Source organism: Phalangium opilio, unplaced genomic scaffold (assembly GCF_054372755.1).
Source record: "Phalangium opilio isolate 3A_F unplaced genomic scaffold, DU_Popi_V2 ptg000002l_1, whole genome shotgun sequence".
NCBI lineage: Eukaryota > Metazoa > Arthropoda > Arachnida > Opiliones > Phalangiidae > Phalangium > Phalangium opilio.
Window position 1 is genome coordinate 5,715,462 of NW_028324144.1, and position 253,260 is coordinate 5,968,721.

A 253,260-nucleotide genomic window follows, 5' to 3' on the forward strand; every position below is an offset into this window, starting at 1 on the left:
TTTATCAATGAAAGGTTGTACATTTTTAAAATACGAATAATTTCACGTTGACACAAATTTACGGAGTTTTAAAGGTCTACACATTTTCCAATGAACCCATTATGCAATTTTTTATGTTAAGTTCTTATAATAACTTCTTTAGAAAATCTAACTAGGTACTAGAATCTTGGTTATATCTGAAGAAACAATGCTCAACACGCGTTCATTGGAAAACTGTTGCCTTGACCGTTAATGGTTCGTAAGTTTTCATTTTAATACGTTTAGTGCCACGTCAGTGAAATTAGAGTGTTTAAGCACATAACAAGATTCACAATGCTTTAACTTTTGTTAAGATGATAAACGTTCAAGAATTATTTTAGGAATATAGATAAGGTGAAACTTTATAAAAAATAATTGAAGTCAAGAATTAATTATAATATCTTGAAACTTTCGAAACTGGACAGGGAGCTCATGTTTTAAAGATTGGTAGATCTGCGTATAAAGCAACTTTTTAATACTTTTGTTTAAGTGAGAAATCGTACAGAATTCGACCAAAGCAACATAAATACGTCAATCAAAGACAGAAAAAGGCAGATGCAGCCAACAGAGAGAATTTATCATAGGGAGTAGAAACTGAGGAATATTATGTAGCTCAAAAATCACGTGATCAACGAAACTGGCCAGGTCTATTTCCGGTATAATTTTTTGTGACCCCTCCCTCTAGGGTGGTTCTAGAATGTTGCGGGATGTTCTCTAGAGGAGATGGGCACTACCGTTTTAGGGAAAGGGAAACGTCTGACTTAAAATACCTCCAAATGGCGCCAGTCGCACTCGAAATCGCGAACCCTTATTGGGATTGAGGGCAAACTTTAAAATTAAAGGAGAGTCAATTGACCGGAAATTTACCTTGCCAGTTTTAGCGTCGCAGCCTACTTGTTTGAGCTACATTTTATATAGCACAGTCAAGAGCAAGAGCTTTTACTCCCTATAATAAACTCTCTCTGCAGCCAAAATAGTATTTGAAAATACACGGAAATATTTTTGTTTGGCTATAGACCATTCCAATAATTTCCAGCAGAGAAGTAAACACTACAGAGAAGAAGGAAGACTTTTTGAGTCATTTCCCTCACGCCAAGAAGCACAGCTAGAGGAAGTGCGAGTCGGCTAACCTCTCGCTGTCGTGAACGCGGGCTTTGTCTGGAATTGCCTCTTGGCGTGAGGGACATAATCTAAGATGATGGCACTGCCCCTTTGCGGTGCTTTCTCGTCTAGCAATTTATGAAATGTTCTATAGGGTTAGGAAACCAAATTGGTGTTCTCTATAGCACCAAATTCAAATGACGTAATCATTAAATTATACAAAAACGAGTTTTGCTTCGCAGTCCTTAAAAAACTGCATTTATACACAATCCGCGACACTTTTTCAAACCCACAAAGGGCCAGAAATTAGAAATTATTTTTGTATTGCAATTTGAAATTAAGTTTAATCGATATGAGAAATTTGGTTTTAATTGCGTAGTTCAAACATTTGTTATGATTAGAAATTTTACAACAAAAACGGGTATAAACGCGGCGTTTCGAGATAAAGGGAGCTTGGATTTTCACGCATGAAATTATATAGAATATGTTCCCGTAAAAACTTATCCCTGTCAAATGATTAAGGCGAAAAAATACAAAATGAGCTTTTAGCATTTTAATTTTTCAGGGTGGAAGAGATAAGAACACTTATTTCGAGTAAAATTTCGCTTTGCTACTCCTAAAATGAGGTCCCTCATTCTGATTTGTGGCTTTAAAAGCAGTGTCGTATTTCTGACATTTATCATACATTCAGAAAAGGTGTTCATATGTGTGTTGTAACATCTTGTATAAGTTTTAAACTTCAATTCGAAATCGAGTCATAATCGTCCTTGTTTTAGCTCTTTGTTCCGAAACGCCGCATTTATACCCATTTTTGTTGTAAAATTTCTAATCATAACAAATGTTTGTACTACGCAATTAAAACCAAATTTCTCATATCGATTAAACTTAATTTCAAATTGCAATACAAAAATAATTTCTAATTTCAGGCCCTTTGTCGGTTTGAAAAAGTGTCGCGGATTGTGTATAAATGCAGTTTTTTAAGGACTGCGAAGCAAAACTCGTTTTTGTATAATATCTGTCCCTTTTTGGGGAGAAACGTAAATAATTAGTTCTGGAATAGTCAAACTCAATCGTGCAATTTTTTAAGACTAATTATATAGTATTTCACTAAATCGTAACTTACATTTGGAAATTGGAATGGTCGGATAATAGAATGCACTGTATAAAAACACACTATGCTAAATATTCGTTGAAACCATGTGAAAATTATAAAAATTCTCCAACTGTTTCTTTGTGATCATTTAACCTTAGGCTTAGAAAGACAAAAAATAGGCCCAAAACGTTTTAAAAAAATCACGTGAACTTAGGCCTAATTAGAGAATCAAAATGGTGAAATTTAGCGCGAGATTTGAATTGAAACTTTTATTGAAATGCAGCGCGTGCTGGCGCGTGAGCTAGCGCGTGGTTTAAAAATATTTTTTTTGAAACCCATACAAAAAGGCCAAGTTAACCTTACACTACGAGAAATGAGATACTATACCTTTTCAGCCTTTGCTAGTGCTGTAAAGTTAGGCTGTGAAAAAAGTGTACCCCCTTGGTCGCGAAACCTTGGGTCTAACTCGCAAAAATTTTTCCACCTCATAATGTTAAGCTCCATAGAGTTTAACATTACGATTTCGGATTGAGTATAAATAGAAAATCCCTGACGGGATTTTCTTAATATTTTCTAATTTAAAGCACCAGAACGTTATCTCCTTCTTGCCTTTCTGCTTAACTTCACAGTTTCAACTTCTAGAAAACACTCTGGAAACCTCATAACTTTTTGGTTCGATATGCTTAAACTACTTTTGATATCGTGTAAGCGCAAGGTCTTGGTCGAAGACAAACATTGCCGGTTTTCTTTATCATTATTTCATCATTCAATGCATCACGCTTCTGCTAATGGAAGTAACATTTAAAGGGACTCTAAAGAAGTCGGCGGACAGTTGGAAATAATTTTTGAAAACGTCGTTATTGACGTCACAATCCCGGGGGGTGAGCAAAACGGAAGTCTTTCCTTCTAGCAAACGCAGCGGGGGTCTCGGACTCTAGCGGGTCAGAACTGGGGAAACGCCGAAGCAGGGAGGATCACAACCAATCACAAGATAGGGGAGGATGGGTCGGGTGAGTTTAAAAAAAAAAGAAATTCAACGGTCCGCCGACCTCTTTACAGTCCCTTTAAGACACGCCCTATCATTGTTTCTTCACTTCTTCGATCGCAAATATTCTTTTTAGCACGGTTGAATATTTTTCATTTCAATTGTTTTACCAGAATTTATCCAAGTCTGTCAGAAAAGTAGTTTCATATTCTGATACTGAGAATTATTAATAAGAATCTATGCACTCGAAATATTTTGCCAGTGATTAGGTAAAGGCAAATGCACTTAGTATAAAAAATGGGAATGCAATGGACAATAGGAGGCTTAATAACTGTAAGTTTAAAAATGGCTCATTACTTGAAAGATATTATACTTTATTTTTTCTGTTCTTATAAATCTATAAATAAATACGAGATTATCCATCCCGTTTCCGGGACAGATGTAAATAAATGCACGGTGTTGCAAAAAGGGTGGTAAGACTGAAGTATACAATGGAACTCAATGACATTTTGTCGAGGGGTCGGACGTTTAGGAAAAAGTGTACGGGATTTCGAAATCCAATGGATTTCATCGAATTTTGAGATTTTTCCCGTGATTCCGTCGGATTTTGCTATTTTTACCGTGATTTCGACGGATTTAGCAATATTTCCCTTGATTTCGTTGGATTTTGAGGTTTTTCGCGTGATTTCCTCGGATTTTGAGATTTTACCCGTGATTACGTCGGATTTTGTGATTTCTTTTGATTTTGGATTTCGTGAATTTTGTAATGGATTTACTGATTTTGCTTCTGATTTTGTAATTTCGCTTCTGATTTTGTGATTTCGCTTCTGATTTCGTGATTTCTATGTTGATTTTATGATTTCTTTACTGATTTTATGATTTCATTACTGATTTTATGATTTCATTACTGATTTTTATGATTCCTTTACTGATTTTGTGATTTCGTTGCTGATTTCGGATTTTTTATTTGATTTCGAAATCAGCATTGATGTTGGATTTCACGGGTAGCGTATTGGATTTCATGAATGACCGACCCCTCGCATTTTGTCGTAGTTATGATATAGGAGTGCTATAGGGATGACCCCTGAATTAAATTAGCAGTGTTTTTGCACGAATTTAAGCGGTCATCGCTAAAACACTCATAACAGTGGCCCTTAAAACAAAATGTCATGGAACATTTTCGACTCAAAATTGCTAATAAAATCCACTTTACTTCAATATAACCACCGTTTTTGGAACAATTTTACAAGATTTACGTTAATGTTTGTTTTTATATTACCATTTAATGCATAAGTAGCATCAGGGATAGATGTAAGTTTAGAAGCAGGAATGGACAACGGTAAGTATTTTCTTCAGTCCGACTCATACCCCGGTATAGAGGCCCTCCCTCCAACACGAAACGAAAATTTTAAATTATCTTACTGACTCACTTAAACTACGTTTGATGACGTTGCTGACGGGGACGGCGAAAAATACGTAATTCTTTTTTACCTCTGCCTCTTATTTCATCTCCCTCCCCCCGTCCCGAAAAGAGGTCCGGGGCTTTGAAGCGCGCCCAGATTACTCTGTTCTCCATTCCTGCTTCTGCTTCTAAAATTACATCTATCCATTCCCTTGTAGCGTAAACAAAAATTTGTAGTTTTATTAAAATACCAGCGTTTCGACGGTTTGCTGACTCTGTTGTTGAAAACTAAAAACTTAACGATTATTACGTGAACTGTTTTTTCCCTTTCAAATAGTATTATGTTCCTTAACAGGATGAAAAGGTTACAAGTGATAGATTTCAGTTCATGAGTGAATATTTGGCAAAAAGGTAATAGACTTACTTATTGGACAAATACAATTGGTCCAGTTCTTTAATGATAAATTGTGCTATTTTGTAGGGACATTAAACTTGTCAATTGCAAGACATATCCAGATGAATGCCGTGTAAGTTCCATTTAGACAAGTCGCTTTCTAAACATCGGAGAAATAATCTTGCCAATTTTCAGACATATGTCATTATATTCCTTGACGTCACAGGGAAAGTACTCAAACAATTGATTGAGAGCGAAAGTGTCTCTAAGATATCGTACATGATGTCGTCAGTGACCAGAACTGTGACTTTCTCTTCATCACCAATAGAACAAGAATCAGCCACAATGAATTTAATTCAAATAGATAATACGGTATTGACTTTTTCACACTTTTTATTTTTTAATCAGAAATACTGCAATTATAAAATTTGCTAAATAATCCTGAAAACAAAGGATAGTTCTACTTTTTTAGGAATTTTTTTAAAACTAACAGCTTCTGCTTTTTTATGAAAATCTATGTAAAATCCTAAGATCTGACCATTAATAAATGCTTTGAAAGAAGCAGGGATGATTAACTGGTCTTATTAGTCGCGCGTCGTAATGATATCTCCTGGTCCCATCTCAAGAGAGAAAGAATAGGCGGCTCTTATTTTCCATGGGGCAAAGGTTATTGGATTGGATATACTTATTTTTGGTCGTTGCCATCAGCAACGTTAACAAAACGTACATTTAAAAACAATAGGCCTATGACGTTTTGTGATAAATTAAAATGTGTTCTTTGGGTTAGATCCTTTATATGTAGCAGAAATGTAATTTGAAATATAGAAGTGTGCCTAAGCTGGTAATGTTAAAATTGTTCAAAATGTAATAGCACAAGAGTGGAGATTTTAAACAATATCTCTAAATTAAGGTGTTGACTCTGTACGAAAAAAAAACATTAACTGGAATCTCCTGTGCTATTGCACTTTGAACTACTTTTATATTACCAGCTTAGACACACTTCTAACTTTAAGCGAACACTTCTGGTAAATAAAGGCTAATAAACGTTCTTAAATTGGAAGCTACTGAAATTGGCTAAACAAGATGGTTATGATTTATGGCGTACTTTTACATATGTCAATTTTATTATTTTTGTTGCAAATGTTTGGGAGCCATTTTCTTTGACACTTTTCACTCAGTCTGACCAAAAGACGTCACCCTGTATAATTTATGACATACTTATCAGAAACAGCCTTGTCAAACTTCTTAATTTTAAAAGAAAATTAGGCCTACTTTGGTTCTTGGTCTTGCTTATAAATCTCATTTTCTTCAGGTTCTGAGTTTACTTTTGGTAGCGCTAGCGAGTTGTTCGTGGTTTTTGATTTTTGCCAAGGATTCAAAATTCAATGCACTGACTGTCTGGCTGGAAAATATTTGGGTTAATTATGGAATTATATTTTCTGAACGTAAGTTGTTTTTCTCAGCTAGCGATTCCTTGGAGGACAGCGGCTTCTACAATATCTTAAACACTTTTGCAGCCAACAATAAACCACCGATTTCTACGAGTGGCAGATTTGCATTTGGAAGTTGGTTGATATTAGTATTGATAATGACCATTGAAATTGGCAGCAATTTAAAGTCCAGTTTTTCCGTTGTGTCTTACGACGTCATAAACGGCTTTGATGATATTTTAAAATCCAAGAAAATTGACATCCTAACATTTCAAAACTCTTTAATCATGTGGAAGTATTGCGATTTGGTAAAATTCATCATGGAATAAAACTTGCTGAATAGTTTGACCCTAGAATATTACGTCACTTTATATATTTCTCTTATTCGCAGGCAAAAGACGATGGCTATAATGAGAAACGGAGGAAAGCTTACGCTAGATTATGCAAATTTGCAGAAAAACCTAAAATAATAATGGATCTAACCTTAATTCCGGAAAATCGTCGTAAAAAATCTAAAAAGAAAACCGCATTATTGACGACTATGATGGAATTGAAAACTCATATTCGGGGTCAATTTAAAAATATTATTCAGAGTAAGAGACTATTTTACTTGGGGAAAAAGTCAACGGTCGATGAACTGAGTTACTTCCCAATTTCCAAAAATGTCTCCAATAATGCGTTTCTAAGAGAGCTGATAATTAAAAGGTAACTTTTTTTAATTGATGTGTACGCTAATGACTTTAGCCTTAACTTTGGTTTTATTAATCATTCTCTACTTAACGTATAAAATATACCTTTAAATTCTTATGGAAATATTTTTTACTAAACTTTTCATGTGGACCTTAATCTGTTTTAGCGTACTGGTGCTATTGGAGACTGAAGCGTTGGCGTATAAGAGATTTGAAAGCAAATATATTCTGGATATTATTTTGTGGAAGAAACCTGTTGATACAGCTGAGTCCCTTGATTTGGAAGGCTGTCAGGTTATCTTTAAACTCTGGCTGCTTTGCATTTGTGTCTCATGCTCGGTATTGTTAATAGAAATGTTTTCTCAATGTACGATTTTGCGGCGAAAGAAAGCGGCAACAAATTGGTTCGGGAAAATTGCTATCCGCACCATAAAACGATGAACAATATACTTTTCCGAAAACCCGTACTCTAATTTATGGAGGACAGTCTGGCCATTTTACATAACAACCCATAAATGTCGAAAACAATTCTCAAGCTTTTTGTTATAAACTTTAATATTTGTTTTTTGACCCACTTGAAACGAGCAAAAATGAAGATGCAACTGGTATCACAACACTGGATCTCAACTCACACTAAAGTAATTTTAAGCGAAGCTTGTAAACATAGGGTTATATGACTAATTGTATCCAAGTCACATGTTAACTCCCTTTTGTCTATTGGCTATGTACTCTAATAGTGCCTATCAATTTAATTTCAATAGACTTTAAATTAAGTGTGCCCATCTGATACCGTTTGTTTTATTGAAAATTTGAAATTTCGTGTGTGATGTGTGTACGTTTAAAATTTCAAGTGTATATCAAGCAATGAATTCATAAACTTAAATTAAGCAAGCTCATATGTTACTATTGGCTTTACTGAAAATGATCGATTTTCTTGTTGTGTATGTTTCCATTATTCATAGTTAATTTATCAATCAATGAATAAATATGCAATTATACGCCCAAACCCTCGCGCGTGATACTCTTATAATTAGTTTTTATCTTAATAATTATTATGTTGAATTTCAAATACTTCAATACGTATTATGTTCGTAATGTTATAGTTTTTGAGCGGCCGTGTTCCAGCCCAAAATTCCCTTGCAAAGTCGATTTTACAAGGAGAATTTACGTGATAACTAAGGTACTTGACGCCTATGGTTCAGACCATTCTTCTTATGGAAATATTAGCAGAACTTACCTTTCAATTGATTTTCTTTTCTCTAGACCTCTTAAAGGGAGGGTGAAGTGGAAACTCAAGTGATTTTATCGATACTTCTACTAATTATAATACCATTCTGTATAGTGAAACATCCAGAAAATATTTCTGACTGATTTTAAAATTAGAATTAAGTTCACATCATAGGTATTATCAGAAGTCCATTAAATTAGCCTAATTAATGGACTTCTGGTATTATTTGAAATAAGGACCTCCGACCAATCGCGTAACATTCTGCCTTCTTGTTAACAAAATTCTCGTGTCACGCTCCATGCCAAATGAAATTTAGCGTGAGATTTGATGAAAGTTGCTCGCCATGTGATGTTCGTGGCGCGAGATGTAGAGCGTGCAACGGAAATTTTGTTAACAGGAAGGCAGAGCGATTGATCGAAGGTCCTTATTTCAAATTATCCATAAAAGCTGAACCTAATTTGAATTTTGAAATCATTCGGAGCTTGTATTTCCTGAATGTTTCACTATGCAGAATGATCTTATAATTAGTAGAAGAATCGATAAAAAATCACCTGATTTTACTCATCACCCTCCCTTTAAGAAGGTCGGCCGCCTAGAATCTCGATTACATTTAAACATAGCTTCAACCAACACGCGTACGTAAGATAAATAGCCTTGGAAATGAAATTAGAGAGCTTAAGCACAGCACGAAAATAGTTTGAACATTTATAAGATAAGGAAATTTCAAGAAAATGGAAATAGTGCAACTTCTCGCATTTATTTGAGTAATAAATAGCTTCAATATAACTTTCGGAGCTCATTTCAATGTATAAAAATAATTATAAAATATAAAATCACAAAGTTATTAAAGAGATGGTTGTATAATATGAAAAATCAAACGAACTGACTAAAACTTATGTTTATTCCATGTCAACTAAGTGAAACGAGAGAGAAACAGCGACAACAAATTCGACTTTTGAGGCAATTGGAGGGTTCGCATAATTTTGTTTTTCAGTAATTGTAGGTTTCGTAGTACAAATCTCGTTAATGAATTTCAATATTCTTACTTCGACTTTTTAGTCTTTTTATTTACCATTGATTCAAAGGTAGGACGATTTCCAAATTAACGTGGCTGGGTGACGTCAGCAGAGCGACTCCTATATCTGTTTTCTTAGTCAAAGTATTGGTTTAAACCTCTACAAAACTCAGAGAAAATTATATTACTTTTTGTTCGATATGCTTAAACTACTTTTCATGTCATGCAAGCCCAAGTTCTTGGTCGATAAACTTTAACGGTTTTCATAATCATTTTTTCAACATTGAATGCATCACGCTTCTGCTAATGGAAGTAACTTTAAGTACTCTACTTATTATTGTTTTTTCACTTCTTCGATCGCAAATATTCTCTTTAGTACTGTTAAATATTTTTCATTTCAACTGTTTTACCCAAGTCTGTCGGAAAAGTAGTTTCATATTTCGATACTGAGAAGAATTAATGTACTCGAAACATTTTGATCGTGATAAGGTAAAGGAAAACGCACTTACATAGTATAAAAATGGAAACGCAATGGAAAATAGGAGCCATAATGATGGTAAGTTTAAAAGTAACTTATTACTTCAAAGATTTTATGCTCCATTTTTTCTGTTCTTATAAATTTATAAAGAAATACCAGAAGTTAGATGATACTAGGAGTATTGAGGTAACCAAATTCTTCACTTGGCGAAAGTGAATATTCTTGATAACACACCAACGGCTGGCCCTCTGGTAGCGGTTTCTGAATTTTCCCTCCAAAACGTGAGACGCTCGTGGCGGTAGACGGCCGAACTAGATTCAAGCACAGGCGTCTGTGTTCCGCGGCTTTAGGTTGAGGGGAAGGGGGTAGGAAAGTTTTTTGGAACTCGACCAATTTTTTTCTCTCTAGTGTAGGCGTAATGGAAGCGGCATAAAATCCTCCAATTTGTTCACTAGTGCATGCCAGGATCTACTACCAATGCTAGAGCCCTTCACTTCTAGTCTCATCTTACTTATGGAAATACGAAATAATCCGCCCAGTGTTCTGGACTGGTCAATAAATAAGGGATTTACGTTAATTTTTTTATAGAAAGTTAGCATTTAATGCACAAGGAAAATTTTTGTGCTTTTTTGAGAATCACATGTTGCAATGGTTGTTCACTTAGGCGTGAACATCATAAAGGATTATTTATGTTAAATCTTATTAATAATAAAATATTCTATAACAGGATGAAAATGTTACCAGTGATAGATTCCAGTTCATGAGTGAATATTTATCAAAAAGGTAATAGGCTCACCATAAGTTTATAAGAAATATTACAGAAGTATGACACTTCTAAGTGATAGAGACTTCCTGAGATCTAGTCCAAAAACGACGCGAGAATTGACTACACTCGTTTTTGCAGTTCATCATACTATTTAGTCTATGACAGCGTCTCACCAGCCGCCGATTTACGAAAATCTATGACGTTTCACCTACGTCACTTCATGACAAGCTCTCAGTAACCAGTGACAGACTTATGGAACATATCTTATGAACTTATGGCTCATTTAATTGACAAATACTTTTGAACTAGCTTTTCAACTATAAATTATGCTATTTTATAGGCAAATAGAACTTATCAATTGTAATATAGCGCAGAAGACTATTCCGGTTCCAGATGAATGTTTCGTAAGTTCAACTTAGAAATTAAATCGTTCTTGAAAATTAGGAGAAATAATCATGCGAATTTTCAGACATCTATCATTTCATTCTTTGACATGACGGGTAAAGAACTCCAACAAAAAACAGAGAGCGCAAATATGTCTAAAATGACCTATACAATGTCGTCGGTGACCAGAACTGTGACTTTTTCTTCGTCACCAATAGCACGAGAATCAGCCTCATTGGATTTAATTCAAATAGATAAAATGGTATTGATTTTTTCAGACTTTTTTTCTATAATGGTCGGATTTTATTGGGAAATGATGTAATAATCCTCTTAACATTGCAGAATCTCAGTTAACTTAATGTTATCCAGAAATCAAAGGATAGTTCTAGTTCTAACGGTTTTAGATAATTTTAGAAAAATATGAGTCAAAATCCTGACTGATATCAGAAGTATGATGAGACTAGAAGTGAAGGGCTCTAACATTGGTAGTAGATCCTGGCACTAGTGAACAAATTTGAGGATTTTATGCCGCTTCCATCGCGCCTACACTAGAGAGAAAAAAATTGGTCGAGTTCCAAAAATTTCCTACCCCCTTCCCCTCAACCTAAAGCCGCGGAACACGGACGCCTGTGCTTGAATCTAGTTCGGCCGTCTACCGCCACGAGCTTCTCACGTTTTGGAGGGAAAATTCAGAAACCGCTACTAGAGGGCCAACCGTTGATGTGTTATCAAGAATATTCACTTTCGCCGAGTGAAGAATTTGGTTAGCTCAGTACTTCTAGTCTCATCTCACTTCCGCTGATATTCAACTCTCAGCCTAAATCGCTTGACCTATAGAAGACTGAAATTTTGCAGAGACTTTACTCATAAAGTTCAAGCATGCTTTAAAAGTTATTTTTCCAATCCGTCGCTGCATTGAAATATGGCGACCAGAAATGTGAAATTCCTTTTTTTAAAGAATATCTCCTGCGCGTTTCAAGCAATTTCGCTAAAAATGCTTGATTCTTCATTATATTACGCATTAAAAGCAGTAAATTCCTGGTCAGGCTTCTTAATTCTAACTTTTTAAGTTAATATTTTTTTATCTGGCTGCAAAATTCATTTTTCAGGTTCTGAGTTTACTTTGTGTAGCGCTAGCGTTTTGTTCCTGGTTTTTACTTATTACCAAAGAATCAAAATGCAATTGGAGAACACTGACGGCCTGGCTTGATAATATTTGGGATAATTATGGACTTTTATTTACTGAGCGTAAGATATAAATGTCACTAAGCGATTCTTTAGAAGACAGTGACTTTAAAAATAATTTTTTTAAAAACCCTTGCAGCTAGCGATAAACCACCGATTTCTTCGAGTGGCAGATTAGCCTTTGGCAGTTGGCTGATTTTAGCATTGCTGATGACGATTCAAATTGGCAGCCATTTAAAGTCCAGTTATTCTGTTGTGTCTTACGACGTCATAGATGGCTTTGATGATCTTTTAAAATCTAAGAAAGTTGATGTCCTAACATTTGAACGATCTCCCATCTTGTGGAAGTATTGCGAAATGGTAAAATTAGTTATGGAATATAATTTGCGGAATATTTTACTTTAACGCCAAAATAACTCTATAAGATAAAGAAACGCTTTCTGAAGAATTTAGATAGGTTATTTTTAAACTTTGCAAAAGGTCTTTTCCCTTGCGTTTAGAAACGGATCATACCAATTTCAACTATCTGATGTTTCTCTAATTCGCAGGCAAACGACGATGTCTATAGTGAGAAACTTAGGAAACGTTACGCTAGGTTATGCGAATTTTCGAAAAAACCAAACATAATAAAGGATCTTACGTTAATTCCGAAAAACCTTCGGAGAAAATCTAAAAAGAAAACTGCTTTGTTGACGACAATGATGGAATTGGAAACTCATATTCGGGGTCAATTTAAAAAAATTCGTCGGAGTAAGAGATTATTTTACTTGGGGAAAAAATCAACCGTCGATGAACTGAGTTACTACTACATTACTGAAAAAATTTCCAATAACGCCTATCTAAGGGAGCTGATAACTAAAAGGTAATGTCGTATTTGCAAAGCACTATAATGGTGAACAACTTACCTCTAGTTTTATATTAATCCTTATTTACTTAAAAATAATACATCATAAATTTGCTGTTTTGAATACAAACATTTTTCTATATCTATCATGTCGACCTTTGCTGTGTTTTCAGCGCTTTGGTGCAAATGGAGACTAAAGCAATGGCGTATAAGAGATTTAAAAGCAAATATATTTTGGATATTATTTTGTGGAAGAAGCCTACAGATTCAGTTGAATTCCTCGATTTGGAAGCCTGCCAGGTTATCTTTCATCTCTGGCTATTCTGCATTTGTGTCTCTTGCTCAGTATTATTAGTAGAAATGCTTTCTCAATGTCCGACATTGTGGCGAAAAATTGTAAACAAAAGATAATTTTACTATTACATAATTCGATCAAACCCCAACCATTTGGTTTTGTGATGGGTTTAATGTTTTTGTTTTCGTTGCTAAAAGTCCGATATAACAATAATTTTGGATATTTTGTCTCTGGTTGACAGGGAAGCTGTTTCATTTAGTTTCATTACCTTAATAGGTAACTGTAATTTGAAGTATAGAAATATTATTTGAAGTATCAATATAAAATAGATATTCAGCGTCAAATTGGAGCTTTTCTAGTGATAAGTTAAAAATTCCACGAACAAACATCATAAAATGTCTTTTGTTTTTTTGAAAATTGCATATTAGGCCTATTATATTTTACATTTCCTATTTCTCAATTCTTAGAAATGTTAAAGTTATACAATATTATCCGTCCAGTACCTTGGGTTTGTGTAAATAAATATAGGATTTCACAATTTAGTATAGGAGTTTACCATTTAGTATTTAAGCAAATGATGCAATCTGTAGTTTTAATGTTTATATGTTTTAATGAGTACATATAAAAACCAATAACTTAATTTTAATCGACTAAATCAGAGGTACCTGCACAGAGGAGATGAATTACAAAAATGTTTCGGTTATTTGCTTAGTCCTGTTATATCGAGGTCAAAAAACAATAGCTTTAGTGTCACCCTGGTAAAGCGAATGCTTTCTATCGATGGTACTTGTGAAAAAAAGAGTCTGCACAAACGTACTCAAGAAGTACTAACTCAATTCAATTAATGTGGATCATGCTCATGATTCTATTTGAAGAAACATTACTCAACACGCGTTCATTGGAAAACTGTAACCTTGACCGTTAATGGTTCGTAAGCATCCATTTTACTTGGTTTAGTACCCCGACAGTGAAATTAGAGAGTTTAAGCACATCACGAGAATAACGTTGTTTCAATTTTAGCTATGATTATAATCGATCAAGAATCGTCTTAAGAGTATAGATATAATGAAAATTGTTAAAAGTGGACACGGACCTCCAGTTTTTAAAACATAAACATTTTTTCTTTGCTATAGACCATTCCAATAAATTCTAGCAGGGAAGCGAACACTACAGGAGGAAAGGTATACTAGCCTTCTTGGGTTTTTTTCCCTAGACCCAAGAACCATCGCTAGAGGCAGCGCTAATTGGCAAGACTCTGGCTGTGGTGAACCTTTGTCTACTTCTGGCATTGCCTCTTGGCGTGACGCCCCTTTTCGTTAGTTTCTTTGCATGCGAAAGTCCAATTGACGTCGTCAATAAATATTTTCTAATTTAAAGCGCCGGAACAATATCTCCTTAATTGCTTCCTGATTAACTTCACAGTTTAAACTTCCACAAAACGCTCTGGAAATTCTATAATTATTTGGCTTTTTATTCTTAAACCGCTTTGATGTGGTTTAAGACCAAGTTCTAGTTACCGGTTTTCTTTATCATTATTTCATCATTGAAATATTCAACCGTGCTAAAAATAATATTTGCGATCGAAGAAGTCAAGAAACAAAGATAGGGCGTGCCTGAAATGTTACATCCTTGCGTGATGTTTGTTTCTATAAATTTATAAGGAAATACAGCTAATTCGCATAGTGTCCTGTACCTGTCCATAAATTTGAGATTTACGTTGAAGGAAGTAACATTTAAGACACGCCCTATCTTTGTTTCTTCACTTCTTCGATCGCAAATATAATTTTTAGCACGGTTGAATATTTTTCATTTCAAACTTTGCGTCAGAAAAGTATGTTTCATATTCAGTTACCGAGAATTATTAATAAGATTCAAGGTACTCGAAACATTTTGCCCGTGATTAGGTAAAGACAAGCGCACTTACATGGTATAAAAAATGAGAACGCAATGGGCAATAGGAGGCTTGATAGTGGTAAGTTTAAAAATGGCTTATTACTTGAAAGATTTTAAAATTTATTTTTTCTGTTCTTATAAATTTATAAATAAATACGAGGTTATACATCCCGTTTCCAGGACAGATGTAAATAAATACAGGGTGTTGCAAAAAGGGTGGATAGACAGAAGTACAGTGGACTCAATGACACTTTGCCGTAGGAGCCACTGATTACAAGTTATGATAGGAGTGCTATTGGGATGACCCCTGAATTTAATTAGAAGTGTTTTTGCGCGAATTTACGCTGTCAACGCTAAAGCACTCTTATAATAACAGTGGCCCTTAAAACAAAATGTCATGGAACATTTTCGACTCAAAATTGCTAATAAAATCCACTTTACTTCAATATAACCACCGTTATTGGAACAATTTTACAAGATTTATGTTATTTTTTTTATTTATATTACCATTTAATGCACAAGTAGCATCAGGTATAGATGTAAGTTTAGAAGCGGGAATGAAGAACGGTTAGAATTTACAGTCCGACTCATAGCCCAGTATAGAGCCCCTCCCTCCAACACATATCGAAAAGTTAAAATTATCTTACTGACTCACTTAAACTACGTTTGATGACGTTGCTGACGTGGACGGCGAAGAAAACGTAATTCTTTATATTCCTGCCGCTATGACCCGTCTCTTCTTTCAAACCTTCCCACCCGTCCCGGGTAAGGGGTCCGGGGATTTGAAGCGCGCCCAGATTACTCTGTTCTCCATTCCTGCTTCTAAGATTACATCTATCCCTGGTAGCATAAACAAAAATTTGTAGTTTCGACGGTTTTCTGACTCTGTGACTTAGAGGTTGAAAACTAGAAACTTAACGATTATTACGTGAACTGTTTTTGCCCTTTTAAATAGTATTATGTTCCTTAACAGGAGGAAAATGTTACCAGTGATAGATTTCAGTTCATGAGTGAATATTTTGCAAAAAGGTATTAGACTCACTTATTGGACAAATCCATTTGGTATAGCTCGTCAATGATAAATTGTGCTATTTTGTAGGGAAATTAAACTTGTCAATTGCAATTTAGCGTTCAAGACATATCCAGACCAATGCGCTGCAAGTCAATTTAGACATAAAATCGCTTTCTAAACCTGGGAGAAATAATCTTGTGAATTTTCAGACATATTCCATTATATTCCTTGACTTCACGAGGAAAGAACTTCAAAAACTGATTGAGAGCGAAAGTGTCTCTACTAGGATGTCGTATATGATGTCGTCGGTGACCAGAACTGTGACTTTCTCTTCATCACCCATAGCGCAAGAATCAGCCTCATTGGATTTAATTCAAATAGATAAAACGGTATTGACTTTTTCAGACTTTCTTACAGTGGTCGGATTTTATTCGGAAATACTGAAAAAAAAATCCTCTTAACATTACAAAACCACAGTTAAATTAATATAATCCGGAAATCAAAGGGTAGTTCATAGGGAAGAAATGTGATAAAGTTAACGATTTTAAGATAATTTTAGAAATTCCAAATCTATAAGTCAAAGTCCTGACTTATTGACTGACTGACAATCAACACCCAGCCAAACAGATTTATTCAGTAAGATAAAATTTCGCAGGGATCTTACCCTTAAGTACTAGGTATGCTTGAAGACGGATTTTTTCCGTCCGCCGCCATCTTGAAAAATGGTGGGAAGAAATGTATAATATTTTCATTATGGAATAACGTATGCGAAGTTCTACTGATTTCACTAAAATTTAGTATACTGATTTAATATATCCAGAAGTAAGATGAGGCTAGAAGTAAAGAGCTCTAGCATTGGTAATAGATCCTGGCACTAGTGAACAAATTTGAGGATTTTATGCCGCTTCCATCGGACCCCCTTACCCGGGAATTGGGGTATGAAAGAAGAGGCGGGTCATAGCGACAGAGGTAAAAAGGTATTACGTATTTTTCGCCGTCCGCGTCAGCAACGTCATCAAAACGTAGTTTAAGTGAGCCAATTAGATAATTTAAAATTTTCGATGCGTGTTGGAGGGAGGGGCTCTATACTGGGCTATGAGTCGGACTGAAGTAAATACTAATCATTCTCCATTCCTACTTCCAAAAATACATCTATCCCAGACTCTAAAGACTCTGATTTTTAATGGTACAGATAACATTATCAAAATGTACATATAAAGTGAGACCAGGAATGTATGGAGAGGCTGGAATGGCTAAGGGGGCTCTCGTTGTACCCTTGATGCTGGAAACATAAGGCGAGTCCTTTTTTTTTTAGAAGTGTAGCTCCTCCCCCTACGTCTGTTTAGCTGTCTAAGGAAGGCGAAAAATGTCATGACTCGTTAAAAAGGCTTGGTAGAAGTGACCTTTTAGATTTTTTAAAGATAAATGCGCTGATTCGACGCCGTTCGTTTTCATATTCGATTCTCTCAGCCTAGGCAGAGGACCTAGGGTAGAGGGTGGAGAATAATAGCAAACAAGTTTTTTTTGGCTGCCAATGAATGAATGAAAATAATTTTAGTGGTAAATACGATTTTTACGTCAGGCTATGACGTCACTAGCGTAAATTAAGCCACGCCAGTAGTTTCCAAGATCATTTCACGCCGATTAGGATTTGACTTTAGCCATTCCAACCCCTCCATACATTCCTGGTGAGACAATATGACATTTTGAAAACGAGAGTATAGCTTTATTGGACTGCAGTAAAGGTTAACTAATATTCGTTAATTCTTCATTGCATATATTCCTGGTTATACTTCTTAAATTGAAATTAAAATTTCTTTTCTTTTTTGCCTCGCTGATAAATCCATTTTTCAGGTTCTGAGTTTACTTTTTGTAGCGCTGGCGTTTTGTTCTTGGCTTTTACTTTTTACCAAGGAATCAAAATGCAATTCCAGAACATTGACTGTCTGGATAGATAATATTTGGGATAATTATGGAATTATATTTTCTGAACGTTAGTTGTTCTTCACATCTAGCAATTCCTTGGAGGACAGTAACTTTTACAATATTTTAAACACTTTGGCAGCCAACGATAAACCACCGATTTCTTCGAGTGGCAGATTAGCATTTGGAAGTTGGCTAATTCTAGTGTTGCTGATGATGATTCAAATTGGGAGCAATTTAAAGTCCAGTTTTTCCGTTGTGTCTTACGATGTCATAGACGGCTTTGATGATCTTTTAAAATCCGAGAATATTGAGGTCCTAACATTTGAAGGATCTTTAATCATGTCGACATATTGTGAAATGGTAAATTTCATCATGGAATAACACTTGCGGAATAGTTTGACCCTAGAATATTACGTCAATTTATATACTTCTCTTATTCGAAGGCAAAAGCCGATAGCTATAATGAGAAACGGATTGAAGGTTACGCTAGATTATGCACGGAAAACCCTAAAACATTAACGGATCTAACCTTTATACCGGAAAACAATCGCAAAAATTCGAAAAAGGGAACCGCTTTGTTGACGACCATGATTGAATTGGAAAGTCATATTCGGGGTCAATTTAAAAATATTATTCGGAGTAAAAGGCTATATTACTTGGGGAAAAAGTCAACAGTCGATGAAATGACGTACTTCCCCATTTCCGAAAATGTCTCCAATAATGCGTTTCTAAGAGAGCTGATCATAAAAAGGTAATTTGTCGTAATTGATAGGTTCGCTAATGGCTTTGACCACAGGTGAAGATTTTGGCTTTAGCTTAAGTTTTCTTTCAATCATCCTCTACGTAGCGTGTAAAATATACCTTTAAATTTTTACGCAAATTGTTTTCTCAACACTTTTCAAGTGAACCTTTTCTCTGTTTTAGCGCACTGGTGCAAATGGAGACCAAAGCGATGGCGTATAAGCGATTTGAAAGCAACTATGTCTTGGATGTTATTTTATGGAAGAAGCCTATGGATACAGCTCAGTCTCTCGATTTGCAAGACTTCAAAGCTATCTTTGAGCTCTGGCTACTATGCATTTGTGTCTCTTGCTCAGTATTATTAGTAGAAATGCTTTCTCGATGTTCAATTTTGCGGCGAAAGAAACCAGCAAAGAATTAGTTCGGTAAAATTGCTGTCCACACCATAAAACGATGAACAATATCCTTTTCCGAAAATCCGTACTCTAATTTATGGAGGAGAGTCTGGCCATTTTAGATAACAACCTATAATTGTCGAAAATATTTCTTATGCTCTTCATTATAAACTTTAATTTTGGTTTTTCGAGTCGCTGTAAACGAGCAATAGTTAAGTTTTATCTTTTATTAAGCATTGGATTTTATTTTCAACTCAGACTTTAGTAATTTTAAGCGACCTTGGAAACATAGGGTTGTAGGACTAACATTATCCAAGTCACTAGATAACTCCCTTAACCCTATTGGCTATGTACTCTAAAATTGCGGTTGTGTTCCAGCCCATAATTTCTTGCAATGTCGATTATACAAGGAGACGTTGCGTGATCACTAAGGTGCTCGACGGCTATGGTTCAGACTATTCTTCTTATGGGCAATATTAGCAGAACTTACTATTCGATTGATTTTCTTTTCTCTACACCTCTTAAGAATGTCGACCGCCTAAAATCTCGATTGTATTTAAACAAAGCTTCAACCAACACGCGTACGTAAGAAAACTGTAGCCTTGACCGTTAATGCCTTGAATTTTTTTTTAATTTATTTAGTACCAAGACAATGAAATTAGAGAGCTTAAACACATTAAAATTACGTACTTTGAACATTTAGGAAAGTTCAAGAAAATAGAGATAGTGCAACTTGTTGCATTTAATTAAGTCATAAATCGTTTGTAGAAGCTTCAATACACTCTTTTGGAGCCCATTTCAAGTTTGGCTATGACACCCAAAAGAAATTAAGCGCATATTGTTATAAATCTCTAATAAAATAATCTACAAAGTAGAAAGACAAATGATAATAGTAATTCGTCATGCCCGGGATAGATTTAATCTTAGAAGTAGAAATGGAGAACAGAGTCATCTGGGCGCGCGTCAAAGTCTCGGATCCCCATTCCCCGGGAAGGGGGTATATGAAAGAAGAGGCGGGTCATAGCGACAGAGGTAAAAAGGAATTACGTATTTTTTGCGGTCCCCGTCAGCAACGTCATCAAAACGTAGTTTAAGTTAGCCAATAAGATAATTTAAACTTTTCGTTACGTGTTAGAGGGAGCGGCTCTTTACTGGGCTATGAGTCGGACTGAAATAAATTCTAACCGTTCTCCATTGATACTTCTAAAATTAAATCTATCCCTGGTCATGCCAAATTGAAGGGCCCATTTAAGGAAGATTTGTGATTTAATTACCATTCCTACATAAATTATTTTCTAAGTTTAGTCTCAGACCACTAATAATCCATCTTAATAGGAGGCTAGGTTAGAATAGAGCAACGCCTGATTGCAGCGCCGCGGTGGCGACTTTGGAATATTTCGAACTCTAACAGATGCACGTACCTCTAAACAGTTAAGAAAACTTAACATATTTGTGAGTATATGAAGAAATACAGTTTTAACATATATGTAATCACTAAGTTTAAAAAAAATGCGACCTTTAATACTTTGAAACTAACAACACATTTTAAAATGCAATACTTTAATTTCTTTTGTATGTAGATCAATCAATTTGGTTGAAAATGGTCTCTTGGCACACGATATTGATTGGAACTCGGTAAACTTCGATCGTTGTCTCCAAAAATGGGATGAAGAGCAAATTATCCAAATTAATTTGAGGAAATTGATGTGAATACTAATACTTATTCTTTACATTTGCGGATTGTTGTGTGGGTTTGCTTACTTTTTGATAATTGAACGTAAAACATACCTCTGCAAAATGGGTCGTTGTTAAGAGGTATCTACAAGAACATTCTCTCAGAGAAATGTTTGAGCCAATATTATACTATCTTCTATTATCTCTTGATAGTACTCTTGGTTTGTGAAGCCTACAATTGAGGTTTATTTTCCAAAAGAAAACTCCGTACTAAACCAGAGAGAGTTTATAATAGGGAGTAGAAAATAAGGAATATTATGTAGCTCAAAAATCACATGATCAACAAAACTAGCCAGGTCTATTTCCGTTATGATTTTTTTTTTGTGGCCCTTCCCTCTAAGGTAGGTCTTGAATGTTTGCTGGAGGGATTCTAGGTGAGATGGACAATACTTTTGTAGCGGAAAGGAAACGTCTGACTTAAAATATCTCCAGATGGCGCCAGTCGCACTCGAAATTGGGAACACTTATTGGGTAATTGTACAACCAATAGTGTTTGAGGGCAAACTTCAAAATTAAAGGATTGTCATAAGACCGGAAATTACCTGGCTAGTTTTAGTGACGCACTTGTTTGAGCTACATTGTATTTAGCACTGACAAGGGCAAAAGCTTCACTCCCTATTATAAACTCTCTCTGACTAAACTAAAACATTATATTCCGGTATATGCAGGGAAAAAAATTGATTAGTTCCCCTTTTTAAAATCTTATTAAAAGTTTATCCATTTGTCAGTTTAATTTTCGTGGCAGTTTCTTTGCTTAAAAACGTTCCTAATACTAAGGTAATTTATTCCCTCTCCTTTCTGGCAATGCATAACCTGTGTACAAGTACTTAAACTTTTAAACTAATAACTTTTGCACGCGATTTGGCTCTAGACTCCCTAGGTCTTCTCTTTATTTTTGAAAATGAATGCAGTTCGTCAGAAACTTAAACGATTAAGGTTAAAGTTGTGTCATTTAATAACAGGAATGTACAGAGAGTAGTGTTGTTATTATATCTGTCAAGTGACTAAAAGAAATGTCTTTTTCAATTTATTTCGAGTCGTCATGCGCGTTTAGTAACTGAATGTTCCAGAGCATTTCTTGTTATCGATAATGTTTAACGCTGCAGAACGACCTAGTTATCCTTCGCTAGTCGTCAACTGTTTGTCTAAGATTCTTTGCATTAGCGATTCAGGAGAAATATATTTCACTTTTGTTTCGGTATGATTTAAAAAAAATTTATATATATTTTGGGATAGTATTTTCAATCCCAGTATTCAGTGAATGATAATAATTTTGTGAATAAACACCAAACTTTATTTTCTTCAAGATTGAATTGAATCAGGGATAGATTTATTTTTTTTAAGACGGAATGGGTAACAGGGTTATTCGGGTGCGCGTCCAAGTCCACGACCCCCTTACCCGTGACGGAGGGATATGAAAGAAGAGGCGGGTCTTATTTTCGTTATGGCGTTGTATGTATATCCGGGTCAAATAAACGTCGTCTGCCCCTTCGTCTGCCAAGTTTGAATGGGCTCGGATTGTAATTTTTGAAAGAACATTGTTTAAAATTGGAAGTTACACAAGACATAGGGCTTGCAACTGACAAAAAAACGGGGAAGACCCATGAAAATTAAAAGTGAGTTAGAATTGAGTAATGAAATCGAAAAGTCTTCGTAGATATTACAACACGAACAGGTTTTAACCAAACACTAAGCTCACAAAACTCCTGGCCATTCACTAAGCCTTGGTTAACTTCATCAAATTCGTTTACAAAATCATGAGGATAGTAGATATGATTGGCTTATGAAAGAATTAGCGAACACTTTTCACCCTTTACAGATGTACTCCAAATCCGAAACACCGGCACCAAATTCACTAACTACCTTCTTAATTGCTATTAAAAACAATTCCCGAATAATTTCTGGACCCTCGCTTTTAGACGGCTGCATTTTGAGGGGTCGTAGTCATAGCGACAGAGGTAAACAGGAATTACGTATTTTTGGCCCTCCTTGTCAGCAACGTCACCAATATGTAGTTTTAGTGAGCCAATAGGAAAATTTAATTTTTTGGTTACGTGTTGAAGGAAGGGGCTATATACTCGGCTATGAGTCGGACTGAAGTAATTAGGGCCAAACGTTGTGCATTCCGTCTTAAAAAATAAATCTATCCCTGATTGAATCAACGATGATAAACATTATAATTTAAATAATAGATTATTTACAGTGATGTTGTTTATGTAACAAGATAATATCGTTGCAAATATTTGTAGTGTCAAATGGCTTCTTCTGAATATATGTAGGTTGTAATTCGGTGTCTTGTGCTAAAGAAAGAACCATAGTCCGATAATTTTTGAAAAATCAATGAGGGTATAACCAGGGGAAGTTAAAGCTAGCAGCATATAGGCAAGGAATTTAGGGCGTTGTTGCTTTTTTTATATTTCTTTTCATATTTAACTTCTAATATCCGGTTCACCATATTTCAACTATTATGATGGCAGAGAAAGATGCTCGCACTAACCGGATATCTTTCAAAGCGAGAACACTCCAGCCAAACCTTCATTATACCCTCTTTGGAAAAAGATTGCACCAGATGTAAGATAATGGGACTAGAAGTACCGAGCTAACCAAATTCTTCACTTGGCGAAAGTGAATATTCTTACTATCACACCAACAGTTGGCCCTCTGGTAGCGGTTTCTAAATTTTCCCTCCAAAACGTGAGACGCTCGCGGCGGTAGACGGCCAGACTAGATTCAAGCACCCGCGTCCGTGTTCCGCGGCTTTAGGTTGAAGGGAAGGGGGTAGGAATTTTTTTGGAACTCGACCAATTTTTTATCTCAAGTGTAGGCGCGATGGAAGCGGCATAAAATCCTCAAATTTGTTCACTAGTGCCAGGATCTATTACCAATGCTAGAGCTCTTTACTTCTAGACCCCTTATCTTACTTCTGGTTACACTAAAGATAAATATCTGAGCCTACGAAAATAACATTTATCGCCCCCCTCTGTGGCATTCTATTGGATAACTCGAGAGTCTAAACCAGAGTGAAAAACAAATCGAATTACATTACCAAGTTTGGAAAACAAAATCCACGATCTCAAACTTCCAAAAAAAAAAAAATACTATAAAACCATAAATGCCTCAAACCCAAAATATTTCGCCAGAGGAAAGAAAAAGTTAATGTCACATAATGTAGACCGTTGATTGGTCGACCAAAATAGATTTAGAGAAAAGCATCTTTCAACTCTAGGGAAGACTTTCAACTGCACCAGTGGTCGGTTAAACGTTTAATAATTTCATGAATATATGCTTGGCATACTAAGCGAAATAACGTTGGACGTTAAACCTACCATAGTTCTGTGGTTTCGGATTTTTCTGATAGCCTTTTTTAAACATGTAAAAACGATTGGATAATGGATTACTGAAAGTGTTAATTATTGATTATTTCAAGACATAACTCGAGTCAAAATTCACGTAGGAAGTACTTAGTTATTTGCGATATTCGACTAAATGACTTCGTCCACCTTACCAATCGTCAATCGAACGCTTCTTGCCGCGATTTTCAAGGTGAGAAGGTCGTATTTGAATAATACTGAAATAAATCGTGGCGCTTCATTTATAAAAGTCGATTTGCTATCGCATGGTGCCCTTATGTAAGTGGTCCTAGTGGCAACCTTTTTTCAGAAAATACATTCGTCATAAGGGGGAAGGAGGAAGAAAAAGTTTCTCTCTCCAATAAAAATTGGGCAGTCAGAAACATCTAGCCTTCGAAACCGTTGAGTTTAAAGCATTATCAGAAATTAAAATAAAAGCGAAATACTACCTATATGCAATAACTACTTTAAGTATCGTTAACTTTCACGAAAACAAGGCCTAGCAAGTTTGGCATAAAATTATTAACAATTCTATGTAAATATAAAGAAAAACTCGCAGTTAAAATCAATACGTTTTTAGATCATGAATTTAAGCGATTTTTAAAATAATATTAGTTATTAAAATTTAAAAAAAATATCTCTCAACGGCTGGACATTGGACTCGTTGAAGGGGTATAATCCCAATGGACCGAATTCCCAATGAACCGAAATCCCATTCAACCGAAATACGAAAAACTAGATAAGAAATTAGCGGAAGTTGAAGCGGAACGGCGGGTTTTCGAACCACTGGCATTTGCGTAGAGGATCCCCTCATGCAAAAGTCCAATTGACGTCATCAGGAAATATTTTCTAATTTAAAGCGCCGGAACAATGTCTCCTTAATTGCTTTCCTGATTAACTTCGCAGTCTAAACTTCCACAAAACGCTCTGGAAACTCTATAATTTTTTTGTTTTTTATGCTTAAACCGCTTTGATGTGGTTTAAGACCAAGTTCTAGTTCTTGGTCGACGACAAACATTTCCGGTTTTCTTTATCATTATTTTATCATTGAAATATTCAACCGTGCTAAAAATAATATTTGCGATCGAAGAAGTGAAGAAACAAAGATAGGGCGTGCCTGAAATGTTACTTCCTCGCGTGATGTTTGTTTCTATAAATTTATAAGGAAATACAACTAATTCGGATAGTGCCCTGTACTGGTCCATAAATATGAGATTTACGTTGATGGAAGTAATATTTAAGACACGCCCTATCTTTGTTTCTTCACTTCTTCGATCGCAAATATTATTTTTAGTACGGTTGAATATTTTTCATTTCAAACTTTCTGTTAGAAAAGTATGTTTCATATTCAGTTAATGAGAATTATTAATAAGAAACAATGTACTCGAAATATTTTCCCCGTGATTAGGGAATGCAATGGGCAATAGGAGGCTTCATGGTAAGTTTAAAAATGGCTTATTACTCGAAAGATTATATAATTTATTTTTTCTGTTCTTATAAATTTATAAATAAATACAAGGTTATCCATCCCGTTTCCAGGAGAGATGTAAATAAATACAGGTCGTTGCAAAAAGGGTGGTAAGACAGAAGTACAGTGGACTCAATGACATTTTGCCGTAGGAGCCATTGATTACAAGTTAGGATAGGAGTTTTATCGGGATGACCTCTAAATTAAATTAGAAGTGTTTTTGCGCGAATTTAAGCTGTCATCTCTAAGGCACTCTTATAATAACAGTGGCCCTTAAAACAAAATGTTATGGAACATTTTCGACTCAAAATTGCTAATAAAATCCACTTTACTTCAATATAACCACCGTTTTTGGAAAACCTTTTATAAGATTTACGTTAATTTTTTATTTGTAATACTATAAAATTAGCATAAACAAACATTTGCAGTTTTATTAAAAAACATTAGAGGTCGAAACTAAAAATTTAACTATTATTACGGGAACTGTTTTTGCCCTTTTAAATAATGAAATATTCTTATTATTCTATAACAGTATGAAAATGTTGGTGATAGATTTCAGTTCATGAGTGAATATTTGGCAAAAACGTATTAGACTCACTTATTGGACAAATCCATTTGGTCTAGCTCGTCAATGATAAATTGTGCTATTTTGTAGGGAAATTAAACTTGTCAATTGCAATTTAGCGTTCAAGACATATCGAGACGAATGCGCTGCAAGTCAATTTAGACATAAAAATTCGCTTTCTAAACCTGGGAGAAATAATCTTGTGAATTTTCAGACATATCATATTACATTCCTTGACTTCACGGGGAAACAAATCCCAAAACTGATTGAGAACGTAACTAGGATGTCGTATATGATGTCGTCGGTGACCAGAACTGTGACTTTCTCTTCATCACCCATAGCGCAAGAATCAGCCTCATTGGATTTAATTCAAATAGATAAAACGGTATTGACTTTTTAGACTTTCTTACAGTGGTCGGATTTTATTCGGAAATACTGAAAAAAATCCTTTTAACATTGCAAAATCTCAGTTAAATTAATATAATCCTGAAATCAAAGGGTAGTTCATATGGAAGAAATGTGATAGAGTTAACGATTTTTAGATAAATTAAGAAATTCCATGTAAAATCCTAGTCAGACCAGGAATCTATATCGATATAAGTCAAAGTCCTGACTTATTGACTGACTGACAGATTTATCTAGTAAGATAAAATTTTGCAGGGATCTTACCCTTAAGTACTAGTTATGCTTTAAAACGGATTTTTTCCGTCCGCCGCCATCTTGAAAAATGGTTGCAAGAAATGTATAATATTTTCATTATGGAATAACGTATTCTACTGATTTCACTAAAATTTAGTACACTGATTTAATATATCCTGAAGTAAGATGAGACTAGAAGTAAAGAGCTCTAGCATTGGTAATAGATCCTGGCACTAGTGAACAAATTTGAGGATTTTATGCCGCTTCCATCGGACCCCCTTCCCCGGGAATTGGGGTATGAAAGAAGAGGCGGGTCATAGCGACAGAGGTAAAAAGGTATTAAGTATTTTTCGCCGTCCTCGTCAGCAACGTCATCAAAACGTAGTTTAAGTGAGTCAATTAGATTTTTTAAAATTTTCGATGCGTGTTGGAGGGAGGGGCTCTGTACTGGGCTATGAGTCGGACTGTAGTAAACACTAATCGTTCTCCATTCCTACTTCTAAAAATACATGACAAAACAATATGACAATTCGAAAACGAGAGTATAGCTTTATTAGACTGCAGTAAAGGTTAACTGATATTCGATAATTCTTCATTGTATATATGTACTAGATGTTACCCGCGGCGTCGCTCGCGTGTAATAAGAACTTCCATCAAAATGATATAAAGAATGGGTAGATTTTACTGATGACCAATATTTTTGTAGCACCCTAGGAGCGAAAGCACTCGGCGTTGCCCGTCAGCCCGTCGGGGCTTTTTTATTACTTTTCATGCGGACATTATTCCATAAAGAAAGGTTTTTAAATTTCTGGCCGCCATTTGAAAAGATGGCAACAAATCGAACCCAAAAGACCATTCAGCCCGTTTATAGGTTAGATTAAACCATTATAATAAAAAATTGTGAAATCGGTTCAAGATGGCGGTAGATTGAAAAAATCTTTCTTAGTACGCGCCTACCACTTATGAGTAACGTTCCTGCAAATTTTCAGCCTTCTAGGGCAAGCGAAGCGGTTTGGTCTGGGCGTTGATTATCAGTCAGTCTGTCAGTCAGTCAGTCAGGACTTTGATTTAGATATAGATATTCCTGGTTATACTTCTTAAATTTAAATTAAAATTTCTTTTCTTTTTTGCCTCGCTGATAAATCCTTTTTTTCAGGTTCTGAGTTTACTTTTTGTAGCGCTAGCGTTTTGTTCTTTGTTTTTACTTTTTACCAAGGAATCAAAATGCAATTGTAGAACACTGACTGTCTGGCTAGATAATATTTGGGATAATTATGGAATTATATTTTCTGAACGTGAGTTGTTTTTCACAGCTAGCGATTCCTTGGAGGACAGTAACTTTTACAATATTTTAAACACTTTGGCAGCCAACGATAAACCACCGATTTCTTCGAGTGGCAGATTAGCACTTGGAAGTTGGCTAATTCTAGTGTTGCTGATGATGATTGAAATCGGGAGCAATTTAAAGTCCAGTTTTTCCGTTGTAACTTACGATGTCATAGACGGCTTTGATGATCTTTTGAAATCCGAGAATATTGACGTCCTAACATTTGAACGATCTTTTATCGTGTTTAAATATTGTGTAATGGTAAATTTCATCATGGAATAAAACTTGCGGAATAGTTTGACCCTAGAATATTACGCCAATTTATATCATAAGAATATCAAACCACCCGTAAGCGTGAATTCACAATAAGACCACGGGTAATCACCATTGTACAAGGGCGCCAGAGAGAAATTTCAGGTTCTACGCCACCTAGAGGGAAAACGAAGCAATTCTCTCCGTCCCGATTCTCCCTACCACCTTATAACCCGGAAATCTAAGCAGTCGTCTGCTTCTGCAATAAATGGCAGCGGTAATCGGCTTAGTACTAGCTTTTAAGACTTAAGTTGTTTGTTTAAGATTAGGAACAGCAAATTATCTCGAATTTTTAAAGAAAATGGGAAACTCTTAGTTATAAGTGTACACAGTACAACTGGTTTCTTATGAATAGGAAAAGTACAAAAGATAAAAGTGTAGGATGCCGCATGCCTTTATTACGCGAACTTCAAAATCCACGTTTTAGCCCCACTAGCAGACGACAATGTTTGTTATGATTGCAAGTATTAATAGAGGTAGAGCTTATAATAGGTAAGAATAAGATATATATTAATCCTTGTATTTATTCCCAAGCTTCCGGTAGCATCCCTTGCGCGATTTGAATAAAGTTTCCCTTATGTGCCACCAGGAAGATTTGTCTCCCGAGTTTTACCTAGACAATGCCTGCCACATGGCTAATTTCCCGCCGATTCACGCTTACGGGTAGTTTGATATGCTTATGTTTATATACTTCTCTTATTCGAAGGCAAAAGACGATGGCTATAATGAGAAACGGATTGAAGCTTACGCTAGATTATGCAAAGATACGGAAAACCCTAAAACATTAACGGATCTAACCTTTATACCGGAAAACAATCGCAAAAATTCGAAAAAGGGAACCGCTTTGTTGACGACCATGATTGAATTGGAAAGACATATTCGGGGTCAATTTAAAAATATTATTCGGAGTAAGAGACTATTTTACTTGGGGAAAAGGTCAACGGTCGATGAAATGACGTACTTCCTCATTTCCGAAAATGTCTCCAATAATGCGTTTCTAAGAGAGCTGATCATAAAAAGGTAATTTGTCGTAATTGATAGGTTCGCTAATGGCTTTGACCACAGGTGAAGATTTTGGCTTTAGCTTAAGTTTTCTTTCAATCATCCTCTACTTAGCGTGTAAAATATACCTTTAAATTTTTACTCAAATGTTTTTCCCAACACTTTTCAAGTGGACCTTTTCTCTGTTTTAGCGCACTGGTGCAAATGGAGACCAAAGCGATGGCGTATAAGGGATTTGAAAGCAAATACATTTTGGATGTTATTTTGTGGAAGAAGCCTATGGATACAGCTGAATCCCTCGATTTGGAAAACTTCAAGGTTATCTTTGATCTATGGCTACTATGCATTTGTGTCTCTTGCTCAGTATTATTAGTAGAAATGCTTTCTCAATGTCCGACATTGTGGCGAAAGATATCAGCTAGAAGATGTTGGGGTGGCGTAGCGGTTAGCGCTTTCGCCTCGCAGCAAGAGGATTCCGGGTTAGATCCCGGACTGTGTCAATCGGGTGAAAATCTGGCAACAAATCCTTCTGCGTAGAGTTTGCAAGTTCTCTCCCTGCTTGTTAAAAGGAGTTTTCCTCCGCGGTCTAACCCGGTTTCTCCTTTCCATCAAAACTCGCAAAGGTTAACAGGTAATAGTTAGTATAGGGCGCTGTAGGTTAGCTGTGGCATAGGGGCTAGCCACCACCCCTCTATGCATTGTAAAGGGACCCACCTGTAAACAAGCCACAGGCTTAGTGTGGAAATCCCTTCGTAGACAAAGCCTAGATTATTATTATTATTATTAAATCGTTGTCAAGTACATTAAATTAAAGATATTTTTTGATTATATAATTCGTTCGGACCCCAATCATTTTCTCCTGTGATGGGTTTACGGTTTTTGTTTTCGTTACAAAAAGTCCGATATACAAACCATAATTGTGGATGTATGGAAAAATCTCATAAAAAATATACGTAAATTACGCACCTTTTGGAATGTTAGAGCCGTTCTATACAACGAAATGGCGACACGTTGTGTTGAAACGATATAATATTTTAGCTTGGTTCACAACGATAGTGCACAGTTCTCATTCGAGAAAAGTGAAGTAGAAATTACTAAACACTAATGACTGTATGAATCCTGCGTATGGATTTGCAATTAAAAATACTGTACGCTATCAGTTTGTCGTGTCTTAAACTTTTGTAAACATATATACTGATTACTGAAATAAAAAAAGGGAATAATCACCCTAATATTTTGTGAATAGCGGTTTTCAAGTGTGTTGGAATACTTTTTTAAATTTGAATCTCCATTAGAAACCCCTTGCGATTAATTCAAACATTAGAAATATTTTTTTATTTTAATTTAACCACTGAATTTAAAATTTTCTCATAAGTAAAATTAATGAAAAGCATAATATTAAAAAATATCCTTCATGATTACTTAGCTGTCGTCTCGATTTTGGCTTTTTTAATATTTTGTCCTACTATAACGAGATTTTACTATCTCACTCCTTAAACCCAACTTATTATGTACTATTTCTGGTAAATAAACTACCACTGTTTAAATAACAGCAATTTTTATTTGTAGTTGTCAGTTTAATTTATAAACACATTTTGTTATTATTTTTTCATTGAAAATTTAATCCTCATAACGATTCCATCAAAGTTTCATGTATACACCGAATGAAAAATGTCGACGGTTTATTTTTTAAAAGTTTCTTGTGTTTTTAATTTATTTTATTGTTATTTTTTTTTAATATTAATCATTTGGACACGAAATAGAAGGTTCTTCTTAAACTACGGAGATATTTTTTACAGATGTCCGATGTGTGTAAAAAAATGCACCGGGGAAACCAAAGAAACAACTGGACATAACGTTTCCTATTATTTGTTACGTTATCGCAAGGCACGAGTCTGAATTTTCTTAGTTATATACAAAGACTTCGTCAACATCTTATTTTTTTTTTTTTAGAAAAAGTTTTATTTTGTTAAAGTTCAATGGTGATACACGTCATATTCTGACTTTGGCTTCGGCGTTCTCACCATGTAGAATGGCAGACTCGAAAGATCTTTGGCTATAACACCAAAGGAAAATTACGACGATAATGTTAAAAATATCAAATAAAATAATATACGAAGTAGAAAGATTTTCATGCTGATATGGTCATTTGTCGTACAAAATTTAAAAGGGCATTTAAAAAAGATTTCTGACTTAATTCGTTGTCAAAAAGCGGTTACAGTGAGCAAATTGGATTTTGAGAACCGTTTAAGAATAAAGAAGACCTTCAACTTCTTCATCATGATGACACAAGCGATTAGGTATTACTCTCACAACGCAATCAATCAGTTTAACGAGTTTTGAAGTGGTTTGAAAGTGGTTTTTGTGTTATTCAAAAAAAGGTGCAAACTAAGCACCAAATACTGTTAGAAATAATGCTTAAACCCAAAAATATACGATTGTGAATAAAAGCTATTCGGTAACCACTTGGTCAATCGGTTTGCTAACAGCCAAAAAGTATTGGTAGAGTATGTGTACATTCCTACGTAAATTATTTTCGAACTTTACTGTTTAGCCTGCATCACTCACAAACGGCATGTGTCATCCTACCAATCGAACTGGTTTTCAAAATTAGTATATCTTAAAAGATATTAAATAATTAACACCGATAGGTTTTAACTTAACCTGTTCTGAGCAAATCATAAATAGCAATATGACATGCGAACGCATGTGACATCCAATTTTTTCATTCTATTTCATGACCCAAGGGCGAAAATAATAGAAATTTCATAGTTTTTTGTGAAAAACACTTAAAAACTAAATTAACATATACGAGGTCACATGTATTTTAAGTGTGCTTAGTGTCTTATACCTTGTTTCACATCACATCTGTAATCCCTGTCACATTCGGCTTCAGACATTTCTTGGATTTCCCCCGAGTTAGCTCCTTGACCAACTGGCTCAAAATCTTCAGGATTACTTTCGTAATCCACTGGCCCGCTATTTTAGAAAAACACATTTGATTATCTAATGTAGCCTAGCAATTTCTCAATCAAAAGAAGTAAAGAACATATTTGTTTAACTAATGTAGCTTCGTTACATCTCAATCAAAAAATAAAAACCATATTTAACTAATGTAGCATTGCTATTACTCAATCAACATAAAGAACATATTTGATTAACTAATGTCGCATTTGTACTTCTCAATCAAAAGATGTTCATAGTAATAATTTTTTAAGTTAGTTAACACCGCAAAATTTACCTCTCATGATATCCATATATATCTCGTAGCATCCTATCATTATTTTCTTTCATTCGATGGTTGGAAATTTTATTGTACTTCGTCCATTCTCGCATTGGATATGGTTTGAATTCGGAAAATTTGGCCTCTGGTTTTGTAGTAGTATCTACGATAAAAAGGGTCTTTATTATCTTTAAAAAATTGAAATTGCTGCTGAAAACAACGTTCAAACTTCACAAACAAAATACCTTCATTCAAAAATAGGAAATCACCGTAAGTTTTCTCGTGTTGCGGCGACACAGGATGTAGAGGTTGATAATCATGAACAACACCACTATTTCTAGACTGATATGTAAACTGCAAGAAAAGCAATAAATAAGTTATTATAATAAATAATACATATTTTAATTTGCACCATTTATGAACCTTTTTCGTGGCGTACGCTCTTTCTATTTTTTTTGCCTACCTGTTTAGGTGGAAAAGGAACATCGTAGATATGTTGATTTCTTTGATCAGCTGGACGATGAAGACTACTGGTATGACCGGAAGAAGATTCGCTCTCAGCGGAATACATAGAGACGCGCGTCGTAGCGTAAGGCGAAGGATAATACAAGGCTTCCCTTTGCGCTTCGTAAAGCTTTTTTCCAACAGACGTCATTGATATGTTGTCTCCTTTACCATCTCCATTCCCATGATTTTCTGCAACAATTTTAACCAATTAGTAAAACATCGTTTTTTACAAAAAAAGTCTGTACACAAACCTTGCTCGGGATTGGCTGCGTTATTATCCCGTTGCCTGTTACGTTTAAGACAAACGACTAATACAACAAGTACTATGACTAACAGTACAACCCCTGAACAAACAAGGGGTACTACGACTGGTAAACTACGGTAAAAGGACGGCGAAATTTCTGCTGTTAACAAAATCGGGGACACTGTAGCTGTAAAACAAAATTGAATGGTTAAAAATTAGATTTCTATTGATTTTTTAATAAAGAACTAATATTACCTCCACTGGTTGTCAGAGTCGAAAAGACAAACTCGGCTTCGGTTGATCCCGCGGGGTTATGGGCCGACATCAAAAGGTTGTACCATGACCCCGGAGACAATCCCGGTATGACGAACTTGTCCAAGGACGGGTTGACGCTGCTCGATACCATATTCCATTCTCTTTGACCTTTCGATTTCAATTGGACCGCGTAGAATGTGACAGGACAACCACCGTCTTCCCACGCTTGCAAGTTCAACTGGGCGCTAGTCGAGTTCACTGTCAATAACTGATGTTTTGTGGGAGCAACCGGGGCTGAAAAGAAATCAATAATGGAATCCTTGTTTCAAAGATTCAATCGATATTTTGGTTAATGGTTTGCGTGTGACACGATAAGGTATTATTCATCAAACAAACAAACAAAAAAAACCGTCGAACCATTAAAGAAGGTTTTTTAACCACGCGATATAAATTGGTTATCAAACGGAAGTTTATAATTTTTCATTAGAATATAACTGGCAGGTGGCGCTTCATCATTTCGACATCTAAGGCCGTCGTATGATCGATAAGAACCTGAGCAATTTAGCCAGACAGAATTGGGATATAATAGGGTAAGGAGACACTGGTATGTATCTAAACACTGTAACATTTCCTGGGACAGACGTTGAACCTACTTTACATGTATGACAGACACCGCTATTAGACCCCAACCTTAACTGGTTCTCGTTGCGGCTTTCTCAAGGGCAAAGTAATATCGGCAGCTTAACAATTCTACAGGTGATGTGGGTTTTCCCTTAGAAGTTGCTAGTTTTCAAATTAACATTGTTTGTAAAACAACTAATGATTCAAATTTTGACGGAAAGAGTTTCTGTGGAAAAATCTGTTTTATGGTGATTTTGTTACACTCAAATATTGGGAATGATATAACTTTAGTACAACAAAGAAAAACACATCTCCAAAGGCAATGTATAACTATTGTCTGTAAATTCTGAATGTTCAGAATTTACAGACAATAGTTATATATTCATTACCTTTGGCAAATTTCTGACTATAGAGCAGATAAGAATGTAATAACGGATAATTCGAAGCACTTTTGGCTAATGAATGCCTGACTGATGTGTTTGTGTTTTCTAGAGTTTGGTTAACAGCTTCAGGGAATTTTTTTAAAGGGGAGAAAACTGATCATTATTGTTAGACAATAGAATATGTCTTTTTTCTGTTATTCCTCATTTGGCTAAAGGTGACCCCCAAAATGAATCAGCTACCCTGGATTCTTTATACGAAGTAAATTTAAAATCTAGACTTCTTCGATTTTCCAAAGTTTCAATGATAGGGTGAAATGGGGCAAATAACATTGGCTAAAAACAGGACCAAAATGTTCTACGCGATAATTAGCAAGATAAATAATTACCGACTCCCTGCGTAGTGAGACTAATGGTTTCGCTGTTCTCGCTGCGTCCGATAGCGTTGGTCGCCACAATGTAGAAGCGGTAATGAGTCGCGCACGTCAAAGACTGAAACGCGTAAGACGTGGCATCCCCCGAGATGTTGACGTGCTCCCATTCCGCGGCATCGTGCTTGTAATAGATGGTGTATCCTATAAACAGAAATAGACTTAGCCCAAACCCATTATACATTATAAACCTAACGGCCCGTATATCGTCACAAACTGACAAGCGAGCCGCTAAGGGAGTAGCCTAGCTAATGAGAGATAAATAGCTCAAAGGTTACGTTGCCAGAATATCATAAAAAGCTCCAAAACTAATGAAACATCTCAATAGAACCAATGACATTATGAAGTCTCAGAGGCGGAACTAAATAACTATATTTACAAATTACAAACTATGACAGTTTCGTTCAATGAAAGAGAAAACACTAAAGGTATGGAGTTAGTAGTTACGTCCTTAGTATTTGAGTATTTCAGGTGCTATGGAATATATCTGTTGCGAAGTACTGTCGTCACCACTCAACTGCTTACAAATAGTAGCTTTTAGGAATAGGGTGTTTTTGAGCGATTTTGAGTTGAAAATGTAACTTCTATGACATTTTGCCGTGTGTTCCATTTTTTTCGAGTTTGGATTTGAGAACTTTACCAATATATGCCGATATAGGCCTAGGTTTCTAATAATCTGATGAAGCTTAAAATTAGCAATTCGAAAAACTCCACGTTACTCTTACTTTAAATTTTCCTATTTTGATAACGTGCTTGTGTAAATCATTTAACAATGTTGAAAATATAGAACCTCTTCTTTCACAGTATTATACTATATAATTTTGTCTAGTTTGTGATAATTATTTGTGAATCTATTATTAAATTGAAACGCCACAAAACAAGGAAATATGAAGCATATTTTCAAATAGAATTTAGTTTCAACATAAAAAATAATAATAAGGGGAACATATCGTACTTGAAGGACTATAATTTCAAAAAACTATTTCATTCGTATAACATTTTATGTGTGTCGAAACGTCTATAGGTCAGCAATTTATTGAAACACACTTACTGTAAAACGTGCGACATTAAAAAATTGAGTAAAGAGATAAAATTTTTACTTTCGACGCTGAATAGAATTCGTTAGCAAATACTCTAGAAATAGAATCTCAAATATAAACCGCGAAACCAAACACAAAGAAAATACTGCATCAACTACGCATTTCATTCGAATTTGTCGAAATGGGTGTACTCTTGCGAGTGTAAAGAGTTTAACAAACGTGATAAGGCGGGATTTTCAAGCTTAAGCCTGGACAAAGACTACCATTCGCGTAACACCATAATTGAGTACAGATAAAAAAGTCCTATTACGTGTTGGATCGAGTCAAGCTTTGTCCCCTCTTTTCTAAAAACGTGAATTACCTAAACTTCCCAAAGAATATTGAAATGCAGTAGTGTTAATAATGCACTTAAAAGTATAACCATAGCCCTGTAACACTCTCCGTAAGTATGGGTCTGTCGTAAGAGCCCTACAGTATCGACATTATTCATAAAAGACAAAATAGAATAGAGTACTGCTCCATCTCCGTCTAGAGGTTTCAACTACATACCAGAACAGAAATGAGAAAAGCCTACTGGTACTTTCTGCCTTGGTAGAGTCGTGTTATGGGTAGAGCTAAAAATTATAGTAATCAAGGGTTCTGTTTCCGAAAATTCCACCAAAGGAGACGCCCTCTAAAGACTGGTTTTCACTGACGCAAAATACGAGATAATTCACATGCAGCACCAATTTTTCAGAGGTAAGTGAGAAGTTTGGTTCGATTCCATAGCTAGTCGTAAAGTAAAGACGTTTGGCTTGTCGATTCAATTTCTACAAATAAATAGTCACGTAGAATTGGTTGAGAAAACCTAGCGTTTTTAACAAAGACAACAAAGAAAAATCGATGGATTGCCATTGGTGTAATTTTCAACAAAAAAGATAAGCCTTGGTCTAGGGCGCTCTCTTGTATTACGAGCTTCACTAAAACGGTTTGCGTCGTTTTTTTCAGAAACTTGCCACAAAATTATTTTTACACTTCCGTGAAACATTGGCCGGTGAAAATCAGCCTTAAAAGAAATACACCGTTTTCAAAAGAATACGTGTTCGTAGCAAATATCGTTTCGACCTATACTTATGAAAGCTATAATAGGCTTAGGAATGAGTTTATCTTACAATGAAACGGTTCAGTTTTCACGCAACAACGTAACAAATTCGCCACAAAGCGAAGGGAAACTACATAGCAAAGAAAAGCGACCCTTTCTCCGAGTCTCAGCGATAAATTGTCCCCTTATACGACTCAATTTGTTCTAAACGTTACTCGCTTCCAAATCATTTAATTACGCAAAAGCTAGTACTTCTTTAAGGGCTTCTTTTTCTCTCTCTCACTCGTTCTACAAACTATCGCTGTCTCCTATTATTTTAGTCTCATTCACTACTAAACAAAAAAGAGGAACAAGACTGATGGTGCAGAACTGGGTTAATCTCTTCAATCTACACGCTACACCGAACACAATCGATGGGAATAAAGAAATCTTTGAAATAAAAAAAGTTTCTTCTCATTTTCTTCTTTGCTTAGGGGTATGTACATATAATACTACAATAATACTCGTCCCTCTCGGGGGTAGGTTTGAAATTTTTCTCCTTAGAAACTCAGGGACTCTGGGAGTTTCTCGCTAATACCGAATCAATACCGAAAAAGAAAAAAAATAAAAGAAAATTGTACCCTATTTTCGTCTCTTTTATATCCCCGAGATCAAAGTACTTGCCTGTTTTATTTTACTCTTCCCGAGGTGAAAGTGCCTGCTGTTATATAGACCTCGTTTGGGGTCGAGGCTCAATTCTTAAAGCGGTACTTAAGACCTTACCAGTACGACAACAAGTACTTTTATTATCAAAAAAGAAAAAAAAAGAAGACTCATAACTCCATACCTCAACGTCTAATGTAATGTTTGAAATATTTTGTTGGTATGACTTTACTGACGGGGACCTTACTAACAAAACACATCTTTTCTTTCCCATATTCAACAGGGAATGGGATGAAATCTAACACGCGTTCTATTCTTCATTCTGTCTAATTTAAAAAAAAAATTCCTGTTTCAACTAAAAAAAATTGTGATGGATGAAAATTGTTCATGTTTCCATTTTACAAAATGGCTGCAATTAAAATAAAAACTCTTAGGTTGCGCTTTCATTTATGATGAAGTTGTTGACCAAATTTCAATATATATTTTTTGAAATTTATGGAAGGTAACACGTCAAGACATTAAACGAAACGTCATCAAAACTTAGTTTAAGTGAGCCAATAAGATAATTTAAATTTTTCGTTACGTGTTGGAGGGTGGGGCTCAATACTGGGCTATGAGTCGACCTGAACTGATGCGAAATACTAACCGTTCTCCATTTCTACTTCTAAAATTAAATCTATCCCTGTTTGAACCGAATGTCTTCTACAACAATTATTCTATCTGTGAGTTAAATTTACTTCGGACCAAAACCGTTTTCAAGTCTTAATCTCGGACGACGAATTCGAACGACTGCTTCTTGATAAAACAGACTGCATTAAAAATCTAGTTTGTGCATTTAAGTGATCCTTGAAGCTCTTATTCGTTTTGGGGTTTGAAATCAAGAGGAGTGTAGTATCTTATAAGAGGATGGCTATACACTACTCTTGGCGGAGTCCCAATATTCGTGTAGTACTAATCTATTTTCTATAGCAATCTTTTAAATTGAATAGAGTCGATTAGAATGCCCTGCGTAAATTGATCTCGGTTCCGATACAAATGTTCTACAATCGAATATCTTGACATTAGTATCTGACTCAACTGAAAAACGTTCGAAGAATGATACATGTACAGTACATTCATAAATTATTCAAATCCTTTTAATTTAATTGTGTTGGACTGTGAAATACCAAAGTTAGGTCAGATTATGGGGATTCTAATGATGCAGGTAATTCATAAAATATAGATTTAAAAAAATGGCTAAAAGCTTTATTTTGCGTTTTGCACATACTGTTTCTGTTTATTATTAATATTGCAAATTGAAGTTTTTCCTGGTCTACCACGCGATGCCTATGACAGGCAAACTGGATCTGATCAGCGGCTCTGCCTGGGAGTAACAGATTCTGAGTTTTATCACGCGATATCACATTCCCAGCCAGGGTCCAGATTCAACTACAAAAGTTCAACGAAATTCGAGATCGAAATCTTCGTATAAAATACAATATCGTTTTTAACCTCGATTTAGAAATTGAGTTTTGAATTCGGTATGGTTATAATAAATCTACAGAAAAACATGTTTATGAACTCTATACTTCTGTGCTTGATTCTAATACAAATTAAATTCAGGTAGGATTAAATAAGCGCGATTATACCAGTATTTCACTATGAGATCAATCAATGGCTTATGATACCAATGGTCCTTTCGAAAACATGTTTATGAACTCTATACTTCTGTGCTTGATTCTAATACAAATTAAATTCAGGTAGGATTAAATAAGCGCGATTATACCAGTATTTCACTATGAGATCAATCAAAGGCTTATGATACCAATGCTCCTTTCGAATTTAAACTCAACAAAGAATTTTCGACCAATATAGTCAATATAACACTTTAATGAAGGTATGCATGCACTTAAATCATGTATGGCGTTGGTTTTAACCGCATCATTGCTGTCTGTGTCACTAGTGCAATGCATTATTGGTGACGTTGGTGTTCAGAATCGATTTTGAAATTGCATTGTTCATACGAATCAGCGTAGGCCAGCCCTAACCAGAATTGTTACACGTCATTCTGGTTAATAAACGTCTTCCAGTGGACAAGATAATTTTAATTTTACTCATAGCGAATTAATTTATGGGACCACAACCAAAAAACCGTTGCAGTTTCATAGTATACAAGCTGTTCAATTTAGTTTTCATATTGGAATGAAAAAACACAAAAAGAGTTCAAAAATTACCGTTCACTGGCGTCGGGTCGATGTCTCCGTCGGATGGGGAATTCCAGGCTAAATTGACGGAAGAAACGCTGGATGACGCGACCCTCAGAGGCGGAGGTTGAGGAGGATCTAGAAGGAGAAAGAGATGAAGATAAAAAAGAAGAAAATGAGAGAGAGAGAGGGTGTCTAAGAAAACTAAAAAAGGATAAAAAAATGAACAAGCCGTCAAACATCAGTTACAAAAAGAGAAACTTCTAGACGACTTTTTTCCAACAAAAATCATTGATATTATGGTTAAAGTATCACTAATTTTACTTCCATCAGGCATAGACGTAACTTTAGAAGCAGGAATGGAGAACGGTTAGAATCTACTTCAGTCCGTCTCATAGCCCAGTATAGAGCCCCTCCCTCCAACACGTAACGAAAATTTAAAATTATCTTATTGGCTCACTTAAACTACGCGCCCAGATTACTCTGTTCTCCATTCCTGCTTCTAAAATTACATCTATCCCTTCTTCAATACTGTCGTTTATTCCCCTAGCATGAAGATTGCGTTCGCTTATCCCCGTAAATAAAGGATATTACCTCAATTCAATGTCTTTCCCGCTGTAAGGCCCATAGATAACAGCGTGTTCGCGCTGGCTATTGGTCAACTCTTATAAACTAAGCTACTAACATCATTAAAACATTCAGAACGTGTCCAAAGTTGAGGGGCCTGCTTGAGATCGCTTCATACGTCACTAATATATTGTTATGTTTTTTTACCTCTCCGAGTGACGTATGTCACGGAGAGGTTCTAAATTCGACGTGTCTGTCTGTCTGTCTGTCTGTCTGTCTGTCTGTCTGTCTGTCTGTCTGTCTGTCTGTCTGTCTGTCTGTCTGTCTGTCTGTCTGTCCGTTGTTATACCCACGTGACCGCGTTCGCAGTTTGCAGATCGGAGCAAACGTGTATTCAATTTCCAGACCGCATTTACAGTCCCGGAAATTGTATTCCACTTACAGGCTATAACTCCATTGTCTGTCTAACAACTGTTCATTTGTCCACCCCACATGGACACCAGTCTGAACTTTCTAGCTTCTAAACACCACCATCTTCTAGTCTTTCGCCCATTCCACATGGACACCAGTCTGTACACCTGGCTTCTAACACCACTATCTTCTGGTCTTTGTTTTTGTCCATCCCACATGGACACCAGTCTGTACACCTGGTTTCTAACACAACCATCTTCTGGTCTTTGTTTTTGTCCATCCCACATGGACACCAGTCTGTACACCTGGCTTCTAACACCACCAACATCCTTAAGGTTAAGACATACGCGGCGATCGGCTAGGGTTACGAGAAACGTCTAGCCTTCCAATGGAGGGGTCTTCCTCCAAGGTTCACGCAATTGCGATGTTCTTATCTACAGCCGCGATTCGAATCCCTTATATACTACCTATTTGAGTAAGTCGAAGCAACCGGCGTATGCTTCATTTCAAACGCCAATATTAGTCAAGTCTCTCTAGAATGTTTAATTGTTCTATATCAAAACGATGTAACGTTCAATAAGGCAAACAACTGACGAAGAAAATATTTAATATTAATTATATTTATTTTAATATTTAAGATAATCTTGTTTCTCATCTCAAAATTAATACGGAAAGAGTTAAAAAGCAGCTTATTTTTTTGTCTGTGTGTGTCCGTCCGTTGTTACACTAGTGCGTCGCGTTAGCAGTTAGCCTTGTGTTGATGTGTTAAGAAATCATACAGAACCTTAATATTCCCTTTTTACATAATATAAAGTGAATATGTGGAAGTATTTTTCGTAATTATGATGCATTTAGTAGTTTTGTAGCTTTAAAGCTCTGTTTCATTTTGATATTCCAAAGATTTTTTTTAATATTGTTATTTGAAATGGCTGTTTATATATTACTTAAGCTATACGACATCTGTATATAGAATAATCCTTGGTTTAGTGACTTCATGAAGAAACCTAAGACCTAGACTCCGGCGGGTAAAACAAGTATTATCCGCAATAGGCTTAGTGAAACAAAGTGTAAATTATTGAGGCCTGAAGTGAAGTAAACTTTTGGCTTTGATTTTCGTGTCTGAAATGAAGAGACATTAACGGTTCAGAGTGAGCCGAAAGTTAAATACACTCTTAAATAATCAGGTAAAGATTTTATAATAGAAGAAAAGATCATGGTGGCAATTAGATTAGTAAAAGGGCTAGTGGTAAACGAGTAGCTACAGACTTTTTATTCTCTTTACGGTGCGCTATGACTATTAGTGCGTCTGGGTATAATTTAGCTTTGGTGTTATTTAACGTTAACATTCGTGTTGGCAAACTAAGAATATTGTTGAGGTGAGACGAGACGATTGTGTTTACACTGAAAACCAGTTGTGAATGTAGCTACCAGAATATAGGGTAAACAGCTGAAGCGTAGACTTCATTTCCTGTTCTTTTCCCCATTGACTGATTTCCATGTGTCCAAGATTTATCCTTATTGGATGTAAAATGTCGTCTACTTTACTGTTTGCTATGTTTGGAATACTACTTCAATATTTCGTAAATTTTTACTTCAAAAAAGTGAAATAACTCCATATCTGGGTAAATAAGTTTGTAGTAGTAGACCTCTTGACTCGGAGAGGTAATATTTTGGTTTTCCCAACTTGTTTATAGCTTCATTGAACTTTCAAATCATTTTAACAATTGTAAACGCACGGATTTTTGGCTATCGGTGTATACTTCAAAGACTTGAAACCATATAACTTCAAATAACAATTGGACCATGTTCTCCTCCTTTTTCCAGTACACTATAGTTTTCTCGTTTTCTTTTAGTTTGGTCGATTTTTCATTTATTTTTTTGTTCTTTTAAGGTAAAATGACAGGTTAAAAATGCTTTTCGGTCTGGTTTGATGAAAAAAGTATGGGTTTTTCTTTCGATCCAACAAGAACTAGATTGTGAATGATTGGCGAGAAATGAGAATTGTCTTATTATATGGAATTCTTCGTTATTTTTATGTCTGAGGAAAGATGAATAGGGCTATTAAGAGATATATTGCGTTTATATTGGCCAAGTTGAAATGGTCTACTGGAAAAACTATTAACCTATGTTAAAAGTAGGTAAATTTTTTTATACTTATTGAAAAAGTGGAAGAAATGTGGACTCAAGACTAAATAAATTATGGCCTTTTTTTTCAAAAACGAACTCCAAAAACAAGTTTATGTAGTTCTCTGACTTTAATAACCATAACTAGCAATACCGAAACTATAGAACTGAATTTTTCTGCTAGAAAAAGCATGGGTAATATTTCTGGTTATTTTCTAAAAAATGCTGTATCTACCGATTATTATTGAGTCTCGTGATTTTCCCATATCAATTAACCAATAACTTTTATAATGACTTGGATCAAACGCCAGTCACGAGTTTCAGACTTTTTATACCAAAATGCGACAAAGGTTTGACGTCATGATAGTTCAGTGTGTGGTGAAATTTGCCTATTATAATCCGCTTCTAATTTTCAAAACACATTTTTACTTATGTAACACTTTCTATATACCTCTGATAGACTTAATTTAACTTATAATATGTACCTCTCATATTATTGTTAAAAAAATTAGCCTCATCTCATAGAAAAACTGCATTGGCCTATCTATTTTAAAATGAAAAATTTGTCTACTTCAGTCCGATCAGTTGGAAATTTGACTAGAGATCCACACCCCTTTGCCTACATTCGATCGATTTTCTAGTCAGGACTGACAAAGTGAGTTATAAGAAAGTGGATTTTCTATAAACATTCCTGGCTAGGCATTCAGTTTAGCCTGTATAGTTGGGTGACAGGCGTGCAAGACGTGTCAGGGGTCTTTTGGATGAGGATTGGGGTCAAAGAGAAGAGTAAGCGACCTCTACCATTTTCGAGTGTCCGGCAAGAGATCTCCTTGGACGAAGGGCCGGCCCCTTTACGGTTGAAAGCTTGGACAACGATGCTATATTGAGTGAATCGACGTAAGTGGCTCAGTAAGCAATCCCCTGTAAAACTTCCGGTGACGTCTAAGGTCTTGTAGACGAAGGGGTCCGGAGAGTTTTGAATTTTGTATCCAACGTAGTATCCGATTATGCTTCCGTAGCTCGCGTGACTCGGTGGCGGCTATGAGAGAAAGTGGTCAAAAGAGAAAATAATAAGTTGATCAAGATAAAATGCTCCGTTTTCCCCCAAAATCTGTAGGTCTAAAGGAATACTGTTCTTTGAGCCGAGAATGCATAGCTGCCATTGATACCAAGACAACCTAACTCAAATGAATACATAACGATAATAGAGCGTCAGTACAAGTTTATTCATGGACTATTTTCAGGTACATTTCCAAAGTAAGGTTTGGAAGTTGTTTGTCTGGTCCTTGACAAAGCGTGTGCGTCCTTAAAACCCGAGCTTACCCTTTTGAATTTTCCTTTTCTAAGGTATTTTACGAAGTTTGTTCTCTCTCTTGCAAATGTTTGCTGTATGGAAATTAAATTGGTTCAAGTGAATTGTTTTCTTTCTGGGTCATTGTCAGAGGACGTCTTTGGAGACACGTAAATAGTATTGGAACAAGATGGCCCCGGCCATATTACAGTTTTGCTCTGTCAAATTGGTCACACTAAAAACTGTGGAAGAATGGGGGGAAAGGCACCCAGCCGCAAGAGGACGAAACGAAAGTTTTCCAGCTCATAAGAGCGAAAAACTAAAAACAAAACCTCCAGAAATTATACATGGGTTACAAATGCAAGAGTTCATGAATTTTACTGAGCTACTAGAATCAGAATTAACTAGCTTAAATAATTGATGTTATTTGGTTTATGAATCGCAGATTGTCAAATAAAATGTGGTATCATACGAATAGTAGCAAACAATGTCCTGTGCTGAAAAAACCTCAGTTAGTACGCCAAGTGTTTAACATAGTTGAAAAGTTAATTCGATGCAAATCAATCTTATTCAAGCTCAACCTCACCATTACTACGACTACGTTAAATGATAAAATAATACTTTCCTGGCATTTTTTCTTAACAAAACCAAAGAGGAAGGAAGTAAAAGAAGAGGTTAAAAATATCAGCCGTGACAACATAATAAGAGTTGTTCCTTGTACATGTGCTTCTAATAAAAAATTAACGCGCTAGCTATAAGTAATTACAGGTTTTTGATCAAAGGGAACACGGAAAGTAGTTGCAAAGGTTCGCAGTGTTTACCCCTGAATTTTCCGAAACCAAAACGTCCATACATATAGTAACCCACCACTTAAAAAAATTATAGGGCGTGAATATAAAAGTAAAACAATAAGGGGAGCAAGACCATTTAAGTAGTACGCTGTTACAAGTTAAATTACGAGTACGTAATTGAAACAATTGGTAAATAGGAATTAAGGAGAGTGTGGAAAGTGGGAGGGTCGATAATGACAAGAACATCAGTGCTTCTTTTATGTCCATTTGCTTAGACTCATTCAAATAGAAATGGGAACTGACCGTATGATTGTTGTCATGGACTTGGAAAATTTTAAACACGACTAACCGCGAGACACAAGAGTAACTTTTGGTTTTATTAAGGGGAAGCACTGGATAAATTTCGACAATCTCCAAGAATCCTGTGCTTAAGAGTCTCCATGGTATCACCCATTATCCTTGCCGTGTTTAAATTTTTTGGTCATAATTTCACCCAGTAGTGGCAGGTTCTTGCCGAAAGTTTTTCATGAATTTTCCATCTGACCCTTGAGGTTTTTTCCCGCCATAAAGAAACTGTTCACAATCGATAGAATTGTTATTTGACACAAAAAAGGTCAAGCGTGAAAAGTTTCCTAACATTCTCTTATTTAGGGTACTTCGCTCAACATTATTTTCATCCCCATTAGAAACCACGTTGTGTATTTATAAAGTGAGCTTGAACCATAAAATTGTATAGGAAGTTAAATCTTGACATACAGTAGCAAATTATACAATATAAATTTTATGCTTTTAAGTTTAAATAGACGTCTTTAAAGGTTTCTTTTGATTGTAAAAACCACCACTAATATTAGCGGTGAAGTTCTTTCATAAACTGAACTCAACAACTATCCACCCAGCCAGCCATGTACTATCAAATTAAAACCTTTCGAAACCATCAAAAGTAAAAAGCTTAAAAACAAGTGTTTACGAGTACCGTACAGAATCGTAACACCCACCAGTAATATTAACAGAGCATTAATTTTACAAACTGAAACCAGCCAGCCATGTAACATCGAATTAATAACTTTCGAGTACTTGAAAAGCTAGAAGCTTAAAAAGAAGTATTTCGAAGTGTAACACCTGCCATGAATATTAATAGCAAATTCCTTTTCCCACTGAACATTTCGATATCGAGTAATCAGAGATTCTATGCCAAAAAAAACCCTTCCTAAATTGAAAAATGTGGATTGGTGATACCCAAGGGACTCGTTATAACTAATCGAAGAGCTCGGGTGCTAACGGCTCAATCTTTTACTCATTCCCAAGGGTTCTTGTAAAATGTTCAACGATTAGAAGGAGAGTATAAATCTACGTACCTACCTTCCAAGAGATACGAATGGAGCTCGAGCTGATGGCGGTAGCCTCGACGTGTTGAGGAGGTTCTTCAGGGACTACGTGGCGTCATACATGTAATGCACCAGGAGAAGCATCCGAGAGATCAAGTTGTAAAAAAATGATATAAGAGAAAAATGAATATTATCATCGATGTAAAACAATTGTAATTGGCAAAAATGCATCATAAGCATTGAATTTTTTTAATTCAAATTTTTCAGTAAAATAAAAAGAGGCAATTGAACACCTGTTTCTCAGTCTAAAGTAAATTACAGGTTAATGTAATTCAGTTAAAAGTAGTTCCAAACTCCCATTCACTCTTTTTCATACCATGCTCCAACACTAGGAGAACTGCCCATCGTTTTTTATATTCTTTATCAAAAACAGTATAGGACTGTTCGAAATATGCTTCAATTGTTTACTATTCAATAGTGGTTTTCTCTAAGGCTTGGATTCCACTTGATAATACCCTAAATTATGGACTGATAATCAGAATTACACAGTATCATGGAATCATAGGCTTGAAACTTGCGTGATTGGTTCGAAATATGTAATTTTCCTTATTACGGTCCAATCTATTCTTGGATAGTTTTCCATTGAACGACTAAAACAATATCGATTATGCCTTTAAAACGTGTTCGAAACAAACCCACAAAAACCCATGAATCATAGGGTTTCTTTCTAAAAGATGTTTTTCGCAAGGCTTCCGGGAAATATTTTGACGTCTAGTTTCCGAAACGCTTGCGTGAGTTGTTAGTCAATCAAGCGTGAGATAATTGTTATTGTTTGTCCGTCTAGCTTTCGCCTGGTCCCACTAAGCGGTCGCTTATAGCTTTTGTCAACCTCATTTTTTGATAGATTGCGAGTCCTAGGTTTACACATTCCTTTTTGTTTTAGGGTATACCAAGGCGTCATTTACCAAGCGTCACAGACCAAGACCACTTTCTACTGGAGAAGAAACATTATTTTCTTATATGATGCTGTCCTATCAGCAACGTAATCAAAAAGTTTAAAAATTTTGTGGCGCACTTAGCGACGAAGTTCTTCATTTCGAATATGAATCATGGTTAAGTACATTTTAATTGTTTTTCTTCATGCTTCTTTTAAAAAAATATTCCTGGTTTGACGCTATGGGACTGTTAATTAAATTATCTTTCAAAAATCTTTGTAATTAATTTGTCTGTGTTGTTACGGAACTGTTATGTTTTTCCGGCGGGAAAAGGGGTACGTGCGAGTTTGGTAAAAATTGAGAGAGAAAGAAATATCAGAATTTCATTGAACCATAAATCACAAAGTGGAATTTCTTTGTAAAAAGGTTTGCAAAGGCAAGGAAAATTCCTTCCACGTCGCTTGTTTTCGACGGAGATATTTCAGAGAAAGGTGAAAAAGAAATTTACCCAACTCTAGCAGTAAAATAATCGATCGAAGAAGTTACCGAATAAACATTATTCTATCCACGTATGCCGTCGGATGCGGGAATGCCCCTATTTAATATAGTATAACTCTCGGTGCATGCTCAGTAATTTTACTTAAAGGTCCAATGAAACACATTATTAAATCATCACTGTCAATACACACTGTAAAATTATGTTTGGTATCAGGCCTTTAAAGGGTTAGTAGACAATGTATCGGTCATTAAATTTTAGTTCGAAATATTTTTCGAATACTTTGGGCCATTCTTATAATTATATGCAAGGAAACCAAAACACACAAGAGGGTAGGCCTACATCTTTGGTTATTTCCTTCACGCCAATAGCCAACGCAAGACGGAGCCTGAGTGCACTACACGCAAAGGGAAGCTAGCCAACTCGCGCTGCCTCTGACGGTGCTTTTCGGTGCAAGGGTAAAAACCTATTATGGCTTCTCTGTTGGAATTTATGCATTGGTGTCTATGAAAATTCCTATGGAAAATATTCTATTTTACACTAAAATGTGTGTTACCGTTCTTTGACTTGGGTCCTCCTTACATTTGGATCTGTCGATTAGCCTGCATCATGTATTATAACTAGCGAAACCTTATGATTCGAATAGTATAGAAGCCAGTCTTAGCTAATTTAACAGGCGCTAGCATACAAATCAATATTTCAATTTTGTAACTCCACGAGTTGCAACAATTGTGTCCCTATGGAATACAAGTCATGGGACTCGCGTCGGTAAGCTTTCATTTTCGATTCTTATTTTGCGTGTTTGAACAAAAAATAAACGTAGATACATAATGTAACGTGGTTAGTGCGTACACCTGTGGTAAGGAAAAGCACGATCGTTTTTCATTAACACTTGAAACACAAAACCTTTTACGCATCCCACCTAGAACTGTTTAATGAGGTCCGGAATAAATTAATCACACTGTGTTTCAAGAGAGAAAAAGAACGGCTTAACTAACGTTAATTAATAGGATCATAATAAAGGAAAATAATTGGACGACCGCTTGAAGACCTGTTTGTTGGGGTTGATAAGCGAAAAATCACTATTCTTTCCGCACGTGATAATTTTTACGTAAATATTTCTAGCTTTTTTTCCAAAGTCATTTCATAAGTGAACACCATCTCCAGCTATTAGTTTCATTCATATCCTTAAAACGTTAATAATAATCAAAGAAATATATATTCTATTATCACACGTGCGCTTTTGGAAATAATGCCAGTTTTTCTAGATTTTAATTTTGTCCAAAAAAGTAAGATAAGTAATTTTTATTCGGAAAAATTACGTTTTTTTTCACACTGGATTTGAGGAAGACGTCATTAACTACTGTGTCTCACTTTAGATTAGCTATGTTCACGCTTACATGGCAATCAGTTGAGAACTAGTTTTCAAAATTTATTTCCAGTTGGAAGTGATTTCAACAGCCTCGGTTCACACATTAATGCCGTTTTCCATTGATTAGTAGCAATCTGCCACCATGGAAGGATATTAAATTAGACATGGATGTATTTAATGCAATTTTAAAGGGACTTTCGTTTTCAATCCAAGAAAATTACTCCATTGAAAATACTAACGGAAAACGGCTTAAGAAGCTTCTGTCAGTGCTGTCCGCATATGCATTCGTTGGTGTTGTCCCCTAAGACAAATGTCCTTAAAACCAGTGTCATCCCAGGAAAAAAAATCACTCTGACAATTAGAAACTGGCCTCCAAACTGGTTTCAAGTTAGTTTGCGAAGCAACACGAATTTCTAAATAGTTTCTTGAGTACCAGTTTTGTTCACACTTAGAAATCATTTGAATCGGTTCGAACCGGTTTCCCATGTATGTATGAAATTGGCTTCAGTTCGATGAGAGGTAACAAAAACACATTAACAAGTCTTGTTACGCACCTTCGGCTTCCGTCATGAAGGTCAATGTCTCGCTGAAGTCGCTAGATCCCTGTGAGTTTTCTGCTGATACTCTGACCATGTACTTAGTTAATGGAATTAACTCTCTCAACGAAGCTTTCACATCAGTCCCCGATGTTTCCAGTTTGAAAGAAGATTTCCAAGGATCTAAGACGTTAAAAATGTTTCTCTAAATTGATGTATTGTTATAAAATAATAATAATTATTATAATACCTGGGTCTTTTTTCCATTGAACCAAATATCGACTAATAGGACTGTTTCCCGTGTATGGAACGCTCCAAACAACAGTAACTGATCGACTCGCTATTTCTGTCACGCGAACGTCACTTGGAGGATCGGGAACCTCTGTGAAAATAATTAATTGAAAATTCATTTCTTTACAATGTAATAATTTCATACAACCAAAAAGCAATGTAAAATATTTATGTAAGCATAAGCAGATAACCTTTTTCTTTAAGTGTCTATCATTAAGTCTTTGGTGGAGAAATCGGGCTTCAAAAATTGAAAAGATATTTTTCCCCCATGGTAGCGCTGCTCGTGGGTTAGAGAAGTGTATATGGGGGTTGTCTGACTCTCTTGGGTGGAATTTTTGGATTAGGGTCTCTCTTTTTAAAGTAGGCTCCCCCTGCTTTCTCAAAATGGTCACACACGCCTGGCGCGATACTTTTCTACCCCTTAAAGGCCGACTTCCAGCGAAAAGAGTTCTAGTGAACTGAAAACCGAGCATTGAGATTAACAATGAAGCGATCGTGCCGATTTTCGAAGCCCCGCTGGGTCAACAGTTGGAAGGGTTCTCGCTAACTTAAAGCCGTGCAATGTGGTTCTAGCGAACTGAAGATGAACAGTAGAAATCCATTTAAATTTATTTCCTCTCGAATTGTTGCTTTCCCCTGAAGGAAATTCTCTATTGTGTATCTTCAGTTCGCTAGAACCCTTCCAACTTTTGACCCAGCGGGGATTCGAAAATTGGCACGCTCGCTCCATTGTTAGTCTGGATGCTCGGTTTTCAGTCTTTTCGATGGAAGTCGGCCTTTAAGCTAGAGGTTTTTTTAGGTTTTGGGCGAACTTATACTTTAGAATCGTTTTTTATGCGATCATGCATAGACGATTTTGGAGAAAAGTTAATAACCGTAGTCTTTTCTCACCACCTCTCACGTATCATAATAACAGTACACTAAATGGAAGGCTTATTATGAATTTATGATGTAATATAAAACGACAGTACCTTCAACTACCACTTGAATCCTCTTTTCGTCCGAGCCATAAGTATTTGTAGCGAAACACGTGTAGAGTCCAGTTTCTCTCCGATCAGCTGAATTGACTATTATGTTGGAAATTACTCCTTCATCCGTTAACTCCTCGTTAAAAGAAAACCTTCCAGATTGCGAAATTCAAAATAAAAGAAATAGAAAAAGTCAGTTTTAAAACTCAATTACATTTTGTTCGACAAGTGGTAGTTCGGGAAAGGTGGTGGGTAGTTGATATCAGGGATAATCTGTATCGACAAGGTACATTCATAATGGTTCGTGATTTTAGTCTAAAATAGCGCTTATCTATGTAACAGATGCCGATTTCGTTTTTAGAGGCATTGCAATTTTTAATGAGGCTAATCTAAACTGATCCAAGTGAAATGATCATGAATGATCATGATGAATGAAGGTTGTTTCTTACGAAACATTGGGTAAGTGCGGTGAAATAAACCTTGCAGTTTCGCTAAATTAAAAGTGAAATTCATAATTTCTAGAGATGCAACGATGCATCGGCCAAGAATCGGCTTCGGCCAGAATCGGCCACTAGGCCGAATAATCGCATCGGCCGATTTTTCTAAGGTAATCGGCCGATTTTTTTCGGCCGACTCTTTTTTGTTAGATCTGATCTTTTGAGCTAGTATAAAGGAACTAACAAGTTTGCAATTAAACGTGACTGTCACTTTATTAAACGTCTTTGAAATTGAGTTGGTAAACTATTTAGTACATATATTTGAGAAGTGGATGGTTGCGGTGAATGAAGGCCAGTTTCTCAGCATTTTGTGGCAGCAAAGAAAGAATTAATCAAAAACAAGTTGAAGCAGAAACAGGGCTCCCACCAAAATCTCAAAAATAAATAGGGGAAAAAGGAACTATTCACGATAAAAAATAAGTTAAATAAGGGCCTAAATTTTAAAAGTAGGAACCAAAAAGGGACCACTGGTAAAACAAAATGATATCTTTATTATGTGAAAATAGCTTATTTCCTCTGGTGCAAAACCAGTTTATTAATTGCTTGAACTAGTTTTTAAATTCAACAAGTGGGGGTTACTGGTCCTTGGGACCAGTTTATGAATTCCAAATCCAAATAATAAATAATAATCTAAGCACCGCGTCAACAATTATTCTTGTTATCTCTCCTTTCCTGACTACTAAATAAATACTTTTTCTGAAGTTTAAGAAAATAGGGTGATTTAAGGACCAAATACCAATTTAAGGGTAGATTAAGGGCCTTGCAGGAAAATAGGGACTTTAGGGACCTGGTGGGACCCCTGCAGAAAGAATGGACAAAATGTGTGTTGAACCTAATGACCTACTTTCTCGGAAACCGGACCAGATAGAATATTGTCCTTCGACATTTTTGACAAGTACCACGCATAGACTAATTCCTAAAATTTATTACCGTGGAGCTTCGGCCGATGAATCGGCCGAAGCCGATTTTTTAACGACCGATGCATCGAATCGGCCGATTCCGAAAAATTACGAATCGTTGCATCCCTAATAATTTCACGATATTTACAACAATTTTTTAACATTAACACAAAAAAGCATTGCGGAATAAAAAATTCTCCCTTCGCCAAGAACATTAGGGCTATTTAGAGTTGACAATTATTTGTGACATTTTGTCTTCCAAGTCACCGTTTTATGATTGGACGGTTGACTTATTAAATTTAATTAAATTAAAAAACTAAAAGACAATGTTAACTAAATTCAAATGGTTTGAATCAATACACTACCAAACCAAATTTCGAAAAACCATTATCTCGAGAGAGTAAAAGGAATTTGAACAAATTGAAAATTTTTAGTTTCACCTGCTATTGAGTCCTGGATCCAATTTCACTTTTTCCTTGCTCCAACGAACGGCCAAGGGTCTGTCTCCGAAAGCTTCGCATTTAATTTTTAATTCCTCACCCTTACGAACTCGAACGAAGATGAAATTAGATTTAAAATGAGCAGCCACTGCGATAAAATTAATGAAAGAATTTGAAACAAGAACCCGAAAATATATATGAAAAAAAAAGATTAACCATTTTCCCCGGAAAATTTATTAATTAAAGTTCGCTGAGAGAAGGAAGACCCTTATTTTCAGTCTTGTACGCACTATATATCAGAGTTCCTTGAAGTAATGGTTAGGAAACTCGTAACGTAAAGCGTATAGAAAGGATTAGCGTAACGGATTTGAAGTAGAGGAACAAGTCGGTAAAAAAAAAATCTACTAGAAATTTAAACTGTGCTACGAATCAGTTTTTTTCTGTATTTTTTTTTTAAGGGCTTCGGGCTGAATTTTTCCAGAAGTTCGAAGTCCGGTTGCAATTAAACGGGGTGGTATTGCGTTATTAATCATATTTTAGAGAGCGCACTCTTTAAGATTAGTTTTTTTATTGCTGATAACACGTTTAATAGACAGCTTGTTCCAAAAGGGTGGTACAGCGATTTTGAGTCGAAAATATTACATAAAATTTTGCCTTGTAACAACCTACGATTGAATTGTTTTACCGATGACCCTTTACTTTAATTAGTATTAATTTCAGTTTCTTACTTCATTTTCAGGGGTCATGGGTGAAACACTGCAATCATTTCTTGTGAAAGGTGGACCTTAGGGAAAATTTTCTTAGAACATTTTCGACGCAAAATTCCCCGTAGAACTCTCTGTACTAGTTGTAGTGCTTCTACCACTCTTTGTCATCATGTAGATAACCGGCTCAAATATTACGAATCATGATGAATATTAGCATCGGGAATTCCTTACGTACAGAATGAATTTTTCTTTTTTTTTTTGACATTTTTTCTCTTTTTTTCAATAGTGCACCTAATAAAATTACTGTCTACTTCAAAGTCCATTAAAATCTTACGTTCCCATCGGTCGCCTTGCTAATTTCATTTCGGTTGCATCATTACGTTCATTTCCCTGTTCAGACGTGAGAGCGAACAATTTAAAACGCCGAGTCGAGTACACGGTGATTTTTGAACCAAAACATTCGACTAATAAAAGAGCCTGGTCCAAAATGACAAACACCGCCAAGAATCCTAGACCTTTTCATATATCGTCCGCAAAATAGTAGCCCACTTTATCACGCATCAGTAAGACATGATCGAGTGAGCTATGATTAAAGAAAAGCTGCTATCGAGGTGGTGCCATCTCGACACTGCCCGATGAAACTGTAAACTAGTTTTCAAACTAAACTCGTGCACGAATCTTTTACATAGTCGTTAACATGTGTGAACAGTCTAATTAAGCGTGTAAAGCGAGTTCACTTGACGTGAACGTAAGATTTTAACTTAGTGCGAATGGGCCTTTACAGATGCAAAAAGTTCAAATTAACTTTCTCATATCTTCTTTATTAAGATATACTTCAAATATTATTTTATTTCGAGCAAAATGCATCATCAAAGATTATGGTAATGGGTGTTTAAAAAGTCTACATTTAGATCTTACGATCAGGGTAAAGTGAGGCAGGGGCAAGGGGTCGGACGTTATGGAAAACGTGTACGGGATTTCGAAATCCAATTTGATTTCTTCCGATTTAGTTTGATTTTTTTATATTTCAAAATTCGATAAAATCTAACGAATTTTGCAATATTTCACTTGATTTTGTGATTTATTTCCCGTGATTTCGACGAATTTTACGATATTTCCCTTGATTTCGTTGGATTTTGAGGTATTTCTCGTGATTTCCTCGGATTTTGAGATTTTTCTCGTGATTTCGTCGGATTTTGTGAGTTTTTTATTTTGGATTTCGTAAATTTTGTATTTGTAATGGATTTCGCGATTTCTTTACCAATTTTGTGATTTATTTGTTGATTTTGTGATTTCTTTACCAATTTTGTGATTTATTTGTTGATTTTGTGATTTATTTGTTGATTTTGTGATTTCTTTACCAATTTTGTGATTTCTTTACCAATTTTGTGATTTATTTGTTGATTTTGTGATTTCTTTACCAATTTTGTGATTTCTTTACCAATTTTGTGATTTATTTGTTGATTTTGTGATTTCTTTACCAATTTTGTGATTTATTTGTTGATTTTGTGATTTCTTTACCAATTTTGTGATTTATTTGTTGATTTTGTGATTTCTTTACCAATTTTGTGATTTATTTGTTGATTTTGTGATTTCTTTACCAATTTTGTGATTTATTTGTTGATTTTGTGATTTCTTTACCAATTTTGTGATTTATTTGTTGATTTTGTGATTTCTTTACCAATTTTGTGATTTATTTGTTGATTTTGTGATTTCTTTACTGGTTTTTTTTGTTTTTCTTTTACTGATTTTGCGATTTTGTTACTGATTTCGAATTTTTTATGGGATTTCGAAATGGGCAAAAATACGTTTGATTTTTTTCGGGTTTCTAATTTTGTCATTGATTTCTGATTTCTTAAGTTGGATTTCACGTGTAGCGTACGGGATTTCGTGAATGACCGACCCCTCGGACAGGGGCAGACAAAATCTGTCGTTTTCACTTTCACCATATTTTACAACGATGTTCCTTAACCCTTACTTCAAAGAACCGTGTTAAACTAGAGCCTACACAATTTTTTAAAATAAATTTATGAGCTCCATAAAAGAGATCAACTAGGCTTAGACGTAATCCTCTGGAGGAAGAATTTAATTTAGAGTCTAAAGGAGAAGAAAGGAGGCGTCCTTGTTTATTGTACAAAAATAAATTTGGAAGTTATGCAAAACTGCGCGAGAAAAGACTTCAAGGTGTCTGCTCTAATTTTAGTTAAAGCCCTTAGAATTTAGAAAAAGAAAGAGAAATATTTTAATTGAGTTTAAGAAAGAGCTGTTATAAAGGAAGTTCCATTAATTTAGGCTAGATTTTACACGTTTCTCCCAAGAATATTCAAATAAGGTTTATTTCAGTGTTTCCCAGAGTTTCCATAGTTGCTGGTGGCCGTTTTTCCCCGATTATGAATGTAGGACACATATTTTCATGTGAATTATTTTTAGATATCAGAGAATTTCATTTTGAACAATTTCAATATATGACCAAAATGTTTATTGATAATATAATTTTAATTCCTAAGTTAAACAAGGTCACTAGATAAGACTAGACTCCTTGAGACAATGGGACAATTAATTTGTAGTCCAATAATGCCTTAATGAATCGTCACAAGGCATAGACGTTTTTTTATAAATGCATTAATTTTTCATCTGAACCCTATTAACAATTTTAAACTTAATAGTCGATATGACAATCTCGTGAGACAGTTTTAATACGTCACCACACAAAAATATGTCGCGTTTGGGAAACACTGGAATAATCTTTAGAAAAGTTTGCTAATTGAGCTTAATCGAAATAGCTGAAAAAAGCTAAGATTAATTAAGTCTTCAGCGACGATATTCCAAGAATAGATTTTACTGGGTATAGTCCCTCTGATCATGCCTTAATTTTTGACAGATTTTGCAAGAAAAACCAGAGATTTTTATCTTCTTTGCCTTGATAATGCGTCGCGCCTTTCAAGGCGATAGATTAGAGATAGGGTGTAGGTTCTTAACTAAATCATCTCACCGTGAACCGAAAGCTGCATGGAAGAACTTAGTCCGAATCCAATGCCGTTGACTGCCTCGCAAAGATAAAAGCCTTCGTCGGCTATTTCGGCATTTTTTATAATCAGCGAACCGTTCTCCAAAGCCTGAATGTGGTAATTGCTGATCACGGACTGGAAATTTCGAGGCGAACTCTTATCTGAGAAAAATAAAAGGAAAATTTTTACGTGAAAAAGAGCGGCGGCAAAAGATGAAGGAAAATTTACTTATTAAAAGCTTCTCCCTTAAGAAAAGCGCTCCAAGCCATACAGAGAGAGAGGGACACACAAAAAAACTAACAAGCTAAGCTATATCTTATATTTAATCTGAAGTCCATTTTTGGAGATAAAATATTAATTAAAACCTTTTGAGATCACTTATTGCAAGTTATTGTTGGAGCAATGTTTTTGATCTTAACTTATCCCGGACATTTAAGATTTTTCCAAAAATGCAATGGGGTTAGCTAAATCTAAGAGCGAATTCCAATGGACTGCTCGTGCTCGAGACGCTCTCGGAGAGCTCTGTAATGGATTTTGTGTTCCATTGGTTTATCTATATTATCTCTCCAATGGTTGCGCGCTCGGCCCGAGTTCTGCTCGGAACTGATAAGTATTTTTTTTTCAAGGTGGAACTTAGGACGATTTTTATCGCTTTTTGTCGTATAATAATGGTATATTTGCATCAAGACCAACTGCACTATGATAAATATTAGCTTTTAAATATGTATTATATCTCCACTAGTATATTCCATAAATTAAAATATTTCAATCTTAATTAATCCAACCATGATTAATAATTAATTCAATATTTTAAACATCTCTATATGAGCTTAATAGAATAATATATGAAGTTAGTTAATTTGAAAGAAAGATTTTTCGACTCAAAGTCGCTTCGCTCCATTGAGAATTGGGTCAACGACAGGTTTCAGGTTACATATTAATATCTATGGGACATCTTCAACAATGTTTGCTGGTGAAATTTTCATAGTTGCCACTACATCTTCTGCTCCTATATGTTTTCCATGACTACTTTATTGATCTCTTCCTGACCTTTTTAGGTCAAAAGCTCCCAATAACAGCATTTTTTCAAGAAAATTATTATTTTTTCTAAGCTACTATTGAGGTCAGATTTTTAAAGGTAATCGTAACGGGTGCCACTATAACGTTAGAATATTCGTGAACCCCCTAAAAATCCCCTCAAAATGTAATTGCCTGACTTGTATGAACAGTGGTTCTGATAAGTCTACCATAAATTAAGGGGCATTTTGAGTCGAAAATGTAACGTCTATTACATTTTGCACTCCGGTCTACTGTTTTCGAGTTCAGATTGTCCACAGTATTTTACGGATGACCCCTTAAATTTAATTAAGAAACTGATAGACAATGATTTCTAATTTAATTAAGGGGTCATCCCTAAAACACTCAAGGTTACGAGCTTTCTGTGTCATTGATGAGAGAATATAAAACAATTTTAAGTTCACGACCTACATTTCATTCCCCTTAGTAGTACGGTTGCATCAGTCATGAACAGATCCTAAAACACTCAAATCATAACTCGAAAACAGTGGCCCGGACGGCAAAATATCGCAGAATATTTTCTACCCAAAATCGCCCAAAGAACATCCCCCTTAATTTACGCTACACTTTTCAGAAACACCTAATCTATAAGATTCCCAAATCTCATCAACCTTTTTCTAAGTTTCCTGACATTCCCAGGTTTTTCCCTGACCCATGGCAACTCTGTATAGTTCACAACAACTTCAAGAGTGAACTTCTGTTGCAAACTTTTATTTATCGATCTTGAAACCTCCCGCACGCCTTGCCTCCCTCCCAAAACTATACTTAATTAAGGTTCGACCGGGCAAAGTGTTTCTCTTTATTTTTATTCCTTATATTTGAAAGGAAAAGAGCGAACCCGCTACACGAAGTACTTGATAAAAAAAATTACGTGTGAGAAAAAAGTTCCGAAGCTCATTATAGCTCTCTCACTCGCAAGACGCATCATTCTTTGTTTAACAACATTGATTTCTCTTCAACTACCCTGAAAAAATGCTGTTTCGGTCCTTTCGGAGTTTTACAGGGCCAGGATTCTGGTGGAGAGAGTTTCTATTGTCTAGTGCTAAAACGCCGTAATTAAAGCAATTGACAAGCATTGTCCTTAGGGTTTTTTTATTTCGTATAGTTTGAAACTTTGGATGATGATAAAAAACGATGGGCTTTCTTTCTAATTTCGTTAAAACTTAGGCCTACTTCGCTTAGCCCGATTGATTAGCTTATTAGACTAACTTTATTCGCTGTAACGTCTTGTGACAAAATTATTCTCATTATATTGTAAATAGGTTTCGATTTTGTTAATTATGAGGAAGTTATTAAGTTTATAAGAAGTGAAACTTTTTAATAGTAATTCAATTATGGTAGGCCAACTCTTATACATTGAGGAGTTTGGATTAGTATTTGTTTTTCTGACTATATTATCCTCTATCCCAGATCAGACTTGAAATTAGTCATCTAAATCTGACTAGATAGTGTACTGACAAGTGTTGATAATCATTATTCATTGCAATTCAATAGCTTTGTAGAACAGTCTGAAAATATTGGAGATCTTTTCGATTCAGATAATTCAGTTACAACATAAGTTCATAAATTATGTTCCATAAGTTTCTACCTAGTTACTGAGAGCTTGTCATGAAGTGACGTAGGTTAAACTTCATAGATTCTGGTGAGGTGCAGTCTAAATATCTGCAAAACCGCGTGTTGTCAATTCTTGCGTCGTTATTGAACAAGCTCTCAGTAAGTCTCCCGCATTACGAAGTATAGGTAGCGTTTTACTTATTAACGTATGGTTCCACACCTGAAATTCCCTCACCAATTACGTGTAATCCTGAAATCCAGTTAAAGTTAAGAAACGTGAAAGGAAGTTGCTAAAAAATATTGATTAATCTGTAGCCAGAACAGAAAAGATGGTCTTACACCGTATTGAAATCATAGTATGAATACCACATTAAACAATGCAAGAAGCTCACCTGAAGACTTTTTCCATCTTGTAATTGGTGGGGGATAGCCATCAGCTTGGCAATCAAGAACGACATTGGAACCCACGACGGCCGAAACATCCCTGGGCTCCAGTTTCCAAGAAGGGGCGACTGAAAGAAAAGTAACGTCACCATCTTGATGTTTAATCGTACCACTGTCATAAATTAAATTAGAAAGAGCTAAGGGCTGAACTTAAAACGGTAGCTGTTGTCTCAAAAGAATATCCTATTATAATGTATGAACAAAGGATCTCCCATGTACGAATTTCTTCTAAGAAGTGACATCGTGTTATGAATTTGTACAAATCTACCAATAATATAGAGCTAAAGATATCAATAATGATGTTTGGTTTTCTTTTGAACTATACTTGATTGTTTTTCGTCATTGTTAAGTAAAAACTTCGTTTGAAGCTGACACGTGGAATTAAAATTCATATTCATAGGAGATTTTATTAGACAGTAAATATTATGACTAAGATTGTTTACAGTACAGGTCAAACTAATCGCCTCATCGTAGATATGCATCATACGATGTGAATTCATACTTTTATGACGGCACCACCTATCATCAATTTCAGAACAATGAAAATTTTTGTTAATATAATTTTTTTTAAAACTAAGGGCTTTGAAGCTAATTTCTTATGTAAAGTAAATTATTAAATAAATAAGTGTTTAAAGTAGTATAAATGAATTAAATTAAGATTATATATATTGCAATTATAAAATAATCCAAAGCGAATTTGACCCGGCTATCAGAAGACTGTTATACCAACGCTGCCAAATATGAATTAACGTGTCGATTATGCGAGAAAAGTTGCTTCAGAAATATTCTTTGCTAGTAGTCACCTTAAATAAGCCAAGATATTTTTTCGCTCTTAAGTTTTAAATCCACACATTTCGTGTGGTTTTTGATATACTGTTTTTGGAAGGCTTCCTCTTTATTGTAATATCTAGAACGACGAATTTTATGATCTTTGTTGATAGGTTGGGCTGCATTAAGATCATGAAATTCAGTTCTCTTTTCGTTTTAGAGCGATGCTTTCTGAATTATAAACTATTCCTGTAATTACTTGTAGAGAAACCAACGCGCAGGGGTGGAGAGGTCTCTTCAAACTCGCCAGATGGAGCCAGAGTTCACTACACGCGAGAGACTAACCAACTCACACTGCCTCTAGCGGTGCTTCTTGAGGCACCCCTATGCCCTTTAAAGTTCTCTTCACTATGTCAATAAAAGAATTGTCTATTCTTGGATAAATTTAAGATATTCTTCGCAGTACTTTACTTAAACAGAGAACACGGTTTGGTAGTCTGACGCGAGACAAGGTTTTAAAATTTCAACGTCTGAACTTTCCATGGAAGATAAGGAAGGCGAAGAAGGGATATAAAGAAGATCCGACTAGCTGAGATCACGTAAGACTTTTATACGATACTAGAAGCGATAGTAAGCAAAAATAACTTCAGGGCATGAAAGAATAAGGCTTGGGTGTTCACCTTCTCCGGAAATTTTCTCTAGAAGTTGTAAGTGAAAGAGTAAAAAAAAATAAAATATATAACTAGGCGGACATCGAACTAGGATGGGCTTCTCTTCTTTCTCATGAATGAATGATCTTTAACCCTCTTTAAAGTTTTCAAAGAAGAAGGAGAAGAAAACGCGATCTTTGACGCCCTGAGAATCTTCACCATTCCACTTCAAGGCATACCTTGCTATATTTCCAGGAGATTATACGACATAGATCGAAAGAGTTTGCTTTAGAACAACCAAGAAGATATTTATTTCCCTTAGGAAGAAGGTTTCACAGGTTTCACAGTGAGTATGCAGCTATACTCTTTTCGAGTTTGGGGGATGGACCCCAGGACTACTGGGTTAGAAGTAACAGAAGGAAATTTTACTATTGTGTTGGGACTGAGACTGAGTACAGACTCGATCTAGTATCGATATATCCTTCTGTATTCAAACGGAATACCATAGAGAAAATAAACAGTTCAGAGTCTATTTGCTGTCTGTTGCGTGGTGCAACAATGCCTTTGATAAGTTTCAAGAACAATTAGTATGACGCTCATTGAAATACATTATTGACGGTATCTTTCCAAGTAAGGCATTATTTCCAGCAAGCAACTGGTAATCTAACAAACCTTTCTAAGAAGGAAACCTTGGTGAGCCTGAGAAAAGCAGTGTTTCACAAACGCTGTATCGCGAGACTAGATAACCTTATAATTTTTTAGTAAAATAAAATCGTAAATTAACTTCGTGAAAAAAATTTACTTAATTGGTTACTGAACTAAAAGTTTATGCCAATTTCTGGTTCTCCGAGTGACGATGACGTCACTGGATGGGTGTGTGAGTGTGTATCTGTCACCGCGTTGGCAGTTGGAAAATCAGAGCAAACGTGATCGCAGAAACTAGAATTAAGGTAAATTAATGTCTATTAAAATATATATAATATCAATTATATTTATTTAATTATTTAAGAAGAACCTCTTAATTGCGTCTCAACTCGGAGAGGTTTATTTTGGTTTCCCAACCTGTTTTAAGTTTAAGTCATTAGAGGCTTAAAATTCAGGGTGTTTGTGATATGTCACCCTTAAGTGGGCAAATTATGCAGTCGTAACTTCGAAAAATTTGGGAAACACTGGCATCTAGGTGCAACCACACATTTGTAACATTATTTCTGAGTTGCCTGAAACTTGCCCTTCCAGTTTCTAAGCGAAAACTCTATCTAAAACAAGCGAACGAAACGTTGAAATAAATTTAGCATTAAGACAACGAGCAATGTCATATTTATTGTAATTAGTTTCCTTACATGTAGTTCTGAAACGAATTGTAACACATTTTTGTTTCGCAATACAATAGTTTCACACATATGATAACGAGGATGGGACTAAGTATTGGAGAAGCGGTATATATAAGGATCCCGAATAAAAATAAGTAGAATCGAAAAAGTGCATGGAGTCTTGGTACACCGGGACGCAAAGAAAAAGCGGCGTTTTTAGAATTCCTCGGGGATCCAATTAGAAAGGATTAAAGGGGATACCTGCCCCAAAAAAGTGGGAAGGGACAACCAATTTGCGGAAAGGAATTACGTTGAGAGGAAAGCCCAAAGAAAAAGAAGAGAAATGGTCGAGCTAAAGAAAAAGACGATTTTGCCTTTTTCTAAGAAGACCTAACGAAAAAGATAGAAAACCGAGTGAAACGAAAAAAGTATTTTTCATCGAACTAAAATTCTTTCGGTTTTGTCGAGTTCAGAATCGAAATGGATGCTTCCCTAAGAGGATTAACGTTTAACAATGATACTTTTAAAGCTATTGTCCTCAACTATTTCCAGTTATGAACGTAAATACAGGGTGTTACAGTCAATTGACCAGTAGCGTTTCCATGTCAGAGAAACAGCTGAGTTTCAAACTAATTTTCTCACGTTACTGCAGCTATAATTCCTTTTGCAAATTTATTGAATTATTTCTAAGTATTGAAGGCTTAAATAAGTTAAATGGATTTATTAATTTAATTATATTTGAAGTTAAAACTGATCTGTTCAGGGCTTAAACATATGTTTAAAGGGTGCAGACGTATATTATTAGTTACACCTTAGGCAATTTTACACGAATTCACGACATTTGTTTTTTCAGTTGAAAATCAAAGCAACGTATACAGGCAATTAATTAGTAGAAGTAAAGACCTCTAAAACTGTGTTTCTAAAACCAAAAAAAAAAAACTTAAAATTTTACTTTTTGATTATAATCAAATCCCTCCATAACGTTTAACTGCTGATATCAGAAGGGAATAATAAGATAAGTATGGCAGTTGCCATAGCCATAATGCCTTACGGCTGCTCTTACCATCCTAAAATTACCTTCCCTTCTCTGATTGGCTAACAATCTGTCATCGTTGTGCCGTTTAATGTCGTGTGAGGGCGCATATAGAACTTAAAAATAGTTGATGGTGTAACTTGCATTCTCTAAATGAAATTTCCTTAGTTAGCATAGTGAATCGGAATCAAGCTATTCACACTTTAGCAGACAACGCTACAGTGTCGTAACCTATGGAATATTTTTCGTGCGAATTGCTTATACTCTGTGTAGTGTAGTTGTTGCAATTGTTCCGTGTATATTCGAGGTTAGTCTTACTCAAATTACCGTTCTGGACCCTTCTCGCAACACCCTGTATTTACGGTGAATGACAACAAGTATAACGAGACAAGACCGTAAAAATGAAACGAAAAACCCCATCGATTCGGCCAAGCTTTTGTTTCGAGGGCAAAACTTTTATTCTATCCAATAGTCGATAAGGAGAATGATTCTTTGGTGAAACTAGGGCCACCAGAAACCTCAATTCGCCTCGCCTTTCGTATATAATAATAAAGACAATGAGCGTCGAGACACGAAGCGAGGAAAAATGCCGCGAAAATCATCCCAGCAACTCTCAAAGAGTAACCTTACCCTTTCAACAAGGAATTGTTATGGGCAACGAGAATACAAAGGCAGCTACTGCTATCGGTCAGGTTCCTTTTTTCGATCAATAATAAGACATTGGGTTTGACACAAAGCCGGAAAAAGTAACATAAGATAAACATGACTTGGCCGAGGTTCATTACTTACTATTCGGATATCAGGTGTTTGTCGCTATCTTTTATTACAAGCGGTAATTAGTTCTCGCTTTCCAGCTTCTCAATTAACTATTATTTTTAATTGGGAGATTCAAGGCTCAACCGTTTACTTAGTAGTTTTTTATTGAGTGTTTAAGGTTCATAGTTTTAACTAGTACTTTTCAAAGCGAGGTTTAATTCTGATTTCAATACAAGCAGGGAAGTATAGAAGCGACATCTATACGTTGCCTGAGTTTCAGCCCACTTCTCGAAGTGTACTTATTGAAAACATGTAGAGGAAAATTCTGTGTAACTTTTTGTTTTTCCTACTACAACTTTTATCAATTTGACATTGTTTCTGAAAATTTCTTGATTTCAGATAAATTTCCATGAAAAATCTGAACGCTTAAAAATTTGAAGCATTAAGTGTGAAAACCGTAGTGAACTTTCATTTATATTCAATTGGAAATTATATTGCAATATTTATGCCATTTAACATTACGAGGTGAATTTTTTTGAGTTGTCTAACTCAGGTTAATTTGATTTATTTATCCTTTTTTTGTACAAAGACTAACAGAGAAGGTTAGGTTACGAGCTTGTACAGCTCTCTATGTGTCATTGATGTGAAAATGCACCACCATTTTTAGTTCACGGCCTAAGTTTACTCATTCCCATCGGTAGTAAGGTCGAATAAGCCATTTCTGAATGAAGCTATTCATGTACGAAACTCTGAATAGATTGGATCTGTAGTCTTATTTCATCAATTAAGCCTACTTCAGCCATTCATTAGTGTTAATTAAATAACTACCCAATAGACTATCGAATTATTAATAAACCTCAAGGCATGGCACGTATACTCTTTGGTTAATTAACGACGTACTTCCGCTGGTTTGTGAGATAAAATCGATCCATAAGCAAGCAACCAACACACACACAGTTTGCTTAGCTTTCTGAAACCAAGAATGCATAGAACTAACAAAAATAATAGTGCCCTTATATATGCCAAGTTTATTTCTATGCGGGTTTTGTGGGCCGGGCCCAGCTGGGTACTAACCGCCATCATGCGTCATAATTCAGACGTCTTTTTAACTGCGATTTCATTGGTTGGGAGCAACAGGAGATTGGGTGGGCTAGGTGCAACGCGCAGGCAGATTGATTATTCATTATATATAATGATGATTCTAGCTCTTCCCAAAACATAATGATACGATGAGATAATGGCTACAAAATGATACGATTCCATTTAACTGTATACTATATTATACGAAAACTAGCTCGAGTACCGAGGCAAAACATTAACCAGATTTGCACTAAGTAATCTCTGTTCAAAACGAACCGAAGATATTCTACTGCCTAGAAGACCATTAAAGTGTAATTATATAGTTTTGTCAAAGAATGGAAACGATTGGTGATGATTGGTTTGTCACAGAAGCAAGAGAGTTAAGGCCTTTCCAGACGACACAAACTTTTGACTCATTTAGATGAATCAACTTGAGTTGAGTAAACTTGTTGGGTCGTGAGATTAACAGAGTTGAATCACCAAATTAAAAATTGAACACTGACAAATTTTTGCTTAGTTAACGATACTAACTCCATCTAGTATCGCCCGAAAAGGCCTTAATTTAGACTTAGCCTATCCACCATTGTACCGTAGGCTTTTATGCAAAACTCCAGCGTAACACTTTCCAAATGAACATTTTATCCTCTAGTAACTAAACCATCCTGCATTGCGGTAAGGAATAAAGAACATAACAAGACGGTAGAGATAATTAATTAAGCTTCCTTATAAAACCTCGAAGTCACCTCACCTCGATTAAAAATTTGGTTTCGTTAAGGGTTAATTGAGCTCGTGGCAGGAATCAAGGATGGGAAGATGGTAAACTACTATATAAGAGTGAAAAGGAGTAAACGATCATAGCGCCGCCAATAATTACCATTAACGACCATGGAGTCGGAGTAGCTGGCTTCTCCCGCGGCGTTCTCCGCTAAGCAGGTATAGTTTCCGTTGTTAGCCCGACCAATGCCAGCAAAGATGAGCGAAGATCCCAAATCTCCGATGGGAGTTTCTTCCAGGTTCAGACTTTGCAGCTTGATAGGCAATCCGTCTTTCAACCAACGAATCGTGATTGGGAGGTCACCCATCAAGACGCTACACGTGATGATCACCCGCATACCAGCCGCCAAATTACTCGGAATGCTAAACGGGTTGATAACGGGCTTCTCTGCAAAATTTAAAAGATGGCCACTTGAGTTTTACCAAGCGATATTGATACGCTCTGATAACGTCTCAGATGGAGTAATTTTATTGGAGAGAGAACTAATCTGTGCTTTAAGTGCATTATAAAGTAGTTTCATCTCCTTAAAATTTACTCCATGGTGTTCATTCAGAGACTATCGAAGACGAATTTTAAAGTTTTTGGTGTTGGAATGAAATTAAGTAGCACCTTGCGCAAGATAACTTAATCGATTTTAGAAGCAACGATTTTTTCAAGTGCACAAGAAAATTTTATTTAAAACTTGACAATATTTGGTCAAGTTAGTGGACCACTGCTGATGATGGTCCAATAACGTGACAGTAACTAGCCGAGTTTTTAAATAAATTTTTCTTGTGCATTTGAAAAAATCATTGCTTTTAAAATTAATTAAAATAATTTAACTCCTTCCAATAAGAATATTTACGCATTTTGTGATGTGTCTGTTTATAAGTAACCATTTTAAAAGAAAATCAAAAGAAAAAATGCCTTAATGACACCAAAAATATTAAAATCGTCTTCCTTTTGTGGAATTTCTAATATTTTAAGCAAAAGACTTCGTAAACACAACGATAAGAATGCGTCTTATATCCACTTAGGGCGAAATTTAAACTATAAAATAAAATTTTTCTTAAACTTTGACATTATTGACGAAATCTGATTTTCGATTAAAATTTCGTAAATTGCATCAACAAAAAAATGTTTAAAAAAATATGGGAAAATGTAATTGCAGAAAATGGTTTTCTATTACGATGTTTACTACCGGCGTTTGATGTTTTAAGCGAATAAAAATTTAAATTGGATTTTTCTTTTTTTTTTAAGTTTTTGAGCATAGAAAATAAAACAAAACGGGAGAGATAATAAAAAGCGAAGGTTTCAAACTAGATTATTTCTACATCCACATACGTCTACCATTTGCTCTTAAAAATATAGTCTGGGCTGGCGAAAACAGAAAAACTAAAAATCGACGTTGCAAATAACCTACGGATATAGTTTAAATAAACATTTAGAATATCTTTAGAGCAAAAACAATATTTACAAATACGGTATCTCGTTAGTAGTTTTTGATATAAATGTAACCTGACAGACAATATCATAGATGGCGCTAATTTCCATAAAAGGCTTATGCTTAGCCTTCTGTTCCTTTCAATATAGTCACTATAGCGAAAATGCGTATTTATTGCTTATAGAGGCAAGACGTTTTAAATTATACGGGCGGATTATATGACTTTCATTTTTGAAATTTGAGATCCCTGAAAGTACATAACCAAACACTAACATGAAAATAATGGATTGTTTTAACAGTGCAGTAACTAAACCCGTCATAATAAAACAATAAAAGCGCCTGAAATTATGATGTATGTCCTAGACGAAAACTCTTCCTCATCCGGAACCCCAAAACTAATTAAAACTTTGTCCAATAAAGACCGCAAAGTGGGGCGCCCAGCTTCAATCCTAAACACGACCACGTTCCTTTCGCGTCTTTAGGCCTAACTCCTTTGGATATAAGATAGATATATTGCTAAGCCTTATTCGCTCCATGAAAAAAGTGAAAAAGAGCCGCGGCCAGTCTGGACTGCAAATGACCCGTGTAGGACGCGATGACCCCCTTCTTCCCCTTCCCTTTGTGCGAGTCTCGTATACAGGGTGTTTTTGATAAGTCTGCCACAGATTAAAAAGTTTGTTCTTTGGGTCAAAGTTCAGTGGAAAGTGTCATAAGAAACATTCGGTCCACAACATTTATTTACGAAGATATCGGCTTCCGAACACTGATTGGCTCTTAAAACAAGGTAATAGTCACACATTTCGAGTTCAAGGCTTTCACTTCTACCATAAATTTATAAGTTATGTCCCATAAGTATGACACTACATATACTTCGTAATGCTTGAGACTTACAGGCCTACTGAGAGCTAGCTCGAGAACGGCAAGTGAGGATAGACCCAACCAACAAATCTTTTGAATTTTTATAACGGCTCAGATCTCGTTCTCGGGTTTTGAGGCGAGAAAGGGATAACCTGATAAGCTTGATTTTGAAATGCGCAGAACCTGTTTTACCCCAAGTGTCAGACTCTAATCCAATCAGAAAAATAAGAGATTTATTTTCGTCGCTCAACGACAGATGGTACTACAGTCAACTTTGTTAGTCACATGATCATATCCCCTTAGATGGGGACGAGACAGCGCCAATTTGTTTATTTGTTGGTTGGGTACACTCGGTTTTTTTTCAGTAAATCATTCATTTAAGTCTGTACTAAGCTTTTGACAGCGCCTCACCAGGCGTCTCTCTACGAGAATCTGTGACGTTTCACCTACGTCACTTCATGAAAAGCTCTCAGTAACCAGTGACAAACTTATGGAACATATCTTGTGAACTTATGCTTCTACCCAGTTAATAGTACACTTGTCGACTGCATTTGAGCTTGGTAAAGGTTCAACAACGTTATAAGATTGAAGACTGATATGTTTAACTATTTCCATGATTTAGTCGCCAATCAGTTTTTGGGGAGCCCATATCTCCGTAACTAAATGTTGTATACCCCATGTTCATTGACACTTTGCACTCAGTTTGACCCAAAGAACACACCCTTTATAATATGACAGACTTATCAGAAACACCCTGTATTTTTCTCTCGAACCTACTGAGCACAAGAATCTTGACCTCCCGCTGGACTCTTAGTTCTCCTCTTTCGGCGGTGCAAAGGTAGGCTCCTTCGTCAGCTTCCCGGGTCACGTTGTGCACCATCAAAGTCCCATTGGAGAAAACTTGCTGGCGTTCGTTGAAGGGAAGTCGCCTTCCTTCTGCGAGAAAAACAAGTTGGGAAAGCCAAAATATTACCTCTCCGAGTTTAGATGACTATCACTACCCCTTAAACAACCTAAATATATGCATCTATCGCTTTTTTTAATTCTTTGCAAGTGCAGGAATTGAATTTTAAAATAGTCTATTGTTCAAGCCTTTTCAATATCTCTCAATTGCTGTGGAAACTCTACTCTCTCGCTATACCTCAACCGCATTCTTAGTCTACCAGTATGATTTGTAACATTTGTCCATATCAAAGCTGAATCATACCTCGCCACACAAAAAGCAAATGTGCCCAAATCATGGAAGCCACAACCCAATCACACATAAGCTAGGCTCCCACTTAACCAAAATAATTATTAAACAGTTAAATACTCACAAAGGTTGGCAAAATCAATCTCCTTCAGTAATACGTAAGGCTTAATTATATTATTTGCCGAACAAAATTAATCGAGCAAATCTAACACTTAACTTCTTCCTTCGAAATTCTATCAAAGAATGATTAAACAGTTTAAAAAAAGGTTTTGTTCGCAAATAGGGCGCTATCATATCAACCGCAATTCCGTCATATTTAAAAAATATACATGGCCAACACTTTTTTAGACACAATAGTGGAAGTTTTAGTCTCATTTAAAACATGTAAAACAATTATCTCATCTACAAATAGCTTACACATTTCTTTTTTTAACAATATCTAGCCGTTTGGATTTTTCTAAAGCAATCTTACCACCAAAATATTTTTTGATATAGAATAAATGTTCTATGTTCTTCATTTTTGAAAATATATTTTTTAGCGTTTGTAATGATTACTCTCTACACCTACACTAATCTAACAAGGAGTATAAATCCACTAGTGGAAGCGGTGTTTTTATTGAAAATATATTTTTTAAGCGTTAAATCTAACTGGGAGTAATATGAAAGGAGTAGAAGCTTATCTGTCTTAGGAAATATGAAATTTTATCTTAACAGTTCGTTAAATCATAAGTTTATAACGAAAAAACGCGGAAGGGGAAAATGAGCAGACAACAACGATTTTTGGGGGTAGTTAGTTTAAGAGCGCCATCTGTCGTCCGTGCCAAAGTTGAACTTCCACTCGAAAGGCAATGGGAAAGTGGATAAAATAATGCCATCAGCTATTTAACTGCGTCGATATATTTAACGACTTGACCCATGACATGCCCTTAACACTGGCTTCTATGAATCCTATTTATTCTTGGATGCTAGGAAACTTGGTAGACGTAACAGTCTGTACCAAGTACCCAAGCATCCTTCAATAAACGCCTGGCAACATTGTGGTACGCATGGTACAACTAAAAAATAGGATGTGTATTTATCTTTCGACTCACTCCAAGCCTTTAAGCCCTCAATACAGACGATTTGAAACACTATCGTAATTCCTAGTGTCTCGAATCTCTACGTTCCTGTCCATTATGAACAGTGCTGAGAGAATGATACATCAGAAAGAGCCATTCAAATCGAATTGCCGAAAATATTATCCATATTTTCATTTCATATAACTGAGAAAACAAATTATTATGCTTCTGAGAGGAGCTTCCCATTTTGGTTGTTGTTCTCAAAAATATATCGCAATGCACGGGCCTCGATAGATATTGGAGGCAATGAAGGAAATATATCACAATGCGTGGGCCTTGATAGATACAGGAGGCAATGTAGGAAATATAACGCAATGCACGGGCCTAAAAAGATATAAGAGACAATGTACGAAATATAACGCAATGCACGGGCCTTGATAGATATAGGAGGCAATGATTTAACGACTTCGGTACTTGGGTTTATCTTTAATATTTAAATAAATATAATTATTTTTAATTATTTTAATCGCCAGTAAATAACTTTAAAAATAGTTAAATCGTTTAAAATAAAGTTGTTTCTATTATCTTTCGAAACTTTGCTAATATTGACGTTTAAAGTGAAGGGTACCCCTCTTGCCCGCTTTTTTCAAATTTTGGGGTATATATACGTTTCGTTTCCATTATAATAATAGATAAAAACGCATTCGCGTGAACCTTTGGTGGAAGCCCTGCCATTGGGAGGCTAGACGTTTCTCGTAACCCTAGCCGATCGCCGCGTATATCTTAAAACCAAATAATAGATAAAAACGCATTTGCGTGAACCGATGGTGGAAGCCCTGCCATTGGGAGGCTAGACGTTTCTCGTAACCCTAGCCGATCGCCGCGTATATCTTGGAACCAAACGATGACGGAGGAAAAGAAGCCAGAATGGACTGACTGGCGTCCATGTGGAATGGACAAAAGACCTGAAGATGGTGGTGCATTGAAGCTGGTGTCAATGTGGAATTGACGAAGAACAGAAGATGGTGGTGCATAGAACCTGGTGTCAATGTGGAATTGACGAAGAACATAAGATGGTGGTGCATAGAAGCTGGTGTCAAGGTGAAATTGACGAAGAACAGAAGATGGTGGTGCTTGGAAGCTAGCAAGTACAGACTAGTGTCCATGTGGGATGGACAAAGACTAGCAGATTGTGGTCCTTAGAAGCCACTTAGTAAAGACTTGTGTTGGTAGATGAATGGCCAAATTTCCGTGAACCGCGAACGCGTTCCGGAAATCGGGTATTTGTTTGCTCCAATACGCAAACTGCGAACGCGGTCACGTGGGGTCTGACAGACACACAGACAGACACACAGACAGACACACAGACACGACCGGTGTAATACCTCTCCGTGACATACGTCACTCGGAGAGGTAAAAACGACAGAAAAAATAAATAAAATGAGACAAAAAATTACGCAACGAATAGAAAAGAGGAAATTGAAAAGACGACAAGTCGGAACACAGACTAAAGTGAAAAAAAAATGTGGGAAGGTTTCGGTTCACAAGGATTTAATCTCTACGCCAACATTGAAACAATACTGTCTCCGTTGTAAAAATTCTGAATGGTACACTTTCTAGGTGCAAGGGCGATCTGATTCTTTTGCAGGCAGCAATTTTAATGAATTGCGAGTGTTGGGGCAAGATAATTGCTCTATGTTAAAAATGATCGGATATGTGGTCATAGGGATTTACTGAAACAATTTTGTCTCCGCTTAAAAAAATTAATGTTGCGAATGTTATGGGCGGATAATTGTAATGTGTTAAACATATAAGGAAATGAAGATTTTGCTGTTGAATAGTACGGTAGCTGCATTTCTGCGTTTGACTGCTTTGTTTCGAGTTTTCCAATTTGATAAATGCATCTGTCAGTTCTATTAATAGACTGTAAAGTTTACAGTGTAAACTGTGTCTTTTATTTATAATAATTTATATTTTTATAAAAAGTAAGACTCTGAATATATTCTAAGAAAATGACAGCTTACGAAATGAGTTTTAAATGAAAAATAAAAGTTCAAATTCGAACACATTGAAAGGTTTTCATAATTTTCATGGAAATGCCACTGTTATCTCAACTGTGTTTGTTTAAATGGTCGAAATTAAAAAGAATCGGTGTCGCTATATATTACCTACATTTGTTTATATTGAAGTGGCCCTTTGAACTTTTTGAAGTTAAATAATCTTGATGAGAGCATAAACGGTTACGAATGCAAGGTAAGCTAGAATGTATTGAAGAAACGTTGAACTAACATTGAATTGAATTATCAAACAACAATGCCATGGTGTCTTTTGGAGATTATACTAATTTCATCTCTAGGTTATAATGAAATGACCCTTTGAACTTTTTGAAATCAAATAAGCCTGATGAGAGCATAAACTGTTACGAATCCAAGCTAAGTTCGAGTTTATCGAAGAAATGTATAGTTTACATTGAATTAAGTTTTCAAACAATAATTAATATGTGTCTTTAGTATATTATTATACTGATTTTGTCTTTAGGTTATGAACTACTAACTGTCCCGATGAAAAAACAAATTCTATAGTACAAAAAAAAAACACCAAAAAAAAAAAGAAATGTAGTTTTCTTCGAAGCATGATAGATGGTGAACTAAACTTTTTCGTTACTAAAAACCACGAGAATTACTTTTTAGGGGGATTTTTTTCCCTTTCCCTAAAAAGTAAAGCGTAAGTTTTCTTTTTCAATAGCAAGTCCCTTCCCTTGTTTTCGGGAACGATAAGAGTTGCGCGAGTACCGGTAAACGATTTTTCAGTCAATATCCGGCCCTGCCCTGCATCAGAAAGGTGATGTAAAAATTAGGTAATGGATTTTTTTTTAAACTTCTGCTTGGAATTTTTTGTTGATGGATACGTCAGTGAAAAACGACTTGGAACTCGAGCGGAAGAAAATCTTAAGTGAATTCCACACAAGATCACATTTATTACAAGGTATAGGGGAAGTATAAGCCTGAAACAAAAATGAAAGGCTTATATTCATTATCGACGTTAATTTATTTTGTATGTCTCATAGTAACGTTACGACGTCGTTAAGCTTGCAAAATATGATAGGTAACTTTGTTTATTAGTTATTTTTAATGCTAACGAATTAGTTAAAAACGGAGTAACCATTGTTGAAATCAAGGGTCTTAGCTTGCTGTATGATACTGGTGCCTATATGCAGGGTGATGTTCTTAGGGCAATTTTGAGTCTAAAATGTTCTATGACATTTTGGCGTCCGAGTCGACGGCAAAATTTCATAGAATATTTTCGACTCAAAATAACCCAAAAAACATCACCCTTAATTTCTGATCGACCTTTCAGAAACAACCTGTATATTATGTGATTATGCTAAAAAATGGAAAACCAAGGAATACTTAGGAATGGAGTGGAAATGGAACTCGTAATTTTAAAATCAAGGTTAATTAAGAAAAGCGAAAAGGAATGTAAGGCTAAGCTACACGGCGTGCAAGTCCCGAGTGTTTTAAGAGATTCCTAAACAGTAATAGTTTTTGGACCCACCAGTTTGAAATGTGTGGAAGATGTTTTTTTTTTTATAAACTAAATTTTTATAATTTTTAAATTCAATAAAACAATCGTTAATTAGGGATTATTAATAAAGTTAAAATATTACGAGTATATAATAGTACATTCATAACAGGCTGAATGGCTAGGGGTTTGCGGACACAACCTTGAGAAGAACTCGAATTAATGAACCTTCTCCTAGTTCAGTAGGGTTAAATTCGAAAAAAAAATCACTTTCAAAAATATACAAGATAAAATGAAAGATTTACCCTATGAGTTCCCAACTTCGGTTTTCCTTTCTTATATAAAACTTTGGTATTTTAAAGAAAAACTTATTAAAAATTCTGAACGTATTTTTAATATTATCTTCAAAAAGACGAGATATTCTAAACTTTCTAATTTATACAAAAATAATCGTAGACACTATTGGGAATATATTTTTCGGCTACATTTTAACTTCAGATTAAAGAGTTATCTCATTTCCATATTCGAGAAATTCAATATAATCTTAATTTAATTTCAACCCGCAAAACACCAGAGCTCAGAGGAGGAAACATTTCTACAGGCGCCTATAGGAAAATAACACTTAAGAATACCCCTAGAGTTAGTCTTATCCCGCGGCACGCTATTTCTGTCTATCTCTCCTCTCTTGAAAAATAGCGATAATAGATTTTAAATTATCTAGAGTTCTCCTAGTTCTTCTCCTCCTCGAAAAGATAAATTCGAGGGGATCCTCGCTTAAAAAATATTATGAACGTGATTTCAAATTTCTTTAACTCCATCGCGAAGCTATGGGGTTGCTGATGTTAAGGCCTAATCACGTATCTATGTGAGCCTATTGGTGTATCTTTCTTTGATTGACTGCAAATGTCGGAATTTGAAGAGAAATTCGGAACTTAAAGAGTAAAGATGTTTTCAAACATTTCGAACCTTTTAGGTCCAATTTCGCAGACTTTTAGAGCGAGTAAACATAATGGTAATGACATGTTGGTGAGCTGTATTAACTTTTATGAACGTATTTTATATAGCTATACAACGTTTTTCAACCCTTTACCTTCACTTGGTTGTTAGGGCGTAGTCTAGTAGACCTAACTTAGTTTTAAGTCACTTCTATTGAGTATTTTAATATCTCTGCTGCAGAATAGTCGGCTTGATTTAGGATTAAGACAATCATACGTTACGTGGGTCCAAAGTCTATAGATAGGGCTTCAACGTTACCAGTCCACGAAAGTCTTATGGTTTGAAGCGATATCTAACGTCTTTGGTCAAGGTGGTCAAACACCAGACTATTTTATATTTTACCCCTGAATTTTCAAATGGATCACTCCTCAATTGGAAAAATAGGTCACTGTATTTTCCAAATACATTTAACACATTTTACAATGCTTGTTTTGTTATCAAATATTTTTTGCTAAATATGTAGGCCTATTACGAGAGTGACGAATCCCTTGGAAAATCGACAGAAATCCGACGTAAAAATTTTAAAAAATTCCGATCGAAAAAATATAAAAAAAAATCCCCAAAGGGGAACACAGTTCGAAGTATGGAGTTTAGAGCTAAATTTTTCCGCCGAGTTGGGGTCTTTTAAACGGATACGCTCTCTTTAACGCAACGCGATTTTAATTCCTTATCAAAAGTGGATGGGGAGGCATTCAAGCCCCCTCCCCTCCTCGTATCTCCCTAGTTCCTTCTCTAGGAACTTGACACATTGAATCCGGGAGTGTAGGATCCCAGGATCTAGAGTATATCAGCGTTTTCCGTCCTTTCTATTCCGAGGACTCGCTTGAGAGAGAGAGACTATTAAAATCGTGTTAAGACGTCACGCGGGTTTCGCGGTTGACGAAGCAAATTTACATTTTACCAATAAAACCGCCGAAGTATATGTGTATACCTATATATGGAAGCTACACTATAATATGAAGTAGATTAACGTGATGTTGTTATAGTTTTTGATTCGTTCATTTGGACCGAGATTTCACTTCATTTGCATATTCGTTTGTTTACTCGATAATTAGTTTTAAAATTTGACGCGTTTCAATATTGGGCAAATATTTATTATTTTGGACACCAACTACCATCTAACAAAGTGTATGAAGGATTCTCACCATTTATTACGTAGCAATTACAGGATTACTTTACATTCCAACAAGAACAATCAGTTTAACAGTGTTTTATAGTGTAATGAAAGGCAAAAAGATACAACAAACTGAGGCAGTACAAATTTGCATATGAATACTAGTGTGTGTTCACAGGCGAACCGAATTACAGATGCAATTTTAACACCATTAAAGCAAATGTCGGTTCCTGTGGCGCCCCCTAACATGCTGGCTAACCTTCTACACACCAATTTTATTTAGCCAATGGCTTGAACCAATCAGAACTCGGCGGAGCTAAAACTACCCTTTGCTAAGCTTAGTGGGCCAGTCAACTGTACACCTCGACTACGGGAGCATCTAGTGGTATTAATTTAAACTAAACCACAACGTTGACTTGCTTTAAGAACATAATATAATGCAAAGTCACAAATGCCTCAGAGCTAAAGTATTTTAATTTGAGAGAGGTAAAATATAACATCATAAAATAGAGTGATGATTTGTAGGAAGAAACCGAGATATTCTCATTGCAATCATCATAATCGGTACCACAGATACTCCACTGCAGTTTAACACTTTCTGTTATTTACGCTTACATTTGGTATGCCTTCAGTCCATAAGAAACGAAAAGGGTTGAAGATATTAAATTTAAACATTTGATACTTTCATGCTAATCTATTTCTTACGTAACGCACCCTTTATCTTTGTCGGGAAAATCCCGGAGAAAAGTTTCCATTGTGAGGGGCACAAGATGAAGTATTAAAAAAAAAACCCTCCTGACTATCCCAGGGATCCAGAGTTAATTAACTTTAAAAATTCGGCTTTACCCATAACCATGCAAATTTTCTCTTGTATCGCGAAAAGGCAAGCTAGCTCCGGAAGAGCCAACCCCTCCTATCATTTACCGGAGGTTATTTCGATACGGCTTTTTTCTTTCTTCTCTCCTTCGTCTTTGGATTTTTATATATATAAAATTCTAGATGAAGGGGATTTGGCCACAACGTCAAAATTTAGTACATATAGAGAGTCTTTCACGGAGGTGATGGTATCGTGCAGAAACGCTTTACGAAATGGTTAAGAAAAAGGTGGAAAAGGTTTCTCAATTTACAATCTGAGTTTATTTGTTAAATGTTCACAGGAAATATTGTGTCATGTCTATCAATTGAAATATGGATTTATCTTCAGTTAAAGGCATTTATTTACTGTGGAAACAGTACTGGGATGCTTTACTAAGGTGAGAATTTAGTTCCGATTTTAAACAACAGTTCAGGCTCTGCAATAAATTCTATTTCCATTTAAGAATGATTTATTTTATTTCTGAAATAAAAGTTTTTTCTAAAATAATTTTTTTTTCAAAAATAAAGTATTTTTTTTCTAAAATAAAGTATGTTTTTTTTGCAAAATAAAGCATGTTTTTTTTTGCAAAATAAAGCATGTTTTTTTTCTTAAATAAAGCATGTTTTTTTCTAAAATAAAGCATGTTTTTTTCTAAAATAAAGCATGTTTTTTTCTAAAATAAAGCATGTTTTTTTCTAAAATAAAGCATGTTTTTTTCTAAAATAAAGCATGTTTTTTTCTAAAATAAAGCATGTTTTTTTTCAAAATAAAGCATGTTTTTTTTTCTAAAATAAAACATGTTTTTTTTTCTAAAATAAAGCATGTTTTTTTTTTCAAAATAAAGCATGTTTTTTTTTCTAAAATAAAACATGTTTTTTTTCTAAAATAAAGTATGTTTTTTTTCTCAAAAATAATGTTTTATTTTTATCTTTTAATAACATAAATGTGTAGAAACTTTCTTAATTTTATTGATTGTTACTAAGCCGAACCTGTGGCACTTACTGGGGTGACGCTTGCCTTTGTTTATTTATTTAAAAAAATGGATGCCAAAATGCATCTTATCGCCCCCATTGGTTTAATTTTAAATTAACGGAAGATAGTTGCGAATTGACATTATTTATTAACGTAATATCATGATCAGTATCAATATTTGAGCATTTATTTGAAAATTTGCCTCTTGACGATAAAATTGAGATTGCATTTTCTACTTCCAAGATTAGTACATCCCTAACCATAATCTACTTAACTATGACATCGTCTTTTCTCCATTACGAAGGATGATACTAGGTTGGTCGAATAGAGTAGTGGGAGGCGGTGAAGCAACGCCTATCGCCTTACACCTTTTTCTCTTTCTCTGATGAAGTACTTGAGGAGAAAAATTTGAGAGCTCCCATTTATCTCTGTCAAGCCCAAGAGAAGACGTAAAGAAAGAGAAAGCTGGAATGCACGTTAGGTGTTCTATGTGGACGGCGAAACAAACTCATTCACCGTGTGCTAGCTACACTAATATCGTTCGGGTGGTATCGATGAACAAAAATAAAGTTATAGCAGCGGTGAAAAACACGATAAGTAAAGAGAAGGTGAAGTTGTTATTATTTCCTATTTTTCAGATTCTGGGTCACTGACTAAACCTAAATTTTACTCAAGTGAAATCCCAGAACTGTGTAAATGGTCAAGTATGATAGTGAATAACAACAAATAACACTACTTTTATCAGAAAAGTAATTCAGAGTGACTAGCTTTATAGTGTTTAAATAGTAGAAAAAACATTTGTCCCGCCATCTACGAACTATAATATGAACGGAAAGAGAATTTCGAATCTAAAATTCGCGGGAAAAACTTTATGACCAAATGCATAATTCCACACCAAAAAACTGGGAAAAGTCGCCCAAACGCAAGGAGAGAACCATCGTTTTCTAGTTCTAGAGAACGCAATACGAATAGCTGGGACGCTAGATGAAGTCCAAATTAATTAGTAATTGTATAACATATTTATAGAGAAAAACTATGACTAAAAGTATCCATAAATCTGACATACATTGCATTTTATAAACATTCCATAATCAAACGTCTTTGTTGGTGTACTTTTAACAGTGTAAACAAAGTTAATAAATACTTTTGTAAAATTATTTACTACAGTTATCGGTTCATGAAATTTATATTAACACTACATTGCCAAAACTTAGCGTTAGTTGCTGTATTGTGAACCTTTAGTAACTTATCTGCCACTCATTTTAAAAGATGATCGCGGATTAAAAAAAAACTTTCTTAACGAGAATCTAGTACTTTAACTCAGCTTCCTTAAAAAGTAGTTTTGGCATCATAAGTAACGAGGTCCTGAAGATACAGTGATCAATCAGTGAGAGATTGAATATCAGATTAACTCTCAAAATTGAAGATTATGATAGAGCAGCTTCAGTTCTGAGAACAGCTGTTGTATGGTGCATCTCTGAAATTTATACTAGCTTAAATCCTCAGACCGTAGGTTTATACTCCCTTCGAAGGAGATATTTTTCTCTATTACTAAGTTACAAGGGTACGAAACATCAGTCTACTGATACCTCACCCTCCTGATGCTGATATAGCGGCTTACATCTTGAGTAAAGAAAACACGTACTGGACAAGCACTGTATAGATACTTGGAAGATGTTCCCCTTTTTTGTATCCGAACAGGCATAAAATAACAATTATTAAATATTTATATCTGCGTGTGTGTTAGCGATAACACTTTGAGGTTGCAACATTTTAATTTTTTTATTCTAAAGACGATGTTAAAATATGCGTATTTGTAACTGGAAACTTGTATCGATTTATAATATTAATAAGATATGAGAAATTACGTTTTCTTACTGGACCCTACGCGTTAAGGTATCTGTGAAGATAACCCTTATTGACGACATGATGGATTAGTCCAATAATAGTAGACCCTGGCCTGGCGTCCTCGTCGAAGAGGGGCCTAAGGCATTAATTAAACTAAATTACTCGTATTAATATTAATAATATATTGAAATATTCATTATTTTTATGGTATTTCAATGAGGATTAAAAATTCTAGAACGTAGCTTCCATCAGAGATCTTGTGAAATTTAGCATTAAAATCGAACCGAAAATAGCTATGATTTCTAATTGCTCTAATCTACCGAGAAATTGACTTCAATTCAGCTCATATATTAATATGTTATTAAAATGAAAGTGTAACTATAGCTAACCAGTCTTCAGCTAGAGTCAAGAATGGCTGATACGATTTGAGGGTTTAACCATCTTCTATATCTATTAAGCTGGTAGTTCGAGATTAGCAATTGTAAAACAAGCAAGAGTTACATATCACAAATGGCGGAGTAAAGGAAATAAATTTAAAAACTCCTTTCAATACAGGCTCGTTTCAGATCTTCTCGTGCTTTTAGTGTTCCTCGACACCACACACTAACACAATAATACACTAACACACAAACCTACCATAAACTACGTGTGTATTTCAATAGCCAAAGATGCATATAAAATCTAGGCCAAAAAGTGGGATGATTAAGGAGCTGGGGTGTAACCTCTCAACTTTATACGGGCCATTATACCATCACGTATCTTCTTTTCCAAAAGTATTTGGGAGATAGAAAGTCGTAACTGGATCAGCTAGACGGCTCGTTTAATTAAGGATTTCTAGCCTATTAAAATTATGCGCATTTCTAAAGAAGTTATAGTATTTTGGAATAAGTTTCAAGACGCCAGCTCCATCCTTTTGGTTCGAAGATCTTTGCCGCCGAGAGACTGCGCGGGTGTTTCTTACCCTTCTTCACTACACTATCTTCAGTTTTCGCTATGCTATAATCAAGCTACAAGGCGAGAAAATTCCTCTTCCCCCTAGCGGCTTTCCAGACTTTCCATGCACGGTCCCACTTAAAGTTCACTTGCAATTCAAAATTTTTATTTTCTTAAGGGAGAAGATATTAAAATTTTTATGTGATGCCAATATTCACTAAGAATCTGTTTAATTTCGTTATCTTATTTTGACCTACTTCCACTAAAATTCGACCAAATTTGCATACATAATAGTAATATTCTATTCTTTGTCTACGAAAGAATATCCATCCACATTAAGTCAGCGTCATTTTTACGGATGGGTTCCATCACAACGCATAGAGGGGTGGTGGCTAGCCAATATGCCATAGCCAAAAATTAAGCGATCTTCACTAATATTCTCCATTAGTATGGGCGCATAGGAAATTTGTTACTATTATATTGACAATTATAGTAAGTAATTGATTTAGAGATTTAGGGGTTTCCTTATATACAGAGTGTTTCATATAAGTCTGCCATAAATTAAGGGGAATGTTCTTTGGGTGCTTTTGAGTCGAAAATGTTTGATGACATTTTGTAGTTCTGGAAAATGTTTTCCCTGACACGAAAATGTCATAGAAGTTACATTTTCGACACCAAATTGCTCAAAAGATTAACATTCTCCTTAATTTTTCCCAGACTTATCAGAACCATCCTGTAGAAATATATAGATTAATTGGAAATGTTTAGCAATTTTCGATATTGTTATGAACAGCTCTATAGGCCTAATTGATTACGTCTCTCTGAGAAAAGTTCTTCAAATCTACTCATTTTCAAAATTAAATAGTTGTAAGAATTAATTATTAGGACAGTTTTTACGACACAATAAGGTTGTTGTTTTCCCAATCACCAGAACTTTTCGCAAACAAGTTGTTTGTGGAAATTTACTATCAAAATAACCTCTCTACAATAAACAAAAAAGAGCTTGCTCAGAGTTTAAAGGTTTGAAAGGAAAGTTGGTGGACTTTAGTTGCATGGCGTTGTGACTTTAAAACTTTCCATCGTCTTAGACTGGGCGCTTATGGAAAGAAGCGTAAAACAGTTAATTACATGCCAAGAGAGTCGAGAAGAGTTATGGGTCTCGAAGGCAAAAACGCGATGTCGTCTTCAGATTCGAGATGCCAGCGACTTTAACCCAATACATCCTTTGTTCACGATACAAATATTAATATGGAGGAATAAGGCTTATTCCTTTACATGATAGTTCCACGTTACCTTAAGTACTTCCTCGGTTCTATACAACAACCCATAGTGAACCAACCAAACTTTCCCTCCCATCTTCTAAAAGGGCGCTAGCAATCTTTTACATTAACGCCGGCTTCGAATAAACGAGTTTAATCTTCCTTCAATATCCTGCCTTTCTTTTAAGGCCCACACGACGTCACTACCACTTGTTTTATAGATGGGCGGAGTAATTAGGATGGGGGATTATTTAGGAACGAACGGTGGTGTTGAGAAAAATCTAAAGAAAACAGATTCTTCTTTGAGATTTCTCTCCTGGGAGGATGGATTGATACTCCGCTGCGTGAGCTGGAATCTTTCACTACTTGGGTTAGGCAATGAAAACGTGAAGTTTAAGCTGTTTAACTTAAAGGAAAACTTCAGGTAACATACCTTCAGGGATAGATTTAATTTTAGAAGTAGGAATGGAGAACAGAGTAATGTGGGTGCGTGTCAAAGTCCCAGACCCTCTTGGAAGAGGGTTATGAAAGAAGAGGCGGGTCATAGCGACAGAGGTGAAAAGGAATTACGTATTTTTCGCCGTCCCCGTCAGCAACGTCATCAGAACGTAGTTTTAAGTGAGCCAATAAGATAATTTAAACTTTTCGTTACGTGTTGGTGGGAGGGGCTCTATACTGGGCTATGAGTTGGACTGAAGTAAATGCTAACCGCTCTCCATTCCTACTTCTAAAATTAAATCTATCCCTGATACCTTAAAAGAGTGGTATTTTTCAAAACATAAAAGGAAATATATCCTATATATATATTGGTCTGCTAAACCGAACCTCTTACACTTATAAGATTGGTTGAATTCTCACAGGATGACAGAGGTGAGGGTAAGGTAGGAGTAAGGTTCAGCAGATGCCACTAAAGCAATGGCGGCACAGTAGTCCTCGTTTTTAAGACTAATTAAATGTTAATTATTTTGTAATAAGAGATCATTTAATTTTTAGAAATAGACTGTTCTTTTTAGGTATAATGTTATGTTTCCTGAACGTTTCCATTAAATATTTTGTCAACGAATTAGTTAAGAATGTTATTGATAATTTATTTGAAACCTTAATCCAATTTCATTAAGTGTAAAATAATGAAATAAATTTTTCCAGTTTAAGCGATCAGGGTTCGAACAAACCTCGATGACAAGAAATTTAAAAAAAAAACATTTGACTAATTACCTAAAGAAGTGTTGTCTAATAAAGTGTTTTAATATGGCTTAGAATAAGGCACGAAAGAAGGTTAATCGTGGATGAGATTTTAGAATTGTATAGCGAAATACCAATCTTTTGGAAAAAAACCAAGAGCTCGAAAACTATTTAGAAAGATAAATCTTTTAACTTTTGAAACTGCAAGTTTTCAATCTAATAAATATTACACGAGCAATTTCTCTTCATACATATATTTCTCTTTCAGGAAATGTTTAAGCAAAATTCAAGAGAATTAGTGAAAGTTGAGGAAGTTAGCTCTAAATTGGTTTCCACAACTTAAAACCTTTAATTTTACGGGTATACCTTAACAAATACAACCACTACTAACTTATCACATACCTTGGAAATTTACCCAGTATATTAACGATAAATGAAAAAAAATTTGTTGATTAATTTTAGCATATTTGCTCTCCAAATCTAAATGTAAAGCCTTGGTTACTACGTTTCGAGAAGAATTAAATTTATTTTCCCCAAATCCTAAACAAGTAGAACTACACACATTACCAACTTAACGCATACCATGGTAATTTACTCGGTATATTAGCAGTAAATAAAAACAATTTTTTGATTGATTTATTTAAGTATATTTGCTCTAAGAAAATAGATGTAAACCCTCGAATTAATATGCATCGACAAAAACCCTCGAATTAATATGCATCGACAAAAGTTAAAAGTTTATTTTCCCTAAATTTTTAATTATATTCTAATCTCTAGTTTTCACCACCTTTTGTTTAAATTTAATTTATGTAAATAAACTTTAGAAAATTCACAAACATTATAATTGCCAATGCTAAGTAAGATAACCCGATCTAATTACGGAATCAGGAAACTATTTTCGACACGAGCCAACGCGAAGCGGAACGGTTTCTGACGAGGATAGATGGCGCTTTGAAAGCTAAACCCGGCCGGATACGGAAACAAGATTTATTTTCATAATGTAATACTCATTAGCTTTTATCTTTATGTATACATTCGCGACCAGGAGATCTATCACGCTGCCCGGACGACAGGAATAAAGCTAAGAACGTCCCTCCAAGATAAATATATTCGAGATACAGCGTCGCCTTACTAAAACCACAAAGTTTATATATATAAAGATGCCTTAGAAGTAAGTGCATGATGCGAAAATAGCGTCGAGTATAAGACAGAGTCTAGCAAACCAGGGAGAAATGAGGTAAGATAGAGTGGAAATTATGATGGGCGACCTGCGGCATTCACTGAAACTTTCACAGTGTACCTTCGGTAGGCGATTGTTAAGTGCTGCCGCGTAGCGTCATTGTATTTGTATTAAAACTAGCTTCAATTTTTAAAACAAAGGGGGCACCCTTTACGATTCCGTACTGTACGACCCGACCTAAATGCTGAGGAGGCTGGGAGGACTTCGGTGCCTTTCCGTAGGTGGGGGTGCAGACTGGCAACGTTATAGGTATGGAGTTTCCACTCCTTACCTTTCTCCTTTAAGAGCAAACATAGGTTCGAATTTCAAAGTATATGACTGTACCTAAAATATTTATTGGCTTATAGAAAACAAATATAAATGGAAAACATTGCTAAAAATAATTCATTTAGGGATTGAAAACTTCTGCGATATTGAAAAGTGGTAAAGTACACTGCAATTCACCAAAATTAATGTGAACGTTTTGAACTTAAAAATACTTTAAGAAAGAGCCAGCTTAATCTGCCTGTCTGATAGTAACCATCGAAGAAAGTTTACCATGGAAAATATATGGTTAGAAGTTTCAGTAATTGAAGCTTTCAATATAAATAAATTTTCTCTTGCCGCTCAGAAGCTTGTTGTCATCGTTTCTAGTTCTCTACGCAACGGATCACTTATCGACTAGCGTTCAAACATTATATGTATAATAAGCGTGAAAACAAAAATTTATAAAAATAGCATGGAAATAGGTGTCATAAAACTTCAAAGTAAGGATGATTAAGAAATTTTTATGTGGGGATTATTTGGAAATCCGTTTATGTTTGACTTAAGCCTCTGCTTAAGCCAGTTAGTGAATTTTTTCGCTGTAAGGCGATTTCTCGATTCGATGTCTACCAATGCTGAATATATAATAAAAATAGAAACTTCGCCAAAAGTCAGCATTAGCAGCTGGGAACGTAACTGTTTGAAAAAGCGATTAATAATGTTTGCGTTGCATCTTAAACTAAGTACTGGAAGCGAATTGAAGGGATATGCCAATATTACGCCGGGCTTTACGAGGGTAATAAGAATCGCGAAGGAGTTTAATACCAGGGCTTTGGAGAAGCTCTTCAGGTCTTACATTAATGTATAGATAGATGCGAAGGAATATTCTGTTGGAGAGAAAACGCGATGAATTATTGATAACGCGTTCTCATCGCGCACATCCCGCATTGAATATGGATAGTAGCGTCTGCGATGAATTGTTTAATAATAGGGCAAGCCTAACGACAGACTTTCCAACAGTTTTCTCCAACAAGCCCATAGATACAACTATTATCCCTTCCTCTGGCTTACAGCCAATATACGAGAGGGTGCTTGATATAGCTACGAGTATTACTGGGCTTTTTTATTCCATGCAAGTCGCCCCATTACATGGACTTATAGGAGTTTAAGATATGAAGTGTGGAACATTTGTGTACATCTCAAAATATTCAAATTCAATAAGTTTCAAATCTCAATTAGCATTCCAAAGTCAACTAATTAAAACCTCGAAATATCTAAGGTATAATCTCAAAATATTCCACTCAATGTATATCAATCATCATCCCAAAATATTTTATGTATCTCAATGAGCATCTCAAAATACTCCATTCTGTGTATCCCAGTCATAATCTCAAAATACTTCAAAGTATTTCACCCATCATTTCAAGATGTCCCAAAAGTGTTGATGTTTATCAATATCTGAAAATGTTAACTAAAATTCAAAATTAAAGATATGCCTAGCATGTAATAATATTCTACATTTCACCCGAAATATCAAGGCTGTCTTCTCTATAGAAATTTCAATGAAATTTCTGAAATACTACACCTGTCAGCTTAAGATATAAAAATATGTGGAATTTTTTTTACGTAATATCAGAAAATATTCTAATTAGAATTTTGTTATAACCTCGTAATAGTCCAACAAATACTTGAGTATCTTTCAGCTAACCTCTGAAAATACCATCGCAATCAGAAGTCTCAGTTATCATCTCAAAATGGGGAATGTATCTCAACAGAAAAATCTCAAAATATCCCAATTAAAAACTATATTTACAAGCTTTCATCGCAAGACATGAAAATCAGTATTAGGTATTGCCTCACCTAGCCAAAAAATCCAAACCGAAAATCACACAAAAGCACTTAGCAGAAAACTTACTTGTCATTCAAAAAAAGCCTTGTCAAAGACCCCTCTCGAGATTTAAAAAACTCGCATAAAAAATCAATGTTTTAGCATCCCAAGTGTCCCACCCCTCTTATGAGTATGGACGCGATGGTATGTAGTACGTTACCAGCTTACAAAGCTTCTCGTTTCGGTAAGATGGCGCATGTACTTATGAAAGGTTAGCAAAGAGAAAGGAAGTTAGGGGATCTAAGAAACTAGATTTCGTGCTCGGAAATTTCGAACGTGCATAAGCGTCGGCCGGAAAAAGGCAAAAAGAATGTTCTCACCACCACCACCGAGGTATTCGTGCCTAAATTTATCAGAATAAATTCAGAATGGACCTACTTCAGGCTATACTATGTAGGTTCTTTAACTTTCCTTCAAACGACCACCAATTTATCCCCTTTACTTGCAAAATGTGGAGGCCGCAAATAGAATACTAATTCGGCTTAAATAATTATTCAACGGATGTAATAGGCAAAGTAAATGTACCACAGAAACCTCATACCCTTTTTATCAAAGCTGAAATATTCTTCAAAGAGAAATCGTTGTAATTTTCTTATCGACATTAATTCTACATTTTAATAGGAGCTTGAAGGTTTCAAGCAAATTGATTTGGAAAGGTTTAAAACGTTAATGCTCTCTTTGAAAATACGCAAACATAAGATCTCATCGTCAAAGCAGTTTCTCAATAACTTCAACACTAATATTCCAAGTTTTTAAAAATATTTTTTTGCGTAAATGAAGTTGTATTATTTTAAAATCCTGTATTTTATACGAAAGTAGACTTTGAATTAATTTTAATTTATTATAAAACTAATTATTATTGAAATAAAATTTTTGAATGACGTTTTATGACGTAACTAAAGCGAAATTTTAAAATATTCGACATAAACTATTTAACCATATTAGGTCAACGGTGATCAAAAAGGCAGACAAGTTAACAACGCGCATAAGTCATCTTATTTGTTAATTTAATACATAACTAGAAAGCGCCGCCATCTATTATCAAATAATCAAAGCTTTATAGTCGAAAGAAAAAACTGTAGTTGAGCAAAGAGGGTATAAAGAAGAGGAGTTGAAACTAGTACCCTTTGGAAAGGCATTTTGGGGGTTCTCGCTTCTCTTTTTTATTAATTTGTTATATTATCCTACTAATATCCGGTTCAACGTATTTCAACCAATAAGAGGTCAGTGATAGATGCGCGCGCACACAGGAAACCTAGACGAAAACTTTCTATGCGAGAACACTCAAGCCAAGCCTTCCACTCCTCCATTTTCAGCCCTCTTTGAGTAGAGTAGAGGGACTTCGATTCCCGAATATCCATCTAGTTATAATTTAATTTAACCATGCATTCACTGATATCTTAATAATTTGAATTTCACCCCTTGTCACTTAAAAAATTAGAAGCCTACTTCCATCACTTTTGACGGAGCCTCCGAAATGAACTAGGCCCATACATGTCAAATTTTATGTGGGGAAATATCCTGTTTGTTATGGAAAATATTTTCACCATATATGTGTACGAGATGGCGCTTATACTACCGTTGTGACAGGGGTCTTCCTTAAATTATCGTTGATAATTTAGGGGTCACCCATAAAATTTTTATGATAAAGAAATGTTTCATCCTAAAATTAACGTAAATGTTTTTGGGGCTATTCACTTTTTATTGAATCTTTAGGTTAGATTGTATTGATGACAACAAAATAAATTATTTCAATTAAAATAATTCAGTAAGAGTAATAAAAACGTATACTTACAATCCGCGACCTTGGCCCAAATACTTAAGCAGTCGACAGGGTCACGGGGTTGAACTTTGTTTATTTTACGGTAATATAAGCGCCCCCAAGCGTAAAACTACGGCGAACTAAATTGGTTTAAAAAATATTCTCGCTTCGCGACACGCATGGGCCTAGTTAATTTCGTAGGCTCTGCTTTTGAGCAATAATACTCGAAATTTGGGTAGCAGAAAGTATGTAGAACGATTGAAATATATCTGGTTCGATCTTCACTTGCTCCGTATTTGGTGAAGTCGAACTTTCACTCTCAGCCCCACTAATGTTGTTCGCTAGATCAAAAAATATTACCTTAATAGCGTTCCTGTATGCCACCCAAATATTCAATCCTTTATTCCCTCTGACCATCCAAGATTTCAGCACCCTTCTAAGGATTTGGTTTCTACTAGGTGAATTGTATGGTGTTTTAGCTATTAAATTTAAAACAAAGGCGCCATAAAATAAGCCCTGTAGCACGGGCGAATAAAATGAAAAGAATCCTTGCGGCAAAAATACCCAGAGAAAGAAACAAAACAAGAAAAAAAGAGTTAGTCTAGAAAAAATGCATTAAATACGCTTATCTCCCCACCGACTGTTTCTCCTCAGTCTAAGCCGAATGTCCTTTTTTCAACTCTACATTTTCTTCTTCAAATTCCGAAACAATAAATACGAATAAAAAAAAGCATTTGGAAAACGAAACGAATGGGGCGGGGTTTTTTTTCTGCAAATGCTAAATCAAAAAACCCCTTTGCAAATGGATAGTTTCTCATGACTGAAAAAATCCATCTATTTTTTCGGTTTTTCCATTGTCTAGTTTTTTCCTCTCTCTCTCTCTCTCTCTCTCTGGCTCGAGGGATTGAAATTTGAAAACAATGGGAAATTTTTGGGAATCCCTTTCTTTTTAAATATGAAAAGACGTAAATGAGAGCCAAGTAATCACGCACTCCACCCTAGAAAAAGGGTTTCATTCAATGGTAATTTTAAAATTCACTTGTTCAGATTTAAATAAAGAATTATTTTCAGGGTGCATGGCGAATAACTTAAAATCGTAAATGTTTCTGAAAACGAAGCTAAAATAATTTATCGTGGTAGACTTTGCTTAATTGTGATTGTTTAAAATTCTAAATGATATATATGATTTTATATCTTAAGGTATAGATTTAATATACACTATTGTGTATAGGAAAATTGTGCGATTTGTTGTTAGAAAAACCACGGAAAAAGCAGAGACACTAGTATATCAATGTCATCACAGCATTGGTTAAAACTAGAAAAAGTTGGTGAACGAAGATGAGAATCTGTATCTTTATGGTATATCAAGGTTATTTTAAGTAGATTTTAAAGGTAAGGTAGCGATGTTAAGTGAATCAGATGTTTTTCTCAAAAAAGCATCTTTGCTTGTTCTCATTTGAATGGATATAATTAAAAATAGCTCAGCAGATAATTGTCTATAAGGGTAGTTATCATAAACGCTGTTGTAGTTCCCTATTGTGAATTTTCTCACGAAACTGTGCTCAGTTTCATCTTTCAATGTAAAAGTTTTGCGTGATTGCAATTATCTTAAACTCTTTTTCTTTAAAACATATTGAAAAATAAGTTCATTCGAATACAAAAATATTAAATAATTTTTAGCTTAAAAACATTAAGAATCTCGTATTTCCACCCAAGCATTAATGTTCGGCAGAAACAACATTTTTACAGGCGCCTATGGGAAACTAATGTATAACAAAACCCCTGAATGCGAGCTTTACCTAAATAACGATTTATGGAATTCTTGCATTTACCCGCAAATTCGGTCGCGTATAATTAGTATTTAAATGTTGATCTATTAAGAAACGGGTACTTTTGTAGCACATAAGCTTGATTTGTAGCATATTTGCCTCATATGTAGCATATATCAAACAACTATTACCTTCATTTTTATAATAATGTAATAGATGCGTTACTCTTGGCTATAAACCAGCGAAACAAACTTATAATTACAAATTAACATGAAAAAATGTGATCCACAGAACGATGCGAGAAAATGTAGTGTCTGCGCAAAGCGTAGGGTTAACTGGGGATACAGTACTCAGTTTTGAAAAGTGGGCTACATAGACGTCTTATTTCACCAAAACTCCCCCTTTAAGTCTCGTTGAATAACCTAATTAATCCTGTTGTCATGTATTTTAAAACCGTACAAGCCCTTCCAAATAACACCTATGTGAGCCAAACGAGATATTTGTAAAGAAAGTCAATAAATTATTGATTTATCCATTTCCAGCTAAAATGCTAAAACCCATTCTATAATGCGCTATACGTAAAATATTTTCACAATTCAATCGCAGTTATTGCGAATACTTTTGTTGATAAGAAAACTGTGATACAAAAACAAAAACCTGATCAAGTCACGTGTATAATAAAAAGGTCCTTCTAAAACTAATTTCAGCACTGTTTAAAGCTAGGCTCATGGAAGGAAGTACATTAGGACCTTTAATTTTATGGTACATCAAGGTCACTTAACATTTCAAAGCAATAACTGAAGGGAAAAGTAAATGAAATTAATGTATTCACCAAAGAGCTCACTTTGCTCGGGTCCCTTAAACTTCTTTGCCTTTTTCTTTTTAGAATAACAAAGTTCATGGTTAAATTAAACGTTAGAGAGTTACGTTTTAAAAGAAACTTTTTAATATTTTAGCGCTGGTACTGTTCAATGTGAAATTGGTCTCGTTTTTACTCTTTTTGTTATCTTATCTGCTCAGGGATGGCGTAATTCAGAGTCGTTACTCAAATGGAAAGAAAAAGAAAAAAGGTTGATATAGCTAAGCCTTTGCGTCAAAGAAGAATTTTTAAAAAGTATCTGCTGAATATTCTTTTTCATCTCGACTGTTATAAATAGTCCGGGAGCAAGTAATAAAAAATTAAGTGAGAAGAATTTATACTATTTTACATGTGTTTGAGAAAGTGGTTTGATCCTTTGTTTGTATATTTGTTCGGCACAGTCACAACTGCATGGTTGTTGCCAGAACCCCTACACGTAGGTTTTAGAAGCGTTTTCGTATAGTTCCTCAAGGTTGGGTCCGCGAACCCATAGCCTTTTATTAAACCTATAAAGAACGTCCTATTACAGACCCGTAGCATTTTGGTTTTATGGTTGATCCCCAATTAAACATGGTTATTTTGAATTTGAAACTTTTAAATAAATAAATTTATTAAAACCTATATCATAAATTAATTTATTACCATGGTAAAGACTATGTAGCGTTTATTTTCAATGTCGATAGAAGACACTTCAAGGTTTTCAGTCACTTAAAGCAACCGTACCTTACTTAGTTCTTGATCAAATAGAGAATGTTCAAGAGAAGGATTACGATTATTCAAACCTCAAAAAGAAATTAGTATGCAAATTATATTGATATTTAAACAAAGGCAAAAAATTGGTTAAATTAGGGTCTTAAACTTAACTATGTGAAAGTCTGTAGGAGACTCATTGTTAAGGTTTATAAACTGCACAGTTACGAGAAAGCTATATTTTGGGTATGGAAAATGACTACTGGCGTATGATACTTAATTAGGTAATTATGCCAAGATAGCACTTTAGTTCGTTAATTTAAGTTATTTCAAAACAAGTAATAATTAACCTACAATTTCTATAATGGATATCATTACTACATGGCACCCTTCGAAATTTGACGCCGAATTAGAACTTGTCTTAAAGGTTCAAAAGCCCGGCTCCCGGACTATATCTTACGCCAGGGCTAGCTGTAATAAAAAAGGGTCAGAGCATTTATTGAATTAATTTAGTAGAATTATCTGCTAGGACATTTTCAGGGTTAGTGTAATTACGGACGAATAAATGTTGGGTTCGCATATAGTTATAGGCGACCCGGGTCATTCCCGCCTTCGTTGCGTCCTAATTTTACAGGCGTTGAAAGATAAGCCTTGCCAACGTAAAAAAATTGATTGTCATTTTAAGGAAGAATGGGTGTTATAAGCAGAGGCAAAGGTATGAAAAAATAAGGCTTTGTACGGGAGTTTGTAGGGACTTTAATGACCCCAAGTCGCTAGATGCTTCCGTGAAAAATTGCGGTGAAAACTTAGTTATAAAAGTATTTGGGTTTCGCGAGAGACAAATTACTAAAAGGGACAGAGGTCTGTCCAAACAGAACATATATTTTCCAAGGCCTAGCCTAGCTAGAAATAAAGTTGATTATCAAACTCAAATTTTTATCAGATGATTATATAAAGTAGATCAGTTTAGTAAAAACCAAAGTTCATAAGATATGTTCCATAAGTTTGTCACTGGTTACTGAGAGTTTGTCATGAAGTGACGTAGGTTGAACGTCATAGATTCGGGTTAAGCGACGCCTGGTGAGGCTCTGTCAAAGGCTTAGAACAGACTAAATAGGAAGATGGACTGCAAAATGGCGTGTAGTCAACTCTCGCTTGTCGTTCTAGAACTAGCTCTCATCAGTAAGTCTCTAGCATTACGAAGAATAGGAAGAACATATCTCATAGACTTATGGTAAAAAACTTAAACGATAGCTATATATACATAGATATATATTGAGTGTTTCTGATAAGTCTTGTATAAATTAAGGTGGATGTTCTTTGGACGATTTTGAGTCAAAAATGTTCTATGACATTATGCCGTCCGGGCCACTGTTTTTAAGTTAAGATTGAAGTATTTTTTAATTTAGAAAGTGAAAGACTAAACCTATTCAAAAAAGGGCTCATCTCCAAAACACTCAAATCTTATTTCGAAAACAGTTATGATTTGGTTTATCTTATATTCTACTGGGATGGAAAAAAAATGAGTAAGCCAAAAAAATTTCAATACGAGTTATTAACTTAAAACAATAATAATAGAAAAATGTTTCAAGTTAGAAAAATTTCCTCAACCGTGTGGAAAACAGATAACGAATGAATGTCCTTTTTTATTTATTTAGTTTATGGTTTTAAAAATATTTGATGTGAACCAAACTTTGACATTTAAACTTTGCGATGCCATTTCTCAAAACTATTCCGGATGAAAAACCACAAAACAAAATGACTATAATATCGAACGGAACTGAGCGAGACATGCAGGCTTCTAGTTCAACAAATCTGGGACATACGATATTCCTATAAATGTAACGTTTATGTGGGCTAAATAGGTTTACAGAAAAGCCATTCCACTGGAAAACTCAATCCCTAGAACTTTTCATCAACGCCAATACATTGCAGTATAAAAAACAAAAATTAATGTTTGAAATGTTAGAGTTAAATTATCAGATTTAGACGTGAAAGGTTCGTACGAAATATATTTTAGCAAAGACTGTTAGGAATTGAGATATCTGATACCAAGGTTTATGGTAAATAACCTCGTCGTTAATGTAATTGGACAAGAAGCTAATTAACTTGATTGTACGTGATTCGCTAAGACAATTTAATATCATAGTGTATTTAAACGCACCAAGGACTACAATATTCACACGAATATCCTCGCTAAATCTTGAATACTGAATTAGAAATTAAATTCAACTAAATATTTGAAAAATAAAATCACAAAATCACAGAATATTTGAAAAATAAAATCACGAAATCACAGAATATTTGAAAAATAAAATCACGAAATCACAGAATATTTGAAAAATAAAATCACGAAATCACAGAATATTTGACAAAAAAATCACGAAACCACAGAATATTTGGAAAAAAATCACGAAACCACACAATATATGGAAAAGAAATCACGAAATCCCACAATATATGACAAAATTCACGTAATCCTTAAATATTTGGTGAAATTGGGAAATAACACAGTATTTCAAAATATCTCGAAATCAGGAAATTTTAAAAAGAAAGAATCTAGGGATAAATGAATACGTCACACCCTTTAACCAGAATGACATTATAGAAATTTCTCCAAGCATATTTCTCACCAGAATAATGTTTATGGTAAGCCCGAGTGATATGTAAATATGAAGTTCGTGGCTTCGGTATAACCCGGCAGTTTAAGGTTATGACAGTTTAGCTCGCAAACTACCTGGGTTAACTTAGTAAATACGAAAGAGAACTCATCCCACGCCATCCATTAACCAAATGCACTACATCATGGCCATAAGTACCATACTAATATTAAGTGTGCCACTTATCGTAAATTACCTTACTCAAGTTAGGCGAACTTTATATTTGCAAACGTGTCAGTCAATTTGACCTCAATTTCAACTTTATCAATTATTCAGCAACTCGCTTGCTATAGATTAGACAAAGGATGGTGTGTAAATTGGAAATTGACATTAAACTTAGGATAGATACTGAAAATTAATTTTAATAAAATATAATTAAATAAGGTTAAAAGTTCATAATCGTCTATATTTTATTTTTTTGAGTAAAATATCTGACTGAGTGATAGCAAACTGTAATTTTGCAAAAGTAATAAATACTAGGAAATGTTTTTTCAACTTCCGGCCTTTTTTAAAAAATGACAGCCAATCAAAAATGCCAAATACGGTCCTTAGGAAATAAAATGAGCACGTTTCAACCGACTTCATTAATATTGGGTTCACTATATAGTATAGACGGCCATTGGGGTTAAATATGCCGCCATATTAAAAATGGCGGCCCAAAAAAGTTTACTTACAGTGTAAGTTAACTTACAGTGATATTACTAGAGGTAAGATGAAACTAGAAGTGAAGGGTTCTAGCATTGGTAGTAGATCCTGGCACTTGTGAACAAATTAGAGGATTTTATGCCGCTTGCATCGCACCTACACTAGAGATAAAAAAATTAGTCGAGTTCCAAAAAAATTCCTACCCCCTTCCCCTCAACCTAAAGCCGCGGAACACGGACGCCTGTGCTTGAATCTAGTTCGGCCGTTTACCGCCGCGAGCGTCTCACGTTTTGGAGGGAAAATTCAGAAACCGCTACTAGAGGGCCAACCGTTGGTGTGTTATCAAGAATATTCACTTTCGCCGAGTGAAGAATTTGGTTAGTTCGATACTTCTAAGTCTCATCTCACTTCTGATATTACTTATTTTAATTATGTTACTTATGCGCTATGTGTCTGTCCATCGTTCTTGAAAATATGGGAAAAGCGTGGCAAAACCATTATATTCTCAAAGTGAGAGAATTCAGCGCCGCTCGCTATGGAATGAGAGATGGGGAGATTGGGATAGAACTAAGCTGGATGCATGAGGCTGCTAGCTGGAAAAGTTGGTAAAATTATAATAGTGTCAGAAATAGCGGTATAGCCTTCCATCTCAATGCTCGTTAAGCGCGCTTCCCTGGGAAATGAAGTTGATCGTAATTTTACTCGGATAGAGCGGAGAAGCCGGCCTAGTTGTTGGAAACCTGGAAGTGTCTTTCTCTAGCTCTAGCTCTAGCTCTCTCTCAGTTTTGCGTGGAAGCAACCCAACCACCATCAACCCTCACCCTACCAAAATTAAAGCTTCAGGAGCAAATTTAATAATAAACTAATTCAATGCCCCGGAGGAGGCGGCAGAGATGCGAATAAGGGAGAAGGAAAAGGAAAGACTCAGAAGTCAGGGGACGATGCCATTAATGGACGAAGCCACGCGCCCATAAACGTTTCAGGAGACTGAATGTTCAGGCCTTAGAAGAAACCTTAAACAACAAGAGGTTCAAGACATAATGGGCACCTTACGAATGAGTTTTGTAAGAACATGAAAGATTAGCATTTAAAGGTATTATTCTGATAATGATTCTGCTCCATACGTCCTTACTAAACTGAGCTGACTAACTGGGTTTTTACTAAACCATAAAATTTAGGAAAAGCGATTCGAAGTATGCGATATAAATAATTATACTATTATATCGTGGTTTTCAACCTTTATGTTTGTTTAATAAAGTTTATAGGTCACATATTCAACCTTTACCACGTGATGAAAATATAAACCAGAAATGACTTCACAAGCATGTAAAATATTCATTTCCTCCTAAAATACTCGCCACAATTAAATTTTCACCTCTCCGAGTGACGACGTCACGGAGAGGTATTACACACATCTCATTTCTTAAAACGATTTAACTAGAATTAAGGTGAATTATTAATGATTAAAATAATTAATATCAATTACATTTATTTAATTACTTAAGAAAAGCCTCTTAATTGGATAGATAGCTTTCGTCTCGACTTCGGAGAGGTTTATTTTGGTTTCCCAGCTTGTTTTATTTGAATAGATTGTGTGTATAATCACTTTCGAATGTTTTTGAACTGCACACAGGTTAACTGATTTTAGGAGAAAAGAGTCTAATATTTGTACAAAATGCAATGTTTCAATTTTATACTAACGGGTTTTTTTTTTCAGCATTATTAATAGTTTATGAAAGTTTTTAGTGTCACTTTTGAACAAACTATTTTCTTCCCCAATTTCTCTCCAGCCGCCCGTGTATTTTCAGAACAATACCCTTAAGGTATAAAACAAACGAACAGCTTTAAAATTTGTCTTTGAGAAAAGTTCGCATACCGAAAAACGCAATAAAAAGGAATAATGCGATTAAACGTGTAAAACCCTGGGATGACTTTAAGAGCGCGGAGGTATGTTAAAAGAAAAATATCTCGTTGACGCTAAAATATTTATGACTCTAATGGAAAATACGGAGCAGGTTTAAAGCTAGGTGAATATATGTGTTAGAACTAAATGTCGCGCTAAATTACGTCGCAGCCACTTTTATCTACTCGCAAAGTAGATATTAGATACTTGGATGATGGTGTGTGTATGTGTGTGTGTTTGTATGTGGAGGTAGGATTCACGAAATAGGATTTTGTTCAGGTTATTGTCAAAAAAAGAGCCACTGTCGTCTCCGTGCTCGTATTGGGAAAAAGAGTTAGTACAATTATAGCGTTCACTGTGACCTTTGTGACGAAGCTAATCCCATATACCTACTCTACTACTAAGAGGGTCACACTTAAACTGAAATCACAACTATGTTTCCTGTCATTGACTGAAGGCTTTAATTTAGGGTTTAGTGAAAAGGGTGGTGAGTCGAAAGTGTTTAATGACATTTTTCCCTAAGGGCCACCGTTTTCAAGTTGCGATTTGAGTGCTTTACGGATGAACATTTGAATTTAATTAGTATTCTCTTTCAGTCTCTTAATTAAATTTGAAGGATCTTACTTAGGGTAAAATTTCATAGAACATTTTCGACTCAAAATCGGTCCTAATACCCTGCATATTGTTAAACTTCCTTTTGAAAAACCGGTTAATATATGAACTGGATCGGACTCAATTTCTTGGGAACGTCAATGAACTACTTAAGTTAAATTCCTATTTAAACTGTCGGTTCTTAGTGTTAACGCGGTGGATATTTTCTGTTTCTATTCATTCCGATATATCATAAAAATTATATCTAAGAGGTGGAGCTTGTTTATAGAGTCATGCTGAGACACACGTAGATTTAAATATTTCGCATTCGTAACTTTTCTTGTATTAAGTACTTTTCCTCGATAAACCATACTTTTTCCTTATTCGCGAGTTCATATTGATAAAGTACGTCCACTGATTTAGTGACAACAGTGTGGAAACTGTAAGGTGACGCAGCAAAGACGTGAATTCCCTTATCTCTTTCTCTCTACCCATTCCTTGTTATCTCGTGGACAACTAAACATAAATAACTTGTTTTCAGAATTTTTTCGTCCTGTTTTACTTTTCATGGTTAAAGCAGGGTTCTTACAAGTACTGGTTAAGTACTAGAAACATTGAGAAAATGGCTACACAATAATTCCTAATTTCCTATAAGCTGTATGTATTTTATTACCATAAATATAAACGTTAGTGCAATAATACTATACCAAACATTATCGAACCAAAATAAATTTCGCTGACTTTATCCCTAACGTTTCTGGGTTTTTCTAGAATATTGAACCTCGACTAGGTACAAAAACCCGTGTTCTTTCACTGAAATATGCAGGGATATTCCAAAATGACCGTTGTTATGGAACATGATTGTTATGACGTGTTAACTTTAGTCTTAAATGTAAATTCAAATCGATTAGGTTCAAACTTTTAATTAAAATTAAAAAAGCGCGACTTCAACTCGGCCAATAAAGGTAACGTTCATTCGGCTAAATCCTAGTTTGGTTTAGAGAGTGTATTGTTAGTTTCGAGAAGGGCATGTTTCAATTAAGGTGTTGTTTAACCATAACTTCAAATAACCTTAAGCTGGAATTTGGAAGGGTATTTCAATTTCAGAAGTCAACTCGGTCGAGATAAATTGTTTTCGGAAAAGGACCAAAACTAGTGCTATAAAAATGGCTTACTTCTTATCTTTAGTTTATCTTTAAAGTCCATCTATCATGGGTGGACGTAACCTTAAAGGGAGAATAAAAATATCATACAGGGTAGACATTTTCAATCGATTTCAAATGATAAACAAACATCAAAATCATTAAAAAAAAAAACCAAAATTCTCCTTTTAATATTTTCCAAAGCTTTATGGTTTTTGCTAAGCCTAACTCTCATTTTGATAGTGAAGGAGAGTATTTTTACAAGAAAACAACAATGGGGAAATAAACTTTCAGAAACGATGAAAAAAAACATGTTTGTTTATCAAATATAGTTTATTAAAGAAATTGAAGTCATACTATTTATCTATATGGTTAAAATTAGTTATATATCCATTTCATGCTCCCTTTAAGTAAGTAGAAATGTTAATTTAAAATATTCTATAATGCAATATTTTTAAATGCAAGACATTTGGTATTTACGAAGCATTTTTTTATTTTCTCATTGTTAGCTTTTCATTATAATAAAAAAAATTAAAATGAAAGCTTCAAATAATTTATTAAAAGCAAATAAAAATCACTTTAACGCAAATAACAATAGAAATCCCGAATCAAGTTCCGAGCAGTGGCAATAAATAAATTATTCTTAGGAAAGAAATAGATCATCTATTTTCAGAAATATTCTTTCATCTCTAAGTGTTTTGTTTTATACGCCAGGCTTTGTTGAATCCTTCCCATATTGCAAACAAATGCGTGACAGAACCCATTTCCTCTTACCCACATTATCAATCACGAACATTACAGAAAATTATAAACTAGCCTATTTAAATAGCGTTTCCAGGGTACGGTTAACAACTGCGCTCTAGTTAAATCATCTTCTTAAAAGGATGCGCCTTGCAAAAGATACAAAATTACGAAAGTATTGCGTAGTGGAAAGAATATGTATTTCACTCAATTTCTTGTGTACGTAAAGGATTAATAGTTTAATTTTCGATTACCATAAGTTGTTCATTGTTTTTAATACCTGAAAAATTAACAAATTGAACCAGATAGGCACACATTCCGTCGTTTGCCTAGGTGATTACATAATAACCGTTTCGTTGTAGCTCGCAATCTTTTCTTTTCAATAGAGCCTTCTATTCGACTTCGCAAATGTCGTTTGAGATGTCACGAAGACTTATTAAAGCAGTAAATTTTAAATCACGAGGTGTTTCAAAAAGTGTGATGCAATCTGTTTGAGTTGATTCAGTAGAAAATATTTAGGGGTGACCCCTTAATTAAATTAGTGTAGCGAATTTACTTGGGGTGAAGGAATAAGCAAGTAGGGCTAGCATACTTCTAAACCAAGAATCGAATAGGCTACAAAGATCCGTCGGGTTCAGCTACCCTCGGTTTATCTAACGGGGTAGATCATTAAATTAAATATAATTGGTCAGTTTGTCTAGGGGTTTTAAGGAGATAATAATAAAGAGGCGAGATTTCGAGTTACCAATGTTAACTAATGTTTAACATTTTATAGTTTTAATAATTATTACTTTCTGCTATTTAAAACTATGGTCATGACCTTACTTAAGTAAAAACTAATTCTAACAAATTAAACAAACAAATGAAATAATGGAACGAATAATAAAATAGGTATGAAATTAAATTAACGCTAAAGCGTGAGATAACGTTACTGTTTTTCGTCAGGGTCGACGGCTCGCGGCATCTAGGAGATTTGTCCGAAACGGGTGGACAAGCGGAACGTGGTGGTAGAGACGCGTTTTCGTTAGCGTCCGTGTCGCGGAAGGTTCATCAGCTCGCGTTTATTAATTAATCCATGTGGCGGCGAGATGAATAGTTCTTTACCAGCGGTAGCCCTCGTCGCTTACTTTTCAGTAATTCGCGCTTAAATTTTTGACTCGGGCGCGCGATGTCCTGCGTCCGGTATTAGAAGAGTCGAGTCCGGCGAAACTTAGTCGCGGTTGGCGGCATAGCGTAGCTGGTTCGCGTCTCGTGGCTCGATCGGTGACGGTCGGGCATAACCTCCGGAGAGGGTCGGACAAATTTTAATTCTGAATGAATCTCTTCTATTCATGGACCCGAATTTTTATTGAAGTTCGCGTGAATGACCTCCTTCACGGGTCAGCCAATCATGGTGACGCTTTTGTGGTATTTTAGACCACGTCAGATTGACGTCAGCACTTGGGTACCGGTGTTACCTTGGCGACCCACGCCTTTTGGATATTTTTGGTCTTTGACCTCTTTGACTCTCGCGAGCACTTCTTATAAACTTATTTACAATATATACACTATAATACAACAGCTATGCATTGGCAACTCTCAATAGAATAAAGAAAAATATTTCGGGGCTTATAAGGAACGCTGAAAGAACCAGTAGATAAAAACGGGAGGGCGTAACTGAGGCTTTAGAATTTGAGTAGCTTCACGAATCTCTTGGCCTAAAGAATACGCTAGCTAAAGGGTTAAAGACTCTTTCCAATGCAAACAACGACCAGCATTAAGATTGCATTGGAAAGGTCATAGGGAAATTTTTATTGCTTTGAAAGGATATTCCTGTTATTAAAGGGATCTTATTGAATTTGGTAAATTAAATTTATATTGTTGTTACATTAGAATTGTCTTTCAGTTTCTTAATTAAATCATCATCCAATTAGAACTTGTTTAATGTTGCCATTCAACATTTTTGACTCAAAATTCCCCATAAAACCCTAGGTAAATCGGTCAAAACATATCTTAATTGCATATTTAATTCTCTCTCTTATGTATTCGGAAGTATATCTCTCGCTTCAAAATTTACACTGCTATCAATTAAAACACCTTGTACGATTAAATAAAATATTTCAATGAGAATATAAATTCAGTTTAAAATAAAAGGATAAAGGAATGATAACAAAAGCATTAAATATAAATACATTATCGCGAATTTTCGTTTTGTTTTCACAAGATTAAATCGCCTCAAAATTCAAATTTTCAAATTGGGAAAAATTTGGTGGAAGATTATCTTTTCATTAAAAACGAAAAACGTTCCTCAGGAAATAAAAAATAAAAACTCAGTTTAAAAAAGTATATATCCATAAGGAGAAGCATACTTTTGGACAAATTAAATTGAAATTCCATTCCTTTCACCGCCTTAACCTCTTATTCCTTATTTTTTTTCTTTTCAAAACATTTTTTATCCAAACAAAAGTGATGGGTCACAAGAAAACGAAAGAGGAGGGAGATGGTTGGGTTTTCTTTAGAAGATGGTATAGGGTTGACGCTTGGAAATTGTTTTCTAACCCCTTCATCTTGGATAGAGGAAGTCCTTTTTCAAAGCCGAACGCCCACCCGTTTCTCAATTCCTTGCCTAAAAGGCTTAAAACAGGCAAGTGTAATATTTTGCAAAGGATGAACACCTTAGACCGAAAATAATGCGTATGGACAATTCTCGACAAAGCTCTGATCAAATAAAGGGTTTTATGTTATGAAGTTCTTTGTTCTCTTGAAGAAAATACAGTTCTGAGTTTAAGGGCTACAATTTTTGCTTTTTCAATTGAAAGAGCGTATAAAATAATGAATATGTCAATTGGAACCATGTTTCTAACTACAATATTAGAGAAGATACGAGCAATTACGTTTCCGTAATGACAACTACGAGTTAGGCTTCTCCGTGAAGCACTGGGAACTACCTTTATTGGACGACCAGTACCACCTGACGGATTTCGTCCAATTGAGGTTCTCCCCTGTGCTTCGCGGGCAGCCTAACGTGTAGTGTCCATTTCGGAAACTTAATTGCCTGTATCTTCTTTAACAATGTAGACAGAAACATGGTTCTAATTGATATATTCATTATTTTACAAGCTCTTTCGATTTAAAAACAAAAATTTCTAGCCCATATTATCCCTTTAATTACTTTTCAAATCGATTTGAAAATGTATGCAGAATGAGTGTGAAATTATTGTATTATGTTAAACCTTTGTTATTGTTGTTGCAAATTTTCTACATTTATATTTCCGAAGTTCTAAAAACTGAGGCATTAGTTTAACCAAGATATCAAACCCAACTCTGGTTTTGTCACTCAGTTTCTCACTTTACTAATTAAGTGTCAAGTACTGTGTGGAAATTAAAAGAAGACGATGTCGTCATAACTGTGTCGTTTTCTTCAAGATGTCGCCAAAGATTATTCAAATTGCGAATTTTAAAATTGGTATTTTCTCGAAAAATAACATTTATTCTATTCATAAATAAATATTTTATCCATAATTTTTAACCGAGTTAAGGTGGAATTCATAAACGTTGTACGCAACGCAATTTAGAACAGGAGAAGGCAGGACGTTTGCGCACGACGCCCTGCCTTCGCCTGTACTACATTGCATTGCGTACAATGTTTATGAATTCCACCTTCATACTCCATTATGATTATCAACAATAACAATAACGAAGTTCTTTCGATTCCAAACACCACAGTTTTCGTGACACGTTCTTATGAACTATTTATTGTCTACGGCAAGTTCGGTTAAAATTTGGGGAAGTTACGGAAGTAAAGCGGCGTTCAAAGTAAAGTCAGCGAGGAGCAGTCCTTCCATCGCGGTAATGCTTTTAAAATTGGATAAAGCCCATCGTGCGACTACATGAAAAGTGGATTTCGGTGGCAACCCCTTTTTCTCCGCGAACTAGTTTAGTGAAGAGCCGAATTGAAAAGAGACAGAGTTTTCGTCTAGTTTATTTTGGAAGGTGACAGAGAATTTCAGGGAAGACAATTTTTATAAAGACTATTTACGACCGATGCTCTGAATAAGTTCAGTATCACTCGTCAAAACACCAATAAGATCTACGTCATGAAATATTTCTTTTTAGTATAGGTTTTCTTTTATTGTGTACTGCTGATATTTCTTTAGATCAATGGTCTAGTTAATTAATTAATGAAAATATCATCATAATTATTTCAAATGCGTAGTAAAAGGGATAAATCATCTTATTGTTTATTCCAGAGAAAAGCTTTTGTCGTTAAATTTTGATGATAGGCAAAGGGTACGTATGACGTCAGGAATCTTTGAAGATATTCAGCCCACTAGGGATAGCTAATGCATATTATAAAACAGTGTTATTGTAGTGATAATTCACGAAGGAAACAGAATATAAGTTTTGCCTTATAGTAGAATAAGTGGAATAGGTCCTTTTTGGGGGAGAACGGTGCAAGTTTATTTTTGAAAACTCGAAACAGACTGAATAAATCTCGTGTTTTAAGGTTTTTTTTTTTAACGAATTTCTATTTAACTTTTGGAAACTCCTTAGGTAATCCTAAGGTTGCAATGTTTTCTATGTTCTACAAGTTTTTTAATAAAAGCTCAACTTTTTTAAAAGTTATGCAAAGGTCTAACTTTTATTTCCACTTTGATGTGGCTTCTAAATCACGAGTTTCGAGTTGTTCTCTCCTGAGTATCTCAAATGCTAGCGCCTTATCAAAAGCGATTTGATTTACATGAAACCTCCTGCGAGGTCTCCTATTTTGCACTACGTGCAATTAAAATAGGTGTATTTTAAAACGTTGGGTTTTTTTATTTACATATGTCCATCGTCAGTGGGTTTCATAATTTTACAAGACCGGTTTTAATGTGACGCTTGGATTTTTGGTTATTTTTGGTCCGGTCGAGCAAGAGCGAAAAAGGATGATTTTTATAATGATTGAAAATATTTATCTCACTCGACCTTTGACCCGTTTCCTTTTCAAATATTATTTTACTTTGTTTTTTAAAGGTTTTTAAAGGGTTGGTTAAGCTCAATATATTTTTATATTTTGTTTGTCTGCTAGAACTTTTCTAAACACAGTGAGAGGAGAGAGTTTTTGATTTAAAAAAACCTTTTTCAATCTCCTCAACCATGGAATCTTCTCTTATCAAATTGTCACCAACTAACACTTGTAGCGCATTTAATTTTTTTCTATAATAATAATACCAGAAGTAAATGAACCGAAGTTACCGGAGTCCTATTGTTTATTCGTTAAGCACAAGTTCCTCACAAACCCCCATATTTCAACCCCGACGATAGTCTCGCTCCTCTACTCTTTCGAGTCACAACAATTTTGAAAATGCCACCAAGCGGCCAATGTTCGAGTAACCGGATTTTCCGGGAATTAGTTAGAGTTTTTAAAAATGGCGACTCTTTTGGGGAGAGGTTCACACTCTTTGAAAAACTTTTCGAGTAGGATAAGAAGACTTTTAACACACTTTTGCCCAATGTCTGACTTTAGAATTTCAATAAATCTTTCCCGACTTGAAGTCACAAATGGTCGATTTATATTTGAAAAGTATTTCAAAAGATCATCCCTAATGTTTTCATCCATTATCGAACGTAAGCCTAGGGCCTAGGCTCCTAAGATAGAAGCAGACGCCTGTTTCTGAAACAACGACTTTTTATTCATACTAACGATATTGCGCGGATTTGTAACTAAGCTGTAACTATGGTCTTTGGTGCCAGCGTTAAATTTCGAGACGATTCAGGTAGAGGTACAGCTACCTTGATTTTTACTACCCCCACGTTATGGAAAACGCATTATACAAATTTTGCCCTCTCCGGTAACTTCGGTTCATTTACTTCTGATAATACGCATCCAATGCTATGAATCAAAGACGATATATTTCGACCATAAATTATAATATAAACATTGTCACAGGTTCGCCTTTAGACAGGACACGGAGACACTGAGATAAGGTGGCTATGTATAAGTTAGAAAATATATGCAATTTCAAACCCAAGTCATAAATATTTGGATCTGGCGCGTTTGTTTTAAAGTGAAGCTCTCAAAATTCCGAGAAACTGTTAAAATCTCATATTCTATTTATTATACTCCAATAAATTCTCTCGCGCCCTAAGAGTTTGGCTATGAATTCCGTCAGTTTAAAACTATCAACGGAAACTTTATATTTCATACTATAATTTAAAATTTTCAAAACTTAAAGATGTTGAGACGTAAAGGCGTTTTGAAAGCGGGTAATTTTAATTATAAAAATCATTTATCGAGTCAGAATATCAATGCATCCGACAGTAGCGTCGCTAGGGTTTGAAATTTGGGGGGGCTAAATCTGGGCAAACTATTTTAAAGTTATTATAAGAACTTAATATAAACAAGATGGCCCAGGGGTTGGGACTTAATAGTAGCCACATCGTTATCTATTTAATTAGCACATAAATAAAACGAAAAAAATTCAAAGACCCTAAAAAAATCAGAAGTGTCCGACCCCACAGTGGTAGCGTATCTAACTGCTGCGCCAGCCAGCCGGGTTCAATTCCCGGGTGCGGTGTGAAAATTTTTTAATTAAAATAAAATCTCTAACTGAGCTCAGCTACCACTATTGGTGGGTTGAGGTACTATCGAGTTCCATTTTAAGCTAAAATCTGACGATAGCGAAAGCGACAACCCCGGCCACTACTACTACGGGTGTACCTCAAATGAGCAGTTCTCGGAATAGCAACCGCGATTCCAAAAAAAACAGCGGAGTTTTTCAAAACTGCTGTTTTAGAAATAGCGGCTGCTATTTTGGGAAATAGCAGTGTTTGTCATTTTTTGGAAAAGGCATTCGATAAGGGTTATTTTATTTCGGAAGTAGATAATTGTAAACAGTAATATTTTGGAAAAGGCGTAACACTGTTACGCCAGTTCCAAAAACCTAACCTGACCTGACCTAATACTATTTAGTTGAAATAATCAACTTTAACCTAACCAAATTATCCATATCTGACCTAGTTCTTTTTGAGTTCATATAACCCAGCTGGGCCAGCTTACACCATTATAAACAACTATAGTTTTTCGCATATCTGTTTTTCCGCTCTTTAGAGAACTGCTGTAACGGTACGCCACGTTTACGAGAACCGCTGTATCAGTAATTGCTGTAATGGGTAAGCTGCCATTTCGGGAACCGCTATTTAGAGAACTGTTGTTATGAGGACCGCTATTATGAAATCCGCTCATAAGGGAACTGCTCATGTGAAGGCTTCCCACTACTACAGCTACAACGGCTCGGGTCAAACTAAGAGCCTATCGTATACTACGATGTAGCTAAAAATTGCATAATGGGTTCATTGGAAAATGTGTAAACCTTTAAAACTATCCGTAAATTTATGTCAACGTAAAATTATTCGTATTTTAAAGATATACAACCTTTTGTAGATAAAGACTACGGAACCGATTATGAAGGATTTTCACTCGTCTTAGGCTGATTTTTAGTTTTAGTTAGCTTTTAGTCCACACTATTGGGACTCCCATCGTAAGAACGTGAAACATTTTACTTGTCTCCATCTGTTTTTTCTTCAAAATTTTTCTGTTTGATATTGAAATTTTTTTACATATTGCCCCAGAATTTTAGGTTGGTAACAGCAATTTTTTGGTAGGGTTTACGGATAATTTTGGGGGGGCTAAGTTTGGAATTTGGGGGGGCTATAGCCCCCCCAAAAAAGGCCTAGCGACGCCACTGGCATCCGATGTAAAACTTTTCAAAGCTTGAACATGGAAAGTCCACTTCTTTAGTCATATTTTTATCAAGTCTCACACCCTCAGACCGCTACGTCATTTGGAGGTCAACAAAGTCAACAATCTCAGTAATGATTAGTCTCCAAAAGCAGGGTTTTAATAAGATTAAAAAATATATTGCGCTGTATTATGCAATTGCCAGCGTGTTTCAATGAAATTGAAAACTTAGTAGAGTTGCCTGTGCATATACTAAACACTAAATCGTCTTTGGACCCACCCGTAAAAAATATCAGCATGATAAAGATTTATATTACAACCTTCTAATTAAATTATTTAATTATTGGTTAATAAAAAATGCAAAACTGTTAGATTGGGGCGTTTTTAATTGCTAAGTGTTCGCGGGTCTAGTCTTGAGGGACTCAACCAAACACCTTCCACTATGCAGCTTGGTGATATTGGTAACGAATTGTGACTGTGCTTAGAAAACAGACACATAAACAAACAAACAAACCAGTTTCTCAAATATGAAAAAAATATTACTGATTTCGGTTGATTCTAGACCTATAAAAGGCTTTTTTAGCACTGGTTGCATGTGAACTTCGTAAGTACTCCATTCGTAATTTATAAAAAAATGTAAGTTATTTCCGGGTTTTTTTTTATTTTTTTGTAAGTCGCTAGGGAAGAAAATCTACCAATAAAAATTGATTCCGTTTATTTTATATCCGAGGGAAAACCCTATTTATTTTATAGCCCTTAAGTTAGGGTGTATTAAGATATACAGTTATATCTTTTAACTTCATAGAATCTGGAATTCCGAGAATGATTTTCACGACGCGAAATACGCTTTGAGATAGCGATAACTCTTTTTTATCCGCATTTGAGTATTTTAAATATATTTGAATTTATGTTTTGTGACTGTTTTAGCTTTAATGCAATAAATCAATTCCATCCTTATTTCCTACTTGGTTTTCCTTTGAAATTAGGGCGTGGTAACAGTAACTCCATTTCAAAAATCATTCACAGTCATTTCAAATTAACAAAATATTCATTGTGTCAGATGTATTTTGGACATATTACTGAATAATTGCGGAGCATGTAAAATATCTAATACCAGAAGAGGATAATAGAAGAAGGATGACACTCTGGTTCCTCTTAGAACTTCAGTTATTTAACATGATTCTTCCCAGGATTACCCTCTTTGCTCGTCAAACTTCAGATGGGTATCGCACCGTGGGGTGAATTCTAAAACAGTTTGGTACTAAATCCTCAGCAATCAACCCACAAACCTTGATTGTCTTGACGTGGGACGAAAATCCACAAGCGCATGCGCCTTGGCAAATAGTTAAGCGCTAATAGAGTAATGATGAGGGAACTATTTATCGCGTATGTGATTCGGTTTAGTAACCTTGCTCCTAGTATCCTGATGTTGGGAAGAATCACGTTACAATTACACTGATTTGTGGTACACTTTTCTAGAAGAGAAGTTTCATATACTTTTCCTAAAACCAACTTGCAAGTTCAGTATGTTGAATCAAACTAATTAATATTAAATAGACAGCAGCGTTTAATTTCGACTAGGCCTATTATGAGGTTTTAAATATCCTAAATTGACCTCGATCAGTTAGTTAAGGTTAATAATAAAATTAAATAGGCACGCATAAAACATTTCTATAAGAAAAAACGCTTCCCACATTTGTACGCTAAAAAAAGTAGAATTTCCGTCGCGATTTTCGCCGGGTAAAAATTCTTTTAAATGAGGGTATTAGTTTTACTGCAGCCAATACCCATAAGGCAAATTGATTGAGCGGAAAGAGATAAGAAAGAAGGACAAAAGGACATAAAGAATAAAAATAAATACAAAAAGAAAATATTCGATTACCTTTTGACCACGTAACGTTCGGTCTCGGGTATCCTCCGACTGGACAATGGTATACCAGGTCCTCCCCAGCTACGACGGTTAGATTTCCCATGGGTCTGATGAAAGGGGGTCCGTAAATGTCCACTCGGTCCCAATGTTCCGAGACACCAGCTTCGTTGGTGGCGACGCAAGTATAAAGACCTCCGTGCTCGCTATTGGCCGAGGTGATGTTAACGAAACTGACCACCTCACCAACGCTGCTAACGAAATCGCCATATTGTATGCGATGGCTTTCCGGAATGGGTCGACCATCGAGGGTCCAGGTTACTCGAGGCAATGGATTACCCACAGCCACGCAACGAAGTGAAACTCGTTCCCCTCGTTGAATTATTTGACGCGAGAAGACGTGCTTTAAGGTTGGGGCGTCCTCTGAAATTATACAATAAAAGATCCGGGGTCAACGATGAAGAAAACAAAGAATTGAAAGAGGGTTAATTGTTGAGCATATCGACAATTGGTTTCATCAAAATTAGATTATATTAATTGCAATGTGTGCCACTCTCTGGTAAGGCTTGATAAACACATTATTCATGGATGGTCTGTCTAAAAGTTTAGAAACCTTTCGACGCATAATTGAACCAAAAAATAAGTACAGATATGGCAAGGTTCTATTCTAGTAAGTGCCATCTGTAACACACATATAAGGTGAAATCTGAGAACCTCTGAACAGAATTTCTGTAAAAAACCTGAGATTTTCAAACAAATCCCTATTAATATGCATGAAAAATTCAAAATAATTGACTTGTGATTTTATAAAATCGATTCGAAGAATTAATATGTTAGCTTTGCACCTGTGAACCTAAGCTATTTCTAAGACTGAATGTGATACAAGATCTACCGAACTCTAACACAATAAAGATTCCCTGTCTTGCTTCTTTTTTGTCCTGCTTGCTACGAAGCTTGAATAATATTTTTCACTATTGTGATTATTGAAGACAAGTGCATGGCCTTATATCCTACCTGATAGAGTCAAATAGGAGGCTGCTTGCGCTGACTGTCCATCACCGGAAGCCATACATTGATAAACGCCTTGATCGTCCCGTTGTATCGACGTCATATATAACTGCCTTGATAGAATGTGAATTCGATTTCCGGCGACAATCGGCCTTTGATTCTTCATCCACGTGACAGTTTGAACGGGGTAGCCCTGAACCGAGCAGTTTAACGATACGGATTGTCCAATTTCGACAGAGGCAGACGCGGGAGACAAGAATACCGATATATTGGCTGTAAAATAAAAAATAAAACAAGATTGTCAAAACACAAAAAATTTTCCATAAGATTTTTCATTATTTATGCTAGATTTACTCTGCAGTTTTTCTATTCTATTACACATTATCACTTTCAGTTTTCGGCTTTTCGGTAACCGTCTTGTAATTTCCTTCAAGTACTCCCGGTTGGCGTGACACTACACAATAATGTTTGTCCACACAGCGTTAAATACGGGTAGCTAATTGGCCGACAAACCAATTAAGAGACCCCTATAGATAGCCGGTAATTGCTACATAAAAACTAATTATGGCGTAGCACGTACTTAGTCGGCTATTTTAGGTGTGGAATTCTGACTTGCACTAAAAGCAACCACACGTACAGAACTATTTTGCTTTTTCGACATCTTTCAGTACATTTTTTACGATATATTGATATTCAATCTATAGTTAAATTATAAAGGAGGTAAAATTTCTATGTTTGTTTGTTTGTATGTATGTATTTTTTTTATGTATGTAGGAGTAAATTCTGAAACTACTAAACCGATTCTAAAAATACTTTCTCTAATTAAAAGCTGCACTATACCCGAGTTACATAGGTTATGTTTTATTTTAATAATAACAAGTTCGAAATATCAATGTTTGTAGATCATGTTGGTCGAAAGACCATGAGATACAACGGGCACTTCAAAATAAATATTAATTTAAATTATTCGATTTCAATATAGTATAACTTTTCAAACACGGTTTTATCAGCCTTAGAAAATTTTTGATGCAATGCAATTGAACAAATCGATTTTTGTAATTAATAAGCATTCACAAGAATTAATAAACTTTAAAGCGCAAAAGTCAAGATGCAAGAATTACCTTGCGCTACTTCGAGAGCTCAAATAATACAACGACAAATGCTCTTAAGTAGTTATGTACAATTTATTGATTTTTTAAGTAGCAATCTGGTGAAGGTTTGCTACTTGTTAATTATAAGCCACTTATCAGGCGAGAACGACTACAACATCTCGGTAACAGATTGTAATAGTTCTGTTTCTACGAAAGAAGATTGTTGAGAAACTAAAAAAATGTATAGCGGTACCCGCTTCTGGTCCAGGAGGACGTGAGGATATTTTTCAAATAGAGATTCAATCCAAGCGTCATAGAGACACATTTGAACCTGGTTACCAAGGATAAAGGGGTAGAGCGGGGACGGTGGATTTATTCCCAAAGTCATTTTAAACTGGCAGTCCCCTTGATATAACAGCCTGAGTCCGATGTTCATTTTTCATTCCTTTTGCCGGCTGAGCCTCTTGTACGAATGAAAGTGTTTTCGTGTATTGCACGGTCTACAAGATTAGGCGCTAGCTCTTTCTAACAAGTCAGATATGCGAGTGCTAATGTTACAATAAAGCGATATTAAATCGCTCATTGGTGATGTTTAAAATCTCGTTCAGACTAGGTATTCATTTACCTGTTCAGGTGTGAAAACCGACGACTTTAAACAAGTCTCGTACATGGTGATTTTTTGGGAAGAGACTAAAATAGTAGAATCCAAAATGACAAATACAGTCAAAAATCCCAAAAGCTCACTCTATCATGTGTCAGTATGGCATGATCTAGTGATCTATGGTTAAAGAAAAGCGCTAACGAGGTGGTGCGATCTCGACACTGCCCGACAAAATTTTAAATTTTCTAAGTAAACTCGTGAACCTTTGACGTAGTCGTTGACACTTGTGAACAATCAAGTAAATGGACTTCACCGACGTAAATATTAAGTCTGAGTAGGCCCTTTAAAGGTAGATGCAAACAAGCGCAGACGACCAATGTTGTCCGGTTGTATTTTAAAACGTTTTGGTTACTGGCCGTCATTTTAAAACATGGCGGTGTATTCAAACCATAAACCTTACAGGGCGACTTCAGAATACACTGATTACCAGTCATATCAGTTGAAACGTAAGAAAGCCCTTTAAAATTTTCCAAGCAATTTATGAAGCAATTTGGCTTCGGTGTTGATGGTTGGTCGGTCAGGTATCTATCCATGTAAGTAAAATGCTAAGTAATAATCAACGTTTAGACCAAACCGCATTACCGAAGAAGCTCAAATTTTGTCAAAAGTAAGGAAATTCGAATTTGTTGCTATGTTGACAAAAAAGCGATCAGAAGTGTAAAAACTTTTGCAGAGTAACGTCCGTACGTTTGAATAGGTTTCATAAATAATTGCTATCTTACAAACGGGCTTTTGGAATTGTACATTTTAAAAGATAGCGCGACCCGTTGCCATTACAGGCAATGCCGGGTTTCTTTGCTGCTACTATACTTATATATAAGAAACTTAGTTTAGTTATTTAAAGTATCTCATTGAGACGTGCCCACGTTTACATCCTAAATTTAAATTATGTATCTTTACCTAAATTATTCAAGACGCTTTAAGCAGTAAAGTTAACTTACTGGAGCAACGGTTTCAAAGTAACTGACTTCAGGGTATAAAACTTTGTTGAACGAGTAGTATAACCAGACAGATTTCTTCTGTAACTTAACTAAATCACTCATATAATTTTAAATTTGCAGTTAGACGTAAACCTCCAATTTAAACTAGACATTCAGAATAAATATATTAAAATATTCAAGCAGCACAGTATTCTGAGAATTGCCGATGCTTATCGGTTTATAAAATTATAAAGTTGGTTTTATCGCAAAGCAAGTGATTTAACGATAAAAAATTCACATTATCACAGGCATGCCTGTTGAAGATTTCACGTCGAAGGAAAAAACTTGGAATAAAACGGATTATTCTAGAATAGATAGAATTTTTTTCCAGTTCTCTTCGGGTACACCCTCAAACATATAATACAGAAAAAATAGACTTGGTTATTGATAACCATTCCAAAACTTCTGCTACGCGTAGGTTTTCGGCCGATTTGATAGACGAATAAAAAAAGCTGCACACAATTTTTTTTTCATATATTTTCGAAGATCTTGAAGCAGAAAAGTACACTCCCTTTTTTCCTAAATCCTATTACGTTTTGATGAATAATTCTTTTTACAGGAGACAGCGCGGTCTAAACGCGGCCTAGAAGAAAAAATCCCTGAACAAGATGGTAAAGGACAATATTGCAACTCACACTTTCAGATTTTAATTTTTGTAAAATTGCTTTCTTTTTGTAATTTTCGCCCTTTAGAAATAGTACCAACATGATCAACACCTACCAAAGATGCCAGCTCTATATCAAGCGAAGGGGCTTCTATATAGACAAAGTTGAACTTCTGCCGAATTCCCTAAATTACGAGTTTTTTAACTAGTTTGATAAGGTTTATCAAACTTTTTGGGGAAATCATGTTCAAGAGCATTTCATACTAATTTAAAGGAAAACAGATACGGAAAAAATTAAGGATGTCTTTTTTTCCAACTTTGGGGTCCTTTAAACTCGATGATATTGTATTTTTTGATAGAATGATCAATTAATTAAGCAAAATCTCAAGTTAAAAATGAACATACAACGTCTTACATTTTATACTTTGTGAGAGGGCGGGGTTATCGTATTACGTAGTGAGGTATCAGTACATGCAATTGCGATGGTAGCAACTTAAGCCTTGTCAAAAAAATAGGGCTGCTAATTGGTTGTTTCATGGTGGTATGGTGCGTGCTAGGAAATTATTGATTCGTGATGCACAGTACTTGGGAATTTAAACAAGCAGGCCGGATCAGTGTAATTATGTGAAATTTAAACAGGGTGGAGCCAAGAGCGAGCTAATCGCTTTTTAAACTATAATTTTAAGGTTAAAACAATTTAAGGAGAAGCAAAAAGTGGATATTAAAATTCTACATATCTAATAACATAAAATCACTTTTAGACAGGAAATAAAGAAAGTAATTTGTGTGAGAATAGCCCTTTAAAGAAGGCCACACCTTTTTGAATTTTTTAAATAAAATTTTTTCTTATAAATATTAAACCAATTAATTTTATCCAGTCATATTTTTTTAATAATATTGAAGTTAAAGGAAGTAGTTAAAATGCATTTAGTTTCTTCAATTAAAGGTATTGCGCCAATTGATTTAATTTCTCCACTAGCGCCTGTATATCCCGTACAAATTAGCAATGCAGCAATGCAAAACACCAATACGTTGACTGACAAAGGTTTCCTCGGTATTAAGTTAACTTTTGTAACCCTTATCCGACATACAACTATCGTAACTAATTCGAAACATGAACTACAACAACTGAACCTTCAACTATTAACAGCAACAAACAATTGGTATAAAAATATTTCGGTGAAACTAAAAGTAAGGAAAAGGAATCTAGACTTCCATATTTTCTACCATATCAAACGTCCTTTTTTAGGGTATTTAAGCGTCCTGCAATTGACGTTTTGGGTTGGGAGAGATATTTCATCAAATAGGGTATGCCCCGAAGGAATCGACCGAAGAAAACTAGAAATAGATCTGTCTTAAGAGAAAAGCGATAGGCCACCATATTCGAGTCTCTCATGGTATAATAAATTAACTAAAAACAACTAATAATAGTTTAGGGAGTAAAGCGGAGAGTCTAGGGGAGGTACAGGTATTAATGTATTTCTATCACGCGTAGGATACGATAGTTTGTTCGTTTGATTCAACTTGACAGAATATATCCATCGTTCTTAGGTAACAGCTGCGAAAGAATGATCTTATAAAAAAAACTAAAAGAAAAAGTAGGTACAGTCATAAGAAAATAACCATAAGTGTTAAGTGGTCGTGATCGTGATCGGAGTTCGCAGTGCCTAACATAAATTCTCGTGGGAATCTCTCTTGAGGGAAAACAGTATGCTTGAAACCCAAGAGTGGAAAATGTATTAGTAAAGGATGGGAAATATTTCTTATAGTGAAATGCTGTTTAAGAAGAAGTCGCTTAGTTGTGGCATATGGGCTAGTTACCACCCTAGTAAACCTAGCTGTTAATAAGCCACAGGCTTAGTGTGGACATCCCTTCGTAGACAAGGCTTAGCAAAACAATTAGTTGATATATCGGTCTATAGAAAACATTTTTCCTTCTGTGCTAAACACCTTCAAAAGTTTCTACTATAAAAAATTCGAAAAATGTTGATCTTTGTTGGTTTTTGCAATTACAAGAACTGGCAGAAACCAGTGAGTTAAAATTTGAACCGAGAGGTTTGCCCTATATCAATTGAATGGAAAAGCAAATAGCGTAACTAGAAATATCAAATCAGCAATCATTTTTAGTTTAAACTCGAGGGAAACTTCCTCTTTGATGGGAAGAAAATTTAAGTTTCATTCTTTGATACTGGGATGACCTTACTACTAAAATCTCCCATAATCTCAGCAAATTCGGAATTTCTTCGAAAGGTATTGTGTTTTCGCCTAGGCTAATGGAGATACAGTCACTTCATTACTAGATGGAGACTTGCAATAATTAACCTATGAAACAGTACGTAACCCACCCCTTATCTTGTATTTCAAAAAAGTACCATTTCCCCTATCAAACTTTAACAGACTTACATGGTAAGAAACTAGAAAAGGCCATTATGGTCAATCTCGATAAAGCCAAATAGACCTATTAAGACACGACAATTTATAGAAAGAAAAAAGAGACTTAACTTTCTCTGAAAATAAAGTTTCACGTGGAAAACAATTTAAGTGAAAGTAATGGTTCCTAGGAGCGTGTTACTTATACAACTATTAAATTACTAAAATATATAAGCGGTTTACATTTAATCGAGCTGTGGTTTATAAATGTTTTAGTACACTCTCGAAAATACTTTTAAGTAGGCTGAATCGATTTGAAGAAAAAGTGAAATCCACGGTTCTTATTTTTAATAAATATCTTAAGGGTAGTCAAGAAATGCGATATTCAGCTATTCCAACTAGTTGACATCTGAAATAGTGTGAAAAAACCCTAGATGGGCAAAAATGTTTAGAAAACTACAGCGTCGCTACTGATACAAATAGGAACTAGAAGTTGGTTCATCTAGATAACTGCTAGGGGCTTTCACTGGTCACGGTTGCCAGTCTTCTAATAAGAATTATAGGTCCAATCTCCTTGGTAAAAATAAGCAAATATCAGAAGGCATTTGGCCGCGTAGGGGGAGAAGAGGTCAAATGAGAATAATTCAAAATTGAGTTTTTTTTTTAATTATTTTCTTGTGATTTATTTCTTAAGAGCGGAATAATTCCGATAGCTTAGAAAAGTTCGACTGTTATTGTTTTGTTATACCAGGGATAGATAGACTTTTTTAAGACGGAATGGGTAACAGGGTTATTCGGGTGCGCGTCCAAGTCCACGACCCCCTTACCCGTGACGGAGGGGTACGAAAGAAGAGGCGGGTCTTATTTTTGTTATGGCGTTGTATGTATATCCGGGTCAAATAAACGTCGTCTGCCCCTTCGTCTGCTAAGTTGGAATGGGCTCGGATTGTAATTTTTGAAATAACATTGTTTAAAAATGAAGTTACACAAGACATAGGGCTTGCAACTGAAAAAAAAACGGGGAAGACCCAAGAAAATTAAAAGTGAGTTAGAATTATTGATTAAAAGTCTTCATAGATATTACAACACGAACAGGTTTTAATCAAACACTAAGCTCACAAAACTCCTGACCATTCACTAAGCCTTGGTTAACTTCATCAAATTCGTTTACAAAATCATGAGGATAGTAGAAATGATTGGCTTAAGAAAGAATTAGCGAACACTTTTCAAGCTTACAGATGTACTCCAAATCCAAAACACCGGCACCAAATTCACTAACTACTATTGCTATTAAAAACAATTCCCGAATAATTACCGGACCCTCGCATTTAGACGGCTCCAATTTGAACCCATGTGAAGACGCTTATCTGTATAACCATAGCCCACTCGATCCGCACTCTAGAGCTATAGCGCGAGCAGCTTGCGTCGTGACGCGCGTGATCGAGCGGGCTATGGTACAACGCAAGAGGGGTCGTAGTCATGGCGACGGAGGTAAACAGGAATTACGTATTTTTGGCCCTCCTTGTCAGCAACGTCACCAATACGTAGTTTTTGTGAGCCAATAAGATAATTTAATTTTTTGGTTACGTGTTGAAGGAAGGGACTATATACTCGTCTATGAGTCGGACTGAAGTAAAGGCCAAACATTGTTTATTCCGTCTTAAAAAAAATCTATCTATCCCTGGTTATACTTTACAACAAATAAACTTTAATTAGTTATTTAATTCGACTGTCATTTTGAAAAATAAACATGCATTAAGGCAGCAAAACATTCCAAAATTGATAAAGACCAAACATTTCGAATTATTCCAATGAAATTCTTAACCCTTTTTTTACTAAACCCATGGATTAACATTTCTAACCTTTTTTAACCAGTGGCCATCATCAAAAATACCAGGTCGAACTGACCTCTTATTGCTTTCGTTCTCGTCCAAGATTTGCGGCAAAGACTCAAAAATAGTTACTTAGTTTTTGTATAGTAACTATTGCAATATTTACATTAGAGGAAAGATATACTGACACACATTTTCACTGCGAGAACTGTATACAATAAACGTTACTATTTACATAATTAGACACTACATTGAAGACACTATCACCACCGGCACGTTCCACCATTCCTTTAGCATAATTCATCCCCTGTCCGCGGTCGGTTTATGTTGAATTAAAAGTTAGAAGTCCACTTGGAACAAAAACGCCTCTCGAGTCACGACCGCGCGCGGCAGCTCGAACATAGCACGCGAACGCACACTTAAAAGGCCTTGTTATAATCGCGGGCGTGCGTCAGAGTTGTTGGTCTTACTATAATTAAATCGCCTAAAGATCTCGAGTGCATGGCCAGGCAGACGGACCGGTGACCCCGAGGCTAGCTACTATATCTACAAGAAAGGGTCGAAACAAGTTAAGGGGGTTTTAAACAAAGGCTTGTCGAACTTTCCTAATTAAGGGTTACGGAAATAAAGTTCAACGGACAAACATACGCCAAGAGAGGAACGCGGACCTTCATGGCTGCACCGAACGAAACTCAAACATATTTTTACCTGGAAAGGAACGGGGGAGGGGGACTCAACTAGCATCAGCGTTTATTCTAATAACCAATTTAGCAAACAAGATTTTTTTATACCGAGCCTCTTTGGACGATGACTCAGCTGTAGGTAATTTGCTTTCTCCATCGCCAAAATTCTGGTATGGTTGGAAATAAAAGGACTACGAAGGGATAAAGGGTGACCTATAATAATGAGAACCTACGTGAAATGTAAAGCTATTTTTCGAAAACAAAAGACAATACGATACGTACTGGTCGATCTTTTCAATGCGAGGGGATGGTTACTAGCTAGAAAATGTACATATATAACACCCGGGGTCCAATTGTATTTGATTTTTTATATATTATTTTTGTTCAATATTCCCGACTATTTCGCATTGTTATTTCTTCATTTCAAAAAAATTTCAATTTTTTATATTTCAATTTTCAGAGTTTATAATTAAAGGGATACTTTCTTTTAATTTCATTGCAATAAATCCCTATAAGGTTAATTTATTTCGATAGATAGACAAATAAGGATTCTGAAAATATATATGTTTTTATATTTTAGTTTAATTAATGATTTTTAAATTACGATTTAAAGATCCAAATTTATATTGTTCCGAATTTTCTGAATCCAAAGAATCAGAGTTCGAACTTTCATCCTCAGATTCAGGACCGGAATGATCAGAAATACTTTCTCGTCTGACATTCTTAAGCATATAAGCAGACGACGATTCACCAGGCAAGCTGACCTAGATTCTCGTTCCTACTACTTTTTACTCCTAAAACGACAGTTATCATTCCAACTACTAGCAACCAATCAGAGGCCGAACTTTACCTACGTAGGTAATGGGTTGAAAATGTTGGCCGATTTTAAATCTGGCGTTCAAAATTTTAATTTTTATTCAAGTTTATTTTAATTAATAAATTTTTCTCGCGATTTCTACTGACCCCCATGTTTTTAGGGGTGGTTAATTTATAGAAAACCAATGTTAGTTTGACCAACTCAGATAAATCTGATTCTATCCCATTAAATTAATAAATTTCTTCCAATTCTAAAATCAAAATTTTAACAAATTTCTTATACCAAATATTTGATAAAATTTTCCTTCTAATTTCTACGTGAAATCTTTCCTAAAATAGTTTTTATCGAATTCGCGATTTCATGAAAATTGAGAAATTATTTTTGTTGTTTATTTAATATCGTGGAATTTCTTAAATCACGATTTAAATCAATTTATTTCAACCCATCAAATATTTGCTGAAACGTTTTTTAACAATTTCAACGTGAATTATCTCGTTAAATAGTTCACGATTTCATAAAAATTGTGCAATTATTTTTTGTTTATTTGAAATCAGTGGCAAATTTCGAATATTCAACTGATTTCGAAATTTTCAGTAATAACCTAATCAGGTTTAACACAATTTCTCGAGTTTGTAGCCTTGACTCAACCGTATATGCTAAAACAAAAATTATGAATCGACCGGCACGCTGACGTCACTTAGATGGGAAATAACCAATTAAGGTGCAGAAATACACCGAAAATGAACCACACGGCATACCTAAATAAAATGACCTTTCGTGATTCTGAAGTATAAATATACCTAATATATTAAACAAACCTACTTAAGGCGAGCAAGAATTGATGTTAGATATTTTGTCGTTACGTGTATGTGCTCAAAGGCTTTCCATCGGAAAACTGGATATCGATGTTAATTTATGTTTTATTCGCTAATCCCAATTAGAATTAACAATAACGTGGCATAAGATTATACTAACCATTAATATAAAGGGCATAAAGTGAAAACAATTCAATATATGTTTAATGAAAGTGTTTAAAATGACTATGAAAACTTCTTATTGTTCTTGAACATAGTCCAACTAACTTGAAAATAATTTTAATTTTGGTTTAGGGTCCATTTTTCTCGCGAAATAGACCCAAAACCTTTTGAAGGTTTGCAAAGGAAAAAATGAGTCTACTTTCCATTCAGTTCGGGCTAAAAATGATTTTCTCTACAAATTTTAATAATCTTTAGAGAAAGGACCCATTTCCTACAGTGTACTATTCAAGTGATGTATAGTGTTAGTTCAGGCAAATTAACACAATGTTCAAATTAAATCTCATGGAACGAAAGTACCAATTGCATTGCGTACTTCCCCACAAAAAAAAAGTGTTCCAGAAGAATCATTAATTTTTTGTCATTTCTTAAAAATTACGACATCATATATCCCTCGGCAAGTTTGTTTTACGAGCCTCGCGCTAAGCCTATGTCATTTTCCGTGCTCGAGAGTCGTTCTAGCGACAACAAGATTTTGGGGAAAGAATCCATTACGGATTTAATTTCGCTATTTGACACGAGATTTGTTCCCGTTTGTACTAGGAGACGGTATCTACATGTACGCTTAAGTCGGTGCGTTTTATTCCATTAAAATTGTGACTGCGGAGAAGTTCCCGGCAGTCTCCCAAATCTAAAAATCGATGACCCTACTAGCTTAGCAATTAACTTATGCAAATGTAATTTATGAATGCAATTTAAAGTTTGGGGGAAAATTTAAACTCATTATCGAATCAACTTTTAGAGAAAAGCTTCGCGGTGAGATATATATCGCCCCAAAAATCTCGTTACTTAAAGTTTCAGTTTACGTTCGAGATTAAGACTTGGCTGGCTTTCTGTGAAGAATTAAGATCTAGACGTTTCAAGTCCACGCGCAAAATAGATTCTTCAATCAAATATTTGCATAGTCTTTTAGCGAGATGAATTGTATAATAAAAGTTCACGTAAGAAAATTGCAGTTGTTAAGTAATATTTGGTCGTTTCTAGCCAATTATTTTCTAAAATGTTAGACGGTACAGGTTTTGTAAAATAAACAAAGACTCGTCAAATTGGATTCTGTTTGATCTCTATATGAAACTTTCGGAGTAACGTGATAAACAAATAATGAAAACAATAACAAAGGGGCTTTTTCGTGTTCACGGTACATTCAAAGAAACATACTAGAGGAGAAATCACGTACGATTGCCATTGCGTTGGTACCAGGGAAAACTGAATTATATTTACAAGGTTTTCACCAAGAAATATTCGATTAACGAGCACGAAAAATATTCTTACGCATCGAATGGTTCAAAAATCAAACTATAATTTAGTTTAAAAGAAGACGCAAACACCACACAGGCAGTGTCGTCTTCTTGGGTTATTTCCCAAGCGCCACGAAGCACCGCTAGAGGCAGTGCGAGATGGCTTGTCCCGCCCCCGCGTGTAGTGTACTCGGGCTCCGTCTGGCGTTACTTATTGGTGCAATGGAAGTAACCTAGGTTGGGATCTCTGCAAATAATCAATGGAATTGTCTTTTATCGTCGGAGAGGTAAAATTATTCGCCATTGAGCGCCGAATGGTCGACCAAAGACGATAGCAAGAAAGTGAAAGGCTTTTATCCACAAACTTTCTATTAATTCTATTAGCATTTGGTTGTGATGAAACAGAAAATTCTACCACGTTTAGAAATAATCTAAATACATTAGTCTTTAATTCCAATCTCTATATCTATGCTTTGTTTAACCTTCAAGGATCATCCTGAGCGCATGTGAACTTAAAGAAATCAGCCATCTAACATCCTTTACTATCTCTACACCCCTTTCTGTATCCCAGCCTGGTCTCGAATATACTCCAGATAATATATTCCTTTAATTACACGCTCGTTCAAGCTACTAGGCGATTACTTTCATTCAAATTGGCGAAAGAAAAAAATCTTGGGCTCAGTTAATCAAGACCTTTAAGAGGTAATAAAAAATTCGGAATTTCTCAAGTTTTAAGTTTACGGGTAAGGGAGAAGAAAAACGTTGCGAAAGAAAGAAAAAAAAAAGAATCGACCTCTATTTTAACGCCCGGATTTTCTTATTCAATTTATAAAACGAAGGAAGAATAAGAGGGAGAACGAAAATTTACATTGCAAATAGCTCTACGTAAAATAAGGAAGGATCTAAGGAGAATTTGTCGGTGAGGGAGAAAAAAAATCAACGGCTCATCGAATTTCTCTGGCAACGGAGCGAGAGAGAAGGAATTCGAGCGACTTGCTGCTGCTCGAACGTCGATTGCGTTAGACGGTTAGATCTAAGGAAACCACGCTCCAGCACCCATAAGATGAAATGCTAGAGAACGAAACCTCTTTTACCTCTTTTCAAGAGTAAATCAAGACTAGGAGAATAGGGAACTATAAATAGACTCAACTTAAAGTAATGCAAAATATGTTGGCAAATAGACCTTGTCATAGAACTCGACATGGTCGAATTTTTTATGGCTAGTTCCTATTTCTCTCAAAAGCGGCGTTTTGAACTACCGTAAAGTTTTATACGATTATTTATTCGCACAAGATTCCTATTCCGCGTTTTTGTTTTTCAAAAGCGCATTTTTGAAAAGGTTTCTGTGGACTTAACACCTTGTTTCAATGGTACCGTTACGGGCATTTCAACCGGATAAACAGAATGGTGTTGGTAATTGGCGTAATATTCTGAGCGAGCGATTTTGGTGGGCTGCCGCTAGAACTGAACTGACTTGAGTAACCTGCCATCAGACCCGGGATTCCTTTCGCTTTTTTCAGAAAGGCCTATAGCGTTTTTTCATAAGGCATTCAATTAATTAAGGATTTGGATGGTTGAGATTACTAGGTTGCATTTTGCTGATAATCCACGGAACAAAGAAGAACAGTGTTTGCTTTTCGTATAGATGTGATCATGCATTCAGGTTCGCAAGAATGGATGGATAAGCTTAATACGCCTTTTCTTGATTTACTCTTGTCTTTGGCAGATTCATTTTGTAAGGTTATTTGCTAATATAGAGACTATCGATGTTTTTATCAAATACGAATATTATAGACTACTCTCTATAGATAATATTGAGTCATGAAATCAATGAAACAAGATATTAACAAGGTTGCTGTATCAGATCAATCAACTCTGAATAGGTGTTACATGATAGCCGTGTTGGAATTTTAACATTTTTATTTAATATCTTTAGATTATGTAATATCGAATGGATGGATTTGGTTAGTCCTTTTTGTTATCTTTTACAATGAGTTACACAAGCATCCGCAATCTACTTTTAGGTAAAGTCCTTCAATAGATTACTTTTTATACATTGGTTTCGAACTTAATTTTTTTGTACTTAAGATGGCACAGCGACTAATGCGTAGTTCTTATTGGAAACTTGTGATATTTTAATCATTTCTTAAAAAAGGGGTGAACCTTCAAACCAAATGTGTGTATATTTTTTAACCAGTTCCATTAATCATCTAGAAAATCCAGTGATTTTAAAATCAAAATAGATAAAAGTACATAGGCCTACAATTGATATTTTATTATTTACACCAACTAATAATCACTTAACTCTGTGAATTCCGTCTAAATAAATTTCCGTGACACCCTCAATGTCGAAAAAAACATTGCACGCTAAGTAATTATATCGTGGCACGTGACAGTCAGCGTGCCAAGAAAACACGATTTCAATAAAGTGCCATTAAAGTCACAAGTACAAACATCAATTTTCCATTGAAATCTGAATATATTTTAATTTTTAAGACCTGTCTTAGATATTTTCATAATGGAGTTTTTCATTAAGCAGATAAGTCTAATAAGTAAGGAAAATATCAAACGATTCCTTTGCACCTTCCATTTAAGTTCACACTATCTTCTGCTTTAACTTCAAATCTTAAAAAAGTATCAAAACCAAGAGACTAATCTTCCATTGGCTCAACACCCAAAACATTATTTTCAAACCTCAGCCAATAGTGAAGAACTAACGACAATATTTCTCTCAGCATGACCCACTTTGCACGAATCACGATATCTATTACATCACCAGAATTTGGGTTTCATTTCATCCCTATTCTAACAAGCTCTTGAAGGAAAAAAGAAAGATTTGCTGCCCAAAACTTGGACAGTATAGTAAAAGAGATGAAGTAGAAGAAGAAAAAATGCCGCAACCCGAGGTAAGAATTTTCCCCCAAATTTCCTCTCTTGATGCCATTGATTACAAACCAGGCAGCCGTAAAAAGTAATCGGAAGCCGTGACATTTCAGTCCCAGCGAGTCGTCGATCAGCCTGAAGATGGCAGACGAAACGGGCCAACGTTGGCTAAAAACGAGACCCTGCGACGATCGCTCTTCTTTCCCATCTTTCCCTTGCCTAAGCCTTAACATTCTTACTCTACGCCTCGGTTTCAATATCAGAACACCCAGTTTTCCTATCAGTAGATCTAACCTAACGGTCCATTTCTTGTTAATTTGGAATTCCACTAGAAAAATACCTTTGGTTCAACTTAAATGGTCCCTTATGGAAATAAAGCCTTTTGGGAAAAAAGGTCCGTAAGGTAACGATGGTCTCTTTGAAAATAAAGCCTAGAAAGAACAAGGTTCTGTAGCGCAGTGAGCACGTATATGAAGGAGAGTCACAGGGGGATGGTAACTATAACGGAACAGCCCGATATCTCTCTCACGAGCACCTACCACGGTGCACAGTCCAAGAGTCAGACGTCACGTGATCCGTTAAGAATATAGTAAACAAACTTAGACAGCTCTGTACCGGTTTCGAAAGAGGAGCTGACGGAGAATTTTGTCTCTCCGAGCCTCCTCATACGTGCTCACTGTGTAGCGTAAAGGTAATTCTCACGAAGAACAAACACAATATGAAGTCTCGGTGTGAAATGTAAGAGACAGCTTGTGAAAATTATTCACGATGATTTGGTGAATAATTGAAAACTTCGATACCATTATCAAAGGCAGAAATAAAAGAAAACTTTCCAATATTCGTTGAAAATATTAAACAATAAAACCGAAAGTGAAATACATTTAAAATGAGCAAATTTTTGTCCTAATATTTTAAATATCTGACATTTTCAATGCGCAGAAATATTATGAATAAGAAGGAAAAACTCATTCACCAGGCGGTGACCAACTGTGACGTCTGTCAAAGACATGTATTTATTTTATAACTTACTGGCTTCAACTTTCACATAATCTAGTTTTAGATACCTAAATCTTATGGAGGTCAAAATGATACCCAACTTCATCTTAAATAATAATAATATGGAAATTATAATTATCTACTATGAAAATTTCTGACAAATCATAGTGCATTTGTGGGAATGGGTTAAAGAAATATGATGTAGTTTTTATTAGAGGTGCCTTAGAAAATGTGACGAAGTATGATCAACGGGTCGATGGGTCAGTATATGCCATTTTTGCGTGAAGTAGTTTATGGACGGTCCCCAAGACGTATTAGTGTAAAAATATGCCAAGGTGCTCTCGTATATCCCCTTTATATGAGCGTGGCCCGGTACTTTAATGAAGAAAATCTTCGAAAAATACAGGTCCAGCTAAATTTCCCCACTGGATCATAAAATTCCGAGATCCGTTACTCAAATAACCCCTCCCTTACCGAAAATGGGGTTCATTTGACATACGAGAAGTCAATGACAGGAATTCGAAACCTCCCTCTACCTTAGTGATCCGCGCCTCCCACCTCTCCTCGTCCTCTTCCTTTCCATCGTGACCCGAGGGGTTCGACAATACGCATTAAGATGAAAGAATTGAATTTCAAACTAAAGCTGACGCAATTTTTGTCATTTTACTGGTTTGGTTTGAACTTTCTGATTTACAGAGTTCACATGTTACTAATTAAAAAAATATGATAAAAGCAACTCGTGTAATAATATTGACTACTTGAAAACTAAAATTATTTATATCTTTGACTGATCACGAGTTAATCAAGTTGGTGAAATAAACACTTTACTAAACACGGTGAGTTGTGGAAATTGTTCGGGGAGTTTGAAACCAAGTGTTATAGATTCTCTTTTCAAATTAACTGAGAGTTTTTGTTATGGGTCATCCACATTATTTTGGTTTCATTAGAAACGGCTATGGATCCGAGTTTGTGTAACTAGATGTGAATTGAACATTTTAGGGTAACGTTTTGGTGAAGTGTCTATGGAAATTGCAAGTTAAGTCTAGGTGTACTTGAGTAAACTCCATTTGTATCTTTAAAAAATATCACATGACTGTCGTCTCTTTTTAAATGATGCGACGAACTTCAAATTCCTAATCGAGTGCCTAGGCTTTGAATTACTCGTATATCACATTATGGCGACGTATTTTTGCCATCTCTACAAGAAAAATTCAGAATATAGGCCAGAAAAATTTGCAGAACATGTTTGTTACCTATATAATATGAGCACAGACACTGATTTTAACAGAACCTAAGGCTTAGCTTCTTATGTCATTAATTGCGTCTTTTTTCGACCAATACTAAATAAACATTTACTAAACTGAGTACTAATCACATTTGCGATACAAAAGTAGCGAATCTCAGTATGTTTTTATGCTCTTACGACAAGTATTTTGGCAACAAACTGTCCATAATTATTTCATTCTCGTTCCAGCGACCATAAACGAGTAACTATATTGGCAAAGGGTTGTTTTGGTTTGGGGGGGCCTAAAATATTTGAACAGAAGATGGCGCTACAGTACGAATTACAAAAAATATGATAAAGATCTCCGGCAAAATTACATACAACGAATCATATTGCTTTGACCTCCTTGATTTCACTACTGAATGTAATCGAGTTTTGTCTCGTTCTTGCTGGGTTTGTGAACACCAGTGACAGTCCTCTCGTTATCTTCCTCTTCATCCTCCGGTCTGTTCTTGGTAGAAGACTAATGTTTTTTCTTTCCATTCGACCCCGATACATTATCCACTAACGGAGAAGGCAAGGAGTGGGTTTTACGGTCTCTAGTGTCTGGATTTCCGTGTTTCTCTAGACTCTTTCGAAAACGAGAGAGGAAATAAATTTCTTCTTATAAAATATTGATACTCGCATAACGCGCGATAAAATACACGAATCTTCATTTACCTACGAAATATCCGTATGGATTTCGCTATTATTAATACCACATATGTTAATCAATTATGGAAATTGAAACTTATCAGGATATATTTTAAAATAATGGGTATAATTGAAGTAAGTGGGTATCAATTTCAGATATGAATGTATGTACATCATCTTGCGTTATCGTTGGAAATTTATGCCTGAAGGCATTCAGTTTGTGATTTAGAATTAGTTCTGCATGGAACTTGAAATATTCAGGATTTATAAATTGGGGAATAAATCAATGGAAAGTATAGCGGGACAGCAATTAATTTAAACACAGATTAAGAGAAAAAGATTTAATTAAATCTTATATATGCGTGGAGTTTGGCCCGAAGTACAATGGGTTCTACGAGTGATTTTGAGTCAAAAAAGACCACTTTAAACTAGTTATGATTAGTTTCTTGGTTAAATTTAAGTCGTCATTCGTAAATCACTCTAACCATAGCGTGTTTATGTTAGTCATTAGGTCAAAAGTTCGACTTCATTGAACGATTCGGTCCCACCAGTATGGAATAAAAGGTTTCTTTGTATGTTTATGTTTGTACCTTATATACAATCGCAATTTATGCTTGGTTCAAATTAGTAACAATAGGGGAAGTTTTTAAAAGTAGTTTGATTCAGTTTCTCATTGTTAGGTTCGCAGAAAACCTTGCCATTAATACAGTTAACAATGTAGCTTTATGATTAATCCCCAATTAAGTATCGTTAGTTTCTAAAAAAACAATAGTTATGTTCAGTCCAAATATTATTTATTGTTTCAGTTCTTAAAAACACCCGGGCAATGTCGGGTAGCTTAGCTATCATAAAATATTTACCCAAACAAAGTTCTATGCCCTCTATCAACCTTTTTGTTCATTGCTGTTTCAGACGTTACAACGAACAAAAAGCATAACTCAAAAGCGAAAAAACAAGAAAACGAACCCTACACTTAACTAAGCTGGGTTTTTCAAGCTCAGGCAGTCCGAGAATAAAAAATTAAATTTTCCCATGAATTTATCGTTCGTGTGACTGAAGCGATAATACGAGTAAAGCTGCATAACATCAGTCCACGGTCTTCCGTGCGTTTTAAAATTTTCATGCAAAATATCTTCTTGAAATGGATAAAATACTTCTAACCAAAACTTACTTCTCTCACGAAAACGACCCTAAAAAGATTCCAATATTTAAAATACCCGAGGGTTGAAGAAGGAATAACGCGGTAATACCTTAGCTAAACCCCTTGAAAAACTGCCACGAACTCGAACTTCAACTGGAAACGACCATCGACATAATAGTGTTGAATAATAAAAGTATATATTCTTTAGGGATGATGAGAAAAAATGGAGAGTTTTCGAATAAAAATCGCATGGAGAATCAGATTACCTTTAGCAAACCTTATATAAAAATCAGTAGAATACCGTAGAAAATGGGCTTCACGAGAAAGAGCGTTGCGGAAGAAATAAAACCATAACCTCAAGGCCCTTCACTATTATTTTTCATATAAAAATTTTGGTCCTTGGTTTGGACGGTAATCACCGTTTCTCATGCCGAGGTTCATCCTAGAACGCGAGTAGAATCCATTTAAAGGTAGTTTCTATACAATAAAGGCTAGAGAAGATCCCATTTTCTCTCGGCTCAAAAATCAGTGCAGTGTTGTCAGGCCCTCTAAGAGTCAAGCTAGTCAAGTACTGATTCAACCTGTACGTCCCTCTAACGTCTCTTAATTCACCAACAGTTTATTATTTAGGCATATTGATTTGCCTTGAAAATCACGATTCATTTTTAAAAACGTAAATGTTTCTGCAACTTGACGCTAATATGCAAAAACATTTTCTAATATTGATTAATGTAGTTTCGTCCATTACATAACACTTCTTTCGAAGATAAGTATTATAAACTTCTATTAATATCAAATTTCCCTGAGAATTCCTACTAAAGATAAACCTAATGAAAAAATTCAAGAATGGTGGGGCAGAACTGAACATTTTCTGCCTTTTCTAAGTTGTATTTATCTTAAGAAACCTCTTTCACTTTGGAGCAGGGTAGGAATGGAGAACATCACATTAGCTACAAAATTTATGCATTTTTCCCTCCCGAGTTCATCTTCCTCTACAATCCTTGGTACCCACACCATGAAGAGCATACTGTTTTTTTCGGGCACTTAAAGGGTTAGCGGACTCAAGACTGCGTAGAAAAAAAATTGTGCAAATACTTTTTTCCTTGACTCAACCCATATCTTACTTTCTATAAATAAGTGGTAGGGCTATAAAAATACCTATTACCGAATCCATAAAAATCAAGGTTCGTCTTCGGAGTAGCCTGAGTAGGGACCGTTCACCCTTGTCCTATAATCAGGAGTAAATCAAGAAAGAGTTTAAAACTCGGCTACTCGTAGAAGCACTATGTACAAAATTATTTCCTAAGACCTTCTTTGGCTTTGCCAATGACTGATATTAAATATTTACGGGGGTATGTTATGATATGACATCAAAAAGGGGGAAAGACTTGCTCGAAAAAGTCATGGAGAGACCAAGGTAAAGTCGGAAACATGAGCATTGGATCAAAGCCTCGAAGGTTCAAAATAGTAAAGTTGAAAGGCTACACTAGCTAAAGCCTGAATCCACTCTCATTCGTGTGATTCCGGTTCAATGTAACGCTTCCTGTTGACATTTGTAATCTTATCATTTAAGGAGGTCGTGCCCTCGCGCAAAGATTTCTATTTTCAGAAGAAGCTGAAGGCTTTTCGAATGAAAGGATTTATATTTAGAAAAGCACACTTTTACTTCCGCCGTATTCTTCAGACCAGCGAACATGCGCTCTAGGTATATTTTTTATAAGCATACGTTTATGAGTTGATGTATCAACCACTTTAAATATCTCAACAACTAGGGCTGCCAACCAGTATTGCCCTCGAAGTAGTTAATTAAAAGGTATGATATGGTAGGTTCATGGTCATGGTAAATTGAATTTTCCCTTTCTTAACCAAGGTTTACTTCAAAGTGCTGCCTGTCGGGTTCTTCTATTCAATTAAGAGTTTTATACTACCAGGCATGATATACTCTTGCCTTCAAAGACACGGAGCTCTGAAGATGGTCGGGGCACCTTTATTTTTTATATCCAGCTAGGACATTAGCCACCACGAACGTATGATGTCATTAGTTTAATATACTGGCACCACGGCATCCATTAAGAAGCACATACGGAGTTTCTTATTTTTTCTAGTTTATATGGGTAGAAGTTAAATTCTTATTTTCAAAGATATGGTACTATTTAGATAAGAAATGTAAATGTTTAAGTACCGTGCTAGATTATACAATTTTTTTGGAAAGAGCGTATAAAATTATGAATATGTAAAATTGAAGTTATGGTTCAATCGACTTCATTAAAAAAATACCAGCAATTAAAAAACATTAGCCATACGGGTTGGTTTGTGTTTTGAGAAATTTTTTATTTAGTTTAAAGAGTTGGGGAGGATCAAAGATGGGCATATAAAAACTAGCAGTATATTTTCCGATCGGTTGAGAATGAAAGAAAATGACAAGGGGACTATATTGCGTAAAAAATATAATAAACAAGACGAACAGACATAAGAAAGAGTTTCCCTGAAATAGTATTTAATTTGAACACACCACGGTAAAATAGTGAGATTAAGGGACTTTTAATTAATTTTATCTGAAAATTTTAGAGGTGACGAAGTAAACTTTTACTGTGACGTGATGAAGCTCGTAGATGTAAAATAATCATTCATTGACGTCTTTATTGTCTTAGCCTAGCCACGTTACTTAAGTACGACCCTGTATTGCCATGTTTCCCCTTTCACAATGAAGGCGGATAGATAGGGACCCCATTTTTGCTAATTTAATTTTAAAATGTATAGTGAGAAGGCGTCACATTATTTAGAATTTACGTTTTTATTCATACAACTCCAGGAAAATTTAAAATTACATTACCGTCTACCTATGCAAATTTTAAAACTTTCATTTGATTCATTTCTTGTAGTCATTCTCACCATCTACTTCTGATACTAAAATCACAAATCTCATAGCTTTATTCTAAACTAAAATGGTCTGAGGGTATAAAGGGTTAAGCAGTTATTTCTTTTTGTAGCCCAGCGCTAGAAAGTAGCGGACCGGCGTCTCGGGTGTGATAAGCGAGGTTTTACGGAGCTCATAGCTAAAGAAAAACTTGCTTCAAGAACTGCTTGGCCAGTTATTACACGGTATTGAAAAAGCCATTACCGATAGAGCTGACACGTTGTTAGTTAAGAGGCGGAAGGAACGGGTGTGTTTGGCAAGCCGACCGTAACAGGGACGACAAGGATATCCGAGGATAAGATACCATGCCACGCTAGAGCCCATCTCACAACACGAAAAAAAAATGCAGCTAGGTAAACGGGAGACAAACTCTTCGTATCGGAATAACACGTTTCATTATAAAACGTGTTGATGGAAATACAAAAGCGAGAAACTACATTGATAAGAAGAACAATGGTCTTCAAAAGTAAATTTTCTAAAAACTGAGATATAGTCATACGTAGTTATTTGACCAGTCTCTATTCTTTCTAAAACCTCTTTAAGCAACAAACTTTCTGTTGGGGCCAAATAACACACTGAATTAACGAAAAACGTTTTTGAAGAGTTTTGATCTTTCATTAAAAGCAAAACTAATTTTTCAAGTCAAATACTTTGAATCAAGGCAGAAGTTGCGGTTCATTTGAAAATTAATCTCTCTGTACGCACATGATATAACCAAGAAGCGATACCTAGTTTACTAGGGAGAGGGTTTAAATTCGCCACAATTCTAGCTTTATCTCCAGTCCAAACGTAGGTCCGGAGTTAATCCCCGCCTCTTATTTACAACCAGCATCTCTTTAGTTCTTGAAAACTACGTCAGCGCGTCGAGAATGAAGTAAATTACGTATTTTCCGACTGAGGACAGGCGAAATAGCCCGGCCTCCTTTAACGTCCCCTCTCGTATTTTTGAAGGGGGCCTGGGACTATGGCGTGCCAATAATTTGGCATCTTAAAACTTCTCCCTAGTAAACTAGATATCTCTTCTTGATATAGCGAATAGTTCGTGGACCAATGTGATGCAGTAGAGTGTCATATCATATAGCCTCTTCTATTAGTGTTCTAAATATCCTTTTAAACCTTATTCTCCAGACCAATTTCCTTTCTCTGACGGGCCAAGCAGCGTTTAATATGGAATTTCATGGTCAAATGCCTCATCAAGTCTTTTTTTGGGGTGGGGGAGGCTTGGCCATTGTTAGACTAATAAGTCGATGACAGTGTAAGAGGTACGTTACTAGGACTGGATTACGAGTGTGAGAGTTGTACTAATGTCTAATGGAAAATCTTATCCAAAAATAAAAACTGACAGCTCAAAAAACGTTAGCACACCTTTTGGTATTAATTAACTGGGGAAAACTTTCTATGCAAAAATAATTTCCGGGTTAGAAGTTAATATTTCTTCAAGATATTTAATCGCTGTCAAATACAGACTTGTAAGACTTGCCTTCTTATATGAGCTATTTTGTCCTGACGCTTATATACAATAAAAATAAAAGGTTAACTCCCCTCTTGTTCAATTTCAGAATTGTTTCATTATAAATTAGAAATTAAATCGAACTTCTGAAATTTTCCCGTTTCTTGATGAATAATTAAATTAATATGTATTCTGGGAAGCAGGGACTCGCAAGTTTTGGGCTTTAAAAAAACAAGAGCTTCGTACGGTTATTATAATATCGCCTTAAAAAAATATGATAATGGAAAAATATTCCAATTACAGGGTTACATATACCACAAGTAGAATAATCTTACACCAAGTTCCTATGTAAGATTTTTTGCCGTAGCCTCTGTGTCTGAAAGTTCTGACGTTAAGCTTTTTAAAGTTTCCAACGGAGCTCGCGTGAATGAAGAGATAAAATTTCTAAAATATCGGCCACGACCGAAAACGAGCTTTTGAAGCAGCGCTCCACAGCGGTGGAGAGTGAAGTAAAACAGGCGGGGTTAATTTTTTTATCGAGTAAGTTCAAGCATGGAGGGTTCATCCAAGTGCACTGTGTTTGCGTTTTTTATGGCGTGTGGTGTGCAAACGTTTTTAGAGAAAGCCGACGGAATTATATTTTTCTGGCGCGGAAATACTCTGAGTTTATTTTGAGAGCCTTTTATCCATTTCTAAATTAATACATTTACACCTAACTTGCTCCGCCATAACGTAAACTCCGATCGCCTTAGATCTACGCGAGCGGATCTACGTCTCTCTATTGGCCGAAAAGCTCATCACAAGCGGACCCAACCTCCCATCGAAAAATTTAAGTTTCGTACATTTTTTAAGGGGGGTGGAATTTCTTTAGCGAGACCCAGCTTTCCGCGGCTGATGTTAGTTTGCGCCGAGAAAAAATGTTAGTAGAGAAAAACTTTGGGTGTTCAACTACCATTTACTCTACAGTAAATACATTCGGCCTAGCCTTGGGATATCACGTTTTAGGAACACTCGAGATGAGACGTTCGTTAGAGAAAACCTGACACACATTACCCTCATTCCTAGGCTGGAAAGCTATGTCCTTTGGATCATCTCCTTTTGCATATACTTGCGTCTGCAGAAGAAGTTAATTATAATAGTATTTTTGAGATGCCTGTTAATTTTGTACTGTTAAAAACACTGAAGCCTATTAATTTGTTTTATATTTTTAGATTAAAACAGGGTCATTGGGGTTAATCTTAGCAAACAATAAGAAGAATTGCTTGTATTTTTATAAATAATGTAAACGAAAAGTTGGATAATGTAAACGAAAAGTTGGATAATGTAAACGAAAAGTTGGATGTGCTAATTATTATATCATGACTAACTAATTCATAAGCATCTAGTCGAAGCCCCTTTAGCAAGGAAAATAAAAAAAAAATTTGTTGGGAAGTTACGCGTTGGAAGAAAATTTTTCTCTAAAAGTGTTCCCAACCCGCATCCATTCTGGAATATGACCCCGCGGAATGTAAAACCTTCTATCACGGTAAGTTTCAACTAATTTGTCAGGCCTTAAGTATGGTTCATTACATTCTAAAGACTCTAGTTGCTGGTAAAAGCACTAAACATCCAGACTGGTAATTTAATCAGTCAATTTTAACGATCTATGAGCGGGATCCAGGGTTTTCGGTTTGAAACCGTGGCCAACTTGTAAGATTGCGGCCATGAAAAGTAAACAGAAAATTATGAAGACAGAACCTGCGTACTTGTTAATTGATTCGATTAACTAAAAAGTTAACTGGTCTTTAATTTGAGTTGTGGCATTTCAAGAAACTGAACTCGGGTAAAAAAGCTCATCAGCTTTTAACCCTTTATTTCGTGGCTTAATTAGAAAATTGAGAGTTTTTGAGAAGAACTTTGAATAAAGTGGCGATGAAAGAATAAATAAAAGAAAGTATACAGTCGCTGCTATTGCCTAGAGATCCGACCTTCCCACCCGGCAACTTTGTTATAATGTGTGGCCACTGCCACTCTGCCAGACATACGGGGTTAGCTAAGTTAATCTCGAGATAAATTGAGCGCCCTTTCCCGTGGCCGTAAGAAGGGTCTTTTACAATACGCGCCTCTGTTAGGAGGAGCTATTTAGGCGTCGTCTCAGGTGGTCCCAGAATAATTCCGCATTAAAGTCATGCCAGCAGATCAGAAAAAGAGCGGGGGGGAAGAAGAAGAACAAGGCGATGAAATACACGCCCTCTATCATCATATTTTAAATGGATGGAAACAATGAGGTTTTCTTAGGTATGGTGAATAAATTGCATAGTTAAAAATGATCCCGTCATTACAAAAGAAAGCTTTCTCGAAATGGAAATGCTTATAGTAGACAACTTTCGATAAAAAATTCTCTTTAAGTACCAGGTTAGAAATAAATCAAATAAATCTTTTCGTTAGAACAGAATCCATGGATCTCTTATCAGTGAACGTATACATTTGGACAATACGGTATTATGAGAAACCTTTCCACGAATGTCACCATAAGCTAATGGTTTCCCTTAGCGATTCATTTCCTATTAAGCAAGCTACCCGGTGTATTAAGGGATCAGAAAGCAGTAGTATAGGGCTACAGTTCGTACCACGGTAGAGGTATAAAGTAGGTGCGTGGGAACTGGGTCACTGGGTCATGGGAACTGGGTCATGGTAACTGGGTCATGGGAACTGGGTCATGGGAACTGGAGCGTGGGAACTGGAGCACGCCGCCGCCGCCGCCGCGGTGAATCTTCGCGAGTTCCCCGCGAGTTCCTTCCCCCCTCACCCCCGCGGGGTTTACCGCGCGCGCCGCGAGTTCCTTCCCCCATTTTAACTTCGCGCGTGGCGCTAGTTTCGTACTATTCAATTCCAGGAAAAATTCTATTGTTAAATTTTTACTATTTACTGAGATTTTATACTGAGACTATCCCTTTAGTTTTTTATCCTGAGACTGTCCTTTTAAAGAATTAAGAGGTGTTTTCCCTCGGTAACATCAAACCTTAACCTTTCTGTTTTCATACCTTGCGTGTGACTAATCAGTAATAGGGATTATTTATTCAACAACACGAACTGGCTATAATACGTTTTATTCAATGCCTTCAAATATATATCAGTTTAGTTTTTAAATCATTTACATCGTTTACAATGTAGTTGTAAAGAAATGGTTCATCAATAGGTAGATTAGTACCAAAATCTTTGCGAAACTTTTCAATGACATTATCGTAGTTAATTACTTTTAAAGCTTTCACTAGGTTTTTTTCGACCCTTTCGTTCCAGTCAGTTTCTTCGGACTCGCACATAATATCGTGGGCTATTTTGTTTTGGCAAGAGGTATTGTCGCAGCATTGGGTCATCTCCAATAAGATTTCCGTTACGTTTTTCAGAATCGCTTCTCTCATAGTTTCAACGGCTCTTGTTTTTTCGTGTAGCTCTAAGTCTATGAGGGCTTTAATTTTCTTCAAATAATCCCAACTAGATTGGTTAAAGGAAATGCCCCCGCTTGTAGCGTACAAAATGTTGTATTTTTCTCGACATCCTCTCGTGTATTTTCTAATGTCAAATATATGACCTTTCCGGTTTACGAAGCATTCTAGCTTTAAATTGGTAGTAGTTGGATGTAGCCAGACGGAAAACCTCGGCGAATTTCCTTTGAAGAAAGCGTCGATTTCGTTGGAAAACTCCCAAATATTAGACCAAACGTGTTTCTTTAATGATATTTGTACACGAGTGTCGGTACGTCTAAAATATACCTTTGGGGTCGTGACATTACCAACCCAAACTTCTACTTTCTCCGAAATATTGTGAACTTGGTTCATTTTAAAGCGGTTAAGAAATGACGAATTCGACGTTGAGTTCCTACCTAATATAGTTTTTCCTCAAAGTTCAGGTGATCTCCAAAAAAGAGTAATACGAATGACATCATATCTAATTCAACCAATCAATGCGCCTATATTATAACTGTTCGACGAATGACGTCTATTATAACAGTTCGACGAATGACGTCATATTTGCCTTAAGTTTTACTCTAATGATACAAACGTTTTTATTGTTACATTGGGACTATTTGTTACAAACTTCTATTGTTAAAGTTAGATTTTTTTTATAAGCATTTTCTAATGGCATAGAATTAAGGCGATATTTACAAAGTCACGTACTGTTCTTGTGGAATATTTACAAGTCAGCTATATAAAATATAAATGGAAAGACCTTTGTTTGTATTAAGAAGTGCTAAGCTTATTGGCTGACTTAACCATCTGGGTAGAAGGTTTAAAAAACTAACCAATTACAAATTATGTACTAGAACGTTTATAGCACGTGATTTTACTGTTACAAGCACTTCTTGGAATCGGATGTTTCTTAGAAATCAGCTAAAGACGGTCATTTAGAGGTCTTACCAAGTTATCTAAAATTTCAATAGAAAAATGGTCAAAATTTTTTAAAAAAGGCTTTTTGTTTTCAACTTGGTTTAAAGTTTTTGATGAAAATGATTTTAAGTACGAGTGCAAAATATAATTTGTGTGGATATAGTGGTTTCAAGCGTGTAATTTTCGAGTAAAAAACCACGTTTGTTTTTGTGATCATCAACTTAAATAAGGAATACATATATTCACATTGAAAGGTAACATTTTTTGCTATATTTAAATTAGTTTTGGGGTGCCTAGTGTTTGAAATGTGCACTTTAATAAATTTCAAGAAAAATATTCTAAAAGTGAACTATCGTTATGAGTTATAAACGTGCCAGGGTGTTAGCCACTAAAATAAAATCAATATACATGACAAAAATGGGTAATGAACGAAAAATAAACGAACTCCTCCTCCTCTTCATTTAAATTAGCAATGCGTATAGAGCTTCATCTATTTAGTTGTCTTAAACGGCAGAAAATCCAACCCTTTTCTTATGAAACAAAAGTCATACCATCCTGTTAACTGGAAATGGTAGCTGTAAAATCCTTTCGCTAGGAATGCGAGATGTAAAACCCTTTTCTCTAGAAATGAAAACAATGTATCTGACTGAGAATTTAAGTTTATTATACTACAATTTACAATAAATAAATAAAAAAATTAATGTAAAAAAGATACACGAGCCACTTTAGTATGAGTTACCTCTTCTTGGTCTCTAAATGTAAATGATCTACGATTGCTAATAGTATGCCAGCCGGTATTATGCGAACAAAATTCCTCACTATACATATTAAATAAAGGTTTTTTTATGCAATTACTACAGAAACTTTTCTGAACGTCCCAAATTACTTCTACCATCATGTCGTCTCGATGCACTACTGTATGAGTTTTTACCGCTAGATATTTCGTATTTGGTTCGTCCATATCGCTAAAAAAGACAAAACAGTCTCTGCAAACTCTACGTTGGCATTTCCTTTCACCTTTTCTCCATGTTTTTAAAAAATAGTCATATTCTATGTGGTGGTACCCATCCAATAAAAAGAAAGGGATGGTAACTCTATTCCTTTGCGTAGCTTGAAATTGAGCAAAAGTCAAGCGATTATCCACTTCGAATTCAATTTCTGATTCTGTGATCCAAAGCCAATTTGGCATTTCTTCGGGGTATAGATCCTCTTCGCCCAGGTTCCCTCGTTCACCAATAGCTGCTTTCCAAAATACCTGTTCAGATACTCCCCAAAGTTGGCGTGGAATTGTTTTCTTAATATCATTAAAGGTTTGCTCCGTATTAGCTAAAACGAATTCCATTGTTACTACCATGGCTCTAATGGCCATGGATCTCAAAGACATGGGTGACCGAGATTCCATATTGATTTTAAATATATGAAGAGATGCTTTAAAGTTAATAACTGAATGTTGTATGTGCCCTTAAGTTTTAAATTTCCCCTTAAATACCTACTGTTAATTAGATAAAAATATTCGCCAAAAGTAACATTAGGTCGATTGAAAGGTTACTTACCGATAACTGGAATCGAACCAGGATCTTTCGAATTCCATATTTAGCAGCCAATACGCTACCAATCGACCTAATGTTACCTGTGATCTTTGAGTGTGAAACTATAAGTCTATTTTTCCAATAACTACTATTTATACAATGTATGACGGAGGTGATATTAGATTTTTTGGCAAAGGTAGTTTAAGTATAGTAAAGCATATATAAGGCTCATTAGACTTCAAAGTTAATTGTTGCGTTGAGTCATAATTCCAAGAAAAATCCTTCTATGCCAGAACTGCGAATTAACTAAAACGTCATTGTTTCTAAGGCTTGAGTTCCAAGAAATTTTAATTTTATTTAAAGGTATGGTTGTTAAGTTTTATTTCTCTATTCGTTTAAGTATGTAGCGCCAATTTTCCCCTGCTTTCACGTACAAAAGCGGTAGGCATGATAAACTACAAAAATTACCTTTTACACTCCCTTTAAGAAGTCTGAACAATATAAATACCGCACCCACCGCCCCGCGAACTACAAAATATCCTCATTGCTTTCGCTTAATCTCCCCGCTAAAATTAATAAATTCTTCAAAATGGTAAGTAATATATATAAATATATATTTTTGGTACTTTTTCTTACTACCCCATAGTTTTATGTTATCTAGGCTCAAAGCAGCAACCCTTGGGAGACTCTTCAACTACAGTTTAGTCAATCCGAACAAATAGGAGTTAAACTATGCAAGTTTAATAATAAATTATACGTAGACATAAGAAAGTACGCTCTACTCAGAATACCCCTTAAATCGGGGGTATGCATACCCATTGAAATAGTAGACGACTTAGTTAAGGTTTTGAAATTAGCATCTCTGAATAAGTTACCGCAAAGTTCCTGTTTGCCTGGGATGTTGGAAATCGAGAAAATAAAAGAAAAGGGTTGTCTAATAACGAAATATAGGGGCCAAGAGCGCGAGAAGCAACTGGATTTGAAGGCCGTCGATATACCGGAAGTAGTAGAACTAATATCGAGCATCTTGAAGAAGGTTACGTTGAAGTAGTAAAATGTCTGATGATGAACCACTAGACCTTTCTATTTTTAGAGCAGAAAACTTTTATGAATTAGATAAAGTAAATGTAGCCAGATCTAGGAAATTTAACTGTTCATCCTACGAATACAAAATTATCTTTAAAAACCTTGATAAAATATGTGTGACGGAACTATATGAAAAATTGAAACTCATATTTCAATCAATCATTGAGACTATTATCAACGCGGGTAGAGACTACAACAGAGTCAGGTTTTGTGTTAGAAGTGACCAGCTGGAAAATGCCATAAATTTAAGATTTATGGCGTTGAACGAACTGACAGTTGATAGGCTTTTTGGTGCTATAAGTCAAGTTAGTCAATCAAATCGTAATTTCATTTTAGACGGTGATATTAGAATTGATGCAATTTTTCTAAAAACTGATATTCCAATATCGGGTAGAAAATCAGTCAGAAATAGATCGATGTTATCACTAGAACATTACATGAAAAACGGGAGGACTTTTTTACCAATTTTAAACGATGACGATCTTTGCGTAGCTCGAAGCATAGTGTGCGGAAAAATGGTTGCGGACTTAACCTATTTAAAACAACAAAAACAAGATAGATCTGGTTTCGACTATAATCGATACCGTAGAATACAGGCACCTAACAGACCGCTACAGAGGGAAGAGGCCCTAAAACTTCACCATGAAGCTAACTTACCGGTAGGACCCGTTAGTATAGAACAGATTTCGGCTTTTCAAAAAATCTTAGAACCCGAATACCAAATTATAGTGTTTAGCGCTGAAAATAATTTTAAGAAAATTTATGAAGGTGAAATTTACGCTGAAAAAAAAATTTTCCTTCTGCTTGTAGATACACATATGCATGTTATTAAAAGTTTAGCAGCCATGTTCGGATGTGTTTCTTATTGTAACAAATGCTTAGTAACATTTAGTAATGTATTTAGGGCCTCAAATCATAAATGTTATAATGAACCCACAAAATGTTGGCGATGTTACTCTGAGACATTCCACGAGAGCCCATCCTTGGACGTCGTGAAATGTCCAGATTGTAATAGGTATTTTAAAGGTCCCGAATGCTTCCAAATACATAGAACTAATAAAATTTGTGAAAAAGTAAAACGATGCAAAATTTGCTGCGAGGAAATTGAAAAAAACCACAAATGTAGTAAAGTATGCCCAAAATGTAAAATTGAACACCCGCCTAGGCTTTGTTATGTCCAACCCCTTACTAAAAAGTATAAGGAAACAACTTATTGTTATTTCGATACCGAATGTATAGTAGATAATTCCCTTCATACCCCAATACTTCTAGTTTCTGCTATGCAAATAGAGGAAAATGTTTACGATTATAACATTTTTAGAGGACTAGATTGCGTAGACAAATTTATGCAATACCTAACCCAAGTAGATGAAAAAATTGTTTTTACAAGAGACAACAAAAGACGTAGAGTAACCAAACCTAGGTTTGAAAATGTTACTATTGTTGCTCATAACATGAGAGCCTATGACGGGTTTTTCATTTTACAATGGTTAATCCATAATTATGGAAAAATAGAAATTATATTCGATGGAGCAAAACTGCTAGCAATGTTTGTTAAAAACCAAAATTTAAAATTTATATGTAGTTTTTCCTTTCTGGCTATACCATTAAGGGCTTTTTCGGAGACATTTCAGTTGGGTTCAACCTGCAAGCAGTTTTTCCCATATATCTTTTTAAACAAAAACAATTTAGATTATTGTGGAAAAATTCCCGATAAATCTTATTTTCAGCCAGAGTTTATGAAAAAAGATGATAACATAGCTTTTGAAAAGTGGTATAGTGAAAAGTCAAAACAACCCGTTTATAATGCCATGTTAGAGTTACAAAAATATTGCGTGGCTGATGTCCAAGTCCTTCAGAAGGGTGTAGACTGTTTTCGTAACCATTTCAAAACAGTAACGGGTTTAGACCCAATGAATTGCGGTGCGATAACCATAGCTGGAGCTTGTACTTCGGTGTATCTTCACACATACTTACAGAAGAATACCCTTGGTATCGTTCCAAACCCTGGATTCCGTGGTTCAGGTAACCAGAGCAAGAAAGCCATAAAATGGATGGCATGGGTAAGTAAGGAAAGAAACGTCGAGATTCAAACTGTAATGTCAGCATCAGGAGAAAAGAAAATTGGACCATATGCAGTTGATGGTTATTGTAGTGACCCGGAAATAATTTTAGAATTCATGGGCTGTTTATATCACGCGTGTAAAAAGTGTTACAAAGGAAGTGAGTGGAATAGCGTAGTTAAGGAAACCAATAAAGTTATTTACGAAAAAGGACTTGATAGAATACAATACATTAAAGAGCTTCATCCTAGGGCTGAGATCATTACTATGTGGGAATGTGATTACGATAAACTGATGGCTGAAAATTCAGATTTTAGGGAATTTTGTAATTCAGTCGAAGTGTGTGACCCTATCTTATCAAGATCAGCGCTTTATGGAGGAAGATGCGAACCCCTAAAGTTATACTATAAAGCAGATCCAAGTAAAAATGAACGTATTTTATATTTTGACATTATGTCTTTATACCCTAGTCAAAATAAATATGGTATTTACCCGAAGCATTTCCCTGAGGTGATTCAATTCAATTTTGATTATCGGAAAGACGCTTATTTTGGAATCATGTCGGCGACATTGTTACCCCCATATGGTCTGTACATTCCTGTATTACCCTACAGACATAATGGGCGATTGTATTTTCCTTTATGTAAATCTTGTGTAATCGAAGAAAATACTGAACTTTGTAGTCATAGCGATGGTGAAAGGTCAATTTCGGGCGTGTGGTGTACCCCAGAAATTTATAAAGCTATGGAAATGGGTTACAAACTTTTAAAAATATCAGAAGTGCATCATTATAAAGAAACTTTCAAATATGAAAAAGGTGTAAGCGACGGACTTTTCGGTGGTTACGTAAATAAATTTTTAAAGATTAAGCAGGCCAACTCGGGGTTCCCCTCCTCAGTTAAAACCTTCGAAGAAAAGAGGGAATATTTAGATTCAATTTATGAGACTGAAGGAATCAAAATCGAAATGGATGAGGTAACTAAAAACCCTGCTATGAGAGCAATCTCAAAAATTTGTTTGAACTCACTATGGGGAAAATTTGGATTAAATACTAACAAACCAAAGTCTATCATAATAGATGATTATAAAGATCTAATTGGCATTTTAGTAGACGACACAAAAGAACTTATAGATTTAAGGCCCCTAAACGAAGAGCTATGTTTGTTAACGTATAGTTTTAAGGATGAGTTTCAACCCACATATTATAAGGGGAACCCATATGTTGCCAGCTTTGTTTCATGTTATGGTAGATTAACTCTTTATGAAACACTTGCAAAGTTGAATGAGCGTGTACTTTATATGGATACTGATAGCGTAATCTTTGTTGCAAAAGAGGGGGACTACATACCCCCCACCGGTATTAACTTGGGGTGTTGGGTAAACGAACTGGGAGAGGAATCAATTTTAGAATTTGTTTGCAATGCTCCAAAAAGTTACGCCCTGAAAACTACAGACAACAAAACTATCGTGAAAGTAAAGGGCTTAAGTCTTCAAAATCGAATAAATGAAAATATTGTAAATTTTGACTCCATATTTGAAAGTATTCATAATCAATCGAAAAGAATTAAAGTAGCCGTTCCTTTTAATGTACGTAGAGATAAATATACGGCAACAATAATAAATAAAAAAATGGAAAAGACATTTGGATATACATTTAAGAAGCGCGTAGTTAAGGGTTTTAATACATTTGCATATGGTTACTTAACAGAGACAACTCAGGATGAGTAGATCTAAAAAGAATGTACATTTTTCACCAAATGTAACTGTGTTTGAAATACCTATCGAAGATAGACGTAATTACGCCCTTTACGATGCGCTAAGGTTTAAAGATCGTATTCGAAAGGTGGAAAAAATGTTACTCAAAATATATACAATTCGAACTGAGCAATAAAATATTCGAGTGTTGAATTTTTTGTGTCATTTTAATTACATTTATTAACCATGGCGTGTCGAATAAAATTTGTGGCGCCCTTTCAGATGTTATGTGCAGGCTCTAGCATGTGTGGTAAATCATCGTGGGTTTTTAATTTATTAAGATATAGAACATGCATGATTAGTCCAAAACCAGATCGGATAGTTTATTGCTATTCAATTTACCAAAATAAATTTGATGATCTGAAAAGGGAAATCCCTGAAATAGAATTTTTGGAAGGGTTACCTCCGAATAACGAAGAATTTTGGAATAGAAATCAAAATAACCTCCTGGTGTTGGATGATTTAGCTTCAGAATGTGGTAATAGTAAAGAAATAGCTGATATGTTTATTAAGGGGAGTCACCACTATAATACCAGCATAATTTTAATTACACAGAGCTTATTTAGTAAAAATAAAGAGTTCAGATTGATTAGCCTAAATTGCGTTTATATTTTAATATTCAAATGTCCCAGGGATTCATCGCCAATACAATTTTTAAGTAGGCAAGTTTTTCCTAGAAAAAGTCAGTTTCTAGTGAAGGCCTACGCCATTGCTACAGAAAAGCCGCACTCGTACATTTTGATTGACTGTCATCAAGCCACGGATGAATGTCTACGAGTTAGAACAAATGTCCTCCCTCCAGATGGAAATATGTACGTATTTATCGACGAATAAGAAAGAGTGACGGCGCATTTTTAATCTATTTAATACAATGATTCTGCCGGTCTCACTTCGTAAGAAATACCCCTACCTAACTTTGCTTAAACGAAGCAATAAAATTCAAAGAAAACACATTCTAAAAAACAGTACCAAAGATCAATTAAAGACGCTTTGTAATATTTGTTTTAACATTACACACGGCGGGATACCTTTGACCTCCAAACTAAAAAATCATTTAAAACGTCACAGGAGAGTTATAAGGCTATTGGCTCAAAAGTCTTTGCCATTAAGTAAGAAGCGTCAGTTGATGATTAATCAATCAGGCGGAGCCTTTTGGCCAATGTTACTGGCTAGTATTATCCCTAGTGCTATCTCAGCTATAAAAAGTTTAACATGAAGAAAATGGTTTTGGTGCCTGCCAATACCATTTTGGACCCGGTGGATAAAGAATTATCTGAGCTAGATCAAGAAATGCATAACATTCTTCGAAAGTCCGGGTCTACAGAAACTAAACTTAGAGAATACTTGGAAACCCTGCAAAAATATTTAAATATGAAGAAACTAGTACAACCCATTACCGTAAAAACTGTATCGGCACCTCCTACAACTTATCCAGCGCTACCTTCTACCCCGGTGGTTTCTACTTCTACCGCTACTTTACCCATTACTCCGAGCCTAACAGGAATACACGCAACTACCCCCATTATGCCTACCGCTTCTGCACAGGGTTCCACCATTTTTCAAGCACCACCTAGTGGGTCCACCTTGACATGGCAGCCATTTACGGCTACGGCTATAGCGGCTAAGTCTCCACCACCCAAAAGAAAAAAAACTCTACGTAAAAACAGCGTGGCTCAATCATTAGATGAATTTAAAAAATTTCAAGAACTATATTCGCCTCTTCATTCTAAACGTAAAACCAGAAAAGATAAAAAAACTGTTGTACCCACTACACTATGGAAAGAAAAATTTAAATAAACGTTTTTTTTTATTGATTGCAATATTTATTTTGATGTTTCAACAAATGATTACATAAAAACAATAGAACCAAAGCTTCATTATACATTAAATCATTTGGTTTATATAAATCTTGAATAATAACATTTAGATTATAACCGTAACAGGCATTAACTAGATAAAAAATACAATGTAAACCGCATGTTAAAGATAATGGATATTGAACAGGTACAGGGTTTATAAACCATTCTTTAGCGTAGACATAAAGATCGCTAAGATTATAATAAGAGGGATCATTCCCATAAGAATCAAAAAAGTTCCCTACGTTATTATTTACATATATAGCTAACCAATGAAGTCCTGGACTCGATGAAGGTTCCGTATTTAGACAAAAGCAATATTTAGCTTGCTTTGGCGGTAATGGTTTTTGATCGAAAGCAAATACACCGAGGAAAAAAGGTCTTGTTACAGGTTCACACGTTAAAATTTCGATTATTTCCACCGTATTCATTATCCCGATGGGTTATAAATCACGGTACGATCTTTAGAAATAATAATTTCAGATTCAAACTCGGCGTACACTATTACAGTTACGTTATGGACTAGCGGAGATTTGAACTTCATAGATATTCTTAGGCTTCCCTGTTTGTTTCTTGACAAATGTTCAGCGCCCGCTTGTTCTTCCGGTGTAAGATCGAACGCGTACAGAGCGTTACCCTCTTTAAATTCTTCGAAGGTAATACAGTTTCCTTTATTACTTTTGAACAAATCCAAGGCCGTATAGTTTGAGAGGTACTCTCTGGAATACTCGTTAACGGCATAGTGGGGTGTAAACGGAGGATTGGGATATGTTTGATTTCCAATTGTTAGTGCCAAGTAGCTTAAATTAAAATGATTGAATTCAAAGCTATTCAAATCTAGGGCTCCATTAAAGGCCGTTGTTCTAACTAAGCCGATAACTACGCGTGATGGTTGTCTTTCCATAAAGACATTTTCTCGTATAATGTCAGTGGAACCGCTACTGATGGAAAAGTATTTTAACACTGTTCTGTTAATTGGATAAATTACATTGTGCTTTTCGTGTACCATCGCCTGAGCTAACATAATCTCATTATTTATTTTAATCTTTTTTATAAATAATGTAACATCGTCAATTTTAATTTTAAATTTAGGATTAAGTGCTGCTGTAGATATAATTGCAAATTCATTAACTGACTTTATGAAGCGAAACCGTACATCAATATTATTAATGAGAAATCGACTCATTCGACATACATCCAAATGTAAATCACCCAACATATCAATGCGTTTCGATAGGGCAGCCCGATCTCTTCGTTTCAGCATTCCATTCTTGTCGTTGTTTGACGCCGGTAAAAACATTTTACTAGCGTCCACAGGGTCATCTTTGTAATACATTTTTGAAGAAAGATAAGACTTTTTGGCACTTGTACCATAGTTTAAATGTGTTTCAAAAAATGCCAAATATGGGTAGGCATTCGTTGGTGTATTAACTTGCGTATCTCCAAAAAATACGTCAACTTGACTAAATAAAGATGCGTGTAATAAATTTGTAGGACCAACGTCCTTGTCTTGGGAAGTTAAAGAAGATCCATCCTCCTTAACTAGTTTGACTCGAACTTGCAATAAGGTTTTAGACAAATCCATAAAGACGTCATTAGATCCAGGGATAAAAAATTCAATTGGTCCATCATCAGAAAGCGAAGCCAAAGCTTTATACATAGCATAATCACTATTTTCTATGTTGTAATTTGTTGGTGGCTCCGCGAACAAATCCAGTTCAGACATCATTCCTTCAACCATTGTTATTTTTAATCGAGAAAATCGGTTTTCGTTCTTTTTCTCTTTTTTGATCGCTTTTTAGGCTTCAGCTTTCTGCGAAGTCCTTGGCCCGTTTGTTGTTGAGCCAAGTGTTGGCTAGCCTTTTGTAGTAAATTTGATCCTGCTTCGCTCAAATTTGATTTCAATGATTCTCTTAGGTTTCTTCCTGCTACGAGATCCCCTGCTATTCTCGACCCCGTTCTGAGAGCTTCCCTACCTAACACTTTACCTGCTGGTCGAAATATCGGTGTAATATATCTAATTAAACTTTTGAAGATACTTCCGAGACCGTTTCCTCTTTGAAATACAGGCCCCCGGAAGTGATTAAGACCATTTCCGGTTTGGCTTAAGTAGTAGTTTAGATATATGTTACTTCGTGACATGCTTGAGAATGAAATGAAGTTTTATGACGGACTTGTTTAATTTAAACATAATATTTTCTCCGAAATCTGTCCTCATATCAATTTCGATCATTTCAAATGATGGACATCTTAAAGGGTAATAATCAATGTTTTGAAACCTATGTACAGCTAAGCTAGAAGATTTATCATTTATTATTGGTATAACCCTCAGAAGAGGGGCATAAACGTCACCAACCACTTGTGGTAGAATTAAATTTGTATAAATATACAAACTAGCCGTACCCTTGTCTATATCGGCAACACTTTTTCCAGTTTCATCCATAAGGGGTCTATCCATTTGGTCCATGTGAAACCCTAATAGTCTACCTAGACCAGACTGATTTTTGTTAAAACACAAATAATAGTTATTTTCACATTTTACGTTTACTTTTCCGTCGGGATTAAGCTTAATTACAAAATTACTACTGTGTTCTCGAGGAATTGCATGGCGCATTGCTTCAATAACATTTTCAATGTGGTTATACTGGCCGGGTTGAATTTGCAGAGTAATTTCCCTTGGATTCGTTGGGCCTTTTCTTTTTCTTATATGTAAAAAATTATTGGAACTATTTAGTTCTAAAGGATCGTCTTTCTTTCTTTTAATCAGTTCTTCGGGAAAAGTGTATCTCTCTTTGATCCAATCCATGAAGGGTAAGCCCAAGATTTTACCCATTTCTTCCGGTATTTGAACTTCATATCCATTTTTAGCTCTCAGAGCGCAAAAAGCCTTCTCATTGTCATCACTGTAGGTGATAAACATATAAACCGACCGTCGTATTTCGAGGGGTATGGTATTATTAATAGATTTAATTAAACTCTTATAAACATCGTATTCGTCTCCACGCAAGTTTCCCGCGACAAGTTGTATCTTATACTGGTCCCAGCTGTTTTCAGTATAGTCATGTACTCCAGCATTGAAATATAAATACTCGCCGGATACATTATCCCAGGCCTGGGGTAAAAATGCTTCGGCAAGCCCCACATGCCAATTACCAACTAAGTTTAAAGGAGCTGGTAACTGAACTTTAAAATGAGATTGCGTGTTATCCGGAAAGACATTCATAGAAGCCGAACTTACGAGTGTAACATAAAATGAATCGTTCGACATGGTTAACTAGATTAAAATGAACATTTATTTATTTGCCAATAGACATATATCAGTAGACTACTTTTTGAAGTTCGCATTCGTAAAAGGCACCTCTTATTTCTTCGTCGTTGTAATCTTTAACTACGTAACAAACTGGATTTCTGTAAAGAACTTTTGATACGGTAAATATTTCCCTCGTCCAATAACCTTTATAACCCTTTTCGAAAAGAGGTTTACTCTTTGACAGTCTGACAAAATCACCAATCTTTAACTTTGGGGGTTTAGCAGGTTTTTGATTGCCATACAAACGCTGCCATACTAAATGTTCATTTTCGATATTAACATCTTTTGGAGCGAAACCAATACTTGAATGCGTACTAGAGTTATAGGCCTTCATGATTTTTGGCAAACTACCAATATAATTATATTTTTTCGTTCTTGTAAATAGTTTGAATATTTTATCCTTTAACGTTCTGTTAAATCTTTCAATAACACCGCACTTTATCCTTCCAACACTTGTATAGAGTTGAATACCCTCTTTCTTCAAATATTCTTTAAACAATTTTGATAGAAATTCACTGCCTTGGTCAACATTAATACGCAAAGGCTTTCTCTCTTTGATCGCTTTCTGAAATGCGCTTAAAACTTCTCTACTAGTTTTATTCTTTAAAGGAAAACTCCAGGCATATTTTGAGAATACGTCTATTATAGTCAAAATGTATTGAAAACCTTTGTTATGCTTTTTGATACGTCGTAGATCAATTAGATCGCATTGAAATACTTCATCAGCTGTTGTAGCATAAGTTTGATTTCGAGGGAAGTTTATTCTCCTTGGTTTATGAATAGTGTATGTGGGTTGAGACTGAAGCCAAGTCTCAATTTTTTTCTTTGAAATACTTTTTACTCCTTGTTTCAATTTATTTGCGCTTCCGTAACTAAGAGGGTTTTCAGAATCGTAATATACTCGGCTTAATTTTGATTCCATTGTTATTGCTAAGCTTAAATTCTATTACCCTATTCCTTTATTTAGAATTGATTTCACTATAACAATACAACTGTATTCATACGCTATAAGTTATCACCATAAGTCTATGATACTCTCTATAAGTATGGGTCTATAGAATATATGCCAAAAGCATTAATCACTACGTAGATAGTAAGAATTTAACAATAGAATTTTTCCTGGAATTGAATAGTACGAAACTAGCGCCACGCGCGAAGTTAAAATGGGGGAAGGAACTCGCGGCGCGCGCGGTAAACCCCGCGGGGGTGAGGGGGGAAGGAACTCGCGGGGAACTCGCGAAGATTCACCGCGGCGGCGGCGGCGGCGTGCTCCAGTTCCCACGCTCCAGTTCCCATGACCCAGTTCCCATGACCCAGTTACCATGACCCAGTGACCCAGTTCCCACGCACCTACTTTATACCTCTACCGTGGTACGAACTGTAGCCCTATACTACTGAAAGCGTCGAGTTTCCTGCCTATGTAGACACAAAAGAGTATAGATCTTCGGGCTCAATGAAATTAAGTATCTGAACGATGTTGTATTTTAGAAATTATTCTTTTTATACAACTTTCAAATTTAATAAAATGAACTATGAGTAAATGTCATAGAAATCTTAACAGGCTTAATTGCAAGGGGTTTCAGGACCTACCTTTAGGAACTCAACCAAAACATTTCTAAACCCCTCCCGTGGTGATAAACAATGTAGTTCAGTCAAAGATATTTTGCTGTTTACTAAGAAGAACCATACAAATAAACATACAAAATTTGTAGATCGTACCACTCCGTAATATTAAAAGACATGTCTTCTTACCCTGTGGTACAGGGCAGGAATCACAAAAATGGAAGTACACTAAATTTTCTCTAACCAGTCAAAAGGGCGTTTTGTTACATATATCCTGCTTGCATATATTTGAGAACCTCAACTGTCAACGTCCCTGTTTCAATTCTATGAACCCCTGGAGGGCTCATTAGTAAAGCTATAAAATACTATTATCCTAGCTGTCGGGAGAGAGTATTAGTATATATATATATTGAAATGGAAAGACGTAATGTAAACTTGTAATATAAGGTCAAATAATTGATCGCTTAAAAGCTGGGAGGTGAAACAAACTGATGTTGGTGGGTGGTACGTGGCCGAGAATTAAAGTAGTGCATGGAAGGTTACGCGGGACCGGACCCTTTCCTTAACGACTCTCCACTGTCCTTCCTCGCCTTCTTCCTTAAATAAGCTTAATAAGCGCCTTAAGAAGGCGACGATAATGCCTACATTCGAATCCTCATGAATATTCATTTCGTCGCTTAATGGCGTTTTAGCGTGCGCTCGACGCCAAAAGAGAGATTCTAGCAGATTCCCCAAACTCACTTTCAGTATCCTGTTTTTCACGATAAGTATCGACAGGAGGGAAGGTTGGAACTGCCCCTCTTAAAGGGGAACCGTCATGTGATGGTTTCCCTTGGTAACTTACTATATGCTACAATGGAATGATGTGTAAGGAGTCCATACTACAATGTATAGGCAACGTTTATGGGCACAGTTCTATTATCACTCAAAATAAATTACTGTATGCAATATTCTATTTGAAAAGAGCAATAGCAATCGAGGAAACCACAGAAACTCGTACTTATCTTTAAAACGGTTTAATTTACTGAAACTTAAAAGATTAGCCCGTTACAGTGTCTTAAGTTTATTCTAAGCTAACTTAACCTTAAATAATCTGAACCTTTAACAAGTTGCAAATATACGACAGTACATTCTTGAAAACGTCAGTAATCCAAATATATTAGTAAAGAGGCTTGTGCGTGTTATTTACTTGCCTGTCAAATCAAAATTGGGTTACATGAAATGTCATAAGTTTTCATTTCAATCGGTATTTTAATTTTTGAGAAAACGCGTTGACATTTTTTCGTTTCACAAAATAGATGCAAAGAAAGTTGTACACTCTAGCTAGAGCCTTCGCTTCTAGTGGACATTTTTACTTCGCTAACCGTGTTTTATTTAATTGTGACTGTGCACGTTATTGGTTCACCATAAATATTTCAAATAAGTAAGATATTTACATTGAAAACAGACTGATAAATCAACTAATTGCGCTATTAACCACATCGGTTTATGAAGTCTCATATTAAAAATATTTTTATACTGTTTTTATCTCAAATAGATATATTTCATCCTGAGAAACGAACAGGTCTGGATACCAGTTCTCCTTTAGTTTTAGTGCAGCCTCATTATGCAATAGTTCTTTTTAGTTCTGGTGTGGCCTTGAAACCCAAACAAGGAAGAGTGTACTCCTCGACTTAACTACATAGACCGACTGCGCTCCTCCTACAGGAAGGGTTCATTACGGTCACGCTTTTCGAGTTACTACGAAACAGCGGTCAACGTTTTGTTATTTTACGAAACCAAATATATTTAGTCTATGGGTAAAGGACCCCACTTTGCGTTGATGTTCAAAATTAACAGTAAACGTTTCGCAAATGCTGTCCAACTCTGCCCAAACATGGGAATTTGCTCAACTTAATAGTATGGGCGGATAGGCCGAAGAGTTTTCGTCTAGGCTTAAATTTCCTTTTTTTTTAATTTGCGGCTTGTGGCTTAATATACTGGGAAGTTAAAATAAAATACACTTCCCGCGTTAGTTTTTACTTCAGTAAAGAAGTATTACTTGATATCGCTTCAGTAGTAGTAGTTGTGGTAGTAGTAGTAGTAGTCGTAGTATTAATATTTCGCTAGTTAAAAACGTTTTAGCTACAGATTGTAATGAAAACGAATGTACAAGTGAAGGCTTCACCATAGGTTTGAAAGTGATCTAAGCTGTTGTAAGATTTAAATGTTGATGGTTGTTTTTTTTTTATTTCGCCAAAGAATGAAGCATATGCAGATTTGAAGCCACAAACACAGGTCGGTAGTGGTGGAGTTGTCATGTAATACCGCTGGTCGTAGGTCAACTCTTATTGTCATACTAGCATTGTTTTGGAACTGTTTAGTCCTCTCTCAGCCCTTTCATTACTCAATACTTGACGAACACAATTCTCCACTGGGTCACATACCTCAAAGGAAGTTATTAATTACACTGAACTGTGACCTCAAGTGCGGCCACTGTCGCGTGAAAGTCAAAGCACCACAAGCATAGTTCAAAACCGAATTTCTACACAGAACTGTACTGTGCATCATCAGACCTGATGCATTGGATCAAAAGTGATTAAGCGCCATTGGGATCCGTGGTTATAGGACCTGCATATCTGCCCATTTACCTAGTGTGTGAACTATCATGTATTGGTCTTTACAGTCTTGTTCTACTTCACAAACCTAATTGAATTCAAGAACATCTGGCGAACGTAGTTGAAAGGGCGCTTGGATTTATTTTCTCTGCACAGGGCGTCCTGAAAACGGTATCTGTATTCTAATGAAAACGCATTTGGCTTTTTAATTTGGTTCTTATTTTGAGATAGGGCTACGGAAGGAAGGAATCCGGGTTAAGTGATACAAAATTAAGACCCTCTTTTCGCGAGACTTGAACTCTCAAAATCTTTTCATCCTTTTTTCTTCGGCTTTTTCCTTTAAACTAAGTTGAAGGAGCTACTTCAAGAAAAGTTTTGAGAGAGCGAATCGATGTAAAAAATTGTTTACGAGTAGTTTGATAAGTACTAAGTTTCCAAACACGTACAGTACGTATTCACAAAATATTCTATTACTAAGGCACTTAAGAAAATGTTATAAAAGTAATTGAAAGAGTGTTAAACTATAAGGGAAGGGATTTCGAAAAAATCTATCTCTATCGTTAATTTATAATGCGTATACTTTCAGGTACTTTTGGGAAAATGAATTTTAAAAATGTTAACTATACCAGTAAAAATTTTAAAATGAAAATGGAATCTTTATCTCAAGTCTCCACTGCGTAAAGATGAAATAGAAATACAGACGAGACTGTTCGTTTTATATCGAACTATGCTCCATTTCGGTTTCGTAGGTACTCCAAAATTTTGGAAAAAAATGTAACCGTTAAATTACTTGTTTTTTTTTCAGCTACGGTATTTTTATATTCCTATTTATCCTTAAAAATATATCCTAATAGGGGCTTTGAAGTCGCCAATTATAAGAAAAGGAAACTAAAAAAAATTATTAAAGGGGCACCTCTACAAATATTGGAATTCCAGAAACGGTTCAGATATTTGCAATTGAATAACAACAATTCGATCCACGAGACTCTTTCGAAATCAATAGAGCAAATCAGAACTTTCCCCGGTGCCAATAAAAAGCGTTGGAGCAGAATCCGGTGTGTGGGTGGGTAGAAAGCGCGAGCGGCGTGTTTTTCTATCTTTTTCTTATTTTATTTTATTTCCTCCGAGAGTCAACATCATTTCGAGAAAACGTTGGACCTAAAAACCCAATTTCAATCCTACACTCCACTCCACTCTACTCTTCCTGGAGAGAATGTTTTTCCCGTATACGTACCACTTTCGCTCCGAACCAGAAACTATCCAAGTACGACGACTTAGACTATTTGAAACTCTCACACCATCCTCAATATACTTCCCTAAAGCTAACTCAACCCTCTTGGACTTGCAATGAGGAGGAACCAATATAACCGAGATGAAGTAAAGAGTCTAAAGTCTTGTTCAAGAAGGTTCTGGCAATAGGGCTAAAGGTGTAAATGGATTTTTTGAGTGTCTACCTATAGACTATATAGTACCTAGGCTGACCACTGGCTTACCGTACCCTTCATAGCTTCTAGAAATTGGACTCTTCTTAGGCTTCTTATATATTTTCTTAAGCCATGAACACGCAACAAACTGACCAATAGTATCTTTGGCGTGGTTTGTGGATTTTTCGAACAATAAGGCTGTCTAATTCTTGAAAGTTTAAATATTGGAATTTGGAGAAAGAGCTCGTGATTATTACTCCTATAATACCTTCTTCCGAAGATAAGCTTTCGGCATATGCTGAGCAGATATAACAACAGACTGTGAATTACTCAAGTGTCCTGCTCAACTGCCCTTTAATTATTCAAACTATACATGTATGGTCCTAGGAAATCCTGATCATCTACTAATTAGTATGTTTACTTGAAGATGTGATAAGCGAGGAATATGTACGAATTGTATTCGGACGTCATTTTCAGAATGTCCTAAACCCCCTTTTTTATCAAAAAGTTATTTATCTTTGGGATGTTTCTTAATTGATTAGTGTTCAAATTCTAAACAAATCAGAGTAAATTTATGAAATATGTTAGTTTTGGACTTAATTTTCTAAGATGGCCGGCGATTAACACCAAAACCTCCTTAATTGTGTTTAATGAACAAGTGCACAAAATTGCAGAGGAATTGGTTGTAATTAGCGAGTCAACAAGAAGATTATTCAAACGAACAAAAACAACTATGGCGTGGTATTGCTTAATGGCGTCAACAAAATGGAGCTACACTCACGTGTAAACCTAAATTTCTTATGAGATAACACATTCCCCTAGTGTACTTACTCAGAAATAGTGTTCTGTCTATAACCAATTCTTTTCTTTATGGAGTCAAACTCATTTTATAAAACTCAGAAAGCCGAAGCGTATCAGATCTTGAATCTCGCGAGAGAAGTGAAAGTAGTGTTGATCAAGCGACCCTGAACATCATGCAGTATACCTAGAATAAGTTGGATGAAGTCGAGAGCTTCCTACATTAACGCTTTTCCAAAAAGGTACGAGAGCGTGAAGAGCCTTCTCTCGCTTGCACTAGCTATTGAATTTTGATGGGCCAAACGTCGTCTACGAATGATATAAAGTTTCCATTGGTTCTCCTGGTTTCCCGTTACAAGCCCTGGGCGAAATCTAAAACCTTCTCTTGCCTTCGCATCAACAGCTCAATCGCTACTGTAACTCCCACGAGAAGAAAAAGAAAAGGAGGAGGATGGTGGCGAGTGGGAAAGGACTCGCTGTCGCAATGGGACTCATTCCGGTATGATGTTTGGAAGCTTCGCGATGGAGTTTATTTCACCAAATCTCAAAGCCTATAGCCGATTTCTTTCTCATATAAACAGGGTGTATGTACATGTACTACTCAATCTACACTCAAAGGTACATAAAATCCGTCCACGTGACTAAGCGTCTGGTGACATAGCTTTCTTATATAATGCGTGTAGAGAAAATTCGTCTGCTTAAACTGATAAACTGGTATAAAGGGCCCATTATGATATTATACTTTTATTCGTGGAAATGATTAGTGTCTTAGAAAAGAATATAGCTAACAGTCATATTTAGTTATTATATCATTATTTGGCACTGGTATTATGATATTGAGTGTCATTATCTATATGCGAGGACGGGTCTAGAATCTTTTCAAATTTAATACTGATTATAATTAAACCGCAAATGGGACTTTTTCAAAGGCAGAACTTTACAAAATGTTGTTTATTTACCGTGGTCTTAAGTATACGATACTCTGGATTATAATGGATCTATAAGGTAATAGCTACAAGCAGGCATCCCTCATAATAGTGTAGAGCGACATCTCTTGGCCGGTTTGGTAGAGATATTTTAAGATAAACATGGCTTGACATTGTCTTTAATTTTGTCTCAAATACAAATGTCGATATTATAAAGCCCTACGCATTAGAGCATTTTGGTTGTAAACAACATACTTGAGTACATCTATTGTATCTATGCATTTAATCCTAGACTAATATTAAATATTATAATATATATTATGTAATAAGCAAAATCGATGGGGTTTTTTTCGTAACAATCATTAAATTAATGAGGTTATTCTCGTATTTCAAATGGAACTCAATGAGGTTTCACTGACCTTTAGCTAAGCCTTTACCATAAAAGTATTTAATTGATCCATGAACGAAATAGTGAACAATCCAGGACTTAACAGCCGTACCTTTGCACGTACAAACCGAGACATCCACTAGTTGTAACAAGAAGGGGGTGGAAAGATAGGCAGAGGGGATGGAAATTTCAGAGAGAAAAATAAATTGGGGACAAATTAAGCTGTAATTTCCGGTTTTGTTAACGCCATCTGCGGGTGAACAAATAAAGTATAATACTTGAAATTTTTAAATCTAATGGCGTAACGGTTCAATTTTCTTCAAATTATTGGAATTTGGTCGTAAAATTGTGAAGAATAAGGACTGTGTGTTTCCAAACTGTATCAGTGAGAGCCGGCTTTTACAGCTTACCTCATTTCTCCCTGTTTACATAAACCGCATTCTCTATTTCGTGTATGCCGCTTTTGATACGCCACCCTCTCACGTGACCTTTAATTTTGTCCCTAAAATGACGTAGTTCCGCTGGCGCGAATTTGTCTCAACAGGGGGAAATAGTAGTCGCTTGTTACACATAGTGGACGGGTTTTTTCATTAAAGGCATGTCCGGGATTGTTCACTATTTCGTTCATGACTGAACCATACACCTGAGGCAGAGAATAACACCTTGTATTTCAAGTTGGTGTTCCACATTTTATGCGGCAATTGACATTTCAAAAAATATTTCAATTTGGAAATATTTCTATTTCGAAACGAAACTAGAGTCATATACGAACGGATAAAACGAGAGGATTGCCAAGGGACCTAATTTTAGTTGCCCATACAGAAATTAAAAGAAAGAAATAATTTATCATCGATTTTTCATGCTACTATCTTCATAAAAGAGATATCTATACTCAGGTTAAAGAGCAAGACGGAATCCAATCGCTATTTGCCGAGTACCAAATATTCACCTAATCGTGGTATTTGTCCTATGGCCAATTTAAGAAGAAATATACCTATACTTCTCGCGCTACGAGCAAGTTTCAAGAGAATAGCACATTGATGCGAAAACTATTTAACTTTGATATTGCACTAAATACCCAAACCCCAATTAACCACAAATACAGCGAAACATGTAGTTAATACGTTTAAAAACAATAAGTTTTTGCCTATTTCAACAAATTAATAAGAGCATTATCATACGTCGGGGGTAAAAACGACTTTGAATTGAAGGCCTATCTAACGTCTTTAGGTTCACAACACGAATGTTCGTTCTTAACCCTATTTCAAGCATACGATGCAGTCCCCTCCTCACTCTGGAAAAGTGTCTTTACATTTCACACCGATTTTGATTTAACTTTTAAAATATTTCAGCAAGTAATTGACAGATAAAAAAAAGCAAGTACTCACCCTTAACTGACAGTTCCGTTTCGATCTTCTCAGTTCCCAGACTGTTATTAACAACGCAGACATACTTCCCGACATCTTCGGAAGAGACGCGGGACATGAGGACCGTCCCTTCGTGCGTTTGAATTCGATTCGAGCCGCCATCCAAAGCTATAAGCTGTCCATTTCTATTTCGGTACCAAGAATATGCAGGTGGAGGGTAACCCTGAGCGACGCAAACCAATTCGGCCGTCTCACCTTCCAAAACTTGGACAGTACCTCGTTGCAGTGTCAATCTCGGCGGAATACTGCTTGTAGGGTCTGCGAAAATAGTACAAAAAAAATTGTTTTAAAATATCTATTTTTATCATATAAACTTTGAACTTTTCAGATCAGAGTAGTTTTTTAATTAGGTTTAAAAAATTTATAGAGAGCTTTTAAGGCTGGTATTTATTTTTAAGTTTTGATGGTTTTCATTGGCCCATAACTAAGCTAATAGACGTTTGTCAAATGTTGGACTAAAATAGAGTCTAGCGGTTGGCCAACATGCATTACAACATGAGTGAATTATATGCTAGCTCATAATATTCACTCATGTTACAATCAATAACGTCAACATTAAGTCCAGATGCATGAATTTATAATTAAAATTTAAATTATTAGTATTGTATTTATTACAAGAAATGATTAAGCCTTTGTTTTGGTTAAGTGCTATAGAAAATTTCTAGAATCCATACAGAGAAACCAACACACAGGGGCGAGGCCGTCGCCCATTGGGGTATTCTCCCTTAGGCCAAGAAATACCGCTAGAGGCTGTGCTAGTTGGCTAGCCTCCCGCACTTAGTGAACTCGGGTTTCGTCTACCGTTGCTTCTTGGAGACAGGGAGAATACCCTAATGGCGACCTCGCCCCTGTGTGTTGGTCTCTTTGTATGTAATTTCCGAAATGATCCATTGCCGAAACACCTAGGTAGTATTCAACTATATTAATTTTCGTGCAACGTGTATAGAGGAACTAATTTCAAGTGCTATAATACTTGAAGGAACTATAGGCCTACTCGAGTACAAAAGCACTTCACAAACTCCACTACTAACAAGGTATAACAACACGCCTCACCTTTCCCTATTGTGCTTACTCAAAACTACTCGCTTATTGTTATATTCATGAAAATCTCAATAAATTCATTACAATATACGATTATGAGTTAAACTAATTTGAATATGTTCTGCACAGTACATTGTACTAAATTTAAGGAGTTTATATTTAAAATTCCAAGGTGTTTGGTAATGGGCTAGGGCTTAACGATAGTGAATTAGGGACCGGAGCTAATTTGGTACGAGGATAAGACAGCTACGCGGGAAGGGCCCATTATTTGGTTCGTAAATTTTCCAAGGAGCTATTTCTCATTGGTTAATGAACGCAATAATCGTTGCCGGGATTTCAAATTGGAAAGTGACCTGAAATTGAGGTCTTTAAGCCTGTTTCGTAACCGTAATTATCGCATTGGTACACAATATACCAAACTTAAATTTAAGAATATGTCTTTTTTTTTCCTACTAAGCTTTGTCTATGAAGGGATGTCTATACTCAAGGTTCTTAAACTCGCATCCGCTTATATAGGTTGGCTTATAATGGGGGGTAATTTTTCGGAGTTTTGGAACGGATGGTGGGGGGGCAAGACACCTATGTTTTCCCTAGGAGAGACGTCACTGAATGTCTTAAAAAATAAAACAAGACGTAGCGATTTTGCCGTCGATTTTTTTCCATTCCCCTCTCCTCGCCTCTCCCATACCTCTACCCGAGAGTCTCGAGTAGAGTACCCGTCAGCTTCGGGCCTTCGGCTCGGCCGCCGCTCGGGTTCATGTCCGTTGCATTTCAAATGTATTAAAATATGATTCACAGAGTTCAACCAAGGGCCATAAAGGCAAAATAATTATATTATTTAGTATTTAAATATTTAGTTTTCTCATTGTCCATGTCACGTTAATTTTAGACTGACAACCAATGTAATCTAATTTCTAAAGTTTAGTTAACCAAGGCTTAATTCTTACAGGTTGATATTTTGTATTTGATTGGGAATTTCCTAAGGCAAATAATGCCGGGTTTAAACTGCGCTGTTTAGCAAAACTCAGATGAAGCAAATACATTTTTAAAACATCCATGGTTGTGTTTTATTTAATATAGTAAGGTATCAATTCACTTTTAATATCTCAGTTGAAGCAAACACCCTTTTAAGTCCTAAGTTCAATAGAGACAGACACTGACAAAGTCATACATACTATGAGCCCGCCTTACACGTTTTGGAGCTAATCCTAGACATTCAGCTACGTCACTCACACCATGCAGGCTCGAGTGCGACGAATTTCGGAAGAAAGCCCAAAGTTTGAGAGAGATAGTCCCCCCTTGGTCTATACTAAGCCTGTGGCTTATTTGCACGTGGGTCCTTTTACAATACATAGAGGGTGGTGACTAGCCCCTATGTCACAGCTACCCGACAGCGCCATCTACTATTACCATTAACCTCTGCAAGTTTTTATGGAAAGTAGAAACCGGGAAAATACAAAATTATGGATGTCAATTGCTGAAAAGGTAATTTTGCTTTTTTTTAATTAAAAATGTGACAGTTCTTTGAAAAAATTGTTTAAAACAAGTCCATGCGTGAAGTGAAAATAGCCGCTTTTACCAAAACTTGAAAGGATAGTAATATATCAAACCAAATAGAATGCTGTTTTGTGGAATTTTAAAAGAGATAACAATATAAGCATTAATTGAATTTTCATGTTGTAATTAAATGCAAGTGCAAGTGCAATTACAGTAAGCCACAGAACCTTTATTGAAGTTCGATTTACGCCTCTACTGACGACAAAGGTCTGGCGTTCAAGCCGATTATTGGAAATATTATAATGCGGTATCGTGCTAGACACGCTGTTGGCTAGCTCAGGCTGCATAGCACTCGAAGTCTAGCAACAGTGTCGGAATTGTCGGATTCGGATCTAAGATTTCTAAAACCTCAAGTCTCGTAATAGACCGATAAAAAAATTCGCCTGTAAGTTGTTTTTCCCTCAGTAGTACTGGATTTTGAAATGGAAGTCAGTTCATTTCGGTTCATATTATTCTCGATTCTACTTGAAATCCTGAACTACGAAGATTTTTTTCATTTCTTTTAGTTGTCGTCTGCTAAGAGTCCTCGTTGTTATCAACAACGCTGTACCTTTTTATTGTTATTTTAGTTGTTAGTTATTTTTTCCAAAATAGAGGCTAAGCCTCGGACGCGCCGGCCTCCAGCTCTACACGACTAACGAGTATAATCACGGGTATAATATAATATAATACTACGAGAAGAGTGGTCACCAGTCTGCTTTAGCAAGAAAAATACTTAAAAACCTTATTTCCCTTCCTGATCGGAAAACGATGTTTTTGACGGCCTACTAGTCATAGCGTTATTAGTGTAAAACGCTCTACTAAGTTGACCACATATTCCGACCAATCATGAAGGACCACACTTTTGAGCCTCTCGAGACTGTGTGTATTGCGGTAAAAACAACTAGTAGGCGAATATTTTTATCGGTCTATTGGTTTCCGAGACACGATATGCCGTCGAAGTTCGAGAATCGACCGATACATTTAATTTCTGAGATTAAATACGTTAAATTTAACCAAACCGGCAGTGTAACGTTGTGTCTTGTAAGCCCTTGGAGGATATTAAAACCAGAAGTAGGATGAGACTAGAAATAAAAAGCTCTAGCATTGGTAATAGATCCTGACAAATTTGAGGATTTTATGCCGCTTCCATCGCGCCTACACTAGAGAAAAAAATTGGTCGAGTTCCAAAAACATTTCCTATCCCCTTCCCCTCATCCTAAAGCCACGGAACACGGACGCGGGTGCTTGAATCTAGTTCGGCCGTCTACCACCGCGAGCGTCTCACGTTTTCGAGGGAAAATTCAGAAACCGCTACTAGAGGGACAACCGTTGGTGTGTTATCAAGAATATTCACTTTCGCCTAGTGAAGAATTTGGTTACCTCGATACTTCTAGTCCCTTATCCTACTTCAGTTAAAACTGAAAACTTTGGCTGACTTTTGGCGACACAATAACTGTGGCACGAGCAATGCGAGCTTAAAATTTAGTACATCAAGTTCAGTCGAAATTTCAAATAACTGTTTAAACCTTGGCGTCCTTGGGTAATTAACCGGGTTATATTTAATTAGTGCTTTGCCCGCTATTTTAAGAACACTATTTTTGAGAAAATAATACTTTCGAAAGATTTTATTTCTAGTGAAAATTTAAATATTTTAGATAATTAATTAGCAATGGTAAATTTTATTCTAAAAGCTTAAATTTATTATAAATAGAGCTCGGTGTGTAATGCAACCAACACAACAAAATTTAATAATTAAAGCGAAAAGTCAGAATAATATAAATTCCGAGAAATCTAAGGAAAACATTATAATCTTCCCAAAGTAAGTATATGCAAATTTAACAAGCTTTTATAAATTCTCTACTCCGGAATTACCAATGAGAGATAAAAAAGAATGGCAAAGATCCCCTTTCGCCTTTGATAAGTAACACCGAAACTGTTTATAATAACGAAACAAAATTTCAAGAGCAGTTCATAAAACGGAGAAACCTTAGGCGGAAGAACACGTCATGTTAACTGCCGTAGGAAAGTAAGTAGTGTTGATGAAGCATTTCTGATAATGAATTTAAAAGAGTAACTGCTAAGAAAAACAGAACAATTTCTGGGAAGACGTAAAGCACAAAAGAAAACCTAGTTTCAGCCGTGATTAAAAAATATGGTCATATATCTTTTGATATTAAAATTAGTCTAATATATTTTGGACGAATAGAGCCCATTTTTTTGGCTCGCGTGCATTTATAAAGAGAAGAATAGAAAATATGCAACAGTTTTCTTTCTTATCCTAAGTTACTCTCGTTTTTCATAGATATGATAAACATTTATTGTAGAGCTAACTAAAAGAGAGAGAGTTAAGAAACAGATGAAGCTATGGCCTATTACGGTACAAAAGGACTGCTTGCACGAATTTTTACTCTGGAGGCCATCCTGAGGGTAATTTCACACTCATAAGTTAGGGCTTCTCAAGTGGAGCAATATGTTCAGGACAAATAAGCACTTTCTCACTTTGAGTCAAAACTGGACTTTCGCTTTATCGTGGAATTTAAAAGTTGTTAAGCGTCATGACCGCCATCTTGCGAACCATCCAAACTAGCTACCTATAACTACTTTGCTCAAACAAGCGGGAACTCCTGACGATATCCGATTAGTCTCTCAGGTCAAGTGACAACTCATCAACAACGAAGTAGCGAAGTAGAGGAGTTTTCGTCATATCGAAATTATTTTGTAATTCACCTAGTTTTTTGATATGCTTAGTAAACATCAAGCCTCTTAATTAATTTAATTCTCTCTCCCTGAAGCCATGAAGCAAAGAACTTGGCATTTGACCAGAAACTATGGTGTTAAATGACATATCATCTAACAAATGCCAATTTCTACTATCTTGCCAAGTCATGTTTTAATAAGGGTTTCACCAGGATAAAATAGCGGCGACACAGCGAAGCCTAATTGAGCAATGATCAAACTTGTTGATGTGTTCGAGTAATCTAGTATAATAAAGCTGATGACGCTTGGCCCGTGGTGATATGACTCAAGATCCACCATATTTATGAACATAACCACAAGAATGCCCTGTGCCGTTTCTATATGTTCCTGTTTTACATTCATAGTGAATCACATTGGCAACTCTAAAGCAATATTCACACTTATACTTGAAACCGATTCAAAACGCTTCCAAAGTTAGCTGTGAACAAAACTGATTTGTCGAGAAGCTAATACCAAACGCCGTTTCTTGAAGTTGCTTCCAAACCAACTTAAAGCAGGTTTAAAGGCTAGTTTCTAGTTTCCAGGGTTATTTCACCTGGGATAAGATTAGTCTTAAGGGTATTTTCACCGGCCTTAGCAAGACAGCACCATCGGAAGCAAAATCAGACAGCGCTAAAGTGTGTTGAAATCGCTTCGAACGAAAAGGGTTTCAAAACTAGATGGGCAAACCCTTGTAAGTGAGAACGTAGCTTTATTGGCTTCTGGTTTTACATACATCTTTCAAGCCAAGTTATTTCAAACATCCTGAATATATTTTTGAGTTCTATGACTTTTTCTTCACGTAAATTCGTGGGCCGTCCTTTTCATTCTTTTCGGCCTTTCCACGCAGACCTTTCTCTAAGTTTTCTTATTACTAGTCGAAACGCGGCCAGTGAAATTGAAATTGAATACTCAATGCGAGCTCAAAGGAGGCCTTCGCTGCTTGAAAGAAGCGTTCAGAGAGTTTTCGGTAGCTGGCACCCGGTTCCGAGAAAAAGAAGAATCTTTTTCCTTTACAAAAGAGCGTGTATAAATTTCAAACCTATTCTTCGTATTCTAGATACCCCGAATAAAAGGTTCTATGCAAAATGTTTTCACCATCACCTTAGACTCTTTTCGTGGAAAGGTTTAAGAGATGGCCAACACGTGGGCCGTAGGCCACACGCGGCCCGCCTAGTTTTAATTTACACTCCGCAAACTTAATGTGTCACTAATTGTTTTGCGGCCCTCACTTAATTCTCAGAAACTTCGAAAGCTGTTCGTATGAACCCTGCTTAAAGTCGGGTGTGTTGCACATTCCTGTAAGCCAACTTTAGCCATGCTTCTGGGCGACAAACTTTGAGGAAATACGACACATGTCTATAGGTGCCGACTGCCCCTTGTCCGACGGAGGTGAATTGACCCCATTTACCCGTTCCATCATCTCCCAAGTAACCCTCGTTTCCGTCCCCAAACTGAACCCGATTAAAAGTATCCTTGCCAAGGACACGGACTAGTTTGCATTGAAACCCTTCAAAGAGGAAAAGAAAAACGAAGCTTAAACTATGTACTTAAATTATTCTTTATCAGTGTTGAAGACCAAAATCTGATAGCTATTGCGTAATTTAGAATTAATTACAAATTGACACGCGTTTCTCTCTGCCATAAAAAAAAGAAATGCAACAAAACTATCAGCACAAATCATACAGAATATCATACTTTACTATTTTTCCCAGGTAATAATGGCTCAAATTCATACTTCAAATCTTGTCATTATAACCTGCAATACTTCGATATCGGAATTTTTGATACAACAACATGCAAGCTATCAATAGTTTTGGATCAAATTCATCTATAGCTACAAAAGTTTGCACGATTCCCATTTTCTTGGGGGACGTTTTGGGATCGACTAAAGATAGATTTTTGAGGGGTAAAATATCAGTTTCTTCGTGGATTCCAGATCAAAAGTCAGAACACGCCTTGTACTTTTCTATTCAGTATTGGTTTTTTCGGTGCACGATACTAGAAACACCACAGCGCACACCAGGGTAAAGAGAAAAACCTCTTCAAGAAATGAAGTTTACTATTCTTTTCTTTTTTTTTTTCTTTCGATTCTTTTACTCTTCCTCTCGCGAGAATTCAACAATGGAATTTCTTTCCACGCCGCCGGATGTTGGCTGACGTTTCAATCGCGTCGAATATAAATTCTATTTGATTTCCTACGCTAAACATGTATATACATACATATAATTTCGCTTTCATTTTGAGGTCGATACAAAAACTTTCGATTAACTATAAAATGAGGAATAATTAATGGAAAGAAAAAAAGGCAGCCTTGGATTTGGTTTATAATTCTAAAGAGCATATAAAGTAGTAGACTCTGCAACAGTGTATGAAACGAGAAATTAATAAATCTTAAAGAAATCTACGAGTTAGACTTTCGAATAACACAATAGAGGGCTGTAAAAACGTATTGGACAAATCCACCACTGGGTACGTGTAGTCAATGGAATTTGTCAGCCCTATGTCATCATCTTTGCTGAGAGATCAGACGCATTTAAGAAAACATAATTGCTCGTATCGTCTATAATATTTTAGAAAGTCATAGGCCTATTGTTTAAATTTTTAAATATATTCATAATAAAATAGAGAAAATATAACTTATAATTTTCCCCTGTAAAATTTATCAACTATAACATATTCGAGCCTAGGGCCAAATTGAGGAGAAATTTAATAAAGTTTCGATAATCAAATACACTGTAACCAAAATTTAAATCGAATGGGGTCCCTGGGCCGCTTCAAAGCGTGGTTTATAGCAAGTACTGCGTCAGCGGAAACCGGTAGTTATTATACTTGCTGCGGCCCCTGCGAATCTCCGTTTGAAAATTCTGGTATCATATTTTCTTTATATTAACACGGATAATGTCATACATTACGTGAAAGATTTATGTTAAAATGCGGAAAGTTTTCGAAATTTAAGATTTATTTCTCAACTATTTTGTAAGATTAGCGGATATTTTTTCTTCACTCTTCAAGTGTAAGAGCCCCATGTTATTCCACATAAAGCTTCAGTTAAAATTACATTATACTTAAACATTCTAAAACCCATAACGACGGTTACTTAACACCATGTATACATACACCCATAAATACATAAAACCCATGAAATAAAAAGCATAACGAAAAACATAAAAGAAATTCCACAACATTTTTATTTCGAATTAGTAAAATGTTAACCATAGAGTGCAGCAGTAAATCCTTTTTAGAAGTTTTTGCCTTCAAATTTTTGAATATAGGATTTCAGAAAATAATAATAACAAGTATAATCAAGATAATGTCCCATACCAAAAACCTTTTTAAAATACGATGGATAATAATTTTACTGGCAAAAAACGCGGCTATGATAAATGCCTAAAATCGAATTATAAAAGCACTTTTCCCATGCAGTCTGTCTGAAACCGCGAGCTCACCCACCCGCCTATCTACTACATCACTTTCCGAAATGAGTTTCTGAAAAATGGAAAATAATATTCCATAGTCGACAAAACGAAACGCGGAATGGAAGAAGAAGCTAGGGCGGCCTTCTGGCAGAAAAGTTAAGCCCAAGTTCATAAGGATCATTTCTACAGAGAGCATGCCATGCAGGGATGCAAGGGCAGGACGCTGAGGAGCTGTGCGCAACACGGAAGAACTTTTGACTCGAGTCTTTATTGTAGAAAGACTCCGTTTTTCGTTTTTCCCTCGAGTTTGACCGATTTGTCTTCCTTAGTTCCGGGAATGGCGCGCTCTTTTCACACATCATTCGACCTTTCCCTGCCCTCTTATTCGTCTACGGAGGATAGCGTAAACGCGGAACCAGGAAGAATCATCGTGGACTGAATTGTGCCTTCAGTAATTCTTCTCTCGGAAACATAGGTAGCAAATATTCATTTGAGACATCGATTAAAGTCAAATTAGAAGAATAATGTTTATTTTGTTTAATTTAAATGTTATTTTAATTTAGTTGATAGAGTTTTAAAAGCTAGGTTAAAAATAAACATCAGTGTTAATCACGTCGAGTTGATTCAGAACTATTTTCTTTCCGACCGATTTATACCCCCTCAGATCCTCGTTATGAACTACTTTTAATTGACATTTCTCCTACGGTTTATTCCGCTAAGCATGGCAACTGTTTTAAGTCCATATTCTTCTAGTAGCTCGTGAAATGTATCGACTAGCCAACAAAAAGGTACAAGTGACTGTAGTCAGCTCTGTAGATTATGGATGAATGGTAACACTTTTAGGCAAAATTCGGTTTGTGCCTTACAGAAGCCCTAGACAGAAACAAGCACAACTACGCAGGTACGCTAGTACTATCCTTGAAAAATGTTTATAGCGGGCCTCGAAATAAGACAAGTCTTCAAGTCCAAAACATGCAGTTTATTAATTCGTTGGACCATTTTTTTTATTTCAAACCCCAATTAAGCCTCACTAGTCCCAGGGACTACTTTTAAAACTGCAACTTAAACACATAGGGTAAGGGAAACTGGTCCTTGAGACTATTTTAATTATTCAAGACATCAGTAGGACCAGTTTGGAAAAAATCCTTATTTAGAAGCCTGTTTTATACAGAAGTACCACTAAACAAAGAACCTTAAAACTCTGGTCCCTAATAATTCATCCAATATGAGAGAGAACGATGCAAGAGCGTTAGAGTAGAAATGGGGTGGTTCTCTATGAACAGCGGAGCAGCCACAATCCTCGTATATACGTTAATGATTTTGGACATTCTGGCATTCATGAGCCATGAAGAGGAAGATCTTTCTCCTTACGCTATCTCCTCGAGAAAGGATTTCTCTCTCTCACTCTTTAAAGATGAGAGGAGAAAGAGAAGGGGTCATCTTTGTGCCTAGCAGAAATCCGCTTGGATCTGCATCTCTAAAAACGTTAAGCTCCTGTATCAATCTCTACTTGTGTTGTATGGAAAGAAAGAGGGTCCTTTTTTCTTTTGGGGAAGACGACCCTCAGCTCGAGTTACTACTCTTTTGGTTCGGTATATTATGTAGAAAAGGGGATATCACGCGCCAAGAGTGAATCAAATATATCATTTTTATTTTATGCGTAAAAAAGGAGAAAAAAAATAGTGGGAAGAAAATATGAATATTTCCATTTTTCTTTATATAACGGCATTTTTTAGGTTAGGGATGGAAAATTTGAATATTTTGGGATGAAGGATTTGTTGGAACATTGACCCGAGTGATAAATCGGTATTTAATACAATTTATTTATTTTATTTTTTTTTACTTTTATCATTAAAATCTATAGCATTTAGATATTCATGTATATGAAATCAGAACTGCGTTGTACTGCACATATATGAAGTTGGTCTGATTATATGGAAAGCAGATATTCAGGGTTCTTCTGATAAGTGTGAAATAAATTAAGGACGATGTTCTTTGGGCCATTTTGAGTCGAATATGTAACTTCTATCTCCATTTTGGCGTCCGGGTCACTGTTTTAGAGTTGTGATTTGGATGTTTTAGGGATTACCCCTTAATTAAATTAGCAATCATTGTATTTCAGTTTCTTAATTTAATATAAGGGGTTAAACCTAAAATACAATCTTAACATGAAAACTGTGGCCCGGACGGCAAAAGTTTATAGAACATTTTCGACTAAAAATCGCCTAAAAACATCCCATTTAACATACTCAGAAAAACCCTGTTTTAGAGTTCACTGTTGTAATTACTATCAAATTTAAGTTATAGCCTACGTCTATATATTTTAAAATTGAGAAATTCGGTTCCATAATGTCATTAGTCATGTCTGGCGCAGACTATAATTATGACGTCTGACCTAGGCCTATAATTTCGGTTTAATAAGTCATAGTTCAAAGGGTCTAACAACGCACGGTTGGAGGAGGCAGCTTTAGAAAACCATCAGAATGCACTATACTACCTATATATATGTAGCTTTCCTCTTTCAAAGCTCCAAAGCACGGAGATAAATTAGCGAAAACAGTTCGTGACGCGGATAAATAAAACGGGATTTTACGGACCGAGAAAGGAAACAAAAGCGAAAGAAAAAACAACCAACTAAAAACCAAAAGTACTTTGAAAGCGTTCTATAAGCCTTTTTCTACGGCTAAGCGCCATTTCCCAATATATCCTCGATCTCTTAAAATCTCAGTCTTTCATTTTTGAGGATGATACCATAAGTATATCATTGTCCTAAGTCTCCGTGGCACTTTGCAATTGTTCTTAGTGTTTCACGCCCCCTAAGAAAAGGAAGGAACCATATCCCTCCTGTGAAACGTCAGGCGAATTCCCCCATGTCGTTAAGCTCACCGCCATTTTGGCGGTATGGAGAGGAGATGTCTTAAGCCACACGTCTCTGGTCTCTCCCTATGCTCCAGCCAGCTAAACAGTAAAGAGAATTTTGTATCGACGGGGAATTATAGGAAAGATATTAGACATATCTCTGTTTCCTTACTGTTGTGTATTGGCCTTACGCTATTAAGATACGTCAACTACTGTACAATATGAAGTTTAATGGTATATATAATGATTTATCACATAACTTTTAGGTCCGGTCACATTAATCACAAATGGTATTTATACTGTTTGTTATAAGCGTAGATAAGAACATGGTAGGTGTATAATAGGCGAGTTAGTTTTTTATACAAACATAACACTTATAAATTTGAATATATAGTTTAGGCTTCGCTTTTGAATCCCAAGTTCTGCCGTAACCGTGATCAGCGATCAGTGAGTAAGAAGAAATAGTATACGCTTAATATAGATACGTGATTTCATTTTAGCATCGTTAACTTATAGAGATGATCTTATGGTGACACTTACAGTACCTCGTTGGCTACTAAAAAAAGCTCAACCCTCCTAACTACACCCGACATTATTGCCACCATTGCTGAGAAGTGAGGCGAAATATCTCCAACTTCCAAATGGTTGGCGTCGCGTCTTTATATTCTTTTCATGTTGCTGTAAAAAACTATCTCTTCCTTCACTCCGGAAGCTGGTTGGGGGCAAGCTAGCCCCTGGGTTACAGCCGTCCCTACGCGGGGCATTGGGGCTTAACGCCCGAGAAAGATGGCCCAGAGAGAGAGACGCTTGAGTAGTCGAAAATCCTTTAATCCGTTGAGGATTTGTTGGCCGTTCATCCAGACCGAACACACCTTTCCACTCACTGGGATTTACGGGCGACGAGATACGGGCCAGAGAAGAGACTGAGAAAGCGCTAGTCCTACTCTATACGGGCCAACAATTCGAGATGAAAGAACCAAGGTTAATAGGTTGTTAATGTGGAGGTTGGCGACTTCCCAGATGAGGATTTAAAGATGAAGAATTGAGAAGGGAGGTCTTGGAGCAGGGCGGGGTGATAGAAAAATTCCGTCTACTTCCTTCTAGCACTACAAGATTTTCCACACTTAATGACTGAATTACGAAGAATAAAAACGATAGCTGAATATTACAATTAACGCTCTGCTTTACGATGTTACCATTTTTCTTTTTCCAGCATTCGAGGTTTTAGAATATTTTTGGTTCTTGGGGTCATATCTTTCGTAGTGCAGACCTGGCGCAGTAAAAAGTGGGGAAGTTGTAAATATTTTTCTCTTGTCATGGTGGCAACGTGAATGACACGTCGTCTGTGGTCTCCTTACTTTTTAACTTTCTGTTTTTTCTTCTATTTGCCTTTGGTTTTAGTCAGTAGTCAAACAGCTGTTAGACCAATGCCCCAATCTCCTCTTTATTTTTCGACTATCCTTGAAAGGACCTACAATGCTCGAAGCGTCGACGGCCCGATAGGGACGCGTATATCACGTCGAAAATAGCCCGAGCATGTGGCGCGGCAGCGAGGAGTCCGGTCTCTATAGTATCTTTCAAGATTAAGGTTTTCCCGGACGCGCGTTATTCCTATACACGTAGTATTAAGAGTAATTAAATTCGAGGGAGCGGAATGAAAACTAGTTTAATCCCTCGTCGTCCTAGCACTACACGCTCTAATTTTTCTTGCCTCTCTTTCTTATCGGTTAAAAGTTTTAAAGAATAAATCTTTAACAGCTCCGGGAAAGGATAGATGTATGTTCGTTCAAAAGGGTTTTTGGAGAGACTTTAAGAGCTTTAAAAGCATGGAAGTCTACATTATATATGAATAGACTTATAGCTGTACACGGATATAAACTTTTCAATTCTAGTGATAGGATTGAGAAAGATTTTTTACTAGGCCTATGTCCATTTCCTAAGAAGATGAATGGTCAAGAGGTCAGCTCTGCGAAGGAAAGATAGAATAACAAACTATTACACTGCAATCATGCTTTAAATGTAACTTGAAAGTGCACCGCAAAAGTTTTAATGAAACTGAATTATTGATTTTTCCTAAATATTGTTGGTAAACTCTCATTCCGTTTGTTTATCATAAAGTAGTACGGAATCCACAAAATACAGAGATACCAATTTCCCATTGGAAATGAAATAAAAAGAGTAGTTGTTTAGTATCTAATCTTGCATAAATACACATCATAATTAGTTCGTTTGCTTTTTCTTAAATGAAAAAGTTCCTTCGTCGTTAAAAGAAAATACATTTTCATCTCATGAATATTCAAGTTTCACCCTTTGTTTGTAAAGGTAGTCTAAAATTACGGGCAGGAAAAAGCTACAAAAAGTCTAAGAAACCGTCAAAGAAGTTGAAAAAAGGCGGCAAGGGTTAGAGAGGTGGATGCTAGGAAAGAAGCCTATAAGCTCGAATTCTACGACTTCGACGTGTAGATTCGGCTTATCATCTCTAGCCAGTCCTTCTGGAGAAAATCGCTAAAATATCCTGTTGACACAGACCACCTCTCGAATAAAAGCTTACAGCAAGCTTGGTGCCACCAAAAGAAGTAGGAAAAGAACTGAGACAAAAAAGAATCATATTCCACAGGGACAATTCGCGGTGGAGCCAACGAAAATATATTTACTTTCTGGGAAATGAAAGGTTTAGTTCGAAATGTCTTCGAAATCAAAAAATATTGGGCTTAATGTTGCACTCACAAAATAAATAAAGCATAAATTAAAATCCCCAGTTCAGTCACCGGTTTCGACAATAAAGCATTCTTAATCTTAGTACCCGTTGTTTCTTGAATTCTCTTTACAAATTTTATCCAACAAAATGGATTAATATTTCGGATGTTCATTATTCGTGCGAGCGACAAAGTGGTTCACGTGGAGAACTTAATTCCATCACCCTTCCACATTTAACATCTGTCTACACTAAGCCTTTTGTAACGGTAGGGCTGACTTATGTCCGACCCCTCGACAATCGCGCGTATGGCCGATCCCTCGGCATTTATAACGGTAGGGCTGACTTATGTCCGACCCCTCGATAATCGCGGATATGGCCGATCCCTCGGCTATGGAAAAGTTCGCCTAACACCTAACACGATGGATGGAAGACCCACGTCACGGGCAAAACCCCAGGCTTGCCCCACGGGTCTCGAAAAAGAAAGAGAGAGCGTAAACTTTACAAAAAAAGAGGAGTCGAGATCGAGCGCGCTTCGTGAGCAGGTACTTGGTACCTCTAGCCCTGAACTTTATAAAAAGACGGGAATAATAATTCGTGTGTATGTTCGCGACTTCGAAACAAAGACGCGGCCAATAAACCAAATGTACAGCGAGGATGATCACCCATGAACAAGCGTAATGAGGAAAGCAGAACAACAGAGACAATTTGAGTATCGTTATTATTAATTATAAATTGTATTACCGAGAGTCCACAAGATTGAATTGTTTTAAAGATTAAATATTGCAATGACCAAATTAAGTTTCTCTAATTTAAGTTTAGTATTTATAAATTCTTTGTGATCACATCACGGCTTTCGTTTTTTTACGAGAATCTGTTGTGATCAACCTCACGGCACTCTATGACCCGCTTTCAGTATGCAGTGCCATATAGGCTTTAAACATTTCAGTTAAACTACTCTTGGTTCGTTCCCGGGTTTCGGCACCAGAAAATGAGACCCAAAATATGGATCTCATTTTCTGGTGCCGAAAACCGGGAACAAACCAAGAGTAGTTTAATTTAAACGTTTGAAGCTTAAATCTCAATGCATACTGTGATCAGGTCGTGTAATATATACCTATTTCCACAAAAATAAATTACCTTTATCAAGAAAGTCTTTCCATACCAAACGATAGCTATTAAAAATGACCTTCCAAATGTCTAGTTTTAGTTTAATTTGTCTTTGGCAAGGAAAAAAAGCAGCCAAGAGAAGGAGGTGCGGCGGACCAAGGTTCTCATTCGCTTTTATACGAGTGGTTGAACGGGTGGAAGAACTCGACTATATTGCGAAGGCGAGACCGAAACAAGAATGGAGGGATTAAGGATTCGCATTCTTCACACTCGGAAATCTCTCGCTATCGTCTGTCAGACTGAGCCTTCGCCGAAGGATTACGCAACCCCATCCGCCCTTTATTCCTTTACCGTCTTCTACACTCTACTTATAAAACAGGAGAAGCGCCGCTCGAAATCGGCAGAAAGAAGGAATTAAGATTCGCGAGGATAAATAACAGCAGGGATGTGAGATATATATATACACTTCCAGTATGAGGTATTTCTTGGAAACAAATGCACCAGCCCACATTTTTACTAAATCATAAATTGGTATAGAGTGTAGAAAAAAAATTATATTAAAAGTATCAGTTATCTACCAGTGTATGTATGTACAATTATTCGGTATCAAAACATTCACTAATTTTTCTCATGAACAATACAAATCTAAACTAAAATGCTTGATGCTGATATTCTTAAAAGAACCTGGGACCCTCTAATTTGTATATAGTACCATAAGAGTTTTTTAACAATTTTATAGCACAAAATGTTTATTTGCTACTAATAGTACATATAAGCCACTAGGGCTCGGTTAGTACCTCAGAAAAAAAAAAAGAAAAAAAAAAGAGTTAAATTTAAATATCAGTATTAAGGTAAATTACAGTGAGTGGACAAGTTAAATTTTAAAGTAGAAAGGGCAAGTTGAATTTAAATTAGAAGGGGCAAGTTAAATTTAAATTAAAGAGGACAAGTAAAATTTAAGATTACTGAAGTATAAGTAGTTATACATTAAAGAGGGAGGAAAAAAAAAGAAAATGTGGAACAACAATCAAATAAAAACAAAAAAAAACATTAATGATAATTTTATGAGCTTCTTTATAAAAATGAGATCTTAAATCAGGAATGAGTGACCATAAGGTGGCGTTATTGACTATTGCGAAATTTATCGAAGTGGGAAGAAAGGGCGGCACGGAATTTAGGTTTATCAGTTAGGGCTATGATGGACTCGGGGAGTGCGTTCCAATCAGTTATTGCGGAGTGAGTAAAGTGTTGTAAACGAACAGTGGTGTTGGCCCTAGGTTTAAGTAATTTGAGGGAGTGCCCGCGTGTAGAGTGGATAGGTGCGGGACTAAAGAAGTTATTGATATCTATAGGGCAAGTTTATTATTGAAAAAGTCATGTAATAAGCATAGGTTGTTGATACGATGACGGGTTAGGACTGGGTCAATGGAAAATATTTTCATAAAGGGTATCAGCTTAAATCAAATAGCTTTAAGATGGTTTACATAATCCAATAAATATGTATACGAGATTTGGACGAAATAGTTTCATAAATAAGTCGGTTGACCATCTTACTTAGAGGAATCAGTGTACAAAATCACAGCAGAATTGATTCCAACTAGTGCTTATACTTGCACTTAAAATTCTGGTTCAAGAGAAGTAAATTCGTAACTATATCTTGTTCATCTCAAAAAGATTAACTTTTGAAGTCCAATTTTTTTTTAAATATTTAATATGAGCGTCAATCTTTTAAGAAGCCAAGCGAAGTTCATAAAACACGGTAGAAATTTACGGTAAAAAAACAGCCCATCACTTAACTACATACAGTCTCTGATATTGCACTTCACCTACCCGCCTTCTGCGGATCGTAGACGTTGCCCGGAACCTTTCGTAGAAATTCTCTACAAAGGAAAAAGAGCTTGGCAGCCCGTCTGACGAAAAGCACTTTAAAACAGCAGGACTATCGAAATTGAATAACGAACAAAGCTGCTTTTCTAAAGCGGTACTGGTTGTTTACGAAAGATTAAATTCCGGAACAAGAAAATAAAGAGCTCTCTGAATCCGGATATCTTTTAAACTTTAAAAACTTGTTAAAATGGCAGCGAAAAACGATGAAATAAAGACGATAAGAAACCTATTGGAAGGGCTCACGCCAGCTTCGGGAGGTCACTACTTCGATTATCGTGACGAAATAGCCCAGCACAATATAATCTCGAAGAAACCGTCGAAAAATAAAATTGGACTAGGACTATATTTAGGTACTTTACATAATAGGCCGGTCGTTACTCGTCAGTTTACTTTTAATTGACAGGAAGATCAAATGTGTCAAACTGGTACATATTTGACCCCTTATAATGGGCTTTAACATAAAGTGAAGCTTCTAGAATGATTCCTTTTTGTAGAGTTTTAAAGTTTATTTAAGTACTTATACCGTCAGGGATCCATATAATTGTAGAAGCAGGAATAGTGAACGGTTAGACTTTACTTCAGTCGGACTCATAGCCCAGGATAGAGCCCCTCCCTTCAAGTTCAACACGTAACAAAAATTTTAAATTATCTTATTGTTTCACTTATGATGACGTTGCTGACGGGGATGGAGAAAAATACGTAGTTACTTTTTACCTCTGTCGCCATGACCCGCCTCTTCCTTCATACCCCCCGTCCCGAGGAAGGGGGTCGTGAACTTAGACAACTCGGTTCTCCATTCCTGCGGCTAAAATCACATAGATCCATGTATCATTAAAAAATTAATTAATCATTTTTCCAAAATTCTCTTAGACCTCACGTCCTACACATCATGCACACTGGAAGGCTTTCATGCACCCCCGTATCTCTTAATCTGTTATTTCAGTTTACCTTCTGTATAGCCTATCATCCGCACCTAACCCTTTTACCTTCTCTTGACCCTTTATGTACGAATTATTCTGAGACGGTTTCAAGGAAAATATCGAAATCAGAAAAATCTTACCAACACTCTAAAGAAATGAAATTTATCGACTAAGGAAGAAGGCGAAAGCTTTTAGATTATTACAGACCCGATTGGAGGGAGGAACCGTCGAAACATCGGCCGCTTTTCTTCCGATTAAAAAGTAAAAACCAAAAGAAAGAAAAAAGAAAAGCGACCGACACGTTACAACGGAATAAATCACGGTATAAAATTAATGCACGCCCATGTATTCCTTTCTTTAATGATTAGGGGACCCCTTAATTGGAATTTGCCCGCAGTACCAATCCCAATATCGTTCTTTCGTTTCGGAGACAACGAATTAAGCTAACGTTAAAGGTGGAATAATCAAAATTACTATCATTCGCCCAAAAAATAAATCGCTTCAATTAGCCATGGAATATTGCACCGCTTTGTGTTAACTACATCATTTATAATGAGAAATATAATCCCCCCTTTTTATACCTTGTTTTGTTCTTCATAATTTTATTTGTAATAGTTTCTTCAACCAAGAAAACATAAAAGAGCCACTGGGAATTATTGTGGTGCGTGGATGAGACTTCGATATGGGAGCTTGTATCATATATTTTTATTTACATCACCATGACCCAAGCAACGGTATGAGCTACATCTTCACATTTTCGAAACGGGGATTACCTACGTAGACTCTGTTTTTCTACAATTAGCAGGTTTAAACGTTTGTCACAATAATAGCCATGGAGGTTTAACCTCTGGTTATAAACGATGAATTGGCGTTCTAAAAAAATTCTCAAATGAGCGTGAGAGTATAATCTGCACAACTTTAACATCAGAAACTTCAATTCAAAACAGCTCATTATTCAAAATGAATGGAGTAAATTCATGGTATAAATATCTCCACCCAAAACCTCGAATTGAACTCGGTTAAACCGTAAGCAACGTATCTAACAATAAGTCTGCGATTTACAATACACAAACCGCAGTACATTTAACAATAATCTGTATTTTTCAGTAAAACAAGTAAAGAAACAAACCACAACAAGTAAAGCTGATAAGTGTTATGTTTTTATTAATCAATAATCGATAGAATTTCGACCAGTTCCGAAGAAAATCAACTCTTCCAAACGAAAAGTACACTTTTGAGTACTGTCTTACTAATAGTAAAAACAACGAACGCAATTAAGAGTCCAAAATATCTGTGCCTTATATTTCATTCACCTTAGCCCATTGAACAATACCGTTCGAAAGACATATAGGAAGCAATGCATATATCCACTGAGATAACCCGAATTAAACAAAAGGTAATTCACAGTATAGGAAACCATACACGAAGCAGCATTCAACTGCATTCAGTTTCCCTCAATGGACTGCAGATTAGGTCCGAATATAAGGTATTGTATTGGAAGTTCGAAACTAAACGTTGAATGGGTTGGAAGGTTATAGTGTAATTGGTCTTGGCGAGTTTTGGGTGTACAACTAAGCGCAAGGAGAAGGGAGGGAGGGAGGGAATCGGCCCACGAAAGTCTTATATAACTAGGGTATCGAACCACAACCCTGCCCAGTGATTGATTACCTAAAGGGCCTTTCGTGTCGGTGGGGACCACATTGGATAGAGAAGGGATGGTGGAAGGGAAACATTTCTTCAAATAAGCAAGGCTTTTATATGTGTATAGATATTGATCATGAGGAAATATTCAGTAGTATGATTTTTAAAGGAAAGTAGGTAACACGTTTAGTCGTTATATTATGTAATAATAGTGTTTCTTGTACATTTTATATATGCTTGTACTATAGTGCTTAGAATACGTTGATATTTTTCAATTATCAAATTTCTTCCATTTTCATATATAAAACCCCTTGGGCGGCTGTAAGTATATCTTAGTTTCGGGTGATTAAGAAGGTTGAAATTTGACCAGGGATTTCACGAGAGCCCGAAAATGATCTCGAACCCATAAAGGTTTTAACCTTAATTGACTCTGACCTGTATGAAGAAAATACGCAGACAATTCTAAATTCCCCAATAGGTTTGACTCGGGCCTTCAATTTAGAATGTATTGACTCAGACCTGTATGAAGGAAATACGCAGAACATTTTTAAAGTCCCAAAAGGTTTGACTGGGGCCTTCGATTTGGAATATATTTCAATTGAACACTCCTAGACCCTTTGTCTGCCGGGGACAGACTTAAAACTATGAAGGAAATACGCAGAACATTTTTAAAGTCCCAAAAGGTTTGACTGGGGCCTTCGATTTGGAATATATTTCAATTGAACACTCCTAGACCCTTTGTCTGCCGGGGACAGACTTAAAACTATAGTTTCGATATAAATAAATATGAAATTGACAAACTAAATTATTGTCGATACTTGACCTATTCCAGATGTTTATACTTTCGTTATGAACTCTTTATATCCATCAAAGAAATACTATAAAACAAAAGCGGGACGGCAGAACTGTGATGAGGTTAGAGGTTAGATAATATTGTAGAGGACGCTACTATTTCTCTAACAGAGAGCGCCATCGATTGATCAATTATCGAACTTGGGAAAAGATATCCTGCAAGAATCCTCACTGGCTTGCCTGATCCCAATGGAGTTATCTTTGAACTATTTTTTTGATAACAGAGACTTTTAAAAATGAGGAAATGCATAAGGGAGTATAATTCGTAATGGTAAACCATGAGACAACAACGGAAGAACATAACTTAAGTTAGGGAGGCGTAGAAAAGGGAAGTTGTCCGTACAATTTTAACTCCAAATCAGGAGAAAGAACGATGTTAGAAAACTTGGTTATCGTTTATCACGTGGCAAGGGGAATCAGAGTTTCCGCAACCTCACACAACGAACTGTCATCTCGTGAGATTTCTAATAAATAAAAAGGAGTCAGTTGGCTGTAGTTGCGAAATCCGTACAAGACCTTTTTTTGAAATTGGTACATTTTGCGTTGGAGAGAGGGCGTACAATAGTTACACAATATACAAACAGTAACCCACGTGATAAGAAAAAACCAATTTAACCCCATCCACCCCTTTTTTCCACTCAGGAAGTTTAGGCTGGCTGGCAGTGAAGAAGACTAGGTCACCCCAAATACGAATCCATTTCTACTCCTTCCAGCTTCAGTATCGATAAAATAAAAGTAATAAAATACTTCACCTCTTCCTATACTGTCTTATATTTTTAGGAATGTGCATATTTTTCAAAGACTTATTTAAAAATTTTGATACTTCAAAGCGAAACCCAAAAATTCTTTTGTGTTCCATTTATTCTTGTGTATAGTTGTGATTCAGAATACGTTCTAGATTGGTATCATTAAAATACTTGCTCCTTATAGCAATAAAGAAAACGACAATGATAATAGCAGGGGTATAGAGCCGTGGGCAGTAAATATCTTGGTCCTTCCATTCCAATTTTAACTGCCCTGATTTTTACGGATTTGCTTTTCATAGAATAGATATTCGGTTCTTCTACAGTTGGATAGCTTATTTGCATATCAACCATTGGAGCATTTTCGATTATAAACTTTCCCGGAGGCTTCGGAAAAAGGGATACAAGGTGGATGAGAATCTATCGAAATAGTTTCTATATCACGCGTGACCTAGGTGAAATCGCGCGAGAAATTTCCGTTCCAATGCTCGCGGCAGAAAAATTCAGGGTATAAGGGCTAACATTGTAATAGACTAACGTAACCAGGAGAGCTAACGTCGAAAAAAAGGTATTTCTATTTTTCAAAATGTAGGCAAAACTAAAGGTCTAAATAGTAATCCACGTTAACGTTAAGATTTGTGTGTCGCCAGAAGTTTTCAAAAGCGATAGCATAAGGGAGATCTAACCTGCATCAGTTTCGCTTCTGTCTCGAAATTATTCAATGGAAACTGAGCTTATTACGATTTACCAGTGCGAGGTGCGAAGACCAGATACGATTTACCCAGTTGTGAATTAGATTAAATTTACTTCCGTCCAGTTTTCATCACATATTTTATGTCTATAGTGCATCTTTCTCGGAGAAAAAGTAGCAACACTGAGTTTAATCACAAGGCTATCATAATTTCTTTAAGTATGAGACGATAGGATATTTTCTATGATGCAGGTGCGCCTTCTAGCGTCAGATGTCCCCGAAGTAAAAGCCAGCGTCTACTGTGATTACTATCTCTAACCCGACTCCATCGACATCAGAATTCCCAACAGGATATGCCTCTAATCTGTTCCAATTGGAGGAAACACTTTCAAACGAATTAAGATGGCGCAGCAGTCTGTTTAATTAATCTGCTCTAATTAAGGGAAAACATTTAAACGAAGATGGCGTACCATTTTGTCTCGCATGGCTATTGTCGTTACTTATACTACAGGTCCTCTACGGCAGACCCATACTTTTGCATTGATATACATTACTGTGAGAATTAAGTTTTCGAAAAGAAGCTTCGATCGGTTGCAACGTTTGGCATCCTGGTTGCGTTAGCTTAGTATTTTGGATAGGGTTTTTATATGTTACAAGGTTGGCCATGCGGGACGAGAAAAAGAAAAAGAAGCTCGTTTGTGCGCTAGACTGGAAATAGACGGAATACGTGAAGGTATAGCCTAACGTCGCTGTCATTAGACGCTTGTTAGCGATCTATCCGATTTGGATTTTTACAGTACCTTATATTTTTTATACAAGCCTTTGCTCTTGGTTTTACCTTCGATTGTCCACGTTTGTTAGAAAACGTTTGTGATTAATTTAGAAATTGTGCTTTTTTTCCAGACACAAAATACAATTATCTAGAATTCTAGGCCCTATATGTTAAATTACAATTATTTTTTTTCAAATACGTGCTAGGCCTAGTTGAAGCAGGAATGTATATACTTATTTAAAACAAGGAGAAATGCCTTCCACGAGATAAGGAGTTAGGGCAGTAGTAAGCGGTTTTTACTTTTTAGCGCCATCTATTGATGGGCTAAAAAGTTATGCATTTATATGGAACATAGAGGGCGGTAAAAAGTGTAATATGACTGGGTCATCTTGTTTTAACTACGGTTGTTATATAACATATGTATCTATACGCGATCGTGTTTTGTGTGTAGACCCGGCTACACCAAAAACAAAGGGGTCTAGGAAGTGGGTTAAGAAAAGATCTGCAAAAGTTTTCGAACTAGAACTGTAAAAGACTTGTGAAAGGAAGTACATTGGCGCTATCATGTGAGTTTACAGCGGTTCAACGTATTTCAACCAATTAAAGGGCAGAGAAAGATGCGCGCGCACACCGGGAGATTAAAAGAAAACTTTCCAGCCAAGCCTTCCACTCCTCCCTTTTACACCCTCTTTGGTTCCACCATGAGAAACATTCTCCATCGCCTTAAATAAAAAGTAAGTTTAATTTACTTCAATTTACCCGCATTCGGTGTACGTTATTAATGGACAAGTAAAAAAACGAACGACTTCCATTTATATTACAGTTTAGCAATACTTTCAAGTACCATGCATCTAGCGGTAAATTACGAATCCAAGGGGATACGGGTCGACATCTTACAATGAGAACGAAAGAAATAAGAAAAGAAAACGAATTTCCACTTATCTCGGACTGACTCGAAAAAAAAAGCTTTATCGAGAAGAATTAGTCTTGAGAATCACTAGAGTCTTGTAATGAAAACCCTCATTTTCGACAAAGGGCAAAAAGTTAAGCTCCATTATATTTATACAGTTATAGCGAGATTTTTTCCCCATCGTCAGTTCCATAGATAGATGAAAGGTATTTACTAAAACACGCTATCAAAAAGATAAGAACGGATAAACCGGAAGGGCCATGGAGACCATCTTGGGCAGTGAGTTTACTGGTTTTGTTTTGCGAGCCACAGCAGAAAGATCTTTTAGATCTTGGGCAGTGAGTTTACTGGTTTTGTTTTGCGAGCCACAGCAGAAAGATCTTTTAGCACTTCAAAATGATTTAAAAAATTAAATCTCAGATTTACTCAACACTAATACAGAGTTATCCGAAGGCATTGATATTGAGAGTGCTGTAAATTCTTTCATAGGAAAATACGGTTTAAAGTGAAAATATTTCTACGTAGTAAGTGATATTTCAAATACTAAATTTCAAAATGAAAAAATAAATAAAAATTGAAAATCACTACTCAACTAAATTTCAAAATGAAAAAATAAATAAAAATTGAAAATCACTACCCAACGGATCATATGGGAAACCATAGATGAAAGAGTGGTTTTAAGTTTCAGTTTAAGCAGGGATAAATGTAATTATAGAAGCAGGAATGGAGAACGGTTAGTATTTACTTCAGCCCAGCATAGAGCCCCTCCCTCCAACACGTAACGAAAATTTTAAATTATCTTATTGGCTCACTTAAACTACGTTTTGATGACATTGCTAACGGGAATGGCGAAAAATACGTTATTTCTTTTTACCTCTGTCGCTATGACCCGCCTCTTATTTCATACCCCCCGTCCCGGGAAAGGGGGTGCGGGTCAAAGTCTCTGTTCTCCATTCTTGCTTCTAAAATTACATCTATCCCTGGTTTATGATTCACTACGACACTACGCCAGAGGTTCTTAATTGAAAAAATATTTTGATAAATAATAAAAGCGCTGATATTAGAGGTAATTCCTAATGAGAGTCACAGTTATAAACGCAGTTTTTGATCCGAATTGAATGTTTACAACAGGTAGTCACGTAAAATAGTGTTAGCAGATTAGGTTGGGTTTATCTAATGATCTTCGAGGAGGAAAATTAGATTTCATATATCTATGAATTGCGCTTATATTTTTTCTTTCGGTCAACATTACAGAAGACGCTATTCGCCCAAAAAGAAAGTGAACCAACAAAAACGGAAGTTCATACAAAGACTGGATTCTTTTTTTTTATTTTTTACTCACTGCCCGCGGAGATTCTTTTATTTGTACAAAGGCAGCTATTGCATTAACGCGATTCTTGCTTAATAAAATTTTTCTTGCAGGTCCTATGTAAGTCTCATCTCTTACTACAGGGATATTCTAGAGGAAGACAAACAACTACGCCGCGGCGAACGGTGCCAGTTCCCGATAGGACTGACAATATATATACAAAGAACAATAAGTTGAAAAAGACCCAAATTCAGCTGCACCCTTTATTTTGTAATCGCAATTGCCGAAACAACTTTGGGTAGCACGCCTAGAAAGTTTTATTAAAAAAAATCTTTCTAAAGGCTCTTTCAGACGATCCAAATTTTTGACTCAGCTCGATGGGTCAAAAATTTTTTCGAAGGGAAAAGTGAAATAAATCCTTCCTATTCACACGACTAAACTTTTACCGCCAAATGGAACTTTTTCAGCGAAATAACCCGCGAAAAAGGCTTTTTTAGTAATTCATTTTGATTGGCTGGAGAAATGAACTTAAAAAGTTGAGTCAGCAAAAATTCCTTGCCAACTTTTTTGGTGACTCAACTCATCCAGCGTCTATTCACACGATCCAACTAGTTGATTCAACTCGAGTTGACCCATCAAGCTGAGTCAAAAAGTTGGATCGTCTGAAAGAGCCTTAAGTATGTTAACAAAACGAAGGAACTTAGTTTCAGCGCGCGTTGCATTCATAGAAGTCACAAATTCCCCAATAGAAAGGCGGTTTTCCAAGAAATTTTTAGGGCTTTCGAAGATTCGTAGACAAAGGCACAGTTGCCCAAAGGGTAGTCAATAAAGTACTTAATTATTTTGTGCTAGTTTATAAACCAAACATACTTTCTCTATGTGTTCCATTGGCCTATCATCAGCCATCAGAGAAAGCTAACCCAACCAAACCAAACCATTGAATACATACACTTTAATTATCTGCTTTGTCTTAGATAACTTAGTTGCGCTTTTAATTTCAAGTAGTCTAATTTTCATACAAATTTAACTTGACGCAGAAAATATCACGAATTAATTATACAACAAATAACAGGAAAAAAAAAATGTTAAAGTTACAACTCCTTACACAATTGCCTACAACCACACAAAAGCTCATTCTAATACTTCCCTTAATCATTTGCAACCCAAAATGAAAGAAAGGAAGAAAATCTTATACTCGCGGGCTATCACCCAATTGAACCCTCGCCAGCTCTAGCAAACAGAGCTCGGTAGACAAATACCGAATCGATTGGTCACCTTCGACCCCTTTCGTAATGAAACTCCCTCGAAGAAAAACCAACGTAAACACGCCCTTCCAACAAACCAAAGGGAACTTTGCTATATATACCATAGCTGGGTTAACCCTATTCTACCCCACAAAATCTGACAGTGTAACGTAGGGAAGTTATACAAGTGTATAGAGGACGAACCATTGCGCCCGTATATTTTTCGTTGTTGAGAATTTCTTCAATTACACCATGAACATTAAATTAAGCCTAAATTCAGCTTAAACTTATAAACAACGCAGTACGAGAAGATGGGGAGATGCGAAAGACTGTTTACAAATTCCAAATTAATATGCTTAGAGCGGAATGGGGTAAAGGACCCCTTCAATGATTTGTTCAGTCAGTTTATGGAAGCTATGAGTATCGACCTCATCCTGAACACTGAATTGGGACGATAATTGCTTTTAGACTTGCGCGGCGATTTATATTTAAAATACCTTTCTTTCTGACGTCACCGAGTAACGTAACATTATTCTATGTGGCACGTCTACAATTTTAAAAAGCCTAATATGGAAACAATTAGTGGCCCTCTAAAAAATGGATCACTCAGTAGATAAGTTTGTATTGTTTAAGATTATTTTCAAACGTGTCCATTTATTTCATCGAAGAATTTTAAGTCAATCAATATTCTTGGGTGAAATATTGTCACCAGCTCACCTCTATGCACTGTTTAGCCGGGGAAAAAAGCTTTCCGAGTCCTTAAGCTAAAAAGGATCATTGCTGAAAGGCAAAAGCTATAGAAAAGAGAGTTGCCCGAAAGCATAGTATATATAGGAAAGCCAAATAGGACGCGTCCGAGGCTATACACGTCCAAATTTGATCTACGTCCCTACCAGGTTACCAGGACCCCGAAGCCATAAGTTACGGATGATCTGTACACAAAGATAAATAGCGAGAATATATAGCATGTGAAAGCAGTCACTGCCCCGCTAAAGGAAATTCGAACCGACGTGGTCTCAGAGTCTCGTCAAGAGCAAATCAAGCCAAAGGATGCAACTCAAAGTGACTAGCATATAACTGAGACGTTTGAATTCTCTACTCAAAGTTGGTACTGTCGTTCTGTGACTGAAAAACGCAAATAATTGTATTTTTAAATGAAATATCCGGCACCATAAAACTTGTCTTTGTTCTGTCTAGTCATAGATGGGACTACTTATACCCCAACTACGCCAACAGCCATCGCTAGTTCCGCTGTAACTTTCAAGAATATATTTTAACCGAATTTCTTTCCTAATTTCTTCTAGCTCTAAAGAAACGTGAGTTTGGGTTTCGCGAAGAGTTACCATCCTTCTTGGTGCACTCTTGGACTTCTTGTGAAAGTCCGGGACCACGGTGGCGGTTTTCGGTGAACCCTTTTACCGAAGATAGGGACATAAAAGGGAAATAAAAAGAAGCATGGGCGTAACCGCAGCCATGGGCACTCTAGGCAATAGTCCAACCACGAATGCGGGGTGAATTTAGTTTATATAGAATGCAGTGCACCAGCTCACCAGCTATTTCACACTCTCCTTATATAACCGTATTCAGCTTAGTTGAATGGACAATAGTCGAGTCCGACGGTATGTTTGAAAATAAATATACCGCATGGTCAGGCCACGAAAACGCATTAGCAGGGAATTCGAGAAAGAACATATATGGTATACCAAATTCAACGAATTCGGAATTGATATCACCGGGGTTATTAGAAAGAGTACGTACGACTTAGCCGTGCATTCAGTAAAATTTTTGGAAGGGCTATAATTCACGGAAATAGTAAACAAGTTGACGCATGTTCAACTGAGAAGATCAGATACTTTGTATTATTGATAATAGTTTCCGATCGTTCGAGGAAATGCATAGAAATGAAGACTGATCGCAAATAGGTCTTTGTTACAAAACCGCCAAATGGATGAATCGAGTTAGAAATATTGATTACCTTAGATAGAAAATCTATCATATTTTCAAGTTTGGGTTGAAAGAATGAATATTTGTTACGATCATGGGTCTAATATAAAAAGGATAAAGGATGTCTCCCATAGGTTAAAAAGGAAATATACAAAAATAACTGTACTGAACTCGTAGTTGCCAAAGGTTTTTCAAGCCAATTATTTTAAAAGTAAATCTATAACATTAGACTTCCGACTAATTGATAAAAGCAATCTCACGCCGCTTTGCCTAAGAAAATTGAAACTAGTTCTGCAAGGGCATTAAGTAGTGTAATAGGAATTATTCACTAAGAAGGATTTTTGAAGTTCAATGTCATGTTCAAAACTGGGCGTCCCTAAAGGAAGTCATTGGAAAAGTTTCAACCGTTGGCTTTAAGGGTACTGGTTCACTATATCCTATAGACTGTTTAATCATTTTTTTTAATTCAATATATAATTCTTAACTGTTGCAATACCTAAAAGTTCATTATTTACAATTAGTTCTAATTATTTTAAGGCTTTAAAAATTGTACCTATCATTTCTGTCAGGAATACAAAGATTTCTTTTAATTGGTGTGTCTAACTTGCCATTTTCTGACTTTTTCTGCTAAAACAAAAGGGGTGGAGATGCAGAAACCGTCACGCGCGACGTCACACCTAATGTATTTGAACTTAGAAGCCAAGTGACTTTGACGTAGCCGAACCCGATAGTAAAAAGTTATCTTTGCTTTGTATGAACGAGTAAGCCTGGGGTGAATAGCCAATGAAACGTGACAAAGGAGGAGCGGGACGTTTAACAACGTTTTAAGCCCTTCCCCTTACCTTCGTTCAGATATTAGCAAGGGGTCTAGGGCCTCTTAAAGATTCCAAGTAGAAGAAATATCTGTATTCCCGCTCCTGTTAAAACAGTTCTTATTTAACATTTCACGTGATTCTGAAAAACTGTAAAGAAAAGAAAAGGCAAGTGTCTGAGCGAAAGGGAGATAAACCTTTGGGGACACAGTTCTCCCTATCATCTGTCAGGGACAGGCGCTCGATGAGTCGTAATATCGTGACATCTTTTCATCCAGCGCCTTAGCGTTTTCCTTATACTTCACTTTATCCCTCGGGTGCAGTGTACCCTATCTGTCTCAGACTGTTGTATCGCCCTCGACAACAGACCGAGCGACCGACTGCGAAAGGCGAAATATTGTACACGATATCCTGTACGAATATCAAACGTTCTTCGCATGATCTCAATTCATCATCGCTTATTTTACGGTCATTTTTCAAACGCTGTTGTGGTGGCTATGACGCGACTTGTTGATTGCCATTTTCGCACTAGGCCATAAAGAATGTTTTTATTCAAGTCTAAGAATAAATTCTTTATACCAACTTATTTATGCACCAAAGTTAAACAAAGTAGTCTAGAAGATTACAAAGTTGAAGATTTCAAACATATTCTGTTGCTAACTTTGTTTAATTATTCACCTACTTCGAATATATTATTCAAACCAACAGGTCGAATTTTAAGTTTTCTAGAAACAGCTTAAATTTTCCAAAATTATTAACTTGTGAATAATTGAGGTGAATTGGAAAATAGAGACTTTCATTGATTATGAACAACAACCCCGAGAAGAAATAATTTAGTGTGGAAATATTTTATATTGAAATCATAATAAAATTAAATTTTACGAAACTTTGCTTGGTTTTATAATGTATTAATCAATTTGTTTCAACTATTCGATAATGTTACGATTAAGTGACGATTTTTTACAGCTCGAAAATGTTTTATTTTCTATATTAAATCAGGGATAGGGAGAGATTTAATTTTAGAAGTAGGAATGGAGAACAGAGTAATCCGGGCGTGCGTCAAAGTCCCAGACCCCCTTCCACGGGACGGAGGGGTATGAAAGAAGAGGCGAGTTATAGAGAGAGGTAAAACGTAATTACGTATTTTTCGCCGTCCGCGTCAGCACCGTCATTAAAACGTATTTTAAGTGAGCCAATAAGATAATTTAAACTTTTCGTGAGGTGTTGGATGGCGGGGCTCAATACTTGGCTCAATACTAACCGTTCTCCATTCCTACTTCTAAAATTTCATCTATCCCTGATTAAATCGAATCAGCTTTAAAATAGGGGTTAAACCATTTTAACCTTAAAAATTAATGCTCACCTCTTCATTATACTGTCCCTTTAACAAGTAATGACATATATTTCACTTTATATGTTAATCCCTTTGGAGGTCGTCTTGGATTTAGAATCTTTTTGAGGAAACTGAAATCTCATTATCCGAGGGAAATTCGATAAGGGGCTGTTTTTTTTAATAATAAATCTCTTTGATATTGCAATGGTAAAAGATAAAGAGATCATTAAATTCGATTACTAAGGTACTGTCTAAATCCCCATTGAAAATAAATATAAAGTGTATATAAAATATGTTAATCTGTAATGCTTGTCTCAAATTCGTGTTCTTGAGTACATTTTATCGCTCGTATCTTTTGCTAATAATTTTTTTTTCAAATATTGTTTCATTGATTTTTGAAAACATATCCAATGTACTGTTTTCAAAAAACGTATAACAAAATTTAAATGGGTGAAGCATTTTAAACGGCAATTGACTCAACCACCGAAACTTATAATTGCTTGCAGGGCAATTCATTGAAACAATGGAGAATTCCCAAAAATAGAGAAACCCACAGTGGAAATTTGAAAAAAGATGTTCTTAGTAAGTGAATAAATTCAAGCAAAAACTAGTGCATACTGAAGAACCGTTTTAGAACACATGAGCCTGTATCAAGGAAAAATATTTTGGTGAAGGATTTAAGGCATTTGGTTACTGTTAACTGAGAAGAATGGCACCTAACCCACCTAAGCTAAAGAAGAAATCGTATCGTGGTCCTTAGAAAACACTAAGTCTCTAATAATGGTAGTGTAGGCCTACAGTGTTTAGAAGAAATTTTATACAAGTAAATTCCAGAAACAAAATAAGCCAAGTTGTGATATTACGTCTACATATTAAAACTAAGAACTCTATTGGTTTTTCGAAGAAGATTCACTGATTCTAGTTCTCAAAACTCCGTTATTTACGTAACCCTTCGAGTAGGGTTAACGAGTAAACAATAAAAAATAAACAAAGTGTTATGAGTGTTTCAGTATACGCTCATATCTCAACGAAATAAAACTTTCTTTCGAGAACTAATTCCCAGAAATCAAGATATATTTCACTGCCATAAACACTGGGTTTTTACGACCATACCGCACGGTTAACATCAACGAAAGATAAAATATAAATTACGATATCATATAGATAATTTTACAATAGGATATTCGCGATGGGGTTGTTACTGTCCCGATATTATGACATGTTATATGACTAACTAAATTATTGAAGCGAAGCTTCATCTTTATCTAACTTTTTCCCAACGTCTTATTTTTGTCAGCATTTACAAGTCCAATATAAATCTAAACCTGGACATTATTACAAACTGGAATTCATAAGCTACTAATAGGAATCATTGTGTAACCAGTTTCTCGACGTATCTAGGCGAGCTTTGAGGGAGGAGCTAGGCTAATCATTATGTATCATAAATTTGGCATCACGAATAGTTTATTTGGCTGCGCGTTGAACATTGCGCATTCACCTGACTTCGCGTTCCTACGTCACAGTCTTACCGGCTCGACCAGGAATTTAAGCTGACGACCAACCAATGAAATCACAGTTATAAAAACGTAAGAATTGTAATACGTGACGGAGAGCACTCAAGTCACGCCCACAAAACCCGCATAGATAAGTAACATGTGAGATATGGTGGAATGAAAATTCCTATTAGCTTATGAATACACCACTTCGACATTCTGTTGCGCGCATGCCCGATGCCCCGCGCTCAAAGCGCCGCAAGGGGAAAGACTAGAAACTGCTCTTTATTACCCCTACTAGCAAAAGCGCAACCCCTCGCGGTTTTTTTCCCTGCCCATCTTAATAAGTACTAGTTCGCAGTAGCCCGCTGTGGCGCCCTAGGTAATGTCAAAGTGGTGTATTCCTTTAAGAAATAATGAAGCACCGTGACGTAGCTTTTTATGAAATTTAAGGTCACCAGATGGCGATTTGAATGACAAAACTTCGTACCCTTGCTCAAAGTTTTAAATAGGTGTCTAACAAATCATTGACCTACTACAAATATAGGCAATAAATGCAACTAGCTTACCGGTCAAGACGAGTTGTCCGGGAGAGCTTGTCTTTGTTTCTCCTGTAAGTTGGTTTTTAACGTGGCACTGGTATCGACGAAAACTATCCGTCCGATCAGCGTTGCGTATTAGCAGGTCACCCGATGCCGTAACGAAGTATTTCGAAGCTATTAGAAAAAGAAATAATCGAAATTTAGCGAAACTGGGAGGATATGAATTCGAAAAAGGCTTGAGGATTAGTACGGACATCAATTCAAGATCAATGCAATTAAATAGTAAATAATGGGTAGAATGTTGTACGGTATCGTATTTGATACAATGGCAAATGAATCGAGACCCCTCTAATTCTCTCTAGTAAATTGTAAAGTTTAATAATTAAAAAAAGTATTGCGATTTTAAGATAAACCATTCCATGTATTTGTAAATTATAGTAGAAAATTTTCAAGGCATAAATATCCTTTTGGAATATTTTTTAAGATTCACTAATATCTTTTGGAGTAATTTTTCAGATTTCTAAATACCTTCAAGATATTTCTTTGATCTGGCAAGGTAATTTATTAAGATTTATAAATACCCAATAAAAATCTATTAAGATTTATAAGTACCCGAAAAAGAACGTTTTTTAGGATCTATAAATACCAAGAACGTTTTTTAAGAATTACAATTTAGAATGTACCAATATTTAAAAAAAAATATGAACAAAAAATAAAAATGACCACTCCTATAATAAAATCGTACACTTCCCCTTTAAAAATCGATACACGAGCTCTAATTTCATCGGGAATATAGATATTATACACGTCTATGTAGAATTGGTACAATCGTAATGGTGCGTAAGAGAGAGCGTATTAAAACTTAATGCAATTCAGTGAGAAGGTTTCATTCCAATCGAAGAATTGCATTCAATGGGAAAGGCAATCTTAGGCGTGAACTCGACGTAATTTACGACTAGCTTTGATCGACTTATCGATCGGGAATGAGACAATACGATTCCTATATACATTCAGTAATTATAGACTGAAAGGGAGGTGCGCCGGTTATAAAAATAAAGACTCCTATAACAATCGAAATTAATGGAAGCAAATAAAAACGGCATCGAATTAATATATACTTTCAGAGCCTGCGTGTTTGTAGATGTACACGCTAACTGGAACCAGAAGTAAAATAAGGGACTAGAAGTATTGAGGTAACCAAATTCTTCACTTGGCGGAAGTGAATATTCTTGATAACACACCAACGGTTGGCCCTCTGGTAGCGGTTTCTGAATTTTCCCACCAAACGTGAGACGTTCGCGGCGGTAGATTGCCGAACTAGATTCAAGCACCCGCGTCCGTGGTCCGCAGCTTTAGGTTGAGGGGAAGGGGGTAGGAAACTTCTTTGGGACTCGACCAATTTTTTTCCCTCTGGTTTAGGCGCTATAGAAGCGGCATAAAATCCTCAAATTTGTTCACTAGTGCCAGGATCTATTACCAATGCTAGAGCGCTTTACTTCAAATCTCTTATCCTACTTCTGCTAGAACTGAGTAAACGTTGCAGGCAAACAAAATGTTCCTGGAGAAGAATGAGTTTTCCATGCAAAATGAGATCACTTAATCAACGGTTAGTAACAAGCATTTCGAGAATTTTTGTTCTCGACTTTCACAATATTAATTGGAGTTTTGGCTAAATTGGACTATGGGAAATTTATGACCTAAGGATATTTAACGATTGTCAAATAAAATAGAATGTTTTAAAGAGAGGATGAAATATGTAGTTAAATATTTAATACACGACAAGACGATCCCCAAATACCATTGAAAGAAACATTGCAGCCGGTGAGTTCCGGTTTGAGTTGAAATGAGGAAAAGTTCCAAAACTCGACAGTTTAAAAATTAATTCGATTAACTCGGGAATTATATCACTTTGTTGTCAGCTTCGATTTTCTACCGTTAGTACCATTTTCGACTGAATTATTTTAAACAGGAAAATAGAGATAAGGATTGCATATCTGTCTACTTGTAGTCGTGTTAAACAAATTTTGTGACTGGAGTCAAAATATAAACAGACAGATTTTACTCAATAATGTATGTGAGCAGGGTACTAGAGTCTAGAACAATGCTCCATGGTTGGTTGTCTGGCCATTTCGTTCTCCCTTTAAGTTAAAATTAAAGCTTATAATTTTTCTTGCTTAATGAAACTTTAGATCCTAGTAAGCACATTGTTTGTGTAGTCAATTTTAACTTGGGATAATTTAGGTCAATTTTATAATCTCAATTCTGTTTCAAACTCCAACATGAACTAATAAGGATTTTGGCACTCAGTTGATTATTTTTCACCGGATGGTATTTCAAATTCACAAGGGTTAATGCTCTATTAGAGAAATAACAAAATAAGTTTAAAAGCTGTGTAGTTTCGTTTTTACAGTTACACATTCTTGGTGTAATACCTTCGTGGGTCACGAGGGAATTTTGCAAAAGCCTCCCGATAGATCCCGGTCACCAAATCGAATAATTTCAAACCAAACTATTAAACACGGTTTTCTCGCATTTTTTTAGTTACATAAAAGGGAAAAGTCAGAATGTAAAAAAAAATGATTTGAAAAAAGTGGAATCACTGAACCAAAAATCCCGAGTTGCTGAGAAGGAAAAACGGATTTCGTCTTCGCTTTTCTTTAATAAAAACTTTTGGTAACCTGATCCCGATTATTTTTTTTATATTTTTTCATTTATTTTTAACTAACGGATGAGTGGTTCTCCTACCATGGATTGTTTTTTGCATAAGCGTTCACTATTTCAAAGCCAGAACTCAAAATGACGAGAAAAAAGGGGTGCGGGTCCAGTGTGAAATTATCAATAACATTTCAATAGGCTTAAGTATTGACTAGCGCAAATATAAACCTTCTTTATTAAAGCAGAATTGAATATTTAAGCAGCATAAATAAAACACACTCTCAGTAAATATCACAACGCGGTATATTTGCCTGTGAGATTTTCACATAAAATTTAAAAATTTGAATTCAAAACCCTAACTGTATAGACAAAATTAACATAATGTATTACTGAAAATTTTGTATGCCATATGGTAGTTTTAGGTTATTATTAGCCTAAAATTAATTTCACTATCACTTCTATAGTGATCTGAACTTATAAAACCATTTTCTCAGCAAATCTCAAAAAACCAAAAAAAGGCAGATGGATTTGACATATATCTAAATATAATCTGACAAAGAACGTTTTGTAATTCGTAAACTTTGGAAAAAATAATTAGCAATATTTGACTAAGTTTTAATAACCCTTTTGATGGGCCGAAATATATCAAAAATATTAGTAACTTTATTCACATTAAAAGTAATGAATTTAACTATTATTTAATTCAATTTAGCAGTAACTGAGAAAAACAATATTAAACAAAGTTTGCTTAGAATGGCTAGAAACGAAGCTATATCAAATGCCAAAATATTTCCCCTTAATACCAAATAGATGCCTTTAATTTATAAATCAGGATCTCATTCATTTTTGCAAAATATTTTCTCTCTCAAAATGTGTTTACTTTAAGTTCGTCATCATCATCCCTTCTAATATGCCTAAAATAATAACGGCCTCATTAAAGTCTCTAACATCTCGAAACCAGTCCCTTCCTCTCACAGAGCGTATAGGGAGTTAAAATTTGGGTAAATATATTCATAATGAAGAGTCATAATAATACAGCATCCTCATATTTCGCCACCATCACTCCTTTTGGGTAAACTTCCAAACTAATTCTAGCGTTAAAGATATGCTTATAAAAGTTCACTCCAGAGATTTAAACGAATTTTAAACAAACATGCTTTTAAAGGTTTATCCTAACTGAGAGATTGCAAAAATAATAGACGTCGAAGTTGGTAAATATTTTGATTAGATCAAATTGTTTTTCTTCCAAATTTTAACAGTGAATTTGGATTAGGGATGATAGATTTAATTTTTGAAGTAGGAATGGAGAACAGAGTAATCCGGGCGGGCGTCTAAATCCATGACCCCCTTTCACGGGACGTAGGGGTATGAAAGAAGAGCCGGGTCATAGCAACAGAGGTAAAAAGGAATTGCGTATTTTTCGCCGTTCCCGTCAGCAACGTCATCAAAACGTAGTTTAAGTGAGCCAATAAGATAATTTAAACTTTTCGATATGCTTTGGAAGGAGGGGCTCTATACTGGGCTATGAGTCGGACTGAAGTAAATACTTGCCGCTCTCCATTCCCGCTTCTAATATTACATCTATCCCTGCTTTGATCAAATGGTTGAGAAAACGAAATCATTCTGTTGCTATCGTTTCTATGGAGATAATGCCAGTCACGAGCTAAATCTTTTCGACCTATTTGGTATTTCATTTTCGATTTTCAAAGATCAAATCTTCTTTGTCTACATTACATCATTTAAAGCTATAAAAACCTCTTGAAAGTCGAAATTAAACGCTACTAGGCCTAAATCCCTTTAAACGAGTCTCCCATAGGAGAAAAATGCTTTCATATATTAAAATAAACATTATTTTGCCTTGTTTATTCTAATGAAAAATAAATCCTAACAGGACAAATCCCATAGGAACAGAAACTGGTGATCTAGTTAATTATGTAAATTGATTTAAAAATAAACTTCAATCCGAAATATATTTGTTTGGCAGAATTTAATGAGTTTGGGGTGGTTAGATATATGAACTAAAATTAATATAACGTAAAGTCATTAAAAATTAAAATTTACCTAAGCGCTTTGTGTAAACAAGAACGAAGCCATCATCTCGGGTCCAGGACATGACGCGGTGGTACTCTTTGACGAAACTGGGGACGTGACATCTCATGACGGCCGTGTTACCCCTGATGACAAATTCGTCGTAAACGTGAGCTTCATAATCTTGGTGAACAACTGAAATAAGTAAGAAAAATAAAAGCGATTACACTATGAATCTAGTTTAATTAGTTATAACATAGTTAGACTTATCAAGCTAAGTTTAGTTTCAGTAACTGGTAAGCGACCACTAGGGCAATCGAACGAACCCCTGACCCAGGCAGTTAGCAAAAATCGATGATGTTAGATGTTACTGGTACCAATTTAATAATCATTTTTCGCAACAAAACAGAGAATGGTCTTTTTTATTAGAAACCTAGCTAGTGTTTTTAAGGGTCTACAAATCGGGAACGTTTTCTGTCACTTATCACTGAATAATCTCTGAACCCAAGCATACAAATTTCTGCTTAACAGTTTTTTCTTTTTTATTGCCGTTTTCAACCAAACCACTTCTAAAATATATAACGATTCATGCGGAACTCACGCCTCATGACGCAGTTTCACAATTAAAATTGTCGGTGGACATTTTGCTCTCAGCGTTACTGCTTTCAGCAGGTATAAAGGTTTTTCTTTTCTTTTTTTCAGGAAAGCGTTATATCCCTAAACATAGTTTTACTATAAAAGCACCAAGAAAACATTTGGTTTAAATAAATAACGCATCTTTTGTCAAAGATAAGTAATATTTATCCAGCTATTTCAATACATATGTTTTGTTCAGATGGAATAAAATATTAGCAACAGAGTAACGGAAACTTAAGTAAGCAGTGAAAAACTAAAGAAATATATTCGGTCTTAAAGGGGATATAACAAGATTATCTTTTATTAAATAGAGCTGTACTAGGCATGCGTGAACTTTTAAATGGGTATCAGCATTTCCGTTTAATCCACCCGCGTCAATCTATCAGAGATTCACGAAATTTTTCTTGGTCGGAATTTGAACGTAATTATTTTGGATCTGTTTTATCTCCTCTCATTGTAACACCGCAACTCGATTGTACCATCGCTGAAAAAGTGCTTGTTGGTTCCTACTCCTTCGTGTCAATGAACCTTCGTATATCTGTATTATCATCCCAGGCTCCAAGAGTAATCTAAAAAGGTCAAAGTTTAACATATTCTGAATGGCATCATTATTTTTTTCAGCTTCTGGTTTAGGGTAATTTTCTGGCTAGAGGATCTTCAAAAACTCAAGACAATGAATAGGGATATTCTCAAAGCCACTCACACCGTGCCAAGAGAAAACGAAGCGCTGGAGTAAGGTACTCTTCAATTTTCTCTTTTGTTATACAAATCATGAATATCCGCTCTGCTGCTGCTGCTGCGACTATTATCAACTCTGGGATCTCTCAATAGGGCTTGAAATGTTTTAGCCAATTTTCACCCCTGGCCCACGAAACTATAGAATGTGTGACAAGTCAAGGGTCTGGCATTCCCAAAATATAAATACTGTTATTTTTATTGATTTCAACATTAAAATAATGATTCTAACATTAATTTCGCGTTTCAAATATTTCGCCAATACGTGCCAAAAATTTTGCGATTACGTTTCCAAAATTTTGCGATTACGTTTCCAAAATTTTGCGATTACGTTTCCAAAATTTTGCGATTACGTTTCCAAAATTTTGCGATTACGTTTCCAAAATTTTGCGATTAAGTTTCCAAAATTTTGCGATTACGTTTCCAAAATTTTGCGATTACGTTTCCAAAATTTTGCGATTACGTTTCCAAAATTTTCCGATTACGTTTCCAAAATTTTGCGATTAAGTTTCCAAAATTTTCCGATTACGTTTCCAAAATTTTGCGATTACGTTTCCAAAATTTTGCGATTACGTTTCCAAAATTTTGCGATTACGTTTCCAAAATTTTGCGATTAAGTTTCCAAAATTTTGCGATTACGTTTCCAAAATTTTGCAATTACTTTTCAAAGATTACGCGATTACGTATTAAACATTTCGAGACTTTTTTGTTGATTTGGCCCAATATTTCTAGAATTCGTTAAAAATTTCATTATTTTGTCGAATATATTTCGCAATTTAGTTAAAAATTTCATTATTTTGTCGAATATATTTCGCAATTTAGTTAAAAATTTCATTATTTTGTCGAATATATTTCGCAATTTAGTTAAAAATTTCATTATTTTGTCGAATATATTTCGCAATTTAGTTAAAAATTTCCTTATTTTGTCGAATATATTTCGCAATTTAGTTAAAAATTTCATTATTTTGTCGAATATATTTCGCAATTTAGTTAAAAATTTCATTATTTTGTCGAATATTTCCCAATTCAGTTAAAATTTTCGAGATTTCTTGATTACGGTTATCGTCTGAAGCCTACGTCAATTCGCGAACATAAGTTCGAGAACCTTCGTGCAAGTTGACGCCAATACATTCAAGAGTATTGTACTCTTCGTTGATTGACTCTTGACTAAAGCTATATCGCTGGCGACATAAATAGGGAGGGGATGAAGTAAAAAAAAACCCAACGATGGCGATAACCATTCTACATCTTGCCGAGTGCGTGCGCGAGCGGGTTTCCTTCCCAAGGATGGTGATTCCCAAGTTTGAGGGTCCGGGTCTAGTAATGGGTTTCGGAGCCGTATTTGCAATTCGATTACGCTCTCCCGCCTCGCTCGCTCCCCACCCTTCCTTCGAAAACCGCTCCCTTCTATGTATAGGAGATAAGAAGGCGAATCGTTCAAACCAAACCGCCTAGCCATCGCGAACCCCATCCTCTTTAGAAAACGCAGATAAAGAAGCCCGAGAGATCGAAGAAAAGGAGAGAAAGACGAGAGAAAAATATAGAGAGGACCCGCGCAGAAAAATGTTGGGATTAAAATGAGCCCTCTCTACGGTATAAACACCACTGACCCCTTCCTTAACACCACCCCTTTTTTCCCATAACTTTAAAGATACGGATAAAAATGAAAAAACCTGAGCAGATATTTCATGGGACTCTTTCTTGTCCCGAGACCATGGGAATTTAAAACTCCTCGAAACGCGACCCCTAGCAAAGATAAACATGCGTTGATGTTGGGTTTTTTAAAGGTAATGAAATACTTTTCATATACAGGAAGGAGTTTTTGATAAGTTTACCTTAAATTGAAGTTCGTATTCTTTGGCTCAAACTGATTGGAAAGAGCCAAAGAGCATGGGGTCCGCAACATTTAGTTATATCAGGGATAGATTTAATTTTAGAAGTAGGAATGGAGAACAGAGTAATGTGGGCGCGCGTCAAAGTCCCGGACCCCCTTCCCCGGGACGGAGGGGGTATGAAAGAAGAGGCGGGTCATAGCGACAGAGGTAAAAAGCAATTATATATTTTTCGCCGTCCCCATCAGCAACGTCATCAAAACTTAGTTTAAGTGAGCCAGTAAGATAATTTAAACTTTTGGTTACGTGTTGGAGGGAGGGGGCTCTATACTGGGTCGGACTGAAGAATATACTAACCCTTCTTCATTCCTGCTTCTAAATTTAAATGTATCCCTGTTTATATGGAGATACGGCCTCCCAAACAGGACATACTAGTCTTCAATATTCTTCAATCTAAGAACGTTAATTAATCTTTATCAAGCAGAAGTGTACTATAAAATGAGTAGAAGTATGGGTACGCTGGTAAAATAAATCGAATTACGTCACACATGAATATTTCCGGTTTGAGAGGCCAATGTTTGAGAACCCTTATCTCTGTAACTAAATGTTGTTTATGACAAACGAATTTCATGGTATCGTATGGTAAGTATTTTATTGTTGAGTAAATTTTCTTATGTAAAATAAGAAAAAAATTAAGATTGACGTCCCCAGTTTCAAGGGAGTTTTTCTCCAAGGGTTATACCACAGGCGTCATATCTTACTGGGCAAATAACTGCCACGCAGATTGCAAACGCAATGCATTTTTAATGAGGCACCGTCTTTCTAATTTTAAACAGGACCAGAAAGGAGAGATGTTTTTTACAACCCAACCATCACAGTGAAATTTAGGAAATACATCTCATTTACAATCCCAGCACCTATCTTTAAGTTTTGAGTGATCTTCATATGCGAAAAAATACAGTTCGTTTTCAGATCAATTTAGCAAGTGCATTCGCATTGTCATACTGTGTGTACATACCTGCAAAGTGGTGAAGCGATTTCATCTACTATCAAGACTTTTCAAGGTATTAAACCGAATGAAAACTCTGAATATTCCTTTTAATTGGATGATAATTAAGCAAATGGAGCTTAAATATAAAGGAATTAAACATATCTAATTCGAGTCATTTACTTTAAACCTTGGCTGATTTTAGAGTGAGTGTGAAATATTAAAAAAAAAAATCTAAACAATACCTTTAGAAATGAATTCCTTTTCATATCGATATCAATGTACGAACCGCTTTGCGTTTAAAATAAAGCATTAAAACCTCGACCATTGACTGCTAACGAATGACTACTGATTTAAGATTAAACATATGTTTAGTTCTCACGTGATCCATGACCCCGACAAGAAATTCTAAAAAAACATTGCTAAATTTTCTACAATTTTTAGACTCTAAAGAAATAGTTCTTTATCTTAAATTAGTTTTCTACCACCATAATGCAAAAAAAAAATTAAAAGCAATGGCACCCTATTTTCTCAGAATATATTCTATATTCTAAGAATCGCGAATACTTAATGCGTCTCAATTTTATATATTCCTACCATAAAAAACACTTAGAAAATCATAATTTCCACGAATATCTTGATACCTCGCATATTTTAGGATAAAGAACCAAAGAATACATTTTTTATTCCTTTCCAAGGGGACCATCACTCAGAGTAATAGAGGTAGACGTTGCACTGCACCTCTGGCGGTACTAAAGTTGCAAGTAATCATTAAATACTATAACCCTTGACAGTTCCAAAATAATTGACTAATCCGTAATGGATGTACTATAAATTTGTAAGTGATTATCCCCTCGCCCCCTTTTTTAATACTATCATAATAATAATTCTCTGAATTATTTTGAATTAAAAACGATCGGAACTTCGTTAAAGTGTAACATTACCAATATTTAAATATGGTTTCCAGATATCTTCTTATTTTGAATTTGGAACCACAGTTTATGGATTTTTTCTTCCCATTTTATACACTTCTCTCTATTTTATGTTTAAATATATACATTTTTTGGGGGGGTTTGTATCGGAAAGTAACAAAAAATGAGGTTTTTATAAGTGTCTTTCCTTATACAATATAAAATAGTCCAATATATATATATTTCCATTCTATAGACGGAGATAAAAAACTTTTCCACTTCGAAAATCAATATCGTTACGATAGGTTTTAAAGTAATAGGTTTGTTTCGTTCATTCTTATTTTATTCCCTTCACAAAAGGTCTATTTGGAAACTATTCGAGGATAGCAAAAAAGAAAACGAAGCGATGGCTGAATTCTAAAAAGTATTGAATTTACCAGAATAAAAGAATATATATCACAAGATGGACCAAGAGTTGATCCGTATAACAGTAGCCGCAACGTTCCTGACTTTCTTGTTTACGTTCTTGGAACATTTTATAACTTCAGTTTATTTACTTTTCGTACAAGCTATTTCAATTGGAATTAATTTACTTTTCGTACAAACTATTGTAATTGGAATTAATTTACTTTTCGTACAAACTATTGTAATTGGAATTAATTTACTTTTTGTAGAAACTATTGTAATTGGAATTAATTTACTTTTTGTAGAAACTATTGTAATTGGAATTAATTTACTTTTTGTAGAAACTATTGTAATTGGAATTAATTTACTTTTTGTAGAAACTATTGTAATTGGAATTAATTTACTTTTCGTAGAAACAATTTTAATTGGAATTAATCACCTTAACTATTTTCCTTTCAGTTGATTTACTTCTGATTAAAACTATTTTACTTCAGTTGATTTCCTTCTGATCAAAAATTGTTTTTCACTTCAGTTGATTTCCTTCTGATCAAAAATAGATTTTCACTTCAGTTGATTTCCTTCTGATCAAAAATAATTTTTCGCTTCAGTTGATTTCCTTCTGATCAAATAGAATTTTTCACTTCAGTTGATTTCTTTTTGATCAAAAACTATTTTTCACTTCAGTTGATTTCCTTTTGATCAAAAACTGGTTTTCACTTCAGTTGATTTCCTTTTGATCAAAAACTGGTTTTCACTTCAGTTGATTTCCCATTGATCAAAAACTGGTTTTCACTTCAGTTGATTTCCCATTGATCAAAAACTGGTTTTCACTTCAGCTGATTTCCTTTTGATCAAAAACAATTTTTCACTTCAGTTGATTTCTTTTTAATAAAAACTATTTTTTACTTCAATTTATTGACGTTTGAAGAAACATTTTCTCTACTTGACTAATTTCTCAAGAATAGGACCCTTACTTAATGGATTGACCTCGTTGAACGACGATTGTAAAGTTTTAAACTATGGTGTATATTTGTTTTAGATTGAAATTCAACATCATCTGTTCAAACCAAGGTGTATATTTGTTTTACATTGAAATTCAACATCATCTGCTAACCCAAAGATGGAAAAACCTATAAATTAAAGGCTAATAATATTCAAATGACCCCGTATTACTTGTCAAATATTCCATGACCCTTCTTTTAAACTATGCAGCTCTTCGATGAGGGACGATTGCATATTAAAATTAATCCTATTAGGGTAAAGAAAAAATATAATTTTTGTTGTATAATTATTGAGCTACGAGTAGCTAAACGACCATGAATTTCAAGGCAAATACACTTAGATAATACATGACCCTCTTTATAAACAAAGTTTTTAAGCTATAATCAGCCCTGTCATAGATAATGAATGATTGCCCTTTAAAATGAATCCTTTCATACCCTCTACATTCTAATCAATTGATTACAAATAATGCGAGATATTTAAAAAATATATATTTTTTAAATCCTTTAATACTGACTACACAGGGTGTTCCATAAAAGGTGGTAGGACCGAAGTTCTATGAACGAATTTCTACAGGATGTTCTTTGGCCGATTTAGAGTCAAAAATGTTCTATGAAAATTGGCCACTGTTTTCAAGTTAAGATTGGAGTATTTTATGGATGGATCCTTAAATTTAATTAACAATTTGAAAGGCAATGCTAATTTAATTGAGGTGTCACACCTAAAACATTCAAATCATAACTCGAAAACAGTGACGCGGACGGGAAAGTGTCACAGACAATTTGCGACTCAAAATCTCCCTAAGAACATCCCCCTTAATTTATGGCAGACTTATCAGAAACACCCTTTATGTGAGTGGTCATCGGTAAAACACTCAAATCATAACTTCTAAACGGTGGTCCGTAGAGAAAATGTCAGAACATTTTTGACTCAAATGGTCCATAAAACATTTTTGACTCAAATGGTCCATAAAACATTTTTGACTCAAATGGTCCATAAAACATTTTTGACTCAAATGGTCCATAAAACATTTTTGACTCAAATGGTCCATAAAACATTTTTGACTCAAAATCGTCCATCGAACCAAATGCACTTGGGTCCTACCACCTTTTTTGGTACTATACCTCTATTATTGACGTTATATGCCTGTACAAAATTTCAATCAATTCAATTCAAACGAAGACAAAAAAGTTTTCGAAGAAATAATTTAATCCCATCATTTCTATATAGATGGAGGACAAATAAGGTAGAAAGAGATTTAGTACTTGGCGAGGGGTTAATAGCTTCGATTCCCTGTACACCGATTACGGGTCACGTGTCAAGGGCTTTCAAGGATTACTAGAAATCAATTTAGTATAGAAACAGCGTGTTGCTATACTGTATTATCTGAAAACCCTAGAAACGTCTAGGAATTCAAAAAAAACATATTGGTTTGGTAGTTATCCTAAATTTACTGATAATAGAGTTATAAGATCATTGTAAAAGATATTACTTAATGCAGTAATCGACGTTTTGGGGAAATTTTATCAGCGAAACGCCTTTAAATGCTCAGGGAAAACGCCTTCGAATGCTCAGGGAAAACGCCTCCGAATGCTCAGGGAAAACGCCTCCGAATGCTCAGGGAAAACGCCTCCGAATGCTCAGGGAAAACGCCTCCGAATGCTCAGGGAAAACGCCTTCGAATGCTCAGGGAAAACGCCTTCGAAGGCTCAGGGAAAACGCCTTCGAATGCTCAGGGAAAACGCCTTCGAATGCTCAGGGAAAACGCCTTCGAATGCTCAGGGAAAACGCCTTCGAATGCTCAGGGAAAACGCCTTCGAATGCTCAGGGAAAACGCCTTCGAATGCTCAGGGAAAACGCCTTCGAATGCTCAGGGAACACACCTTCAAATGATCAGGGGAAATATCTTCAAATGGTCAGGGAAAATGCCTTCAAATAAGAAAGAAACACGTGGAAAGTCAGGGCCTTTTGAAATTATAAATCGGTGGTATTTGCACCATCGATTACTGTGAGTGACTAGACCCTCTGAAATTGTATCAGAACATGCTCTATAGAGTATATGCATGCTCTATAGAGTGTATGAAACGGAAGCGAAATTGAAACTCTTCAGAAATTTATTATCATTTAGAATGGAGGAAGCTTAGATGGATATAAAGTGAGTGCGATTCTCCTTTTCTAAACAAGCCTATTTGTTGAAAGGAGATTCGGGAAGGAAGGTACGCCCGCTTTATTCCCATTGAAAAGAAGATGAAAAGAAAGAAAAAAAATGCCATCCCATTTATATGAAAAGGGATCTTGGCCTTTATATATTTTTTAGTATTTACCGAAATTACTTTTTAAGTGAAAGTAATATTTGATATACTAAGTATTAGTCGTATAAGTATTAGTTACCGTGACGACTAACTATAAAGACTCAATCTTGCTTCTACCAAGAACCCATATAATACCCGAGAATGTATCAGTAGCCGTCAATAGCTCATACGTTTGGCACAGCTTGTCAATATGGTTGATGGGAAAAATATAAGATCCCTGCAGCTTACGTCTATATTTCAAAAAAAAAAAAAAATACTATGTATAACACGTTTGAAATATATTTCATTCATTTAGCGTTAAAACAGTGCTCAGTAAAACAAACTTCTGGTAGTTGATTCTACTTATTAGTTGCATTGCCTCTACTTGATGACATTTCAAATGTTCAATTTAAGCCTTTTAAAACCAGCCAAGCTTTCGACTGAACTAGACAATCCTTTTGAATTCCAGATCAAGGCTAAATAATTCTACTTCTCAGAATGTAGACCTTTGTCCTTTGCTCTACTTATTGACATTTCAAATTTTCAATTTAAGCCTTTTAAAGACGAGAAAAGGTTTTGACTCAACTAGACAAGTCCTTTTGACTGGTTTATCACTTAAAAATTTTCTTCCCAGCACCAACTACTCAAATTATTCAGCTTGACCATCTTCGATTCCCATTGACCCAACTAGTTAACTCAAGTAGAATTGACTCACCCAATTGAGTCAATATAGGATTTATCGTTTAAAAAGGTTTTAACATTTGAAACGTGAACAGTTTTTACAAAGATCTACCACTAGTCGCATCTTCAAGTCTGTTTGTACAACCGACACGAACCTTTTGGCGAAACTATTACCTCACCTCGATCATCTTGTTCATCTATTCTCTGTGCCATGTCTGATAGTCGTTGAGATTTCGCTTTTTTTTCGAGAAGTGAACGAGGAAGTGCATCCATTGAACCATATCTATAAGCCTGGAGTTACATTACGACTTCTAGGTCAACCAGTAATAAGGGGCCGCGCTCGGTCGACCACTACTCGGGACAGCCGTCGCGTTATGACGGCTATTTTCCCTCGTCATGACCCCAACCCCGAAAACTTCTGAAAGCCGTCCATGTAAGTATTTCTCCAAAGATTTATCATCTCAATTTCGACCACCGGAAAACGGGGATACACGAACTATACAAATAATTCCCTTCTGACCCTTTCTCCTGAGAGAGAACAAATTGAAATCCATAACTTGAAGGAGTACATCTTCAATGTTTCATCGAAAATGGAAATAGCCCTTTCACACCTAGTTAAGGATTTCGAAGTGGTTTGATCAAATGAGTTCCTCAAGGTATGGGCTGCGAGGCCCTAGCCATTAGGCCTGTGGAGAATGACCTACTCTAGACCCATAAGTTTAGATTCATGAATAACTTTTAATTAAACATGGTTTTATTGAAATCAAGCGTTGTAAAGTGAATTTTAACATAGGTATGAGATAAGACTATTTAGTGTTTAGTGTCTATGTACATCAGAAACTCTTGATGGTTTCAAGCCAGTAAATTAACAGAGCAACGCCAGGTAGCTTCTGCTAGTATTTCTATCTTTCTACTTTGTTGCAAAATGGAGTTAGGCTTAGGGACCTAAAATCAAAATTTAGAAAATTTATTAAAAATTAACGAGAAAGTCTTGAGGAATTTCCGTAATTTTTTCACGCATATTTCAAAACTCTTAATCAATAAAACGTAACCTGTTCTTCCTAATTAAACCATGAGGAGTTAATTGCTCTTATCTTCATTAGTATTCTAGATGGATACACATTATTTACATACTCAAGTTTTCCCAAATATTCTCTACGCTTCCAAATGTTGTACTTTATTTGATGGATTCATGGTGCATAGAAGCCAAACCCTAATCCCGATTCTCATAACGTTCCTTCGCTCCTGGGATAAGCCAGGCCCTTCACAATTCGTCATCGTTTCAGAATAGTTTATCATAAGGGCTTAAAGGTACAACATTTCCTAGTGACACGTGGATTTAAAACTAATTCTAACCTTTATCCATTTGTTTATGGTCTCTCACGTTGCCTTAGCAGTACATCCAGCATCTTTGGTAAATCTCCGTACATTGCAGAAGGATATACGATTTTCTGTATAGGAATTTTATCTGCATATATACTACAATAAATTGTGTTCGGCAGAAACTTTGGTAATCCGTCGATGGATATTGTCAAGCCATTGTAAGTTTTAGTAGCAGGCTGTCCAAAAGAAGAACGCACATTTTTCTATTGCTAACTATCCTCAATAAACCAAAATCTTCAACTTTTAACCCTACAGGAAGTTAATGTCAGTTCCCTGTGACGTAGAAAGTGAAAAGTATGCAAGAACTGGGACGAGTGGCTAAAAGTACGCTTCTTTTTAGGGTAGAAATTACGCAAAAGAACATTATAGTGAAAAACGTTCACAATAAACAAAATAATTAGCAATAATTTGGTAAAGTAGCAATATTTTGTGTTAAAAACATACCCAATTTAGCAATATTTTGGTAAACGGGGAATTTTATTAAGTTGATAAACCTTGGTAATAACCAAAACGGGCGCACATTTAGCTGCTCATGAACTGGGGCTTAGGCTTAGGCCTAGTCTTGAATACAATATTATTGCCAAGCCTAATTTAATAAAACTTTAAATTGAAAAGCGTGACTCGCGAATCCAACATATTACGTAATTATGACGTAGAAGGGAAATAAAATAATTGCCGCTCATTTCAAATATCAAAATCGATTTTTAAGTGCACCTGATTTTTAAAATATTTAAAAAAATTATATATTGGTGAAATGTTAAAAGAATTTAACAAAACTTTTGTTCATTTGAAGACAAAAAAATCTCTTACCTCATTAAATTCGATTAACAAATACACTTTAATTTAAATATTGAATGAAAAATTCAGCAATTTTAATGCATGAAAAACGACACAAATATTAGAATCTTTTTCATGTCTCTAGAGTCTAAAGACTAGTTTTATACCATACGTAGACGAAAATTTATGTTTGTTTAGCCCGAGGGGCCACTCACTTAGAGTACCCGGTACTAATCGAATTTAACGTAAAATTTAGAAGAATTTCCTTATTGTAATCCGTAATCGATTTTCAGGGGATTTGAAAGTGATTTTTCCCTCGGTTTAGCCAAATTTGATGAAAAAATATATGGTTATATTCTACTCTGATGGAATTTAAATTCTGTTTATTTTTGTTTATCATTGAAGTGCATGGAATAAAGAAGCCGAAGAGTTTTTCATTTTTAACTTTTCAATATGAAATTTCCAAAACTCCAAAATATATAAAGGAAAAAATATTATTTATTTACTCAAATATTTGGAAATGTTTACCAAATGAATTTCGAAATATTAAATTTTATTGCGTGTCCAGAATTACAAAAGCAAACAAAATTTTACTTTGCATTTACTATTTATGTTTAAGTGCAACCGCAGACCCAATTTTAGGTGAAGAGTTGAAAATCAAACATTTTGCACTTTTAATATTGTTATACAAAAAGTTTCAATACGTAGTAAGTCTTCCATAAATAAACGGAGATGTTTTATGGGCGATTTTGAGTTGAAAATGTAACGTCTGTGACATTTTGCCATCCGGGACACTGTTTTCAAATTAAGATTATAGTGTTTTACGGATGGCCCCTCAAATTTAAATATGAAACTGAAAGTCAATGATTTCTAATTTAATAAAGGGGTCATCCCCAAAACCCTGAAATCATAACTCGAAAACAGTGGGCGGGACGGGAAAATGTCATAGATGTTACATTTTCGACTCCAAATCGTCAAAATAACATCCCCTTAATTTATACCAGACTTATCACACCCTGTATGTGTTAAGCCGACACACTTTGGCAATATATTAGATAGATTCGAAATTTATGTAACGAGACACGAGTTTCGTTAAATGTTTGACTTGAAAAAGCTTTTAACTCCCACATTGAATCATTGCGTTCATCTAAATATTCGAATCTCCAAAGTCGGGAATGTATATCCAGTCTGGTCGCTTTATATCCATAATTGGAACTTAATACAGGACAGATAACTTTTATCTATAATGAGAGAGACGTAGTTCGCTAAAAGCATTTCTAGGAATTCCAATTTGGCGGAATTGGTTGCGGTAATTCTTGCCGCCATTCTCAATCAGCGTCTGATCATTCGATTAGATTATCTAGTCTAGGTTCATAGTTCATACAAAATTTCTTAAAAATACTTATTCAGCTTGTATTTTCTGATTCGAAGAGTACTTCTTAAGGAGTTTCATTGAAAGCCTATGAAAGTACAGAACTGAGGTACTGAATATGCTGAACTAAAGTACAGTTTTGGTTTCGGGTCTTTCATGTTTACCGTGTTCGTATTAACCCTGAGAGTGAGGTCGCTAGGTGAACGAAGCTTATATTGATCTAATATTTTTAGCAGGCTTCTAAGAAAAATTATTTAGATGTTCCAGCTAACTCGCTATTTAAGTTGGAAATTAGGTAGAGGTAAACTTGTGTAACAAGAAAATAAATATACAGGGTGTTACTGATAAGTCTGTCAGCAAACCACGCTTATTATTCAAGAAATTTTGAAAACGTTCTGGTAAAAAATAGATACAACCTTAGGTCAGTAAATGTTTTTTAAATTTCAATTTTGATAGAATATTGTTATGGCGACGTCAATTCCCTTTATAAAGTGTTCCCCTCTCTAATCTAATCACGTCTCTACTTTAAAAGGATAGCATTTTTAAACCCGGCGTGTACTAAACAAGCTGCCCCAGCAGAAAGGACACTCGTGCGGGATATGTTAGATAATAAAAATTTAAACAATAGGGGCTAAAAAAGCGAGCATTAGATAAAAAATTCTTTGCTAGACGCCATACCTCCAGTTGTGAACTTGTGAGAGTCTAATAAATATTAACAGTAGAACTCGCAGCAGACAACTCCTTCTAAAGACTTAAGCTATCCACTAGCACCATCGCGCGCCACCATCCTTAACCCACCGCACCAACGCGTGCTTCGGAGGAGGCGGAGTCTATTTATCCTTTTTTGCGGCTTCAGCTAGATTGCGTTCTGGTGGAGTCACCAAATAAGTGTTTACTTTAAAAAATCGAAATCGCAATGATGGGGATGAAAAGCCCGAACACACGGTATTCCTGTCGCCATGCATTGCCAAAGCTACGCTAGAGAGACCTTGAAAACCGGGACCAATACCTCGTGCGAGGGGGATTCTCCCCCGCACGAGTAAAAAGGGGAGCTTTCGAGTCACAGCCCAAAGCAAAGCACCGAGTAACTCCTGATATTAGACATTTTATTATTAGCTATGATTACTACACTCTACAATTTGTTTTTCACAAATTAATTTCAACTGTGTAAACCAGAATTAATTTGTTTCTATACATAAAATAATTGATATTTTATATTATGAGTAACGAAGCTTCTGTATTTTTCTTGCTTTGTATAAATTTATATTTTGTCCGCTAATGCAAGTATTTTTGATAAGAGTGGGGTATTTTGAAAAAGCCAACACCTAGGCTGAAACGATCCGATGCATTTCCCCATAGCCCCTGTAGAAATGTTGTTTCCTCAAGACATCAAAAATCTGACAGCAAATATTTATGATTAAAAACTTTTATATCTTGATCAAAAGCACTTATCGAAATAGTGAATATTAAAGGGAGAATGAAGGAGTATTTGCCTTAGTATCGTACATTGACAGACGTTAACGAAACTAAAAGAAATATATATAGCTTTGATTTTAACCGATTTTCAAATTGGCCAAACAAAATTTTCCATGCGAAAAGAGTTACCTCACTCTATTTTATTAATATTTGCTTTAGGTCATATAAAGTTCTTGGTCCTCTTCCAAATATATCGTAACCTTATTTGATTTCATATGTTTAAAGAAGTATTAATATTTGAGACTCTTTCAACATTCCATTATATTTTCAACTTTCGTTAACTATATATACCCAGAATTTTTAAGTAAAATTTTTTTTAAGTGTTAAGAAGTTTCGCAACCGTAAAGATTTTATATCTTTGCTATGATCATAAATAACAAAATAAACGAAGAACAGGGCTTTAAAAGACACATTTACGGAGAGAAAAAAGTTAAAATAACAACGTGGAAGGCTTAATACTCGAAACTACGATTTCAATTCGATCGAATTTGTTTGGAAAACAATAGAAACCGAGGAGAAAGAAACCGCCTTATCTATATGGAAAAGGAGATATTCCCTTACGTGGATAACCTCCATGATACCAATGGAACTATAGTAAAGAAATAGATAATTTAAAGTGAAACGCTGAATTGTTTATCGTATAAATAGTTCTCCTTCAACAAACAAGTGAAATTTGAGCCTAAATCTTTGAGATTTTTGAGATAGTTGTATGTTTGTGCGTAATGTTTGTGTATAAATGCAATTCGATCCTTTCTGAATTTGACCAAACTGCGCTGTTGATATAATTAACACGAAGTTAAGTTTTTAGAAATGACTTGATTAAAGTTCTCAAGGTTGGGCTGGAGACCCCTATCCATTAACCGTATTAAAAACGTCTTCTTAAATTGAATGTGGTAAGAAATTATGGCTTCAAAAAACCAAAAAATATCATACATATACTAAAGTCTAAATAGCTTAGTTAGTATACTTTTAAGTTGGTTTTATGATATTAAAATTAAAAATATTTCGAAAACTTAAAAGTTCAGAAAAAGATTGGTTGATGAAGGAAATTTCCCATAAAAACGCTTGTTAATTAATTTAAGAGCACTTATTACTTATAATGTGTAGATACTTTTCTTCAATTTATGGATTTCTGAGGATATTTCTTATCTAAGATTCTGCGTTCATTCCTTCTCCTTTTCTTCGAAACTAACCTTGATCCCTTTTAGCACAAGGTAATAATAATCTACAAGGGTAAAGTTAAAGTAGTACGGGTAATACAATTGTGCATCAGATTCTTTCATCCGACGTCTCTAGCGTCTTTTTAAAATGGTATGGTGAGGTAAAAATGAATTAATTGAACAGTATAAAACTAGCTCCTGGTGCGGAGAGCTGGAGTTCCTTTATGTATTTCACCCCACCCTTAATAGTTGGTTTATTACGTCTTGATTTAAAATAAATTTATTCACACTATTGAATAACAGACGTGAATCAGTACGTTTCTGCATCAGATACCTCTCGGGCCAGGTTCGTTTTATTATCCAAATTCACAAAAGCTGTCTGCTCTCTCTACTGAGTTTTAAAATTATTTTCTCTTCTCGGGCAAGTCCTACTTGTAGTGAAGTAGGACGAAAAACAATAGTTATTCCCTTGGAGTTACATTATTACCTTGTGCTTATAGTTATTTGATCCTATATTTTTTCGAAAAAAACTTGTTCGAAACCAAAGTTTGGGGATCAACTTTCTATAAATTTATATATATAAAAAAAAATCTGGTTAGTATCCAGCTTTAAAAATGTAGGATACGTCCAAGCACTTTAGATGTATAAAGACCAGCACGGAGTTAGTATAGCACGTGCCTTCGTAAGACAGTTTAAGAGAAGCCACCATAGATATCAGATATAATTAAAATAATTCAACTCAATGGAAAATGAAAAGATGACTAAAAAATCGCTGCGAAGGTTTTCTTCATTTTAATATATTTTATTTGTTAAACATTTACTTGAGGCTTTTTTCTTTACACGGTCCACGTGTTTTTACAAAATGAAGGGTGGTAACCAAGATTAAACCTCTAATGAAAATTCGATGCATTCCCGCACTTATTTTAAAACGAGTCTGTACTCAGGCTGTTTCTGATGAGTCTGCCATAAATTAAGGGGATGTTCTTTGGGCGAATTTGAATCGAAAATGTTTTATGACATTTTTCCCTAAGGAACACAGTTTTCGAAGTTAGATTCGAGCATTTTACGGATGACCCCTTTAAAAGACAATGATTTCTAATTTAATTAAGGGGTCATCCCTAAAACATTCAAACTATAACTCGAAAACAGTGGCTCGGACGACAAAATGTCATAGAACCTTTTCAACTCAAAATCGTTCAAAGAACATCCTCTTAGTTTTTTTCCAGACTTATCAGAAACACCCTGCTATCTAGTAGCCGCACATTACAAGATACGCATCCTAGCTATAAAACTACCTCTACTTTGTAATGCTATTTGCAGCCTTACTGAGTCAAGAATTGAGTATCTATGTATATTTTTCATAACTATGGTAGCCACTCTTCCTCATACACTAAACTACCAGAAGATTAAATTCGGGTTTAGTCAAGGAAGTAGCGTACTTAAAAAATTCTAACGGTGCGGAAAAAGGATAGCCACTATAGCGCCTAGCCGTATGTATATTCCATGCTCATACGCAATTCAATTACTAGCCAATCCAATCCGGCTTAGTAGTCTCTGGCAAGAAGATAAGGCATTACTAGATTGAGTACGGGAAGCGAAAGTCTAAAAAATTGGGTTTCGTTTCACCATACGCTGGTGGCTTTTCAGAGGCGAGTTGGTGGTCCTGCATGGTGTATGGTGGTCGTTTTTCTTTCTCCCTTATTTTCCATAAAATATGGCTAGACATTATAAGGGACAGAGAACCCTTCCAGATTACCAAAAGCAATATAGCCAAAGCAGCTTCTTTTCCCGAATATCTACTCGAAAATAAGATGGGTACGGATATACTCAGGATAGAGCCCTTGAAATTGGATGGTTTCAACCATGATCTCTAGCTATCCATATTTTAAGATGTGGTTTTTTTTATGAGAAAATCAAAAATTTGTGAAATTTCTTAAAAATTAGTATGGTAGAGTTAAATGAATTGGGCTTGTCCTAAAGCTCTATGCAATCTTGAGGTAATTAATCTCAGATTCCCTGACCAACCAATGAAGCTCGGTGAAAAATTAAAAGGCAGCAAGACGTTTATTTCAACAGCAGCTATAAATTATTGTGTAGTCTAATATTAAGCAATTGCAGACAACACAAAATTAACGATAAGAGAAAAACACTCGAAAGTTACAATATATGCGTGATTGTATGGCTTCAAACAAGGGTTCTAATCCAAAATAATGCATTCCCCCCCCCCCCGAAAAAACCACCAAAAAGTCACTAAATATTTCCATTTTGATTGGGTTTTTGTTTCGACATCAAGTTTTATTTTAAAATATTTATCATTTTTATAAAACGTTTGAAGATTTTTTTACTTAGCAGTGACTGTTGAATGACAGTTATTACAATTCACGCAACTGCTAAATATAAAAAACCCGAATAAAACCAGATGGACTGGGTTTTTTTTATATAAAACCTGGTATTTTTTTCGAATTTTGCTTCAAAATCTCAGTGTCAAATGTCTACACTTGAGTATTTCGATTTTCCGGCAAAGTGAAGCGTGGTTTTGATATGTTCCACAATGAACCATCTCATTTATTACCCATAGACTTGGCTATTTCTTCTAAGCGTCGTATGTACATACAAGTAAGTCGGAAAGAGAACGAAAGCGTAAGAAAAATTTAACGTCGTCAATATCGGATGAGACCGTGTTAACATTTTATATCCCCAGTTTCTTTTCCATCGGTGTTGCAACTCCCCATAAGCCTTGGCAACTCCCGTATGCCTCATCTGATTCCTCAATTTAGAAAACTTTTTATCACTTCTATTCTTGGCCCGGCGCTACTTATAGGTGTGGCTCTTAATGGTTAGCAACTTTTATATTTGAAAGAAAAAAAGAAAAGAACAGAAAAAAACCTTCCTCGTCTCAGAGAGCTAGTAATCCCCTTTGAAGTATCCTTTTTTACTTCCTACGCCTTCAACCCACCTTTCTTTGAAATATTGATCGAAAAGCTACCTATTGTTCGATTTTTTTCTTCTCTTTTTTCTTTCTTCTCTCTTCCTTCTTCTTCTTCTCTTCTCTTCATCGTTGCACCCCGCAAAATCCTCTTTCACCACCCTCAAAAACCTTTTCTTCCAAACTAGGGTCAAACGGGAAGGCGTTTGAGGGCGATTTGGGTTGGGACCGTGAGTGAGGTTCGGTCGGCTCTTGGGGGCTGAAGGAATAGGGGCCTTGATTGTAGAGGTGGGATGGCTGGAACCACCCGAATTTATCGCCTGATGGCCGCCCTAACATACCACCCACATGGGCAATCGCTTGCTGATATACACGTCTCATAGATATCGGAAATGTAGTGTAGTTCATGCATGCAGATTGTATGTTAAGAAGCAAGAGGTATGGTTTTCAAGGAGTAGTTAGTTCTTAGTTTCCATAGGGTGGAAAATTTCGGTTTTGATATACAGATCAATTTTCAGTGCTTTAGGTGATGAAAGTGACAAAAATCTACATTTCCCGGACTGGTTCAGAACATGGATTTAGTTGGGTAGTTAAAAGGCTTCTATTTTCATTGCCTTAGTGCACTTTTTTAAGTATGCACTTTTTTGCATCTGATTTTAGTTTTGCGTGCTCTAGAGATGAAGAACTATTGTTCCGTTCAATTGCGGCTGAGCGTCTTTCCCTCCTTTCCTCCCCATTTTTTAATGTAACATATTTGACAGTGCAAAACTGTAATAAAGCCGGGACCATCTTGTTTCTTTTCGAATTATCACTGTAGTTTGCACAAGGTATGATTCGTACAGTATATGCTTAAGCTTAGCTCCGTAGCCGCCGAAGATGGTGGACTTAGCTTAATTTTGACTTTCTATGCGCAAGGTAGGGTAATAGAGTCATGGGTAGAGGCCAAAGTTCCCCTACAACCCAGAGTGTAGAGTGTCTAATATTTAAAAACTTCTTGTACATGATTGAAAACATGGGGTTTGGACAATTTTGGTAGTCTACACAATAGCCAACTACTAGTGTAATTTACTTATTTAGGTAAATTACCCTAGTAAATTATCATAAACTACCAGAAGAACGGTATTGTTTTTTTCCAAAAATTTAATCGGTAACTAATGTATATTTACTCTCTAAATTACATTTTTTTATCAATTACGGTAATTTCACATCTCTAGTTACGTCCTTCTGGGCCTAATTCTGATTAGTATTTATGCTGACTAAGCGAATTCTAGATTGACATATATTTCTGATATCCCTTAGAAAACGATATAGTTTAGAAGCTGCAAGTAAAAAAAAAATTGTACAAAAACATCCTTATTCTTAAGAAGTCTCAGTATCTACAGGAAACATCTAGAATATCTCGCTTTTTCTGTACTTAAAAGACAGATCTTGTATCCAGGACTGCTCCCGGGTGTCAGAGCCCTCAAGGGTGTGCTTAAGTACTTTTCCTGATTGAGTAACCGGTCGAGAAATACTTCTTCAACAAGTAGTTTCTCGTCTTCCTTCGGTCTCTGAAGTTTTCAACCTTATAAGTGAATCTACATGTAGTTACTTATGTAATGGACAGGAAATAAAATAGAGGTTCTTGAATCTTTTGTTGAGAACGTGCGAATTCGCTACACCAAAAGAGTTGCAGTTGAATAGTAAAAATTTGAGATGAAAAACATTCTTCTTGAAAGATAAATCTGTTTGAAGTCAAAATTCTACACTGATTGTAGTTCCTCACGATTTAAGTGTTTAAAGCATAACCAACCAAAGTCTTTAAATTTTATTCATCAACTTTCAAAACAAAAGGCTATTGTGTTTTGTTTCATTAAGCCTACCTTCAATGGTACGGTTTTAGCATTATAAGGTGAACATACAAACACGTAAAATCCGAGTAAACAATTGATTTCGCTTTACTGTTCACTCAAATATTTCAATAGTTGGTATTATTTCCAAGGCCTAATTTCCCCCACTGTTATCTGTTCATTTATTGACTTAAGTTTCAAAACAGCCCCTACGTCATAACTAGGCCCCCTATATTTTGGAAAAAAATCCGTGTTCAGAAATTTGCTCCACAGAGAACATGCAAAAAAGTTATCGCAACTACGAAGGCAGAGTGACATCATAACTTTTCTTTAAGACGTTACCAGAGAATACTTAAATTTTTAACTTACGAATACTTTTTTGTCAAAACAGAGAATATATACAACAAAAGCTCTTGATAAAAACTAAAAGTAAACTTCGTTCACAGTACCAAGCCTTTGGCTGTAAACACCATGCAAAATAAGAAGCAAATGACCCTAATCTCAACCTCTACATGAACCTACCATTCAGAGAATTAAGGTTTTTGGAGGTCAAAAGTTAAATTCAAAGAACTAAGTTCTCTAGTGTGTGATTCCAAACGTAAATTCTTCGTACTACTACTATATTGAGCCTATTCACGCACGTTCCCTGCGCTACGGTCATGAAGAAAGCCATGCGCAAAGGGGTCGACACTATTCTGAGTGGTATGGGGGGAGGTTCTCATATTACACGGCGCGAGCAAGCTTCAATGACGTACACTTCTTGTTTTTATCTATGAACTTTTGCTTTTACTATATCCTATTTTAAGAAATGCATGGAATCAAAGCTTAATGAAAGATTTATACGCCACTATCTCTTGTTTAACCATTTCTTCAAGAAACCATCGCATTGCTTTAAGTGATAAAAATAATTCAGCTAGCGAACTCTTCAGAAATTTTCTCCTATAGTTTGGGACAAAAAAATCAGAGCTAAATGACGGAAACTAAAAGTATTCCACTCTTTCATTGACCAGGTCTGGAAAGTTGTGCGAAAAAATGTGGAACTCCCCCTTCCTTTTTTTTTATAAGAAACGGACAAAAAAATCCAGGGACGAACAGAAGAGGGAATCCAATATCCGATGAGCAAGGAGTCTATTGGATTCTTTCCTATATATACTGTATATTTCACTGTCTCCCTACTTCCCTACTGATGCCGGGGTCTCTCTCTCTACCTTTGAAATGAACGGGAACTATTTCGGGTCGTTATGCCCGAAGACAAAGAAACGACCACAAGTCGTTCGCGCTCGCACGGGGGCTAATTACAGAGGGACAGGGAGTCTAATTCGATTGCTTTTTGGAGAGGGGGAGAAGGCGTGATATAACCCCACTGTAACGCCAAGAAGGGAAGGGAAGGGAAAGAGCAGAAATGCCTACATTAACTTCGACCCAACTTCAGCGAACCAAAAAGATGTCGGACATAAAGTAAAATCTCTGAATGATTTTGAAATTGCTAGTTTAGATTTCATTGACTTACATGGAACTTTCGCGCAATTCAAGATAGTTATAAAATTTTCGTCGAATATTTTCCAAAAGTTTTCGAGGAAAATTTAGGAAAATATCTCAAAGGTTTTTTCGCAGTTGCTTTAATTTCGCAAAAACGTTTGTGAAATTTCCTAAGTGTAGTAAAATTATTTATTGGAATTTCGTGAAATATTGTACAAAATTTCGTTAATTAAAATAAAGGTGGTTTTTTACATCAGTTCACCTATGCTCAACTAAGGCCTTAACTGTTCTTTTTCATTTCATCAGGAAGAGTGGGTTATTTGGTGTTTGAGTACTCCATGCGAAATTAACATATATTTTACAGGGGTTTGTACCTTTAATTCGAAGGAAACGCATGTACATACTTTCTGTCTAAAAAACACAACCAATACCAAAAACATTTTAAGCTGTGACTACAAGATTTAATACATGTTAAAGATAATTATTATTTTTTTCTCTCGGTATTTCACCACAATTAGGCGAACTATGCTACCGTTTTCGTCATCTGTACGCTCAAAGTACTTGAAACTGCATAGAGGTATACAGTAAATAGGCCTACGGTGTAGATCTCGTGGTTTTATCCATTTCCAGCGACTCAAAGTAGGACGACTTAAAAATGGGTAGGAAATTGGGGAAACTAATATAACCTAGCACCTTTTCGTAGACACCTTTTCATTATACGTAGTTTCAGTGACATTTTGTAAATTTCTCTGTAGCCTTCGTAGAAATCGTTAATTTTGACAAATAGATTAAATGAAACTAAAATCAACATTAAATGACACAAGATAACCTGTCTTATACTTTATTTTAATATGTCACTTCAGTGCCTTGACGTTTACCGACAAATTTCGTCAATCAAACTTCGATGACATTTAAATCGATTTCATAAAAGTATCAAAAGTTTCGTCATTTCATTCTAATGTCCAACCTCTCTCTAAAACCGGACTCATTTATTGCCGCCAGGCACTTTTATCGACGTTATAAAGTCCCAGGAGCGGTCACAAGGGTCGAACGAATAGAAAAGATACACCTTAACCCCATCTTCCCCAAACTAAAGGTGAGAATGATAGAAGAGAGATTTTCAACGACGATTCCGCGGAGACACTGCGCCATATATCCGTCCTGGACTTGCATAACCGAAGACAAAAGATAGGCGGGAGTAGGGAACTAAAAGGTCGGAAATGTCGAGAAGATCTCGACAGACGCGGGACAGTCTCGCTGTCCCACCTTCAACGCTTCAAGGCATGTATTGTCCTTAATATTAACTACGTTGCGAAACCCTCCTTTTATCTTAAAATTCTTTAAAGTATAAACGTCGTTAAATATACTACAAAGTCAGCAAACTCCTATGAATTCAAAGGTATAAATTTCTAGAGGCTAGGTTCTGTCATATAATATATAAAAGTCGCCAGTTCTTTGTAACGGAAAGTAAACTAGACTTTAACTCCCCGCAGTGACTTAGTATTTAATTCTTCAAAAGTGCAAACATACTTTTACAAAATGAGGAAAATTAAAGGGGTATTGAAAGTGGAATCTATGCGGTAAAACTAATGGAGTATAATATTATTATCATATGAAAAATGTTAATACGTAAAAAACGGTTTTTATTAAGGATTATTATTTAAGTAAACCTATATTTTAGCGCCTAAATTTGTTTGAAAATCGCACACAAGCAACCTCTCGGCAAGAATATCAGTTTCCAATAGAAAATATTTCTTTCATTAACATAAGTTAGCGTACAAAAATCAAACGTCGTTTATTTTGGTAGAGAAACATTTTATTTGTACACCTAAATTACTTTTTAAAATCGAACTATAAAGCAAAGGGTGGCTAAATCGTTGCCCCTTTATATCTCTCTTTCTTAATATAGAACTTTGAGTAAACCAGGGATAGATTTAATTTTAGATGTAGGAATGGAGAACGGTTAGTAATTACTTCAGTCCGACTCATAGCCCAGAAAGAGCCCCTCCCTCCAACACGTAAAGAAAAGTTTAAATTATCTTATTGGCTCACTTAAACTACGTTTTGATGACGTTGCTGACGGGGACAGCGAAAAATACGTAATTCCTTTTTACCTCTGTCGCTATGACCCGCCTCTTCTTTCATACCCCTCCGTCCCGGGAAAGGGGGTTCGGGACTTTAACGCGCGCCCAATTTACTTCGTTCTCCATTCCTACTTCTAAAATTAAATCTATCTACAGTTAAATAGTTGAAGATAAGTCGATATAAGTTTAACAATTTTAGTGCATCCTTGCCAATTAACCTTTTGGTAAAGTTTAATGTTATATTTATGTGTTTGATTTCGTACAACTCGTTTAGAATGATCCTTCTTTAAAAACCAATTAATTAAATAAATAATATAGTCATTATTGAGAATATTTCAATTTTTAAAAAAATTATTAATCATTTACCATAATAGAAAAATCCTAATCTAAGACACAGTATCTCTTCCAGTTTGTTTATTATTTTGAGACTCAACCTTTAATACAAAGATATATACGAAACGCGATCGTTGTTTTCGATTCCCTTGTTTGTCAAAACGAGAATAATTGGCTGCGTTAATTGCCTACGCGTAATTTTCAATCGAAATTATAATTAGAGTTTCTTATTCAGAACTCAGAGGTCAAAGAATTCCTAACCCTAAGGCATTGGAGGAACAACACTCGTCTTTGAGGATTCCAGAAGAGCAAATGAGAAAAATTGTGGCCTGAGTAATGAGGATTCTCGAAAAAAGTATTTTGACGAACGACAGTTAATTATGCCTAGGAGAGATATGTAAACGAGCTTAAAGAGGAAAAAGAAATGCATTCACGTTATTGGGTAATGAACAAAAAATGGGAAATCAAGAGAACTTCACTAATTTCACGAAATTTTGGTTATTACGTAAAAAATTGGTTGAGCATATAATTATGTAATGTTTGTGTTCGTTCGCGAGAGGAGTGGTGTCGCTAGTAATAAGTAACGGGTTCGTTCAAATAGTGGTAATTAGGGTAGGGCGTGCCAATCATTTTCCGACTGCAATCGCTTTTAGTTACATGTATATTTTTGTACAGGGGTTCATTAGAAAATTAAATATATCGGTGTTTTCAAAACTTTTTTACCGTAAATTTTCAAATAGTGTTGCGTGGTAAATTTTCGAATAGCGTTGCGTTGGTAAATTTTCGAATAGAGTTGCGTTGGTAAAGTAAATTTTCGACTAGCATTTGGTAGATTTTCATATTATTTACTTTGGTAAATTTTCAAAATACGTAATGTGATAAATTTTAAAATTATTTTTGACTATAAATTTGCCCGGTAACTTTTTTTAAAAATGGTTTAGTAGCCAACTATTATTTTCATGGGAGAGAGTGTAGTAAATTGAATTTTCACATTTTCCTTGGAACGGTTGATAACGATGGGATTAATATTTCAGATAAAACCATAGAACCTCTTGTTTCGCTATTATATATATATATTTTTTCTAAAACCGAATCGACGAGTAAGTCCACGATTAATAAGCAATGAGAAACGGTCGATGGTCGTATTCAACACAAACCAATTGCGGGCTATTTCGCTCGTTTCGCGCTATAATTCTTTTGGCACGATCCTATCCTATATAACAATTGGTAAAGCGAGTGAGATCGTGGCCCTGGCGGTCAGTTTGATTAATTCCCCTCAGAGGATCTCATTACGGAACAAACAAGGCTCTTTCCGCAACGTAGAGCTCCAAAGAAATAAATAAAAAAAAAGCTACACAGAATAAAAAAAACCCTCCCGATGGAGAAGGCATCTTTCAACGTTGCCTTCCAAGAAAAGGGAGCTCCTTTTCGGTAATTCCCGAAATACAGGACGCGAGCGCGATTAGAGCCGCGTAGAAGCCAGGAATGTAACTCTAAATCATCGCTTTTACTGTTTTTTAGGGGAAAATTGTTCCCTTCTCCCTAAGCGTATACAGGAGCCCATTTAAGCTATAAAAAATACAACTGGTAAAATGATATAATTCAATAAGCATTATTACCAAAATGCCAGAAAACATTTACGCTGTACATTTACTTTACAATAGTTCTAACTTTCATAGTGATTGCACGCAACTCGAAATCGATCCTCTACACGATAACAAAATTATATATCTTAAAGTAGTAATTGCTATCGGTTGTTATCACTAATTGTCAGAATTAGAGTGTTAAATCTACTATGGTCAGTTTTTAAGAACTACCTTAAATGAAAAGGTCAGGTAATATAACATTATATCAGGGAGGAGAGACTTGAGAGGGAGTGTTGATCTAATGCTAAAAAAACCGTCATACAAATGGTAAAGGGGAAAAAGTGAGGGTAGGAATTTCTATCTCCGTTCCACGATTTTAGCTAACGCGCAGGCGCGAGTGACGTCGTTTACTACCCCCAACAACACTTCTTATAGTTCACTATGACGGATATTCAAAAACAACCTTCCCCTTCCAGTTCAAAGCCGGTTTTTAAAGTTGACGCATGCGCGCGGACACCGCGACGTGTGGCAGAGCCAGCGCCGGAGAGAAACTAGTTTAGCCACGAAGCGAACGAACCCGCCTATTCACTTTATTACTCCCTCTCAAGTCTCTCATCCCTGATTATACCTTAATAAAACGGTCTTTTTCAAAATATGAAAGGAAAAATATTTCCAAAAAGAAAATAAATGTTTTATTACAAAATAATTATCATTTAGTTAGTTTTAAAAACGAGTACTACTGTGCCACCATTGGCTTAGTGGCATCTGCTAAATTGAACCTCTTACCCTTACGGCATTGGTTGAATTCTCACACGCTGAGAGAAGTAAGGGTAAGAGGTTTGGTTTAGCAGACGCCACTAAACCAATGGCGTCACAGTAGTCCTCGTTTCTAAGACTAAATAAATGCTAATTATTTTGAAATAAGAGCTCATTTATTTCTTTTTAATATTTTCCTTTTATATTTAGAAAAAGGCCGTTCTTTTGAGGTATAATGCTATGTTACCTAAACTTCTCCTTTAAATCTTTTAGTTTTAGTATTGAGCGTGAGCCCTAGCACTCTATTCAATATTCAGTATTTTGCTAAGTCGTTAAAAATTTCATTATGTTGAAGATAAATGTTTACAATCAAAAATATATTAAAAAAGCACGAAGCTTTGCAATGACGTTTCTGCCATATATTTCGCAACGAAAATAACTTAATTAATAACTTAATTATTTTTACGAAACACGTTTTTTACATTTTTATTTCAAGTGATATGAATTTTAATTATATTTCTGAGTAATCCCGATCTAAACAATCACTCTAAAGGGTGGCATTACTCCCAAGCATTATTGTGCTGAGGGAAAAACAATTCTACAGGGGCTAAGGATAAATATATGGAATTGTTTAAGCCTATATGCTGGCTTTTCCTAAAAACATTGTTATTCTAGACAAACATTTAAAATGAAGTCATTTAATATTTAAATCAAAAGCAGAACCGAACTTCTCAAGAACAAAGAAGTCTCTGCAATATAATGAGGATTAAATTCCAAGAATCGTTATTCTGTAAAATTTGAAAAATTCTCTTAATTAAGGTAATTTTATCCGGAGGGTAATTGGTCGTCACCGCAGTGTTGTTAAAATATTTTCAAGTCAAGAAAGAGAGTCTAGACTTTCAAACAAGGAGTATATATTAGCAACTGGAGTATGAAAAGAGGCATTTTAATTTTAAAAACATTGGCCGTTGTCTCAGGCGCCAATAGGGTATGGTTTTAAATAATAATAAAAATAAAAAAATCTTGAACAGTTTCAATAACCCAATATTCTTAATGGATCACGAGACATCTGGTTCCTCACCTATGCGCCGAGGTAGGTGCGCGTGAGAGAGTTATAGGGCTGTTCCGTTACTGTTACTTTCCGTTTGCTTCTTTGACTCTTATAGGTGCTTACTGGTAAGCTAAAGTGATTCGCTAAACAGTAATTTTCTGATATAATATTTACCACATTAAGTGCTCCAGAACATCGATGTCAATTGGTTAAACATTAAAAAGAGTGGTAATTCCTTTTCCATTTACTAAAATCTCGTTCACTTTGAACTTGACTAAAACTGTTCAACTAATACTACAATAAAGGTAAACCTGAAAATGAGGTTAACGTTTTTTCTAGTCTATTTAGTGAGAACTTTATTAAATAGATATTGTTGGTCCATGTAGTAAAAGTATCACTTTGAAATCGAAACTAAAACTTTCAACTCTTTATAGCTCTGAATCACGCAAGTCGGTCAACACGCCTATAATATACAACAGCATCGATCGAAACGCTTGAAATCTAAGGCAAGCAAAAAGCAACAAAGTATTTTATTGTATACAAGGGATCAAATGCTTAAGTGTTTTGCCTAGTAGTGGTCGTTTAGTTGTTGCAGCTTTCTTAAATTGCCTAGTTTAGGCTAGATGAACGTGTTAAATAAGGGAGACGCTATAGTGAAAAGCAAAACTTACATTATACTGCGTCCGTCCAACCAGGAATACATAGAGCTAGTTGGAATAATATTGTAACCATTTTCCCAACGTATCTAGGCGGAATTTGAGGGAAGAGTTGGATTAATCATTATCTATGACGAATTTTACTTGCACGTGCTTTGGAACTCTCGTTACAGTACCAACCAATGAAATCACAGTTAGAAAAACGTCAGAATTACGAAGCATGTGACGGAGTACTTAAGCCCGAATAATTAAAATGGGATAAATGGGACACAATTTCTATTAGCTGTATTTATTCCTGGTGCTATCTTTACATGCATTACTCTGAGCTTAACAAGACTTATGATTTTGTAAGTTCAAGAAATATCAAGTAACGCGTTACTTTTTATCTTCTCAAGGAATGTCAAAAAAAATAGGGGTCTTATGTACTTCAAATTTGTTTTCCTAAATAACGTTTCTTCAATGGAGTGTTCCTGGTAAAATTAGTTGATAAATTTGAAACCAAAAGAAAATTTGCTTTTGTCTGTAAAATCAAGTTAATTTCCAGTATCTTATTTCATGTTAGTCTTTTGGAAATGGTGTACTGTTCAAGATAGCGACAATCTCTAAAGCTTCACACTGTTACCGTTAAATGTTTCTACAGCTTCTTAAACTGCCTTCGATTTCAGTGTACAGTTAAGTATGATGACACTTTTGGTTTAGGCCTTGGCCAGAAAGGAAAAATCTAACGATCGTTAACGAGACAAGGGCGAGCAGCAATCAAGCTCTGAACGACTTGTGACCACCGCTTCTTGTAATTAAGGCAGACAACCCTTTTTTATATATAAAGCCGTATCTTTTCTTTTGGAGCCGTTTATAGTTTGAAAGTATATCTGCCCAAAAGCAATTTTTCAAAGAAGAATAAACTAAATTGCACCATGAAAATTAACCATGATTTATAGACCAATTTCATTAAAGTTTGAAAATGAAACGTATAACAGGGTTTGTGCAAAATTTCGATGATACTTTCATCTTTACTCGAGTACTTCTTATAGATGTGCATCGACTTACATTGAAGGATTTACATTAAAATCTAAAATAACAGGGCTCACAAAAGAAGTCACGCGCCGATTCCTTACTACAACTAGTTAACCTTAGCAGACGGCAGAAATGTTACCATTGACAACAACTGTTTATTTACTGGAAAATTGTTTTAAATTTAGATACAGCTAGTAAAAATTTTTCTAAAAATACTCAGAATAGTTCTGTAATGCAGTAAATTCCGCTACGTGTTCATTTTAGTTGGACATGTAAATTATTACCTGTCAAAAAATAACATTTTTATCGGAGGTCAAGTGCCAATGCATGAATGTAACATTGTCAAGTGTTCAATAAAAAATATATTGAAACATAAGCCTGTCAAACCTCCCATAAGTATGGGTGGGCATAATATTTGCTAGAAGCACGCATCTTTTACAAAGGGGCGTATTATACTTAGAGGAATGTCCCTTGTATGAAACGAAGCATTTTCTACTCGTAACCTGACTCGACAACGGTAGGAAACTTTTCATTTGTGTTCCTTTAAATAAAAATGGCGCAGCTGCCTCTTTAATTATGCCTCGCAAGGACAATACGGTGGAAACATACTTTTATACTATAGGGTTATGTTTTAAGGTTAAGGCTTTGAAAGGGGCACGCTTCTACTGAAATTACGTGTACATGTAGAGACGTACCATTGATTCGAGTAGAACGAAAGCTCTCGTGACTGGTCGGCGTTTATCAGTTTATCAAAGCACTGTTTAACCATGCCCACGTTGCCCTAGCTGTACTGTATATGTAATTAACGGACTTATCTAACGACAGAATCTATTTCTCGAAGGAACAGCGCGAGAACTTGAAATTACAAGTGACGTGCCGAATCATGACTGCTAATTCACTCTCTTGGAAAGGCCTAATTCTATTGCGCGGATAAGAGAGGAAACGAAGTTTTCCCGGGCGGGACAAGAATCTACTTTGGCCAAAACTATACTCTTACATCCGATAATAGAGGACAAGGACAACGCTGGCTATTTGTTGAAAGTGTAAGCCGATGTTCATAAATAGAAGTGGATCTTACAGACTAGAATTTCTTACAGACCTATTAAAATGAACCTGAACATCCAGGACATAAATATCTCTTTATACGACCGTGAACAGAAAAGAGCAACTTATAAAGACACCTAACGACAAAATATTGTAAGTGGCAGTGCGAAACTACGTCATTTCAGTAACAAAGTTTGAAGCAACATGTGAACCTTAGGCTTACTTTTACTTTTGTTACCGTTATAAATGTACAAAAGAATTAACATGACGGATACCGAATGAGTGGAAGGCTACTCTTAAGGCTTTTTTTAAACTATCTAACTTTTTGACTAACCTTGATGGATCAACTCGTGTGAATAGAAGCTGGATGAGTTGAGTCACCAAGAAAGTTGGCTAGGAAAAACTGGATCAATCATCAAATTTCTTGTTTTACTTTTTGATTTCATGTCTTCAGCCAATCAAAATGAATTGCAAAACAAAAAAACTTTTACGAGGGTTATTTCGTAAGTGCCATGGTAGGTGGCGCTTAAAAAGTTCCATTTGGTGGTAAAAGATTGGTCGTGAAAAAAGGATGGATTTACTCAATCTTTCACTTCAAATGTTGGGCAAGTTGACAGAACTTTTTGACTCATCTATAATTAAATCATTTAGTTGGACCGTATGAAAGTGCCTTTAGATGTTTTGGCATGAACAAATTTCCCTTTCGTCTGCAAACGCCGGAATAACTTTGTTTGGTTATAGTCCAATTTTCTCGTTTACTTATACTATTTTCTCCCCAGACATAGTCATAGACATATCGTTATCTAAAACCTCACCCTTCAAACAATCATAAAATGGATACCTATTTTGTTCTTTTATATTTCACCCTCTTGCTAGACGAGACTTGAAGTTAGCTTTATACCTTTAAATTTAGAAGGATTTACTTCAAGTTTCAAATATCTGTCACGTGAGAGTTAGACGAGAAAGACTGTTTACGTCTAAGTGCATCGGACGAAAGCGTCATAACTGTAAAAATCTAATTTCACGGTTGTTTTTTCCTGCTCTCTCTCTCGTTGTGTCTCGTTCATTGTTTTGTTCAACGCGGGGGTTCTTGCAATGCAATGCAATGCCCGGGCCACATACGGATAAGGAAGTTATAGTTCCATCCCTTCTCGTTAACGTCAATACGAAGAAAATGCGATAAGAAAGAGTACGGAGGGATATGGGATTTCGTCCGGATGGGAAATTCCTACAATTCCTTTTATTGTTCGTACGTCGACAATATTGTTCATCGTATAGATTCGCAACGATGCGATTTCGTGGATTTATAGATATTATTAAGTGATCGACAAGTAATATCTAACGGAACAACAAAACTAGACTTCCATTAAGCCCAAAGAGAATTTACTAAATTCAATTTTATACGTTCTTAAAGATATATAAGCAACTCAGAGAAGTTAAGGGTATTTTCAGATTGTTTCAGTTTTTCATTCAATTATATGAGTAACCTCTACTTAAGTCCGAAAAGAATATACTAAACTTAACTTTATATTTTATTAATTTAACTGAGAATTTTTTTTCACTAAAATACTTGAGTCAAATCGAATTGAGTTGAGTAAACTAGATTGGTTTGGTGAATAGTTGAAGAATTTGGATGAGCCCAATTTTCAAAAGAGTTCGTATAAGGACTAGGGAGTAAATTGGTTGGTGTTCCAAATATTTTTGATTTAAGTAAAAAGGTTCTATCGTCTTAAAACAGGAACTTTAAAATTCTAAAGAAAATTTGCTAATGAGTAGCGCTTCAGGGAAAACATATCTCACTCATCCCCGTATACCTATAGAGCTCTTAAATTTGAGTGACCTTGATATACCAGCTGTATACTTAGCTAAGTCGGGCTAAGATGCTTGTTACGATCAACTTTTTGTTTTTCCAATATACTTTTGCTAACCATTATAAAAACGTGCAGTTTTCACTACTGCACATCGCTTACAATATATGACCATCGGCAAATTAAAAAATATTGTAATAAATAATCGAGACTGCATGATGCTGTGACTTTAAAATTACGTTAGATGTTTTGTTAATTCAGCTGAAGTGCATGAATCACAGCAAGAAATATATTTACATATATAGGGAGATCGAAAAAGTGAGTTCCTAATAGTTTCAGAATTTATCTCCTTGCTATTAAAACAGATCTGTACTCCTGCTTCAGGCTCCATGTAGCGGCAAGCAATTTTTTTGGTTGGTGTGTGTGTGTTTTTTTTTCTCGGAAACCCCGAGATTGAAGCTTGATTATTAAAGGGAATAACCGAGGGAAAGGAGCTTTCTTTATTCTTTGGCGTTATCATAAACGAGGGAGAAGCTCCGCCAAAGCTTTATTTGAAAAGCGAATATTTCTTTACACTTTAAACCTGAAGTACATAATATTGGTTTCCTAAAGTGATCCATTTGTTGATATAAATTAAAATAGTTAAAAGTGGAGGCAGCAAAGAAATAGACCCAAACAACAAATAAATAAATAAACAAGTGGGCTCGGTCTCGTCTCTATCTAAGGGATAGGATCACGTGACTGACAAAGTTGGCTATAGTACCATCTGTCGTTGAGCGACGAAAATAAATTTCTTATTATTCTGATTGGATTAGATTCTAACTCTTGTGGTAAAAACAGGTTCTACGCATGGCAAAAATCAAGCCAACCAATATATCTCATTCCCCCCCCCCCCTCAAAACCCGAAAACGAGATGTGAGCCGTTATAAAACTTCAGAAGATTTGTTGGTTAGGTCTATTTGGGACCAGCTCAAATATGTTAATGTCAGTAACGTGTTTCTTCAGCAATTAATTTCGTACAGGGTGTATCTTATAAGTCTAACATAAATTAACGGGAATGTTCTTTGAGTCGAAAATGTAACTTCTATGAAATTTTTCCGTCCGGGCCACTGTTTTCGAGTTATGATTTGAATGTTTTAGGGATGATCCCTTAATTAAATTAGAAGTAATTGTCTTTCAGTTTCTTAATTATATTGAAGGATCATCCGTAAAATACTACAAACATAACTTAAAACAGCGGCCCTGACGGAAAAATGTCATAGAACTTTTTTTGACTCAAAATCGTTCAAAGAACATTCCCCTTAATTAACTTCAGACCGATCAGAAACGCCTTGTCCATCTTAATGATTTGATTTGGTTTGATTTATTTTAACTTATTTTATCTTCTTAATCATTGTGCATAGAGTAACGGCAGTGCTACGTATGCAAACGACATACCCTTAGTGTAATCCCCCTACTGGGCGCGTACAGTATCGCCTCTTACAAGAGCGCAAAATTACTAATATAAAAATGGTCTATTTTCTACATTAAATTATGAGCTTTTACTGTTATGCAAGTCTAGTATTATAAAAAGAACACTTCTTTTTCTAAAAGAATTCTATACTTCGTTTTAAACAGATTCTGATCCCTGGAGCAATATAGTTTTTCTCCAGCTTTTTCATTTTCGGAAAAGGTTGGGGAAAGGAAGAAGTTTCATATTTTCAATCTTATCTTTGGAAGGTGAGAGGGCTGCGGAAGTCTTCTACATAACCTGTATAAAAATTCTATTTAGGTCGTCATAGCGATAAGCCAATAGCCTGACGTTATAACTGACAGGGATGCTGGCCCTCGCTTTTCTGGAAAGCAAAGCTAAGCTTGTCGAGAGGAAACACCATCCTTTTAGGAGATGACTTGGCCAGGCCTTCTGAACTTAAAGTGGTCAACAGAACCTCTTCTAGGTAGTACTTGGTCCAATAATCACGCGATAATACTGAATTAAAATCAAAATACTAACAGAAAGTGAGGCACTAGGGTAGATGAAACCGAGGCTTAGCATCGTAAATTTCATTCGGAAGGCTATCTCTTAAGTTTTTTCGTCGGCCAATCACCGCTCTCTTCCCTCTATCCGACGAAAACAATGGTCTTGAGCAGAAGTAAATAGTAATGGTAATAGTAATAGTAGTAGTTAAGCTGTTGTAAAGCGTCCTTTCCCGTAAAAAACACGGTTTGCGGCGCAGAAATTTAATTCATCCAAACAGAGAGGAGCTAGTTATCGAGAAAAATATTCTTACGCGCGCCGCCATTCAGTCTTAAAGCTAACTAAAATTTTCAACCTGGACATACAAAGAATTAATTTATTAGGGGAAGTATATTCATCCGCGACTGCCAAAAACGCGATTCTATAGGAAGGCGCGTAAAAAAAAACCAAACCTCGCCTTCATTTTTTTGTACTAACCACTATTTACTTCTATTTTGAGGCATTCGGGATTTGTATTTCGCTGGCTAAGAGACAACTTGAATCACACATCCAAGGCTGGATTAAAGCATGGTTTTCACTTGGCGTAAATCACGACTTTTCGCCCGACGTCAAGCGACAACCGAAAAAAAACCTAGTTACGCTGGACAGAAATTACGTTGAGTGTGGCGATATTAGCTTTCTATTTTTTCGGCCGCGTTCAACGTTAACGCTCAGCGCGAGCCAATCAGCAATAAACTAGAGTCGTGACGTCATTTTCGCCCACGCCATCTTTTTATTTATTTCTATCCTAATCGAGTCAGTTACTTGTACAAATCCCTGAAAATACCGAGGTTCAATGCTGAAAGGTTTATTGAAGAGGTTAGGAACAATACAAATCTGTATGATATTAGAAACAAAGATTGCAAAAAAAAGACAATAGATGGACCGCGATTAGTGCAGTGTTCAGTTTATCTGTTAAGCCTTGGTTCCATTATTTGCGGGAACTACGCTAGGTGAAAACGCTATAACGCTGAGCGACAACGTAAAAAGCAAATCTGACGTTTGACGTCCAGCTGCAAAGTAGTTATTTTCGGTCAAGTGAAAACCATGCTTAAGAAGGGGGGGCAGGCAGTGGCTGCTCCCGGGCGCAAGGCATGTTGGAGGGATGCATTGTGTTAAACTATTCCCCACTAGCAATATTTACTGTTCCTTTTTTCCCTTAGCTTAGTTGGTGCGGCTCCCGGGCGAAAAAAATTGCTTAATTCTGCCTTTTCCTCTAGTTTCTATTTGTCTTTGATAATACTAGTCTACTTATCCTAGATTATTTAGGAGTGATACTGTCTATTTTAATAACATTGTTATTATAATAGTAGTGTGTAAAAGTTTAAAGTTAAGGGTATGAAATGAAAATAAGTCGAAAAATTACCGGGGACAATGCCTGTCAATATTGCACTGACAAAAGCTTGTAATAAGCTTTCGCCTTGCAAAATTGCAGTTTGCATTATGCTTTCGTAATAGGAAGCTTCATTCCCCGCAAAATTGAATTTTGAATTAAAACCCTGTCATAAAAGGTGGTACCTCTACTGAGAGTATCAAAGAATCGTAGACGTCGCAACTCAATTTTCAGAAAAAGTATTAAAAAAAGCCTCATTTTAGCGGTAGAAACTAGACAAGGCTTATATTTTTCTTTGCCTTACGCTGCAAATTGAAGCTACATTATTTAACGAGGATCTAGCAGATGTTTCTGTAGTTTCTAATGGAATTGATTAAAAAAAACTGGGGAGAAAAGAGATCAGGAGAATCGAAAAATAAAAGAAACGAAGATTGAATTTATAGAAAGGAAAGATCTAGGCTTAACTTCAAGAATAAAAGAAAAAAATATTGCCTTAAGGAACGAAGGAATAAAAAAATAGAGTTATTTGAGATGCTGAAATTCGTTTAGCTAACGCGCCTTTCTTTAAACTGGCTGAAAAGAATTCTAATTCGTTCAAAAGATTCAAAAACGCTCGAATTATTTTATATTTGTACGTTCCCATTTGAGGTATACCCCCTTAAACAGTTTTCTTGTTGTAGGCGTAATGTTTGGTTGTTTTACAAGGTCAATCAATTAGATCATGAGTCCATCATTTATGGGTTAATCAAGTGGTAATTAAGGCTATAAGTATCAGTGATTCAAATTATCAGCACTTGTTGCAAGAAATAGTTATACAGTTTCACCGATTCTTGAATGCGAAATTGGAAATATAAGAACATGTATGATATTCTTAAATTAAGGGTGAAAAAGGAAATCAACAGATTTTTTATGTACTAAATATATGACCGATATGCATAGTGAAACATCCAGGAAATACCTAAGAGTGATTTTAAAATTCAAACTAGTTTGAAATTTCGTTGATCATTTGACATTTGCACCTCCAACCAATAAACCATTCGATGTAACTAAGAGGGAAAGACGCGGGGGTGAAACTTTACGTTCCATCTCACTTTTTCGCCCAGGCGCTGTAGTCTTTTTGTTTCATGAGAGTGCGCAGAGACAGTTGGAAATGTATCAAACCCCTTGTATGTCCCGATATTGATGGTTTCCTACCCCTTTTCACGTCGGAAAGGTCTTAAGCGTAACGTCCTGTCACCTTGTTAACAAAATATAAGTGCCACGATTATCACATGGCACGCAATTTTTATCAAATCTCGTGCTAAATTTCATTCGAAAGAGAGAGTGCCATGGGAATTTGTTAACAAGGAAACAGGTCGTTACGCGATTGGTCGGAGGTGCAAATTTAAATTTATCTATAAAAATTGAAACTAATTTGAATTTTTAAAGTCATTCTTTGGGATTTCCTGCATGTTTCACTTTGCAGATAGGTCTTATAATTGGTATGGAATAAACGATAAAAATATAGGAAAACTCTGTGGAAAGTTGTTTCTATTAAGATTTCATAGTTCCGAGCAACACAAATTTTCTTGTCTTCAAGTCTATCATCTAATATTGTAGTATCTGTATTCAACCATTTAGATGATACTTTTTAACTACTCATAAAATCAAAGGTATTTATTTATCTCTACAAAGTTGTACGGGTTCGCAGATCAGCACATCGAATTCTTACGCCTGCACTTAATGTCTACATGTAAGAAACGAGTTTGACTTACCCCCTCTGACGTGGACGTCTCTTGAACCGATAGTGCCCAAGGCATTAGTTGCCAAGCATCGATAGACAGCGGAATGTACATCCTGCCTGTAGTTGGAGGCGACAAAAGGCGGGAATACCAAAGAGCCATCGGGTCTTAAATGTCTCAAACCGGGTACATCGTCCACTGGCATCCCGTCCCGTTTTACCCAAGTTACTGTGGGAGGAGGGTTGCCATCGGCTCCGCAAAATAGCTTCGTTCCTGACGTGTTGAGGAATACCACTTGGTCCGGAGGTTCTCGGGTAAATCTGGGTCCCCGTAGAAACGATGGAACCCCATCAGTAAAGTCTGTTGGAGAGAAAATAAAATATTTATAAGAAAACGGCCCATAAAGAGTGGATAAAATAAATTTTATAAAGAGTAAATTAATCCAAGAAGTGTGGAACTTTGCGACCAGGAAGCATGGAGAAATTGCCAAAATCTAATTTCTCTCTTCTCTTTGAACCCACAAAGACCACAAGCCCCTCAGCCCTCCGCGCCATCTATGATCACTACTTTTAACCAGTCTTTCTCTCTGGTCCTCCAGGGGTCGCAATAGAGGCTTAATTTATTTTAAATTATTGAAAGAAGCGTTGCAATTCTACTAAATTAATTATTTTAAGACATGTGTAAGTAAAATGCTAATATTTTAACGAAACCGAGCAATAAGGTTTGAAATATCATTAGCATAAATTACCAAAAGAATTAAAATTGTGATTGCTGCGGCATAAGCAATAACTCTATTATGGATTTAGTTTTAAATAAAATGAGAAATTATGACCTGAAAGTTCAAAATTCGGTGCATCAACGATATTTTTGGCATAACCGAGGCTATCAAGTTTAAATCCAAAAAATATCAAAAGTTTTGAAGTGAGCTTAAAAAAATATACCTAATGCTACTTAATGCTCCAATTATGAGTTAGCGTTGAAAAAACGACGCTGAGGAATTTTATATAATTTTTATTTTTTTATCTACCCCTGTGATTATATTATCGTAACGAAGATTATTGGGATGTAGTTTTGAGTCAGTTTGTGGCGTATATGGAACCTAAGAAGTAGGAACACAAAAAGCCAAGATAATTGAGGAGCTGGTCAGCAGAAGATTCACTAGCAGGTCGTATTGGGACAGTTTTTGCTAATATTGAGTATACAACAGATTTTAAGGCTTCACGTAACTCATAATAGCATTAAATATGGTTAATTCAGTACCTCATCCAAAGAAACTCGATTAGAGAAATGAATGGTCACGCTTTTACTGTTGAGGCCATAATAAATAAAGCCTTACACACTACTGCCTTGACCACTATGGATAGGTTTTGATTTGAAATGCAGGTTAAACATAAGATGGATTGGAAAAAATTTCTCTCATACCAGATTCATCAACCTAGCCGAAATTTCTTTTCTTACTGAAATTTCTGTAGAGATGAGACAATAAAGTCAATCCTAAAGGAAATTGTATGAGGTTTGCAATTATCAAGCGGCTTAAGATACGATAACACACGTAGATATTATTATTAGGTAGAAATAAATTTTTCCTTGTTGCATTTTTCTAATGCTTTTTTATCGCGATAGTTGAATCGTTTCTCAACCAAGCGAGTTAGAAAAGGAAAAAGACAAACGCAAAAAAAAAATACTGAATCCTTCCAGTAAAAATAATTTATAAGATGAAGAAAAGGAGTGTCTGCCAGCATTTTTTCAACTTCTTATTCTGGCTTTTTCTATCCGAAAATTTTTCTTTCCATTTAAATTCCCATTAGCATTTTTTTTTTTCAACATGCTCGCTCGCTTTAAACCGAGCGCTTTGGTTCTCCATATAAAAGCTCTCTTTAAAGAAAGGCTATAATATAATCCACCAACTCGACCGTACCATAAGTGTATCATCAAAAGTCTATTCAACATAGCTCAAATCTCTAGGGCACCATTGAGGTTGAGAACAACAGAGAAGTTTTACATTTGCCATCGCACAGAAGCTGTCGCTTTCCTGTATAAGTTAGACACACGTCGACGATCCAACCCCATCATCCCTTCATTTCTCTCTGATAAATTACGTCATAAAACCTGACAAATCTCTTAATTATCGAGGACGTAATTTGCATTTAGACCCTTAATTTAAAAAATACGCTAACTCAGTGCCTTTGTTAAGCTTTACAATACCTCTTCAATTACTGAAATCTGCCCGTTTACCTTCATTGCTAATCCGTATTGGCCAGCGCTCTCTCTGGTGAGGCGCCCTACGTCTATCATTATCTCCCGAATGCATAACACCAGGAATACATAGATTTACTACTTGGAATCCTTAAGAGGCCATTTTATGGGCCTGGGTGTCTGACTGAAAGGGGAGGCGGTGTAGAAACCGTCACCGTTGACGTCATGCATAATTTATTTGACGTATTTTGCGACCTGCGCCGCGACTCCCGCGACCTATGCGCGGTGAACCCGAATGTAAACATGATGCGTCGTCTGAACAAGTAGACCAAGGATTACGTTTCTAAAAAAAAAGCGAGACTCGCTTTCCGTTAAAAACTCGATATTACTATTCTCACAGGGTGGAGTAAAAATTTAATTCCTTCCACTCTTCGCCAAAGTTATACAAAAACAAAACATCAGTATCCCTATGCAAAGGCTTAGGGTTTAAGGGGAGGTAACGTCATCTTCTCTCGAAATTATTATAGCATTCGTTTTCAATACTGAATTTCGAGCTACACTAACTTCTAAATCGTCGACTTTAGTTACAGTTAGAGAAATTTCCGCTTCAAAAACGTCGTTAACGTCAAACTATTCCAAGTTCTCGCACTTTCCGACCATTTCGGAGCCGAAACTGATGCAGACGACAGCTTAAAAGGTCATGATCTCGATCTGTCCCACACATTCGCATAACCAATGAGACGCGAGGAAGGAGGAGCAAGTGGTTTAAAAGTTTTTGGCGCTTCCCCTCACGGTCAATCAGATATTTGTATGGGGTCTATGGCCTCTTATAGATTCCAAGTACTAAATCTATGTATTCCTGATAACACTCAGTTAATACAGGGATAGATTTAATTTTAGAAGTAGGAATGGAGAGTAATGTGGACGCGCGTCAAAGTCCCGGACCCCCTTCAAAGGGACGGAGGAGTATGAAAGAAGAGGCGGGTCATAGCGACAGAGGTAAAAAGGAATTACGTAATTTTCGTCGTCTCCATCAACAACGTCATCAAAACGTAGCTTAAGTCAGCCAATAAGATTATTTAAACTTTTCGTACCGTGTTGGAGGGAGGGGCTTTAAACTGGGCTAGAGTCGGACTGAAGAAAAATCTAACCGTTCTCCATTCCTACTTCTAAAATTAAATTTATCCCTGGTTAATAATAATAATAAATATTATTTATTGAAATCAAATTTAATTTGTTCTTACTCTCACTAGGTGTCACCTAAAACGTAGAAACACCCCCCCCCCTTTGGTAAACAATACAGGTAAAGGTACAATACTGTGTAGAGAGAGACTTATTCGCATAAATTTATGCCCATAAATATACTAGGTATAACCCGAAGGTTTTTATATTAAAAATTCAAAGAGTTAAAAAATGGGAACATCTTTGCTGAGACTCCCAAGAAGAGTATTTGCTGAATATATATAGGGACAAGCTCTCAACGATACGTAAAAGGTTCTAGGAAAGAACCTGCATGCTGGAACGGATAAATACCGGATACAAAAAAGTGGGGGAAAAGCTACGGCAGCGCGTTCCCTGAAATACAGTCGTTAAAAAGTGTTTTATAGCAATTGAAAATAGAAAATTGAGGGTTATAAAATTTTTACGCCCTTCCTTACCCAGTTTAATGGAGTTCTAGCTGATACTGAACCCCCCAAAAGATCGTATATAAGTCATACTTGTACAGGGTGGAGAGGTATTGTGTCTTGGATCTTTTCTTTACTCTAACGATACTGTCAAGAGTAAATGAAGACCAGGAGTATATAGGACTCAGCATAGAGACCGGCATCCCTAACCAAGGGGATGATCTGTTTGGGAAGGTCATCTTTTTCACTTTGTTCCACTGAACATGGCCGACACCAAGCGTTAAGGATTTCCTGTAAATTTTGTCAGGACCGTCGATAGAGTTTGAGGGCCCAGGGGAAAATGAGGAAATCTCGGGCCCCTATTATGACAGCCCTAGAGGTGGCCAGGGCCCCCCTAGAAGGTAGGGCCCGGGAAACTGAGCGATCGAATTGCCGCCATCTCTCGTAGCCCTGATTAATGCCGGGTCACTGGGCCAGGACGTAACATACTAATCTTAACTTATTCATGATTTCTTTGAATAGGGGGGGTTGAATTTTGCCGAATATCAGTTTAGCACTTCGGTAGAAGTGAATTTTACTGAAAAACCAAAACAGTTAGTGAAAAAAATGCAGGTTTAGGCAAAGAGCTGGTTACTGGTTTTCATGATTTACTCCTGATTTCTATCAATTCTCAATTGATTTTTGATTCCACCCTCGTTTTTACCCACTACTATTATTATGTCTTAAAATTATATACTATCGCTTCGCAATATTCTTTTTTCTTGTTTAAGCAAGTGAGACCTTTGACTACTTACTACTTGAGTTGATCGTTTCATTCATTTTCTTCTGAAGCGAAGAGTTCCCGTAAATTGGTTTTTTCGATTTTAATTAGTGCTAGTTAGAATACGATTAGCAGTTATTTAATTAGTGCTAGTTAGAATACGATTAGCAGTTATTTAATTAGTGCTAGTTAGAATACGATTAGCAGTTATTTAATTAGTGCTAGTTAGAATACGATTAGCAGTTATTTAATTAGTGCTAGTTAGAATACGATTAGCAGTTATTTAATTAGTGCTAGTTAGAATACGATTAGCAGTTATTTAATTAGTGCTAGTTAGAATACGATTAGCAGTTATTTAATTAGTGCTAGATAGAATACGATTAGCAGTTATTTAATTAGTGCTGGATAGAATACGATTAGCAGTTATTTAATTAGTGCTAGTTAGAATACGATTAGCAGTTATTTAATTAGTGCTAGTTAGAATACGATTAGCAGTTATTTAATTAGTGCTAGTTAGAATACGATTAGCAGTTATTTAATTAGTGCTAGTTAGAATACGATTAGCAGTTATTTAATTAGTGCTAGTTAGAATACGATTAGCAGTTATTTAATTAGTGCTAGTTAGAATACGATTAGCAGTTATTTAATTAGTGCTAGTTAGAATACGATTAACAGTTAAGCAGACAAGGTTAATGACGAGGTAACTTGCCCTAAATTTCATAGATTTTACTGGTTTTCGTGGACTGCTTTTTAGTATTTATATAGAGAAACGTCCGGGAATACAGATTTTTTACTTGGAATTTTAAAGAGCTCATGGATCCCATTCTAATATCTGATTGAAGGTAAGGGGCATGGCTTAAAACTTCGTTAAACTGACAGCTTGTCTTTCCTCGCCTCTCATTAGCTATTCGAAAATATAGGATGTTTTTAATAACTCTGTTGAGGCGCGCACAGGTCGCAAGCTACGTCGATATCACGTGATTTATAAGATACGCATGACGTCACGGTGACGGTTTCTAAACCCATCCTACTTAATTCAAGCAGAAAGGCACAGAAAATGGCCCGTTAAAGATTCGAAGCTGAAGAAATATGTTTTCTGAATGTCTTATGGTTTTTGGCTTTACTTCGCAGCCATTTTGGTAAAGTTTCATTAAAAGAAAGTAAGAATTTTAATATTCAAATTAATTCTCATCTCAATTCTTTTTCTCATCCTAGTAGTTAAACCACAGATCACAGAATAATTCCCAGTTCTATTTTAATAAAATGTATTATTAAAAATGCGGTTCATCAATTAATAATGTAGTTAATCTAAATCTAGCACTACATTGTGCAGATACGCTTTATATAATACACCCTGTATTTTTAGGACTTTACGTTCCTATGGGATAATCACCCCCCCCCCCCACAGTTCACGCTTAAAGTGAAAGATTTTTTATATTGATTTTAATTTTCGGAGTCAGTGGTGTCTGACTAATAGCTCGAAGAAAATGTCGAGAGTGTAAAATTTATAACTGAAGAAAAATGACGGTGCCAGAGATTAGACGCGGGTGACTAGTACTTGGACACGAAAATCGCGTTAACAGTTTTAAATCGTACCCTATATAATGCACAACACGAAACCCAATTACAGGGCAGATTTAATTAAAATTATTTAAGAACAGCTCTCATCGTCACGAAGCCCCGATTTTGGATATTACGAGTTTCGAATACAGTTCACTAACAGCTTTGAAGCATGCGTGAAAGATGAAATTTTGTTCTATTAAAACCACAAATAACCCATAAGTCTGCCCTTCTTCCTTGTCTAATACTAATTAATTCTTCAGAAAATATCATAAACAAAGAAATAAAAGATTATCTAGGGTGTTTCTGATAAGTCTGCCATAAATTAAGGGGATGTTCTTTGGTCAATTTTGAGTCGAAAATGTTCAATGATATTTTTCAGTTCAGGACGCTGTTTCCGAATTATGATTGGAGTGTTTTACGGATGACCCCTTACATTTAATTTTGAAACTGAAAGATTATGTTAATTTCATTAAGGGGTCAGCCCTAAAAACACTCAAGTCATGGCTCGAAAACATTGGCCTGGATGGTAAAATGTCATCGAACATTTTCGACTCAAAATCGCCCAGAGAACATTCCCCTAATTCATGGCAGACTTATCAGAAACACCCCGTATAAGAACAATCAATCGAATGCCAAAGCAAAAGCAATTCTACTTAATTCTCTTCTTAGGTAACGAAACGCAAAGGAAAAATAATTCTGGAGTGCTTTGTTCAGCAGCATGGGAATATTTCGTTCCCATACTCAGTTTACGAATTACAGCGTTACCTAAAACAATATATTCAAATAAAAGAACATAAAATATAGATTACCTAATTAAGATTATTCACCTTAGGTTTCTGTTAATAGATATATTGTATAAACAAATGACAAAATCGATAAATGACGTCAGAATGTGACGAAATTAGAGTAGGCGGACACTAAATGCAATTCATTTACACAACGTAGTAAATATGGCCGTACACTGACGTAACTATTTCAAGAATCCCTTAGTCTGTCTACAAGGAATTCGAGAATAGTTTTTATAAATACTAAAATTGTTATTCAACTCCTTTCGTATGCTAGGTTTTTTGACGGTTAAATATGTTTTTTCCCTTCTAAATTTTCACGAGAGTTGTCCTTTAAACTTAATTTACCTAATAAATTTAAAACACACCGTGCCGTGCTAGAAGCGTTCAACTGATGTATTTGGTTTATTTAATGTATTTAAACGAACTAAGGCATGTTTGGGAAAAGGAAAAACAGGGCTGGAAAATTTGGTAAGGAAATCTATCGCACCTGCTTCGGAGGCGTTGAATCTTAAAGGTTAAACAGACTGTTGAAGGTACCCCATTAATTTACCACTAAAGTCAAAAGCGGCTGTTGTAAAACGTTTTAGAAAAGAGGAGGAGCAGTTTCCATCCCCGGAATTCCAAGAGACTGCACGGTTGATCATTATTAAAGTTCCTGTTCAACATATGTAACACAATGGCCAATGATAAATAGTTGAGATGTGAACTGAGTCAGAAACTAAGAAATAGTCAAGGCTCATCGTAAGGCAAAAACAATTGTGGCTAATAGTTTTCATTGCAAAATAGCGGTGAAATAAATCAGGGTTGGCACAAAATTTCGAGCTTGCCTGATTTCCTGACTATTTTAAGGCAAAAATGTCAATGTTAACGATATATTTTTAAAACTATTGTTTTTACAAACAAATTATACTAGTTTATTTTTTAAATATTTTTACGGTAACATGAAGTACTGTATAGTGCATCATTAGATTGTCGTGAACTCGAAAAATGTTCAAAACTGAATTCTAATTCCCCTATTTTTTATATATCCTGTCTGATCCATGTATACCTCCTGAACTCTCGGAATCCTTTAAGTGTTATATTAGTTGCGTGTGAGGATCAGTTCTGTAAGCCAAGCTTCTGGGCGACAAAGATTTAGGGAAGGGAGCCACTAGTACCCTTAGGGTGTTTGCTTACCCCGTGTCCGCCGGTGGTGACTTGACCCGAACAACCTTCCGTCACCACTCAAGTATAAACCTCATATCCTTCTCTTACTAGTCAGATTCACTTGCACCCTAAATAATCACATCCTGCACGCGGTAGTTACGGCTTAACATGTTAGCAACCCTGTGATATATCAATGCAGATCAAAAAACCTTCGTCCCCCTATGACCTAGAGACTCCATTACATTTGTGTATCACATTAGCATAAAAAGATAGGGGATACTTCATTTCTGTATCTCTACCCTTGAACCTTTCTCTTCGATGTCTCCATAGGGAGTTACACAAAACTCTTCCACTTTACTAAGTTGTGAAAAATTCATCTCACCAAAACCAAGAACAATAAGCGATTCACACCTTTTAACTAAATGAGAATTTTTTCTGAACGTAATTATGCATAAAGCGGTTCTTTCCTATAGCTGACATCCTTCTGTCCGATTCAATTTATTTTTCCAGGCCCACGTGATAAAATATAAAAAGCAGATACTGACAAATATTTAAGAAAACAAAAAGGTGGCGTTTTGCAGTGCCTTGGCATAGCAATAGTTTTCGTTTAATCTAGATAGCTTTTCCCAATCTGAAGAACTTCAATGCTCTTCAACATATGATGCTTTCTCCATCTGACAGCATCTTGATCTGCTGAAAACTAATTTTTCAACAATTGACAAGCGTTTCCATCCGTTCTAATATATTTCCTCGCCCATTTTACAATAATTTCTCAGAGTATCACTGTTTCGCTATGCTTTTTCACTAATCTCAAGAGCGTTTCGTCCCATTCCACAATTTACCGCGTTTGACAAGCGTTAAATTCCGTTTACAAAGTTTTTCTCCACCTGAGAATTGATTTCCCTTCACACGTGCATGTTTCCCACGTGACAAGCTTTTACTTCAATTTAAACAAACCATTTTTTCTAATGGACAAATATTTTATAAAGCACAAAGAGCAATTTACTCTTAATGACAACAATTTTTTCTCGCTCGATAATAATTTATATACAGCCTTCCTCTCGGTCTCTATAAGAGTTAAATAAAAGAAAGTTTTTTGAATTCAATGCCTGTATTCACAAAACATTTCGCATATTTTTAAAAATATAACTAATAAATGCTGGGTTGCAATAAAATGAGTTTTGTAAGGCACCAATCGCTAGCGACTTCCTACCAACAACAACAACTCAATGAATTAGCCGGAAAAACAACTCCTGAATAGTTGCCCCTCTGTTTTAGCAAGGCTAGTTTAGACCTGGTTAAGTTGTTATTCTGGGCTTCACAGCATAACAAAGACAGCGAGAATATCTGAACATTTGAACTGTTATAAATCTCAGCAGAGCGGTTTACTTGCTCTTATGCTCTCCTGAACTATGGGCAACTTGGTAAGTTTTATCTAAACTGATAATTTATCGACTCAAATCTCCAATACATCCCAACGAAACACTCCTAACCCGATTGCATTTTGACCTCGAAATTTAGAAGTCACGAAACGAGACTGCTTTTGCTAATAGAGAAAATAATAATACCCATCTCTTCCCTTCCTTTACATCCCCATATTTCCTATCCTTAACCCTTCGTAGACACGCACCTTTCCAACTGAAAATAATATTCCCAAACGACAAAGCGAGGAATTACACTCACCCATTAAAGTGACACATCCCAATAACATAACCGTGAGAAAAACATCCTTAAACTTCATATCAACAACGTCAATAGCACACAGATTTAGACTAAAAGCCGGTACGTCGCCTAATCTACCACAACCGCGAATTATACTAGACTAAATCCTAAATAGCAGCGCTGTTAAGAATGTAGAATTATTACAAATGGTGATAGCGATAGAGACAGATAGAAAAGAGGATAGCGCGTCACAAGGTCCTTTATGGTTATGTTAGGTCACATCCGAATTTAGAGAGCGGTGTACAGCAAGCTCTTCTGCTCCCGAGAAGAGCACTAGATCCAAGAGAGAGAGAAGGAGAGAGCGGAACAATCTTCCTATTCACTCGGACAAGGAACGTAGAACTGGCCCGTTCTGGAGCGAGTTCCTCGATCGACTCTCCAGTTTTAATTCCCCGGCTCTCTCACGTGACCGGATCACGTGGGCTGGACGTCGATTTTTCTCTCGGCTCTTCAGCCTCCTCTTCTCCATAGCGGTAGCAGCCTGTAGATTGTATCCTTCCGGAGCTGCCCTAGTCTGGCCGTCAAACTCGGGATAGGAGGGCAAAACCGATTGAGAAACCGGCGTGAAACGTTGGACGAATAACCATAGACCAGAATATTGTTGACTACCACTGGGTTTCGGTTCGACTAACCATGGGTTTAACCAAGGAAGAACGTTATTCTTCCTGAATTTTATATCATATTTATACTACTGTTCTTTCGTGCTAAAAGAGAAGTACTATGATATAGATTCTTAATTTTAATTTTAACCCAAAGCCTCGTGTTTATTAATGAAAATTGGTCTATCATGTGCCAGGAATACAAAGATTTAATCTTTTTGGAATCTTAAGCAGGCCATTTTCTGAGCCTTTCCACTTGAAGAAAAGGGGTGAAAGTGTAGAAACCGTCACCTCTGACGTCATGCATAATGCATTTTAACTTAGAAACCACGTGATATTGACGTAGCTAGTGACCTATGCCAAGACTCCCACAACCTATGAATGTAAACGAACGAGTAAACCTTTTGCACTTGCTTTAATATATCCTTAAAGCGAAAAATATTTGGGAACTAGTCAAATCTCACCTGATTTACAAGAATTGCACCTGTGATCCGAGATATGAGATCAAAGGTAAACTTACAAATAAATAATTATGGTAAAATAAATTGACACGTTTTCTGTGCACATTCAAAGTAATTGTTTGAAATAAACAAATTTTGATTGTTTGCAAGTTTAACGTGAGAACATTCAAAAATCCTATTTCCAAATTTGAAATAAAAAACGCAATTGGTATTTAGGTCATACATAGGTATCTTTGAAACCGGTTCATGCAAAGTATAGCGTTCAATACAGAACACACTTTGACGCAAATAGACCCTCGATCCTGATTCTACAAATTCCGGTCCATGGTTGTTTATCGTGGGTTTCATTGGCTCACCGTTCTCTCGAAAATGTTGGGATTTGTCAGATAGTTCTTCCCATTCTCATACCATATATATATATACCCTCAATTCTCTTCCACTCTTTCCACTAGCGCATTTTTTCCACTGATCTCTCCCTGGGAAGCGAGCTTGTTCGAACACTTCTGGAATCGCATAATGAGATTGCCGATGAAGATATGATTGGAATTTTTCGATTTCTCTCTCTCTCCATCTCTCGCTTTCCTACTTCAAGCTCTCTGACTCTAAACTTCCAATACGTTCCCTCCAGGCTCTTCCAAATATGAAATGATAGTTCCAACTGCGTTATTACTACTCTACTATGTACTTTCACTCGCAAGCTAGCTCTGGCCAAATGATGAGGGAAAGTATGGGATGGAAATAGGACAGCGTAAAGGCCGCTCGATGATTTATTTGGAAAATGTAGGTTACTGTAAAAAGTGAGTGCATTTTCTATGTATCTATAGTATGATTAAAAAAATGAGTTTTCCCATAAAATGGATTTGGTCTAATTAACTAGAGATGTGTTCGTTAAATTAACGAGGTTCAGACAATCCATTTTCTCTTTAGAAAAACCAAAAAACTTTAGGGAAATTGGCTGGAATTTTAATTTTTAATCAAAAGAGCTCAGGTAAAATAATGAATACCTATAATATATGTCTATAGCCTAGATCTACTTTAATTTATAAAGAATATACAAGCAATTTCGTTAACTTAACTTTGGCCTATTTGTGAATTCAATGAAGTTAGGGTATAAAATTAAATTAGATTACTAGTACTGCCAAAGGCAAATAGAGATAATAGAAAGTGAACAGAAAGGGCAGCTTAGACGAAGCGTGATAAAATAACACGTGACGATGTCACTATTATTTAGAATGAGGTCAATAAAAGAGTCAGGAAAATGAAATCAAATTGAAATTAAACGAAATAAATTAAGCTACACAAGAAACGTTTACGGATAAACATGTCACCTCTGAGCCATTAAAAAATGAAGTACATCTTTACCTTAGATGGTTACCTCCACTCTGAGGTATAAAAGGGTTAAATTGTAGTATGAACCACACAAGAACCAAAATCATTCTCACATCAGATGCCTCAAAATCTGAACTATTGCTGATTGGTCGATAAAATAAGCTAGGGAGAAAGCGATGCCTCACGTTGTAAACATAATACTGTACACTACGCATCCCAATGCCTCACTTCCTCATATTTCTATTTGCCATTGGTTATAGTAATCTGAAAATAACAGGAAAGGCTAGCAAGTACATGGTCAAAAACAGTGGCATCTCAATTCCTTTCAACAAACATGACACACGTCAAAAATGTTATCTTTACCCCTTTATGAACTTAACAAAATAAATGACGGGATTTAAAGTGGCAATGCAGAAGAAAAAGGCATGAAGGACGAACCGTAAAAAAATTACGCCTAACTACTACCACGTAGACGCGATAAACTATATAGACGAAATGTTAAGCCTATGGATTAGACAAAGGCTATCTCTTTTACGTGAAGCTGTGTCAAAACTCAATCATTAATCTTGGTTTTCCGGGGTAGTTTCTTATTATATCCTTGACGTTATTTTGCCGTTTCACTTTCAAGCTCGCAAAGTCGTCTCTATAACTCACGACATATTGCGCCTTGTTGGTTTATATTACTATCTTTTTTCTCAGCGGTAGTTATAACCTGCGCCAGAAGTGAATGAACCGAAATTACCTTAAAAACCTTTTTTTTGAGACACCAGGTCTTAATCAGATTTATCAAATAACTATTTGATGAAGACTTCTTACATTGGTTTATAACCTCCGCTAGAAGTAAATCAACTGAAACTACTCGAATCTTAAAATCTCCTTGAAGATGAAGCGACTTATCACCACCTTTTGGACTCGTTTAAGTAGCTGGAAAATTCTCTTGCGCAAGGGATCATGACGGGTTGAAGCAAATTGAATTTATTTGATCGCTTTAAATTAAAACTTCAGTAAAACCAGGGATATATTTAATTCTAAGAAGGAATGCAGAACGGTTAGTATTTACTTCAGCCCTACTCATAGTCCAGTATAGAGCCCCTCTATCCAAAACGTGACGAAAATTTTAAATCATCTTATTGGCTCACTTAAACTACGTTTCGATGACGTTGCTGTCGGAGACGGAGAAAAATACGTAATTCCTTTTTACCTCTGTCGTTATGACTCGCCTCTTCTTTCATACCCCTACGTCCCGTGGAAGCAGGTCCAGGACTATGACGCGCCCACATTACTCTGTTCTCTATTCCTACTTCTAAAATTATATCTAGCTCTGGTAAAAAGATTTCATTGACATTCAAATTGTGAATATGAGACAAAGAGCCAAGTTGAATTGGGCCATTTTTTTCTGTATTTTCCCTGAATAATTGAGTATCTCATTGGCCAAAATGTATGCCAAACAAAGAGTGGAACATGAAACGCTCTTTTGGCTTTTGAACCAAATCCCACTTTTTACGTTCCAATCTATGATTGGCTGGAAACTCTTTATCTATTGAATTTTTAAATGCCAGTCAGATTTCACGATTAAAATTCCAATAACACAAAAGACAATAAATTGTTGAATTAATTTCGAATATTTTACGCCTAATCAACGGAATTATTTCAATTATTTAGAATTTGCACAATCTCGATACAACAACTTCGGTAATTCATATACTTTAGTAACCACCGTCAGGAAAGGATATATAGACGAGGTCAAAGGTCACTCTTTGGCGGCAATATATATACACGCCTCTTCTCGGTGGAATTAGTTAATCTCGTTAGGTATACTCATTCTTTAGGTCTACTAAGGTATATATATATCTAGATTCACTGAGAATCTTAATGTTTATAGCTATAGGTTTATAGAGCGTTCTGAGAATTTCCAAGCAAACGGCCCATTTTGAGCACGAACTGCGGGTCGTATCGACTACGGCCCACCGGAATTGGAGGGGAGGGAACGTTCGACCCCTGAGGGATTTAGCCCAAGGTATAGGGGAATAAAAAAGATGCTACGGTTATAAAGTGGAAGGATGAGGAGAAAAAAGGGATGGAGAGACTGGGAAGAAAAGACTTAGGAGTGGTAAGGTGAGGTGGTTGCTGAGATATAAAGAAGACGGGTAGCCAAGGAGGATGGTGGGAGAAAAGGAACCTGCCAGCAGCAACCCGAGTGACCGATAGGCCTGAGAGAAACTCTCGCGCCTCCGAGGAAAGAGATACTCGAGAGAAAGAGGGTTAGATTTATTCGAAAACCTGGGATGCCTCGTATAGAATCTTACGAACGATATCAAAGTCCTGTTCACATATGTAGTTTTAATCGAAATGCCCAGTTTAAAACTAAGGACTTAATATCTCACATTTAATTGGGAAACAGGTAATTAACACAGTAACTCGTCTAATAAGATATAGTGGATAATGGATGGTAAATAGTTGCCTATGAGATAACTTCAACTCATATACAGGGTGTTTCTGAAAAGTCCATCACAAATTAAGGGGCGTGTTTATGGGACCAAACTGAGCGGAAAGTACCAAAGAACATGGGGTGTACAACATTTTGTTACGGAGATATGGCCTTCCAAACATTCGCCCCTAAAACAAGGAAATATCCAAAAATGAGGAGTAACACTTAAGACCGACTAACCAGCTTGTTTAAAATTACTAGACAATTTCAATAGCCTTTAATCGAACAATTGATTTCTACCTTTACTAATCAGAAGCGTATAAATGAGTAGAAGTATGCCTACGGTGGTAATGTAAAATTAATCCCAAGTGGCATGATGTTTCAAGATCTTCCCAGCACCAAGTAAAATGGTTCTGATTGAAGGGACTTTTATTAGCACAGCGTAAACAACGTTATTTTCAGGAATTAGTCCAAATGTCCACGGGCGGCATTACAAAAACGAGGCAGTCTTTCGAATGATACTTGGACATGTTGGAAGATCCCTGGCTTGTTCCTGTTATCTCAAACCGTAAAAAGCTACGCAAATCTTCATCATCACGGACAACACTCTTGTACGTTAGGTATGACCTTGAGAAAACCTAAAAGGACATCTCGAATGTATTTGAAAAACCCATCTCCAATTAAGGGGCGTGTTGTTTGTTTCCAACAGAGTAAACTCGCCCAGAGAACAATTACAATGCAGAGCCACGTTTCGGCGTTAATGGCCCACAAAGGTGGTCCCAAAAACAAGAACAAACTTTAATTTGTTTCGTTCAGTAAGTGTTTCATGTGTCATAGATAAAACGCCATGATTAATGCACGAAGAAAATGAATTTATTGACAAGTTTTAACATTTAATTGCAACTAGTTACAAAAATTGTTCAAAGTGTTCACCACCCGCGTTAAGGCACACATTAGCACGTCTTACAAATGATTCCCTTACACGTTGAAAAATGCCTGGAGTTTCGCGAATTGTTTGACAGCCGTGAATTATTCGTCGACGTAGCTCTTCAACATCGGGCACTTCAGTCTGATAAACTAAGTCTTTCAGGTGGCCCCAAAGAAAGAAATCACAAGGGTTCAGATCGGGTGATCGAGCAGGCCACTCCACAGGTCCACCTCGACCTAACCACCGCAAAGGGAAGGTCGCGTTAAGATAATTTCGGACCGCGATGCTGAAATGTGGTGGTGCACCATCGTGCATGAACCACATTCTGTTTACCAAACCTAAGGGTACGTCTTCGAGTAGTTCCGGTAAATCGTCCCGTAAGAACTGCAAGTAAGCCACACCGTTTAACCTGGGCTCTAGGAAATTTGGCCCAATTAAATTGTCACCCACAATACCACACCACACGTTTAAACTGAATTGTACTTGGTGACTTCTAACGCAAGTTGCGTGGGGGTTTAGCTGGGACCATTGATGTTTATTATGTAAGTTAATAATACCATCCCGTGAAAAGTTAGCTTCGTCAGTAACCAACAAATCCCGTGGGAAATCGATATCGTTTACTTTAGCCAGAAACCACTGACAAAACGCCGTGCGTCGTGGGTAGTCCGCTGGATTCAAACCTTGAACTTTTTGAACATGGAAAGGATGAAACCGGTGGCTTCTGAGGATTTTCCACACGAGCGTGTGGTTTACGCCTAATCGGCGACCAACTTGGCGGGTACTTGATTCAGGCTCGTCCTCGAAAATGGTGAGAACTTCGTTTTCTACGGCCTCTGGGATGGCTCTCGCTCTAGGTTGAGGTCCAGCCGGTTGGATTCGTCCATCTTGCCTCAAACGTCTGTCCACAGCCTCGAACGTCAGTCGATTTGGTAGTCGCCTCTGCGGAAATCTTTCCTGATACAAGCGTACAGCTGCAGCGGCATTCCCCTCGGCTAGTCCATACATTAGGTGCATATCCGCATATTCGGCATTTGTGAAGAAAGGCATTGTAACAGACTTCGTTGAATTATGAGTTTAATAAAACAAACACATGTACGTGAAACCTCTTTTATTCCTTTCTTAAAAACATAGTGCTCTGTTTTAGTGCTCTGTGTTTTAAGAATAGGCGAAGTTCTCACTATTTTCGAGGACGATCCAAAAACAAGCAGCCGCCAATTGGTTTGCTGATTAAGAAAAAACCACACGCAACTTGCGTTAGAATTCACAAAGTACAATTCAGCTTAAACGTGTGGTGTAGTATTGTGGGTGACAATTTAATTGGGCCATATTTCCTAGAGCCCAGGTTAAACGGTGTGGCTTACTTGTAGTTCTTACGGGACGATTTACCAGAACTACTCGAAGACGTACCCTTAGGTTTAATAAACAGAATGTGGTTCATGCACGATGGTGCACCACCACATTTCAGCATCGCGGTCCGAAAACTTGTCAATAACATTTTCTTTGTGCATTAATCATGGCGTTTTATCTATGACACATGAAACACTTACTGAACGAAACAAATTAAAGTTTGTTCTTTTGTTTGGGACCACTTTTGTGGGCCATTAACGCCGAAACGTGGCTCTGCATTGTAATTGTTCTCTGGGCGAGTTTACTCTGTTGGAAACAAACAACACGCCCCTTAATTGGAGATGGGTTTTTCAAATACATTCGAGATGTCCTTTTAGGTTTTCTCAAGGTCATACCTAACGTACAAGAGTGTTGTCCGTGATGATGAAGATTTGCGTAGCTTTTTACGGTTTGAGATAACAGGAACAAGCCAGGGATCTTCCAACATGTCCAAGTATCATTCGAAAGACTGCCTCGTTTTTGTAATGCCGCCCGTGGACATTTGGACTAATTCCTGAAAATAACGTTGTTTACGCTGTGCTAATAAAAGTCCCTTCAATCAGAACCATTTTACTTGGTGCTGGGAAGATCTTGAAACATCATGTCACTTGGGATTAATTTTACATTACCACCGTAGGCATACTTCTACTCATTTATACGCTTCTGATTAGTAAAGGTAGAAATCAATTGTTCGATTAAAGGCTATTGAAATTGTCTAGTAATTTTAAACAAGCTGGTTAGTCGGTCTTGGGTGTTACTCCTCATTTTTGGATATTTCCTTGTTTTAGGGGCGAATGTTTGGAAGGCCATATCTCCGTAACAAAATGTTGTACACCCCATGTTCTTTGGTACTTTCCGCTCAGTTTGGTCCCATAAACACGCCCCTTAATTTGTGATGGACTTTTCAGAAACACCCTGTATAGTTAAGTTAATCAGAGTAAAATTACATTTAGTTGTACTCGAGAGGCAAAGCATACTCAGGTTCTCGGTACACGCCTATTACTAACACTGTCAAGGGTAGAGATTCAATTTATTAGTAGTAATATCTTTAAAGTTAAACAAAGGCATCGTGTAATTTCCGATAATATTTCAATTTTTAGCCTATAGTGTTCAGAGACCTACGAAGTATAACTACAAATTAAAGAGGAAATGAAATATGATTTTTCCAAACATTAGGATCAGTAATTTACAGCCAGCACTACTACTTGATCGCTGGAGAGAGAAAACCGAACTCTCCCAATTTATATTTCACGGATGCCGGTTGACTCCCTTTAAAACTCTGATAATTTTGTATTGGTCTCCACGAACTTTGAATGCCACTCTGAATTGTCCTTTGATTTGACAACCTAAGTAGTGTAACCCCCCACTTCGTACCTCCGTAGGTGTAGAATGTAGGTGTAGAATGTAGGTCAAGGTCACCAGTGTAGGTCAATGACCTATGACGTAATGAGTGACGTAATCAACGCCCCCTCGCCGCCGGGGAAGCCCCTTCGCGGGGAAACCCGCGCGCCCCCTCGCGGGAAAATACCGCGCGCCGCCTCGCGGGAAAACCGCGAAATTTGAAAACCGCGCGCAAACTCGGGGTGAGTCTGCGCATGCGTATGACGGTCTCTTCAACTGTATCTGTGACGTCATTGATAAGAATTGTTGGTGTTTAGGTTATTGGGAGAACTAATATTATCTAAAAGAACTAATTAACCGACTGAAAATTAACTAGTCTTAATATACTTTTGTTGGTTATTTTGTAAATGAATAAACTTTGAGACTTTATTTGCAAGAAATAGTTTATTTTAGCCAGGTTAAAATTAAATGAACTTCTCGCGTTGGAGGTAATTTCGAGAGTGATTTTTTGAGAGACTCACTAACAAGAGACGCGGGACCCCATACGTCACGTGTCCGTTTTTTTATCTTAGAACAGCAGAGGTTTTTTAAGCTGTTATCTTATTTACATATATTATTTTTACATTAATCTATTTTATTAATTTTAGACTATACATTATTAATTATTATGATTATTTGATTTGTTATTTACACAAGATAAAATTACTAATTTTTTTCTTTTACACAAAGTTCTAAAATACTTTTCATGGGTCCGCTTTAAAACCAAATGGCAAAGTGTCCCAACCTTTAATTGCACGTTTGTTAAACGTAAATCCAAAGCTTTTTTCTAGTTTTCGACTTAAAAGAGTGATCGACGTTTTATTTCGAATGACGTTGAAAGGAACGTCCACTTTTAGACGTTTGGATTTATTTTTTATAGAGTCCACTATAGCTTCAAAGTTTATAATTTTCTCATTAACACGATTAAGGCAAATTCCTTTAACCTTCACGACAGATTGACCGTCCGTGGTTCTGTAACCGTAACTCTTGGGCCCATTTGAAACAAACTCTGTAATTGTAGCGTCCCCTAGTTCGTTAACCCAACATCCTAAATTGTTACCCGTGGGGGGTTTAAAATCGTTTTCCCCCGCCACAAATAAAACGCTATCCGTATCTGTGTATAATGCTCTTTTACCCAATTTATGCAAGGTCTCGAATAAGGTTAATCTTCCGTAACACGAAACGAAACAAGCCACATACGGATTTCCTTTGAAATATGTTGGTGCAAATTCATCTTTGTTTTTGTACGATAATAAGCACATTTCTTCATTAATTGGTCTTAAATCTACCAATTCCTTTGTGTCATCAGATAAGATACGTACAAGTTCTGTGTACTCGTTAACAATTAGTGTTTTGGTTTTGTTTGTATTCATACCAAAACGACCCCAAAGACTGTTGAGACAAATCTTTGAAATAGCTCTCAGCGCGGGGTTATGGACTACTTCATCCATCTTGATGCTAATACCTTCAGATTCATAAATCGATTCAATATATTTTTGTTTTTGCTCGGCAGTTTTAACGGAAGACGGATAGCCGGAATTAGCTTGTTTTATCTTCAAAAAATTGTTAACATAACCTCCAAATAGTCCATCGTTAACATGTTTTTCATATTGAAATGTCTCGTCGAAATGATGTACTTCGTATATTTTTATAATTTTATAACCCATTTCTACGGCTTTGTAAATTTCAGGCGAGGGCCAAATACCCGAAATAATTCGTTCCTTGTCAGAATGTTGACACGCTTCATTATTTGATTCAAGGGCACATGACTTACACAGGGGGAAAAACAATTTTCCATTAAACCTGTATGGTAAAACTGGGATATATAGATCAGTCGGGGGCAAGAGTTCACACGATATTATACCAAAATAGGCATTTTTTTCATAGTTAAAGTTACTATTTAAAATTTTGGGATGTCCTTTTGGGTAGATTCCGTATTTATTGACAGCGGGATAGAGTGACATGAGGTCGTAATAATAAATTTTTTCGTTTTTTGCTTCATCCGGTTTATGATATAATTTGAAGACTTCTGTCCTTCCACCGTATAAAGCCGACCTGGCTAATATTGGTGAAGGCACCTCTACAGTTTCGCAAAAGGTACTACAAGCGGCATTTGTCTTTAACAAATTTTCCAACTCGCATTCCCACATTATTATATACTTTGCATTGGGGTGTAACTTTTTTATAAATTCTATTCTATCCAGGCCCTTTTCGTAACAGTTTTTATTTGTATCATTTACTAAACTGTTCCATTCACTACCTTTTAAACATTTCGGACAACCGTGATCCGCGCAACCATTAAACTCTAGGATAATTTCAGGATCCTTTGAGTAACCGTCAACTAAATAAGGTCCAATTCTTTTTTCTCCTTCAGGAGATAGGGCTGTCTGTATTTCTACCTTCATTTCTTTACTAACCCAAGTCAACCACTTTATAGCTTTACTACTTTGGTTGAATGATCCACGATAACCCGGACTAGGTACTACACCCAATGTATTT

The 253,260-nt window shown here is 35.8% G+C and overlaps 2 protein-coding genes across 3 annotated transcripts; one reads left to right on the top strand and one right to left on the bottom strand.

The window, feature by feature from the left end:
• The first annotated feature begins 25,454 nt into the window (after positions 1-25,454).
• On the top strand, positions 25,455-31,106 carry LOC149718441 (uncharacterized). 2 transcript variants are annotated; one of them, XM_089845136.1, is made up of 9 exons: positions 25,455-25,693; positions 25,767-25,796; positions 26,359-26,411; positions 26,482-26,539; positions 26,606-26,776; positions 28,187-28,325; positions 28,398-28,618; positions 29,376-29,689; positions 29,863-31,106. In XM_089845136.1, the coding sequence occupies exons 1-9, from the start codon at positions 25,568-25,570 to the stop codon at positions 30,206-30,208; spliced, it is 1,458 nt and encodes a 485-aa protein (XP_089701262.1). In that variant the 5' UTR covers positions 25,455-25,567; the 3' UTR covers positions 30,209-31,106. The 2 variants fall into 2 exon arrangements, with proteins under 2 accessions (XP_089701262.1, XP_089701268.1); XM_089845142.1 differs by lacking the exons at positions 26,359-26,411; positions 26,482-26,539.
• A 106-nt stretch (positions 31,107-31,212) lies between these two features.
• LOC149718442 (cell adhesion molecule Dscam1-like) lies at positions 31,213-242,586 on the bottom strand. Its single transcript, XM_089845129.1, has 26 exons — positions 242,212-242,586; positions 232,484-232,810; positions 195,219-195,380; positions 190,530-190,676; positions 157,972-158,268; positions 110,313-110,579; positions 109,314-109,721; positions 69,442-69,600; positions 66,483-66,770; positions 59,960-60,079; positions 56,921-57,097; positions 53,222-53,369; positions 51,389-51,537; positions 50,377-50,508; positions 50,145-50,309; positions 46,822-46,892; positions 44,182-44,419; positions 40,309-40,416; positions 35,291-35,476; positions 33,901-34,194; positions 33,653-33,832; positions 33,358-33,590; positions 33,140-33,248; positions 32,913-33,057; positions 32,523-32,650; positions 31,213-31,727 (listed from the first exon to the last, which is right to left on the bottom strand). Exons 1-26 carry the CDS (start codon positions 242,267-242,269, stop codon positions 31,648-31,650), a joined length of 4,776 nt encoding a protein of 1,591 aa, XP_089701255.1. The 5' UTR covers positions 242,270-242,586; the 3' UTR covers positions 31,213-31,647.
• Between the last annotated feature and the right edge of the window lie 10,674 nt (positions 242,587-253,260).

Coding starts and splice junctions, on each gene's coding strand:
- LOC149718442 (XM_089845129.1), bottom strand. CDS start 242,269: ATGAAGTTTAAGGATGTTTTTCTCACGGTTATGTTATTGGGATGTGTC. Junction 53,370..56,920: donor CATGCAGCTTTCGGTTCACG/GTGAGATGATTT, acceptor ATTTTATCGCAG/TGGCTGCTCATTTTAAATCT. Junction 33,249..33,357: donor TTCCTTTTCCACCTAAACAG/GTAGGCAAAAAA, acceptor CTTTTCTTGCAG/TTTACATATCAGTCTAGAAA.
- LOC149718441 (XM_089845136.1), top strand. CDS start 25,568: ATGAGATTTACGTTGATGGAAGTAATATTTAAGACACGCCCTATCTTT. Junction 28,326..28,397: donor TGGAATTATATTTTCTGAAC/GTGAGTTGTTTT, acceptor ACACTTTGGCAG/CCAACGATAAACCACCGATT. Junction 28,619..29,375: donor TGTTTAAATATTGTGTAATG/GTAAATTTCATC, acceptor TCTTATTCGAAG/GCAAAAGACGATGGCTATAA.